General features: G+C 35.8%; 2 protein-coding genes and 1 long non-coding RNA gene across 5 annotated transcripts; 1 reads left to right on the forward strand and 2 right to left on the reverse strand.

Annotated features, from left to right (window-relative positions):
* Window positions 1-13,912: 13,912 nt before the first annotated feature.
* PKN2 (protein kinase N2) lies at window positions 13,913-195,301 on the forward strand. 3 transcript variants are annotated; one of them, XM_051999331.1, is made up of 23 exons: window positions 13,914-14,206; window positions 90,284-90,338; window positions 92,222-92,522; window positions 109,724-109,878; window positions 125,271-125,388; window positions 125,952-126,097; window positions 126,190-126,403; window positions 135,803-135,988; window positions 140,578-140,687; window positions 153,250-153,393; window positions 153,710-153,785; window positions 154,088-154,262; window positions 154,516-154,642; window positions 155,448-155,578; window positions 155,682-155,757; window positions 155,907-155,998; window positions 168,327-168,503; window positions 170,369-170,431; window positions 171,381-171,457; window positions 177,944-178,086; window positions 191,646-191,753; window positions 192,413-192,493; window positions 192,586-195,301. In XM_051999331.1, exons 3-23 carry the CDS (start codon window positions 92,291-92,293, stop codon window positions 192,787-192,789), a joined length of 2,835 nt encoding a protein of 944 aa, XP_051855291.1. In that variant the 5' UTR covers window positions 13,914-14,206; window positions 90,284-90,338; window positions 92,222-92,290; the 3' UTR covers window positions 192,790-195,301. The 3 variants fall into 3 exon arrangements, with proteins under 3 accessions (XP_051855290.1, XP_051855291.1, XP_051855292.1); XM_051999330.1 differs by lacking the exon at window positions 90,284-90,338 and having other exon boundaries at window positions 13,913-14,206; XM_051999332.1 differs by lacking the exons at window positions 90,284-90,338; window positions 153,250-153,393.
* Window positions 195,302-201,979: 6,678 nt separating this feature from the next.
* On the reverse strand, window positions 201,980-206,148 carry LOC127563107 (uncharacterized). Its single transcript, XR_007953893.1, has 2 exons — window positions 203,307-206,148; window positions 201,980-202,592 (listed from the first exon to the last, which is right to left on the reverse strand). It is a non-coding gene; the product is annotated as an uncharacterized LOC127563107 (long non-coding RNA).
* Window positions 206,149-215,880: 9,732 nt separating this feature from the next.
* GTF2B (general transcription factor IIB) lies at window positions 215,881-253,334 on the reverse strand. The gene is made up of 7 exons (XM_051999350.1): window positions 253,218-253,334; window positions 248,718-248,824; window positions 223,677-223,810; window positions 220,100-220,246; window positions 219,834-219,963; window positions 218,619-218,900; window positions 215,881-216,400 (listed from the first exon to the last, which is right to left on the reverse strand). The coding sequence occupies exons 1-7, from the start codon at window positions 253,232-253,234 to the stop codon at window positions 216,267-216,269; spliced, it is 951 nt and encodes a 316-aa protein (XP_051855310.1). The 5' UTR covers window positions 253,235-253,334; the 3' UTR covers window positions 215,881-216,266.
* Window positions 253,335-271,769: the final 18,435 nt, after the last annotated feature.

The raw sequence follows: 271,769 nt of genomic DNA on the forward strand, positions 1-271,769 counted from the left end.
TACATATATGTTATATAATCTTACCCCTAATTCTCCCTCTTATACCTACATATAATCTTGCCCTACATCTATACCTTGCCTCACACCTACATCTACAAAAACCTTCCTCTTCTTAGAATATATACCTCCATTGATTGAAAACCTTTTCTTCCTTCAAGACCCTGTTCAGATGTGACCTTGTCCACGAGGCCTTCCATAATTCTAACTAGCTAAAAATCATCTCACCCCCTTCAAATTTTCCTATAACACTTTACCTTGATCTCTATTGCTTTTAGCACATTCTGCCTTTACTTATGTATAGTCTGTTCCCTTCATCACTCTCTAAGAATCTTAAGGTCAGGGACTGTTATTTTTCAACTTTACTAGAGACTTGCACAGTCCCTTGAAAATGTTTGGCATTGTTAAGTTATTTCAGTCATGGCTGACTCTGACTCCATTTGGGGTTTTCCTAGCAAAGATACTGGAGTGGTTAGGCCATTTCTTTTTCCAGCTTATAATACTAATGAGGAAACTGAGGCAAATACAGCTAAGTGAATTGCCTGGAATCACATAGCTAATAAATATCTGAGGCTGGATTTCAACTCAAGTCTTCTTGACTTGCTATTCTACCCACTGTATCACTTAGCTGCCCACCTTGAAAACAGAAGATTCTTTCTTTTTTTTCCTTTTTGGCTGAAGGTTCATTGCGGCATATCTCACAGGAAGTATCACTTGCCTCACATAAAGAATATAATTATAGCATTCTGGCCACATCTTCTTCTTGTCAAAATAGAAATACATGGACCTTGTCCTCTTGTAGATTACAAACCAATTTGGAAAACAAATTATATACACAAAATATCAGCAAATAATGCAAGATCGTAGATATTTAAGAGCTAAATTGTATAGTATGAATTTGAAGATACATAATGAATCGGTTAGCACAGTGGATAGTATGCCAGGCCTGGAGTCAGAAAGACCTGAATGCAAATGTGGCCTCAGATGCCTACTAGCTGTGTGATCCTGGACAAGTCACTTAATTTTTATCTGCCTCAGCCTCCTCATCTATAAATGGAGGGAACTGTACTAAGTGACACTGAAATCCTCTCAATATCTGTGATCCCTTATCTGTTGAAGAATGGCTAGTAGTCAGATGACAGCTTTCTGGGCTTTAGTTCCATTATTTGTAAAATTATAGAATTAGACCAGATGATCACTAAAATTCCTTCCTGTTCTAATCTATGATCTAAAGGTAAATGTTAAAAACCTGGGAAGGAATATAGAAGTCTAGGAACTGTTTTCCTTATTCATAAATCATAAATGATTAATAAATTACTAATTACTAATAAATCACATAATTATTAATTCATAATAATCATTACAATATGAATTCATGAAAAGTCTGAATTATAGAAAATGTGTCTTCCCCGAAGATTTGTTATTCTAAATTAATATGAAAGGCAACAAATGTCTTGCCAAGCAGAGTTTGCTACTGGACTTAACTTTCCTAAATGATTCAACAGATCTGTGATTTCATAATGGGACTATGCCTTCCCCCAAGGCAAATCACACTTTTTGTGGTTACATTCATGAGTTGTAAGTGGCCAAAAAAATTTCACCACTGGGTGGCCACCATCGCTGCTCTCTCAGCATACAGTAGCAGCATGATGCAGACTTTTAAAAAAGTATTGACCTTTGTTAGAAGATCTGAATGGCTCCTTTTTTTCTGGTATCTGAGACAGCTCATCAGCCTCTTTTGGATTCCTCCCTGGCAAAATAGGAACAATATTGTACTTGTGTCACTCACCTCCAAGGATTGTTGTCTGAGGACTCTGCTTAGGAAACCTTCAAAAATCTGCATGAATAACCAGATCGCAAATTCCAAACTTTTCTAGTTTATTATATGCCTGCCAGTTCTATTTTTCAGTTAGTATAGCCTTCAAATATTTAAGGTTGGGGTCTAAAGATGCAAATATCAGTATAAATTATAAGTACTACATGAATGAATAAAAAGGCATTTGGTAAGCACTTACTACTATTACTATCACTAAAACTATTTCTACTATGACTACTACAACTACTACTGCTACAACAATGACTACTTTTACTACTACCATCACCAGCACCACTACTACCACCATCATCACACAGCTAGGAGGAGAAGAAAAGTGCTGGACCTGGAGTCAAGAAGGCTCATCTTGTTCAGATCTGACCTCAGATATTAGCTGTATGATCCTGATCTAGTCACTTTATTCTGTTTGCCTTAGTTTCCTCATTTCTAAAATGAGCTAGAAGAGGAAATGGTAAATCACTCCAATATCTTTGCCAAGAAAACCCAAAATGGGGTCCTGAAGAGTGGAACATAATTGAAATGACCAAACAACTATCACCGCTACCATCACCATGTATACTGGGTGTCCCAAAAGTTGCAATGTAGTTTTAAGCTTTAAGATTGCTGTTGTTTTTAATAGATTTGATTCCTTAAAACTGCACTACGGGGCAGCCAGGTAGCGCAGTGGATAGAGCGCCCGCCCTGAAGTCAGGAGGGCCTGAGTTCTGAGTTCAAAACTGATCTCAGACACTAAACACCTCCTGGCTGTGTGACTCTGGGCAAGTCACTTAACCCCAATTGCCTGAGCAGCAAAACAAACAACAACAACAACAACAAAAAAAAACAAAACAAAATAAAAAAAACTGCACTACAACTTTCAGGATACCTTTTATAGTGTTTTAAAGTTTGCAAAGTGCTTTGCACCACGTTATTTTATTTTATTCTTACAACAATACTAGGAGGTAGTTATTATAATTATCCCCATTTTACAGATAAGGAACTGACTTGTCTGAGACAGGATTGAATTCAGGACTTCATGAGTCATTTCAGCACTCTACTGTTGTAGAGGTAGCACTCAGAAGTTGTGTGTTGAGGTCTTCAGATACAAAAGCATCACAGGATGCTCGAAAAGAACTTATATTTGCAATGGAGGAGACAAAACACATACAAAACAAAGATAGGTCATATGGAAGGACTCTGGAGTTCTTAGGAGACAGTGGCAAAACAAATGGTAATGTGTCTTTTAAAATGTAGTTTCTATGAATAAAACCACGTCATCCCTAATAATAGAAGTGCTTTTTGCAGTGCTAAGAAATTTGTAATAAAGAACAGTTTTCTGGGTCTTTTGTATCTGTGGCTCCCGAAGAGATGGGAGGGATAGAGAGCTGCAGCGTCCACAGAGGCAATGTCCAGTTCTCATCTCTATAGAGAGATGTGTCCCTGGACTACAGCTATGGGAGTCAGGCTGGGAATGGAGGTGGTAGTCCAGGGATCTTGGATGGTAGGGGTGATGGCCTACAGTTTATAAATAGCATATTTGTTAGTCAGGACTCTAAGTAGAAACATGAGCTAAGCACAGAGATAAAGATTTTTAGACTTGTAAGAGATTTCTAGAGGCCATCTAGTTCAATTTGTATCTATGTTCCATGGACAATATCCTTGACAAATCGTTATCCAACTTCTGTGACTCAAACACAGACTATCTGAGTGAGCGTGTTGTGAGACACTTCTGTTTGCCTCAGTTTCCTCAATTATAAGTTGGAAATAATTATAGCCCTTACCTCCCAAGGTTCTTTTGAGGATCAATTTTGTACTTAGTGCTTAGCACACTATCTAACACCCAAATGCAAACTATTATTTTTTCTTTAATTCATGATCTTCAATAGAGAGGAATCCACTGACTCCTGGGATAGCCCATTCTAATGGCTAACATTTATATTGCCTTTATAATCCAGGCCATATATACCTATTTCCTTCAATTGATTCCATTATATGGCATAGTCCACAATTACCTTTCCATGTCTTAGTTCTCCGTATGCTCCAGTTTGTCAATGTCCTCCATAAAACATGATACCCAGAACTTAACACAGATCTGACCAAGACAGACCATAATATACCTCAGCTTCTGAACACAATCTCTTTCTGCCAGTCCAAGATCAGATTGCCTTTCAGTACATCGCGTCCCCCTGGTGCCTCATGCTGAGTTTGTAACAGACTCGGTTTCCTAGATCTTTTCTACAAAAACTATTATCTAACCAAGGCTTCTACAGTCCTATTCAGTGGAAGGGAAAATAATCATAATCACCAAATGGAGTTTAGTGTCTTAGGCATTTTCCCACTTACTGGTGATGAGACTTTCTAGTTCTCTGTGAGCTTAAGCAAATGTTTCTGGTTTCACTTCTTGTAGTGTTCTTCTTCTTTTGTATAATATATGATGATTCTCTGTGGGAGCAGGTTTCTTGGGGAGGTTTCTGGAGGGAGCCTTAGTTTCGGTTCAGAGTAATAATCACTCCAAATGCAGTCAGGTGTTAAAAGTTCAAATCTTTTATTATCTCTTTCAATATAGCCCGATTAGTTTTCTTAGAGGCCTATCTCATTCCTTGGTTCCAAGAGCTCTTGCAGGTTCTCTTTTAGCTTTTCCAGCTTCTGCCTCTAGCTCAACTCTGACTCATGGCTTCTCTATCTCCAACTCATACTCCCCTCTCAATCTTTTCAACTGAACTCTCCTGACTGAGCTCAGCTGTTTTTATGCTCTTTTAGAGGTGTAAACTCAAAAGTTGACTCCTCCTCTGAGAGTGGGATTATGGGAGGTGTGAATTTGGATATCTCATACTGAACCCTGAAATCTCCCAAATGTGTGAACTAATGTGTGAGTTAATGTGTAAACTCTCAAAGGTGTTAACTTAAGCATTGTTTCTATCCATTCCATTGAGTTATTACCTTGTTTCAAGTTCTGGCTCATAACAACTTCCAACTTGGAATTCTTGTGTTTTTACTATTAAATTTAATATCTTGAATCTAATCTATCATATTTCCAATTTTGGCATCACAATGTAATTCTCAGAACCATTTTGGAAGTAGAGGGAGTACAAAATCTTTTCTAAAGCCAGCAGTATTCCTCCTACATACAGTAGCTGTTTAATAAATGTTCATGTATTTTTTTTATTAGAGGTACTTTTTTTTGGTAGAGTTAAAAGGTGGCAAGAAATTGTGCCTATGGGAGGGAAGGAGTTTTATTTTAGCAAGAGAAACATGACATTGGTTTCTTTTTTATTGACTCTCAAGAGTTAAAGATTCTGGGTACAGAATAGTAGGTGCAATTTGCTAAATCCTAGAGATGGCCTGGCTGATTTTTATCTCTTGTTTTCTTTTACTGACCTCCTTTTCAAATGCCTCATCATGGCATAGAAGTGAATGGAGGTAGTGGTTATCAAAGGCTTGTCAGTAGAATGTGAACTAGTCCTATGAAGCTAGAATGACTTTGTGTATGAGTCTGACGGTTGGCTGGGGTTGAGCTAAATTAAGTTCATAGAGGCTAATTATTACATGGGCCATAGTAGCTTTTAGACTTACTAGCAAGTGATGAGAGCTTGCATTGATGAATGAGTTCCCTCCAACACCAGTGATATCATGAACACTTAAAATATTGAAGTGTTTCTGTGTTTGAGCTTAGTAACTTGATTCTATGTTCTTGTGTTGTTGGCCCAATAATGCAGCCTAGTAAATGAAGCCCAGTTCTTGTGCTGTTGGCTTTTCTTTCTTATTCTTGCTGCCTTACCCTGATCTCATTGTTCCTATCTCAAGACTGATGACTAGGCCTGGATTATGGATTATTTCCTTTGCTTTATGATTTTGTTTAACATTCTGAACCCTTAACTGCCCTCAGGTTCTGACTAATTGTGTCATAGCAGCCTAGCAGGAAAAACTTACATCCCTTCTCCTGACAATTGACATGCAAATGATTCTGCTATTCATGTAAGGTATTATTACTGTCAATAATAATTTTTGATTGTAATATTATGATGACCATACTTGGATCTTTTATTAATAAAACATTTGAAAAAATGACCTTTCATTAAACTAAATCTTTCCTTTTGCAATCTTATTTATGCTATCAATTTATTTGGAATTTTTTTCCAGTTAAAAAATATTGCCAAAACACACTCACAAATTTATTAGCACTCATTCAGCTAGTGGGGAGGGAAACATTACAAACATATATAAGTATATAGAAGACATATGCAAAGTAAAAATAGAGTAATTTCCAGGAAGAAGACGTCTTTCAATAATCAAGTAAAAAAAATTCTAAAGTAAAAATGTCCCAGGTGTTCCATAGTTATGATATATATGATTTCATCAAAACTTCCTCACACTTGAGAAAAATGCCCTGAGCACTATTTTTCAGTTATCTGAATGTGGATTAGCATAGATTACCTACATGTTAGTCAAAAGTGGTTTTCACCCTGACCCCTTGATAGCTCCTGGCTCATTTTCCAATGGGATTGGGGGGAATCAGTACTAGATATGATAGCAGATTATGATAATCTGCTAATTGTTATACATATATTAGATAGATTACTTTGCTTTCTAGGGGAAGGAGTGGAGGAAGAAGGGAAAAAATTTGGAACACAAGGTTTTGCAAGGATAAATGTTGAAAATTATCCATGCATATATTTTGAATATAAAAAGCTTTAATTAAAAAAAATTGTTATACATGCCAAAGACAAAAAGGGGTGTCTATATTATTTGCCTGTCTGGTCCTCTTCATTTTTCAAATAATTAAGACTGTAACTACAAGTAAAGCCCTATTAATACCTTTTTTCCCTGAAACTTTTAGTCTTAGCAAGAGAGAAAAATAAAAACTTTCATTCATTGCTGATTATAATCTAAATAATTGCTTGGTTATTCATCTTTCCTCCTCCTAAAAGTTTTCCTGCTAATTAGGAAAAGAAGATGATGCAGCCTAAACTTTTCAGGTCTTTAATCAATAAATCAGTTAATAAAAATTTATTAATCATCTAATATATGTCAAGCAACTTCTGAGCACTAAGGAGAACCCCCCCCCCCAAAAAAAAAGGCAATCCCTGCCCTCAAAGAATTTACATTCTTTAACTTCTTAATGACTCCTAGGAAACCTAGAAAACTTATAATTTTATTCTTACTCATAAATATAAAAATTTGAAACAAACTTTATTGTAGATTCATCAAAGAAGGTGCTTAAATGCAACTAATCTAGATGAACATGACATGGGTTTTCTTAGAAAGCTCTACAAGGGTGCCTTGGACTGATAAGCATGACTCATGTCCTTCCTCTGTTAATCATGTTTTTCCTCCTAAACAGAGATGACTAGCAGGGTGGTGGCTTTCACCTAAGCCAACTGGATTGTCTGTTCAAAATATTCCATATTTGCAGTTATTGTGTAAGCCTCAATTTTATTTGGTTTGTTAATATGGCTTTTTGACAGTGCTTTCTTACTCAGCATAATTAGAGTTATTTATCCATGATTACATTTACTATAGAAAACCTGAAAAGTATTTTTATATTTTATGTATGATTTATATTCATATGTGAAGACAAATAAAATAAAAACTATTACAAAGTTTGGTAGGATTTAGTGCTAGAAAGTACCCTAGAGATAACATAGCCTAGTAAATTAATTTTAAAGAAGAAATAACAGGCCCAGAAAGGCTAAATTAAACTTTCCAAGACGTCTTAGGAATTATGGCAAAGATCAGTTTTAAATTCAGGGCCTGTGAGCTCAAATTTAATAGCTTTTCCACTATGCTGTACCAATATCTGCTATGTAGTCATGTTCTATGGTAGGCAAAGTTACATGGGGAGCCAAGTATTTTTGAAAAGCAAATTAAATATGAATTGTTTAATAAATTGAGATGAGGTGGCAAGATGTAATGAGGAAATAAACAGGGATCACTAATTAGCTATGTCATTGGCCTATGCTTAACCCCTCTGGCATTATTTTCCTCCTCTAAAATCAGAGGATTGAACCAAATGATTTTAAAGTTTCCTTCTAATGGTGAAATTTCTGGCTGTCCCCTGAGCCTAGAATTCTCTCCTCATCTACATCTTCTAGCTTCCCTGGCTTCTTTCATGTTTCAAAAATCTTAGCTTCTGCAAGAAGCCTTTTTCAGTCGTCCTTAATAGTAGTGCCTTCCCTTTGCTGATAACTTCTCATTTCTCATAGATAGATAAATAGGGAGACAGAAAGACAGATAGCTAGATAACTAGACAGACAGACAGATAGACAGGTTGCTAGATAGCCAGCCAGACAGACAGATATAGATGTACAATGTCTTTCTTTCTCCTTCCTCCCTCTCTCTTTTTCCCTGCCTCCCTCTCGCTATCTCTTTTCCTCTTTCTCTTTCTTTCTCCCTCCCTCTTTCTTTTTCCTTTCCTCTCTCTTCATCCTCATCTCTCTTCCTCTCTCCTCTCTCACTCCCTCCTTCATCCTCTCTCTCTCTCTCTCCCTCCCTCGACCCTCCCTCTGTCTGTCTGTCTCTGTCTCTCATTTGTACATACTTGTTTGCTCATTAGTCTCCTCACCCCAACTCTATTTAGATCATGAATTCCTTGAGGGCAGGGACTCTTTTTGAATTCCCAAAGCACAGTACCTGCTACATAATAGGTACGTAATAAAGACTTACTAGACTAATACATAGTATGGCACTGGTATATAGAAGGCACTTAACAAATACTGACTACAATTCTAGAATCTATATATTTTCCATTTTTAAATATGTTTTTAAAAGATATCACCAAATATTTTGTTTAGTGGGGAACTGGGCCCAATGAGGGCCCACTGTTTGGAGAATCCTTGGATTTGCTCTTTTTGGCAGGTATAGAGTTTGTCCAGATATTTCCTGATTCCAATACATGTGGAACTTTGAGAGTCAGTTTCCAGCCATTAGTATCTGAGGGATTGGAATGATGTAATGATGAAATGTCTTTGGAAAATTCCATCTTTGGAAATTCTTCTCTTTCATGGCCATAAGATAAGAATTTCTGTGCAATAATAGGATGGGCTAAGAGCAACTGACCTTATTAACTTTGAAAAGTCCCAAGAGTAGCAGAAGTCTCATGGTGAACCTGATTGTACAGCAGAATACAATAATGGCTGAAATAGAAAAACTGAAATAAGAAGCATCTGTAGGTTTCCAATTGTGATTTCTGATTCCATCAGAGAAATCTAGACTTACAAGTTTGCTGCCTCATCTCAGGGTGACTATTCTCCTAATATCAGGAGAGAGTAAAAATGAACACATAGTCAATGGATAAGAGATAGAGTGGTCACCCTTTCCCTCCTCTTGCAGTGCATACCAGTTCTTGTAGTATTCCAGGATAGAAAGAAGAGACTTAGAAATCTGCATGTTATTCTTTTTGTATAAGAACTCAATTCTAGCTAAGCATCTCATGCTTCAGTTAGAAGACTTCTTTATCACACCCTAGAAACTCCTTCATTACTCATTGCTGGAAACCAGTTCTCAAAGTTCCAATTGTCAGATTGGATCCAGGCAAGGAATATCACACAAGTTCTGTATAACTTACCAAGAAGGGCAAATCTCTATATACTCTACAGGATCCTCATTGGTCAGTTCCCCTTTGAACAAGAATGCATTAACATTTGTACACTACTGAAATTTTTTTTTTGTCCCATTTCACTGTTTCACTGCTGAGAAAAGTGAGACCATTAAATAATTTGCCTGGGTTCACAATAATATCAAAAATATTTATAACTGACATTTATAAAGTATTTTAAGGTTTGCAAAGTACTTTACATTAGCAATTTCATTTAATAAGTAGCAAAGCCAGGACCCAAGTTTTCCATCTTTCAGTGCAAAACTCTTAAATTTCTTAGTTATCATAGCAAGTAAACCAAGTGATATATTTTTCTCAGTGAATGTCTACTCAATTAGCATTTGCCACTACTGTTACAAATACTCTTTTACAAATCAGACTCTATGCAAACTAAGAAAATGCCCATCAATTGGGGAATGGCTGAATAAATTATGGTATATGAATGTATGGAATATTTTTGTTTTGTAAGAAATGATAAACAGGGTGATTTCAGAGAAGCCTGGAGAGACTTACATGACCTGATGGTAAGTGAAATGAGCAGAACCAGGAGATCATTGTACATGACAATAACAAGATTATACAATAATCAATTCGATTCAGACCAGTTCTAAAGCTCTTAGGATGAAGAGAGACATTTACACCCAAAGAGAGGACTGTGGGAACTGGGTGTGGTTTATAACATAGCATTTTCACTCTTTTTGTTGTTTGCTTGCGTTTATAGAGTAGGACATACCTGAACAACTGAACAGTTACTACTGTCCCTCACCAGCCTTTTAAGGGTCCTTTCCTGTAAGAAATATAGTGTAGTAAAGACTTATATTCAAATGCTATCTCTAACATAAACCTGGTCAAGACTAATTTCTCAGTGCCTTAGGCATATCTCTAAAACTATATATATTACAGACAAGTTGGTCATTGTAAAGGATGTTTTTATTTTTATTTTTGCTTTTTTCCCCTATATCTCTTCTCTCATCTTTTTCCCATTCTCTTTCCCTTACCTTTTCTTCTGCCACCCAGAGAGTCATCCCTTATAATAATAATTTTAAAAGGGGGTGGAAAGGAAGAGTCTTACCAAAAAAAAAAAAAGTGTTCCACATTCATAGTACCATTCTTATATTGCTTTTGGGGGACCAGACTTCCTCATTCCAATTATACATTGGTTTTATTGATTTTTCCCTTACATGTTTCTGTTTTCATAGTATTTCTGGTTCTGTTTATTTCATTTTACATTAGTTCATGTCTTCTTATGTTTCTCTGTATTTTTGTTTTAAATCTCCTAAATACATGAAAAGTACTTATATTGTAGTTTCACATCTCTAAATTGTTGTGTATATTTGTTTCCAGTTCTTTACTACAAAAATATTTCTGCTTGTAAATGTGTATATCTATATAGCTCTAGTTTTGATCTTCCTGGAATATGTGCCTAACATTAGAATTTCTAGGTCAAAAGTTATGTACATTTGTCACTTTTCCTGCATAATTCCAAATTGCTTCCTAGGGTAGTTAAGACTACTTTATAGATTCATCAAGGGTTTCCTTCCCAGTGAAATAGTGGATTCTGACTAAGGAGGGGAAAGAATGCAAATTCTGGGAATAGTGACCGTTTCTCTTTAGTTTTTTTTATTCTTGGTGCCAAGCAAAATTGTTGGCCCATAGAAGAGACCTAATAATTAATTTACATGTTTATTGAACACATAATATATAACTGAAACAAAAGAACTAAAGATTCATCAACATCATATAATGAATTTAGCATCAGAGGACCTGGGTTGAAATCCCCATTTTGCCTGTTATTTCTTTTGTGTTGAGGGAAATCACTTAATCTCTATGAGACTCAGTTTCCTCATAATGTGTTTTACACAGGGGTGAGCAAACAGGAAAAGAATGGTTTTTACATTTTTAAATAAATGTAAACTGAGCCCTAAATTAGATGACTCTAAAATCCCAAACTGAACATGGAACATGGAACCAAAGGAGCTGAGTTTGGATCCTAGAGGATTTGGGATTTACTCCCTATGCATCTTTGGATGATAGTTTATTCCTCTAATGTCTCAGTGTCCTCATTTGTAAAATAAGGGGAGGATTGATAAGATGGCTTGTAAAAGTCTTAGTTTGAAATGCTGGATTCCATGAAAGCAAACTATTACTTTTAAATGTAAAAACTCATCACTTTTTTTTTTTTAAAGCTCTTAAATAGAATTCTGTTTATATGCAAAGTCATTTCTCTTCTATTTGCCATTTCTGACATCTTATTTTTGCCTCATAATTCAAAAAACCAAAGGCAATCAGTCAACAAGCATAACTAAATGACAAAAATAAAACTATCCCTGCCCTCAAGGAGCTTACATTCTATGATGAGGAACTATTATTGCAAGCACCTAATAAAAATAGCCATCAACTCCAGAGTGCTTTTTAAGGTTTGCAATGCAATGCTCTTTTTGCATTTATCTCATTTGAACCTTTCAACAACCCACATAGGCAGGTGATATTATTCTTCCTACTTTACAGATGAGACTGAGGGTGGTTATAGAACCTGCCCAGAATTTGAACCCAAGCCTTCCTGACTCCAACTTAACTCATTGTGCCTCTAGCTACCAAATACATAAACATATCATAGAAGTGTCTTAAAAGTTTTAATAATTTTAAATTACATTAAAACTTTTAGAATATTGTGTATGTCTATGTGCCATATCTGTATGTATTTACACATATACAAAATGAATACAAATATCACATTTATGCATGCTTATATTTGTATGCCTATTAAATATATCTATAAAGCGATTATAAATAACATATACATGTGTATGCCACATATATAAAATAAGCACAAATATGCTATATATGTACACCAAATATGCATATATAAAAAGGATACAAACACCCAAACATATAGTGAATACCCTATATAAACCATACAGATAAAATGAGTTCAAATACTGTTGTAGGTGCCATATTTTTTTAATACATATAAAATATTACATATGCATATACATACATAAAACACAAAATAGATACAAAGTAATACTACCTCTACACATTGTGAACAAATGCCCTTTATTTATCATTTGTATACACCAATTATATAATGCATACAATGTTTCATATAAACACAATATCACTTATGCATATATGTACATGTATATATAGCTTTGTATAAAATGCAAAATACAAAACAATACTATATATGCCCCTACAGAGTGAATATCTTATATATTATGTATACCCCATATATATATAATAAATATAAACACAACCAGATGTCATATAATACATCTATAATGAATATAAATTTCATCATAAATGTCATCTTATGTTATATATATACACAGATATGTATATATATATATATATAAATACATAGGCAGACAAAAATACACATGGATATATAAATATAGGAGAACAAAAAACATCAATCCCACATATAAGCTATAGAGTAAACAGATACCATCTATGTACATATCATAATATACATACATACATAATACATACAAAATCCTATTACATGTGACATGTTTCATATTCATTGTTCAATTATGTCCCATTCTTCATGACTCCATTTGGAGTTTTCTTGGCAAAGATACTGGAGTGATTTGTCATTTCCTTCTTCAGCTCATTGTACAGATGAGGAAACTGAGATATACAGGGTTAAGGGACTTGCCCAGGGTGATCCAGCTAGGAAGTCGATGAGGTCACCTTTAAATTCGGGTCTTTCAGACTTCAGCCCTACACTCTATCCTAGATGCAAGATTAAATCCGCATCTATGTCATGAACGTGCTCATACACACGTAATTAGGTATACAAACATGTAGTGGCTACAAAGTATCTCGAGGGAGGCTCGAGCAGAGGCTGAAGAGGGGGCTAGACCAGGGCCTCTAGCGGGCGGTGGTCCTACCCCACTTTATAAGGCTGGCACCCAGAGGTGGACGGGACTCCAGGTTTTGTGCACGGTACCAGGATCTCATCTGTGAAATGGGCACAGGGCAGGAGGCCCCGGAGAGAGTAAAGTGGGATAAGTGCTTCGGAGTCTTAAGGCGCCACATAAACGCCAGCTGCCGCCGTTGCAGGAACTCCTAGGAGAGCCTGAGCGGGCCCCGCCCTCGACCCGCCAACTCTAGGCTCGCCACGCTAAAGGCCGTTAAACGCTGAGACGAGGGGGGCGTGACCTCCTCGGCCGTCTCTTCCTCCTCCCGCCTCCTCCGGAAGCCCCGCCTTCTCTGTCCCGCCCCACTTTGGGTTCCGCCCGGGGCGGCCGGGAGGCGTCGGCCCAGCGGCCCCGTCACGTGCCCCGGCGGCCGCCAAGCGAGGGCGCTTTTGCGACGCGCTGACAGCCAAATGGTGCGACAGGAGGAGCGGCAGCCGCGGCCGCAGCGCCCCGTACCGAGAGACTTGAGGCGCCTCCTGCCTTCGCTGTGAGGAGGAGGAGAAAGAGGAGGTGGAGGAGGAGGAGGGGGAGTGCGGCGGCAGCAGCTGCAGAAGCGGCGGCGGTGGGGCCGAGCCGAGCCCAGCTTCGGCGGTGGCCATCACCCGACTGACCCCCCCACCTCTAGCAGCCGCAGCCGCAGCCGCGGCCGGGCCCGCCGCGGCCGGCCGGGGCTGCCCCTCCGATGAAGCGGGCGGAATAAGCGCGTCCAGCCGGGGCCGCTCCTCCATGAAGCCTTCCTCGCCCTAGCCCGCCGGCCGCCTCTCCTCGCCCTCCTCCCTCCGCGAGCAGCGGCGGCGGCGGCAGCGTCCGGGCCCCGAGCCGAGCGCCATGGCGTCCAACACGGAGCGGGGGGAGATCCTGCTCACCGAGCTGCAGGTAAGCGAGGCCGCGCCCGCCCGTCTTGGCCTTGGGCGGCCTCCGCTCCCCGCCCCCCGCCGGGCACAAAGGGCACCCCCCGCCCTCGCAGCCCCGCGGGGGGTCCGGGGGCCCGGTTATTTCTGGCGCCAACCCCTCCCTCCTCTCCCCCACTCCCCGGCTCTCGGAGCCGCTGCTCGTGCGGGCGGGCGGGAGACGTCTCCGGACCCGGAGGACGCGGAGGAGGAGGAGGAGGAGGAGGATTGTTTTTCCCGGAGCAGGGACGTCCCCCCACCCTTCCACCCCCACTCCCGCCCGGGTCCGATCGGGAAGCTTGGATGCAGATGCTGCTTGGACTTTCCTTCTCCCTCGCGTTTGTCTGAGCCCCCTGGGAGAGAGGGGGGCTCGCAGGGGTTGTTTACTAACGGTAAGGGGGAGCCGTCACTCTCTACAAGGGTGCGAGCAAAAGCTTCAGTCTGGCTCAGGAACTATTCTCTAATCTCCAAATTTATCCTTCCCATCGCTCCTGTATTTGTTGTCCGCCTTGAAGATTGGGAGCTCCCGGAGGGCTGGAACTGTCCGTAATCTTTCTTTGTATGGCGGGAGTTTGGCACCTAGTAGGCACTTCATAAATGCTTATTGATTGAAAAAAGACGTCTGTCGGCTTTTCTAGAACGCCTACCGAGTTGATAGGTCTTCTAGCAAGGATTAAGCCCGCCTTGTCAATCAGCTGGCATATTTATTAAATGCTTATTTTGTGCCCGACACTGTGTTAAGTGTGCTGGAAAAGCATACCAGTGCTGTTCTTTCTTACCCCCAACTAACTAGTTGGAGATGGAGTTGTGACTTTTTGTTTTTTAGACCTTAGTAACAGGGGTTCTTTTTCTTTTTGATATTCGGGACCCTTTTGGCAGTCCGGTGAAGCCAGTGGGACACCTTCTCAGGATAATTAAGTTCATTCTTAAATTCATTAACTTACTTGTTTAAACATTCAGGTCTCATCTTTTTTTTTTTTTTTTTTGAGTTCCAAATTCTCTTACTCCTTGCTGCTCCTCCCCCACACGCTGAGAAGATAAGCAGTATGATAGGATAATATTTTTAAATGCATGAAATAAAATATGGAGGATTGTAAAGTAGACTTTTTGGCAGTGTGGTGAAGCCAATGGGATCCCTTCTTGGGATAACTTCTTAAAAATCCATTATTTACTTATTAAAAAAAAAAATTTGAGTTCCAAATTCTTTCCAGTCCCTTCTCTACCCATTGAGAAAGCAAGTAATATGATAGGATATTGTAAATTCCATAAAATAAAATACAGAGGATTATAAAGGAAACTAAATATTAGTGAAAGATCCAAATTTTTTTTTCCATATCCAAGTTCACGGTATCTCTCTCCAGTGGAATTCAAACCAAATTTTAAAATTCATTTCTATTCCTTCCAGTGTCCTAAACTTTTTTGCATCTAGATTGAAAGTATGTTGCTTATTTGTTGCAAGGTGACAATTCATTTGAACCTCTCTTAGGTTACTCAGAGGATTGAGGGTAGTAAGGTGGAGTTATGTATAACCTTTGGGTAAGTTTAAAATTTTATGCTAAATCAAGAGCTAACTTAGGAAGCGAATAGAAAATGTTAACTATTTTGACACTGTAGGGATCCTGTGTTTTTTAAAATTAAGAACTTCAAAAGTAGATATAGATTCTTTGAAGCTTAAACAAATGTGTTTTTTTTGCCACATTTCCCATATAGTATACATCAGGATGAAAACTTAAAAGGTATTGATTTTTCTACTTGGATTCTCTTTTTTTTTTCCTCTAAAAGAGGAAATGAGCAAAATGCTTTTAGGCAATATTGCTGTAATTTAGATTTTGTAACATTGATAATGTTTCTGCATGGTAAATACAGTTTTTTTTTTTTTTTAAACTATCTGCAATATAGTTTCAGTGCATTTTGGCTACACTGAAGTGATAAGACATTCTTCCATAGAAAATGTCAAGAAATGGCAATGTGCTGTGAAATTCTGAAGATAGAAATGGGATGAGGAATAAGCAGTGAGGAAGATATGGAATAAATGAGCTAATGTAGCATGAGTACTTAATGAGCTAATGTAGCATGAGTACTTATGATTCTGAAACCTTAAGAAAATTATACTTTTCAGTCCTGAATAAAAAGACATGAAAACATCACAGGAATATATATTTTTTAAAATAAGAAAACTGTGAAGTGTTTTTATTTTATCATTACAAAAAGTGTGATGAATTTACATTCATATGCTACTGCTAATTAGCTTATAAATATAAAAACTTGAAAAATGAAACCAAAGGGACAATTCAGTACTTTGTTTTAAAGTTCTCTGTATATTTTAATTAACATTGCACTTAATATAATGCTCTTCTTTCAAATTAAATGTCTCCAAAAGAGACAAGACTAATGAATAGCACTGTTGTTTTTCTTGGTTATGTTCATGTGTATCAGGTATGCTTTTTATTGAATATTACTGATTCAGTGTTCTCTCTAAATTTAATAGTAATAGGATATCTTAATTTTTACCATGTTCCTCTTCACATTTATCTTTTTGTTAGTTTGTGATTTGTATTATAACCAGAAATTTGCTGGATTTTGTTCTGCATCATATTGTTTTAATATGTTGGGTTAATTTTAATTGGAACTGGAAAATCTTTTATTTCTGAGGGCCCTAGATATAAAATACTGAAGAAGAGTTATGTGCTGGGTACGAGTGTAGTAATGTGAAGTTATACTGAAAAGGGAATGGAACTGGACTTGTCTTTCTTTGGCATAGAGAACTCCCAGATTAAGATACTCCCTTTTTTAGTAAGACAAGTTAGAATCTTTTCTATATTTTATGAGTCTAGAGAGCTGCTTGGAGTACTGAGAAGTTCATTGATTTGCCAGTCACACAGCCTGGAGAAGTCAGAGGCAGGACTTGAACCCAGCATTTCCAGGCTCCAAAGTCAGTTCCTCTGTCAATTGAGCCATGACAGCTTCAAGTTTGAGAAATGCTTTATGTATATTCTTGGATTTGATACACAAAGCAATCCTGATTTAAGATCCTACCTTATTAGTATTAGTCTCATTTTACTAGTATGAAAACTGCTGTATTAGTCCCATTTCACTAATGTGAAAACTGATGCACATAGCTGTTGCAACTTCTCCAGTCAGATAGCTTTGTAAATGTTAAATTAGGATTAAACTCAGATACATAATTTTTTCTAATATAAGATGTTGCTAATGTATTATTTCTTTTTTATTTGGGAGATAAATGTTTAAGCACTATGGAGAGTTCAAAAGCACTTTTTTTAAAAGGACAGTTTTTTTTTTTTTGTTTATTTGTTTGTTTATATTAGGAAGAGTGATTTACTGTTTGCTATATCCCATTGTTCGTTTGTATGAAATATCACATTACTAAATGTTTCTTCATTTCAGAACATGGTTTGTATTTAGAAATATTGCAGGTTTTTATGGTTAATTGTCTTCAAAATCAAAATAAAAGTTTTTAGCTATAAGAAGGTAGTCTTTCTTTAGTGTCTGAGTATGAATAGATTTTGTTAAAAAACATAAGAACATCTTGGCATTGGTTATGGAAAGAAAGACTAGAGAATATGTGATGGTAGTATTTCCTGCACTACCAGTTGCAGTCATAGACAGTAATAAATGAACACATCTACCTTAGCATGTAATACTGGAAATTTACTCAGCTGACCAGGAAGTGGGAATAAAGAAACTAATTCATTGGTTAATGATTCAAACTTTTAGGCAGAACTTTTGCTACAGTATAAAGGGTCACAATCAACTATGTTAGTCTATGAAATTAATTTCTTATATTATTCATTCATTATACAATTCTACATTGTCCTTGTTTATTTAAAGAATAGTCATGATACTTGTTTGTGAGATCAGTGACACAAAGGGTCATTTCTAGGTATAATGGATTAGTAAAAGTTGATGGATCATTAAGTGAAATTGTGTGCTGTTTTTAGTTTTGTAGGCAGAGAGATCTAAATATCGTGCAGCTTGTTAAAATGACTGTAGGTTTTGGTCATTGTAACTTCTTGTGGTTCAATCATTCACTTGTGTCTGCTCTGTGCAATACCAATTCCATAGGGTTTTCTTGACAAAGATTAAGGAATGGTTTGTCATTTCCTTCTTCGTTCACATATTATAGATGAGGAACTGAAGTAAATGGAGGTTAAATGGCTTGCCCAGGATCACACCGCTAGACACACAATCTAAGCTTGGAGTTGAACTCAGAAATTGTTGACTCCAGCCTGGGTACTCTCTTCACTGTACTTCCTAGCTGTTCCAAACCTTTGCCCCCTAAGTCCAGATTTCAATTTCCAGTCCAGTTTACTTTAGTTAAGACTTTATGGAAAATCAAAAACTAAGGTAAATTACTTGGCAATTCTTTCTTGAATTGCAGAGATAATTATTTAAGTTTCCCAAAATATGTTGGCTGATAAATGGTTTTTCACTGTAACTTTCATGTTTTGTAGGATTTGTAAATAATTGTGTTAAAAAAAATTAACCTTGAATCAAATATTAATCTCTATTAAAACATGTAATTCCTTGATAGAAATAAGTTTACAACTGAGTATTTTCATAAAAAATGTTTTTAAGTCTAGATTGGTGATTCTGTTAACAATGATTTGTTGTTCTGGTTATAGTGAACTTTTCTTAAAGGATAATCAAATATATCTAATATAAGCTAATTTTTCTTCAGTCCTTGTCCATATTGGAGTTATTTCCCAAAATGAAAGCCAAAGAATGCTGTTTCTGAAAGCATTGACTAATCATTTAGAACACAGTGCTTCTTTAAGACAATTTTGTAGACTAGCCTCCATTTAAAACTTGTTAACTAACATTCTTAGAAACATCTTGATCTTTACTCAGTATTAAAGAATTGCAGTATTTTATGCTGTGTTTTTTTTTTTTTTTAAGAAAATAGACTTCTTATATCCTTCACATTGCAGGTTTGCTTGATTTCTGGCTCATAATTTTACTTTTAATTTAAGTTTATTTTAGGATTGCAATTAAAATAAGAAAAATACATTATTTTCCTCAAATCTATACTTATCACGCACGCTTGCATGCATGCACACACACACATACACACACACACACACACACACACACACACACACACTCCCAAATCCAAAGTGTCTTCTTTTTGTCATACTTTTTCAGAGTTTGCTAGCATTATAAAATAGCTACATTAGTGTTTTGATCATTTGACTGCAAGTTGTTGGGATAGTAAATAAAGTTGTGAAAAAGGGGTTTTGGAATGGATGATAGGAAAGGAGTTAGTTTTTTGGCAGTTTAGAATTATGTGAAGTTAGTGTTTATCTTTCCCTCTCCCTCTCCTTCTCTCTCTCCCTCTCCTTCTCTCTCCCTCCTTCCCTCCCTCCCTTTTTCCCTCCCTTCTTCCCTCTCTCCCTCTCTCCCTCTCTTTCCCTCTCTCTCCTTCCTTCCCTACTCCTTCCTTTCCTCCCTCTCTTTTTCCCCTCCTCCCTCCCTCTCTCTTTCTCTCTCTCTTCCCCCTTTTCTCTCCCTCGCTCCTCTCTGCTCTCTTCTTCTCCCTCCCTCTCTTCCTCTTTCTCACCTCCTCTTTTTCCCTTTCTCCCCCCCCTCCCTCTATCCTCACCTCACCTTTACTTCCTCTCTCTTTTTTCCCTCCTTCTATCCTCCTTTCCCAAAAATGAGACTGTCCACAGATGATAGTACTGACTTGGATCTTCAGATATTATTTAGTGAGTGGTCTTCTTTGGAACAGTGGTGTCAAACTCAAGAGAAAAAGAGGCCTCTGGCCTCTATTGACATCAAAAGCCACACAATTACATTATCTATTGTTTTATGTTATTATTTATTTAGTTCAACATTCCCCGATTACTGGCTGTATATGGTGGTGGTTAGATACTTTGACATCTTGGTTCAATAACATTTGACTTTGCTATATAGGATTTGGTTTGGATTAGGTTGGGTTTTTTACATATCTTTTGGTTTTGGAACAATGGATTAAGACGGTCAGAAACAAAATGAGATTATAGTATTACAATTATAAACTAAGAAAGCTGTTGCTTTCCACAGTGGGCCTTTCTCCTTACAAAACTCTTCCATCCTTCCTCATTTTACTCCTTTCTAATTTATATCACAGACTGGACAACTTGGTGCTCTCATAGTTCCATGGCCTTGTTTGTTGTAGTTGTTCAGTTGTGTCTGACTCTATGACCCCATGGACCATAATACAGCTTTCTTTCCTTAATTAGCCTGTTGTTTATACCTCAGTGACTTCCTTTTCCATTGATCTTTCAGCAAAATTCACTTTAGGCTTTTAAAAACGTTTTAAGTGCAAGGTGCTGTATTAGACATTGTGAATGCTAAAATAAAAAGCTTTCTGCTCTTTAGAAGCTCCCAGGAGATTTTTTCTGGTTCTGCCTGTTTGGCAAAACCTTCCTCCCTCCAATTTTGTATTAGAAATTTTTCTCATACACAATATTACCTGAAAAGTGTTTTGTAATTTTATATCTTCTCCAATACTTAAGAGTCCTCTGTGTGTAGTAGTTATTCCATATATTGTTTGTGGATTGATCAACAATTACAATGCCAGAAATGAGTCTGATATCCTTTTAAGTGCTTGATAATGTTTTTCTACAGTACTAAAGTTATTAAAATGACCTCTCCTTTTTTAAATTTTCATGTGACAATTTTTATGCATTGAATTGTAGAAATTACATAGACACTTAGATCATTGTAAAGATCAGTGTTACATTCAGTATATTATTGCTGTAAGCATAAATGTAATTTGTTTATAGAAAATTCATGTTTCATCACTTCCTAATAAATGTACTGTCTCAAACAGTTGTCATATGTCTGGTCTTTTGCAAAAACCGCTTTAATTCAATTGCTGTATAACAGAACCATATGACACTTAATATAATAAACTTTCATTATAAAACAGAATACAAACCTGGCAGCAAAATTAGGAGGCAGTAAATACTAGTCAAGTTGGTTCTTTAAAAAAAACAAAAAACTTTCAAATGAGAAAAGATTATTCTATTAAGAAAACCATGTTAATGCTTTGAAAGTAGAAATACATGTGCTATTTTTGAATTTTAAAAGACCTAGTTTATCTTCATCTAACTAAACTTGGAAGCTAATGAAACATTATTTGAAGTTAACACAATTATATTGTTTTTATAGTCCTTATAAAAATAAATTTGTACAAGATTATATATTAAGCATTTCATAGCTTAATATCTTTAAAGAGAGTAATAAACAAAGACTCCTGAGAATGTATTTGTTGAGTATATCTTTGAAATTAAACATTGCCTTTTTTCCATTATAACAGTTGAGTTATTGAAAAAGAAGTACTTAATAGAATCCAGTATTTTTAAGAGAACAGTCTAAAAAAGCTCAGAATTTGGTTTCTTCAGTCTTGTTTCTTTCTTAAAACAACTTACTGGATTGGAAAGTATCATCACATTTTGGCAACACAATCTTTTAGGAGATACCAAACTTGAACGGCATTTTCTCCAGGAGTCTTTTCCTGGTTCCTCTGGCTTTTTTCTCTTTAAGGTTCCCTTCCTTTAAATTTCTTGAGAGCAAAAACTATTTTTCCATTTTCTTTGTATTCCTAACCCAATGTCTGGTACAGAGTAGGCCCTTTTAAAGTTTTATTGATTGGTTAGTGAAAAAAAAAAATTCTTAGCACTTTATAATAGCTACTCTGCAATTTGAAAACAAATCACATTCTTAACACATTGCTTTTCAGTTACCTTTGGAAAGAGAAGACTTCCTTTAAAGATCACTTCTGCAATGATCTAATCATTAGTGATCAAATTTCTTCATTATTACTTTTTGAGTTTTATTATAATATATGTTACTACTGAGGTAGGATTATTGATTTAAAGCTATTCAGGACCTAAGGGCCATCTAGTTACAGCTAAGAAAATAGGCCTTTGAGCATTTATCAATTGGAGAATGGCTTTAAAAAAAAAAGAAGAAGAAAACAGGCCCAGGGAGATTTAAGATTTACTCAAGATCACAAAAATGACATGGAAAAACAGATTTAAACCCAGGTCCTTGAACTTTATAATCTTCTTTCTTTTTGCCTTTGACCTCTGTGGCTCTGTACTATGCCGAATTTCCTTCTTGTCTCCATTTGTTCTTTTTCAATTTATTACCTAAGAATAGGCCACTCACATTTTTTCCCCTGTAAACCTTCCTCTGCATGTTCATGGTATCACTTGATCTCATTTGTTTTCACAGCTTCTACTATTAATTCTTTACAGAATCCTTATTTTCTGCCCTAAATTTTAACCTGATGTTCAGTCCTGTATTTTCAGCTACTTGATTTCCAGGCTTACATGTCTTGCTGTATTTCTAACTTAAACTATTTCTAAAACCAAACTTGTTATGATTCCTTCCCAAAGGAAAAAAGATTGTATATTTCCCTCTGAAGGACCTATTTCAAGTAGTGATATCACATTCTCTTAGATACTCAGCCTCAAAATACCAGTGATCTTTGACTCTTCTCTCAATTCTGCTTCCAAACACAAATATAATCAATTACCAGGTCATGCTGATTCTATTACTGCTTCTATTTTTTTTTTTTAATAACTTTTTATTGACAGAACCCATGCCAGGGTAATTTTTTACAGCATTATCCCTTGCACTCACTTCTGTTCTGATTTTTCCCCTCCCTCACCCAGATGGCACTGCTTCTATTTCTTTGCCCCCTCTCTTTATATTTAATACTACGCTAGTTTAGGTCTTCATCTATTGTCTTTTCTTTTGTTTGTATGTTTTTGTTTTGTTAAAATGTTTTTTGGTGTCTTTATATCAAATTCTATATACCAGTCTAAACCTTTTATGATAAAGGAAAAGAATTAAACAAAAATATCCAGTGTAAAACTTAAATTGTACAATTGTACTAATCACATCCTGTTATATTTTGTCCTGGTAACCCTCTACCTCTTTGTTTTGTCAGAGTCTTATTTCATGAGAACTTTTATTCATTGATTTTTCCATTAGAGTTCAATTTCATTGATTATCTTTTCATTTACATTGTTTTAAGAATTGCTTATGCTCTCCTGGCTCACTCTGCATTCAGTTCATACAAACCTTCGTATGTTTCTTTGTATTCCTCATATTTTAATTTCTGATTCAGTGTTTTACTTTTTAATTCCAATTCAACAATGATATTCTGTTGCATTTATAAATCATAATTTTTTTCAGCCATTCATCAGTGGCCATATTCTTTGCCATCCCAAAGAATGCTGAAAATTGGTATATTGAACTTTAGTTTTTATATGTTAACTCCATGAAGTATATGCCTGTTAGCTGGATTTCAAAGTCAGTAGATGTTCCCCTTCTCTTCTCCCCCCTCCCCCCAGTTCTAAATTAAAACCAGTAATTAAGCTGCCTTGCATCACCTTCAACAGTATACTACTATTCTTATTTTCCCATAGCTCCTCTCATACTGATGGTTCTCATTTATTTTTCACCTTTGCTGTTTTGCATGAAATGAGGTAAAAACTGAAAGAGGTTGGAGCTGTTTTAACTTGCATTTTGCAAATATGATTTGGAGCAAATAGTCATTCATAGTTATTAATTATATTATTTTAAAAGTTACATATCCTTTGACCAATTAGCCATGAGAGTGGCTTGTTGTATTCTTTTGTCAGCTCTCTCTATAGTTTTGTGATGTTATACTACAGATATTTCTCCCCATTTGACCATTTTTACTCTCATTTCATTTTTGTTGATTTTATTTATGCAAAAGCTTTTTTACTTTTGTATTTAAAATGTTTATTTTATAAATCTTTTATGATTTCCTCTTTGTAAGAAGTCTTCCCATAGCTATAATTGTGAAGGGTTCCTAATCTTGTTATCTTATTTTTAATCATGATATTTGGCTCATCCATTTTGATTCTCTTGTAGTATTTGGTGTAAGAAATTGGTTTAACACTTATTTTGGCAAAAATTCTCAACATTTTTCCTAGTAATTCTTGTCAAAAGGGAGACTCTTTTCTCCCTCCCCACAAATTATATTCTTGGGTTTATTAGGCAGTGGATTATTGCTTCTTGTTTTTCTAACTTATTCTAGTGGCATAGGTTTTTATCACTATCACATCCTTTTTACAATAGACCTAACTGGTCTTCCCCTTTTTCTCTATCTTTTGCAGCCTCTGGTGAAATCATTCCAGTGTATAGTCTAAAATAGTGGTGTCAGAGTTAAATAGAAGGGCCACTAAAGCATATATTAGGATCCCTGTAGGTCTGTATATTTAGAAAACACATATTAGCATTATTGTATTGTTTTTGTTAAATATTTCCCAGTCACATTTTAATCTATTTGGACCTCAAATAGCCATATATTTTTCACCTCATCTAAACTATGTCATTCCTGTTCAAAACTTAAGTCATTCTACTATTGCCTGATTAGTGTCCTTCACAATCTGGCCTCAAACTGTTTTTCCAGTTTTTCCAGCTTTTCTGTCTAATTTTTCCTCTCCATCTTTTTTTTTTTTTTTTTTTGGACCTATTTCATAGATTTATGTGGGTAAATCTCTACTACTGATCTGCTTAGGTATTGAAAAACCAAGTTTGCTTATTGTCATACACATAGTATGTATTAGAATTTAAATACTTCCTGATTTCAAAGCTATCCTATCAACAATGATTTGCTGTTTCATTTATTTTAACAATGTATGAGTTACATAGGACACATGAATTAACCCATAAAACAGAATGTTTTTTGGCCTATACCTCCCACCCCTGCTCTTCTAGTTGTCTTATGCCTTACGCTTTTCTCCCATCCTTTCCCCTGTACTCTGACACTGGCCTCTTTGTTCCTTGAACATGACATTCTTATCTCCCAGTTAATGGGTATTTTCACTGGCTATCCCCCATATAAGAAATGCTCTCCTTCCTCATCTTTGCTTCTTAGCTTTCATGTATTTTTTGTTAAACATTTCAAGTCCCAATGATATCCCATCTTCTGCAGAAACCTTTCACAGCCCTTCTTTATTCTAGTACTTTTCTTCTATTATTATTTTCAGTTTATTCTTGTGTTCCAAATTTTTCTCCTTCTCTTTCTCTCACTCTCCTCCCCTAGATAGCAAGTAATCCAATATAGGTTAGACATGTGCAGTTCTTTCAAACATATTTCCACATTTATTATGCTATACAAGAAAATAAGATCAAAAGGGGGGAAAATGAGAAAGAAAAAAATTGCAAGCAAGCAAGATAAAAGGTGAAAACACTATGTTGTGATCTACATTCAGTTCCCATGGTTCACTTTATGGATGCAGGTGGTTCTCTCCATCACAAGTCTATTGGAATTGGCCTGAATCACCTGAATGTGAAACAATATATCAGTGTCCCAGTTTTCACACTTCCTCTCCAACATTCGTCATTATTTTTTCCTGTCATCTTAGCCAATCTGAAAGGTGTGTAGTGGTATCTCAGAGTTGTCTTAATTTGCATTTCTCTGATCAATAATGATTTGGAGCTCTTTTTTATATGACTAGAAATAGTTTCAATTTCTTCATCTGAAAAATTGTCTGTTCATATCTTTTGACCCTTTATCAATTGAAGAAGGGCCAGTTTCTTATAAATTTGAGTCAATTCTCTATATATTTTGGAAATGAGGCCTTTATCAGAACCTTTGAATATAAAAATGTTTTCCCAGTTTATTGCTTCGCTTCTAATCTTATCTGCATTAGTTTTGTTTGTACAAAACCTTTTTAACTTAATATAATCAAAATTATCTATTTTGTGATCAATAATCTCTAGTTCTTTGGTCACAGATTCCTTCTTCCACAGGTCTGAGAGGCAAACTATCTTATGTTCTATTAATTTATTTATAATCTCACTCTTTATATTTAAATCATGGACCCATTTTAACCTTATCTTGGTATATGGTATTAGGTGTGGGTCAATGCCTAGTTTCATCCACACTAGTTTCCAGTTTTCCCAAGCAGTTTTTGTCAAATAGTGAATTCTTATCCCAAAAGCTGGGGTCTTTGGGTTTCTCCAAACACTAGGTCTGCTGTTAGTTTCTTATAGAAAATAATATTCCAAAACATTCTCCAACTGATGGGCATCCACTCTTATTATGGCTGGCTTGTAACAGCTTTCTCTCTTGATTGAATTTTTAAGTTTGACTTTGTTTGAGAGCAGTGATTATTAGCTGTATTTTTTTTTCCCTAATAACTTCTACTCCCAATCCTTGTTGTAGTGTTTGTGTATATCTCTTCTTTCTTATTTCTGCTAAAATTATTCTGCTTTAATTCTGTTCTTTAATTTGCCTTTAATCTCCCCCCCCCCCCCACTCATGGATTCCCCCCTTGTCTTCTTCCTTTACCCTTTGCTTCCCTCTCCACTCATCCCTCCCCCCTTATTTCTTTATAGATTTTGGAGGGTGCTATACCCTTCATGGTATATATGTAATGTTGTCTATTTAACTTATTCCTGATGTGAATGGTTCTGAAAATTATGAGCTCTCCTCTTCCCTCTAATGCCTCTGTGCCTGTTCTTCCCCTGCATCTCATTTGCTTAACATAATTAGTATTTTAACCTTTTCCTAAGCAGTTTTGCTTTTTAGAGTCAGATCATACTCAACTCTGCCCCAGTCTTTCTTTTGAGCTACCCAATTGCTGATTTCAATCTTAAATGTATACATTTCTATATAAAAAATATAAAACAATTTGTCCATGTTAAGTTCCTTGAAATTAATCTTGTATATTGGCTCTTATATGTTGAATTTTCTGTTGAGTTCAAGTTTGGTTAAAAGAAAGTCTAGAAAATCCGCAACTTCATTGAATAGCCTTTTTTGTTTTTCATTTGGTATTATGAATATTTTTGCTAGATATGATATTTTTGGCCTTAGGCTTAATTCTTTTAATTGCTTATTTGTATGATTTCAGTATCTTGGTCTTTAATTGTGGCTGCTGCTAAGTCCTGTACAATTCTAATTATAGTTCCAGCAGATTTAAAATTTTTTTTTCTTGTTTCTTGCAAAAGTTTTCTTTGATCTGAAGGTTTTGAAATTTGGCCATAATATTCCTATGTATCTTCCATAAAAGATCTCTTTGAGGTAGTGATCCGTGGATTTTTTTCTTTTTCTATTTTCTCTTCATGTTGTATCACTCCGGGACATTTTTTCTTGTATTATTTCTTGCATTATTGTCTCAAAGTTGTATTTGGTCATAGCTTTCAAGTAGTCTAGTTACTCTTATATTTTCTTGATCTATTCTCCAGATCTGTTTTTTGTTTGTTTCACATTCTGTTCTATTTTTTCATTCTTTATATTGTTTTGTTATTTCTTGGTCTCTTATAACTTTACTGGCTTCCTTTTGCCCAATTCTAATTTTCAAAGAATTATTTTCATCTTTAAGACTATCTCCTTTTCTGGTTGGTTAACTTTTTCTCCAATAATCTTCTTGTTTTTCTTGAATTTATTTATTTAGTGTTCTCTTAATGTCTCTCATTGAATTGAAAGATTTAAATTCTTTTTTTAGTTCTTTTATAAATTCTTTCTGGGCAGGGAACCATTTAATGTTACTGTTTTGGTTCAGAAGAAGATTTTTTTGCTTCAGTGTCCTATGAGATAAACCCTGATCTTCCCTATTCCCAGTAAGTTTCTATGGTTGGATTTATTCTTTTGACATCTCAAGTTTTTTATTTTTAAATGAGAAGATGGTGCCTCCAGCTTCACTTGAGGTCTCCCCTCTGACCTGGAACCTTACACCAAAGCTCCCCGCTTCCTGCAAGTGTCTGCAACCAGCAGCATCCCTGCCCCACTCCTTCCACCAGGAATCTGGTGTCCTGATCATCCAAGGTTCACTTAGTCTTCCTGAACTCAGACTTCCAACTCTGCACACAGTTCAGGAAGTAAAAGTTTATGTAGTTCTTGCTGAGGATCCAGCCAAACTTAGCTAGCCCCAGGATTCTCCACTTCTTGTCTTGGGAGAGCTAGCTTGGAGGTGTTTGCACTTCACACTGTTGAAGACTGGAGTCTTTTTTCAGATCTTAATGGATTGTATCTAGAGGATCCTGTAAGTCCTCTTGATTTTTCATCAGTGTTTGCTCTGAGGAGAAAATTTGTTCTATTTATGGGAGAAATCTGGAAAGCTTGAATTTTACTTACTTATTCTATATTCCCAGAATCCTCCTCTGGGAATATGATTTTAAAAATTTTTTCTTTATCCCCAGTGGCTAGGACAGTCATTTAAAGTCTTTGAATTTCATTAACTCTTCTGTCAGTTATATATATAGTGGCATAACTATTTCTCTGAAGCTCAGACAAAACTTGAATTTTGTCACCTTTCTTATTTTTGGTTGTGTGTGTTTTTATTACTCCGGTTTTATAATTTGCATATCTGATAATTAGAAAGGATGGATAGTTTTCCAGTTTCATTACAATTTGTGCTAATTTTTTTGTCAGTATATTTGAGAATGGATTTTATTTTTATAAAATATTATATTCTAGATGTCACAGACTATTTTTACTAGTCTTTTTCCTTTTAAATTGTTTAATAATGTTTGCTTTAAATTATATACTTTTTCATTGAATTGATCTTTTTTTTTAAACTTCATTTGTGTGATAGTTATCATTCCATCTTTATTTCAGTATGTCCGTATAGATTTAATGTCATCTCATTTGATCATATTCTGTGGGTTTTCTGTAAAGAATATATCTAGCATGTTTAAATCTTTACCTCCTGTTAAGGATCTATCTAGCATGTTTAAGACCTTATCATGTTTCTTTTGAGATTAAGATAATTTTCCCTCTTTGTTGAGTTAGCGATATGTTTCTTATATTGTTTAACTTATTGAGTTCCAATTGGAACTAATTGTAAGGTGTGATGCATGTTGGATTTTTTTTTTTCCTTTATAATGCCATCCAGTTGCACATGACTTGAATTTGTTGTACATTATCATTTGGTCCAAGTGTAGGAGGGCACCTTTCCTTGTTGGGGAAGTATGATATAAAACTCTTTGCAGATCTCTTTCATTTTTCTTTTTGTTCTTCAATTTATATCCTTAAATGCCTGTACTGGGATGACTTTGCTTAGTTAGATCTCCTTCCAAACTTTTTTTTTTAATTGATTATACCTTCTCTGATTTGAGTCATTGTTGTTCCATTGTCTTCTATCATCATCTTGTTGTAGTAAAAAAAAGTTAATGGTGTCAGCCTTTGACACCATTTCTGCTTGACAAGGTAAGTAAAACTGTGGCTTAAGAGGCTATGCTGTGACTCCAACTCATGGAATACTACAGTGTGAAGAATTTTTTTTTAATAACTTTTTATTGACAAAACCCATGCCAGGGTAATTTTTTACAACATTATCCCTTGCACTCATATAGTATGAAGAATTAAAATCCATTACTTTGAGAACAGGAGAATAAAAGATGTATCAGAAAAAGTGATCAAAATGAGCATATTGGTCAATATATACATTATGAGAAATAGCAATAATCAATGCTTCTTATGCTTATGTATAAGGTATCCTCATAATATGCACGTGTGTTATATATGTTTTAAATCTTTTAGTAGAATATAAATTTCTTGAGGGTTAAAACTATTTGCTAGGTTCTTAGATTTAAAGCTGGAAGAAACTCCAAGGTCATTCATTATCTATCTAGTCTAATATCTATCATTTTATAGATGAGTTTATAATAATAAGTCATTTGTCCAGTATCACTTAAGTAGCAAGAAGCAACAGCAAAAGAAACCCAAGTCCATTCTAAATCAGCATTCCATGATGTCTCCATTTCATTTCTGTCTTTATAGACTCAGCACATAGCGGGTAGTAGGCTCTTAATATTTGTTGAATTAATTTATATTTGGAAGGGAATTTCAGGTAGAGCAGTCCCCTCAGTTAATTAGAAAATATTTGTTGAATCTGCTAAACTTGTGGTGTTAAATTCCAAGTGTTAAGGATGGGGGAAAAAAGTCAGGAAAAAATCCCTGTCCTCTAGAAGCATATACTCTGATTAAATGACACCCATAGACTTTGTTACTGCTAGTCCCATGTAATCCAAGAACAAATGAACTGAGCATTTTGAATTGCATATTGATTGAAATATGAAAAGCATATTGATTGAAATAAATCAATTAGCATTTAACCACAACAACCTCTAGAATTCTATGTTTATATACATAACAAATATTTAGAAGGGAAAAGGATTAAATGATAAAGATATCTGAAGGGAGCTAATATTTTCCTAAAGTATTTTTGTTTGGCTCTCTTCTTTATTTGTAATTGTATTACACCTTTCTTTGTACTATTATGGCAGATGGATAAAGAATGAAGCATTTATTTATGTGCCAGTCTCCTTTCCCTTGACAAATTTACAGTCTAATGGGTAAAGAAAACACTTGGGGAAGGAGAAGGGGAGGATTGGAATAAGTGCCGGGATAGGCAGATAGGAAGTAGTTTGGATGCCTGGATTCCAAGAAAGATAGGACAAAAGCTTAGCTATCTGATCCAGAGGACCCTAGGGGGTGAATTACAGAATCCCAGCCTACTGGGAGAGAAATGAGGGAGGATGGTGGCAGGAGATACTTTACCTAGAAGACAGAATTGCATGGACAGAAGTGGCATGGAGTTCATATAGATAATTAGTGGCACAGTTAGGATGAAAAAACACATAGATATCTGTAATCTCTCCAATGTATCAAGGCAATCTGTGGTATGAAGCATGTCATTGAATTTTAGTACTGGAAGGGACTTTAAATGTTTAACATGAAAATAAAAAACGAAGGATTTCTGCAAAGTCACTAAATTTCAGACAAATCTACTGTAATAGGTCTTTAGGATACTAGTTCTTGACTCTTTTCATTTTACCTCATGGTAAATACAGTTTTCATTTTCTGGTGGGGAAATATTTTCTAACCTATCTATATATTATGACTAATTGTAACTTTGGCATAACTATCAAGCCTTCTGAAAATACCACTATGAAACAACTATCAAAATTTGAAACCTTGGAAACATCCTTGACTTTCCTCCCTTTTCCTCAGTATCCACATACAGTCACTTGACAAGATTTGTTGATCCTTCTCCATGATATCTCAAATTCTTTGTCTTTTCTTCACTTATGTATACTCTTTGCTAGTTCAATCTCTCATTGTCTTGATTATGGCAGGGAGACTCCCTATATAGCAGTCTTTTACTTCTTCAATTCTTTTTCTAAATGCCTCTGAAATTGGTCACATCTAAAACAAAGGCTTGACCAAGTAAATAGTTCTTTTATTCAGATCTCTTTGGTGGTTCCTGATTGCTCCAGAACAAAAAACAGACTCCTCAATTTGATGTTAAAACCTTCCAGAATTTGACTCCCACCTGTTTTTATGGAATTATTTTGTATTATTGCCTGTTAGAATGTACATGTACATGAAATTCTCTGCCATCTCTCAGCTTGCAGAACTGACCCATTTAAAATTGACTGCTTCCTTATCTGCTCAATGTAGAATCCTAGGCTTCTTTCAGAGCTCATATCAACTGTAGTTTCCCAGGTGGAAGCCTTTTATCATTTTCTAACTCTTCCCCAGTTAATACTATTTTTTCCTTGAAATTTTTTTTGTATGTACACTTGGTATTTGTGTATATAGTATTTCTCTCCTAATTGCTTCAACCCTCATTAAAATTGAAAATTGTTGAGAGCAGGACATAGCAGGGCTTTATTGTGTTGAATTGAATTGTGGAAGTTGATGCTCAGGTAGCCTTATGGAATTATTTTTGGCATAACTGCTTTTCTTTGGAAGTAATTCATCCAGATTCCAGCCAGGAACCTACTACAGTTTTAAAATTAACCTATTATCAAGTCAAATGATTTGGTATTTAGAGGCTAAATTATGTTTTTTAAACTATTCACTTGATATCTCATGACTGCCTAAGTTTACAGCCTTTTTTGTTTTGAATTTCTGAAGATACATAAAATATGTGAACTGTTTTATTGGTAATTGTTGTTTGAAGGAAAAGGTTAAGATGAACTCTAAAAACTTATCCTTTTCAGAGTAATAGTCTGTCAAAAGCTGTGTTACGTAGGAAAATATATTTTGTATATTCTTTGCACACACATGTACCATATATAGATAAAGCATTTGACAGCAGCATGCCTTTATACTTGGAATAATTCCATAATTCTCAAAATATTTCAAACTTGACTTATAAAGCATATTTTTGTGGTTTTATAATAAGAAAATACAGGAAGAACAACTAATCTGGATCAAGTATATGTAAAAGAAATCCAGGATGATGGCAAAGAAATTTTGAAAGCATTGTAGAATTTTTTTTTTTTGATCTTAGTTTTTTATTCTAACCTTAATGAACAACAAATACAGTGAGTAATAAAATGCGTATTTAAATATTTATAAGGATTATAAGGAGAGGATTACACATGAAACCATGAATCTAATGTAGAGTTTGCTTTTCTTTTTAAATATAATTCAAACTTCTAATTTTTAAGACTATCTTGTTTATTTGTGATTCTGTAGGCTTTCTTTTCCCATTTTGAAGGGAGGGAGAACCTTGAGTCTAATCCTCTCCTTTACTTCCCTATCCTGTTTAAGAAAATGAAAGAAAGAAAAAAGAGAGAAAATGAAATTCTTGTAACATAATGCAGTTGAGTTAAAAAAATTTCTATATTGACCATGTCCAAGAAATTTATCTGTACCTTGATTTAATTGCATCTATCAGGTGGTTAAATAAATAGCATGCTTCATCATTGGTCTTCTGGAATCATGGTGTCACTCATTTCATTGATCAGAGTTGAAAGACTCATTGTTTAGAGGGTTAAGATAATACCTGACTGTAAAAACTAGAGTTTAATTCCTCCCCTCAAAAAAGAAAATCAAGACTATGTTAATAAATTGTAATCTATATGCCTCCTTTCTCATCTCAATAAAATCTGTATTAGAATGACTTGTGCATATATATCATGAGCTTAATGAAAATGTGAGAAGAAAAAGACAGGTACTTGTGAATTGTTTTCTGTAACAGTCCATGTCTCAGTCACAGTTATAATGAAAGGTATAAAAACATCCAACATCTGACAATTTTATTTTATGTGGACTTTTTCTATGTCTGTGGCAAATGCTTTTTTGAATGAACAAAAGTGATTTCTTTTAGTTTTTATCAAGGAAAACTTATACTATGATTTTAACAAATATGTCTTGCAGGAGAATCTTCATCTACTCAGTTTAAACTTTTGATATTCAGGATACCATTCCTAGGTCCCCATGGTTTTTTATGGGAAAATGTGGATAAATGGAGTTGGATGTGGATGGATTTTCAATGTACATTGGTAAAGGGAACACCTACTCATTGATGAAATCATGAAGTGACATTATTCTGGCTTTATTATAGTAAAAAATGAGTAAAGAAGCACATCTACTTTATTATGAGTATATTCTTTAAATTTGGGGACATAGGGAAGATTAAAAAAAAACTTGTCATTTGGATGATTTGCTCTTTAAATATATGATGATTTTAAACTTATAACTTTTAAGATTTTCTTGTATATCTTGATTCTTTGATCTCTGACTCATTAAATTCCATCCTATCTTCTGATTTTCTTCACCCTACTTTGCTGTAATTATGTGATTCCTATATGTATATATTTTTTGTATTGGAGAAATTTAATGATTACAATCAATGGGGTTACTTTGTCTAAAGTTTGATGCTTTGTGGGCCTTTGAGACATTCTTGCTTGTGAATTTGTGTTAATGAAAAACATTTAGTACTATAAAAACAAGTAATTTAATCTTCAACCTCTTCTATTTTTAATTCCCAAACCCTTCAATTCCATGGAATCTCTTTGTAATGGAAGATGCTTCAAAGGTCATCCACTTCAACCCTTCTTGAATAAGAGTATAACCCACTATGGTTTGTCTTTAAAATGATCAAATAGCCTCTGCTTAAAGAACTGCAGTGATGGTGAATCCATTATCTCTTGAAAAGCCTATTATAGTTTTGGAAAATTCAACAAATATTTAATGAGCTTTTACTTACATTAAGTCTAATATGCTCTTCTTCCCTCTTAAAATTTTGACAAATTATTCCTAGTTTTGTCCTCTGAAGCCAAGAAGAACAGATCTAATATTGCTTTTCTAGCTAATGTTGTAGCCATCATACGTTATTCTTTGAAATGGCTTCTTGGGCATGACTTCCTCTGTTTTTGCCACTAAGGAATGGCTGTTACAGTGTGAAGCAACTGGGTTGACAGTTTTTTTTTACATAAAAGGACCTGGGTTTCAATTCTGACTCTACTAGTTAACTTTGAAAAGGTTGAAAACTCACCTAACTTTTCAGTCTTTGTCCTACTCTCAAATAAGTAGTGATACTTGTATTTTCTCCTTCCCAGTATACTTTGAGGTTATATGAAAAAATATTTGGAGATTATTATTATTATTATTATTTTAGTGTTGTCTATAAAAATGTCAGTGCCATTCTGGATGAATGCTTTCATTTGTAGGATTTTCCAGTGTGTTTGGTTTAAAAGCTGGCATGTTAAAAATAGAATACTAATAAAGTTATTTCTGTAGGTACTATTTCCTAACTTCACATCAAGTTTATAATGACATAAAAAGAACATAATATTTGAAACTGGTGTGAATGTCAATAGCTGATATTTCTGATGTTGGAAATGTTATAATTCATTTGAGAATTATTCATGTCCAGTGTGTTATATGCTATGCAAAAGTTGATTCCTAGGGAAAGAAATTGTTTTGTTATAGAGTAGAAAACATTGCTTTTGTAATAGAGGTAATACTATTCTAAACCTAGCTTTTTTAATTCCAAAATTTTCTCATCAATAGAATGTTGGTTACTAAATAACAAGTTTTTCTGACCATAGCAATTTATGAAAATATTTAATTAAAATGTGGAAGTATTTTGATGTGTATCTGTACAAAGGAGTACCCACATCATTTAATTCATTAGATCTTAATGTCTTGACTTACCTTAATGATTAATTTTATCCTTCCAAAAGTGCATTAGCCAACAAAAGGAAATTTTATTCTGAATATAATTACTGAGTATATTAGAGCGTTGTGTGTCTTTTTCAAATTTGTGAAGAATAATCAGTGTCTTTGTGTTACATCTACAGATGATTTTTTTTTTTTTATGGCAAGCATTTCTTTTAATGTTTTTGTACTCTTTTTTTTCCTGCAAATTAGTAATCTGAGAGTAACACTTTAATTTGGTTCTCCCAGCAGATTGAAACAGTTACCCTTCTCTTTTTCTTGTAACTAAATGCATTTGCTGTTTCTTCTTTCAAATTTCTCAATATGTAATATACTCAGGGCCAACTGTGTTGCCATTTAATTATAGAAGGTAATTGCCACATTGACAACTACAGTGGTTTTCAGAAAATTTGCGATAATGTATATATTTTCTTAATATTTGCTGTGATAACTAGTAACAAAATATCCATCCACTACTGTAATGATGTAGTAGAATTTGCCTGCATTTACTTTTTGGGAAAATATTATTAAGAGCATTTATTTGCTCTTCATCATTTGCTATATAGTATGGATTTATTGATGATTTATATGTAATAATAACAATAATAACTAGCAGTTATACAGTCCTTAAAATTTTGTAAAATGCATTACATATTTATCTCATTTGATCCTCACAACAATCTGGTAAAATGAGGATTATTATCCACATTTTATGAATGAGGAAACTGAGGGCCAGAGAGCTTAAATGGATTTCCCAGGGGACAACAGGGAATAAGTATATGAGACTTGATTCAAACTCAGATCTTCCTGAATCATAGGCTAGCACTATAACCAATGGGCCGCCAAGTTGCCTCAGTTATCTTACATTCCAGTAACCAGTTATTTTTCTTTTTCTTTTTTTTTTTATTATAGCTTTTTATTTACATATGCATGGGTAATCAATTTTTCAACACTGACCCTTGCAAAATCTTCTGTTCCAACTTTTTTCCTCCTTCCCCCCACCTTCTCCCCTAGATGGCAGGTAGTCCAATACATGTTAAATATGTTAAAGTATATGTTAAATCCAATATATGTATACATATTTATATAGTTATCTTGCTGCACAAGAAAAATCAGATCTAGATAGAAAGAAAAAACCTGATAAGGAAAACATAAATGCGAGCAAACAATAACAGAAAGAATGAAAATGCTATCTTGTGGTCCACACTCAGTTCCCATAGTACTTTCTCTGGATGTAGATGGCTCTCTTCACTGAACAAGTGGAACTGGTTTGAATCATCTTATTGTTGAAGAGAATCACATCCTTCAGAATTGATTATCATATAGTCTTCTTGTTGCCGTGTATAATGATCTCTCATTCTGTTCATTTCACTTTGCATCACTTCATGTAAGTCTCCAGGCCTCTCTGAAATCATCTTATTGGTCATTTCTTACAGAACAATAATATTTCATAACATTCATATACCACAATTTATTCAGCCATTTTCCAGTTGATGGGCATCTATTCAATTTCCAGTTTCTAGCCACTACAAAAAGGGCTGCCACCAACATTTTTGCATATATGGGTCCCTTTCTCTTCTTTAAGATCTCTTTGGGATATAATCCCAGTAGAAACACTGCTGGTTCAAAGGGTAGGCACAGTTTGATAACTTTTTGAGCATAGTTCCAAATTGCACTCCAGAATGGTTGGGTCCGTTCACAACTCCAGTAACAATGCTTCAGTGTCCCAGTTTTCCCACATCCCCTTCAGCATTCGTCATTATCTTTTCAACTATCATGTTAGTCAATCTGAGAGTATGTAGTGGTATCCCAGAATTGTCTTAATTTGCATTTCTCTGATCAGTAATGATTTGGAGCCCCTTTTCATATTACTAGAAATAGTTTCAATTTCTTTATCTGAAAATTGTTCATATCCTTTGATCATTTATCAATTGGAGACTGGCCAGTTTTTTATAAATTTGAGTAGTTCTTTATATATTTTGCAACTAAGGCCTTTATCAGAACCTTTAATATAAAAATGTTTTCTCAGTTTATTGCTTCTCTTCTAATCTTGTCTGCATTAGTTTTGTTTGTACAAAAACTTTTTAACTTAATACAGTCAATGCAATTTAAAACAACTTTGAGATACCACTACACACCTGGGCTTGTATCCCAAAGAGATACTAAAGAAGGGAAAGGGCAGCCCTGTTTGTAGTGGCTAGAAACTGGAAAATGAATGGATGCCCATCAATTGGAGAATGGTTGGGTAAATTGTGGTATGTGAATGTTATGTAATATTATTGTTCTGTAAGAAATGACCAGCAGGATGAATACAGAGAGGCTTGGAGAGACTTACATGAACTGATGCTGAGTGAAATGAGTAGAACCAGGAGGTCATTATACACTTCAACAACAATACTGTATGAGGATGTATTCTGATGGAAGTGGATTTCTTCAACAAAAAGAAGATCTAACTCAGTTTCAATTGATCAATGATGGACAGAAGCAGCTACACCCAAAGAAAGAACACTGGGAAATGAAAGTAAATTGTTTACATTTTTGTTTTTCTTCCCGGGTCATTTTTACCTTCTGAATCCAATTCTTCCTGTGCAACAAGAGAACTGTTCTCTTCTGCACACATATATTGTACCTAGGATATACTGTGACATATTTAACATGTATAGGACTGCTTGCCATCTGGGGGAGGGGATGGAGGAAGGGAGAAGAAAAGTTGGAACAGAAGTGAGTGCAAGGGATAATGTTGTAAAAAATTACCCAAGCATGGGTTCTATCAATAAAAAGTTATAATTATTAAAAATATATATATAATCAAAATTTTCTATTTTGCGATCAATAATGACCTTTAATTCTTTCTTGGTCACAAATTTCTTTTTCCTCCACAGGTCTGAGAGGTAAACTATCCTATGTTCTACTAATTTATTTATAATCTCATTCTTTATGTCTCGATCATGAACCCATTTTGACCTTATCTTGTTATATGGTATTAAGTATGGGTCAATGCCTAGTTTCCAGTTTTTCCAAGTAGTTTTTGTCAAATAGTGAATTCTTATACCAAAAGCTGGGGTCTTTGGGTTTGTCAAACAATAGATTGCTATAGTTATTGACTATTTTGTCCTGTGAACCTAACCTATTCCACTGATCAACTAGTCTTATTTCTTAGCCAATACCAAATGTTTTTGATGACTGCTGCTTTAATAATAGTTTTAGATCTGGTACAGCTGGGCCACCTTCATTTGATTTTTTTTTTTTTCCAATTAGTTCCCTTGAAATTCTTGACCTTTTACTAATTATTTTTCTAGCTATATATTTTTTTCCTTTTGGAAGTAGCTGTTTAATTAGATAAGGATTTTCCTTCTCCTTGTAAATTACTTGGGCAGCTAATAGAGTTCCAGTTTGGCCTGAGACATTAGTTGTATAATCCTGGGCAAATCACTTAATTCTTTTTGCCTCAGTTTCCTCTTCTGTACAGTGAGCTGGAGATGAGGATGGCAAACCACTCCATTATCTATGCCAAGAAAACCTCCCAATCTGATAGACACTGCCGAAAAAATGATTAAACAATGTAAAAATTATTTGGTAGCTCCCTTTGGAATGTTATGGCCAATTAAAAATATTAAAAGAACTGTGTGGATCTACCTGAAATAGAACCTAGGTCTTTTTTATTTCACTTGACAGATAACTGGTTTTTCTTTTTCTTTTTCTTTCTTTCTTTTTTTTTTTTTTTTTGTTGTTGTTTTTACAAATTGAAGTTTTGTGGCAATTTGACATATCAGTACTATATTTCCAACAATGGGTACTCTCATTGTATTTGTGTCACATTTTGTCAATTCTCAACATTTCAAACTTTTTTATTATCCTTATATTTATTGTGATCTATGATAAGTGATAAATGATGTTCCTATTGTAATTGTTTTGGGGTGCCACCAACTGAAGAGGAACTTAATAAGTGAATGTATTCTGAACCTCCATTCCCCCATTCTTGCCCTCTTTTCAAGGTTCCCTTTTCCCTGAGACATAACAGTACTGAAATGAGACCAATCAATAATCTTACAATGACTTCTAAGTGTTGAAGTAAAAGGAAGAGTTACGTAATGGAGCAAACTTAATTGTTTTTATTTATTTTATTCTGGTGGTCTGGAATTGAAACCACAATATCACTAAAGTATGCTTATATATACACCCTACCTTAACTAGTTCTTATATCTCATTCTTTTCTTCATTCTATGTGGTGACATTAGCTTTCTAGGTGTTTTTCAGATGGGGTTACTCCATGACTTTTCATTGGCTTTTCTCAATTTATGGGATTCTTTCCTTCCTCATTTTTACCTCTTGTTTCCTCTGTCTTTATTCAAGACTCAGCTCAAATTCTTTCTTCTCCAACAGGCCTTTCTCAGTTCATTGCTAGTACCGTTTTTTTTCTGAGATGTACACAATTTTGTGTATGTTATTTCATCTCTCTCATGAGGGCAGAGATAAGGTTTTTGTCTTTCTTTGTATCATCATAGTTACTTGGTGAAAATCATGATCAACTTAATCAAAAATTAAGTTCCTTATCTAGGCTTACACACAATTGTTAAGTGTCGGTGAGATTTGAATCTCTCTTCTTGGCAGTACTCCCAATATTCTTTCCATGATCAGTCTTCCTCTTATTTATATAGTTTGTGTCACCGAAATAATCAGATATGCAATCATGCCTAACTTAATTTACTGGGAAATGAAGACAAATGATTTTACTAGTTTCCTCTGATCCTTCTTGCTTACCTAAATCCATTAGATACTTAAGAATATTAAATTTTAATAGTGTCATCAAAAATGTTATCTTTATTTTTAAAGTGTTTTGATGGTGCCTTTTGATTTTAAAGCTATCATCTATAGATAATTTTTTTTTAGTTAGCAAAAATCCACCTTCTTTCTTGTTCATTTTCCCTTTCAAATAGAGAAAGGGAAAAAAAAAAAAAAAAACTCCTGTTAAAAGTACATTGTAGTTAAGCAAATCTAATTTCCTGTCCAAAAAAAAGAGTTTATTTTACTCTTGAGTCCTTTATCATTCTGTGAGGAGGTGGGCGGCATATTTCATCATTATTCTTCTATTATCATGGTAATTATATTGACCAGAGTTCTTAAGTCTTTTAAAGTTGCTGATTGGACAATATTTCCTTAATAGAAATAGTTCTCTTGGTTCTGCTCACTTCACTTTGCTTTAGTTCATACAAGTGTTCAAGGTTTTGTTGAAACCACCACCATTCTCATTTCCTACAGTACAATAGTATTCTATCATATTTCACCATAACTAGTCCAGCCATTACACAGCTGATGGGCACTCCTTCAGGTTCAAATTCCTTGCCACCACAAAAAGAGCTATAAATATTTTGTACATTAGTTTTTGTTTAGTATTGATTTTTCCCTTAAAATGTCTTCCCTCCCAGTCAATCAGTAAATATTTATTAAATGCCTCCTATGTGCCATGGATAGTGCTAGCACTGTGGATACAGAAATTATTTATCCCTGTTCCCAAGGAGCTTATAGACTAATGGAGAATTCATTATGCAAATAATTGTGTACAAACAAGCTATATGCAATATAAACTGGAAGTAATCAAGAAAGGGAAGGTATTAGAATGAAGAGGAATTGTGAAAGGATTCCATTTTAAGGCAGAATTTTAGGTGGGACTTGAAAGAATTTTATCAGAGAAACTGGGAGGTAGAGATGAGAAAAGGAGAGTGAAAATGAAACCAGTGAAAATGGAAATTAATGTTCCTTAATTGAAGAGCATATGAGCGGGTGATAAGGTTGGAGAGGGAGGTTGGGTTACAAAGGGATTTGTATGCCAAAGAGGATTTTCTTTCTGGAGGTGATAGAAAGCCACTGGAGTTCAGGTGGGAGATGGAGGTGAAATGTTTAGACATGCACTTGAGGAAGATCACTTTGACAGCTGAGGATGTACTGGAGTGGAGACAGACTTGGCAGGGAGAGCAATCAACAGGCTGTTGGAATAAACTTGGTGTAGGATATGAGACCTTGTCAGGATCAGAGGAGAGAAGGAACATAAATGACTATTACATGCCAGGCACTGTTTTAAGCACTGGAGATACAAATAAAAAGAAAGATTGTCTCATTGCCCTCATGGAGTTACTACAAAGACAAAATCGACAGAAGGTGTTTGTACTTCTTCCTGGTACTCCTTTATGACTAGTTCTAGATAATCTTCTACCATTCTCATTGAGCCCTCCCTTCCAGAAAAACAATATAATAGATTTGTCTTAAGATATCTTATTATATTGTTTTACAGTTTTTGCAATTTATTAAATATTTATCCTTATGTCTAAGAATTGTGGGTGCATTTTATTTTTTATTTATGAAGTTATATGAGTTCTTCAAGAATGTTTTGTGTGTGTGTGTGAAAAAGTTTTGTATTATTTTTAGTATATATTTCATTGCCTAATACCAGGTTGAGATTCATTAGAGCAGGGACTAAAATTTGTTTCCTCTGCAAAATAGACAAATGCTTTCATACATTTTGTCATAAATGTTGAAACAATTGTGGTATTTTATGTATATTTTTTTCTAGGGGAAAAGGACAATTTTGTTCCTTATCATGTATGCTTCTATTTGAATGGCCCAGTGACCTCATCACCTCCACTTCACTTTGCAGTCTTTTCCCACCATACATTTCATATTCATGAGAAGTTAGAACTCCTCTAGTCCATGCCTTCATTTGGGAGATGAGATAACTGAGGCCCAGATAAGTCATGTGACTCCTGAATCAATACAGCAGTTTTTCCCACTAGTATGCTGCTTCTCCAACTTACTTTTACTATTAGGGAACCTGAGATCCCATTGAAGGGAGAAGCAAATTAATTAGAGAGTGAGGGCTAAGTCTAGGTCTCTGAACTCCAGGCCAATGTTTTTTCTATTATACTACCTAGTGTCTCTGTTATAAAACCTGCTATGAGATATAGGAGGAGAGGGTACAAAAGAGAAAAGATTGTATTTACTAAGGGAACCTTAGAAGTCTACCCAAAACACTGGCGTTCTTTCTCTGGACTTTAATATTTTAGTAATGCTACTTTACCATTCCAGGCTTAAATCTCATTGTTCTCATTTCCTAATTGTGTGGATTTAAAAAAAAAAAGTGTTAAATAAGCACCCACCACACACAAACATAATGTGTAACAAGAAATTTAAGGAAACTCAGGAGGGATGGGATCTAAGGGAATTGAGAATGTTAAACATAAGAAATTAAGGTTTGAGGAAAACTGTAAGGAAGAGGCAAAACCTAATTTAGTCTCTCACTTAAATTATATTTATCTACTTTCCTTTTTTTTTTTTTTTTTTTTTTTTTTTTTTTTGAGAATAGATTTAGACCTGGAAAGTGACCTTATAAATCATGTAGTCCAGCCAGCTTATTTATTTATAAGGAAGCTGAGACTCAGAGAACTCTTGATTTGTCTTTGGTCATACACAGTTAGCCACCATCACTCTTTCCATTGTGGCATTCGGCCTCTCAAGAATAACCTTTCATCCATTCTTCATTTGAAAAGCTGTAAATCCCAGCTCTCTGTGGGATGCACCACACCCATATCCCTTAACCACAGACTTTTTATGTGCAATGATATTAACTTTTAGGAGCCTTTATGGATAACTTGGAAGCATAACAGAATGGAAAGCTTGAAAAGAAGTACAAAGTCTTCCTCACTTGACCATAGGCATTCACTCACAGTGATATTCTCTAGCTTTGGGATGAGCAGCAGAGAGGCTTTCATTCTGAATGGAGAGCCAGCAAAAAAGCTGCTATTGGGAAGATATACAACACTTTAAGCTAAGGACAAAATGTATGTAAAATTTAATGAGAAAAATATGATTTGTATTCAGATCAGTACATTTCAGAAGAGGACTAAAGTGGAAGATGAAATTCTTTCAAGTGTCTGTTGATCCTAAAAACTTCCATAATGTTGAACAATAATTGATAAAAATGAATAAAAAGGAAATTGTTCTGATTATTATTTGATTAGTGTACTAATTATCAGAACAGTTTCCTTCTTATTCAGTAAATAACACATTTAGTTTAAGAAAAGATTATCATATTAAAATTTTAGAGTTCATTGTTGATATCATCTATAACAATGAAATTTTTCTTTTCTGTGTAGCAATTCAAACCAGACCTTATACATAGAAAACCTGCCTAAAAATCAGTGAGCAAGTATTTATTAAGTACCTAGTAGGTGCCAGACACTGTACTAAGTCAGGAGATAATATGACATTCACTCCTCAAAAATGAATCAAAAATGCTCATACCTAATTAAAGTATCCTAGCTAAAATGGGGTGGTTTTTATCCTACCCATAAATGTACAAATATATTCATAATAGAAAACTGGAAATTAATGGAGCATTCCAGTTGAGAAATAGCTGATTGTTATTGAAGAAATAAAGTAATGGTTTCAGAGTTTCAAAAGGTTTCAAATAGGAAGCTTAAATGTATTAATACAGAAAAAAGTGACTAGAATCAGAATAATTTATAGAATATATATATGTACAGAATAATATAGAAAAATGTAAAGTACAGAAAAAAATACAAAAAAATACAGAAAACTCTGATGAATGAAATGACCAGCCATTATTCTAGACTACCAGTGATAGAGCATACTACCCTTTTCCCCCATATCAAAGAAATGATGGATTCATGATACAGATTAAGACAGTCAATTTTGGCTATTACCAGCATAGAATTGTTGATTTTTGTTTGTTTTTTCTCCGTGACAGTGTTTTATTTGTTACAAGATTTTTTTCTAAAATCATAGTTGACTGGGAAGGAAGGGAAAGATGGAGTAAAAACAAATGAGAGAATAGAAGGTAGGCCAGAAGGATTCATAGGCAGGATAACTTTTAAAATTATATGTTAAATTTATTATATACTTAAAAATACAAACAAGGTCAACATAAGAAAATTTTGGTTTAATGTATAATTTCTTATTCTCTATTGCATGTATAATACTAATTTTATGTGGTTTTAAATTCAAAATAAATAATAAAATTAAAAAGTAAAGTGTAGGTAAGGGGAACCATGTCCACATGGCTTGAATTGGGTGTTTGGGAAGTGATATGTGGAGATTTAGTTCCAGTAAATAATCACCTATCAGAGTTCAGGGTCCAAAATTCTGGTGGAATTAGGATGATAGCCAGAGTAAAAGCAACATCATTTTAATTGGTGGCTTGAAAGCCCATACTAACATATCAAAGGTATCAGAGATGCATTTAATAAGAGATGTTCTTAATACAGTGTGTTATGTGTGAATAAATGTTACAAGATTTTTTGTTATAGATATTGTTGTTTTTATCCTTGTACTGAATCCTGAAAATGGAAACTCTTTATTGGTACAGATTAGCCATTCATCTTTAATTTAGTTTAACAATTGTCTGAGATCCTGAGAGATTCATGCTATAGTTTTATAAAAGACGATATTTATTACCTTATCTATTACTTATCTTTTCCTACTAAGTTAATGATTTCTGTGCATTGCTGCATTTTCACAATTTTAACTCCTTGAAATCCAGGTTTGTGGTGTTAGTGGAGAAATAATTTAAATAATAATGATTTCAAAGAAATTTGAAGCATAGGTAATATAAGGAAATAATTGACTGTTTTTAACTTAAATTGATATGATTCTGTTTTTCCTTTGAACTAGACTAGTGAGTTCATCTCCAGGGAGCTCCAGGTGGGTAACTCTGTCATTACAGATCAATGCTTTCTCTTCAGATGAAGAATCTCAGAAAATAATCTGGGGCTCCCAGGTTGTGGCTGAAGCAGGACTGGGAAAAAAACAAAACAAAACAGGGCTTTCTGATGCGGCGGCCTCTCTGAGTGTCTTTTTGGATATATTGCTCTCTTCCTCCAAGTGCTTTTATATGTATTGAAATAAAGAAAACTTAACTTTAAATTCCACCTCTGGCTCTTCCTAGCTCTGTCACCAATCTCCTGCAATTCTCTAGCATTTAAATCTTTAAAATATTGAAATGAAATATAGACCCTCAGCAGGAGTTTTTCCTCTCACTAGTGATACAACCTTTTGCTATTCTGTGAATTTCTCTGATTAGCATCCCTAATAAAAATGTATCAGAAAAAGTGTACATTTAAAATGTACAGAATCCAGATGAGATTACGGTGATCATATAATTACTTAATATTTGTTCAATGAAAGAAAAAACCTTTAATAACACTAAGATTTTTGTACACTTAATTCACTTGAATTAGGTTATCTTTTACTTTCTCTGAAATGGAGTTTTGCCAAATTAAGGAAGTATACTTAGTCTGGTTTAGATTTAAAGAGACTTTAATTTGTCTGATGTAAGATTTTTAAAGTGCCATCTATACTGATAATTCCACTATAGTTTTCTAATGAAATATTTCATAATACAGAGTGTTTCAAAACTTAGAGCAGTTTTAAGCTAAGATTTAAGATTTTGTTTGTTAATTGTGCAGTTATTTTAAAAGGTATTTTGGCATATTTTCTTGCTCTGCCTACTGCCCTGAATCTAGTTACATGTTCATGCTGAGTGATTAAATCTTTCTGGTATTATGTAAAGAAATGTGGCTATTCGTTGTTGTTTGTTTTGATTATTAAAACTTTCTTTTTGAAATATTTTATAGGAATTTTTTTCATGGAGGGACTTAAGCTTCTGATAAAATCTTAGGGCACAACATATTCTGTAGAGCAGTAATACCAAACTCAAGTAGGAACAGGGCCATTAAGGATCTCTGAGACCAGATAGAGAACAGATAGAACCACATTCTAACATTATTTGCCTATGTTCTATTGTATTTTTATTTATTTTGTTAAATATTTTCCAATTAAATTTTACTCTGGTTAATTGTGGCCTGCATGTTTGATGCTTTTGCAGTTGATAATGTCATATCAGTCATCGAATGTAACTCGGAGGATGTTTTATCCAACACATTATTGAACTAGTGTCTACAACCTCCCCTCAACAATTTTGGATTAAGAGTTGAACAGTGACTGTTCAGTACCTGGGGACTAAGGAAAAAAAGAAAAAAACCTTTTTAACCAAAATAGCCCAGCCTACATTTGTGTACTATTTTTCCCCCTGAGGCATTTGAGGTTAAGTTACTTGCCCAGGGTTACACATCTAGGACGCATTAAAGTGTCTGAAACTATATTTGAACTCAGGTCCTCCTGACTTCAGGGTTGGTGCTTTATCCACTGCACCACCTAACTGTCCCCATTTATGTAACTATTGTTAGGAAGTTTTTCTTCATGTTGACCCTATATCTGCCTTACTGTAATTTCAACTTAATGTTTATAATTCTGAATTTTTAGCATCAAAGTAAATCTAACCCTTCCTCCAAGCTTTATTTTCAGGGTGCTCTCTTTTTTCTTTATATTCAAGTACTTGATGATCTTATCAGCGCTAATGGATTTACTTTTTTTTTTTTAACTTTTCTCTAAGCCAGATTATTTTTAAACTTTTCTCTATCATCCTCTGTCTGCTCTTATAACTTCATATATGTAGGCACATCATATCATATCATAACACATAGACATTTCAAAATCAGGAAGTCTAGAAACAGAAATCAGTATCTACCATGAAACTCATCCTTATTGCTAACTTATCCATTTCTGTCAAAGGCACAAATAACTTTCTGGGAACCTTGGTTTACAATCAGAAAGTCATCTTCTATTTTAAATTCTTCTTTAACTGTTCCTCATTCCCTTCTACCCTATTGAATGAAGTGAACTATGAAAGCTACCTCATAAGATCAAGATGGTGTTCTAAAAATTGAGTGAAAGTTGGCCATGTTCCAAGGGCCAGGTTTCTTTCTCCAGAGATCATGGGGTTTACAAGGAGTGGGACAATATACCCTTTTTTTTTGTGAGACTAAGTTGAAGTCATCTTTGCATTGAAACTCTCCTATAAGCTAACTTAGTAATCCTAAAGATGTGGATGAGAAAGAAGTTTTTCCACATTTATGACTTAGAATGTGAGGTCATTTGTCCTGACTAATCAGGGCAAAGATCTAACCTATAGGGAATGTTACCCAGGCCCATAATTTTTGTCTGTTAACTGGGCCTTGCCTCTCCTTGCCTAACTGCTTGTTGAAAGGGAGATGCCATTTCTTGCAAAATCATAATAAAATTTCTTTCTGCTTTTACCTTGATTTATTTGAGCTGGTGGTCTTGCCCCACATACTATCCAAGTAGTTGTGAAGGTTTTGTCCATTTTGATCTCCACAGCACCTCTCATTTTCCTACCTTTCTTTCCACATACTCTCTCTCCTAATTCAGCTCTTTATTACCTATCTCCAGGATTATTGCTATGGCAACCTAATTTGTTTTATCCCAAAGTTTCTTCTCTCTTCAGTTTATTTTCCACATGTACCCTTGATCGAGAAGCTTCACTAATTTTGTATTGCCTCTGGGATAAGTTATAAACTTCTTTATTTGGCACTTAAAGCCCTTGACAATCTTATTCTGACCTATCTTTATAAACTGATTTCATATTGACTTCTTAAATTATCAAGACCATATTAACTTAATATCCCCTTGCCACTTTTGTGCCTGTCTGTATACAGGCTCTTCTCTATACGTAAGATTCTATCCCTCTTCACCTCTGCTTCTTAAAATCAATGCCTCCCTTAAAAATTCAGCTCAGATGTCATCATCTACTGACTGATAGCCCTTTTAGGGTTCCCCTTCACTGAAATTTGAATTTGCTTTAATCTATTTTTTTTGTGTGTGTGTATATATATACATACACACACACACACACACATATATATATATATATATATATATAATGTTTTTCTCTCTCAAAAAAATGTGAGCTCCTTGTAGAGTAGGGCCTGTTTAATTTATATTTACATCACCGTGCATTGGCATGGTTCTATGCTCATGGACAATTAATAAATATTTGTTGTTATTCCATATAACAGCCTTTTATATACTTTAATCCTTTTTCCCTTCCCTTTTCCATATCTTCCCTTCTTGAGATGAAACATCTCCATGTTCTTTAAGCAATCTTTATATCATGTATTATAAGGAACACTTATCTTTCTGGTTACACTCATGTCAATATCTTCTGGCTTGTCCATATCTTTTTTTCTGTTCAAAATTGAATACGGATGTAAAAATTGCATGGTTTGCCTTGCCTTTGGTGGCATGACTCCACTGATAGAATTAAAATTGCAAGTTGTGCGTATTGAAGGATAAGAAGGTAATTTAATCACTTAATATTTCCTGATAGCGTTGCTTATTCTGATGAAAAGCAGTTCCTTTCCTAGTTTTGAATATAAACTGAGGAGACAAGAAAAGATGAAGATGTTTCTTAGATTATCCCTTTTAAAAAGTCTCTTTAAGTACCAGAAACAACATTGTTATGAATGATTATTCATTTATTATTTAGTACATGGAATATTAGAGCTGGTAGTAAGTAATCTTTAAGATCATTGTAGCTCATTGGTCAGTGAAATGACTTTGAATACTTCTGTTTATAATGAAGATTTTCAGCAATTTAAACTGATACTATTTCAGACTTTGCTAGACATTTTCGTATTATATTTGTGTGTGTTAAAGGGATCTGGACTATCCAAATGTGGATAGTTGTATACAATAAATTGGTTTCCTTTCTTCAGTTTTTTCCTCGTAATCTAAACTTATCTCTGAAATGTAGCATTCCTCCCACCCCCAATTCTGCTTCTTATGTATGATCCAAGAAAACAAATATTCCCTTTTCTCAAAGAGAACCTTCAAATACTTAATTATTATACCCAAACATAATTATTTTGTCATTATGTCTACAGGTTAAATGATCCCAGTTACTTTAGACACATCTTCATTTGAACATTAAGACTTTTGCCCTCCTTAGTTGCCCAAGACAATTTACAATATATCAGAATCCTTCTTAAAATTTGGCTTTTAGAACTGCACGTGATGCACTCAGAAGTTAACCTTGAGTCTTTCTTCACCTAATAATCTATAATCAGTTGCCAAGTGCTGTTCAACTCCCTTTCTGTAATCCATTCCTTTTCTCTATTATATAGTACAATCTAATTATTGGTCCCTCATCACCTCCCAAATAGATTACATTATTAATTTGTTTGAGTCTTCCCTGCCTGTTCTTTGTCATAATCCAGCATCCATAGCTGCCAGAGTAATCTTTAAAACAAGTCAACCCTCATTTAAAAACTTTCTGTAGCTCACTACTAGATCATAGGACAATAGATTTACTGTTGGAAGGGACATCTCAGAGCATCTAGTTGGAGTTCCTTATTTTACTTATAGGAAAACTGATTTCCAGAGAGGCTAAAAAACTTGTATAAGATTGCTCAAGTAGCCATTGGAAAAGTCAGGATTCAAACACAGATCTGAACAAAAATCAACTTATTTCCATTTGCTACATTGCCTCTAAACAGTGGAGGACAGAGGGAAACAATTTTTTAGCTTGACATTGAAGATCTTCTATAATCTGGCATTTATCTACATTTGTAAACTTATTTCCTATTATTTGTCTTTGTACGCTTCCAGTTGTTGTTTGTGCTTCAGAGGATCATGACATCAGGAAAGTGATGCTGTGACATGCAAGTGAATTTGATTTAAATGAGGGAGGGCTGTGCAAAGGCACTAACTTCATTTTCTCCTCAAGAACCATCCAGGTCCAATAGCAAAAAAATATAGATCAGAACTACTGGAGATGGGCCTGGTTGCAGTGTGAGTTGGATTACTCTTTCCTGAATTTTTCATTCTATCTTGTCTCAGTGCATTCATACATACTTATAATAACACTTTGCCTGTATTACACTCCTTCATCTTTACTTCTTATAATCTTTTATTTTACTCAAGTGTACAGCTCTTGTATATTCTCCCCAATTGCTAATGTTCTCTGCCTCCTCAAGTTATCTATTCTTTTTGATTTTATATGGATTGTATTGTCCCATAGAATGTAAATTATTTGAGGGCAGAGACTATTTCTTTTTTTTTTTTTTTTAACTTTTTAGTCCTGTCTTTTATTATCAAATGAAATGATATTTGTAAAACATGTAGTACGGTACCTAGTGCCTTATATGTACTGAAAGTGCTTATTCATTTGTTTTTATTAAAATTGGATAGTTTGGAAGAGTGGGAAAACTTAGTCTTATTTATTTGGGTTTCTTCCCGTATTACTAAAAACTGTTTTGTGAATTACTTAACCACCAAGGTTCTACTGTAATTGCTGTCCTTGTCCTCTTTATTTTTTATTTAAGGAGACAAAAACCAAGCTTGTTTAATAGTCATTAATTTCTTTTGTGTATGAGAAAAAATTCCTGTTAATTGGTTGTACAGATTTTTTTTTTACAATAACTCTGAATTTTTTAGGTTTTATTTATAATAAATAGATTTGTGGATTAGATTTACTAATAAGATTGCCATCTTAGGCAAAATAGGTGATGATTGTTTTCAGTGCCTTTTAAGGGTTACTCCCTCCAATGCATTACTATATTTTTCTTATAAAAGGTTGATTAGATTTCATTGATATTTTTCCCAGCCATTTCCTAGCATAACCCCCTTTTCCCATATGGAAAGAAGTCTTACTTGGAACCCACTATTTGACTGCCTGTGTGACTTTCCATATACTATTATCAAGTTAGACTTAATAACATGACTTAACATTTTTCCACTAGTATGGCAGAGAACATTAAAGTTAAATTGTTTTTTATGAATTGCCCCTCTCATAAAAGGTGTCTGAGTGATAGTTTATTGTACAGCAACTGCAAAGTACTTTATCCTCTAACTAGTATAGTTGAACCAGAAGAACCAGTAGTTCCTGTTATGTGAATAGAATGAAGGTACCTAGTTATGGGTATTAAGTGATTCTTTGTGGGATTTTCTTCTAACCCCACCCTTCTTATGGATATTTCATTTTATAAACTTCTTTTGCTTAGATGGTGTTACCTTAGGTTTTTAAATTCATTATTAATATTACTTTGGGATTTTTTAAAAAACACTGTCTGAAGTTATTTTATATGAACTGATATGTTTAAGCAAAAATGACTTTTTCTAAAATCCATATGCAAAGCTTTTGGAGATTTTTTTAGTTATATATTTCTAACACTGAAGATTCAATGGCATTATAATTAATTCCTAGTCACTGGAGTGAGATGTCCTCTTCTGAATTATCCAAATGGCTAGTCTACCTTTTTAATTGCTAACTTCTTAAAAAAAACTTGAAAAGTTGAAATCCTTATATATTGCTGCTTTAGTGCATAACTAATTTAGCTTTTTTCCTTGATATATCAACATTATATTTAGATGTTTGAGTTTCTTTGTTTCAATACCAAATAACCGAAAGTAATAAAAATTATAATAATAACATTTACATAGTGCTTTATGGTTTATAAAGTACTTTGCATATAATGATTTGATCTCTTGCCCACTGTGGATATTATTATATAATATGTTTAACATTTTTATGCATCTGACATAATTTCTGACATGGTTCCTTTGTTATGCAAAAATAATGCAATCTGTTTATTTAGAAATATAAAAATTGGAATTTGTTGTACCAATTTCTGAATGATTGAATTTGACATTTCTGTATCCCAGCCTACTTTTGAAAAGAACAACTCTGTAATACTGATCAGGTGGAATGTAATCTGTCTTGCAATATGGCATTTCACGAACTAACCTGAGTACTTGTTATTTGAGATGCTTACAGCTTTAGACAGACTTGTTTATGGAAGAGATGTAGAAAGCACCAGTATATCATGATATATAATAATGATATATAATGGCAGCTCTTTGAATTGTGAATTTTCAGATTATAGTTTGGAAGCTCCAAATTGCTATTGATAGGTGCCACAAAATTATTATTTTTTTAAAGCAACTTCTTCCCCGGTGATTTTTCCCCATCTTTCCACATTCTCACCCTCCATTTTTTTTTATTAGTTTAGTAGATGTTGGGGAAAATGTTTCTAAGTATAATCCTATAAAGGGTACTGATGGAATGATGTGAAAGAACAGAGAATTTTAATTGATCTCTAACATCTAGTAACTTTGAGTCTAGCTTCAGGAAGTCAAAATTTTTACACAGGTGACAAATGAACTTTTTCAGAGTACATATCAATAAGAGGAGTGCAAACAGGTACAGTCTTAGGCAGAATAGTTAGGTGATACTTGTTTTCAGTGACTTTAAAAGCGTACATATACAGTTTATTTTTAGCACCTCAATTATTAAATCATGATTTTCTTCTCTCTATCTGGTGTTTTTTAGGGACCGTTAAGTGGCCCAGTGGATAGAGTGCTGGGCCTAAAATTAGAAAGATTCATTTTCCTGAGTCCAAATCTGGCCTCAGACACTAGCAATGTAACCCTGGGCAAGCCACTTAACCTTGTTTGCCTCAGTTTCCTCATCTGTAAAATGAGTTGGAGAAGTTAATGATAAACCATTCTAGTATCTCTGCCAAGAAAACCCCAAAGGGGGTCAAGAAGAATTGGACATAGCTAAAAACAATTGAACCACAAAAAGGACTCCTCTTTCATTACAAATTCTTTTAGAGAATTCTTGCAAGATTCCTCCACTGTTAAAAGTTGGCATTCAGAGGGTTTTTACCTCTTCATTTCCTACTCAGATATTTTCCTAGACTTCATTATCTCCAGAAATTCATCATTTTAATAGATTAAATCAACTCAGACTCATACCTCTCAGCCTGTAATGATCACGTATTTAGAATCAGCCAGAGTCAGGAATTCAGGTTAGGGGAAAAATCTTCAATCTTTATTGAAGTGAAGAGGTAAAAAAAGATTGTGATAGCAATATGGGCAAGAAAGATTGCAATAGCAATATGGGCAGCTGTGACAGGAAGCCAGCTAGCAGAGAGAGACCTGAGCTGAAGGCCGTCGCAATGGCAATACGAGCAGCTGTGTCAAAACGCCAGCCAGTAGTCTCTCTTTCCCCTGCCTTTTCCACTCCCCTGCCTCCACCCATCAAAATCGTCATTTCCTATACAACACATCAGGACTTGCACAAAGAGTGGGTGGGGGCCATTCTTTCTCCAAGCTTATATATTAATAGCGTATGGTCCAATTACTATTTAGCCTCATGTGCTTGGGACCTCAGTGTATCAGCTTGTATCAGCTCGAGCCTCAGCCCAGTACATCTCCCGCTTTCTTTTGTTTTAGAACAGAGGTGGTCATGCCATCCCTGACTCCTCAGGGAGGTTAGAGCCCCCAAGGGGGGAGGTGATCACACCCTCCCTGACTTCTCAGGAAAGGAGGTGAAAGCACGAAAAAGGAGATAATCACGCCCTTCCTGACATCTCAGGAAGGGAGATGAAAAACACTAAAGGGAAGTGGGGGTTGCTAGTGGGTTTCTGGGCTGAAGGGTCTTATTATGCACAAACCCATCAGCATGGGATGAATTACACAAGCACATAGCAATAACGCAGAGACTATTAGTGATGACTCTCCCCACAGTCAGTGCAGGCTTGATGTGGTGTAACAAACATGAATTGTACACCCAAGTAACGGTATAACAAACAATATAAATCAACATGGTATTGTATTTTTTTTTTTAAATTTGCTGAGGCAATTGGGGTTAAGTGACCTGCCCAGGGTCACACAGCTAGGAAGTGTTAAGTGTCTGAGACTAGATTTGAACTCAGGTCCTCCTGACTTCAAGGCTGATGCTCTATCCACTGTACTATCTAGCTGCCCCATCAACATGGTATTGTAAAAGATTGCCAGAAGTCCTAGAAGGAGAGTATGTAAACAGCAGTCACACATACGTCTTCTTCAGCAGCCAAGAGATAGTCCAAAACCAATCTATTGTCCATTGCTTCACATATTAGGGAATCCAGTCATCCCCCCCCAAGTTTTTGAAGTCCTGCAAAAGTCTTTTTATGTATTAGGGAATCCAATGATTCCAGCAGATTTTGAAGTCCTGTAAGAGTCTTATCATTTCTCAGAAAATCCAATGATTCCTGAGAGCTTTCAAATCTTATATCTTAAAGGATCCAATGATTCCTGAGGGTTTTCAAGTTCTACAACAATCTTATCATGTCTCAGAGAATCCAATAATTCCTGAGGGTTTTGAAGTCCAATAATTTTCTATGTCCATGAGTCAAACGCCGTAACTGCCATGCTCTTTCAATGGTGAGCACAATCAGCAACAGAACCACCCGATGTTTCTTGGGTCTTCTCTTTTGTTTCAAGGGCCTGCTCCGTCTCTCTGCGATGGACAAGGCGAATACGGCTTGTTGGCACCCATCTGATTCCTTCTCCACCTGTAGAGATACAAGCAAACCCTCTCCCCCAAGCAGTTAGCCTATCTGGTCCCTTCCATTCAGTACTTTCTAGGTCTCTCCACATCACCTGGCGATTATCTAAAGATAGTGGAGCTGCTCGCACTGGACACTGCCCTTCCAGTGGGTTATAAAACCTGTCTGCCGGAGCCAGTGCATCTTTTTCAAAAATCAAGAAGTTAATAGTATAAAGTGCTAGATTTAGTAGTTCTCTAGGGTTACCTGTGGCTCTCCCTTTCTTTTGTTTTTGGAGCAGCATCTTAATGTCTCTGTTTCTCCTCTCTACTATTGCCTGTTCTTGAGGATAAAGGGTATGCCAGTAGTGTGTAAAATCTTATACTGTGCACAAAAGTGTGCAAAATGTTTGGAGGTGTATGCAGGACCATTGTCTGTTTTTATTGCTTGTGGCACACCCATAATGGCAAATGCTTGCGTGAGGAATTCAGTGACCACTCGGGCTATCTCTTTTGCTGCTGGTATGGCAAAAGTGAATCCTGAAAAGGTGTCTACCACAACATGGATAAAAGACAGATGACCGAAAGATTTATAATGGGTCACATCCATTTGCCAGATTTCATTGGGTCTCAAACCACGAGGGTTCTTCCCTGGAGGCAGTGTAGGAGTGTGGAAAGGAAGGCAAGCTGTGCAGCTTTTTACTATGCTCCTAGCTTCCTCTTTTGTAATCCCAAATTGTAAACACAAAGCTCGAGCAGCCTGATGGTATTCAGAATGGGTTTCCTGGGCCTCCTGAAATAAAGGCATACTGGCTAACATAGTTAAAAGGCTATCTGCCTTTGAATTCCCATCAAAAATAGGACCTGGAAGTCTACTATGTGAGTGGACATGCAAGATATAAATTTTACCTGGATGTTTTCTCACTTGCTCCTGAAATTCCTTAAAGAGCTGATATATATTAGAAGCTGCAAATTTTATTTGGGCTGTGGCAATTCTTTGTACCACACCTACTGAATAGGCTGAATCGGATATTATATTTATGTCTCCTGGGTAATAAGTGAGAGCTAACATGATTCGCATATAATTCGTTCTGCTGAGTGGACTGAAAAGGAGTTCTGACTACTCTCTTTATAGTTAAATTATGAGAGTATACAGCACAAATATTGTGTTTGGACGCATCTGTAAAGATACTTGGTCCTTTAAGAGGAACTTTAGAAACTTTTTCTTCAAGAATCCATTGCCAGTTATTTAATAGTCTGGTCATCTTTAATGGAGACCCATGTGTAAAATTTGGAGCCATGGCTAATAAAATTTGCCACTCTGAGATGGTCTCACAGCACGCATTAATTTGTGTATTGGTGTAAAAGGTGTATATCTTATCAGGTCTTGCCCCAGATAATTGTACTGCTCACTTAATGGCCTTTAATAAAATTCTAGCCACAAGCACTGGGTAAGGAGTAAGGCTTTGTTCTGGTTGTGCCGGGAGGTTCACCCACTCTATCACACTGTCTCCTTGATGAAGGACTGCTGTGGGTGCCTCTTGTGTGGCAAAAACTGCTATTTCCAAGGGTTTTTGAGTGACTCTTTCAACCACATTGGATAAAGCCAGTTCAACTTTTCTCAAAGCCTCTTGAGCTTCTTTTGTAAGCTGGCGTGGTGAATTTAAAGCATTGTCTATCCTTAAAATGTCATATAATGGTTGTAACTGATAGGTAGTCAAACCTAACACTGGTCACATCCATTGGATATCTCCTATCAATTTCTGAAAATCATTTAAAGTGTTTAGCTTCTCTGTTCTTAAGGACAGTTTTTGTACTGTAAGCACCTTAGGGTATACTTCATATCCTAAATATTGAAAAGGAGGATGTCTTTGAATTTTCTCTTTAGCTATGTATAATTTGTAGTATCTTAGTGTTTCTGTGGTCTTTTGTAGACATGCTTCTAGCATTTGTTCCTCAGGTGCACATCCCAATATATCATCCATATAATGTAATAGCATAACTTTTGGAAATGCTTTTTTTATTGGAGCAAGAGCAGCAGCAACATACATTCGACACATAGTGGGGCTGTTCTTCATTCCCTGTGGCAAAACTGTCCATTCATATCTTTTATAAGGCTCAGCTAAGTTAATGCTGGGCACTGAAAAGGCAAATCTTAGAATAGAAACAGTCTTTAATATTGATGACCCAAAGAGGCCATTCTCTAGGCAATTGAGTAGGAGATGGAAGTCCAGGCTGAAGAGTTCCCATAGTTTCCATCTGTTCATTCAATTTTCTTAAATCAGTGAGCATCCTCCCATTTTCCTGATTTCTTTTTTACAACGAACACTGGGGAATTCCAAGGACTTAGAGAAGGTTGTAAATGCCCTTGTTCAAGCTGCTCCTGTACTATAATAAGGCCTGAATTTTATCGCTACTTAAGGGCCACTGTTCTATCCACACTGGTGTATCAGTTTTCCATTGGATAGGAACAGGTGAAAGTGTTGGTAGGCCTTCAACAGCAGCCCTGCTTAAAAAAACCGAAATACTCATTCTTAACCCTAATTGTTGTAAAACATCTCTTCCCCACAGATTGATGGGGATTTTTTCAACTATAAAAGGAGTAAAAACTCCTGTTTTGTCTTCAAAAGTCCATTTCATAGGGGCAGCACTAACTTCAGCTGCTATTGATCCTCCTACTCCAGACATATAGATGTCTGCTTTAATCTTTGGCCAGTGACTGGGCCAACTGGCACCTCTAATAACTGTACGATCTGCACCTGTGTCTACCAATCCTTCCAATGGTAGGCCATTTATATAGATCGTGAGCATAGGTCGGTCAGCTGTTACAGCTGCTGTCCATTATATTTCTGGATATTGTGGTCTGGAGCCAGAATCTGGGTGACTATCACCAGGTTGCTTATTAGGATTCTGTATGAGTAAACCTGATGCTACTACTTCTCCTGGGTGATAAGTCACACATTGTCTACCTGTATTAGTGACTGGGATATTATCTACACATTCCCCAGTTTCCCACATCAGTGTGTGGATGGACACTGTTTTGTATGTACAAAAAGGAGGTGAAATGGTCAAGCCTACTGTGCCTGGAGGTAAGGGATCCATAGGCTGGAGAGGAACAGATTTCACCTCTCCAGGGGGTATCTCAGTTGTCCCAGCTGCATACAGCTCTATTCTCCCCAATTGTAATTCCTTTCTGCCATCAGGTTGCTTCCTGGCTGGTTGACTGTGTAATCCCCTTCTCCATCATATGGCTTTCTGGCTGATTGGTCATGTCTGGGTACTGGACTTCTAGGCACTCTCTGGGTGCACCATTGACTGCCATCATGCCCCAAGTGTTTTTTGCCTTGGGCCCCTCATCCCGTTTCCCTGAATCTGTCTACATTCCGAGGCCCAATGGAATCCTCTGTTGCATTTTGGACATGGAGTATTGGGTCTTGTTCTCCCACCCTGTTTTCCCATTCTATCTCTATACCAACATTGAGCTTTTAGATGCCCTACTTTTCCACACTGAAAGCATCTACGAATCTCTCTGGAAGTCCCTTGCCAGGAGGGACTCTGTCTTCCCATGTTTGGATTTTGGGAAGTCTGCATCATAGCCTGGCTATAAAAGGCATCTGTGCCCACTGTGGCACAGCGTCTTATGATCTCCTCTAAAGGAGCATCCTTGTGCAGTCCTAGTATAATTCTTCTGCAAACCTCATTAGCATTTTCCTTAGCAAGTTGCCTTATCAAAATAGGTTATTGCATTTTCTCCATTTGTTCTTGTGATAGCTGTCTGCAAACGTCCCACAAAGTCATCAAAGGGTTCATTTGGCCCTTGTGTTATTTTTGTGAAGGCGTCATCCTTGTCATCTTTATTGTGAAGAGAAGCCCACACTTTGATAGCATTAGCAGCAATTTGCTCATATGCTGCTAAAGAATAATTAATCTGTACTGCGACATCTGCATAAGACCCTACACCTGTTAGTAGGTCACAGTGCTGCATGAACTCCACTTTGACTATTTTGTTGGGCTTGTATCCTACAGAGCTCACTATATTCAGAAAGCCACAAGTAGTTTTGTCCAGGTTCTAGGCTTATCCTTGCTATAGATTTCCAATCATTAGGGGTCAAGATTTCAAAAGCCAAATTCTGTAATAAAATTTTAACATAAGCTGATGTAGCCCCATCAAGAGTGCAAGCTTTTTTCAGGTCTTTGAGGATTTCTATATCAAAAGGAGTGTATCTTCTACTTTCTTGACCTGAAGAATTAAACTGTTTAATAACGGGAAAAATGTGGTGTTGAAATTCTGATACATTTTTCCCTTCATCTTTGTCCTTAATTAGTCCCTTTTGCAATCTACTCATAGGAGCAGCTGGATGCTGGGGGAGGAGGTGCTGGATGCTGGGGGGGAGGTGTTGGTGCTCCCTCCTTCCCCCCTCACTCCATCCAGGAAGGTGGAGTTGACAGAGGAGAGTCAATTACCTGCTCCTTAGGTGGGGCTGAAGCTGCCTCAGATTCACCCCATCCTTGATCCTCACTTATGTCTCCATGCCCTGTGGGGATATGGTCGTTAATCTGTTCTTTGTCTTCCTCCTTTATCTCAGGCTTCCCCATTTGGCTATTCCTAGAGTTTTTTCATTTTCTTCTAGAACTTATACGGTTTCTTTAGGCCAACTGTATTATATTGTATAAATAGAATGCCTCCATGGAAATTGAATGAGGACCGTTTTCATTGTAATATGCGGAGAGCTGTTGACCAACCAATGCCCAGTTATCTAGAGAGATTTGCTCTTCCTCTAAGAACCAAGAGGAGGTGCATTTTAATGTACCCAGAAGTCTAGCTGCCTGTTCCCAAGTTATAAGTAGCCCTTGATCTTCTATCAGCTTAAGCAGGCTTTCTATAGCACCACTCCTGGGTGGGGCTGGGGGGTGGGGTGGGGGATGGAGAATCTTTAGCTAGGCTCTATCCCATTTCAGCCTAAAAAGGTTACTAATTTAGTCTTTAAGAAAATAAGTTCCCTGTTTGTCTTATACTCACCTAAGTTCCTGGTCATTGGAGACTTCTTCAGTCAAAGTAGGGTCCTTGGTTCCCACGCTTGGGTGCCAAATGTAATGATCATGTATTTAAAATCAGCCAGAGTCAGGAATTCAGGTTAGGGAAAAATCTTCAATCTTTATTGAAGTGAAGAGGTGAAAAGATTGTGATAGCAATATGGGCAAGAAAGATTGCGATAGCAATATGGGCAGCTGCAACAGGAAGCCAGCTAGCAGAGAGATCTGAGTTGAAGGCCGTCGCAATGGCAATACGAGCAGCTGTGTCAAAAAGCCAGCCAGCAGTCTCTCCTTCCCCTGCCTTTTCCACTCCCCTGCCTCCACCCACCAAAATCGTCATTTCCTATACAACACATCAGGACTTGCACAAAGAGTGGGTGGGGGCCATTCTTTCTCCAAGCTTATATATTAATAGAGTATGGTCCAATTACTATTTAGCCTCACATGCTTGGGACCTTAGTGCATCAGCTTGAGCCTCAGCCCATTACATCAGCCCCTAAAGGATGCTTGATTCTGATCAGAGAGGATAGAAGATGAACATTGAATTCTCTCAGGTCATTCACTATTTAAGTGAAATTTCACTAGAAAATTCACCTCAATCATTTCTCACCTGGCTGTATTTATCATCTCCAAAAACTGATTATTCATCAAGATGAAATAAACTCAGAAAACTACACATCCTTAGCTCATTTCCCATGTCTTTATCATTCTCTCTTTCCTAAGTTGAGTGAATTTCTTCAACTCCTCCCTCCTCCTGCCCCCCCCCCCCCCCCTTGCTTTTTTAGCTTCTTCTTATATGTTACTTCCCTATTAGGTATGAGCTCCTTGAGGGCAGGAAATATCTTATGACCTATTTTACATGCAGTACTTGGAATATAGTCACTTGATAAATATTATTAATTCTGATTGTGACCCTCTTTAAAATTTTCTCATTGCTAGGCTTACAATTTTGTCATTCAGCCCATGTAAACAGCCAATCCATTGCAAAATTTTCTCATTTCTACCTTTATAGATTTCTTACATGCTAAGATGATTTGAAGCGAACAAAGGTTTGAGACAGAATGACCACCAAGTAGGGCTGTTGCAGTAAAGTGATGAGGTATCCTAACTAGGAGTAATGTTCATTAAATGGAGAAGAAGGAAATATTTATGAAAAATGCTGTAGAGTTGGAATCAAGAAGAGAGCAGCAGCTCTGTTAGCAAAACTTCATCGTGGGTGTAGTGTGTGTGTGTGTGTGTGTGTGTGTGTGTGTGTGTGTATGTGTAGTAGGCATTTAATCAGTCTATTGAATTTGATTATATCGTTGAATTTATTCCAAGCTATTTCTAAAGATAATAGCAGATAGCACTAATAATTTATTTTAGGGTGAAATTTTTATTATGATGATTTCTGTTTCTTTTTGTTCGTGGAATATTTTTTAGTAAAATAGTTTTATGAGATTTAGAACAAAAAAAATAGGCAGAATATTATGCTAGTTGATAATAAAAAAGATAAAATTTGAAAGTTCTGAAGACATAGGAAACCAGATTTTAGGGGAAAATTTTTTCATTTCTTTGCAAATTTGTATGCTCTTCATAAGTTCACTCATAATTTTTGGTTTAGTAAAATACAGAATTAAAAAAAACAAAACAGTTTTTGCCTTTTCCTACCATCTTTTTTTCTTGGAAAACCAAAAAGTTCTTTGAAAAATAAGCCACTCTCTTTCACAAATGGTCTCTTTAAAAGCAACACTATTACTCTGTTCCTTAGGCCTTCTAACATCTAATGATTTGATTTTGTTTTGCAGAAGCTTTTCAGTTTCAAGTAATCAAAATCACTTCTTTTCCCTTTTGCAATTGCCACTTTCTCAGGTTTGGTTAAGAATACATCTCCTACTGAGAATCGAGAGACTTGTGATCTGCTTTTCTTCTATTTTCTTTTTTAAATAGCATGATCTTTAATATTAAGGTTGTATATCCATTTAAATATATTGTAGAATTTGGTGTAAAGTTTAGTGTAAGCTTCATTTTTGCCATATTGCTTTTCAATTTTCCCAACATTTTTTATGAAATAAATGGTTTTTCTTACTCTGTCAGACATTGAATTTTATTGAGTTCAGTTGTTTACTTTCTCTTCTCTAGTTTGTGCCATTGACCTATTTCTTAATCAGTTTTTATCAGCATATTTCAGCCTGTCCCAAAGTTAGATACATATGTTTTCACTGCCCTTCAGCCTAAAAGTAGAGAGTATTCTTGACAGAGGGAATCTGTTTGCCCTTTCATACTTTTCTTTCATCTATCATACATTTTGAGCACAGAATTTTCAAGTTGTAGAAGAGTAATTTGTATATGTGAGCCCTGTTTGTTGTTGAAGTGACTTTGAAGAGATCCTCAACTTGCTTCAGCTACTTAATCAAAAATGCCTCCTTGGTTTTTAGGGAAATACTTTCTCTAAATTACTTGTTACATTTGTAGTGAATGGAGAATAGCTGGTTGTCATGGCAACCATGGCAAACTCACATAGTATTAACTATTATTTCTTTAGTGTTTTATGATTTATAAAGCACTTTCCTCTATGTCTTTGTTGGGTAAGTACTATAAAAATTGCCAGTCCCACTTCAGAGATGAAAAATGACCACACACAGCTACCAAAATATCAGAACTGGTTTACCCAATTTCTTTTATTTCTAGTCCAGGCTTCTTTCTTCTATTAGAAAGCTTTTCATATAGAATGTTAGACCAAAACACTTAGAATGTTGGAGCAGAAAAGATTCTTTTTTTTTTTTTAATTTTTATTTAATAATTACTTTATATTGACAGAATCCATGCCAGGGTAATTTTTTTTTTTTAATAACATTATCCCTTGTACTCGTTTCTGTTCCAATTTTTTCCCCCTCCCTCCCTCCACCCTCTCCCCTAGATGGCAAGCAGTCCTTTATATGTTGGATATGTTGCAGTATATCCTAGATACAATATATGTTTGCAGAACCGAACAGTTCTCTTGTTGCATAGGGAGAATTGGATTCAGAAGGTAGAAATAACCTGGGAAGAAAAACAAAAATGCAGATAGTTCACATTCGTTTCCCAGTGTTCTTTCTTTGGGTGTAGCTGCTTTTGTCTGTCATTTATCAATTGAAACTCAGTTAGGTCTCTTTGTCAAAGAAATCCACTTCCATCAAAATATGTTCTCATACAATATCGTTGTCGAAGTGTATAATGATCTCCTGATTCTGCTCATTTCACTTAGCATCAGTTCATGTAAATCTCACCAGTCCTCTCTGTATTCATCCTGCTGGTCATTTCTTACAGAACAATAATATTCCATAACATTCATATACCACAATTTACCCAGCCATTCTCCAATTGATGGGCATCCATTCATTTTCCAGTTTCTAGCCACTACAAATAGGGCGAGCAGAAAAGATTCTAAGAACCATTTTAGTTCTGCCTCTTCTTCTTGTCCCCCTCACTTGACAAAAGAAAGCTAAATTCAGTTGAGTATTGCATCGCAGTATTCACTAAAATCTTAAAGTTTTTTTGGGAAATATTCTCTATCCATGTGGTGCCTGTCCATTTCACTTGATATTCTGACAATTAAAAAAAAAAAAGCCTCTTGCTAATCAACTTTTTATAAAGGTTTGCTGTCCAAATGAGAAATCCAAGGCAGAGATGAAGGCAAAAATGCTACATAGCTCATATGTGTCAGAGGTAGAATTTAACTTACAGAATCACAGAAATTTGAGTGTTGTAAAGGGACTTCCATCAACCCTAGAATCCAATTTTACTTTGGATACTCAACAAATGGTCACACAACATTCTTTGGAAGACTTCCAAGGAGAGAGAATCCATTACTTTTTGAAGCAACTCATTCAATTTTGGGCAGCCCCAGTTGTTAGAAGTTTTTTTCTGACATCAAAGCTATCTTGGATTCTTTTGCAAATTCTACTCCCTTGCTTCTTGTTGGGCTTTCTGGGGCCAGACAGAACAAATCTTATCTCTCTTTTGCATGAAATGCCTTCAGATAACTTGATACTTGGGTGTCAGTCAGATCTCTTCTTAGTCTTTTCTTCTCCAGGCTGAACATATTCTATTCCTTCAGCTAATCTTATAGTTCATAAACTCAAGTCCCTTCACCATCTTGGTGAATTTCTTTGGACACCCTTATTTATTAGTATACTTCTTAAACCATGGTACTGAGAACCAAAAACAATATTTGTAAGTGAGATTATCACCTGTGATCTTGGAAGCTATGCCTCTCCTAAGACTGCCAAGATTGCATGAGTTCTTTTGGCTGCCGCAACAGAATCATTGGTGACCTGAGCACTGAGCAGCATGCAGTCTGCTCAAACCTGAAGATACTTTTCATAACAACTGATATCCATTCATGAGTTTTCCCTTTTATATTTTGGAATTGATTTTTTTTGTACTGAAGTGTAAGACTTTATATATATCCTTACTTAATTTCCTCCTATTAGATTCAAATTAATGTTCTAGTCAAGAAATTTTTGTATCCTGACCATTTTCCACTGTGTTAACTTTCCCTCCTCACTTTATATTACCAGAAAATTTGATTAGGAATCATTTATACCTTTTATCCGAGTGGTTAATAAAAAATGTTAAAGTTAGCACAGGGTCACAGGGATTCCTGGAAACCTATCAAAAATTTTTTTTAAGTATTTGTTTCTGCAAAAATTGAGGTAAACTAAACACAGTATTCTCTTTTTAATTTAGTGATCCTGTAAGTGACAGAGTTCAAATCCAGTTTTAGCCATTTACTAGCTGTGACCTTGAGCAAATCACTTAATCTATATTTGCTGTAGTTTCCTCATCTGTAAAATGAGGATGATGACAATAGTACCTCTTTCTCAGTGCTTATAATAATAATAATGGTAAAGTAGTTATTATCAGAGTGCCTGACGCAAATGTTAGCTGCTATTATTATTGTTATTTCTGTTAATCTTTTCAAACTCAAAAGACAAAATTATTTTTTATTCATTGTACTTTTTTTCCCCATTTCACCAGTTCTATTTTTCAAGTTGTTTTCTTTTTTTATTTCACCGATTTTTAAAAAAGTAACTTTTCTTCATTATATATATTTTTTCCATTTCACCAAATTATTTTTTAAGGAGTTGTGTTTTTTTTTTTCTAGTTAATTTGTTCCTTTTCCAAACTCTCTTGCAAAGCTCTCATTTCCTTTCCACATTTTTCTTCTTTTAAAATCCTTTTTGAATTCTTCCAAGAGAGTATTTTGAGCTGGAGACCAGTTCTTATCCCCCTTTGAAACTTCATCTGGAGATCTTTTGCCTTTAGGGCCCTCAGAGTTGGAGTTCTGTTCTTTCCTGTTTCTTTAAGAACTTTTTATGATCACGGTTCTTTTTGCTTTTTCCCCTCATTTTTAAGATTGAGGTAGGGCAGTGGGGAGATTGTCCTGAGCTTCCTCTACAGGGCTACAGAGTTCAGGCAAAGTCCTGTCTACTCTTTTTTAACAAATTTTGCCATTTCAGTGATGGAAGTTTCTCTCTGATGGAGTAGTCATTGTTTAAAGCAACAACAACACCACCACCAACAACAAAAAACAACTCTTGACCATGTCATAGGCCCAGTTAATAGGGCCATCTGGAAATCAAAATTAAGGAGATATTTCTAGGATAGAGGATAGCTTATGCACCAAGAATTCTCCCCTCTTATGTCCTACTCTAATATTCCCTGACATTTGTTAAAATAAACAGAAATCAGCTTGTCTTGTGATTTTAGAATGTAAATGGGGGGGGGGGGAGGCGGGCGGACCGGACCTATTAATTTTTCTTCATTGTTCTGGGGATATGGCCAGTTGGGAAATAAACATCTTTTAAAGTAAAGAATATAGGTTCTTTAATAATAAATGGCTGTCTATACTGTTTTTTTAAACCTAATATTTTTTCTTAACTTTACCGAGCTTGTTAGAAGTATGCTACTAATAGTATGGTTATACTTTCTTAGAAAATGTTAAACAGTGATTGTACTAGAAATTAGCTTTTATTTGGAATTTAGATAATTACTTCATAAAATATTAATGATAGTTTTATCACATACATATTAACACATTGATGTATTCAGGATATTTGTCTGCCAAACATAGTGGTTTAATTAGAGTGGAATGTGTATTTTCATATCTTGCAGTAGAGTTTTGCTTGGCTAAAAATAGATTAGTTAAATAACAGAAACATTCTAGCCCACAGATGATGTCATTTTGAAACTTTTACATTTGTCAGAATCAAATGGAATTCTAATGTGCTTTTAATCATACATATTAATTTATATCTTTAAACTACAGAATTTAACAAATACCCACAGTATGCAAAGCACTAGGAATTCAAGGATAAAAAGAAGAGTTGCTGCTTTTAAAGAGCCTAGAAAATTATTATGATCTTAAATTAAGAGTCTTCTCAACTGCTATCTGTTTTACTGTTTTTATCAGATTTTTAACCAGTCATGCACAGGTATACTTGACATTGATGTAGTTTCCGTCTTTGGCTATATTGTGACATGTACATTGAAGAAGTTCATTCATTTGAAAGAATAATGAGATTTGGTATAAAGAAGATAGATAATTAATTTCTCTAATTTTTTTCCTTTGCAGTGGATGATTTTAGAATGTTAAATGATGTATTACTCTTCAGAGCAAGGGTTGTTATTCTTGACCTTTTTTTGTGTGTGTGTGACATAAAACCATTTGGGAGTTTGACAAATGAATCCTCTCAACCCTTTTTCTGTATAATGTTTTTAGATGCACAGAATAAAAAATACATAAATTACAAAGAAAACCTAAGAACTAGTAAAAACAAAAATACATTTTTTTTTTTTTCCCTATGATAGTTCATAAACTCCTGGGACAGAGCTTAGGAATTTTTGCTTTAAAGAAAATGGAGATCTACATCCAATTTGTAAACATGAAAAAAGGAAATTTTAAGGGCTTGAACTAAAACTTCCTATCTGAACTTTTTGTTGTGATTTTCTTTACTTTTTTTCTCTTAACTCTCTGAATCCTTTTCCCCTTCCATTCCAAAGAAGCCCTCTTTTAACAAATATAACAAATATTTTAACAAATAATAAATATAATTTTAACAAATATAACAGATATAAATTACACTTTGGTGTAATGAATACCTTATTCCGCATTCTACCATTTCTCTGCAGAATGGTGTGAGACAAGCCCTAGTCTTCAACTTCTGAAGTTAGGATTCCCCACCTAAACCCCAGGTGGCTCAGTTATTCTGCCAGTGATACCACTTTACCATCTTATCTTCTACGTTTTGTAATCTTAGACTTTTTACTTGACTTTTTTCCCTCTCTAACTGTTCATATACAATCAATTCCTGTCTATTTCACCTCTTTGACATTCTTCTCTTTATTTCCAAAGTCTCTTAATTTAGGTCCTATTGAAATCTAATAATGATACATGACATGATACATAACTCTTTAAAGTATGTAATGCCCTTTATATTTTCTCATTTGATCTTCTAATAGGTCTCTTCACTTACATTCTTTATTTCTTCCAATTTGTTCTTTATACTACTGCCAAAATAAGCTTCTTTTGTCTGAATCTGGTAATGGTCACTCCTCAAAATCTTCCGTAGCTTCCTGTTGACTACATTAAATAAAGTTCAAGCTCTTTTGCCTGACATCCAAAACTCTGCACAATCTGTTACTACTCTACCCCTTCTTATATTACTTACATGTCTTTTGTGCTCCAGCCATACTATACTGGTAGTGTGCACCGAAAGTACAGCCAAGCCTTTGTTCACATTTTTTAGGTTTGAAGTTTTTCTAGAAACTGCAAGATCACATCAGCTCTGAAACACATACCTTCTTAGGATCCCTTGCTCATTGGATCACTCTCTCTCCCCTCGATCAGAGATGATTGATGGTGGGTATTGGAAACTACTCTTACAATTTCTGTTTAAGGCAGGAGTATAGGGTAGTCACCTCTTCATTTCCCATTTGGCTGCAGGACTCTAGCATGCCTTCAAATTGAATATCTTCCTTCTTACTCCTCCTACTTTCCATATATAAATTCACATCAAGAGGAATTAGGTAAGCTTCTTTTCTTTTTGTTCAATGGGATATATGCATAAGAGGGAAGCTACTTTCCACTAAGGACACAGTAGGCCATGGAAAACAGAGACAGATGGGAACCAGAGCAAAATGAGATACCAAATTAATTTTGGACATGGAGGGAGACCTCCATTGCTAGATTTCTGAAGCCCCTAGAGGAAAGAAGTCTGTGCCATATGGGGACACTGAAACAGCAGGAAGATGGAGAGCTGATACTGGAAGAAACACATCAGGGAACTGAGGAACAAGTGGCACAAAGCCATGACATGAAAGAGCAAACCCAGATGTTGACATTCTCTAATACTCCAAGCCATGAGCACTGTAGTAGGTCTAGGACAGAGTTGAAATATGGAGTCTGTGGGTATCAATGTGAGAAAAGACAGCACTCTTGGAAACTTCAAACTTCACAAGTGACAAATACAATCAGAAGAACTGTAAAGATCCTATAGTAAATAGGAGAGAATTTTTTTTTCTCCTTGACTGTCTGTGGACTTGACTCTGAATCCTTTCTGTGTTTTATTGGGTGACTTAAATCTTTTCTATATTTAGTGCTCATGTTAGTATGAATGTTTGCAGGGCAACTAAAGGCATTTGAAAGGAAGCAAAATGAGCTACTAATGGAAGTTTGTAGAGTTTCGTCAGTTGGGGACATGATAAGTATCCCAAAAAACAATTCTCATGTCAAGAGTAACAGTCTGATAGTAGAGAATTCTTTCTCCTTCTGATTTTGAATTCCTTTCTAAACCAATGTCATCTCTTTCATGAAACCTTCCTTGATTGGTAATGATTTAAATCCTTAGTTTTTACAGTACTGTTTTGCATCTCTTTAATGACTTTCTAGTGTATAGTTACCTGCATTTTTCTCATTTCTTTGCTAGAACATAGTTCCCAAGAAAAGACACTGTATATTAATGAAAAAATTTTTACTTCCTTCTGCATGCAGCTTAGTGACACTGGCTTTCCTACTATTCCTCCCACATCATGTTGTATCTCTCAACCCTGAGAATTGAATTGGAAAATGTCTACAACTTTTTTCTTCACCTCCACCTTCAAGCTTTCCTGGCTTCCAGCTGATGTCCCACCTTCAGCAAAAAGCCTTTCCCAGTACTTACTCTTAATGTCTTTCCTTTAAGACTACCTTCAGCTTATTCTTTATAATATCTTGCTTGCATATACTTGTTTGCATTTCGTGTCCCGCACTTGATAGTGAATTCCTTGAGGACAAGTATCCCCATTGCTTAATACAATGTCTGGTATATAGTAATGTTTAGTAAATATTAATAAATGCTAACTTAATAAATGTTTGAGTGAATGAATGTTGCCTAGGCTTTGGAAGATCAGTTTTTCAAATTCATTCCCAAATCCAAGATAAAATTATGCCAGTCAAGATCTTTTTGGGCCAACACTGTCATCCAGAGTATAAAAATAGCACTTCCATCTTTGTCATCTGCAAATTTTGATAAATATGCCATCTATTATTCAGGTCACTGATCAAAAAGAGAGAGAGAGACAAACAGACACTTTCTTTTAATAAGATGATCTTGAAACCAGTATAACCTATTTTTCTCCAATCTTTTCAAAAAAAGATAAGAAAAGAAACTTAAAAAAATTTTTTTTGTTAAAATTTGCTAAAATCTAAACAATACCTACAACATTTTTCTTACCTACTAGTTTTGGTAAATAGGAAGGAAAGGATTAAAATAAGAATTATCTGGCAAAGCTATACTAGTTCTTCACAATAATTTTCCTTTTTAGAGATACACTAGTGATGTCTTTTTTTCCAAAAAAATTAATTTGATTTTAATATTCTTTTGACAGTTTAAGTTCCAAATTCTCTCTCCCTCCCACTAATCCCCCATTCATGAGAAGGCGAGCAATATGACATCAATTATATATGTGAAATCATAAAGAACTTTTTTATATTAGCCATATCATCACCACTATAAAAAAAAAAAAGAAAATTATATTTGAATAAATTTGTACTTGGAGTCTATCAGTTCTTTCTTTGGTGGTCGATGACATTTTTCCATAGCAAATACTTTGGGATTATCTTGAATCATTTTATTGATCAGAGTGCCCAAATCTTTCACAGCTGATCATCATTGCAAGCTGTGTGCCCCAGCTTCTTAAACTGTGGGGATTGCAAAATTATGACTTATTATCAGTAAGTATTTGATTTGTATACCTATTTTATATACCTATATACTTAGGGTGATGTACAAATTTCTTGGATGAAAAGGGGTTACAAATGGAAAAAGATTTAAGAAGCTCTCTAAGATCATCTCCTGGTTCTTCTCACTTTACTTAGCATCAGTTCATATATGTCTTGCCATATTTTTCACAAACTACCCCATTTGTCATTTCTTGTTGCTCAATGGTAGTATAGTACAATAATTTACCACAACTTGTTCAACCATTCCCCAGTTGATGAGCATCTACTTAGTTTTCAATTCAATTCTTTGCTACCACAAAAGAGCTGCTTTTTTATACATAAGCCCTTTTTTCCTTTTTCTTTGATTTCTTTGGGTATATAGACTTAGTAGTGTCATTGCTGAGTCAAAATGTATGCACAACTTTATGGCTCTTTGGGCATAGTTCAAAATTGCTCTTCAGAATGGTTGGGGCAGTTTTATCAGTGTACCTATTTCCCTCATCCCCTCCACCATAGGTGTGAGGTGGTACTTTAGGGTTGATTAAATTTTCATTTCTTTAATCAATAGTAATTTAGAGCGTTTTTTTTTTTTTTTCATTTGACTTTAGAATGCTTTGATTGTTTTTTCTAAAAATTGTCTGTTCGTATCCTTTGACTATTAATCAATTGGGGCACAGGTCTTTATTTTTATAGATTTTACCTAGTTCCTTATATATTTTAAGAAATTAAGCCTTTGGTAGAAAATTTTACTATAAATTTTTTTGATACTATGTTGTCTGTAGTACCTTTTTAGCAAAAAATAGTTTTCTCTGCTTATCTCTCTTAATTAGATTTATTTTTGCTTCTGTTTTGTCTACTGCAGATTTTGTTCCAGCCCTTTATTTTAACTGTGTATGGCTCTTGTAAACAACATATTATTGGATTTTGGTTTCTAATTCATTCTGTTGTCTGCTTCTGGTTTATGGCTGAACTTATCTCTTAGTTATATTTACTAATGGTGTATTATTCTCCCTCCCTCCCTCTCTGTCTTTCAATCACTTTCCCTTTTAGACTCACCCCTCATGTGTCTATATCCAAATGAGGATGTATGTATATTCTTTCCTTTTTGGATCATTTCCAATAACATTGAAGAGTTTAAGAATCGACTGTCATCCCTACTCTTCCTCTCTCTCCCAGTTTTCTCCTTTACCATAAAATCTCCTTCATGTATGTCTTTCTTGGGTGAGGAATTTTCTTCATTCTATCTTTCTCCATTCTACCTCTCCTTTCCCCTACTTCCAGGGAATAAGTATTCTCTTTCTCCCTCCTTTATTTTATTTTAGTTTTTGGGAGATCAGCATAATCAATTCACATTCAAACCCATTCTCATTCTCTCTGTATAGATTTAACTATATGAGTTTTTTATATATATGCATATATATACATACATATATAGACACACACACATATAAATATATATGAGTTCCTTTCATGTTTGCCTTTTTATACTTCTCTTGATCATCTGTTTGAATATCATTTTTTCTGTTCACCATGTATAAGGTCAAGTTGAATATCTGTGAATTACTGTGATATGATACCATTGTGGTATTTCACTTACCCCGATAGTAGCACAATAATCTAAGGCTAGTATGGGGCAAATTTAATAAAATTTAATAGTGATAAATGTAAATGTCAATCTTTGTATTTTATAGCTGTTTTTTAATTCATGTACTGTATGAGTGAATTATGGCTAGAAACATTTCTTCTACATACAATGAGAGTCAGTAATGTGACATGGAAGGCCAAAAAGTTAATGCTGTCCTATAAAGCTTTAAGGGAGGAATGGTGTTTAGAATATAGGAAGAGTTTAGGTCTGTTCACTTCTGGGTGCCATATTTTAGAACATACATAGGATGAGTTGGAGCTTGTTCAGAAGGAATAGGTCTAGTGAGAAGACTATAGATGATGCCATGAAAAGATTGTTTGAAGGAGTTGAAAATACATATTAATTTGTTCAGGAGAAGAGTCCTAGACTTAAAGGAGTAGGATAAGTACTTTCAGATATTTGACTTAATGTCAGTAGAAGAGAAATCAGATGAATTCTTACTTCCAAAAGTCAGACTTATGAACAATGAGGGAGGGAAGAGGAAATTTCAGAGAAGCAGAATAGACTTTTTCTTAGAAAAAATTACTAAGAATTAAAGAGATTTCCAAAAGCTGAATGGCCTGTTTTAGATAGTGATAGGTTTCCCATTATTGGAGTCTTCAGACTGAGACTAGATAATGTCATGTAATTGATACTGCATAACTTGGTTAGCTTCTGCTTGGACTTGATCTCTAAGGATCCTTTCTTCCTCTCAGATTCTTTTTAAGTTTTCTGAAACCTTTTAATTAAAGATTACAATGTAGTAATTAGGCCTTAAATAGGATTTTCTGACTTGAAACATTTGATATAATTTCTAATATTATATGTGCCTAGAATTCTTCTTATATTAAAATGTTAATAAAGATTTTAAAGAATACTCTAGTTTCCTATTATACTAACATGAATTTCTTGTAATGTCTTTTTTTTTTTTTTAAATTATAGGGCTTATCTTAGAGGGTTAGAAGGAGCTATTAAAACAGTATTTCTTTATTTCTTGAGTTTCATGGACCTTTTGGCAGTCTGATGAACTTTTCAGGGCTGCTCAACCACTTTTGGGGTCTACCTGTCAAGCAGTTCTCCCCTGCAGCTTCAAGATGTTGTAACAACATTCATAGCCCAGTAAAACCGTCAGGCTAACCTCTAACCTCAAATTATAGGTGAATTGGGGGGATAGGAGGTGCCTACCAAAAACATGCAAAGACTTTTCCCAGTGGAAGAAGAGGATGAGAAGAATTTGTTCCATAGGCCATGAAGGTCGTGAAGACAGGTTTTATGGAGCTTTTAGAGCTTGGTCAAGCATAGAAGATGCCAAGATCATCTGCTGCATTCCAAGCCATCACCAGTCATCTTGACTTTTGTACTGCTATTGGACTTCAGTGACTCTGGAAAAAAGAAGCTGACAACTCTGCTTCACTTGAATCCATTTTATGTATAAATCAAGATATTACCCACTATCCACTGTTTTACCCCAACATTGGTCATCTTTGAAAATGGACAAGGGGACAGAGCCAAGATGGCAGAGAGTAGACAGGTCTTTATTTGAGCTCTTCCTGGCATCCCTCAGATCAACACTAGATCAAGTCTCTGAACTGGTTTTGGAGTGACAGAACCCACAAATATTTAGAGTGTAACAAATTTCCAGCAGAAGATATTTTAAAAGAACTTCAGAAAAGGTTTCTTTCAAATGGACTGGGGTGGGGCTGGGGGGGGGGAGGGGTGGAGATGAAGTCGGATGTGGCCATCTATTTGCGAATTTGCCAGGAGACTCTTAGCCAAAATACAGCAGCATTGGTTATTCTGTCCTGCTTCAGAAGCCATGGATCAGCAGATTAACTGTGAGACATTCACACCCTCCCAGCATAGGAAGGAATTCAACAGGACTACCCCAGGGCAGTGAAAAACCATTGTCTCCTGTAGAGGAAGCTTGGGATAATCTCCCCTTTCCTCAACTTTTAAAAAATGAGCAAAATGAACTCTGATCATAGATAGCTTTTATAGAGAAAGGGAAAATAGACCTCAAACTCTGAGGACATTAAAGATAAATCGTCTCCAGAGGAAGCCCCAAAGGGTGATTTGAGTTGGTCCTTGTTTCACAAGGCTTTGTTGGAAGAATTCAGAATGGATCTTAAAAGAGAGAAAAATGGGGAAAGGAAATAACATTGCAGAAGAGTTTGGAAAAGGAAACACAGAAATTGTCTGAAAATTCCTTACAAAATAGATTTGAAGAAATGGAAAAACATATAAGTCCTTACAAAATAATTTGAAAAAGAAACCAAATAATTGGGGGAATAAAAGAATTTGTGAAATGGAAAAAAAAATTCAATGAATAAAACAACTCATTTAAAAATTAATAAAATATCTCATTGGAAAAACAACTGACCTGGAAAATAGACCTAGGAGATACAGTCTAAGAATTACTGGACTCTCTGAAAACTATGATGAAAAAAGAGCCTAGATATCATCTTTCAGCAAATCATCAAGGAAAACTGCCCTGGATGTTCTAAAACCAGAGCATAAAATAGCCACTGAAAAATTCACCAATTGCCCCCCAAAAAGAGGCCCCAAAATGAAAACTCCAAGTAATATAATAATTAAATTTCAGAATTTTCAGATCAAGGATAAAATATTGCAAGCAGCCAGAAAGAAACAATTCAGATATTGAGGAGTCACAATCAGGATTATCCAGGATGTAGCAGCTTCCATTTTAAAGAATCGAAGAGCTTGGAATCTGATACTCAAAAAAGGCAAAAAAGCTTGGATTGCAAACAAGAATCAATTATTTGGCAAAATTGGTCATTATCTTTCAGAGGAAAAGATGGACAATCAGTGAAACAGGTGAATTTCATTTATTTCTAATGAAAAGACCAGAGCAGAACAGAAAATTTGATCTTCAAATACAGAACTTCAGAGAAGCAATAATAACAAGGTAAAAAGGAAAGAAAAGAAAAATTGTTTCTTTTAAAAGTTAAAAAGGTTACATCCTTATATGGGAAGGTGATATGTTTAATTCTTGAGAATTGTATCTGTTGTGGTTATACTTGGAGGATGCAAGTATAATTTGATTTTATTTTGATAATATAAAAAAAGAAACTAGAGGTAGAAAGGGGATTGTACTAGAAGAGGAAGAAAATGGAGGTAAAATAGGGGAAATTACATCTCATGAAGAGGCAAAAAAAGACCTATTACAATTGAGGGGAAAAAAGGAAGGGGGGATGAGCATTGTGTGAATCTCACTCTCATCAGATTTGTCTCAGAGAGAATATTAGACATATTTAGCTTCACAGAGAAATTTGTCTTGCCCTATAGGGAAATAAGGAGGGGAAAGGGGAAAGGAAAGGGGGAGGCTAATCGAAGGGAGAACAGAAGTAGAAAGGGAAAGGTATATGAAAGGGGAGGTCTCTTTGAAGGAGATGATGTTCAGAAGCAAAATACTAGGGAGAGAAGGGGAAAGTAGGGAGAAATGTACAATTTAGGGAAAATAAGAAGATGGGAAATAAAGTTAGTAATTTTAACTGTGAATGAGAATGGGATGAACTTTCCTGTAAAATGGAAGTAGATAGCAGATTGGATTAAAAGTCAGAATCCTACAATAAAGCAGAATGATTAATACAGAGTACCTTAAGGTAAAAGGCTGGAGCAGAATCTATTATGCTTCAGCTGAAGTAAAAAAAAGAAAATGAAGGACAATCCTGCAAGGAAAAAATATAGAAACATTATTGCTAAATGGAAAAAAAAAAAAAACATAAGAATGTTATTGCTAAATTTTGAAACCCTCAGATTCAAAGAGAAAATTTTACAAGAAACAAACAAATATGCTGGAGCTGCAATTGTGCAGGATTTTTCAGCAGTTACAATAAAAGATCATGGATCCTAGAATATTATATATCAACAGTCAAAGCCAAAAATATATCCACCAAAATTAATAAGCATAATATTGAATGGGAAAAAATGGACATTCAGTTAACTTGCAGATCTTTCAGGATTTCTGTCTTAAATATGAACTCAGAAAATTTAACACATGACAGTTAACATAAAAGACTAATCTCAAGAGACTTTAATAAGAACAAACTGTTTATTTTTTTATGTGGAAATGTAAAAGATATGTCTAAGATTGATATGAATAATTGGTTAGTCTAAAAGAAAAATTGTGGCAGAGTTGAATATGATCTGACTCTAAAAAGCAAAATCATCTAGGAAAAGGTAAAAATAGTAATTTTGCTAAGTGAATGCTCTGCTTTGCAAGAACTGACACAGATGGGGAAGGGAAGTTGGTAGTTCTCTCATATCAGGAATGGATTAAATAGGGAGCCATATGCACAAGATAAGCGCTCGCGTGAGCATGCACAGCCCCTCCTTCCCCCCTCCCCCCACCCTGTGAATGATATAAACCCTCCATAATTTATAATGAAATAAGGGAGGAGGGAATAGAATAAGGTGGGGATATAGAAGAGTGTGTAGAGCTATGGCAGTGGGACAAGGTGTGTAGATTAATGGGAAAGGGATAAAGAGAGAAGCAGGATGAGGGGAGAAGATAAAGGAGAGATTCATGGGTGAGAAGAGATTATGTAATAGCAATAGTATTTTATTTTTCCATATATATATGGTTTTCAGCATTCATTTTTGTACAACTTTGTGTCCAAATTTTTCTCCCTTATCTGGCTTTCCCTTATCTCCCCTCCCCAAGAAAGCAAACAATCTGATCTAGATTAAATATGTTTAATCTTTTAAAAACTTATTTCCATATTTCTCATGTTCTGCAAGAAAAGTCAGACCAAAAGGGACAAAAACCACAAGAAAGAAAAGAAACAAAAGATGGTGAAAAATACTATACTTTCATCCACATTCAGCCTCTCTAGTTATATATGGTTGATCCACATATAACCTCTCTGGTTATAGATAGCATTTCCCATCTCAAGTCTATTGGAATTGTCTTGAATTACCTCATTGTTGAGAAGAGTTAAGTCTATCACAACTTATCGTCACATAATCTTACTGTTGTATACAATGTTCTCCTGGTTCTTCTTATTTCACTCAGCATCATTTCATGAAAGTCTCTCCAGGCTTTTCTGAAATTAGCCTGCTCATCCTTTCTTATAGAGCAGTAGTAACAGTATTTAATTATATACCATATTCTTATACTAAAACTTATTTGGTCATTCCCCAACTGATGTGTATGCACTCAATTTTCAGTTCCTTGCCACTACAAAAAGAGCTGCTACAATATTTTTGCACATGTGGTTACTTTTCCCTCTTTTATGATCTCTTTGGGATATAGACCCAGTAGTGACAATGCTGAATGAAAGGGTATGCATAGTTTTATACTCCTTTGAACATAGTTCCAAATTGTTCTCCCTAATGGTTGGATCAATTCACAACTCCAACAGTACATTAGTGTCCCCATTTTTCAACACCTCCTCCAAAATTTATCTTCTTTTCCTGTCATCTTAGCCAATCTGGGAAGTGTGAATTGCTATGTCAGAGAGGTCTTAATTTGCATTTCTCTAATAGTGATTTAGAGTATATTTTAATATGACTATAAATGACTTTAATTTTTTTATCTAAAATTTCCATATCCTTTGAATTTATCAATTGGGGAATGACTTGTATTCTTATAAATTTGAATCAGTTTTCTATATATTTTATAAATGAGGCCTTTATCAGAAACACTGGCTGTAAAAATTATTTCTCAACTTTATGTTTCCCTTCCAATCTTGGCTATACTCTGTGCATATGCTTTATAAATATAGCTAAATTTATGTAGTATCTGTTATGTGTTGGGTACTGTGCTAAGTGCTTTACAATTATTAATTATCTCATAAAATAGGTGTAGTTATTATCCCCATTCTATGGTTGAGGAAACAGAGGCAAATAGAAGTGACTTGGCAAGGGACACATGGCTAATAAGTATTTGAGACCATATTTGGACTGAGTTCTTATGAACTCCATATCCAGTATTCTGCCCATTGTGCCACCTCACTGTAGAATTGAAAAACAAATAGATACTAACTAATGGGTAGGACACTTCACCTAAGAAATGTGTCCAAGAGAACCTTGCTTTCAAGGAGAAGATAGTTTTGTTGCCAGTAGAAGATACATACATGCTAAAAATAGTTAATTAAAAGCTGGAGTTAGACATTTGAACTTGTTCTTTGTTGGGATTTTGTTATTTAGCAACTGAAAAGTAGTTACGTGTTTTGAAACAAATAGAATATTACCAACAGGTTTATTTTATACTGTTCCTTGGATTTACTGCATGCAGGGCCTGGGAAATCAGAGATAGAATTACACTCTAGGGTTAGGTCAATAAATACAAATTCTAGGGAATCTGTAATAAGTACTCCAATAGTACTTTTTGTTGTTAATTAGCAGGTACTTACTAGGCATTATTATGTTCTAGAACACTAAGAATAAAAGGAGAAAAAAACTCTGCTTTCAAGGGATTCTCCTTACCTGTTGTTTCCTGAGGCTTAACAATATTGAAATTAGGCCAATTAATAATCTATGATGGTCCCTAAATGGTCAAGAGGAAGAGTCAGTTGATGGGGTGTTATTGTTTTATTTTAAGAAATGGTCACAGCCATCCTAATCAGTCAACACCCCAAACACATGGAGGCAAGACTCTCCACTAACAAACAGAAAAATCACAACTCAATTCACTGAAGGCTTGGGTGACAGCATTTTTTTTTTTTTTTTGTCTTTTGTCTTTTTTTTTAAGCAATAAAGTAATTCTTAATTAAAATATGTAGTGGGGTGTTTTTTTTAAAGATTTATTTATTATGCATCATAACTTTTATATGCACTAGAAGGCCAAAAGTATTGCTTTATTGAAATAATAGTTTTATTGTTATAGTATGGAACTAAACTCAATTATCTCAGAGGTTATATGCATGCATGCGTGCGTATATGTGTCAGAGATAGATCGGCCATGATTTGGGGTAACAGGGAATTAATAGCAATAGAACGGTCTGTGATAGTATGTTGCATTTGAGCTGAACCTTGAAAGAAAACTAAAGATTTCAAGTGGCAAGAGCTGAGAAGGGAATACATTTCTGGTGTGAGGATATTTTACTCAAAGGCATAGATGACAGTGATGAGGGAGTTTTGTGAGTATCAGCTAGAAAGCCATTTTGGTTTAATTGCAGAGTGATTGAGGGAAATAAGGTCTCAAACTGGAAAGGTGAGGGGAATCTTGTTGTGAAGAAATTTAAGTTCCCAAAAGAGGAATTTTACATTTTGCCTTAAAGGCAAGAAGGATGCTCCTTGAGTTAGGGGAGTAATATATTTGATCAGACCCATGCTAAGCAAAATCAGTTTGGCAAGTATTGAGGTAGTTGACTAAAGTTTTAAATCTGGGTGACTAGAAGAATACTGGTGCCTTTGGTAAAAGTAGAAAAGGTAGATAGGAGAGGTTGAGGAAAGATAACATGAATTCTTTTCTGAACATGAGTTTTTGATACTTGGTGAATGCCCCTTCTAAAATATCCAGTAGGTAGTTCGGGAAATGGATTGATTTCTATTAAATATATATTAAAAAAAATTTGTTGAAACAGAGCAGCTTGGGTTGGGGTTTGTTTTTAAGTCCAATTCTTTAACACTTCTATACATAAATTAAAACTACCGAATTCTTTGAAGAATGTGACAATTTCCCTCAACTTTTGGATTGTTAATATCACTGCATGAATTGAATAAACTAGTACTTGTCAAAGTATTTGTTAACTTTTTGGAGGATTGGTAGCTCAGTCTAAATGAGAGATATCCATAGACCCAAAGGTGTCAAACTTGAGGCCCACTGACCATCCTAGTACTGAGGATATCAGATTAAATGGAATTGGGAAAGGTTTAATAAAATGAATAAAAAATACAGTATAACACCTATGTACATCTAAATTTATACATATATTTGTGCGTGTGTATCTATGGTTTTCAAGTCAATATATGTTTCTATTTGACTTTGATATCATTGCTGTAGGTGATGAGACCCTCTAAATGTTGCTGTTTATGGGTGACATTACTGACTGTTTTCATTGAAGATCTTCCTAAGAAGATCCTTAATCAGCCTAACCAATTATATAGAAAAAAATAAATGCATAGTTCCACATTGCTCTCCAGAATGATTGGATCACAACTCCACCAACAATAAATTACTATCCCAGTTTTCCCACATCCCCTTCTACATTTATCATTATCTTTTCCTGTCATCTTAGCCAATCTGAGAAGTGTGAAGTAAAAAAACAAAATAAAACATGGATAAACAATATCTGCTCTATTTTATGTATTTAGATAGGCATAAGTTGATTTATCAGTATATTTATCTTGGAGAAACAGTGGGAATGGATCCTAAATTGGATTGAAGGAAAGAAGTAAGCTGTATTGCCTTAACAAAATAGCTCATTTTTTCTGATAAGCTCTATCTTTTCCAATTAAAAGGCCCAACTTTGTAACTGAAAATCATGGAATAGCACAATTCCTGACTGATATATAGATGGAAGATATATGTTATGTGTGTTTATGCTGATAAACATGTGGAGAAATAGATATAGGTCTAAGTATAGCAATATATATTATATATTGAAGGAACTGGAGTTACAAATTCATTGGAATAGCAAAGCTCCAAAGTCAGGTGTCCCTGTCTCCAGTTTGACTTTTCAAAACAAAATTGAGTGAAGCAATCACTGTTGAAAATGGGCCAACTTTTCTCATCCCCACTATCACCACCACCATTAGTCACAAACAAGAACATAAGTATAGAAGACCTAAAAGGAACTGTACTTCCAAACCACTGGACTTGATTTCCTACTAGCACTGGCAGTTATCATTATGGATGTAACTTACATGAAGAAAAGGACCAGCCATCTCAACCATTTGCAATCCGTTGTCATAAGGCAGCAAGTCAACTGTGGCAAAGCAGGAAAGTACCCTGAAGTAGAAAAAGCATTCTTGAAGCCTTCATTGAGGGAGGAACTTCCTAATCAAAGGTGGAGAAGGGTTTTACTTTCCTCCCTATCACCAAGACCCACACTACCATCCACAGGCAAGATATCACCTCCTGCTTCATCTCAACCATCATCCAAGGAAATAACCCTGTTGTGGAGAAGTGGCCTGGCTACTGTTTGTAGCCATAATTGCTGAAGATCTATGAAAAGAAGTTTTAGCCACCAAAGTTCTTGGCACTGTCAAAGGGTTCAGCATCAGAAACAAATAATTGTTTTCTCAAAGGAAATGACATTAAAGAAGAGCTTTTACTATGTACTTAGCCACTGTATCCTAAAGACCATTTAACCTTTTCATCTTAAACTCTTGTCTTCCTTATGAGAATGTGAACAGGGATATCTTTTCTATTTGTTATCTCTGATGCTTAGAACTGTGCTAAATACTGTGCTAAGTATTTTAACAAATGCTTTTTTCATTCATTCATAATATATGCCTGCCAAAAGGCAATTGCAACTTCACAAAACTTGGAAAAGGTAGGTTTAAAGTTGTGGTATGTAATTGTAATGGAATACTATTGCATTATAAAAATGACAAGCAGGGATGATTTCAGGAAAACCTGGAAAGAATTCAGGGTACTGATGACAGTGAAGTGAACCGAACTAGGAGAACATTATACACAGTGACAGCAATATTGTTTGATGAAGAATTGTGATTGACTTAGCTATTTTTTAAGAATACATTGATCTAAGACAACTCCAAACGACTAATGATGAAGCATTCTAGCCGCCTCCAGAGAAAGAGCTGATATTTTTTGAATACAAACCAAAGCATGCTGTTTTTCACTTTCTTTCATTTTTTTTCTATTTGTCTTATATAAAATGATTAATATGGAAATGTTCTACATAATTGCAAAAAATTATTTTTACATGCAATTGGGAAATAATTAACTTAATAAGCAAAAATATGTTAAAGGAAAAAACTTAGGTTTATTACTACAGAAATTTATATGGAACTCTAAGCAAGTTTAAAGAGTTCACAATCTAAACAGAAGCTTTTGCATATTTAGTAGAGGGAGCAAGGAAAGGAGTAGAGCCCTTCCCTTCTTCTTTTATGCATTAATGTTGTCTATGAAGCTTTTTATTTTAAAGTAATCAGTTGTCTATTTTAGCTTTGCTAATTGCCTCTATTGAGTATTTGGTTAAGAATACATCTATCTATAACTCTGAGAGGTATATGTTCCATTTACTTTCAGAATTTTTTATAAATACATGTTTAGAATAAATTATGGAAAATGGTATAAAGTGTTAATCCAAGCCTACCTTCATCCAGATGGCTTTCTTGTTTTCCCAGCAGTTTTTGTCAAATGGGAGTTTTTCCTAGGTAATTTTCAGCTTTTATCAAACATCGAGTTTTGTTATTTCTCAATCTCCTTTGTATAGTCTGTCTCTGTTTTTGAAACTAATACCAGATGGTTTTGATGTCTTCTGCTTTATGTGTGTGTATGTGCATGTGTGTGTGAGTGATTTGATGTCTGGAAGTAATACTTTCTTTTCATCCTTTTCATTATTTTCATTGACATTTTGAATCTTTTGTTTTTTTTTAAATAAATGTTATAATTGTTTTATCCTTTATTTTATCCCCTTGGTATTTTGATTGCTGTAAATTAAAAACATGAATTAATTTTGGTGGGAGTTATTTTTTATTATATTGGTATGTCCTAAGTCCATAAGCACTGTATATTCCTCCAACCAATTACATTTTTTATTCCTTTAAGGAACACTATATTTGAATCTATACAAGTATTTTGAGTAATTTGGGAGGTTGATCCCCAGATATTTTATATACTTTATAGTTAATTGGAATGGGATTTCTCTTCCTATGATTTTTTTTTGTTTTGTTTGCATTTTACTATTATTACATGTAAATACTATTGATTTCTGAAAATTTATCTTGTAATCTGCATCTTTGCCAAGGCTATCATCTTAATTCGTATCTTTGCTAATTCCTAACATTTTCCAAGTAACCCATATATCAGCAGAGATGATTTTATCTCTTCTTTACCTCTCTTTATTTCTTTTATCTTTTTGTATAGTGATAATGCTATTATTTTTTCTTTTATTTTAGTGATGATGCTATTCCCAGAAGTATATTAAATAATAGTGGAGAGAATGGACATCTCATGTTACTCTCATTTATTGGAAAAGTTCTAGTGTATTCCTTTTGCTTATCATGCTTGATTTGTTTTTCTTTAGATGTGTTTTCTGTTATAGTCACTCTTATTTGTAGTTTTAGCATAAGAGAGTTTATCAAGTGCTTTTTCTGTAGCTATCATAATGATCATGTAGTTTTGCATGTTTTGGTTTTTAAGATGATTATGTGGACTGATTTCCTAATGTTGGACCACTCTTGCATCCCTGAATTACATTTGATCATAATGAATGATTGTAATGGGCTGAAGCTCAAGTTGATTCATTGAGGACCCAAGCATGTGAGGCTAAATAGCAATTGGACAATACTCTATTAATATATACTTGGAGAAAGAATGGCCCCGCCCACTCTGTGCAAGTTTTGATGGGTTGTATAGGAAATGACGTAGAGGCAATTTCGTGGGTAGAGTGAGAGAAGCAGAGGCACTGCTGGGGAGAGTTGTCTTGTGACTGTTCTCACTTCATATAGCCATTTCCCCTTCACCTCCGCAAAGAATAAAGATCAAGGATTTTCCCTTAACCTGAATTCCTGACTCCGGCTGATTTTAAAATATGCGGTCATCACAAATGATTTCTTGAGTGAATTGTGACAATCTGTGTGATAGGATTTTGTTTAAAATTTGAATCAATGTTCATTATAGTTGTTGGTCTATAGTTTTCTTTATATGATTTACCTCCCCCAGAGCTAAGTAGTAAGACTATTATTTGTCTCCTAAAAGGATTCTGGTAGGGTGCTATCTTTCTCAATTTCTGAGAATAATTTATGAATTATAGGCTAATTGCTGTTTAAAAGTTTGCTAAGGTTCTCCTGGGAATCCATCAGGACCAAGAGTTTTTTTCTTTGGTAACTCCTTACAGCTAGATTTAGTTCCTTTTTTGAAATTGAGTTATTCGAACTCCTTGTCTTAAAGTGGTTTGGATATTTTATGTTTTTAAAGGTATTCCTCTTTTTTTTATTCTCTCAGTTTAGTTAGTATATTCTTATGCATAACATGTTCCAACCATTCTTTTTATTTCTTCCTGTTTTGCTGTATTTTTTTATCTTCTTTGCTGTGTTTTTTTTTTTTTTTTTTAAGTTTGGTTTTCTCTTCTCTTTTTATTCCCATTAAGGGTTTTTCAAAGAACTAGCTTTTAACTTTACTTAGCCCTTCTATGGGTTTTTAATCCCTCCTTCATCTGTTTCTCCTAATTTTTGACATTTCTTCTTTTGTGCTTATTTTAGGTTTGCTTATTTATTTTTCTAAGTTTTTCAAATGTTTATTCAGTTCATTAATTCTCTCTTTTTCTATTTTGTTAATGTATGTTTGTAAGGATATGATTTTCCCCCTGAGGACTGCTTTAGCTGCATCCCAGAAATTTTGGTATGTTGTTTCATCATTTTCATTTTCTTTTACATTCATTGTTTGTTTGATTTGTTCTTTGACCCACTCATTATTTAAGGGTTTTTTTTTTAGTAAGTTTCTATATGGCATATCTTTTCATGAACTTTTTAAAAAAAATTATCTGTAAAGGATATTAACTATTTTTTATATCTGTTTGCAGTATCCCTGTGCAATAGCATATGGTCATTTATTGTTTTGGAAAAAGTTTCATGTGTTGCAGAGAAATGTTTGTATTCTTTTGCTATCTCAGAGGATACCATGAGACTTTTGACTTTAGTTTCTCCAGAAATTTGTTCAGTTCATTGTGTTTTCATTTTGTTTGTCTTTCTATTAGATTTAGCCAAAACCAATAGTGATATTAAAGTCTTCTGTCTATTGTTTCCTGTTTTCCTGTTTGATTTTGAAATTTAGATGTTTCCTTTATGAATTTGGATGTTAAGGAATTTGGACCATATGAGTTTATTACTGATAAATTGGTTTGTTGTTTTTGGTTCATTCAACATAATGTAGTTTCCTTGTCTGTCCTCTTTTATTTTTTGAGTGTTTGTTTTTGCTTTGTCAGCATACTGGCACTCCTGCTTTTTTTTCTTTCTTTTTTTTTTTTACTTCTCTTGATGCATTATGCATTTTTCCATCCCTCTTCAGTTTTATTCTGCGTATGTCTTTGTTTTTGAAAATGTGTTTCTTGTAAGCCACAGATAGTAGGGTTTTGTTTTCTTATCCAGTTTATCACATTTTCATTTTATTGGGTTGTTTAATCAATTCACGTTTAGAATAACGAATAGATTTTATTTCCTCCATGTATCTCTAAAATTGAGAGTTATTTCCCCCAAATGAAGATTCTTCCCACCCCCATACATACATTATTATGTTTCTTCATTTATTTTAATCTTAACGTAGCCTTTTTCTACTGACTCTCTTCTCTTCACCTTTGTTATTCCTTTCCCTTTCATATTTCATTTATTAGTTCCTTTTTGTCTCCTCCTTTTTATCTGGTTATAGATTTCTTCCTTTTCCTTTTTTCTTTCACTTAACCAAATAGATTTTCCCTTCTTCATTCTTTCAGCAAATCTTGTTTATCATTTTTTTAAAATCCAATTTTATTGTATCTCTTTTCCCAAAAGAATTTCTCTCATTCTATTCCTTATCTATCCTCTCTATTCTAGACTCTCACTTTCTGAATCATGGCTCTTTTTTCTATATATTCTTCATGCAATCAAAGATTTCAGGATCTATTCTAAATGGCTTTTTTCTCTCTCAGAATGGTCTGCCACTGCCTTGTAGTGCTTGCCTCAGGGATTCTTTTCCATTTTGCGGTCACTCTCAAAACAATGCCAATTATTGCAGGTATCTAAAGAAGACCCTGCCCCTTGGCTGAGTCCCTTCACTACAGGGTCCTTGATCATTTCATCTACCACTAATCTATTCCCTCTCCATATATAACCTTTTATTTTCCACATTTGCCTCAAAATGTCCCTGTGTCCATGCTCCCCCACTTCTCCATATGCCAGTTGGCCCCAAGAGATTCCAACCAACTCCCTGTATATTCCCATGTCAGCTAAGTAGACTTCAGATACCTAAACTGCCATACCCCATCTAGTGTAAGGTCTTTATCTCTCTTCATCCATAAGAGCATTCATCAGGGGAACCCTTCCTCTCTTCAAAGTAAAGCTTTCCTTCCCCTTCTTTTTCATTCCCATCTCTTACCCATCCCCTTGTGAGCTCTTTTCTTTCTGAGACAAGAGGTCCACATCTCCTCATTGTTAGCTCTTGATTTGACTCGCGTGTATCCCACATTCCTCTTTTTCCCTACTTCCTCCCCTCCTTTTTTGTGTACCCTCCCGTATTATAGTCTCAAAAAAAAAAAAAAAAAAAAGCATTGATTCACTTGTAGACAGTGTGTTAATAGTTTTTGTCCATAATGCTTCATCTGCCCCTTCACTTTTCCCTCTCCCAGATCTCTCCTTTTATCTATCTCCTTGTGTATATTTAAAAAGAAAGACTCTTACTGATCACTCTTGTCACTCTACTGCTGTTTGTTTGTTACATTTATTAATTCTTTCAGCATTTCTGTTATTTAGAACGCTTGAGGAGCAAATATGTTTTCAGTTCTGTTGCTCTTTCTAAAAATGTTTCAAATTCATCTTTATTAGTGTCTTTTTTCTTCTCCCCTCTTACCCCCCAAATTAAGCTCAGATTTTTAGGGTAGATCACCCTGGGCTGTATCTTGAACTCTATTGCTCTTCCAAACACATATTATTCCTTTTTATGTTTTCTAGAGAGTACAGAATAGTCTTGCATAATTCAAAAGTTCTTTCCTTTATATTTGAAGTTCTTTAGCTTGCAGAGCTTATTATGTCCTGCGTGTCTGAATTGAATTGTCAAATTCCACAGGACAATGTGTATTCTGGAGTTTGCAGTGTTAGGGGTGTTATGTTATGTTATGTTATGTTATGTTATGTTATGTTATGTTATGTTATGTTATGTTATGTTATGTTATGTTATGTTATGTTATGTTATCCATCCATCCATCCTGGAAGTTATCTGTTAATTTTTTCTATTGGACTTGCATTTTCTACTTTTAGAAGTTTGTGGATGTTTTCTTCTGTCCCCCCACCCCTGTCATTATGGTGTTAAAGGTTTTTATTTTAGTTGTGTTCTTCTGGGAGACTTATAAGTGATCCTTAGGTTCCAGATGAGTATGTTTTATTTGCTTAATGAGCTTATTTTCTTGGAATGCTATTTTTTTTGCTTTTCTTTCAGATGGTCCTTCACCTCTCTGTCTTTATTTGCTACTCTCCCTCTCCCTCTCCTGTCCTGTGAGGCTTGCCATTGCAGATTATGTTTTCCTATTTTGCTCATCATTTTTGCTACGGAAGACAAATTATTCTCTCACAATTCTCATTTCTTTTTTTAAACCTCTTTGGAATAGTGTGTTCTATTTCCATCTTCTCCTAAAATTACAAAGGTCTTCTGCTTTAGTGTTGGAACATTTTCCTTTGGTTTGCAGTATTCCTTGAACTCACTTATTAAATCTGGAAGTCATATTTCCTTCTAGTGATGTCATTTTTCCTGTTAATCTGTTTATATTCAAGGTCTTTGAAGAAAATTCAGCACACATATCACTTTCCCCATTTTCCCTATTATTCTCTTTCTAATTCTTTCCCTTCTAATTATGATTTCCTTGTGGGCTATATCTCAAAGTGTTTCAGCCTCCTCTTATGATGGATAATTCACCAACGGAGGTCCTTCCCCAACTTCATTAACATGTAGACACCTCTGACCTCAGCTAGATGCTGTGCTTTTCCCAGGTTTGGTGGGTTGCTACATTCTCTTTTCCCTCTCTCATGCCATATGGCGTGTGGTCAACACACTGTCCCAAACTGAAAAGAGGATTTCCTCAGCCCTGAAAAGAGGGATGCAAAATGGAGTGTGTTATATTGTAAATCAATAGTGAGTTTTCTTTTGGGTTTTCTTTTTGGTCTCCATAGACTGGTGAAGACAGCTGAATTTGCATTACCTTTGGCAAATGATTTCTATTGTGGAGAATTTTGATAGTTCATGGGGATTAAAGAAAATGTCCAGTCCTCTAGTTCATGTGACCTATAGGTCGACAGTAATGATATTAAAAGCTCTTGATATGTTAAACTAATGGGATGAATCTAAGAAGATGAAATTTAATTGAAAATACAAACAAGACTTTGTATTTTGAGTTTAAACAATTAATTTTGTAATATGTGATGGTAAATGTGATGGTAAGCAGTTTGAAAAAAGTAGGGTGTGTGTGTGTGTGTGTGTGTGTGTACACATACAGAGAGTCATAGGTTAACAGAAGGAATCTGAGAGATGTTTTAGTGTAACCCCATTATTTTACAGATAAAGAATCTGGAATCAGGAGAGTGATGTAATTTACCTTAAATTGAACACTGAAAAGAGAGTGGTTGAGCTAGGATTAGAATCTGTGTGTTTTACCTCCAAATCCAATGCTTTTTCTTTGAATCATACTGCCTTGTAGGTCACAAAATTGAGCTGATTAGACATATTACAATATGTTATAATCTCAGTTGGTCTCATTGCAGCCACATGGTTCTTTTACTTCTCCCTAATTGATTTCCTATTTAATTTTCCACAAAAGCTAAACTAAAAATTTACTCTTTAAGTCTCTCATAACTTCCTTCCCTACCCTTTTCTCAATTGAGGGCCTTGCTTCTTGATATACTGGTGAAAATTAAAGCCACTAGCTAAGCTTCATCTTAAAACCCTTTGACATAGAAAATTCCCTCCTCTACTTCTTTCTTCCAATGTCAGGTGAAGAGATGGCTCTTTTCATTCAGGCCAGCTCTTCCCACTGTGCTTTTAATTTCATCTCTTTCTTTTTCAGTAATTTATCCATTCAGTTATGTAAAGATCAATTGGAAGAACTCTATTTTTATCATGGAGAAGAGAAAACTTAGGAGTGGGCATGATTTTTTTTTTTAATATTTGTAGTGCTCTTTTCTGGAAATTTTAATAGATTTATTCTTCTGAATCTCCTGAGAGCAAAAATAGAAGTAGTTGGTGAATTTTTAGAGAGACAGTTTAGATTTGAGGTAAGGAAAACCTTCATAAAATTGAGTTGACCAGAAGTCAATTGGGTTTCCTTGAGTGATCATTGATTGCTTCCCCTTCTCTGGAGTCTTTTTACCCAATAAGATATTAATAGATTTCTAGTTTTGAATACAGGCTGGATTGTATAGGCTCAGACAGCTCTATTTTCTCTGAACTCCTTTAATTCATGTCTCTAACACTTCCTAGATATGTTGAACAAGTAATTTATCATAGTATTTTGAACTTTTTTCCTCATCAGTAAAATAAGAATAATGCTACCTGCCTCATGGTGTTGTTGGATTATAAACTTGAAAGTATTACATAAATGAGAATCATTGTTAACAATAATAATCAAAATCACCTTTGAGTACACTTCCCTATAACTAATTAAAGTGATTAACTGATTAACAATAATTAAAAGTATACTCTGGAAGTGATTTTTGATTCTTGTGTCCAGGGAGGTGTGGGATGTAGATATGACAGAAATTGCAAGACACAAGGAAAAATTTTATAAGCAGAAAGGAGACAGTGTGGCATTATAAATAATAGAATGCTGAATTTGGGATCACAAAGACCTGAGTTCGAATTTTAGCTCTGTCATTTACTGAGAACAGCAGTTATAAAAATTTATGAGTTGTGAAGCAGCAGGCAATAGATTAGCTTGACTAGAATAGAAGGAATAAATTCAAGATTAAGAAGACTTGAGACTTGTGAGCTGCTAGGTGTAGGGTTACATATTTGATGAGGTCCTTGAATATTATGAGTCAGAAGGAACATAAGAGATCATCTAGGTGTAGCTAGGTAGCTTTATAGTGGATAGAGCACCATCTTTGGAGTCAAAAGGACCTGAGTTGGAATGTGGCCCCAGGTACTTGATGCCAAGTGTGTGACTCTGGGCAAGTCCCTTAACCCCAATTGCCTTTGCCAAAACAAAATTTTCTTTTTTTAAAGTAGGTATCATCAAGTCCAACCTTTATATTTTACAGGCCTTTAACTGAGTCTTGAAGAGATTAGCTAAATGACTTGTCCAACACCACACAGCTAATTGTTCTCAGGAACTCAAATGAGACCATCTTGATTCCAAATACATCCAAATACATTTCTTTAATGTGGGGGTGATTCACTCTGGTGGTGGGAATGCTGTTTGGGTGATATTTGCAGGGGATAGAGGTGAGTAAGGGGAATATGTTTAGCTACTCTCGTTTCAGACTGATGGGTGTAATTTTAAAAGGTAAAGAATTAAAGAATCATAGTCTGTTTTGTAGTTAACTAACTCTGTTTAAAGTTAACTACAGGCTACACTCTTCCCTGCTTAAGAGCTATTATAAATGAGTAGATTAAAATTTTAAACTTGTAACTAATTATATTACCAATATGAATTTTAGACACTACTCAAGTTTAGGAAGTCTATATAGTTTATTATTGTCCATAATAAAATATACTGAAATAGAGAAGTGTTTATTTAAAGGATTATTATTATTATTATTATTTTAATCTATAGTTTTTCTTAGGAGAAAAACATTATCCCCAATCATTTGACTCAGATATTTAAAATGGTGTCAATAACTGTCAGGTTTTTTTCATTAATCTTTAATTTTTGCATGTCAGTTTTGATCTTCCCAATTCCCAGTGAGCATCTTCCTTAAAGAAAAACCAGTAAGCTGAAGCATCCAACACAGCAGCCACATCTAATAATGTTTGTAACATTTCTGACCTACCATCTGTACCTATTTATTAACTAGAGGGAGATGGGTTTCATAATAATATTAGCTAGCATTTATAAGGTTTGCATGGCATTTTACATAGACATTATCTCTCTTGATTCTTACAACCTTCCTAGAAGGTAGATGCTATTATTTTCCTGCTTTTTACAGATGAAAAAACTGTGGCTGAGAAGGAAAGTTGACTTAACCAGGATCACATAGCTAAGTAAGTGTCTGAGGCATAATTTGAACATATCTCTATCTTGGCACCAGGTACAGCACTAGCTATCTGGTATGCTGTTTTCTGGGGCCAAGATTGATATATTATAGTCTCTCAAAGTTTGGTTTTGTTTTAGTATTATTTTCCTATGTGCTATTGTAGTTATTGTGGCAATTGTTGTTCTAACTTTACCTTGCATCAGATCATATGACTTTGCATTTCTCTGAATTTCTAATTGGTAATTTATTTTTACAATGCAACGATATTCATAAGCCAGTTTGATTTTAACCATTGCACATGATAAGCATCCACATTTTCTGTTTGCTTTTTGTTTTTTTTTTGCTACCACAATTCCACTATTTGAATGTATCTGGGGCCTTTTTGTCCTTATATTCATAAGTGTATAGCAAGTAGTATGCTATTGAATAGAAAATTCCCCTCTCCCCCTTTCAGCTTAATGACTTTTCTTGCATATTTGTAAAGAACTTTTCCAAAGTAGTTAGCTATCAATCCATCTTCCAACAGTACTTTCAGTATTTACTATTTCAGTTTTGTGTCATATTTGACATTAGGGAATGGGGGAAGAGTGAAGTAAAAACTCACTAGCGCCTCTCTAATAATCTTTAATGTGGTTGTTGAAAATTTGCCATTTTTCTTTTGAAAACTTGTTCGTTACCTCTAACCACTTATCTTTTAAAGAAAAACTACATGCTTAAATAAGTCAGTTTCTTATATATCTTGAATACTAGATTTTTATTAGGAACAATTTCTCCAAGTATTTTCCCCCATTCCACTATCCTTTAGTCTAGTAATATCAATTTTGTTTTTGCAAAAAATTTTAATATTTTATATCAAAATTCTGTGTTCTCTATTATTACCCCTGTCCCTTAGTTTGAGTAAAAATCCTCTTCAGTTATATGCTTCTTTTCTTTTTAATTATCTTTTTATGTATTTATTTGGAACTTAAAATTATGTGGTGTAGGTGTTAAGACACTGGCTTAGATTTCTTGTTGAATAGAGTTCTGCTTTCAATTTGTTTTTAGGTATATCAAACATTAGCCTATTGTTTTTGATTGTTTCTGGTTTTTGCTTATTCTGAATTATTATGTACTTTAAAAAATGTTAATGAATGAATCAAAAAGCATGTAGTATGGTTTTTTGGGCCAATAACTGTGCTAATATTGAGGATATGGCTATAAATAAAAGCAAGTTAACCCCTGTCCTCAGGGCTTATATTCAACTGATAAAGGGGAGTTAATAGTAGGGAGAAGGATGGGTAGCACTTAAAAAGTGTCATGGCTTAGAAATGACCTGGAACTGGTATTGAAACATGGTTCTAGGTCAGATCTATCAAAAGTTCCCTTTTCAGAAACCAGGACACTAGATACAAATTCTGAGTGCCAGGGGAAAGAGGATAAGGAGAATGGCTAGAGTCCTTGTTGTCCTCATTTGGAAATTTCTAGGAAGTGACCATTTAAACCATTGATAGATTTTATAGCTTTATTATTCATTAAAACCTTTCTGTAGATGTATTTACCTTAAGTATTTTGTACTTTAAATCCTTGGAAATCACACCTCAATTACAAATTAAGAATTTGTAATTGAAAGCCTAAAATCCCCTCCCTCTTCCACATAATACACTTAATTCACTTATCTAATGGTATTAAAAGAAAGTCACTGATTTAAAAAATTTTGTCAAGTGCAATTTTTTTCTTTGGTAAATAGTTATATGAATCTTGATTTTACTTTAGGTATAATATAGGCAAATAAATATAAATATCTTATGTTATATTTAATTTAGGACCAATCTGGGTGGAAGACCTGATATTATATATGCTGTGTATTATGCTGGATAATTAATTAATGCTAATGCTTTGTTTTTCCTATAGGGGGATGCTCGAAGCCTTCTCCTTCCTGAAAATGTGAGCACTGGCCAAAAATTAGACTTTTCAGACACAATGGTGCAACAGAAATTGGATGATATCAAGGATCGTATCAAAAGAGAAATAAGGAAAGAACTGAAAATAAAAGAAGGAGCTGAAAATCTCAGGAAGGTCACAACAGATAAAAAAAATTTGGCATATGTGGACAATATTTTGAAAAAATCAAATAAAAAATTAGAAGAATTACATCATAAACTGCAGGAATTAAATGCCCATATTGTTGTAACAGATCCAGAAGATCTTACAGGTATTGTACAAAAACTTGAAATATTTTCTAAACGTGTACCAGATGAATTTTACGTTAGAAAGTTAATAATTGTTAATTTTTAATTCATAGCTGTTTAATAATGAAATTGTGTTTAATAATGAAATAATGAAATTCTCTACTGTGGTAGAGAAATTTTGCTTTCAGATACTTAACAGACATTTAAGGTTATTGTGACTGTCTATTAGGTTGCTATAAATTATGCTGAAGATAAAAAAATTAAATAAGATACATGCTTGCTGTCAAATAGTTAAAACTATCTCTTTTTAAAAGTACAGTAAGCTAAGATGGGAGATATTTTCTTTCTGATATGTAACTGAGGTTAGAACTTTTAAGTAAATATCTTTTCCCTTAAAAGTGCCTCCTACATCATTTGCACATTTGGAGGGGCCTGGATTTTGTCAGAGGCAGTAAGCTAACAAGAAATCTTATTAGTCTCTGTAAAATAAAGTTTGAGTTTTTGAACCAATGTAATACTGCAAAGCTCAGCATTTTGTGTTTTTTTATTTCTTATTTAGCTATTTCAAAGTTACTAAAAAGGCTTTTAGGTTTCCTTTTAAAAGTTTTTTTCAGCATGTTTTTGTGTGTTTAAACTTTGAAAGTTATTTAGGATTGCACCTTTTAAGAATAATGGAACTTTATACCTCTCTAGGACTTATGAGATTGTCTCATCCATTTTCATTTTATAGCTAAGGATTCTGAGATTCATAGAGGTTATGAATTGCCTGACATCACACTGCTCATCAGTGGCAGACCTGGGACCAGAAACAGTCTTTGTTTCCTACCCCAGTGTTATCAGTACATTTTCAGTAGAAATTTATATGTAAAAATGCTATTTTTAACAATTACAAACATAGAAAGTCGTCTAAATAGCCGACCTTTTTTTTCTTTTCTTTTTTTTTCTTTTTAAATAAGGGGGGAATTGGGATGTAGCAGTTACATTACTCAGGAAAGACATAATAGTTACAGTAGATGGATCTGGAGCTCTAGATTTGGAGCCAGGGTGACCTGGGTTCAAGTCCCATTTTAGATAGGTCTTTAAACTTCTCAATATCTCAAATCATGCTGGAACTTTTGGGGAATGGTTGCCAAAACTGAATAGATTGAATTCCCCTATGATTTGAAAGTCTGGGAGAAAGATGGTAGATGACAAAATAGCTACTTGGGGAAAAGAGAATGTTTATGGCATAGAATGAAAGATCTCATAAACTATGATAACACAAAGTATGAAGCTCTGAAGGTACTGGCTTCTCTTTAGAGAGTTATTGTGTTGATAGAAAACCATAAAATTTTAGGACCTTAGAAAGTTAAGACCCAATACTCCCTTTTAGAGAAGAAAACTCTCAAGCACACTCTAGGGAAATGAATTTGCCCTTATTACATGGTAAAACTGGAACCCGAATCCTTGTATACTTAGAACATTTGAGTAATCCCACATGGAAGCTGCAAAGATAATTGACTGACCATACTTCCTGTTTCTATCTTTCTTAACCACAGATGATATCTGATATTTTTAAAAGAAATACTTTCGGAAATACTAATATTGTGAACCTCGTTCCTAAAGTATATCACCTCAGAAAATGAGACTGAGAATGCAGTTATCATGTTTTGTCAGTGTTTTTCTCATACTAGATATCATTATTAGTTCAGATTGAATTCATTTCTTGTTCCCTCTACTTTCCCAAACCTCACAACAATCTGAATCAATGTCATACCCTTTAGATTAGTCCCTGACAATAAGATCAAAGATAACTCTGTGTTGTAGGAAGTTAATGACCCAGTATAATCTCTCAATCTCTCTCTCTCTCAATCTCTCTCTCTCTCTCTCTCTCTCTCTCTCTCTCTCTCTCTCTCTCTCACTCTCTCTCTCACACACACACACACACACACACATCAGTTCACGTAAGTCTCTCCAGGACTTTCTGAAATCCTGAAATCATTCTACTGATCATTTCTTAAAGAACAATAATATTCCATAACATTCATATATCACAATTTATTCAGCCATTCTCCAATTAATAGGCATCCACTCAGTTTCCAATTTCTGGCCACTACAAAGAGGGCTGCCACAAACATTTTTACATATGCAACTCCTTTTTCCTTCTTTAAGATTTCTTTGGGATATAAGCCCAGTAGAAACACTGCTGGATCAAAAGGTATGCACAGTTTGATCACTTTTTGAGCATAGTTCCAAATTGCTCTCCAGAATGGCTGTATGTATTCACAATTCCACCAATAATGTGTCAGTGTCCCAGTTTTCCCACATTCCCTCCAACATTCAGCATTATCTTTTCCTGTCATCTCAGCCAATCTGAGAGGGGTGTAGTGGTATCTCGGTTGTCTTAATTTGCATTACCCTGATTAATAATAACTTGGAGCATCTTTTCATATGGCTAAAAATAGTTTCAATTTCATCCTCTGAAAATTGTTCATATCCTTTGACCATTTATCAATTGGAAAGTGGCCTGATTTCTTATAAATTAGAGTCAATTCTCTATATATTTTGGAAATGAGGCCTTTATCAGAACCTTTGACTGTAAAAATGTTTTCCCTGTTTATTGCTTAGCAGGGTTTCTTAATACTGGCATCTCAAACTTTTTATTTTGATAACTATTTCACTATAATTCATTTCCTTTGTAAATTCCTTTAAAAAGTAATTTTAAGAAAAGGTCAGTAGATCAAAGATGGTAACTAGTTCAAGCATAAAAAAGATTAAGAAAACTTGTGCTGGTATTATGCTGGTTCAAACATAAAGAGAAGAAAATGGAATTAGAAAGGCTAATTACAATACCAATTTAATAATTCAGATATATTATAAATAGATATCACAGAATTGAATACAAGATCATACTGCAAAGGTAAAATCAGTATGACTTTGTATTGATAGGATGTCAGGAATAAAGGGGAAGTAAATTTGTTCTTTAAAATTTAGAATTGCCATGCTTAGAAATGATGGAGCCATTGACAGGAAGGAAAATCAATAAAATTATTTTTTGTGGGTAGAGAAAAATATTTTGATTTAGACATTTTGAATTTGAAGTATAGGTGGCATATTCAGGAGGAAATATATATTAAGAAGTTGGAAATAGACATTGGAAGTCACATAAAAGGCTAGACAGTTAATTTTCTGCATTGAGGTGATGCTTGAATAATAGAAGAATCTGAGCTCTTCAGTGAAAAGTAAATGTAGAGGGGGAAAAAAAAAAAGAGGAGGATGAGAGGAATATTTCCTGTCACCAGCTTCATACAAAACAAATATATTTTATAGGGACTATGGAAGATTAAAAAAAAATAGCCTGAAAAAAGTTGAAGAATTAGTTTAAAAATTGTTGAAAATTAAAGTCAAATCTATTGAGTATTTTATTAATACCTGGAAATGATGACTTCCAAGTTTCATTCCCCTTCCTCACCTTATCCCTTAACTAATGCAGTCATTTATGCTATAATGATTATTTGAAAAATATGAATTTCTTCCAACATGATTGTTATGTTAGAAAACATTTTGAGCATTATTCCAATTTTGGTTTGCATGTGTGTAGTTTCCACAATGAGAATGCAGAAAAATATGCCACTTAACTAATTGACAGTTTGCTGCCTACCATAAACAAACTTTCGCCTTTTTAAAAATAAATTGTCACATTTATCGCGTATCTTCTAGTATGCCAGGCAAAGGAAGGTTAGTCCAAATTTATTCTCACCACTGTTTATCTCCATGGACTTTCAAGGGCCATTTGCCAACCCAGGGCATAGGCCAAGTTTCAGGGGAAAGCTACTACTTGTATCATTTTTTTAAAACCACTTTACATGTATAAAATTGTACTGTTTTTGTTAGGCTCCTTTCTTTTTTATGTCACTGATGAAGTTTTGAAGCATTGTGCTCCAGTCCCACTTTTCCCATAAGCTTTGTGACTTTAATTGTATTATGTTTGAATAGTAAGGTGCCTTTTAAGAATGAACATGTCAAATTACATTGCTTTTTAAAACTTTTTTAAAATTTATTTTTATTTATTTTTTATTATAGCTTTTTATTTACAAGATATATGCATAGGTAATTTTTCAGCATTGACCGTTGCAGATACTTTTGTTCCAACTTTTTCCCTCCTAATCCCACCCCTTCCCCCAGATGGCAGGTTGACCAATGCATGTTAAATATGTTAAAGTGTAAGTTAAATACAATATATGTATACATATCCAAACAGTTATTTTGCTGTACAAAAAGAGTCAGACTTTGAAATAGTGTACAATTAGCCTGTGAAGGAAATAAAAAATGCACGTGGACAAAAATAGAGGGATTGGGAATTCTATGTAGTGGTTCATAGTCATTTCTCAGAGTTCTTTTACTGGGTGTAGCTAGTTCAGTTCATTACTGCTGTATTGGAACTGATTTGGTTCATTTCATTGTTGAAGAGGGTCACGTCCATCAGAACTGATCATCATATAGTATTGTTGTTGAAGTATATAATAATCTTCTGGTCCTGCTCATTTCACTCAGCATCAGTTCATGTAAGTCTCTTCAGGCCTTTCTGACGAATTACATTGCTTTTTAATACCAGCTGGCTGATGTCTCTGGGACTGACTAGGCCTTAGCACCTAGAAGCTTATAATAACATCCCAGAGTGAATACTTAGCTAAATATTCCTGCTGTAAATAACATTCCATTTCCCAGTTCTGCACCTTTGTACAAGTGACTCTTTTTCTGAAATTTACTACTTTTTCATTTTTTATCTTATAAAATACTTAACTTCCAAGTACAGGTTAGGTGTGCTACCTTATTCAGTTAGTCCATAAGCATTTATTATACTAACTCTTACCAGGCACTATGCTGAGCACTGGGAATATATATTTTTTTTAATTTTTAAAGCAAAAATATAGTTCCTATCTTCAAGGAGTTTACATTTTAATAATATGTTCATACAAGCTACACAAAGAATTACTGAAAGGTCATCTCTAAGAAGAGGAATTAAGGAGCAGGGCTCAGGAAAGGACCTATACAGAAGGTAGTATTTGAGCTGAATATTGAATTAGGCAAAGGGAGTGCTGGAATACACAGGAGCTATTGGAATACACAGGAGCCACCTGACAGTGGCTGCTGGAGATCCAATCCAGACCTGTAGAATGGATGATACAAGGAGATTGAGAGGCAGTTGCTGTTCTTTGACTTCACTGACTGAGAGGCCATTTCATTTTCTGATCTCCCTCCTCTTCCCTCTGCCTCCAATTTATCTCATTTCCAGTCTGCAACACCTGTGTCAGCAAAGGCTGCCCTGCAACTCCTTTAGATGCTATGATCCACAGCTGTGGAGGTTCACGGAGAATTGACCTGTCCCTTAACAGGGGAGGAAGGAAAAGATTCCAGGTATCAGAGAGCCATTTGAAAGGCATAGAATAGGAAGATGTGTAAGGACAAGAATAATGTCACTAGTTCAGAGAGTGTTTGGAGGGGGAAGTAAAAATTAAGAAGACTCAAAAAGGTAGGAAGAGGGCAGTTTCAAAGGAAATATAATTTTGTGATATCCTTAGAACAGAATATATTTTTCTCTTAGAAATAGTTATAAATGGGAACTGTTTAATGATAGCATTTTAAAAGTTATTTGGTTTTAGACTTATTTAGAAACAAAGACCTATAACATTTATTCTATCTTCTATCCTTCTATAGAAATAGAATTATAGAAAAGTGAGTTTTTAGTAATAACCCTAGTAGCTTCCCAATGAAGACTTCCATTGAATAGACATGGCCCTCTTCAACAATGAGATGAACCAAATCAGTTCCAATAGAGCAATAATGAATTGAACCCGCTACACCCAGCGAAAGAACTCTGGGAAATGAGTATGAACCACTACATAGAATTTCCAATCCCTCTATTTTTGTCCGCCTGCATTTTTGATTTGTATACAATTTCAAAGTTAGATTCTTTTTGTATGGCAAAATAACTATATGGACATGTATGTATATATTGTATTTAACATAACTTTAACATATTTAGCATGTATTGGTCAACATGCTAATGTTGACCCCCCTCTGGGGGAGGGGGTTTGGGGAAGCAGGGGAAAAATTGGAACAAAAGGTTTCGCAATTGTCGATGTTGAAAAATTACCCATGCATATATCTTGTAAATAAAAAGCTATTTAAAAAAAAAAAAGACTTCCAATGATAGGAACTTTACATTTTTCTCCCCCAGTGTAATCCTCTAAATTATCAGGATAGCAAAGGTCCATTAAATAATTCTTTTGTTGAACTGAAATCTGCTTCACTAAGTCTTCTGCACTTTTGTCTATATTTTGCCTGTTATTGCAACATAAATTGAATTAACAGCCCTTTAAGTATTAATACTGAAGTCTAGTTAATAGTGTTGCTTAATATATGTGTTTTCAAAGATTATACCTTATGAGTTTTGCAGACTGGCTTTGGAACCTTGGTTAGCGTTACAACATTTTGGGAAAGTGCATTCAGAATCCAAAATGACTTAAGGATTTACTTTTGGAAAACTACTCACTTTCAGAAGTTGAAGATTGCCTCTATACATTCCTGATCTTCAAAGCTTCCTGGTTTGGAATTCCTCTTGTGCAACATTGACTAATAAACACCTGTAGGTCTCATTACTCTTTGTTGCTAATGTCTAAAATTCTGCCAATCATGCAAAACATGTTGGAAAAGGTACAGCCAACAATCCATATCCAGTTTTCTGCTTCAGTACCTTACCGTACAATAGTCTCTTCTCAGTTACACTTTGTAGGAATTCATTGGCTACAGGCCACCTATCTTTTAAAAGATAGAGAACAATACAGTATGAAAATACAAGAAAATGTATACTTGAAAGTGCAGTAAGTGAAACTTTTAGTTGAGAGAAATTTTTTTTTTAGGTTTGGGGTAATTAGGAATAAAACTTTTCAAGATTATACCATATTTTCTTTTATTGTACTTAAATTCCTTTACAAACTCTTGATATATTTCTAACTGTGGCAGTGTTCTCCATCAGCCTCATTGAAAGATTAGACCATAGTCTTGCTTGGAACCATTGAGGATGTTCACATGCCTTTAACTTTATTTTCCATGACTCAGAATTTAAAATAGAAATGTCCATTGCTGTTGAAATAACAGATAAAATACTAGAAATAGAATATACATAATAGAATGTAGTTTTATGAAAATGGTACTGGATTGGGTATTAGAGGAGTTGGGTTCAAATCTTGGTCTTGACCTAGTTGCTTCACTGCCCTGGCTTTTTGTTTTCTTATCTTTAAAATATTTGGGGTTTGGACTAAATTACCTGATGTTTTTTCTGCCTTTAAACTGTGATCCTTTATAAATAGATGCTTCATGTGTTTTCATTGAAAACTATAATCTTCTTTTCCTAGGGAAAAAGAGAACTCTGCTTAGTGTTTCTATATTTCATGCTGTTTTATGTAAAAAAGTGTCTTCTTGCTATGTGGTTGGGAAGAAAGTACTTGTGTCCTCTTTGAAGGCTTGATGAACTGTTGCTAGGAACAGAGGAGTAAAGAAAGCATGTTATGGACCTTGTATTTCTTATTAGGAATAGTAGGGAATGAGATAAAGAAAAATAAATAATTTAAAATAAAATCAAAATAAACTTATCAAAATCCTCTATTTTATTAAATATTCATTTTTTTGCCTTGATATATTTCCATAGAAATTAGGCCTGTAGTAATTGGAATGGTCTCAGTGTCTCCTGCCACAAATATCCTATCCACTAGACAAAATTGAGTTAATCAAAGGGTACTTGCTGGTAATTGAATAACAAGGAGTGAAACCACAACACACAGTCAGATCTGAATTCGCCTACATTTTACTAAGCCTGTTGAAAAGATGAATACATAGTCTTTAATACCTAAAGATGCTCTTCCATATATTTTTGCCACAGTTTCAAAAGAAACCAATTATTTTCTATGCTGATTTCTTTTGGGGGGTGGGGTAGGGAGGGAGAAGACTTGTGGCTTTATTAATATAGGCGCTCCTGGCAAATTACTCCCACAATCAATGCAGATCCATAAGTGTTCAGCAATCTATAATTCTAAGTGTTTCTTGGAAATATTGAGAAGTGAAGTGACTTATTCAGGGTCACATGGCCAGCTACGAGAACCCAGCTATTCTTAACTGATACTATTTCTCTTCATCATTCTATACTGCTTCTTAATTTCGTGGCTTCATTGGACATGAATACATTTCTAAACATTACTTGTATAACTACTTTAGTATTTAAGCTATGTATCCCCACCAAAAAAAGAAACATATTTTTGATCCTAGCATATGATAGAAATTATACTTAGGAAGTCCTAACATTCATTTTGATTATATTTCTTTTTCTTTTTTTTAAAGTGGTTGGGGGTGGAGCTAAGATGGCAAAGTAAAGCAGGGGCTCATCTGAGTCCTCTGAAATTTCCTTCCAAGCAACTTTACAACAATACTTTAAAATGAATTCTGGCAGAACAAAAGATCAGGGTGAAACAATTTTCCAGCCCAAGACAACTTAGCAATCAAGCTCTCTCTCACTCAGGTGAGAGTGGAGCCCTATGCAGGCCATGGGAAATGATTGAAACACTGAAAGAATCTTCCATAGCTTTAGCCCAGAAAAGTTGGGGGGAGGGAGAAAAAAAAGGTACAAGGGTAAGAGTCAGACAGTTGGTTGGAAGGAAATTACAAGAGACTCTTTGCTTTGGTGTGAGACCCTTATATTGCCCATAATCAGTTCCAAGTCTAAATCCCAGGATACATAAGAACATAAACTCATTAAGTCTCATGGCCACAAAAGTATAGGAACCCTGGTTGTAGTTCCAGGGCAGAGAGAAGAGTATTTGTGGTCACTCACAGACCAGAATACAGGCCAGAATAGCTGTGACCCACCCCTCCCTTTAGATCAACCATCTTTGAAGAATTAAAACTTAAAGAGACCCCCAGAACTAACTAGCTTTAAAAACAGTAGCATGAAAAACGTTAAATTTGGGGCACCTCTAATCACCCCCAGAGCAGAACCCATCTTTAACATACATTTCAAAATGAAGACATAGGCTTTTGTTGCCCCAAATGAAGTAAAATTGTTAAGTAGAGAGGGCAGCTAGGTGGCGCAGTGGATAGAGCCTGGAAGTCAGGAGTTCCTGAGTTCAAATCTGGCCTCAGATACTTAACACTTCACACTTCCTATCTGTGTGACCCTGGGCAAGTCACTTAATCCCAATCATCTCAGCAAACAAACAAACAAACAAACAAACAAACAAACAAATAAATAAATAAGTTAAGTAGAATTGTAGTAAGCCTACATGCTTACATTGAAAACAAAAATTAACTTCTTTAGAAAATACTTCTAAAATAATTTCAGTAGATTAAGAATTCGTTTATTAAAAATATAAAAATATTTTCTGAATAGTTTGCAAGAGTAATAACTAATTTTCAGCAGAAACCTTTACATAAGATAGATGAAATTGAAAAACGAATATCCTTATTTATTAAGCTCAGCCAACAGCACACTTTTTCATTTTGGATCTATATATCTTCATGAGGTATCTTTTTTAAAAGAAGTATCAGAATAAACTATACTTAGATCTAGACCTCTGGATGTTGTTTACTCATTTCCATCATGTTCAACTTTTTTGTCACCTCATTTGGGATTTTCTTGGCAAAACTATTGGAATGGTTTATTTTTTTCCTTTTCCATTTCATTTTTGAGATGAAAAAACTGAAACAGAGTGAAATGATTGCCCAGGGTCAGTGTCTGAAGTTAAATTTGAATTTAAACCTTCCTGAATCCTGGCCTGGTGCTCTATCATTGTGCCACCTAGCTACATATGAGATCTTTGAATGGCTGTATTGTAAAATTTCAAACTAAAATTTTAAAAAATAATGAAACCTATTTGTCACATTGTCTTTTAAAAATTCTAGTATTTTAATGAGCAAATCTTGCTATTACTATATATATATTTTTTTTAATTCATAATTTTTAAAAATCTTATTTCTACTTGTATCCTCTTTCCTTCTGTAGGGGGTTCCTGGAATAGTTGTATATAAATTAAATTTGGAGATATAATCCTACTTTAAATGCATTATGGAAACATTTTTACTTGTTTTATATTAACAATCATTTACAAATATATAACTGACACATTTTTTTTCCAGTATAATTTATCTCTTTGCAGTGGTATTGTTCTGAATTAGAATTCAAGTATTGAACTACCCTGCTGAAAAGGAATGGTGAAAATAAATTATATTATCCTGATAGTAAAAAAAAAAAAATGAATTTAATTGCTGTGCCTTAATGGAATGGAATATCTATTGATATTACTGTTAATGGAACTGCTTGGCCAGTATTTATTAAAAGTATTATAAATGCACAGGAATTAAATTGGGTATCATTTGTATTTTTAAATCACTGCATTGCTAACACATTTTATATGATTAAATTTAAAATTAAATGTTTAAAAAATGTAAATAATTCTTTCCTTTACATATTCAGGCTTCCATTATAACACAGATAAAAATTTTTTTAAAAATCAGTCAAACCAGCACAACTGTCATGCTTCCACCTTCACAAATTCCCCCTGCTTTGGTCATGACAAGAGAGGTCTGCTTTCCCAAGTCTCTGGGACCAAGTGTACCTGTATGGTACAAACTTTGTGTTATTGTTCTTGATAGATAATTTTTTTTTCTATACCTTGTGCTTGAACAAGTCACTTTTCCAAGTTCAAAAGCATATGAAGGGGGGAGAATTCTGGGAAGATGGGATTGTAGATTGTTAAGTTACAAGCTCTCCAGGTTTCCCCTACAAATAAAACAAATTTGCCATGAAGATCTGAAGAAAGTCCCCATATGAAGTGTAAATACCTCCAGGTTGGCTCCTCAGACATTTCCAGTGTCTTGAGTCCTGGGGTTAACTGGTTTTGGCTGAAGCCTCCTGCAAAAACCACAGAAACTCTTACTCCTCTCTTCCCCTCTCCTCAACTGCTTGAAGAGTTGGGGGTCTGAGGTGCTTGTACTAATACCTCTTATTTAAAAAAAAAGATGAACTGGTAAAGAAGAAAGACTCACCATAGAAACTTACTATGAGAATAGGGAAGGCTGAGGTTCATCTTCAGAGAGGAAGACACTAAATTTAAAAAAAGCTTCCACCCCAAAGAGTAACATGAAATGGTTCTCTGCCCAGAGAGAATTTATAGGAGAACTCAAAAAAGAATTTAAAAATCAAATGAGACATTGAGAAAAACTAAATAATAATAATAATAATAATAATAAACCTACCAGAAAAACAAGATTATGAAAAAAAAAAAAAGTTAACTTGCTAGAAAAGGAGATACAATCTCAAAGATGAAACTAATTCTTTGAAAATTAGAATTGGATAAGATGAAACCAGTGAAGCTATGAGAGACCAAGAAATAAAACAATATAAAGAATGAAAAAGTAGAACAGAATGTGAAAGATCTTATAAAAAAAAATGACAGATCTAGAGAACAGATCAAGAAGACAAAAGAAAAGAGTAATTGGACTACCTGAAAGTTGTGATTAAAAAAGAATCTTGACAAAATAATACAAGAAATAATCCAAGAAAATTGTCCTGGGGTGATAGAACATTGAGGGGAAAATAGAAATAGAAGAAATCCATCGATCATCACCTCAGAGAGATTCTTTGTGTATGAAAACACACAATATTATTGTCAAATTTCAAAAATTTCCAGATCAAAGAGAAAATTTTGAAAGAAACAAAATAAAAACTAATTCAAATATGCTAGAGCTAAGCTACCATTATAATTGTATAGGATTTATCAGCAGCCACAATTAAAAACTGCAGCTTCTGGAAGCATATCTACCAACAATCAGAACAACTAGGCCTATGGCCAAAAATATCATCTCCAGCAAAATTATTTGTAATACTGAATTAGAAAAAATGGACATTCAGTCATCTTTGAGATTTTCAGAATGTTCTATCAACCAAACTTGAACTTAATAGAAAATTGAACTTACAGTAGCCAATTTCAAAGATCATTTTCAAAGAACTCAACATGGACAAAATTACAGTTTTTTTTTTTCCCCCACCTGAGGCAATTTATACCTAAGTGACTTGCCGGGTCACATAGCTAGGAAGTCTTAAATGTCCAGATTTGAACTCAGTTCCTCCTAATTTCAGGGTTATAGGTTTTTTTTTTTTTTTTTTAATATGGGAAGTATATGTTTAAGATTGACATCAACAATAGGGTAGCTTAAAAGGAAGATTGGGGAAGTTAAGGTAAAAATAATAATTATGTTATATAAATGAGGTGCAAAGGAAAAATACAGGCATTAGAGAGGTTTGAGAAAGGCTTATAATTCTGAAAACCTACTCACATCGGGAATAGGTTAAATAGATCACACTGCATCTACATCATGAAGGGTATAGCACCCTCCAAAATCTAGAAAAGAGACGAGGAGAGGGATGGGCAGATCAGGAAGCAAAGATTGTGGGGGAAAAATCAAAGGAAGGATCTGTGGATAAGGAGGGGGTAGAGGTTAAGTAATAGCAAGTTAAGGGGCAGAATTAAAGCAAAGAATTAGCAGGGATAAGAAAGATATGTATGTATGTGTGTTTTTTTGGGGAAGGGCAGTATATGTATGTGTATTTCTTACTGTCTTACCTTGATGTATTGATGAACGTTTTTAGGTTTTAAAAATTCTTGCAACTATGAGTGGTTTGAACTATTTTCTTTTGTCACAGATCTAGGTTTACTGGGCTGATGGGGTATTTCACATTCAATATTGGAACAAATAAAACATGTTGAGAAGATTTTGATAATTTGTAACAGAAGTATTTTTAGTGAGTACAGAGCATTGATTCAGCTGAATGCTCCTCTACCTCCTTGTTGTCCATAGTATACTGGATCATCAATCCACCTAGCTGATTGTTCTTTGTACTCGAGGTAAATCCTAGATACTAGGAAGCTTTTTAAACATCCCTGATCCTTAGAATTCGTAGCCAATTAAATTTTGAGGATAATTCTAATAGTTTTACAGGCAAAATTGGCTTTTTGTTTGTTTTATGGTGAAGCTTTATAAGTATAAGACTCAGTTTTTGTATTGTCTTTTTATATATATTTTTATTTGTTTAGTTTTTCTTTTTCTATTATATATTATTTATTAAATTTATTTTATTTGAAAAGTAGAGTAAGAAAAAAAGGAAAAGAAATGCAAAACAAAAGAGAGCATTGTTATATGCCCAGCAAAATGTCAGGAAGGATTCAAAATATATAACAACAAATTATCAGGTTAAGAGTGTGTGTGTGTGTGTGTGTGTGTGTGTGTGTGTGTGTGTGTGTGTCTGTGTGTGTGTGTGTGTGTAGAAGAAATTATATCCCTGAATGTCCCACTATTTCTTTACTTCCTTGCAAATTGTTCTTTGGTTTTGTGCTGTGCACCTTATTTATGTTATTCTTTTTTACCTCTTTCATCCCCACCCTCACTCTCACTCCCAAGCAAGCTACAATGAAGAAAACATATTTATGTATATGCACATGTAAATATATGCATACATACACCCCTATATACGCATGTTTCCTATCCCTGCTGATTTTGCTCCCTAACATGTCTTACTATTACTTAACCTCCCCTCACCCAAGAAAAATCCTCCTCCCCCTTGTCTTCTTCCTTCACTACCTTTGCTTCTCCCTCTGCCCATCCCTCCCTTCTTATTTCTTTATAGATTTTGGAGGGTTCTGTACTCTTTATAGAATATATGTAGTGTTGTCTATTGAACCCATTTCTAAAATGATTATTAGGTTTTCACAACTAGGAGCCCTTCTTCTCCCTCTAATGCCTCTGTGTCTGTTCTTTCTCTGCACCTCATTTGTATAACTTGATTACTATTTTTACCTTAACTGTGCCAAACTTTCTTTTGAGCTATTCCAATGTTGATGTGACTGTTAAACTTATAATATACATAATGCATATATAAAACCCATAAATTTGTCCATGTTTAAAATTTGTCCCAGTTAAATTCCTTAAAATTGATCTTTCATATTGGCTCTTATATATTAAATTTTCTGTTAAATTCAGGTTTGGTTGTTAGAAAATCCTAAACATTATTGATCTAGGGGTTTCAAAATTTGGTAATAATATTACTGGGTGTTTTCCTCAAAGGATCTCTTTGAGGTGGTGATAGGTAGATTTTTTCTATTTCTACTTTCCCCTCATATTCTATCACTCTAGGACAGTTTTCTGGATTATTTCCTGTATTATTGTGTCAAGGTTCTCTTTTTGGTCAGAAATTTCTGGCAGTTCAATTATTCTTATATTTTCTCTTCTTGATCTGTTCTCTAGATCTGTCATTTTTCTTATAAGATGTTTTACATTGTGTTCTATTTTCTTTATAATCTGCTTTGTTATTTCTTGATCTCTCATAGCTTCACTGGTTTCCCCCTTGCCCAATTCTAGTTTTCAAAGAATTATTTTTATCTTTGAGACTCTGTACTTCCTTTTCTAATTGCTTAGCTTTTTTTCATAATACTTCAGATTAATCCCTACCCCCAGGTCTTTATTCTTGGGTTGTCTCTGGAGGGTCCCTGTTCTGTTCCAAGTCTTCTTGATTTTTTCAGAGGTCCATGTTCGCCTTGAGGAACAAATTTGTTCTATTTGTGGGGAAATCTGGAGAACTTGAAATTTAACAACCTACTCTGACATTTTCCCAGAATCCTCAGCTTTTGTATTGTTAAAATATATATGTAGTAAAACCATAATTTTATTTTTAAATTAGTATTTATTTTTTCCCAATTACATGTAAAGATAGTTTTCCACATTCATTTTTGGTTTTTGCAGTTTGAAGCATACTTCATTTTATATTTTTACTGATATCAGCATTTATTACTGAGAAGGAAAAAATGGATCAATTTTATTATGAAGTTATCAAGATAAATCAGCATTGATACTCTTTTTACTTGAATATCAACCTGACCAAAAGGATGAATGATGAAAAAACTTTCAGAGAATAATATTGTGGGGAGAAGGAGGTGGTTTATTTGTTTTTTTTTTTTCTCTCATTAGTATTTTATTTTTCCAAATATATGTAAAGATAGTTTTCAACATTCATTTTTGTAAGACTTTGTGCTCTAAATTTTTCTCCCTCTCTCCCTTACCTCCCTCCTTCCCAAGACAGCAAGCAATCATATGCAGTTCTTTTAAACACATTTCCATATTTCTCATGTTGTAAAAGAAATCAGATCAAAAAGGAAAAAACCTTGAGAAAGAAAAAAAAAAGATGAAATATTACATGTTGATACACCTTTGGCTTCATAGTTTTCTCTCTGTATGCAGAGTATGCAGAGAGTATGTATCTTCTTCATTGCTGAAGAAGAGCCTCGTCTGTCATATCAACATTCATTTTTATAAGATATTGAGTTCCAATCTCTTCCCCTCCTCCCCCCCCCCTCAAGAAAGCAAGCAATTTGATATAGGTTATATATTTATAATCATTTTAAATATATTTCCTTATTAGGAATTTTGTGAAATTTATTTCACAAGATAATGCTCATATTTTATCAGCTATAAAAATTTTACAAAGAAATATTTTAATCCGAGGTAAATGTTGAAACATAGTCTTTTATTAGCCTACATATTAAATGTATGTATGTAAATATAGTGACTAAATTTCATTATGATTTTCTATAAACTTATCTTCAGAGTATGTTTTTTGTTTCAGAAATAGCTATAATATGCTAATCTTAAATAGCAATAATAGATATTAATTATGCCATCCTATTTTTAAAAATATCTTCTGTTTTATACATTTTTTTCATATTGACAATACTGGCTTATCACTGACATTTCTGTATTTCTCGTAAATGCAAGGTTTTATTTTCTTTATTTAGTCCTGGGATACTCTTGAACAGGTATTGAGATTTCAGAAAAATTCAAAGCTGAAAAAGATCTTAGAAATCGTTGAGACTTAGTTACTTCGTATTGGGAAGTAAAAAGAGGTTATAGAGTATTTTTAAGGGTCACAAAGCCAGGATTTGAACTCAGTTCTTTTGATTCTCAAGTTTAGGCAAAATAATAACAACAATAGTTTTACCTAGCACTTTCATGTTTGCAAAATATCTGTGTGGAATCTCTTGTTCATCCTGATTCTCAAAAAAGACCAGTGACCTTATGAGGTGAATGTCTTGATTTGCTTGTAAATGAGATTGTACTGACAGAGGTTAAGTTAGTTGTTCAGGGTCACACAGCCAATTAGAATCTGAAGTTGAAGTAAACTCGGGCCTTTCTGCTTACAAGTACAGATCTGTTGTCTACCCACATGCTTACAGGTATCTTGCTGTAGAATAAAAAAAATTAAAATTTGGCAATTATTAAGGATTTTGTTAGCCATGAGGCTGAAACTGTCAAAAGTTTTTCAACATTATGACAAGCTATCAAGGAAGATCTGACACACTTTAGTGTGTGGCTAAAATGGATCCATCAATCCTCTCCCCTGGCCCATAGTTGTTTTTAATATTGGCACTGATCTACACAGCAGTAGCACCTGAAAGAAATTTTCTTAGAAAGACCTTTCTACAATAGAAATTAAATGAGAAAGGCTTTGAATGCCTAAAACATAAGCTTTTCCCAAGTACTATCTTTACATTTAGATGACTTCTAGTCACAAAGTGACATTCACATTGGTTTATCTAGCATTTTGTTGTGCTCCCTATGAAATTAGGTAAAGAGCATGATGTTAGGTCAGCGGTTGACAAAAGATTCAGCAAATCATTTTAATTGAAAACTGGTAGTGAAGTTCATAAGAGGTTGAAAGTGAGTATTTAGAACATTAGAAAAATTTACTGAATCTTTTTTTCCTTTTTCCCATCTCTCCCCCACCTTTGATGTCCCACTTTTTAAATACTTATTGGGTGATGTAGTAAACTTATTTCATAGTCTTAACATCAAAGCTACTCTAATGGCTTTCTAGCTTTTTACATTTTTCTTGTACTGCAAAGCCTTGCAAACAGTAGGTACTTAATAAATGCTTGTTGAATGGAATCTGAAGTTTCAGTCAACACAAGAATCCTTTTTGTAACATCCCTGAGAAAAAATCATCTAGGAATTCATTTGCTTCTGATTGTTTATAGTTATAGAACTATTACAAGGCACACAGATGTATCCTTTGAAAGGTATTATCTTACAGCATTAGAAGATTATTAGTTTTTGAGTAAATATTTACATTTCATTTAATTCACAGATTGTCCAAGGACCCCAGATACTCCAAATAGTGATCCTCGTAGTTCTACTAGCAATAATAAATTGATGGCCTTAAAAAAACAATTGGACATAGAACTGAAGGTAAAACAGGGAGCAGAGAATATGATACAGATGTATTCAAATGGCTCTTCAAAGGTAAGTTTATTATCTACCCTAATGTAGAACTGTTACTTTAAGATATAGATCTAATAGATCTAGTATCTTATTTGAAGATTGTATAAACAGTTGAATAAATTGGTAAATAATATGTTTATGTAGTGCAATTTTCTCTACAATTGTTTGAAATAAACCAAAAGTATTCACAAAATACATTTTAGCTTTTCAGTTCCATACTTAAGTGATACAACTGATACTTTAAGATCAATGTATTTAAGTCTAAAACATAAAGTATGTGTCATGCCATATTCACTTTATGAATTGAATTTTGACATTCTTTGGTAGTAACAATCAGTTCTTCTGATGCCTTTGAGTAAGTGCCAATAGATGGATGAGAATTTGTGTTAGGTTCTATGGTGGGAAGTTGTGATAGAATAATAAAACAGGAAATCATCTGAACAAATAAGGCTTACTCCACATAGAAATATCTAATACTTGTGGTGAAAATGGGGGGTGCGGGAAAGAAGAAAGAATTCTTATGTTCCCAAGAATGTTAGGGAACCTGCATAAGGTTTAGAGAATATTCCCATATCATACATGATATATTTGAAAATTGTTTTTATTAGTCATACATAAGCATTTAACAAATGACTGTTCACTTTTGAAGAGAGGAAAATTCAGTTTAAATTATCTCAAACAACTGCATCCAGAAAACCTTAATTAGAATGGTAAAGTTTGTAGAAAATTGCTTTGTTGGTTTCATGATCTTACAGAAATAACATGCTCCATTGTATAGAGAAATAAGTTTGAAATTGGGGAAGTGAATTCTTAACTTGCCTATTAATTCATTTTGGGATTATTGACAAATTTTAACTTAAACCTCATTTCATAAATAAAATAGTCTTCCACTTACAAATATAGATGAAATAATCTTATGTTTCTGATTTCTGAAGTTGGGATTCAAGAACTTGATAACTACACAATAGGAATTTTGCCAGAGTAGAATGTCAAAAGGCAATCTTTATCCCTATAGTTCTGTTTTAAAACATGAAATATGTTTAGGCCAATGTAGATTCATAGCTAAGTATGGAAAGGCTCAGTAAGTTGGCCTCTTGGTGATGAATTTATTGGACATGGGAAGTCATGAAACTAAAAAATATAAAATAGCCATTTCTGTAGACAGAAAAATATCTTCTATTTACAGTTTTTAAACTGCTGATAAATGAACTGTTGGCACTCAAAACTGTAATCCTTGTCTAGTGGCTAAAGAGTGAGCATACTACTTAAGATGCAGAATTCTATCTAAATGATTTTTCCTGACATTTAAGCCAGAAGAAAAAAAGAAGTTACAGCTAAATGGAAGAATTGCTCCCAGACAGTCCCTGTACTCATCAAGAAAAGGATTTGGTGGTGTGGATTTGATTACTAATCAAGAAGAAACATCATTTAAATATGACATTTGGTCACCTCATTGGAGTACTCGTAAAAATATTTGTAAAAATCTTACCATGAGCCACTACTGGATCTGTATCCTAAAGCAATTGTAAAAGAGGTAAAAAGGACATACATGTACAATGTGTGTAGCAGCTCTTATTTGTGATGTCATAGAATTGGAAAGTGAGTGGATGCCCATCAGTTGGAGAATGACTGAATAAGTTATGGTATGTGAAAGAAGTGGAATGTTATTGTTCTTTAAGAAATGATGAACAGACTGATTTCAGAAAAGCCCAGAAAACTTCCATGAACTAGTGCTGAATGAAATTAGGAGAACTGAGGAGACATGGTACATAACAATAGCAAGATTGAGTGATGATTAGTATGATAGACCTACCTCTTTTCAGCAATTTAGTGATCCAAAGCATTTCCAATAAACTTTGGATGGAAAATGCCATCTGCATCCTGAGAGAGAGAAAAAAAAAATCACCATAGGAGTAATTGTGGCTTTTGCACCAACATTAATTGCAGAGAACAAAAAGAGAAATTTTACAAAGAAATCAATTTTACCAAAACAACAACAACAACTTGATAAGACCTTCCAAATTAAATCAGTATGTACCTCCTTAAAAAGGCAGATAGATTCCAGCAAACATAAGCTATTATGACTAGCATTATGCTAGACTAGGTATTTTGCTTACAAAAGGTGTAAGCCACTGTTAATAGAATCTGTTCTGGATTTCTTCTAAATTAAAAAGGAATTGCTTTTCTTACTAATGCTTCTCTTCATATGATTTCATATTTGAGGCATCAAGTCCCAGAAGATTCCCAGAAGAACCTCCAAAAGAGAGGTATAACTTGACCACCCACATAGAGAAGATTGTGAAGAAAATCATTTGGAGGAACAACTTATTATCAGTCAATTTGTTTTCTGGATAAATAACAATACAAATGAATAGTGAATTGGGTCCAGAATTAAATACCAGAGAATATGCTGGATTGCTTTCAGGAAATTAAAAAGCTCCTTGTGAAGGACCCTTAATTTCCTTCAGACTTTAAAGGCCCATATTTTATACTGACAGTGTTGTACAATTGTGAAAGATCAAGCTTTCCAAAGAATTTTAAAATAATACTTGCATAAGGGGGATAGCCACATTGGTGAAATCAGAGGTTCTTTGAATAATAATATTTATACTGAAGGCAATTTTGAAAATATTTTGCTAACCAAATTACTCCCAAAATATCTAATTACCTGTTCCAACTCTTCTATTCATTCTTCCAAATTCATTGGTTTTTATTTAATTATCTTCAAATAAGCTTAGATTTCAGATATTTCACCAAACCAAATGCTAGTCTTCAATGAAATGTCTCTTACCCTGCTTATTATTGCATGTATTATTTGTCCCTCAAGATCTACTGGACCATTTCCCTTTTAAGTTCCCTTTAAATCAAATGAAGATCTTTACTCCCATCTCTTACTTCCTTATCCTCTTTCTAAAAATGCCTAAACATTTTATCTCATAAGCAAAGTTTTCCTACTTGATTTCGTTATGTCTGGAGGCAGCATAATCCTGAGGAAAGAGCTCAGATTTAGAAAGAAGGGATCTGCTACTTACTGTAACCTCTGTGGCCTTGGTTACATTGGTTAACCTCTCTGGATCTTGGTTTCATCTCTACAAAGAACTCTACAGTCTACAAGGTTGGGCAAGAGGACTTCTAAATTCTGATTCCATTTTCCCTTCCCCCATTTCTTTCTTTTAAGGGAAAACTTTGTTCTAAATTTATGAATGGTCTGCAGGAATGCTTCACTTTAGCCTCTTATGAAAAGTAGTGAAACCCAGGCTTTCACATATCAGCAGTTAAATTGGGCAAAATGTTAAAAGGCAGAGAGACTAATTAGATGACACTTGGGAGATTTCTTTTGTTTATTTTTGTTTCTGTGTTGCTTCTTTAACTTTCTAATTTCACTTACCGACTTTCCTAATTTCACTAAATAGCAAAAATGATCATAGAATCACTCTAAGAATTGAAAACAACCTTACTGGTTTCCAATAATAATTTATTTGGGCCTTGAAGGAAAAGTGGGGATTTTGAGGAGAGGTGAAACAGAATTCATTCCAAATATGGAGGAAAGCCTCCTGATTGAATTATCATGTCCATGCTTGATGATCTTCTAATTTTATCTAGCCTCTTTCCATATATATTAATAGTCTGCCATCTTTAACTGCCTATTAGACATCTTGAATTGAATATCTTATAGACATCTTAAAATCAGTATTTCAAAAACTAAATTCATTATCATTTTCCACCTAAATTAACATATTTCTAAACATTTCCTGTTATCATCAATTGTATTACTATCCTTCCAGAGCCCTAGTATCACAATCTAGATGTCATCTTTGACTCCTGACTATCTTCCGTCTCCTGCCATCTCCCTTCATTCCTTTCCTGAGAAGCATTCTATTGCCTGTCAATTTCACCATTGCTGTGTTTCTGTCATATGCCTTCTTTCCTATGGTACTGACCCTCATTACCTCAATACTGGGGTGTAAGTTGTGTTCAGGGAAGACTAGTGGGGCTGCTGAGCCCTTTCAGGGTTGCTTTCCGTCTTTGATGTCTATCTGATTCTGGTCTCTCTCACCTGTAGTTTCAAGAAGCTGTAGCATGCCCAGGAGCCATATCTTGGTAAACCATTTTGACCGACAGGCTAAATCAGATGGGCATATGAGAATAGTTAGTTCCAATGGCCGTGAAAGAGCTGAAGAAGCACTGTTGAACACTTGAAGTTTTGTTAGAATCTGAAGATATTACGGTCAACCACTTCATCTTGAACCACGACTTGTCATCTTGACTCTGCTACATCTTGACATCTGCTGGGCTGTGGCAGCTCTGGAAGAAAGAGCAAAACCAACAACTTTGTGCAGCTCTGTCTCACTTAAATATAGTTTATGTACAAATCAAAAGATGTCATCCATACCATTTTACCATTTCTATCTAAAAGTTCTAAGGTAACAGGCAAGCGATGAAGCATCAGGTATACACTGGGAGCCATAGCCACAACTCTGTACGCCGGGAGCCAAGGCCATAGGGTCATCTTCTTACTGGTAGCAGCAGTGGGTTTCAGCAGCCTCCTATGTGTCTGAGCAATCTTATAAAAACCATACTGCTCACCTCCTGGTGTGAAGAAGGGGCTAGAAAAGGTAGCCTAATCATTGTCTGCTTGCCCAGCCCTGGCCTGATTATTACAGAAGGCAGAGATTCTACCCTGCAGTGGAAAGGAAAAAAATTGTTTTGCAAAGATGATTCCACTCAATACCAGTATATAGAATGTGTGCGTACTTACAGACAATATTAAATCCAGTAGACCTGAAAGACAATCAGGTCTTATTGTGAGAGAACTCAACAGTTTTATTTCTAAATAACAGCTCTAAATGAAACAAAAATGGCAAATAAAAGTCAACTAAATAATAAAGCAGTATACATGTTTTTCTGCAGTGATTGCAGTGAAAGGGAGTATTGAGGCTGGAGTAGATTTTGCAAAATTAGTCAACAAGTCTACCAAAATGCCCACCAAAAGGAGTGAATAATAGGGTCATAACAGTGCCATTTCCAGTTTCAGGAAAATACCCTGCCACCATTATCAATACCTGTGCTTCCACAATGATAAACCCTGATATGGTCATAGAAAAATTTTAAGAAGACCTGAAGACCCTTATCAACTTGCCAAAAGAGCATAAACTTATAATTCTGTGATTGTAATACTAGAATAGTTTCTAGATATAGAAGGGAGTCCTTGGGAGGAATGGAATTGGAAACAGCAATAGCAGTGGTCACTTACTAATGAAACTTGTGCATCCCAAGACCTTCTTACCACTACCATTGTCTTCTGTTTATTTAAACACAGGAAAACTGCATAGATTCACCTCCCTAGAAAATATTGACAAAAATGGGCAATAAGGAGAAGAGACAGGATGGGAGAGTGATGAAGGCAATTTGTGATATAGAATGCTAGATAGATCATAAACTTATCCTGTCCAAATATTCATATTCGACAAGAATTGGCCCCAAGGCAAAGTGACTACCAGAAGAGTTAATGTCAACAGACTAGAGAGCCTCTCTGAGCAGGAATATTTTATTACTAACTGGGAAGGAAAGTTGAGCTAACACATGATTGGTATTAGTGGAGCAATAAAAGGAGTGGGCAGCTTTCAAAGATTTCTTATATAGCACTTTATTTACTTTTCTGGACCAGAAAACTCACAAACATCAAGATGGTTTGATGAAAGTGATAGTGAAATTCAGTAGCTGCTAAATGAAAGATGAGAACTCTACAGGGTTTACCAGCAGGATAGTTCATTTATATCTTAAAAGGTAGCATTTAAGTTCTTCACAAGTAAAGTATGGGGACAAGTAGATAGTACAGTGAATAGAGCACCAGCCCTGAAGTTAGGAGAACCTGAGTTCAAATCTGGTCTCAGACACGTAACACTTCCTAGCTGCGTGAACCTGGGAAAGTCACTGAACCCCAATTGCCTCGGCAAAAAAAACAAACAAACAAACAAAAAGTAAAGTACAAGTGAAACTTAGATGCAGGTTTAGTAAGAAGGCAGATGAAATTCAGTTTTATGCTAATAATAACAATCCAAGGCACTTTTTTTATTGCTCTGAAGACTATTTATGGGCCAAAGATAGATAGTGCATTTTAGCTTCTCATTTCTGGTGGAGCCACATTAATTAGTGATAAGAACATGATACTGGAAAGATGGGCTGAATACTTCCCAGCAGACCATTATCCATCAATACTGAAGCCATTGACTGTATATCTCCAGCTGAAGTCAGTCCCTCCCTAGACAAATTTCCAACTGAATAAGAGATTTTGAAATTTTTTTTAAAGCTCCTTTCATGTGGCAAAGCACCTTGTATTGATTCTATTCCAGCTAAAATTTACAGGGTGGGGGTAGAGGTAAGGGAGGAGGTCTGTTGCTTATACAAAAGCTGGCTGAAATTTTCAGGATTGTATGGCAAGAGGACATTGTTCCTCAGGTGTTCATGGACACTTTCCATTGTCTATATTTATAAAGATAAGAGATAGGGATTGTCCTATGACAATCACAGAGGGTTCTTGCCAGAGATGTTCTTAATAGCTGATCCTTTACCTGGGATAGTCATCTACCTGAGAGCTAGTGTGGCTTCATAAAGGACCAAAGAACAATCTGTGGTGTTTGCTGCCTGACAACTCCAGGAGAAATGCCAAGAGTAGAACAGAAGTCTGTAAACAGTTTTCATAAGTCTGTCTGAGGCCTTTGATACTGTCAGTAATGCAGGCTTATGGAAAATTATGTCAAAATTTGGTTGCTTGGAGAAGTTCATTGATATTGTATGTGAGTTTCATAATGGCCTGGTTGCCTGGGTTCTGAATAATTGATGGTGCTCTTAATGTTTGCTCAGTCACCAATGGAATGAAACAAGGCTGTGTGCTTGTTCCTGTTCTTTTTAGCATGATGTTTTCAGCCATGTTGTCAAACACCTTCAGGGAGGATAAACATGCCATCAAGGTCAGCTACCATACTGATGGTAAATTCTTCAACTTAAAAAGGCTACAAGTGAAGACAAAAATGGAGGGAAAGTTGGTGGGTGATTTTTTTTTTTTTTTTTTTTGGTTGTTGTTTGCAGATAATTGTGCACTCAATGCAAAATATAACAAAGTATGGATCAGTTCTCTATTGCTTGCGCTAATTTTGGCCTAACAATTAATGACCAAAAAACACAAGTGCTCCATCAACCAGAACCACTCATCCATTCATGGAATCCATTCAGTTACAACAAATGGATACGTTTTGAGTATAATGGATAAGTTCACTTGCCATGGCAGTATACTTTCTAGGGATGTATACATTGATAATGAGGTTGATGCATTTAATTTCCAGAGTTAGATCATTATTTGAGTTGCTCCAAAGGAAAGTGTGGGAGAGAAGGGATATTATTAAAAGATGCCTACCAAACTAAAGGTCTGCAAAGCTTTTGTACTGATCTCATTGTTGTATGCCTATGAAACCTGGATATGTAACACTATCAGTATACCAGTGCCAAGCCAGGAAACTGAATTGCTTCCTTTTGAATTGTCTTAGGAAAATTCTAAAAGTTATCTAGCAGGTTAAAATATCTAACACAGAGGTCCTTTCTTGAATTAAATTGCTAGGCATTCAGACTCTACTGTAAAGAGCACAACTTCAATAGTCTGGCCACATTTTTTGAATGCTAAAAGTATGTTTACTTTTTTTGGAAAACTCAGAGCAAGTGTTCGCATGGTGGTCAGAAATAGCAGTACCAGGACACTCTCAAGGTCTTTATGAATTTTGGAATTGATTGTATGACACTGACACAGGACGATCCGGCATGGTGTACCCTCATCAGAGAAGGTGCTGTACTCTATGCGTAAAGCAGAATTTTGAATTTGCTCAAGAAACGTGAGGTGTGCACACATTTAGTGAATCCGCCCCAAATGTTCACACATACATTTTATAGTAGTGCCGTCTGAGCTCATAGTGGCCTAATCAGCCACAGTTGGACACACTATAACTTGACTCTAACATAGTGATGTTATTTTTATCTTCAAGAACAAAACCAACCTCAACACCTAGATTGTTGCAACAACCTGCTGGTGGGTCTGCCTGCCATATGTCTCTCCTTACTCCAGTCAATCCTCTACTCAGCTATTAGAATGTTCTTCAGAAGGCACAGATCTGATCATCTGCTTTTTCCTACAATATCAAATTTAAATTCCTACAAGATCAAATTTAAATTCTTCTATTTTGCATTAAAAAATCCTTTATAACCTATTCCTTCTCTCCAACTTTTCATCTTCCAGATGATTTGCAGCCCATTGACACTAGTTTTCTTTTCTTTTTTTTTTATTTTTAAATAACTTTTTATTGACAGAACCCATGCCAGGGTTTTTTTTTTTTTTTTTTTTTTTTTTTTTTTTTTTTTTTTTTTTACAACATTATCCCTTGCACTCACTTCTATTCCAATTTTTCCCCCCCCTCCCTCCCTCCACTAGATGGCAAGCCGTCCTATACATGTTAAATAGATTACAGTATATCCTAGATACAATATATGTGACACTAGCTTTCTTTCTATCCTTGGAATAAGATATTCCATCTCTTAGATCTGCACATTTTCAGTGACTGTCCTTTGTGCCTGGAGTGCTTTATCTCTTCATTGACGCCTCCTGGCTTCCTTCAATTGTTAGCTAAAATCCTGTCTTTAATAAGAAGCCTTTTCCAAATCTCCCTTAATTCTAGTGCTTTTCTTTTGTTACTTCGAGTTTATTCTGTATTTAGCTGCTTTGTAGGGAGAGGAAAGGAAGGGAACAAGCTTTTATTGAACATCTACTACATTCCAACGCTGTGCCAAGTTTTTACAATTATTACTTCATTTATACAAAGCTATTTGCTACACTATTCCTCCCCAATTAGAATGTGAGCTTCCTGTGGCTAGAGACTATTTTTTTTATCTCTACATCTTTAGCACTTAGCACATTGTTTGTCATATAAAAGGCACTCAAATACTTATTGATTGATTGGGAATCAAGGCAAGAGGTGAGGGTAGCAGTAGAAATACAAAGGAAGGAAACAGAAAGTGAAAAATATTAGAAGCAAAATTGGTAGTTGAGATGTGAGAGATGAGATAAAAGAATTAAATATGACTTGATGACTTGGGGAGGAATAGGAGGCATAGTTCTGTTATTCATAGAATGTTAAGTGGAGTGTCAGGTTTGTGGGGAGGAAGATGATTATTTCAGTTTTAAACAAAATGAGTTTAAGTGTTCTTGGGAAACTAGGCCAATATTCAGAACATAGCTAATATATCAAATATATTAAATATTCTATAAATTGAAGCAAATGTCTAGTTAGGAGGCATAGTCAGCAAATTTGAGAATTGTCTATATTCTTCTTGATGCAAAATATTAATTAAATGTTTTTCTAGTTTTCAGCATTTGGAAATATTTAAGCCTGGCTACTTGGCCTGAAATACAAGGGCTTTCATTTATTAAAAATAATAATCAAGACTGAAGCACTTAACCAACTTTGGGTATAGGAACACAATTAAATTCAATAAAATTTATCGCCACACCTACTCTGTGCTTGCTAGAGTGTGTACTAGAGATATAAGGATAAACACAGACTCACCCCTGCCTATAAGGAACATATATTCTGCTGGGAGAAAACTGCTGACTGTCTAGTGTTCCTCAGATACAGTATTCCATTTCCTGTATCTCAGGCTTTTGTTTAGGCTATCTTCCATTACTTGAGTCCATCCCCTTGTGACTATCACCATGTTAGAGTTTCTAGTTTTCTTGAAAGCAGGGGTTCTTCAGGACACAGAAAAACCTTGAAAGTCCTCCATGAACTCAAGCAAAGTAAAATGTACTGTGTACAAAGTAATAGCAATGTTCTGGGATGATCACCTATATGTAACTTTGCTATTCTCAGCAATACAGTTCTCACAACTACTCTGAAGGACTTATGATGAAAAATCCACAGAAAAATTGAAGCAAACTCTCTCTTTTTTAAAAAAAAAATTCTTTTAAACGGATTTTTGTTTGTTTGTTTTTAGGGGGGAGATCTTTCACAACATCACTTTTATGGAAATGTTTTGCATAACTTCACATGTAGTTTCTTAGTGGGGGTTGGGGATAGGGGAGAGAAGAAATTCAATTTTAAAAAACATTTTAAAAGTTGTTCTAAATGTTAACAGGGGAAAATATTAAATAATCAGGAAAACAACAAATAAATGAATTAATGAAAAAAATTTTTAATAAAGCTTGGCTCTAGTTTTTCTTCCTATGATAAATATCTGCTGATTCTCTGAATTTAGTTTGCATATATTGATATATACATGTGTTGGCTCCTTCAAACTTCTTATAGCCAAGAAAATTTCATTTTTTCTTTGTGTCCTCAGCATTTTGTACATAGGAGATATATGTAGACTTAGTAAAAAGCAGGGAAATGGGGGGCTGCACAATAAGGATGAGGAAAATGAGGAAGGACTACTGCCTTATAAGAAGTGGCAATCACCATCTTGAAGGAGATAGATTCCCTGAAAGTATTAGTGAGAATAAGAGTATTCCAAGAATGAGGAATAGTTTGTGGAAAAGCTAATTCAATGATTCAAGAATGACAGGTAATAGAATGCCATGTTTGAGGAAAAACAAATAAATCTATCAAACTAAAATACACTGTATGAAAAGAAATGTGAGATCAGTATGGATAAGCAGGTTGGAGCCAGATTGTGAAAAGCTTTAAATAACAAACAAAAGAGCAAGTATTTTATTCTAGAACTAATAGGAAGCCACTTCTTGTGGAGGAAAGTGCCAGATGTATACTTTAGGAATATAAATTATACAGCTGTATGAAGTCAATTGGAAGAGGAAACTGGAGTTATAGGGTATGTCAGTTAAGGGATTGTTTAGTAATCATAAATGGTGGTAAGGGACTAAATATGAATGCTTTCTTTCTTAATTAAGGGTGTGGGCAACTGATATAAAAATCTATATTTGCTTTTGATTTGAAGTGAAAGAGAAAAGATAATCCCTAGATTGTGAACTTAATGACAGAAAGGATGGTGGTGCTTTTTACAGAAATGAGAAAAGGGTTAGTTTCTGAGGGAAGAAAAAAGAATAAATTCTGTTGTAGAAATATTGAGTCAGATATCTTTGGGATATCTGGTAGAGATGTCTTTTAGATTGATGTTCAGTTATTTCAGTTGTGTCCCACTCTTCATGATCCTATATGGGGTTTTCTTGGAAGAGACACTGGGGTAGTTTGTCATTTCCTTCTCCAGCTCAGTTTAAAGATGAAGCAAACAAGATAAGTGAAATGCCTAGGGTCACATAGCTCAAAAGTACTGAGACCGATTTAACTCCAGTCTTCCTGACTCCAAAGCTGGTGTTCTATCCAAAATTGCTATTTGCAAGAAAAATGGCTAGATATGTAGAATTTGGATTCTTCTCTGTAGAAGTATCATTTTCTTAAATTAAATTGTTTTTTCCTTTGAAAACTCACTTTCTTTTTCTATGTACTTTCCCTTCTTGTTGATTTGAAAAAGCAAGAAAAACAAAATCCTTATTATAAACGTTATAATCAAGTAAGATAAAATTTCCCCCATTGACCATGTCCAAATTACTCTTGAGTCCTTTACCTCTCTATCAGGAAGTGTCTGATTTGTTTCATTATGAGTTCTCTGGAATTGTGATGTTCATTAGAGTTCTTAAGTTCTTCAACATTGTTTCTCTTTAGAGTATTGTTATTCTGTAACATGTATTGTTACAATAATTATTATATTATTATTATATAAATTGCTCTCCTACTCTGCATTCATACAAGTTTTCTAGGTTTTTTCAATAGCATTCCATTCATTATTTCTTACAGCACAGTAGTATTCTATCCTGTTTACCCTAAAATTTGCTCAGCCATTCCTCAGTTTCCAGATCTTTGATACTTTAAAACGAGATACTAGAAATATTTTTGGATGTATCAGTCTTTTTCCTGTTTCTTTGATTTCTTAGACCTTGAGGCTGAGTAGCAATATCACTGTGTTCTGACACAGAGTTTGTACAGTTGACTAGCTTTGGGGATGCAATCCCAAATTGCTTTCTAGAATTGCTGAACCAGTTCACAACTCCACCAATAGTGCTTTAATCTGTCTGATTTTCCCAGCCACTCTAGCATTCATCATTTTTGGTTTTTGTCAACTGCCAATATAATAGGTATAGTACGGAACCCTAGTTATACAGCCCCAGTTAGAGATACTTCTAAAAATTGATGTAGGCTGAATTTGTTGAAAATAACATAGTGAAATGACAATTCTGTTTAAATTAATCTACTTATTCAGTGCTATACCATCAAATTGCCAAATAAATTACTTCATAGAGCTAGAATAAATAATAATATTAATCTGAAAGGACAAAAGATCAAGAATTTCAAGGGAATTAATGAAAAAAAAAAAGAAATGAAGGTAGCTTAGCTGTACCAGATCTAAAATTATACTATAAAGAAGCATTCTATCCAAACCATTTGATACTGGCTAAGAAATACAGAAGTGGTTCAATGGAATAGGTTAGGTTCACAAGACATAATAATCAGTTACTATAATAATCTATTGTTTGATAAACCCAAGAACTCCTATTTGACAGAAATTTTAGTAAAATTGAAAACTAGTATGGCAGAAACTAGGTATTGACCAACATCTAATGCCCTATACCAAGATAAGGTTGAAATGGGTTCATGATTTAGACATATAAAGGGTGAATTCTAAGTAAATTAGGAGAACGAGGGCTAGTCTAACCCAGATCTTGGGAGAAGGGAGGAATTTATAGGCAAGGAATAACCAGCAAACTTTATAAAATGATTGTTAAATTAAAAAGTTTTTGTACAAACAAAACTAATGCAGGCAAGATTAGAAGGGAAACAGACAATTGGGGGGGAAAAATTTACAGCCAGTTTCTGATAAAGCTCTTTCTAAGAATATAAGCCATTTCTCAATTCAGAAATGGTCAAAGAGTATGATCAGATAATTTTCAGAAGAAGAATTTAAAACCATTTCTTATCATATGGAAAATATGCTCTCAATCATTATTGATTAGAAAAATGCAAATTAAGACAACTCTGAGGTACTATTTCATGCTTCTGAGATTGACTAAGATGACAGGAAAAGATAATGATAAATATTGGAAGGGATGTGGGAGAACTGAGGCACTAATACATTGCCAGTGGAGTTGTGAGTTGATCCAAACATTCTGGAGAGCAATTTGAAACTATGTTCAAAGGGCTATAAAATGAGGCAATGTTGATTCAGCAGTGTCTACTGAGTCTGATAATAAAAAAGGGAAAGGGACCCATAGATGCAAAAATATTCATAACACCCCTTTTTGTAATGGCAGGGAATTGGAAATTGAGTGAATACCCATCAAGCTGGGGAATGGCTAAATAAGTTATGGTAGATGAATATAATGGAGCATTATTGTTTTATAAGAAACAGCAGGCTGATTTCAAAAAAGCCTGGAAAAACTTACTTGAACTAATGCTAAGTGAAGTGAGTAGAACCAAGGGAACATTGTATACAGCAAGAAGATTGTATGATGATCAGTTGTAATAGACTTAGCTTTTTTCAACAATGGGATGATTCAAGATAATTCTAATAGACTGGTGATGGAAAGTGCCAGCCACATCCAGAGAGAGAATTGTGGAGACTGAATGTGGATCAAAGCATAGTATTATTATCATTTTTTGTAGTATTTTTTGTTAATTTGTTTTCCTTTTTTTCCCTTTTGATCTGATTTTTCTTGCATAGCATAACGAGTATGGAAATGTATTTCAAAGAATTGCACATGTTTAACCTGTAGTGGATTGTTTGCTGTCTAAGGGAGAAAGAAAGGGAGGAAGAGGAGAGGGAGAAAAAAAATTGGAATACAAAGTTTGGTGAATGTTGAAAACTTTGCATGTATTTGGAAAAATAAAAATATACTATTTTAAAAAGAAAATTATATTGTGATATCTAATATTTCTGATTCAGTAGGCATTCATTGAATTGTTAAAAAAAAATCTTACTTTGAAAAGTGAGTTTATTAGAGGCTATTATTTTCAAAATGGCATCAGCTACTTTGGAAAATACTAGAGCTACCTAGAGAATGAAAAGTTTCTTGTGGCGTTCATTCTAATTTGCTACGTGGTTTTCTTAAGTCTGTAATTACCAGGGTTTCTTATCCTTCTGGACCTGAATACATCATTCTTTATCAAGTACATAATAACAATGTCTTTTCATTTTGCTCTGAGTTTGAAAAACTTGTTTCAAGTGTTTCTTTTACCTGTTGACATCTCCATTCAACAAAGAAATTCCACTGCTAGGCATAAACCTCAAGGATAATGACAAAAAAGAAGGGCTCTGTATATATCAAAATATTCACAATAGCACTTTCAGAAATAGCCAAAAAAACTGTCCATCAATTAAATGTAAATGAAAACAACACAAAAACAATTAACATTGGATACTATGAACTTAAAATGACCAAACTTGGCATCAAAGAAGGGACATGAGATAGGCAACCAAGGTTGCCAATGGAATACATCATATAATAACAGATTCTATTTAGTTTTATGAAACTTTTTTCTTTCTCTTTTATTCTTTGTTATAAGAGTAATCCAGTGGAAAATGTAGATGATATTCATAAAAATAATTTCTTGAAGTAGACCTAAAAGTGATAGGAGAGGGGGTAGAGGGGGGACTTACAGTCAGAGCACTTTGGCATACATTGCTTTATGTGATTAAATTTATGATCCATCTTTATCATGGACAAGAAAAAATGCAATAGATTTTGTACACATTAAGGACAGGAGAAGTAGCAATAACTTTATATATTCAAAGATTTCTCTTTGGTTTTTGAGGAAAAATGTGTGGTATTGAAAAGAATGCACTTGAGATTGGGTTTATAAATTAGTCTTTATTACCTGTATAACTCTCAAGAAGTAACCCAGCTTATCTGAATCTAAAGTTCTTCATTTGTAAAATAGAAACTAAATAATAGTTATACTTTCTGTGTCACATAACTTATGAATAAAATAGTTTGTAAAACAATAGGTACTTATAGAGGTGATAATTACTATGTTTGGGCTTTTTAACATTAAGAATCACTTGATTCTTCTTAAATATTCACCATTGTTAACTTTTGATAAGATAGAAATGTTTTTTCTCCCCAATTTTATTATTTTTGCAACTAGGTCTGTTGTATTATATAATAGATTTCTTTTTAAATTCTGTTTTTGCTATTGCCTGTTTAAATTTGCGTGGAATTAAATATTTTTGGCCCCCCCCCCCCTTTTTTTTTTTTTTTTTTGTATTCCCAGATATTAGCATAGTACCTAGCTCATAGTAAATGTTTATTGATGATATGATGATGCTCCTTTGTTGGCTCACATTTTGAAACTCCTTTTTAATAGGATCGAAAACTCCTTGCCACAGCTCAACAGCTGCTTCAGGACAGCAAGACAAAAATAGAAGTCATAAGGATGCAGATTCTTCAGGCAGTCCAGACCAATGAACTGGCTTTTGATAATGGTGATGAAGTAGAGATGAACTATTAATCTTCTTACTAATGTCAAGCCTTAGCTATGGATATGCCAATATTGCCAGGGGTTGATATTTTTTTATTAAGTGCTATTTGTTTTAAACTTTTCATTTAAAACTGATTTGGAAAGTACATGTTTATAATACATGTAGTTCATGTATTTTTCTAAAATAAAGTCTATCAGAGCCTGAGAGTGAATTCATTGTTTTCTATTTTTCATGCCAGAGGACAATTCTCAACTAAATGCTAAAAGCATAAGTAGAGACTATTGTGATCTAGGAATGTTACACAGATATGGACATACTGGCTTATCCTTAGTTCTAAAAAAAATTTTCAGACTTGTAATTTAAATTAAATGTACAATGCAGCTTCATTATAAAGACCTACATTTTACCTTAATATCCATTAAAGTATATCTATTTCCTACATTAAATAATTACCTTCTGTTTTAATCTCATCAGAATTCATTTGCTTTTAAAATTCTTCTAAGGTGTCTTATATAATCCAAATAGTTGGTTCCATTGAGTTTACTTAAATTTTTTTCTTCTTCTAGCAAAACCTGTGATAAGTCCTCTTGAACTTCGGATGGAAGAATTACGGCATCATTTTAGGATAGAATTTGCAGTAGCAGAAGGTGCAAAGAATGTGATGAAATTACTTGGATCTGGAAAAGTAACAGACAGAAAAGCACTTTCAGAAGTAATTTTTCAAATTAAATGTTTTAACTTAATGCAATATTTAAGGAATATAATTATTAGAATGAAAGCACCCCTTTTTTTTTTCTGTTCAAGGCTCAAGCGAGATTTAATGAATCAAGTCAAAAGTTGGATCTTTTAAAGTATTCATTAGAACAAAGATTGAACGAACTTCCGAAAAATCATCCCAAAAGCAGTATTATTATTGAAGAGCTATCTCTTGTTGCATCACCAACACTAAGTCCACGGCAGAGTGTAATATCTACACAAAACCAGTATAGTACACTATGCAAACCAGCAGCACTAACAGGTATGTGGTGGGTTAGCTATGCTTTAAGAATATTGTGCTTTTTAAAAATTCATTTTTATACTATTTTAGTGGTTGATATGTTATGTATTTATTTAGATCACCAAAATTGTCAATGACAAGCCATATCCAAATATGTGAATTTTGAGTCTTGGGCAGTAACTGTTGCTCCTGCCTTCATCTGAAAATGATACTGTTTTTTGGAGTAATTACTTATTTAAAATATTATTTAGATTATTAAATTTCCCAAAATACTCTATAGTCTATATATGTTCTTACTATCAGGATTACTTGAACTCTCACTGTTCCATTTTTTTCATATGCCAGGTTTTCTGATTAAAAACTTGAAGCATCCAACATTCCGATTTATCAGAGTAAGGGTAACTAAGTTGCATAGTGGATTTAGCACTGATCATGGAGTTAGGAGGACTTGAATCCACATCTGTTTTCAGGCACCCATTACCTGTATGATTCTGGGCAGTTCACTTAATTTTGCCTCAGTTTCTTCATATGTAAAATGAGCTAGAGAAGAAAATGATCAACTGCTACAGTGTCTTTGCCAAGAAAACTACAAATGAGGTCACAAAGAATTAGACATGATTGAAAATTACTGAAGTCAGAGTAAACATTGGAAGACAAATTTTTACTGTAGCAAGAATTGAAATTTTATTCTGTCTCAGGAAAGCATATTATGTATAGCATGTGCTGTTTTTTTGTCCTTTCTACCTCTTTTCTTGCTCTGGAAAACATGTCACATTTTATGCTTCTCCCACATTTATTAAGGGGGTGAGGTTGTACTCACTGGATAGATTCCCTTGGAATTGGAGTTAGAGAACCTGAACTCTGCCTTTTATTGTTTATGTCACCTTAGATAAACCAATTAATCTCTTTGGACTTTTTTTTTTACTTCTCTCTAAAGTGAGTTGTAGTTATGTTGTTTGAAAATGTTATCTTTATTCTGTCTGTAAGTTAATTTGTTAAATTAAAAATGTTGAGAAAATCAGGACCAAGGACAGATTCCTTGGGCTGTCCTTGAGGCTAATTTTCAGAATGACTCTGGTCCTTTAACCAGATCTGAATCTGTCTATCTGCTTTCATTTTTCATATTGTCTTTCCATCTTGTTCACAAGAATATGTTTTTGGACACTTCCCATCCTGAAACCCAGATACAGTTTCTTGATTAAGCTGAGAAGATTTTTTTCTTTTCTAAATACTCACAGAACTCATCACTTTATTGTATTCTAAGTTTTGCCAGGAATTAAAGTCAGGGCTGATTATTCTCTGACTTAAAAGAACTTCCCTCTTTATTTGTGAATCAGGCATAGTTTGCCCATCTTTATTCTTTTTGTACATCTAATCTCCATATTTGTAGTTATTGTAGTTATTGTACAATGGTTTGGTAATCACCCACTGTAATGGGCTGAGGTTTGAGTTGATGCACTGAGGTCCCAAGCACGTGAGGCTAAATAGTAATTGGACCATATTCTATTAATATATATCCTTGGAGAAAGAATGGCCCCCGCCCACTCTTTGTGCAAGTCCTGATGTATTGTATAGGAAATGACGATTTTGGTGGGTGGAGGCAGGGGAAGAGCAGGAAGTGTCTTCTTTGGGAGGCATGAGGTGCAGGTTGTGGGGGGCCGTGGCCTGCCTGGCCTTGGCCAGGGGTGGAGGCGCGGTGAAGGCGTACCACCCCTTGGTCTGGCTGGAATTGGGAGCCGAGGGTCCCTCCAAGCTGTACTCGCTCTTCACTGGCGAAGGGAAGGGAAAGAAGGTCTGGGATGGTGGCTGGGGCTGGGACGGTCTCGGGGTGCTTCCCCCAATGTAGCCATCTTTGCTGTAGTGCGAGGACCCGTCGGGCATCGGGCCCTCGACCCAGGCCGAAGTTGCCCACAGTGAGCCAGCCCCTTGTGGTTAAACATGCCCAGCTTGACTCGGTGGGCCGCAGCTGTGGATGGGACCCAGACCTCCCCCTCGACCTCCGCTTCTTGGTCCTGGAGACGGATGTGGAGTCGCAGCTACCAGGAGTCCGGACTGACTGTGTAGGCACTTGGACCTCAGAGTACATAGCGGGGGTGAGGCCCCCTCAGACTTTGAAGAATAGACTGTCTTGGACTAGTGCTGGGGGACAAGTCTCACCCCTCCCCTCCTACCCAGGGCCCAGAGCTTTCAATCATTATGCTAATAGTGGGCAGGGGCCATTCTTTCTCCAAGTATATATAAATAGAATTTGGTCCAATTACTATTTAGCCTCATGTGCTTGGGACCTCAGTGCATCAACTCAAGCCTCAGCGCATTACAATCCACATGTCTTTTATTTTTTTTTTGAGGGGGAGGGAGAGGGCTGGCAACTTGAAGTTATCGAGTTTTACCATCTCCTAATTTACCCCAATTTCAGTTCCCTATTATGCATGTTTCTTCATCTCAGTCCAGTAATTGTGCCCTTTAAAAGGTAAAACCAAAATAAGAGTTTAGCAGTTGAGCTCTCTCTTAATTTCATCTTCTTGTTCACCCTGTATATAAGTCTTAATCTCTTTTTAATCTTCCTTTCCATTGCAGATGTAAAATTCACTTACTGGCTCTAGCATTTATTTTCAACATCAATTTCCTCTGAGCATTAATGCTCCTGACACTTTTTATTATAAGACTTTAGAGCTCTTACTCATTCTCAGCTATCTACTCTTTCATCCCTCTTTAGCACATGACTTTTGTTGCTGTTTTTCTTATATTTATTTTATTTTTAAAATTTGTTTTTCATCAATAAAAATCCATGCATTCTTTCTCTCTAATCTTCCTTATCCCTCAGCCCCCATCATTTGAGAAAGGAAAAACAAAATCCTTGCTACAAACATATGTGGTCAAAAACAGAGTTTTCCATTGGCTCCTTCCAAAAACAAATATGGTGGATAGCAAGTTTCATCATTAGTTTTCTGAAATCATGGTTGGTTACTGCATTGATCAGAGTTCTTAAGTCTTTCAAAACAGTCTGTCTTTATAATATTGTTAGTTTTGTATAAATTGTTTTCTTAGTTCTGCTTACTTTACTCTGCACAGTTAAAATATTCCCAGATTTTTCTGATACTATCATCATGAGTTATATCCATATGTATGATTTGTTTAATCAATACATCCTCAGGTTCTAGTTCTTTGCTACTACAGTTAAAATCTGCTAAAAATATTTTTTGTATATTTGGCTCCTTTTCCTTCTTCTTTGGGTGTGACAGTCCTTTTGATAGCTATAAGAGGGATGGATTTGGGATGAAGTATTTTATAATGAGTTCTGTTTTAGGCATATTGTTCATTTGCACCACCAAGAAAAACAGACCAAACAGTAATAACTGCTAACTTTATTTTGTGTTAATTCATATAAGTCTTTGAAAGTTTCTTTCCCCCCACCTTTTTCATTTATTATTGCACAGTAGTATTCCATCATATTCATACATCATAAGTTGTTCAGCCATTCCCTGATTAATGGATTCCTTCTTAGTTTCCATTCCATAAAAAGAGATGCTATGAATATTTTTAAGCTTATCTGGCTTTTTCTTTTTTCTTTCATTTCTTAAGAGAACAGACCTAGTAAAAATTTCATTGTGTCAAAGAGCATACACAGCTTACAAAATTTGGGGGCATTGGTTCAAATTACTTTCTAGTGTAATTGAACCCAGTTCACATATACATCAATGGTAAATGGATATACCTATGTTCCCCCAGCTCTCTGGCATTCCTTTTCTGTTTGTTTGGTTTTTTTTTGGTCAGCCTTGCCATTCTAATAGGCCTGAGATGTTGTAGAGTCCGTAGAGTTGTTTTAATTTAAATTCTTCTCATTACCAGTGAGTAAGAGCATCTTTTTGTATGACTTGCTAGCATGAGGGTCTTGTGAAAACTGTTTCTTTGTGGCCTTTGACCTTTAACAATTGGAAAATGATTCTTACACCCACAAACTTTAATTATCTCTATGTATCTTAGAAATGAGATCTTAATCAGCAAGATTTTTCCCCCATTTACCTGCTTTTCTATTTTTAGCTGAATAGGTGGGTTTTGTGCAGTCAAAATTGTTTTACCACCACCTCCTGTGTTCTTCACAATATCTTGTGTAGTCATCAACACTTTACCTTTCAGTAGATCTAATATGTAAGTTCTTTATTGCTCCTTTAATTTGTTTATGATGTTACTCTTTATGGTAAGTCATGTATTCATTTGGAACTTATTTTAATAGATGGTATAACAATTGATCAGTGAGTCTTACTCAGATCAACATCTTTATTTTTTTGCCCCTTTTCTTGCATACCTAATTTTTAGTTTGGATCTTCAGGATTTTTTTCTGAAGAGAATCCAACTTAACGTATTTTTTCTCAGGAGTGTTGCATTGCAGTACAATCAGTCTGTGCCCAGCTTTCTAAATAATTCATTCTTTGTTTAAGTTACATATATGGAAACTATAATAATGTATTCTTTTTCTGTTGTATCATTCCTTCACCACCATCCTTCTATTCTTTTTCTAATCTCTTCCCTGTGGTTGTTTCTCTTATCTACCAATCCTCAGCTCATTCTCTTTGCTTTTTCAGTAACTTGAGTAGCTAGTTCATGGTCTTCCTCTTTACTTCTACCCTCCTCTTATTCTTAGATGTTCTAAAATCATTTCATAGTCCATCTGACAGCTGAGTTCTTCAACATCTTCAACCCTAAGATACTTCCTTCTCCACCAAACTTCAAGCATTGTTGGCATGCTTAAGTTTTACTACCTCTTGAATTTGCATCTCTTCTAAAATAGTGAAATTTATCATTCTGCCGTGTCTTTTGTCATATGTCGTTTTTCTTCTTTTATATTAGATTTACCTTTTTTCTTCTCATTGTGACCTTCTCCCCTTTGGTTTATTCCTTTTATTCCATTCTTTATTGTCTTTACTTTTTCATACCTAGTTTGGACTTTGTGATTTGATGCTTTAATGCTTCTTTTGTTAGCTATATCACCATGAAATCCCTTGTTTCCTGTCACTTTCTGCTGTTTTCATCCTGGATATCTTAAGTCACATTACCATTTAATTCATTCCCAAGACTACTGATTGTTGGAAGAGAAAAGTCATAAACATGTAAGCATATTTTATACTCTGAAATTCATGTTAAAAGATAGCTGGCCCCTTATTGCCACTCAACAATTCTACCTTAATTGAGTTTTCATTTTTCACAATGATTATTATAAGCTCACTCTTTTTATATTCAAAATGCATGCAAATATAGTTTTCAGCATTCATCCATATGAACCTTGAATTCTAAATTTTTTCTCCCTCTTTCCCCATCTTTCTCCCCTCCTCCCCCAGACAGCAAGTAATCCAATATATGTTAAATATGTACAATTCCTTTATACACATTTCCACATTTATCATGCTGTACAAGAAAAATCAGATCAAAAAGGGGGAAAAAATAAAGGGGGAAAAAAAAGGTGAAAATACTATGTTATGATCCACATTTAGTACCCATAGTCCTTTTTCTGAATGCAGATGGCTGTCTTCATCACAAGTTTATTGGAATTGGCCTGAATCACCTCATTGTTGAAAAGAAGTTCACTCTTCTTACCTCTTACTACCAAGTGTACCCCCACAGTCTTAGCAGATGAATTACTTATATTATTTGATTCAGGACACTTTAAGTTATACCAAGAGAATTCCCTTAATTACCCTCCTTCATCCCTTAGAACCTATCAGCAATGTTGTTCTTTCCTCTTTCCTTCACTCTGGAAGAATTAGTAATTTTTTTCTCTGTATTGTTATTTCCCTTTTCTTCCACCTACAGAATCTTTCTGGTATAGTTAGTCCTTCTCTTACATATTTTTAATTTCTCTCTTCTAGTTCCTAGTTTAAAAAAAACAACAACAATAACAAAAAACTTTTCTTTGACATAGACTATCGAATTATCATTCTGTCCCTCTATTTCTTACTAATAAACTTGAACTTTGCTATTTACTTTGCCATTACTTTGAACTACTTTTTCCGTATTCTTTCTCTCTCTTCTCATCCTTTTATTATTATTATTTTTTTACACTACTCTAGTAAAATTGGTTTTTCTGGAGCAATCGAATCCTTCTCCTCCTTTCTTCTCCCCATCCTCAACTTTTTTGATGTCCCTGAAGTTTTAATTCTGTTGGCCACCATCTTCAGAATACTATAATCTCCCAGTTCTCTTGTTTTTCTCACCTTTTCATCTGATTCCTTGTCTGGTTTCTCATCTTCTTCTTCTAAATCCTTTAATATGGTTCTTTCTCACAGTCTGCCCTTAACTTTCTTTTTTCTTGTGTTCTCCATCTCTAATTCTATGTACTCCTTTGCATATCACTTCTGTACAATTGTTTAGATCTTTATTTCCAATCTTGATCTCTCTTCTGAGCTTCAGACTTGTGTTTCCAACTGCTCATTGAACATTGCCTAGTCTCACCGTCACTTCAAACTCAACATATTTGAAACTATTTCATTATCTGCCCTCCTAAACTTACTTGTCCCTCCTCCTGACTTCATTATTTATGTCTGTGACACCATCATTCACCTGATCTCTCCTGTGTTCATTTTTATTTTCTCTTATTTCTTCAGGTTTTGTGAATTCTCTCTCTACATAATGTTTCCTATCATTTGCCTTGTCTCTATTTACATTGTTACCATTCTAATATAGATTCTCATTGCTTAACTAATTTGTTTCAGTAGCTCCCACCTTTGTATATGCTCCTCTCTTGCAATCTGTCTTTCATAATGCTGTCAGATAATTTTTTCTGCTTTAGGCATATTCACATGTCATTCTTGACAAAAACATATTCATCTATAGCTTCTCATGTAAGGTTCAGGCTCTTTTACCAGGCATGGAAAAACTTCTACAAGACGGCATGATCTTATTTGTCTAACTTTATTATTCTTCACAAATTCCACATTCAGTACTAAGTGGACATTATGCATTGTCTTCTGACACTGCCTTGTCTTTATTTCTACTATTTTCAATTCCTTCCCCATCAATAGCTGTTAAATTACAAATATTTGTCCTCTGAGTTAATCTTTTCCTGATTGTTCCCCCTGTTCTTCTAAATCAATAAATTTTCCTTAATTAGACAAAACTTTTTGCATAGAACTCTCTAATAAATGTAATATTATAGTGTTTTAGTTATCTTTGTATCTTATCCCCCTGGCCATTGGTTCCTGGAGGTCAATGGTTAACTGTCTTGGCCAATTTTTTTCTCTTTTTTGTCTCCACATAGTAAATGCTTGATAATTGTATCCATGAGTTATATAGGTCCACAGTACTCAGGCTATACTTTAAGTACTATTGATTTAAATTTAATCTTTTGGAACCACTTCTATAGACTATTATGTACTAAGGATAGAAAAATGAAATGAGGCACAGATCCTGTTGTCAGAGAATTTATGCTAACAAAAGAAAGGGATAAGACATGTATGTGATATATTATTGAACAAAGACAGAATGTGATAAATGTGAGGGAGAGGTTCAGAGTGCTATGAAAAATTTGAGTAGATAGCTATCATACAGTATTGAAAGAAAAGGGAAGTGAAGAAAGTAAAGTAGGCACAGGCTCTAAGCAAAGGCTCACATAGTATTTGATAACTGGATGGAGAGGCATCTTAGGACTGTGACTTTTTGTTATGTAGTCAAATCAACTCATAGATTTTAGCCTGGAAAAAGGGCAGACTCAGGGAGAGGAGGGGGATTAAGGTGAGAGCAGTTTTGTGAAATAAATCAGATGGATTCTGGGTGACTTTAGAGGTTAGGTCTCAGAGCAGCTCAAAGAAAGTGTAGACTTGATTTTACCACTACTTAACCTTGGACAAGTTATTTACTCTGAATTTCAGTTTACTCTTCTGTAAAACAGTATTATCAAAATAAATCTAAGGTTATTTCCAGAACTAAAATTCTTTGAATCTATTATAGAAAATAAAGCTTTGTCTTTCTGTAAAGGGAGCAAGGGAGGTAATAAACATCTATATAATGTTTCCTAAATGGTGTTAAATACTGTTTAAAGTCTTCCACTAAGTTCAACCTACTTTTCCACTCATCTTATACATTATACCTATTCCAATGCTCTTTAGTTCTTCCTCCTACCCATTCCTCTACACAGGCTGCCCTTCATACCTGGAATGATGCACTTCTTTTCTCATTTCTGCTTTTTAGAATCCTAAGCTTCTATATTAGGCTCTTCATCATTTCCCCTCAACTTCTTAAGAATATCCCTTCATATTTATTTTGTCTCTACTTACATGGTCTCTCCTCCACCTAATGTAAGCTTCTTGAGAGAAGGAAGCTGTTCATTTTTTGTTTTTCTATCCTGGTAGATCATTCTGTCCCAAGCAGACTCTTCGTAAATGTTTTTGATAGATTTGTATTAAGCTATTCAGGCAAATTCTGACATATGTCTTTTAATATTTCCCATTTTTTAAAACTCACTTTACAGAAGTATCAAATATTTCTGTGTTCCAATTTCTCCTCTTTGCACCAGGAATACAAAGAAAAATTCTCTGTCTTATAGGAGCTTACGGGTTAATACAGAAACTAATTCAAATAAACATGTACTAAGTAGAAAACAGATTCAAGCAAAATGATAGAAGAGGTTCTGAAGAAGGATAGAGAAAGAGTATGGAAAGATACCTCCTTCATGGAAGGAAGTAATGAAGGTGAATATATAGATAAAGGAGAAAGAATAAGATATGTGAAGGGGAGGCTTAGATTAAAGTGGAAAATATAATTTTAAGACAATTTATAGAGAGGCTTTGAATGTCAGAATGAAATTTTAAAATTTATTTAGTAGGAAATAAGGAACTACTGAAAAATTTTTAATGGAGTCACATGAAATAGGAAAATTATACAGATGCTGTTATGATGGAGGATGCTGAGAATAAAGAAAAAAGCTTAGTTAAGAGTTTATTAACCATAGTCTCAGCCAGAAGATAAAAGCCTAAATAAAATAATAACAAGTTACAGACCTGAACAGAGAATTAATGCATCTTGGCAGCTGATTGAATAGTAGGGAGAAAGGAAATTAAGCAAAGAGTAGAGTTTGAAGTTTCAAACCTTGATGATTAGTAATTTTCATGACAATAAAAACAAAGTTAGTAGCTGCGAAAGGTTTGGGCAGGGGTGAAGATAATTTATATGTAGGAGGAATTTAATAGAAAATAGCTTGTTCGAATGGTGTCACTGAGATATGGTGGGGATATCCAGGTAAAGACAAAAATCCCACACTTCTGTTTCCTTCATTGAATTATCGTTGCCTCCATTGTCATCAATTATTATCAAGAAGGAAAGACAACAATTAGTTCATAGAAATTACTTTGCTTATATTTTTATTACAACTTTTTTGCATTTCCACAACAAATTGAGGTTCTTATGTAATATATGTGTTCATGTTAACAGGTACTTTGGAAGTTCGACTCATGGGCTGCCAAGATATATTAGAGAATGTCCCTGGACGTTCAAAAGCAACATCAGTTACACTGCCTGGCTGGAGCCCAAGTGAAACAAGATCATCCTTCATGAGCAGAACAAGCAAAAGTAAAAGTGGGAGTAGTCGAAACCTTCTAAAAACAGATGACTTGTCCAGTTCAGTAACTAATTTTCTTAATTTTCTAAACATTAAAAAGGCATAAACAAGAGACTTCATTATGGGAATAGAAAGAAGTAGACATTTAAAAACTCTGCAGGAAAAAAAATTAAAAATAGAAAAGTGATTTTTATGGTGATTTTAGAAATATATAAACCATATTAAAATGTACTTGTTCAAAATCCAGTAGCTAGGTCTCACATTTCCTGCTCTGTTATCTTCTTACTGATATTAGATAACAGAGCTTTAGGATTTCCTGGTAGAAGCAGTTGACAGAAATGATTTACTGTTGAATAGGAGGGATCTCAGAAGGAGTAGGAAAGAAGGTATCAATGAAGTTGTCTTGATTATTCAATGTATGAAACAACATAGATTTTAATTTTAAAAGTTGGCTTTATGTATATAATATAAGCTAGTAAAACTTTTCAAAAGTACTTCAGAGGCAACTACCAAAAAGTATATTATTTTCATAAAACAATGTGTTCAGCACAAAAGACTCCTCCTGGAGAGATCCTGAACATTATGATCCTAAATAGGATTGTTCAGTCTTTTAGGGCACTATTTAACAGTCCTTTTGTCTCTTTATGATCGACCAACCATCATCCTATTTAGTTAATTTACATAAGTAAATGACTTAAATAAGTGCTTAGATTGGGGTGGGGTGGGGTTGTGTGAGTGCACACATGCATTGATTTATAGTAAACCAATCTCCCTTGAAAACTGGAATGAATGACAGAAAAAGTGTTAAGATGGTGGTTGTAGTCTCATAAGTGTTAAAACTAAAAATATAACATTGCTTTCTCCAGTTGTTTTGTATTTCAGTAAAGTGTGTTTAGTGGATAGAGAACATTTGAAGACAATTGTTAAATTTCACTTTCATTTGAAAAATAATAGCAAGCAAGTAGCCATTGAAGCAAGAAATAAGATAGTAAAATCAAAGTGACAAGACTGAAGACAACATGAGTTTGAAAATATTCAATGTTTTAAAATGAAGGCTAGGCCGAAATTTGGGAGACAAAAAGATTTCCAAACATAATGTTCTCAAAACTTGGATTGAGGCTTTGGTAATGGGAATTCAGTTAGAATGAGCAGATTCAATTGATGTTTTCAGTAGAGAAGCAAAGACTGACTATGAAAAAGAAAGGGATTAAATAACTAAATCAGAAGTGTTAGATTTTCTTTTGGAAGATAAAAGTAAGACTTCAGAGCTTAGATGCTTAATTTTTTGTTGTGTCAAGGATACCTGTGGCAATCTGGTGAAATCTATAAAGCCCTTTTCAGAATCGTTCTTTTAAATAGAAAATAAAATACATAGATTACTAAGGAAATCAATTGTATTGAAATGCATTTATCAATCATATATGAAATGCATTGAAAATGGGGTTCACAGACCCTAATTTAAAAATACCTGCTTTTACATATCAAGTTTTGTGCCAGATTGAAGTTGTATAATCATGTAAACTACTGTGTTTTTATGTGTATGTGAGTCTTGAAAGTTTTATGTTACCTCTAAGCTGTTCACAATTTAGAATCAAAAGATAGGATCACTCATAAGGTCATTATAAAGCCTTGCTAGCAGCAGGGGATACTGCTAGATTATTTGTTTGAAGACTAGGCAGAGCAAGCACTGTGCACTCCTAAAGGCAATGATTGTCATAAGATGGGCCAAAGAAACTCTTTAAGAACATAGGAAAACACAAGTTTAACTGCACTAAAGGAAAGCAAGAGATTTCCCCCCATAGTCAGAGCATCTAGTGAAAGGTGGTTTATAGTAGGATTCTCTTTGGGCAAATGTGATAGTTTATCATATTAATTGCTACAGATATAAACCAGAGGGTCATTTTTACTTGGCTCATTTTAAGAAAAAAACTCATGCTACATATCATTTACATGAAAACATTTGTGGTGAGTGGATTAAAAGAATGTGTTTTCATGCATCTCAGTGCACTCTCCATGCCTTTTATTGAACTAAGATATCTTTTTCTTTAGTGCTGCTACTTTCCTTACCACTTTCTTTCTTTTCGCTGATGTTCATAGAATGTTTCAATGTTAGTGAGACACTTTACATTCGTATTTGTTCCTGGTGACAGCCCCATGACATAGATGCAATGATCAGCCTCATTCTACTGAGCACAGTGATTCAGGAAGGTTCAGCAGCTTACCCAGAGTCACAGAGCTAGTGAATGACAAGAGGTGACATGCAAATCCTGGTGTTCCTCCTGTCTTTTGTTTCCAGCACATGGCGTGATAGCTGACGGATAGTGTGTGCTTGATAATTACAGAGGAAATTTGTCTCTGTGTCTGTGACTTTCCCTGCATTTTCTTGTTTCCTAATTGTTGTCTATCATTTGATACTTACAGAAACCTAAATTATGCATTTTGCAACTTTCACTCATTATTTCTGGTTTTGTCCTTCATTTAAGTACTTGAATAAAATCATATTGCCACGTAGTCTTTTCTTCTTCAAACTAAATAAATACCCACAATTCTGTCAGCTAGGCCTCCTGTAATTTGTTCTCAAGGCTTTTCACCGTCCTTTGTGTTCATTGGCTTATCAGGATCTTTCTTCAAGCTCTTCTTTTTTGAGAGGAAGAGCTTTCCTGATGATGTGGAACTGGGACAGAGTGCAGTGGTGCCATCAGATGACACGCCAACTCAACCCCACCCTCAGTCTCCTGAAACCCGTGAAGAGGGGCAACAAAGCCCAATAAGAAGAGTACTAGCCAGGCCCTGGGCCTAGGCCAAGTCTAGCCTCTGACACAGAGGCTCTCTGAATTTGACCAAGTCTCTTCATCTCCCTATCTATAAAATGAGATCAGATTGCAGATCTATCAGCTCTCCATCTGGGATCTCAGGGTCTTTTTCTAAAATTGTTATTGTTTGATCTTCCCTCCCTCACAGTATACTTATGAAGTGGATTTTTTTTTTTTTTAAGCCCACATATAGGCTAAGTGTAGGCATTCGTCCCTTTTGAGTTTCATCTTAGTAAATTCAACCTAGTGTTGCACTCTGTTGAGATCCTTTTAGATGCTGACTCTTAACACTCAATATGCTTACTAAACCTCCAAGCTCTGCATTGTCTTCAGATTTCATGAGCTTATTATCTATGCCTTTTATTCAGCTTATTGACAAAACATTTAATGACCAAGCACAGACTTCTAGAACATTCCCCCGGAGGATTCCTGCCACATTGATATTGAAGCCTTAATAACCACACTTTGAAGCCATCCATCCAATGAGTTTGGAGTCATTATGGTTGTATTCCTTTTTTTACAAAAGTTTTATGAAAAACATTGCGAAAATCTTTACTGAAATCTACAACATTTTCCTTACCTATTGAGCAATGCTGTGAAAAATGGTTGTGAATTTAGTGTAGCATGTTCTTTCTTTTGCTGTGTTGGCTCTTTATAACCATTACTTTCTTTTCTACATATTCACCAATCATTGCTTTAATGATCTACTGTAGAATTTTCCCAGAATTAAATTCAGAATTTGCAGGTTTGGTTCTTATCCCTTTTTTCAAATTTGGGGTGGTATTTGCCTTTTCCTAATCGATGGGATTTGTCCTGTTTTTCATTATTTTTCAAATAACACTGAAATTATAATGATACAATCACCCAAGACCTGGGCTTGACTCCTGATTCTGTACATCTTCCCTCTTTGAGTTCAGGAAAGGTCATTTTTATTTCCTCTCTCTGAAACTTGGTATTATGATCTGAAAAATGAAATAGAGGGACTAGTCCCTTCCAGTTCTAAATTTTGTGATCCTAAGATACAATTCACCAAATATTGAAGTACTTGCTAAATGGAAAACAGTACTAGATCCCGAAGAGAAAGAGAAAAAAACAGGATAGCCTACATCAGTGGTCCTCAAAGTGTAGTCCAAAGAATTGTTGGAGTCTCTGAAACCCTTTCAGAGGGTCTACAAATTCAAAATCATTTTTTATTTCTAATATAGTAAATAGCTATAAATATAACCCATGTGAACAAAAACTCTTTGAACATAGATCCTTGATAGTTTTTTAACAACATGAAGATACTGAGAACAAAAGTTTGAGAACCACTGGCCTACATTATTAAAGTAAACAGGTTTGGTGAACTATATATGTAAATAATTATTATAAACTTTTAAAATTTAGTATCTAAAAGTTTAATATGATGATAAAAAACTTGAGGAAGGAAAGAAAGATTAATTCTAAATTGGGCATCCAAGATAGCATCCCAGAGGATGTGGTGATATCTAAATTAAACTTGAAGGAACAAGTCCTAAAGGTGGACATATTTTTATATTTATTATTTGGAATGAGTGAATGTTTCAAATACCTCAACCTTGCTTATAAACATAGCATTTTCATAGAGCTGTAATAGTTTGTATCTGCATAATTATAGAGGTCTGCAGATAGTGGGGGGACTCTGGGTGAGGTATAAGATCCTTCAGCCCAGAGAAAACCTGCTCTGGGCTGAAGGGTCTTACACTTCACCTAGAGTTCCTCCACTATCTGCAGCCCTCTACACATAATAGTGCCGCTTTTTTGTTGGACTCAGTTATTTTATCTTGTTAAATGCAGTTTTTAAAATTTTCTTACAGATGACATCTGTGCAGTTTTGAAGCTGGACAATACCGTGGTTGGTCAAACTAGCTGGAAACCCATTTCTAATCAGTGTTGGGACCAGAAGTTTACACTGGAACTTGATAGGGTAAGATGATAGGATTTTTAATGCCACATCTATTAACTATAATATCTTTAGTTTCTTTTTATATTTAGGTCACATTCCTAAATCTTATACTTTAAAAACTTTGAGAAATAGCTAAGATCTGTAGCCATGAAATAACAACTGACTTACCCATGAATCTCATTCATGGATTTGATCCCAAAAGAATTATTTCTATTAAATTACTCTTAACAAAATCTTTCTTTTTCTGTCTCTTTGATACTCAAGCTAACAGTTTTATGTAAAACTGCTTAGATGAGGTTGCATATTACCTTATCATTTAGTCATTTTAGTGATACTATTAGGTCATATTTCATTCAGGTTTAAAGATCACAGTATCTTGCAAACATAAGAGTCGGCCCTCCCAATCAAAGGATATTGTTAGTAATTTTTTCCCTGTATTATAAATTGTAAGCTACCTGTTAAAATTTCACATTTACATACATGTTTTCTTCTCTCTTAATTTGCCACCTTCCTCACCTTCGCATTCCCTTTTTTCCCCTCCTTCCCCATATATATAAATATTCATAGGTGTTGGGGGATTTTTAAATTTTGAAATCTTTGTTATTACTGTCAGCAGAGATTTGTCCAAGGAGAACCATTTTTCCCTTAGCAGGAGAGATGAAATTAAATTTATAAGTAACTAGCTTTCTGTCATTGGCTGAGGAGAACTAGTAATCAGCATTAGGTAAGTTAAGATTTACCCATCTCTGACACATTTACATGTACCTAAACTGAGAATGTAGATACATTTGGACCTTATAGTGTACATCCATACTTGATGTTAGAGATTCAATAACTAACTTTTCTGTTGTCTGAACTATGATGTTTAAGCCCCAAATCTAAAATTTGAAAACTAAAGTATTTTTTCTGAGGGATTTCTGGCAGACAGAAGAGATGTTGGGAGAGAAATTGATTCCAATTTAACTTTGCCACTTAGCTTTGATTGCTCTGTAATTCTGGATGAGTCACCAATATTTAGTAAATAACAACAAGGATCCCAAAGATTAATGAAGCTCTTGAAAATGAATTTAAGACCCAATTGCTCAACTAATTCTGTCCTATAATTACACTCTCTATACCTCTCACCCTCTACAACTCGTGAAAAAGTCTATGCCAGCAGATCACAAGCTTTGGCAGGTTCTCCCAAGTCTGGAAATCTTTTGAGGAAGTACAGTCTCAGCAACACACTAACAACTTTCCAAGTATCAGTCTTACTCAGCACATAAACAGCAGCCTGGCCACTTGGTAATGACTTCTTTGGCTGTGGCAATCCATTAGAGAAAGAAAAAATATAAAATGACATTCAGTCTTATGCATCCCTCTTCTGCTTTTTCATTAGATGCAGGGAAAAGATGGCAGAACGTGCTAAAAATCACATCATTTTAAAAGTTTCATTAGGTTGATTGTTGGCACTTTTAATGCGAGTTCCTTGTGCCGTGGACATAGTACTGGAGCAATTGACGAGCATTAATGTTGACATTCTTGCTGTATACTTAACACTAAAAAACCAAAAGGAAATAATTGCAACTAAATTAAAGAAGAGCATACAGGCTATCCTTACAGAGGAGAGAAGATTATTTTTATTGTGCTTTCAAGAGCAACAAGAAAAATCATTTCATAAAGCATTAGATCATCTCATAGTGTTCATGGTGATTGTTTGTAAAAAGACCATCATATAAATAATGCACCTTCTGTACCAACATTTGCTGTAAAGGGTGAAAAAGTAGAGAAATTCAACAAAGAACTTGATGAGATTCTTCAAAGCAAATCACACATTATTGGAAAATTTGACCTCAGAAGTAAACAATGAAAGGGGTCAAAGACATATAGGCAAAACACACATATTTCACACCTGTACATCATGAATATTTTCTTTGAGAAAAAGATTCAAAAAGAACTGGATATGGTGAGTACCAAGTAACAGCACCAAAAATTGAATTTGAATACTATTTCAGGATAAGAAATGGTGTTACTAATGGTGAGAATCATTATTAAATCAGCTCTTTATGTATGGGTAGACCACTAACTTGTTAGTTATTGTTATTAAAAGATCAAAATTAATATAAAGCTAGAAATAAAATTATTGGAAAAAATAACACATCCAACTATAGCCTAATAAATTTGAACAAGTTATTATTAACCCCAAAGGGGAAAATTATGGATAGAAATAGAATTGACACAGTATATGTTTTCATTCAGAGGTTCAACTAAATTGATAAAGGCCCCAAAACTACTCTAACAAATATTTGTTCAATTTTGCATCTAGCTCATAATAGCGCATGTGGCAGAAAGACTTAAAGACTTAAAGTTCAAAAAAAAAGACTTAAGTTCAAATCCAGCTTCCCATACACAAGCTGTGTGAGGAGTAGCACCTACCTCACAGAATTGCTATAAGGATCAAGTGAGATAATATTTGCAAGGCACTAGCATGGTCCTTGACACATATTAAGTGCTATATTACTATTGTTGTAGTTATTCCCAGAGAAGGGAAATGGTAACTCTCGTCTGAACTATAAACTCTTGTAAAATTTTATAGAGAAAGATAATGGAAGAATGAACAAATTTTCCTCATAAAACCAGTGGCAGTATTTTGGGAAATTTAAACCAAACTTGGTGAGAAATTCTGCTAAATATACTCACCATAAGGGCAGAACATCAAGGAAATGAAAGATGGAAAAGATCTGCAAAATTTTTTATGAGAAGTTTTTCACCATCAAGAACAGTGGAGCATCCACATTTCATCACAATTCCAGATGTCCTTTAAAGGAAATAGAAATAGCACTAAAGAGAACTATGGGGAAAAGAAAATGTACTAACCAGAGAGGTGACAGTTTTTAGGATTTTAAGGAATATCTGTTCTCATAAAGTTTTAAGTATGGGCAGATTTCAAAGGCATGGGGAAAAAATCTTAAAATATTATTTCCTTCTATCCCCAGCAAAGGTAATCAAGAGAATTATAATAATTGCTGATGCACGAAATTTTTTTCCATATATAAGAACAATCCATGTTAGACGAAAACAGGTTGTTGTTAGCAAAGTAATATTCCAGCCCATATTTTTTGCCATTATACTATTTGCCTGAAAGATGTAGAAAATACAAGGTCACATGCTTTTTATTGTTTATTGATTATAAAGAAGTATTTAATTTGGTGAAATGAAACATGACCTTAAAAGTTCCTTTACCCAACCAAGTGTTTTCCTCATATATGTTAAACATATGTGTAAAATTCCCTGAAACAAAAATATCACCCTTGTTCAATCTTCTATTTCTTAATATCAAACGTGGCACAAAACATGTCTGTGGTACAGAAATCAAATTAGATGGGTATTTCCTAGAGATAATTGCACATTGTCAAACTCTAAAATGTTTTAGAGTCTCTTAAATGAGATCTGTAATTATTCAGGAATTTAGACCAGTAATCCAAATAGGAAAAACCAAATGGATGAAGAATTCTCTTTGTTTAGACTGTTAAACAGATATTTATCTATCAAGATTGTCAGTGGATATATTTTTGTTGGACAGATACTACAAGAAGACATTAAATTGGGTCTATTATTGAACAGGAGGAGAAAAGTGATTGGGAAATCCTTTGGCAAATTACAAAGTTCTTTAATAAACACCTACCTTCTCACTGAGCTAGAAGCCCATTAAACATATTTGTTGTAGTGTTTTATTGACGTTTTCTTTTTTTGGTCTATATCTGTGATCTCATCACTTTAGAGAGCTCCCCACAAAGAAATTCCCAGCGTACTTGCAGATCCATACTTTCTTTCTAGTCCTGGAGAGCTGCTCTCTCAACAAGAAGTTAATAACCTCACAAAGTAGCATGAGCCTAAGTAAGTAAGAACTTGAAACCCAGCTCTTTTGGGATTCTAGGACTAGCTCTCTGGCTACCAACCTATCCCTTTCTAGTAGAACATTTACTTGTTTTCAGTTGTTTCTGACACTTCCTGATGTCAGTTGGGGATTTTGTAGCAAAAATACTAGAGTGGTTGGCCATTTCCTTCTCCAGCTCATCTTACAGATGAAAAAACTGAGGCAAATAGGGTTGAGTGACTTGCCCAGGGTCACACAACTAATAAGTGACTAAGGCCAGATTTTAACTCATCTCTCTCTAACAGCAGGCCCAGCATTCTATACCCTGCATCATCTAGACATCCCAGTTATGAAAGAGAAGTGATGTCAAATTCAAATAGAAGTGAATTCTTATGGACTTGCATATTTAAAATAAATTAACATTATTTGTGTTATTTCATTTTTATTTTGTTAAACATTCCCTAATTACATTTTAATCTGGACTGTAGCAAGTGTGATGTCTCTGAAAAGGAAAGAAATGCATGATCAGAAACGTACGAGCTTCTCACATAGCAATAAACAAAGAATAAGTATTGGACAACCCAAATCTTTTTTTTTTTTTTTAAATAATAACTTTTTATTGACAGAACCCATGCCAGAGTAATTGTTTTACAACACTATCCCTTGTACTCACTTCTGTTTGGATTTTTCCCTTCCCTCCCTCCCCCCCCTCCTCTAGATGGCAAGCAGTCCTATATATGTTAAATATGTTGCAGTATATCCTAGATACAATATATGTATGCAGAACCAAACAGTTCTCTTGTTGCACAGGGAGAATTGGATTCAGAAGGTAAAAATAACCCGGGAAGAAAAACAAAAATGCAAATAGTTTACATTCATTTCCCAGTGTTCTTTCTTTGGGTGTAGCTGCTTCTGTCCATAATTGATCAATTGAAACTGAGTTAGGTCTCTTTGTCAAAGAAATCTACTTCCATCAGAATACATCTTCATACAGTATTGTTGTTGAAGTATATAATGATCTCCTGGTTCTGCTCATTTCACTTAGCATCAGTTCATGTAAGTCTCTCCAAGCCTCTCTGTATTCATCCTGCTGGTCATTTCTTACAGAACAATAATATTCCATAACATTCATATACCACAATTTACCCAGCCATTCTCCAATTGATGGGCATCCATTCAGTTCCCAGTTTCTAGTCACTACAAACAGGGCTGCCACAAATATTTTGGCACATACAGGTCCCTTTCCCTTCTTTTGTATTTCTTTGGGATATAAGTCCAGAAGTAACACTGCTGGATCAAAGGGTAGGACAACCCAAATCTTCACAATGGCAGGGGAACCTGTAGAAAAGCTCCTAGCATATTGTGTGGACTCTATGTTGCAACCTTTTTGTAAAGGTTTGTAAACAATGATGGGGGTCCCAAAGAATAGATGGGGGTGCTGGATTGTAGTCTGTGTCTTTTAAGGGATTACTCACATCAGTGAAATCATAGATCCATTGGAATATATGGAGTTTTAAGTAAATATCTCAAATTTTGCTTTTCCCTGCTTATTGTAGTTAAGAGACTGTTATATATAAGACATTATGTTAGATACTGGAAATACAATGCCTACTACCATATTTTAATTAGATTAAAAAAGATACAATAGGAACACAAATAAGCATAATACCAAGTAGTGAGTGATTGGGGGGCAGGGTAGCCCTGAGATAAGGAAAAAGGTGTTCTAGGAAGATTAGATTTGGGTGAGAATATCTTTTAACTTGAGTGACATGGGTGGAGGGTGGCAGAAGGGGAATGGAAGAGGATCTAGAAAAACCCTTCATTCTTCTAAGCATGAAACCTGAAAATCATCTTTCATTCATTTTCATTTTTTCCAGATTCTCTATGTCTTCCACCTAGGATCCTTTCTACTCTCATTACTACCTTCCTTATCCAGGCCATTTTCTCATTCTGTATTACTAAAACCTTCTATAATGCTTCCTTATGTGCATTCTCTCTTTCAGCAACTATTTTCTCTATCAGGCTAATCTTCACAAAATGTTCCTTTCATCATGCCATACCTGATCCAGAAGTATACAGCAATCAATCAGATTTAAGTCTAGTGGGTTTTCCCCCATGTTTCAGATCCCTATAATACCTATCCAGTCTTATTCCCCCTTATCCTCAGCCACTTGTTATCTTTGTGACCCTGGATAACTTCGGCTTCAGTTTTACAATTACATTTATTTTCTAGAGTATATCATTATCTTTCAACTAGGCCTGATATTCTCATTGATACAGCATATACATATAGAAATATATCAAAATAAATAGCAAGGTGATTTGCAGAATTAGAGAGAGGAGAACTAGATAGTGGATAATATCTGTTTATTAAATGCCTATAGGTGCCAAGTCATGGGGATACAGAGAAAATAATAAAACAGACAAATCTCCCCTCATGGAGCTCACAGTCTGATGGAAAAGACCATTCATGAAAAAGCAGGGGTGGAGTTAGAGTTAAAGGGGCCATGATAAAGTCAGTAGCCAAGGAAATGATTAGGAAGTGTTGGTTTCATCTCACAAAAAAATTATGAGTTGTTAGAGATGATGAAGTCCAAGAAAGCAGGTGAGAAATCATCAGATGAAGTTTCTGAATGTTCTCCTTAAATGCTGGAAGGTCAGGAAAGAAATTAAAGAAATTATTGGGACTACTCTAGCAATTCAGATGAGACAGTGGGGGCCTTAACCTATGTGAAAGTGGTGGATTTGTGAATGGAGGGAAAGGGAGGAGGAAGGAATGTGAAAATTCTCATGGAGGAAGAATTAATAAGATTTGACAGCTGATTGGAATAGAGAATTGAGGATGAAACCAAGCTTGCAAACCTGAACTAACTGGAAGAATGGTTTTGTCCTTTAGACAGAAACAGGGAAGTTATAATGGAAAAATGACATATTGTGCTTTGGACATGTTGAAGTTGAGGTGCTTTTGGAACATCAGATTCAGAATGTTCAGCAAGTGCTTTGTATTGTAAAACTGGAGATTAGGAGAGAGTCCAAAGTTAGACTTATAAATTTTGGGGAGTTATCAACATAGAAATGATGACTGAACTTGTGAGTAAAAACAGAAAAAAACCCAGGAGAGAATTTTCTCTCTACTCTTTATTAGTCCTCCAATTGAGATGACATGGATGACAACTCAGCAAAAGAGACTTAAGAAATGGTGACACTTAAGAGAAAAGGGAATCCCAAAAACCTAGAAAGAGGAAAAGGTCCAAGAGGAAAGGGTGACCAACTGTTTCTAATGCTTCAGAGAGATCAAAAAGGATGAGTTTTGAAAAAAGGCCAATTGACTGAACATTTAGAGATTGTTGGTTACTTTGAAGAGACTAGCTTCAGTACAGTGATAAAGTAGGAAATGAGACTGAAGAGAATTAAGAGGAGAGAGGAAGAAGCAGTGGTTTCTAGGAGTTTAACTATATAAGAGAAAAGAGTTAAAAGAGTTATCAGACAGTTTCTTGAATCTGTGATAGTGTTAATAGATCTGTTTGTTTTAGTTTAGGGGAAGCCTGGGCACATTTGGAGAAGACATTGAAGCAACAAGTTGATAGGAAGGAGTTAAGACATTGGGAAAAGGAGGTCAGGATGATTAAGATCAATTTTTCAGTTACCAGAGTTCATTCAATAATAATCACAACTGACATTTAGTTAACACTTTTGAATTTATATATTATCTGACTGGACCTTAACAACCCTGTGAGTCCATGATCAAATAGCCAATGAGTTAAAGAAAGTAGATTCTAATTCATGATTCTCCTAACTCAAAGCCATAGCTCTTTTTCTACCATGCTTCCAATCACAATATTGATACACAACATGTATTGAGGTCTATGACTTGGCCATTTCAGGATAGAATGTTCATATATGGTAAAAGTGAGTGAGAGGTCAGAGATAAAATAGATGAATTCATAAATCTGACAACAGATTTCCTATTGGTTTCTCCAACTACCTTAGATGTAAGTTTTGTGTAATTGCCTTTCATCTTGCTCTCTAATTTTTTTGTCCTGTGTTACAAAACTCATAAGCTGTAGAACTTGACTGTATTTAATTGATATATAACTGACACATGATGATCTGCCTTCTTAGCCTGTGTTCTTTATCCATGCAAAAAATGTTTTCATATATTTCAGCCAAAAGAAGTAGCCTCCTAACAGGGAAAATATCCCCCTTCCTATCTTTTTATATACTCTGGGAAATAGTCCTAGTTGCCATGGTAGATTAAGAGAAGGATTGAAACAGTGAGAGTATTGGGATTTAATGCTATGATTATTCTCTTACTTATCAATAGTTAATCAGCTTTCACTTAGCCCTCTTTGTGGGCAGTACAAGTGGACTAGATCCTGTGGGAAATAATATGAGAGGTGAAATATTCTAAGTACTTTGAAAAAAATAAAGCACTATATGATTGTACAGTACTATAGTTTTATATGATCCTCTCTCAATGAGAAACTTGCACTATAGTTGCTAGAGAGAAACAGCTCATGTGCATTATGTTAAATGTGGTTAAAGTTTTTATCTTTCTTGAAGTCTTTCTCCAATGCCTTATTGTGGTGTGGAGGTGGCTCTAGATTGACTAGCCAATTGCAATTAAAGTACCAATTCATTCAGATCCTATTACATTGAAAAAGTGTCAGCTATAGGCCTGGTGACAGAATGTGTGTGGTGTCTGATGACTAACTTAGCTAAATTTGGGTAAACCTTTATTATCAGCTTGGTGAATTTTTTGGACTAAAGAATTCCTAAAGATTGTCTGCCAAGTTGTAAAGAGGATATTATCAGTGGGGAAAATACATCATTGAAATCATGGCTCCTTGAAATAGTTAAATTTATTTCACATGAGAATATGTGTCTTTCCAACAATGAGATGATTGATGCCAGTTCCAGTGATCTTGTGATGAAGAGAGCCATCACACCCAGAGAGAGATCTATCGGAACTGAGTGTGGACCACAACATAGCATTCTCACTCTTTTTGTTGTTGTTCACTTGCATTTTGTTTTCTTACTCATTTACTTTTTTTTAAAATCTGATTTCTCATATGCAGCAAGAGAATTGTATAAATATGTTTATACATATTGGATTTAACATAAATTTTTAACATGTTTAACATATATTGAATTGCTTGCCATCTAGGGGAGGAGGGGGGGGGAAGGAGGAGAAAATCTGAAATACAAGGCTATGCAAGGGTCAGTGTAACCAAATTATCCATGCTTGTTTCAAAAATAAAAAGCTTTAGAAAAAAAAAATAAAAGCACTTTAAGACTTGTAAAAAAAAAAAAAGAGAGAAAGAGAGAGAATATATATATATTTTATGTATGTTTGTGGTTACATATCCATACTTAATGCACAATTATCCCATGGTCAAATATTGCTTGTAATTGCTCTAGCATTCTTAGAAGTGGCAAGAAGATTTTAGCAGCTGGTGCTCGAGTCTAGGCCCTCAACAAAAAGAGATAGCTCAGTGACTCTTAAAAAAAATTTGTGGTAGTGCTTAGCTGTTATTCTTTTAAATAAGAATATCATAATCATCCAAACTTGATTCCAAATGTAGGATACTGTGAAAAACAATGGAATTGCAAAAGAAGTAGATTATATTGTCTTCACCTTCCAGAGGCTTAAACTTTAGACAAAGAGTATATTTATCTCAAAAAAAAAAAAAAAAGGAATAGTTATAATAGCTCATGTCATATTTTAGGATAAAGGGAGTCTTTAGAGACCACCTAGTCCATTTCCCATCATTTTGTATTAGAGGAATGGCAGGGGCCAGTAGGTAGGTGACTTATCTGAGGTCAAGCTTTTAATAGGTTGCAAAACCTTTGCTCCAGAGCTATGCTCGAACATGATGCAGACGTCACGTGCTCTGGGAATGTAAGTATAGTAGTGATCATGGAAGGCTGGTATGGATACCAGTAGGGATGTACAGAGGGTTTGGGGAGAACAAAGTATAGAACATTTTGGGTAAATTAGAAGTTTCTGGAAAAAAGTGGGATATAAATAACACTTTGACTGGAGAGGACCTTGAATGCTAATCAGAGGGATTTGGAACTGTCCAGTCTTATGTCAACATCTAGCGCAGTGCTTTGTCCCCCAGTATAGGTAGCAGTATATTGTTAGTGTTTGTTACAAGAAGAAATAGACATTTGGGGAGTCACTAAACATTGTTAGTTTTTATTGGTGAGGTGTGGAAAAGTGGAAGAATGTGACATAGCTTTGCTTTGGGAATATTGATCTACCAGTGTTGAAGAAAATAGATTGGAAGAAGATTAACAGAAGCCAGTCAGAAGACTTTGGCAAATAATCTATATCCTAGCAGAGAATAAAATGAAAGGAATATTTCTAAAAGATCTGACAATAGAAGAAGCAATAGAACAGCAAGAAAGGGGCATAATTCGTCATCTGTTAATGGTTCCTATATGTAAAAAAGTGTTTTAGATGCAGAGGGCAAGATCAAAAGCCTTTGGTTGTCCACACCTTGCCTTCGTGAAGCTTATAGTCTAGCAGGGGAATATGATATACCCCACTAACTAATATAAAAATAGATACAGAAACATTGTTAATATAAGGTCCAAGTGAGTGATCATTACTCCCTAGGAAGATTCAAAGAATTTCAGGAATAAAGAACAGCATGACAACAAAAATAAGGCCCCCATCTTTGTAAATATAGGATACAGGAATATTGTAAAGTAATAACTTCAGCCAAAATACAGAGTACATAAAGGGAAGTAATATAAAGATATCTTAAAATGGGGAGTGGAGGTAGGCAGAGAGAAAGTTGCCAAACTATGAAAGGTGGCCTTAAGATGGCAGTCTGAGGCCCTGAACTTGATACATTGAATGACTGAGCAGAGAAGGGACTGAGATCATTGAATAAGGAAGATAATAATTAATGGGTTTTTTTGGATTATAAAATTTGCAGAGTGCTTTACAAACATTATCTCTTTTAATCCTTACAATAACCCTGGGAGGTAGGTGCTATTGTTACTCCCATTTCACAAATAAGAAAATTAAGACAGAAATTAAATTACTTGCTCAGGGTCACCTGTGACATCTTAGGAAAGATTTAAACTCAGTTCTTTCTTACTCCAAATCCAGGACACTACTAATACCCCAAACTGCCTGATAACTTCAGTTGTAGTGTGCAACATGGAACTTTGTAGGAAAACTTGTGGGGTTGTGGGAAGGAACTTGAGCATAAAGGGTTTGGTGACTAGATAGCATTTTTGTGGGACAAGGGACAAAGAGAAGGAGGGGTTCAAGATAATATCCAAGATTTCAAGCCTGTTTGACTAAAAGATGTATTATTGCTACTTTTAGGGAGCTGGTTTAGGGAGAAAAATGAGTTTGTTTTTTAGATCTATTAAGTTGTTGGGATGGATTTGTGTTTTAGTGAGAAAATCCTGAACTGGAAATTGAAATGCTTGATGAGGGTTTCAGGTGGATTCTTTAAATCTTTGTGGGTACATAAAGTGAAAGGTCAAACATCATGATCTTTTGGGTTCTTTACGTCTAAAAGGTATAATTCCATGATTGTGGTTTATAAGTATACATTTATTTTAATGAAGTTACAGTTTTCCATTAATAGTGGAAAGATTTTTCATCTTTAGTTTGGACTTTTCTTTTCAAAATGCTTTTATAACTAAATAGAGTAGTTAAAATATTCCTCCATCTCTTCTACTGAATAGTAACTAAAAAATTAATACTTCTTATAATGTCTAAATTATTGTTTGATATTACCTTTTTCTTACAATGTAGTTCTCAAAATTTGTTTCTAGGATATTTCATTAACTTGTTGCAGTATTATAGCTGGCCATGGTTAAATTATTCCAATCTGCCCTCTTCAGCATTATCTTGAAAACTCCTTCATCCCTTGCTTTTTCATGTTTGTAATAGTAGTTAATTATGTTTATTAGTGAGGGCTGGTGACCATGGACCTACCATCTATTCAACTCAAATTCCATTTTGGAATAACCATTAACTTCATGTTGACACATGGTGATATAAAAGTACCTACCTCACATTGTAAATACGAAATTAAATAACATGGAAAGAGCTTTGTAAAACCTTAAAGATTGTTATAAATACTAGTTATGATGGAGAGCTAGGTGTTCTTTTTTTTTTTTTTTTTTTCTGTTTTAGGTAAGTGTTCTTTTCTTTTTCTGTTTTGAGGTCTTTGCATATTTGTGTGTACATGTGTATGTCCCTGATCCAGTTGTATTATATATTTCCCATATTTTTCCGTGTCAAAATAGATTTTATGTTGTGTAAGATAATGGATTTTCAAATTAGGGATTGAGGATTGTAGATATAAGATATGTGGTTTCATAAAATAAATTACCATCAAGTAATTTATTATTTACAGAGCCTAAAAGAAAAAAAAATATTTATCTGTTTTTGTAGATAATTTGCAAAATTCTAAAAAGAAATATTTACAAGAGCCTGGTACTTAAAATTGATTTGTACCTATGATACATTTTATTATTGTTGGATTTAGTATAAACTAAATTTTCCTTTTAACATAAGTAGAGGTATACATAGCTTTGTTCGTTTGTACATCTTCAAACGCTCTTTTGTTATAAACTTTGGTCTTTTGAATAGAAGTATTTTAATTTTATAGTGTTTAATTCAAGCATGTTCCAATGATGTATGTATGTATTTTTGTTTTTTGTTTTTTGTTTTGTTTTTTATTGTCTTAGTCACGTGAACTGGAAATTTCAGTTTATTGGCGTGATTGGCGATCTCTCTGTGCAGTAAAATTTCTAAGGTTAGAAGATTTTTTAGACAACCAGCGACATGGCATGTGTCTCTATCTGGAACCCCAGGGTACTTTATTTGCAGAGGTAATAAACTTGATTATTTCTTTTTTAAAACGTAAGCATAGATTTAAATCATATAAGTAAAACACGTAAGAATTGTTATAATAGTAGAAAAAATAGTATAAAAGAAAGTATATAGTACCTGATACTGGCTCAAGTGTTAAGAGATTTGTGGTTCTATCTGACTTTCCCACTGATTTTGACCTTACCTTTCCTATGCTGAGCACACCCAATTAAGGATCTCTAGGACCCCATCCAGTTCTCATAACAGAGGATTCCAATTGATTTTGTAGAATGGAAATCATATGGATTTAAACTTACTATATTTCCTTTATTACAGGTTACCTTTTTTAATCCAGTTATTGAAAGAAGACCAAAGCTTCAAAGACAAAAGAAAATCTTTTCAAAACAACAAGGTAATTATACTAAGGAAAAGAAAGTTTTTATGTGATGAGATACTGAAGTATTTCATAATAAAAATCTAAATGGGGTTCAAAAAAGTGAGAGCAAGACCTTTTCTGTTCATCTTGAAACTATTTACAATTGACATGATACAGCTGCATCTAATAATGAATAGTTTAGAACTGCTAAAAAGGTGGCAAATTCTGTTGGTTCTTCATAAATTATGAACACATGAATATGATTTTTTTTAATTATGGCTTTTGGTAATATGTAAAGAAATTATTGCACTCTGTCTTTTTATTCACAATATCCATAGGCAAAACATTTCTCAGAGCTCCTCAAATGAATATTAATATTGCCACTTGGGGAAGGCTGGTGAGAAGAGCAATTCCAACAGTAAATCATTCTGGCACCTTTAGCCCTCAGGCTCCTGGGCCTACAACAGTACCTGTGGTTGATGTGCGTATTCCAGAACTAACACCACCAGCAAGGTATACATCTTAGATTTTTAAGCAGGGTTTACATAAAAACAGTAATTAGAGAATTTTTATATATGTTGATTACACTGAATTAGTTAAATTTCCTTTATTTAAACTTCCTTAAACTTCAAATACGAATGTGAAGCTAATATTTCTGTATTCATTAAAAGAATCTCAAGCTGACAGTTTTTTTAAAATCTAAAGACATTTTAAAATAAGTACCTTCAATTTACTACTTTTGATAAATGATTTTGTCTTTTACAAGTGACCCTACAGTAACCAAATTGGATTTTGAACTTGAACCAGAAACACCTCCAGCCCCACCACGTGCATCTTCCTTTGGAGAAATACATGAACCTTCAGAGTTAAGAGTTTTGGATGTACCAGGACAGGCAAGACAGTTTTAAAACATTTATTTTGGCCAAACAAATTAAAATTATGAATGTTCAAAGAGGATTTATTTTAGTATTTTACTTTCCCAGTTACATGTAAAACAACTTTTTAGCATTTGTTTTTAAAGCTTTTGAGTTCTAGATCCTCTCCTTTCCTCTCTATCTTCCAACCCGCAGCGTGAAGTTATGTAAAACATAGTGATATTGTTCTAAACTGGCTTAAATAATTATCTGCAAACAGATTACGTATCTTTATTGTGTATGAAATTATCCCAATCATATTAGATATAATAAATAAGAGCCAGTATCTTAATCTTTTAACGGTTATTGAAATTAACAATTTGGTGTTCAGATGACCAATTTCAGATGAAAATTGAGCCAAAAAGATATCCATTTCTTTTAGGCATCTGAAGCATATCATGAGTATCCATTCTTTTTCATTTTAGGCTGCATTCGTTGTTTCTTATTTTACCACCACTCTCTTCCCATTAGACTGTTATCCCATAAGTTTGTTTATGCTATCTTTTATATGTCTTGGAGAATTTTATATTACTCAACACACAATTGGTACCTAATAAATGTTTATAGAATTAACTAGGTAACCATTCCTGTATGTGAACAAAGTGTTAAAACCTGGTTAGAGAACATGTCATTGATTGTTATTTCAACCTCATTAGACTACATTCAAGTTTTGTTTAGAAGACTATATTGCCTCTATAATTATTTAACTTCATTTTTAACCATCTCTGATTGTAGTGTTCTACTTTTTGAAGGCTAATTGATTTTTTTCTCAATATTTCATTAGGATTCAGAAACAACTTTTAATTTTGAAAATGACAGAAATAATATTGCTTCAAAAAAACAAGCTGAATATGAGCCTCCTATCCCTCAATCAGGCCTAGAGTATAGAAGTGTTCAAGAATCTGAGGATAGAAGGTAATCTAAATTTATGAAATTTTTATGAAACTTCCTGAATAGATTTTTCAGTTTAAGTTTATAATTTAGTCTAATAATTATGTTGATAATTACTTTTTTTCAGATCTCCACAGAGATTTCAGTTTAGTCTTCAAGACTTTAGGTGTTGTGCCGTATTGGGTAGAGGGCATTTTGGAAAGGTATGCCTTTAAAGTTTTTCTTAATTAATCCTAAAAGTAAATTATACTGTTTTAATTTAGAAGCAGTCTCATCCTTTTTGGAAAGAAATAAGGTGAAAATACAAAGTGTAAGTAAATAATTTACTTTATATTTTTCTATGTCATTGCAGGTGCTTTTGGCTGAATACAAAAATACAAATGAGATGTTTGCCATAAAAGCCTTAAAGAAAGGAGATATCGTTGCTCGGGATGAAGTAGACAGGTTAGTTTAAAGAAAGCAAACTAAAATTATTATTATTATTATTATTATTATTATTATTATTATTAATTTTTTTTCTTTTGCTGAGACAATTAGGGCTAAGTGACTTGCCCAGGGTCACACAACTAATAAGTGACTAAGGCCAGATTTTAACTCAGGTTCTCCTGACTTCAGGGCTGTATCCACTGTACCATCTAGCTGCCCCAAACTAAAATTATTTAATGTTCATTTTTTTTTTCTGATAGAAGATATTTTAAGGAATGAGTTATTTTATGTGCTCAAATGTAAGCCTTTTTCCAAACCTTCTGTAATATTTTCTTTCTGCGTATCTCTCTATCTTTTTGGGAAAATTTAACTGGTTAATGAATTTAAACATATCATAATGAAATTCAGAAATAAACACTAGCTACAACTTATTTGTTCTTGATATTCAATAATGTTAGAGTAAGGCAGTTCTCTAATTATTGTGAAAAAGATATAACTGATTCTGTAACAGCCTTCTCATCACATTTTTCTCAATGTCAATTAATTGATAGTCACACAATGTTAGGCAGATAGGCAGAGAGGAGCCAACATCTTTTAAAACAACAACAACAACAACAAAAATCCTCACCCATTTCCAGTAATCCCCAGCTAGCAGTCATCTTTTCTCTCTCTTTCCCTTCAAGGCTACAATTCTTGAGAAAGTCTCATAAATTCAGTGCCTTTATTCCTTTTCTCTTGCTCATTGTTAAATTGTCTGTTATCTGATTTTCAGCCACATCATTTAACTGAAATGATTCTCTCCAGAATAAAAGTGACGTATTAATTGCCAAACCAAATTTTCATTTCTCAGTCTTTATCCCTCATGACCACTTTGTGACTTTTGATGCTGTTTGTCCTTTTCTTTTGGATATTTTCTATGACACTACTCTCTGGTAGTTGTTTTTCTTACTATCCTTTTCTTTCTCCTTTGCTGAATTGTCACTGAGGTCAGACCCATAAATCATACTTTTTCCCTCAAGGCCTAACACTTGTCCTAACACTTCCTCCCCTCTCTCAAATTATTTTGCATAGTGATCTCATCAGTTCTTATAGGTTCAATTTACCTCTGTACAAATGATTTCTAGAGTTCTATATCTATTCATAGTCTCTTTCTCGAGCTCAAATCTTACATTACTAACTGCCCCATGAATATCTTAAATTAGATGTCCCCATAGATGTCTCCAAATTGACATTGTCTTTCTCCCTAGAATTCCTTTCTTCCAAACATCCTGTTTGGAAGAAACTCGTTAATCAATAAGTAATTAACTTCTTTTTGATCAATTCTAAATTTCAGGGAATTTCTTTTTTCTTGGATATTGTTTTATATCTCTTATTCCAATTTTTTTGTTTGTTCATTCTTCCAATTTACTTCTATGGCTTTAGGCTATATCAATCTTTGCTCACGTCACTGGGGACTGTCTGAGTTGAGCTTTTGTCCTCTTGGCACTGTTTGTTGCTTTTTTGGTGTATTGAGTGTTGTGTTACTAGAATCCCACTAGCCTGTAAGTTTTCAGCGTTCCCCAAAAGCTCTGTATGTTTCTGGTTTAGATTTAGGTCTACACAACCCTCGCTGCAAGTCCAGTAGTCTGTTGCTGGACTCAGTCCCTTTGAATTGGCCAGGAAGCTCCATGATTCAGAGGGACAGAACTTCTGGTTCCCTTTGGAATAGGATTCCTGACCTGACTATTCTGCTGCAGAATTCACATTGAGCTGAAACCTGGGATCCACTAGAACCCCCCTCAGCTCCTGGGCTCAGCCATACAGCTGTTCCTTCTTTATGGACTTAATCCTAAATCATTTCACAATCTTAGGCCCACAACCATCCCTCACCCTGGACCACCACCCTAGCCTTCCTTGGATTCATGACCAAAACTGGGTAGGGAATGACAACATCGCCAACTCGAATCTATTGTGTAGGATCACAAGATCAGGTGGTTCTTTTGGGGACTTCTCCTTATCCTGGTTTAGTTTTCATTCAGTTTCAAGGTGATAACCCCCCTGACCAGACCCAGTCCAAGGTCCACAGACCACTTCTCTTGTCTTCCTTTGCCAGTCTGGGCTAGATAAGTGACTTATTGTGATTTTTCCTGGATTTTCCAATCAGGACTTCATATGGCATGTCTTTGTGGAGAAGCTGGGTTGTATCACTTCCTGGTACTCTGCCATCTTGGCTCTGTACCAAAAGTCATAGAGATCTATGATTTTTGAGGGGAGGGTATGATCATCCTCTCAATCAATAAACATTAATTAAGCTCTGGGGATACAAAAAGAGGCAAAAGACAGTCCTCGACTTCAAGGAGCTCCCAGTCTAATGGATCATCTAATGGATTGTACTCTCATAACCTGTTTTGCCTACGTTCTCTTCCTTGTACATACATGCCTCCTTCACTCATATGCCTGGGCTGTTTCAGATGGCCTTCTGGTCCATTGCCTTGTCTCAAGTCTACCCATTCCATTACCCATGTATGCAGCTCCTAGAATGACCTTCCCAGAGGGAAAGGCAGATTCCCCCTCCCCTTCAGTAAAGTCCCAGTTCTCCCTGTTCTCTTAAGGAGAACTCCTTAATGCTCTGCTCTGCCATAGAAAGCTCTTCCCAACTTTGTAGTCAGTGTGCTTTGCTTCCTCTGCACATGGTCCAGTAGCCTTGGCTTCCAGGATGTTCTTCAAACAGAGCACTTCCAGCTTGTCACTCATTTTTGGCAGTGGCTGTTCTGGCCTCCTGCAAGATTCAGCTCAAACCTCACATTCTTCCCTTCATCCCTATAGGAAGGAAATTATTTTCTATATACACCATCTATGTCTGGTTACATTTTGCCTCTCACATGAGAATGTTGAGTTCATTGAGGCAAGAGCCCTGTTTTTGCCTTTCTTTTTATCCTCAGGACTTGGCCTCTTGCCTGACTACAAAGGAGATACTTAATCTTTGAAGTGTTTGGCATTAGGGTGTAAGAAAAGGTGCTTAGATGGGAGTCTGAATTCTTAAGTTCACATCCTCATTCTAACTTTCATTAGCTGTATGCCTTTGACAAAGCCATTTAAAACATCTCAAACTTAGCCTTCTCATGTATAAAATGGAATTAGCATTATTTATCTATAGTTGTGAGAACATTTTCTAAATTGTAAAGTAATAGGTAAATGTAAGCAGCTGCCATTCTTCATTCTATGTAAGAATTCATATAACGTGAAATACAAAATTATTATGGATCCCTTAAAAGTATGATTGAAGGACATAAATAACTTTTGTTACTTATGTGTATGTTTATTGTTGATATCAATTAATATGAATTATCCACTTTTGTAGAAGCAGCAAATTGGTTAAACCCCAACAGTGTAGTAGAAAATATGTCTGGTTTAACTCTTTATACTTTCCACCCTTGAGAATGATCTATTTCTTATATGTTCATATCCATATTTCTACAATATTCTTTTCCTGAATTTTTATTTTCTTGAAATATTCTAATTGTGTTTTATTTTTAAGAGCTCATTAAATGTAAGTCAGTATAACATGTATTTATATTGTACATATATATAAATTGCAGTGGCTGTATGGAAAAAGATTTTGATAGGCAGTTTGGGTTAGTGGACAGAGGACTGACCTCAGACTATGTAAAAATCTGGGTTCAAACCCATCTCTGACATAGATTGATTCTGACACAAGTTTCTTAATCTCTCAGTGCCCGAAACAACTAAGAACAGTTAATGATCTATTGCAGCAGAAGGAATTTCCTCATTGGGGGTTCCCTATCCCAGTTAATTACTCAATAAACATATATAAAGCTCCTATATGTACCAGGCACTGAGCTTATAGTCACTACCTTAAAGTTTACAGTGTAATAAAGGGGACAGCAAGCAAATACATATGTACAAAGCAATCTATATAGAGAACAGAGCAGAAAGTAAATTAACAAGAGGGCAGGCTTTTAATAAATTAAAAAGAAAGGCTTTCTGTGGAAGATAGAATGTTAGTTGAGACTTGAAGGAAGCCAGAGAGGTCAGTAGTTAGAAACGTGAAGGAGGGCATAGGGCATAGCCAGAGAAAAGTCTGGAGCCAAGAAATGAAGTGGCAGATTTTTGGAACTTCCCAGCAGCTAGTGACATTGGATCAAAGAATATCTGGTAAGGAATAAAATGAAAGAAGGCAGGAAAGCTAAAAGGGGGCTAGGCATAGTTTTCTGAATGCCAAACAGAGACGATAGGAAGCCACTGGAACTTTTTGAGTAGGAACTTTTTACCCTTTAGAAAAATCACTTTGATGGCTGAGTAGAGTGTGTTTTGGAGTGAGAACCTTGGCACAGGCCGATCTATTAGCAGATATTGCAGCAATAAAGGTATGAAGTGAAGAGGATGTGCACCAGCATGGGGCAGAGTCAGGAGAGAAGAGGGCGTATTCAAGAGATGTTGCAAAAGTGAAATTTGCAGACCATATGAATATGGTAGATGGCGTGGCAAAAAGAGAGAACTCCAGGATGCGAGTTTGAGACACTGGAAGGATTGGTGTGGCCCTCTGCTGTAATACCAATGAAATTACAGATCCAGACTCCCTGATTAAGCAGATGTGCTAAACGTAAACAGCAGGACAGAGCGACTTAGTTCATTCATTGTAAAACAAGTAGCAATATCACTTATTATAAAAAATGTTGGGTCATGAGATCACTTTCAAATATTTGGAAGAAATATGTATTTCATTAAAGCAATATCTGTTAATGTTCATGGGTAGCTGTATGGTACATAGAAACTGGTCTTCTAGCTTCACATTCTGTTTTCCCCTGTTTTTTCTGTAGATGGAGAGAGTACAGGGAAGACTGTGTGTGTCTGTGTCTGTGTAACAAACAAGTGAGAGGTCATTTGACTTTTCTGATACTCTTTTACAATATTTAAAAATACTAAATGATACCTTGCCAGCCTCTACCTCATACAGAGTTGCTAAATTAAGAGAATGTTGTATGTTAAAAAAATTTTTTTTAATTGCAAAATACCATACCATTTTCAGTATGCTGAGGGTAGTAATAAGAACTTAAAAGGTATTTAAGAAATGGATTTATCTGTGGTCCAACTTGAATTAGATTAGATCCACTTAGATTTTCTTTATTCCCTTTCACTTCTTTTCTTTTTCCTGCTACCTGAAATCACACAGAAGTTTTTATGTGTATTTCCAGGATTCACTGGAGAACCAAATTCCTTGTGTGGCACCGTGCATTTGATAAGTCATCCACTTAAATTCTCCCATCATATTATTTGCCTCTTTATTTGTAATGTGGAGGCATTATAGATTTGGCTGATCTCCAGAGCAGGAACTATTGGGGTCCTGGGGACACCAGATAGTGTCTTGTCTATCTGATTCCCTCTTTCCCTTCCCCTCATCTAATTGCAGATCTGCAGTGGCAAAGGACATTTTCTCATCTAGAGTTTCTAGTAGCCAAGAAAATCATCAGTTCAATCCAAAAAAGAAATTAGATCAAGTGGGGATAAATCATATTGTCAATTAATTCCATTCTAGTTTTGATTGATGTTTAAAAGTTGCTGATTAAAAAATATTAATGATTATAAAAAATAAAAAATTATAAAATAAAATGATTATAAAATAAAAAATAAATAAAAAAATTGTTCCTGTGAGGATCAATGTATATATGAATCTACTATCTATGTTCCAAATATCTATGTTTCCCTAATATCTATGTTCCAAAATTTCCTAGGTGAATAGTCACTAAGCATTTCTGAAGCACTTTTTCTGTTCTAGGCACTGGGCAAATTGCTGAAGATATAAAGAAAGACAGAGTTAGGTTATTTGCCTTCAAGAAGTTCTTTCTTTTTTTTTAAATAGCCTTTTATTTAGAGGTTATATGTAACTTTATAGCATTGACAATTGCCAAGCTTCTTGTTCCAATTTTTCCCCTCCTCCCCCCCTCTTCCCCCCGATGGCAGGATGACCAGTAAATATTAAATACATTAAAGTATAAGTTAGATACACGATAAGTATACATGATCAAACCATTATTTTGCTGTACAAAAAGAATCAGATTCTGAAATATTGTACAATTAGCCTGTGAAGGAAATCAAAAATGCAAGTGGGCAAAAATATAGGGATTGGGAATTCAATGTAATGATTCTTAGTCATCCCCCAGAGTTCTTTCGCTGGGCATAGGCTAGTTCAGTTCATTACTGCTCCATTGGAACTGGTTTGGTTCATCTCATTGCTGAGAATGGCCAGGTCCATCAGAATTGGTCATCATATAGTATTGTAGTTGAAGTACATAATGATTTCCTGGCCCTGCTCATTTCACTCATCAGTTCATGTAAGTCTCTCCAGGACTTTCTGAAATCATCCTGTTGGTCATTTCTTACCGAACAATAATATTACATATTATTCATATACCACAATTTATTCAACCATTCTCCAGTTGATGGGCACCCACTCAGTTTCCAGTTTCTGGCCACTACAAAGAGGGCTGCCACAAACATTTGTGCATATACAGATCCCTTTCCCTTCTTTATGATCTCTTTGGGACAAGAAATTCTTTCTAATAGGAGATATATATAGACCCTGTAACTTGAAGATAATCTCAGAAAGGGGGAGTGGTGTGGCCACGTGGGCTTCATCTTCTGCCTAAGGTGGGATTTGAATTAACTATTAAAAGATTCCGGGTGAAGTGAGAGGGGAACACATTTGGAGCATGGGGGACAACCGCAGCAAGAGGCAAAGTTGGGAGCATCACTTGATCAGAGTGCCTGGAGGAGAGGAAAATGCAGAAAAAGTGGAAAGTAGGAAAAAATGAAATTCCAAAGAACTTGAAATTCCAGAACATTTCTCACATTGGATTTTAGAAATAATAGGAAGCCACTGGAGCCAATGATCTTCTATTGTGCAGCAATAGAACAGAGAAGCAAATGTTGAACCACTCCAGTATCTCTACCAAGAAAACCCCAAATGGGATTATGAAGACTCAGACATGACTGAAAACAATAACATTATATTTTTAATGATTTTACTAAATGTTTTAGTATTTTAGTAGAAATTTCTTAGATCCTAGATCTGAAACTAGAAAAACTTTAGGGGTCAATTATCCTTTGATCTTGATTGGGTTATAAATCTCATTTTAACGTTTTCTTTATAATTTCCTAATATTAGGTTTCTGTTGAAATATTTTTTTAGAATGAAGGCACACAAAAAGCCTAAAGCTTTAAAAAACAAACTAACTTCAGATTTTGTGTTCATAATTAAAAACAGATTGTAATATGTACAGGGTAGGAATTCATCTGTAATATGAAGCTATTAAATGGAGTCTAGACAATAGTTCATAATAGCTACATTTACTGTCACTGTTTAAAATTGAACAGGTGTCTTATATTATCTAGATGATGACTATAATAATATAGCATTTAAAAGACCATGCTGCTTTTAACACAGCAGGTAGACTTTTTAAACATTGTTATAATTATATTTAATTTTTAAAAACCTATTAGCCATGAGATCCAGATCTTTGTGTAAATACATCTTTACAATTATTTTCATTTTTCAAAAAGAGTTCATGTTAAGATTCAAAACACCATAGAGTGAAATTAAGGATGATGGGCCTACATCTTGCCACACTGTAATTTGTAGTTTTAAATTCCAGAGTACTTTGAAAAATCTAAAGTAAACTCATTTTAGTATCAACTCTTGCTTTTTTATGTTTTTTTTTTTTTAAAGGAAAGTATACTCGCACCTATTTTCTAGTAAGAAATAGGTATTTTATATTCTGGTTAGACAGTTACTGTAGAATTCTAAAGGCCATATTTTGATCAGGAAGTCAAATACGTGTCATATTTTGATCTGATTTTGTTATGGTTTAATAGAAAAATATAGATTTGTTTCTACATTTAAATACGTTATCAGTTATATGTTTTATATTAAAATAAAATTTTGTTGAGTTAAAATAACTTTGGGAAATAGAATTTGGGATTAGGAAATGGAAAAAAAAACAGACTTCTAGATTCAGATATTTCACACCTATGTAGTCTGATATTCTCTTCACAAAGTAGATGCTAATTGTGGCAGGTTATGAACAACATCACAAAAAATGAAACTGACATTTAACAGACAGGAAATTATTTCTCTGGGAGTCATTTCCTGTCTGCTAGTGATATGGAAGTCACTAACTGTGGGATTATGTTTAGTCTAACTAGGTAGAACAAAGGTCAGAATGAACTAGAAGAAAGGATAAAAAGTAGAATATATAACTTGCAGTTACAGCAATTTAATGCATTGTCTAAACTAGGTCTTGAGTGAAAAATGGCTAAAAATAAGGGCACTGACTCTTATCATTATTTCATAAAGAAATCTCACTAATAGAATCACCAAAAAAGCCCAGAAACTGCTTCAGCCAGGAAAAATAATCACCTCTTTGCCAAATGAAGATTCCACAGCAGCCAAAGGCAATACTGTCTATCCAGAACATTGAGGGTGGAGGACAACAAAAGAGACCAAACATTATATACTCAGAACTGCATGGGACTTACTCTGATCATTCTCAAGAACATTTATAGACAAAATAGCAAATAGCTACCACATTTATATTCATAGTATCTCATTTTTTATATAAGGCCATGGAAAGGGCACTAAAAACTAAGGGATTTGTAGCTAGATGTAGACATAGAAGAAATTTGTGCTGGATTTGATGTGAACAAATGAATGAATGAATGAAGCATTAAAAGGACTTGTTTTCTGCAAAGCACTATTCTAAGTATTGGGGATATAAATAGAAAATTAAGATAGTCCTAGCTCACACTCTAATAGGAGAAACAACACATAGGGAAAGTCATTGATTTTTAATTCTCTTGGGTATTAATTAACTAAAATAGCTGGAAGAAGGGAGACATAAAAAGAATGGAAAAAATCAAGGACACTATTTTAAGAAAAGAAAAATCTGAAGATATTAATAGCAGCCTGCTTGACCTAGCACATATTTTATCACATTCATATGCCATAATCTGTTTAGCCTTTTCCTAATTGATGGCATCTTTCAGTTTTCAATTCTTTGCCTTCACAAAAAAAGCTGCTGAGAATATTTGTACCTACTGGTCCCTGCAACAACTCCATTAAGTAGGTACTTAAGAGTATTTATCTCAATTTACAGGTAAGGGAATTGGAGTTTACAAAAGCTAAATGATTTAACCTTAATCACATAGGTAGTAAGTCAGAGGCTTCATCTGATCCCAAGTCCAGTATTGTTTGTTCTAGTTTTTCTCAGTAGTCTGATCTCTTCCCATGAGTTCAGTTATCTTTGTGCAGATGACTCCCAAATCCATATGTCCAGCTCTAATATCTGTTCCTAATTCCAGTCTTATACTATCAACTGTTGGTGGATAGAGGAGATATCATGTCCTACAGCATCTCAAAATCAAAATGCCCCCAACAGAACTCATTATACTTAATCCCAGACACATCCCTCTTCCAAACTTATTTTGAAAATAATGATATCCTCAGAGAAGGAGGAATAGGATTTAAAGATGCAATAGCAACTTTGTTGTGATGGTAAAGTGGAGGCAAAGAACTGGAAACTGAAGGAACCCCATAATTGGAAATAGCTGAACAGATTATGGCATATGAATGTGAGAGAACATGAAAGGGCCATATGAAATAATGAAGGCAAAGAGAAATTTGTCAGAAAAATCTGGGAATATTTTTATGAACTAATACAGAGTGAAGTGTTCAGAATCAAGAGGATAATTTATATTATTGTATATAGTATCATACAATAATATTGTAAAGAATCTAACAATCTGATCAATATGATATTCATCCATGATTTCACAGGACTCAGTGGTGACATGTAATATCCACCTCTTGATAAGTAATAAACTCAAGGAGCAAAAACTACACACACACACACACGTACACACACACACACGTACACACACACACACATACACACACACACACACACACACACACACACACACACATACACGGTTATTCATATTGTTAAAAGGGGAAAAAAGCTGTCATCCTTCCACTTGTTGAATTTGTCACCTCAAGCTTCTATCCTCTGAGCAGCCCTCTGAAATTTAATCAGTTGCCCAGTTACATAAAATCTATTTCAATATATTTTGCATTCAATTTATAATCTGTACTCAAATAGCTACTACCCTTGTTCAGACCCTTATCACCTCTTATTACAACTATTACAGTAGCCTCATTATTGGTTCCCTACAAATTTTCCCCTTTCCCCATTGTCTTCCTTTGCCGAATTAGTATTCTTAAGTCACAGATCTGACCATATTACTAATCTACTCAAAAATTTTAAATGCTTCATTATAATTTCTAGGATAAATTATAAATTGGAATTATTTACTATTAGAATTTTAAGACCCACCACAATCTGACTTCACTTAACCATCCTAAGCTTATTTTGTATTATTCTGACATGCTATGAAAGCTTTATAGGAAGGATTTTTTAAAAAACCACACAAAATAATTAGATATGAATTAGTAGTAAATTGCATTGATAGAAATGTCCACATAGTAATTTCTGTCAGAGGCTTTTAGCATTGCATGAAGGAAAGAAGCATTGTTCTGCCTGCATATCTTGTCAGCTCCTTATGGAAACTATTCAGAGGAAAACCTATTCTCTCTTTTTAAAAAAATATTTTATTCCCCAATTACATGTAAAACCCATTCAAAACATTTTTTTTAAGTTTTGAGTTCAAAGTTATATCCCTCTTTCCTTTCCTTTCCCTCCTCTCTGAAATGGAAAATAACCTGATATAGGTTATACATGGGCAATCACTTAAAATGTATTTCCATATTAGTTATTTTGTGCAAGAAAACTCAAAAAAAAAAGGGGAGGGGGAATAGTATGTTTCATTTTGTATTGAGCCACCATCAGTTCTTTGTCTGGAGGCAGATAGCATTTTTCATGATGAGTTCTTTGGGATTGTCTTAGATCATTATGTTCCTCAAATAGTTAAGTCGTTCATCATAAAATATTGCTGTTATTGTTAAGTACCATACCCCCTGGTTCTGCTCACTTAACTCTGCATCAGTTCACGTAAATCTTTCTTAAAGATTTTTCTTAAAGGTTTTTCTTAAATCATCCTGCTCATCAGTAGTCCATTATATTCATATTCCACAACTTGTTTAGCCATTCCCCAGTTAATAAGTAATGCCAAACCTACTGTAATGGATGTGGGTATTTCAGTTGCTGGCCCATACCAGGATGCTTCCTGTGAAACTACTTTTTGCACTATAGCATCTTTGACTTCACATAAAAGTATGATTAGGAGCACAAATTCTATTGGCCTATTGTCAGGCTTTTCCTTCTCAACTCAAAACCTTTTGTCATCATTCCATACTCTCACTTTCTTTCCTCTAGTTTTTGAAAAAAGGTAGCCCTTATCAAGGTCAATTTTTATTATTTTCTCCAGCAGACTCCCCACCCAATAATCTCTTTAATCTTTAGCTTTTCCATACTTACTGTTTCCTTCCCTACCACTGTCACCAGACCCACCCAAAGGCTCTTCCTTCCTTAATCTTCATTTATACCTTGCCATCTCCCCAATATGTTGTTCTTTTCTTCAGCCAAATTCATTATATCCTTATAATTCCCATGGATTTAATTTTCATCTTTATATAGAGACTCATAGCTACATATTGAACCTCAATTTCTTCCCTGAACTTTAGTTCCATATCAGCAGTGATTTATGCCTATTAGATGTTTCAAGCTGAATATTTCCGAGGCATCTCAAACTCATCTTGTCTTAAATAAAACTTAACATCTTTGTTGTCAAACCCACCCATCTTCTAAACTTAGCTATGTCAAAAAAGCTACACCATTTTTCTGATATCCCAAATTCAGAACTTTGATATTATTCTCTCCTCACCCCATGTCCAATTGTTGCCACATTATGTTGCTTACACCACTAAAATCTGTTTCATTTTATCATTTTCTGCTCACAAAATCTTCTTTAAGGCTTTTATCACCCAGATTAAACAGCAGCTTCTTTCTCTCAATCTTCTCCCAACTCTGAAATTCACTTGGCCTCCTATTTCTTTCAAATAAGTTTTAAACACCTGACCTTTAAAGCTCTTCACAATTTGTTCCAGCCTATCTTTTTATTCTACACATAGCTAGGTTTTTACAGAGTTGTTTGCATGATTTCCTCTTTAGATTGAGAGCATGTAGGTAAGGACTTTTACCTTTTCATTCTATTATCAACACTATGCACTGGTCAGACTCATAATAAGTGCTAGTTTACTGGCAGGTTGCTATTTATCAGTTGTAATTTAAATGTCTGATGACTGAATTGCCATTTCAATGTTCTTTTGCAGCCTCATGTGTGAAAAACGAATTTTTGAAACTGTGAATAGTGTAAGGCATCCCTTTTTGGTGAACCTTTTTGCTTGTTTCCAAACCAAAGAGCATGTTTGCTTCGTAATGGAATATGCTGCCGGTGGGGACCTAATGATGCACATTCATACTGATGTCTTTTCTGAACCAAGAGCTGTGTAAGTATACTTTTATACTTTCTGTGCTTTTTATAAGTATTTTCCTTCCCAAACCATGAACATTAAGCCATGATTTCTTTTTGAAGGATAGGTCTGTTTAATTATTAATAAGGTTCTCCAGATTTTCTCTTTCTATTTTATCTAAGCTTATATCACACTGTCCAGGTATTCCTTACTCTATTATTCATGGTAATAAGAAAGTTCTAGCATGAATTACTCCAAATAACAAATGACATTTCTGAGTGACTTTGCTTAGTGATTTAAGTATCTCAAACAAATCAACCTTACTGCGTTTCATTTCCACCTACCTAATGGAAAACATGCTGATTTATAGTCATGAGATCTGAGTTTGAAGTCTGAATCTGAAATCTGTTGTGACCCTGCACAAATCACTTATTTGCTGTCTACCACCCATCTCTGATCACTTGATTTTTTTCTTCCCATTTTTTGTCACTATTAAAGGTCCCAATGTTCTCTAAATTTTTACCATGATTAGTCATCTTTCATTCTGTTTTCCAGTAGAAGTGCTGATGGCAATGAGAAAGTGTCAGTCCTTAATTTGAATTTAACTATGGACTGTAGAAAAGAAATAGCACAGGCCCTATACTTTGAGGGAATTAATAATAACTTTGTTAGAAAGACAAATGTGTACTTTTGAAATTGAGAAAAACATAAATAAATGATAAAAGTATTAAATTGATTAGTCCTAAACTGTTGAAGTTGCATGTTATAGTTTATAGAGTAGTTGACTTGAAAATCAAAAGGAAATGGTTCAAATCTCACTTCAGACACAATAATCATTATAATGCTTTAAGGTTTACAAAGTGTCTCACAAATATTAATTTCCTTTGATCTTTACAACTCCCCTGGGACGTAGGTACTTCTCTTATCTGCATTTTCTAAATGGAGTGGAGGTGAAGGGACTTGGTCAGGATCCCAGCTAGTAAGTGTCTGAGGTCACATTTGAATTTAAAACTGCTGAAATCTAGGTCTGCTACCAAGAGCAAGTCAATTAGCCTCTCTCAGTTTCAAGCAGCTCTACAGGTACTTTAGGAGATTAGTTTCCATAATGACAAAATCATTGGTCCTTGACCCTGATGTTGTTGTTAGTCATTTTTCAATCATGCCTGACTTTCTGACTCCTGTTTGGGATTTTCTTAGAGATACTGTAGTAGTTTACCATGTCCTTCTCAAATTTATTTTTACAGATAAAAAAACTGAGGCAAATAGGGTAAAGTGACTTGGCCAGGGTCACACAGCTATCTAAGTGTCTAAGGTTGAATTTGAACTCCATTTTTCCTGACTTCAAGCCCAGCACTTTATTTACTGTACCACCTAGCTGCCATTCTGTATAATCTTGATCATGCTACACCATAAGTTTTATGAAGCTAATATCTCCTTTTACATTTCTCCAAACTTCTGGCACAGTGCTGTGCACACAGATATTTAATATTTAGTCATTGAATATAAAATAATTTGATTACATAGAACTAGAAAAAAATCAAGACATTTTTAAAATCACATTAGGCAAAGTCTTTCTAAACTCTCAAAATGGTAAGTTAATAAAGAGATAATGGCAGGTTAAAATTTCTTCAGACCCTTTAGTTTCAACTGTCTTCTGGAGTTTGCTCTGTTTTCTTAAACTTCTGTCAATTCATTTAAAGCTTTGCCAAGTAGCTATACAAAATCTAGTCTGAATATAAAGTATATGTAAATACATTTTGAAAATTCTCCAGTCTTTCTACCAATTAACTGCTTTTGACTGAAAGCTAAAAGATTTGGTGTCTTCAAAGCAGAAGGTTATAAATCAAAAGCAAAAATCAATAAAATGTATTAAATCTGTTTTGCTTTAATTCTTTAAACAGATTTTATGCTGCATGTGTAGTTCTTGGATTACAATATTTACATGAACACAAAATTGTTTATAGGTAAGTAAATCTTATACACTGACGATGGGTTTGGATAAGAAATTAAAGCTAATTAGACTTCTCATATTTTTTATGTGATTTATAAAAACACCTCAAAATAAGGACAGCAAGTTTTCCTTGGAAATAAATTTTTTTCCTCTTTTCTTCTCATTGATTTAAAGATCTCAGGATACTTCATATTATTCTGGCACAAATGTAGATTGTGCTTGATTTTTCCTGTTTTCAAATGAGGAATGAAAGTAAACTAAACTATACCAATAGGTAGAGAAAAACCAATAAAAATTATGGCATAAGTCCCACAAACTAAAAATCTCATTACTTTCAAATAAATTTATAATTCAAACAAAGTGCCAAGAAGGTATTCCTAAGTAGAGAATTTAGACATAAGTAAAAATTAGTATATGATTAGCATCGATAAAATACTTGTGATAATATCCTTATAAAGCTTATATTCTCTCAGGAAGGTTAAAGATACTCTCTACAACTTACTTTAGATTACTTATTAACTTGGCAAATCCTTCTTTCCTGCACAGTGGCAAAATTAAACTTTGCTCAGGTCAAAGTCACAAATTCTAAATGAATGAAGGCAGAGTTTGTTGAGGTTTTATGGCATTGAGGTTTCTTCTTTTAACTATATTTTCTTAAGTGATAAAAACACTCCTTTCGGTATGCTTTTTTTTTCCTACCATAACAGAAAGAACTGAATGCTAATTTATCAAATTTGCAAGTAAAGCAGTAAGTATTGCCCAAAGGAGATGGAAAAAAAAAATCAAAATTAGCAATAGAGGATTTAAATCCCAAATCAGAACTTGGAAAATCCATACTTGGTAAAGAGGATATTTGGTCATTTATTGCTGAAGGAATTTATTTTTTTTTTAAACCAGGTTATATATTCATTTCGTTACATTAATTTTAATTTCTTTTCCATTTCTTTTTTTTCCCCACATAGAGATTTGAAGTTAGATAACTTGTTGCTAGATACAGAGGGCTTTGTGAAAATTGCTGATTTTGGTCTTTGCAAAGAAGGTAATTTACTTTTATTGAAGTTATTTTTCAAAGCCTCGTTGTTCCTTTTGTATTTTGGTAGTTTCCTAATGTTGCTTGTGAAAGGGAAGGTACGTTTCAAGTATTTTTTTTTCCCTCTATTAAGATTGTTCTTATCTTTTAATTATCATGTTATTATGAATTTCACAGAAGTTCAGAGGTGAAAGGGACTTGAAGGATCATCAGATCTACTCCACATTTGAGTAGTGGAAGATTTGGAAAGAGATTGAATGACTTGCTCAGTGTCATAGGGCCACTTCTCTGGAATACAAGTTTCTCCCATTTCAGTATTCCCTCAGCTCCATTATGATTCAATAATGTCACACATTGACATTATTAAACATTGAAATTTTCCTGGATATCATCATGGAAGAATATACATATATCATAATTGTCTTTGTAGAAAAATACCAGTAAGCTACTAATTGATTCTGTCCCTATTAAGCATTGTACAAAAACAATTGTGAAGGCTTGTATCTTACTTTAAGATTACTTAAAAGCCAGCTTTCTTTTTTCACTAATTTAGTGAATCTGATCTTGTCAACGTGGTACCATTAGTGTAATTTGCAAACTCTCCATGCTTTATCACTCCTTCTGTGTGATTTTTGTTAGTGTTTTTCACAGATCTTTCTTCAGGATCAATTAAACGTACCAAACCCTTCCTTTAAATCTCTGTATGTTTTATGGACAGAAGTAGAAAACTGTAGCTGTTCATCTGTTCCCTCTTGTTTTTGTCACATCACTAACCTACCTCCTTTTCCTATCACTCATTTCCTTAATGTTACCTCTTCCTTATGAACTAGTCATCTTTGGAAATTCACCAAAGCCCATTTGACCCCAATATGCATCTGTCCATAGTACTTTGCTTTACATAGAATTTGATTTTTCCGTGATTGAATGTTCCTAAATTCACAAACATTTGATGTTGTCAGGAAAGTATTTCTGTTGCGGAGAAAAAGAGGGGAAGGGGCCCTTTGTGGTAGGAAATAATCTGGAATTGTTGAAACTAGGAGGTTGATAGATACTTAGATAGGGAAATCATTTGCTAAATGCTTTCTCTATTCTAAGCACTGACAATAAACTCTAAGTATACAAATATAAGCAAACACAAGTCTTTGCTTTTAATAAATTTCTTATTGAGGAAAACATTATATAAACAGGAGTTTAAAAGTGGGGATTTAGGGATGGAGGAATGTTGTGGAGACAGCCAGGAAAGTAGTGTGTGGAGGCCTGGTTCCAAGGGCTAGAATCAGTTCTAAACTCAGGGTGAAAGTTCACTTTGCAGAGTCTAGGATCAAAGAAGACAATATGTATACATACTTCATAAACTTTAAAGTTCTACATAAATGTTAGTTGTTTACTATTATGCAGTTTTCCTAAATGTTATCCAGTTATTTATTAACTTCCTTCTCTTAAATTCTGAGCACTGCTTATTAGTCACCTGAAGTGTCTGACACTTCATATATCTGAAGTCTCAGATATATGTATTAGTATGTTTACTCAGTGGAATGGTTTTTCAACTATGCATAATAGTCTGGACAATAGTTATTTTTCATCCATTTAGTTTTCCACGTGTGGATTGTTAAAGCAGTCTCTTGAATGTAGCTATATTAATATTCTGGGTTTTTCATGCAGTCAACTCAGAGTCAATTTAGTATCATCTACCAAAGAAACTGCAGAGCAATTTCAACAATCTTTTGTCCATTTGGACATTGCTACTTTTCATCATAGTGGCAAATATTTTGTCTTATTTGATTGTCAGTAATCAGTTATTAACATGTTCATATTAATAAACAGATATGTCTGTTACTTGCATTTATTAAGGCTCTTATGTGATCTTAGTATAAACACAAATGATGCCTTGAGTTTTGTTTTTACCTTAAGGTTTACTTTGTAAAGATGTGACCTATTTGAGAATCGTTGATGGCAGTCTTTATATTCCCATTTCTTATTTTCACCAATGATATCATTGATGTTGAATTTATTTTCCACAAAGGTGCGAAAGTATCTTTCTGTAGAAGAGTGGGTAGTAAAAATTTTTTCATTTGTCTTTTTCTTTTTTAATAACAACATGTCCTGTGACCTTTTGAAGGTAGTGAGTAATGTGAATCTTGAGTGTTTTCAGTGCTGGGTCCCTGCTCAGTGTGGGTCCCTTCACTGTGAGGTAGTTCTTGTCTACTCTGAGCTGTGCTTGGTAGGATTCTGACAGTCACAAGGGCTACAAAGAAGTCCTTATTGAAGACCACAACAGAGGTTCACCAGTTTGGTCTGATAGCGCTCACTTGGCTCCCGCCTCAAACTATCTTTGTTTTTTTGATCTTCCTCCTTTGTAATACTTTCACGCGAATTTATGTTCTAAGCCATTTTTACTGCCTTTTTCTGTCATATCCCTCTTCTTGGCATAGAATCATACATTGAGAGCTAGAAGATACTTTGAGGCCAGTGAGCCCAAACACTTCATTTTAACCAATGAAAAAACAGGTCAAACAAGCAAAGTAATAAGAACTGGGACTCACACCCAGTTCTTCTCAAGCTAAATCCACCATGCTCTTTGCTAGCTAAAGCACTTCTTGGATTGTATCTTCTTCTTCTTCATTTTTTATTTGTTGTTCATTTTATAGGTCAAGTTAAAGCTGTTGTATTGTTTTATGTCTTCTTATCATTCACCTTCTGTATTGATATTTTTATATTTCCTCTAATAAGTGGTCCAGGTACACAGAGCTGAATACAGTAACAAATTTCTTTGTTTCTGTTGTTATATTGTCAATTTCATTTTTTGTGCTTCTCAATGATTATCATATTCACCATTAATTGACCCTCTTCTACCTATGTAAGAGACAAATTAATTAGCTTATCGAGTACCCCAACCAGTTCTCTGTGAATTTAAAGTGCTGGATATTTTATGAGCAGTCTGCAGTCCTTTAACCCAGGGCTTCTTCAACTTTTTCCTTTTATGACCCTTTTTCACCTAAGAAATTTTTATGTAATCCCTGGTTTATAGGGAATCAAATTAAACACTTATTGCTAATAAGTTAAAATTTTGCAAACCTCCTCCTCTATATTCAGTCATAAGACCTCATATGGAATTGTGAAAACCTGGCCTTTAGCCTCGTCAATTTGTCAGACCTGAACCTTAATTTCCATTATATTTTCATCATCTTCCCCTATGCCCATCTTCATAGTTAAGGTGCTAAGTATCAAAATTATTCTCTTTTTTTGGAAGTACTTGTCAGATTCTTCATGTAGAATTTTTCTCCTTTTTTATCCTCTTTAACAGATGCTGGAATGTAGGCCACAATTATCATGATGATCTTACTGCAAAAGACATTGTTCAAAAAATCTGTACAATGATGTCTTTTCTTGCCTTTGACTGTTGAGGAAAACAGCTCTGCTTACTCTTTGATTTGCCTTTTTTTTTTTTAATTTTATTTTATTTAATAATAACTTTGTATTGACAGAATCCATGCCAGGGTAATTTTTTACAACATTATCCCTTGCACTCGCTTATGTTTCGTTTTTTTCCCCTCCCTCCCTCCCCCCCCCCCCCAATGGCAAGCAGTCCTATATATGTTAAATATGTTGCAGTATATCCTAGATATAATACATATTTGCAGAACCAAACAGTTCTCCTGTTGCACAGGGAGAATTGGATTCAGAAGGTAAAAATAACTCGGGAAGAAAATCAAAAATGCAAATAGTTCACATTCGTTTCCCAGTGTTCCTTCTTTGGGTGTAGCTGTTTCTGTCCATCATTTATCCATTGAAACTCAGTTAGGTCTCTTTGTCATAGAAATCCACTTCCATCAGAATACATCCTCATACAATATCGTTGTCGAAGTGTATAATGATCTCCTGGTTCTGCTCATTTCACTTAGCATCAGTTCATGTAAGTCTCTCCAAGCCTCTCTGTATTCATCCTGCTGGTCATTCCTTACAGAATAATAATATTCCATAACGTTTATATACCACAATTTACCCAGCCATTCTCCAATTGATGGGCATCCATTCATTTTCCAGTTTCTAACCACTACAAACAGGGCTGCCACAAACATTTTGGCACATACAGGTTCCTTTCCTTTCTTTAGTATCTCTTTGGGGTATAAGCCCAATAGAAACACTGCTGGATCAAAAGGTATGCACAGTTTGATAACTTTTTGGGCATAATTCCAGATTGCTCTCCAGAATGGTTGGATTCGTTCACAACTCCACCAACAATGCATCAGTGTCCCCGTTTTCCCGCATCCCCTCCAACATTCATCATTATTTTTTCCTGTCATCTTAGCCAATCTGACAGGTGTGTAGTGATATCTCAGAGTTGTCTTAATTTGCATTTCTCTGATCAATAGTGATTTGGAACACTCTTTCATGTGAGTGGTAATAGTTTCAATTTCAATGAAAATTGTCTGTTCATATCCTTTGACCATTTATTTGATTTGCCTTTTACTTACAAACATACCTCCTTTTTGATTCAGATTCCTTTTTTTCTTCTGTTTTTTGTTTTTGATTGCAAGAAGGTATTTGTTGATTTGATCTAGTTGTTCCAATAATATGTCACTTCATTGATCATCTTGCCAGAACTCCCATTTAGGTAAAGTACTCAGATTGAAATTAATATTGATGACTATCCCAGAGCTATTTGTTAATTAATTCAGTCTTCCTTCCTTTTTTGTCACACTACCACAGTCTCTATTAAAACGAAAGGGGCTGTCTAGCACTGAGGTCCATTTTTTTTTCTTTTGTTTCTTTGATATTTTTAAAAATTTCTTTGAATTGGATCTAGGATTTTACTAGTGTATATATTGGGGAACTCCCTGTACAAGTGAAGGTCAGGAACTTCATGTCAACTTAAACAACCTTAGAGATCTGCTTTTGAATCAGGGTCTCACTGCCAGGACATCTCAGGCATGCTTAGAACTCAGATCTTCTGGATTCATCTGTGCAGCTCTTCCTCTTGGTGGTTTTTGTTTAATGGGGAGACTTTTGCATAACATTTTAAGGCTTGTAGATCATGAGGCAGAGAACATCTTGTTTTAAACGAAGTTATCAAAGATGAGCTTTTTTATTTAATATGATTGGGGTCAGAGATCCAGTTTGAATGTAATTGATGGAAATAATGCCCACGGGCTGTGGATACATCAAATATGCTTTCTTGCCTTGGTGCCTTCACAAGCTACATGTCAGAGAAGAGTTAAACTACTTCCAAGTTAAATGAGCTGTCTTAAAGATTCCTTTGGATGAATTAACTACAATAACTGACAAATATAAATGGACAACTTATACAAGGAAAATTAGCCATCAGATAATGGATTTAGAGCCATCCTGAAAGGAAGATGTAGGTACATGGCCTACCTCTGATAAACAATGTGTCTATGACCCTCAAGAAGTCCTTAAGTAGTTTTTCTAAGAATTATAAGTTTCTGAGTCAGGTGCTGGTCTGCACTGATAGAGGATATTTCCTAACTGAGAGCACATTAACTTGATGAAATTATAGGTTCATATTCTCTCTACTCTCTTTCTTCCCTCCCTCCCTACCCCCCGAAAGAATATCTAAAAATGTAGATACAGATTTTGCTGTTTATGAAAATGAGACAAAAGAATGCTTTATTATGCCTTGAAAGTGATATGCATATGAACAGGACATTTCTTTTCCCTATTCTATTAAATGCCTCCCTTTCTGATTTTTGGAGGTTACTTGAACCTTCAAATGTGTGGAGAATTTATTTGTGAATAAACATATTCTCCTATGCCCTATTCAACCATTTAAAGAACTCATGAAGTTTTATTTGTTTTTAAAAGTAATATAAAAGGTTTTCAGCTTTTTGGAAGTGTCTATTCTGTGATAAATATTTGTTGTTGACTTAATATCACCAATTTGTATAATGTAGATTTGATAATTACATGTGTAAGTTATAGGAATAGGCACATTGAAAATAAATTGGACTAAATAAATTGGATTACATTGGATGACAAATTTGCAGATACAACCTTGTTCAACACTTGATTATCCAGAAAAATCACTACCTAGATTTTGGGTTTTTATTTTTATTAACTTCAGATTTTTTCCATCTTGTTTTCTAGACACATTATACATTATATCATCTTCCCAAAAGAAGGAAGAAAAAAGCAATAGTCTATTATGAAATCAATATACTGAAAATACTAAAATTATTTTGGATAGAATTTATTTTATTTATTTTGGGTTGAGTTGAGAGTTACATATTTACTTAATCACCATTTTAGGTACTTTTATCTACTCATCAGAAAATGATGAGATGGAGCCAAGGGTGAGGGGGCAGAATTATTCTGGGAAAAGTGTTAGCATGATATATGATATTTGCTTCTCCCTGTGTATTTTTTATTTAGTTAAATATCAACTAGTTTTTATGTTAGCTCTAGGCGGAGGGGATTGGGGGAGAGGGGAGAACATATGAGGTATCTAAGGAGTGATTTGGTATTTCTATTTTTTAGGAATGGGCTTCGGAGACAGAACGAGCACATTTTGTGGCACTCCAGAATTTCTAGCTCCAGAAGTCTTGACTGAAACGTCTTATACGAGAGCCGTGGACTGGTGGGGGCTTGGTGTACTTATATATGAAATGCTGGTTGGAGAGGTGAGCAGTGGTTAATAAGCTGTCCTGGGTAGAAAAGAAAAAAAGAGTGCAACCAGAAAACTTAGTGCTTTAAGAAAAATTAGAACTTTGCTTCCATGCCTACTTGTAGCCACTACAACTACCTCTAAGCTTCTGGTGCCTACCATAATGTTTACAGAGGATGCTGAGAATAGAGCAGAGTACAGACAACATTAGTCATTGATAAACTTTCATTAAAATCAAGATTAGCTATCCTGTTAAAATAGAAAATCAACTCATAAAGTAGTTCTTTTCTGTCTTTCATACATTATAGTTCTTAAAATTTGAAGTAAACTTTTTGGAGAAAATAGATCAACACATAGGAATTCTTATTATTTCTAAGAGTGAGATGTCCGCAATATGCAAAACTATATATAATCCCAGTACTCTTATCATGTCATAAATTTTTAAGTTAGGTCAATTTTTCTGTAATGATTCCTTTAGTTTCTATCAGTGAGGTTCTGGAACCCTACTCTGCAGAGGTTCTCCCCCCTGGTTTTAGTCATAGTACACTGCCTTGTCTCCCCCTGCTTGTTAGCAAGAGCTGAGGTTTTTCTGCATTCACAAGGGCATTGGTCACTTGGCCTTAGTCACCACTATCAGAAAGAAAATGTTCAACTGTGTGGAAACATGCTTAAAAAATCCTTTAAAAATAACAGCCGAACCTGTTTTTATTTTAATTCCTAGATATTGGAGAATTTATAATCAATGTTATTAGCATAATCCATATTGTATTTAGATTTACTCATATTGCTTTCTAGGACCTGTCCAAAGTGGTATATGTCCAAGGACCTACTAATAACTTAACTCATGGCTAGACTCCCTTGGACTTTTAAACATTTTTAGGTAGTATTGGGTTCAAGACTAGGTATTTTAATGGATTTGTAATCTTATCCCACTTGACCATGCTTTCTCAGTCTATACAGTTTCACGTTCATGATCTCCTTTAACTTTTCCATTGACTGTCCATTGACATTCTCCTCACATTTGTGTGTATTCCAGTAAAGGATGCTGGCACTTTTGCAATTATCACATGCTATCACTATGTGACTCATCTACCTCCTATTCTGTTCATAAATCTCTTTTAAAATATTCTTTATTGTAATGGGCTGAGGCTTGAGTTGATGCACTGAGGTCCCAAGCACATGAGGCTAAATAGTAATTGGACCATACTCTATTATATATATATATATATAAAAGCTTGGAGAAAGAATGGCCCCCGCCCACTCTTTGTGCACTTTATACCAACCCAAAACTCTTGGGCTTCATTGTGACCTGTAACATTTCCTGAGTTTAGCCAGAACCAGATTAAAATGTAATCGAGAAATATTTAACTAAATAAATAAAAATATAGTAAAACATAGAAAATGTTAATCTGTGGCTTCCTAAGTCAGCCTCCTATTTGCTGTTTGCAGTGTACAAATTATGAATGCTATTTCTATTTGAGTTTGATACCATTGTTTTGAACCTCTTCTCCTGTGTAGTTGATTGAGACCTGTATATCACAGCTTATATTCATTCTATACCTTTTCAATTTCCTTTTGAGTAATCCACAGGTTTAATTCTTTGGAGATGATGTCATTCCATGACCCATAGCTACACAGCATCACCAGAAAACATACTGATATTTAAAAGGATTGGGTATTTGTTTCATTGCAGAGGTTGGAATTATCTTTAAAAATTTATTTGTTCTTGAAATGCAGCCCAGCCCCTTTTCCTTCTGATCAATTCTGTCTTTATTTCATTCATCTGTTCTTATGCACCTGTCCACCTGCTCTGTGGCTGTATAGCCCACTAGTTTATAGTCAGGCAATAGTCATTCTTCATTCACTTGATACTAAGTTGTATGATCAGTCAATCAGTAAGCATTTATTAAGTGTTTGTTATGTGGCAGACTCAGTGCTTAGCACTGGGGACACAGAAAAAGGCAAAAGGCAGTCCTGCCTTCAAGGAATTCATAACTTAGTAGAGGAGACAACAAATCTGTGCAGACAAGCGATATGCAAGATGAATGGATACTGGAATTGAGGGAAGTTGGGCAAAGCTTCCTGAAGAAAATGGGGTTGGAGGTGAAATTTAAAGGAAGCAATAGGAACAGGGGAGGGAGAATACACCAGGCCTGGGGGACAGGGGCAATAGGTGTAGGATATTGTTCAAAGGACATCCTGAAGGTCAGTATCACTGGCTAGAAGAGATAAGAACTGAACAGGTAGGAGGGGCCCAGGTGTGAAGGACTTTGAATTCCAAACAGGGGATTTCATATGTGATCCTGGGGACTCCATGGACTTTATTTGGGGTGGGGTGACTATGGTTAGACCTGCATTTTTTAGTAAAAATCACTGTAGTTGGCTGAATGGTCATACTGGGAAGAGACTGGAGACAGGCTGAGCCATCAGCAAGCTATTGCAACAGTCCAAGTGTGAGGGCCTGCACCAGCAGAGTGGCAGTGTCAGAGAAGAGGAGGTGTATTTGAGAGAGAATCGTAGAGATGAAATCAACAGATCTTGGCACAAGCTTGGACATAGGAGTGAGAGAGAGGAAGAGGTTGGGAATGACTTCTAGCTTGCAAAACTGAGGGACTGGGAGACTGTTGGTGCTACATTAATAGAGAATGTTGGGGGTTGAGAACAATTTTAGGGGGTTGTCTATAGAACATCTAGATCCCAGTGTCTGAAAAGCAATTACAGATGCAAGATTGGAGGTCAGTTGATGTTAGGGCACTATGGGTAGATTTGAGAATTGTCAGTGTAGAAAGAACTCTTTAGTGTCTTTATATCTCATGGGAGATTCTATTCATATTCCAGGGCTTACTTAAAATTAATAAACATTTATTTCTACTGTGTATGAGAGTAGAACATGTAAACTTCCTGCATTCTACTTAGGAGATAGATTTCTATAAATAAATACAGTACAATTACTTTCAAAAGCAAATACAATACAAATTATATAAAAGATAATTTTAAAGGAGAGAGGCTGCTAATCACTCTGCAGGAAAGAGGCAGGAAGGAATAAAGGAAGGTCTTTTATAAGAGGTGGCACTTGCTTTATAGGATTTGCTTTGAAAGAAACAAGGACTTCTGCAAGGGGGAATTGCAGAGTGAGTTCATTTGAGACTCAGCAATGTGTCTTATTCAGGCATACAGAGAGGGGAGGGGGAAATGTCCTTTTTGGAGAATAGCTAGAGTGGTGAGCCAGTTTGAATAGAAAAGAAATAAGAAGAAATAATGGTGGAAATGGTACCCAGATTCAAGTAGAGAGCTTTAAATTTACCAGACTGAGAATTTTGTATTTCATCCTAAAAGTCATTGGGGGTGGGTGATGTGGTCAGAATTGTATGTTGGCATTATCAACTTGGAATTTCGAGTATACGATGGATTCAAGATGGAGGAGACAAATTAGAAAACTATGGCAGTAATCCAAAAAAGTGCAAGATTTGTCATGGATATTCAGCATACCTAGCAACTGATTAGCTGTGAGGGTTAAGGGAGAGGGAAGGATCACAGGGTAATTCCAAGATTGCAACTTTGAGTAACTAGAAGAATACTGGCTGGTACCATCTATAACATTTGGAGGAGTGACCCTATATCTAGTTTTTTTTTGGCTTAAAGGACCTTGGAAGAAAATCATTTAATGTTTTAGACATTTATACAAGCTATCATCAGTATATATCAGTATATAGTTACTGATCAACTACATAGGAGAAGAGGTTCAAAGCAGTAATATTAAATTCAAATAGAAATGGTGTCCTTAATTTGTATACAAAAACTGCAAATAGACAGCAGACTGACTTAGAAAACCACTTCCTGTGTGACATTCATGTAGAGGTAACCAACAGGCAATGATACAGTACTAGAATACTGGAGAAAGTTGAGGTTTAGAGAGAGCAATTTGGGAATGGTGCGAGTAGGGAAGCTGACTGAACCCATAAGAGCTATTGAGCTCACCAAGATAAAGGCTCCATGTAGTGAACAGAAGGATGAGCCAATGAGACCAAGTGTAGAGCTACATAGAAGCAGAGAGAAAGGGAGAGGAGGAAAGAGAGGATGTGCTGGAGAGAGAGAGGGCATGCAGCTTCTGCATTTTCACGGTAGCCAAGGAGTTTTGCCTGAGGAATGAATAATCAGCAGTGTCAGCAACTTTGGCAAAATCAAGTAAAATGAGGCCAGACAAAAAGCTATTGAGCTCAGCATTGAGATTGTTGATAACCTTAGAGAGAAATTTGATTCAAGGGGTCAGTCTAGAAGCCAGATTTAAAGGAACTGAGAAGTGAGTAGAAAGTGAGCAAAGGACAAGTGAGCAAGCTTAGTCACTGGGCACAATGGCAAGGACAAGTGAGAATCTCACCTCCCAGCTCATCTCGTCTAAGTCAGTTCCCAAGCGCAAACTGAGTTCCTACAATATTTTAGGCACTGTGGTAAATGAAGAGAAGTCAAGAAAGATCCAGTTTGAGAAGAGACCATTAGATTGGGCAATTCAGATTGTTATTAACTGGAGAGAACAATTTCCTAGATTTAAGTATAAATGACATCTAGAAGTTTGGATAAAAAAGGAAGGGGAAGGACAAGGGGGATAATGAGAATCCTAAGAGCTAATGAACTTTTAAGGATAGAAGAGAATCAGGCATGTTTCTAGGTAAGAAGGAAAGAACTAATAGATGAGGAGAGGCTGAAAGTTAAGAGGCTAGATGATACTGGGGAAAACAGGATGGAATGAAGGGTATGTGTATTAGAAAGCAAGAAAACATGCCAAAGAACTTTTTCTAATCAAGAATCTCAGCTGAGGAGAGAGAAAGGTTACTGTGGAGGCTCAAGAACAGGAAAGGTAGTTTGATATAGACATGATGGGGATAGCTAGATGGTGCAGTGGATAGAGCACTAACCCTGAAGTTAGGAGGAAAGTTGGATAGACTTGATGGTAAGTGGGAGAAAGGGGTTGAAAGGATTGCCTTGTTGCAGTCAGAACCCACGAGAGATTAGAAAACAGAAAACATGAATATGTAATGGATGTCAGATGCACAATTGCATGACTTATGTTTCTCTTCAGCAGCATGTGAGTTGAAGCAGAAAACATGATTGCTGAGATTTTGGGGTAACAAGACATGACCAGCAGCAATAGCACAAAGAGACCAAAAAAAAAAAAAAAACTTGAAAAGATAAGAGAGATAATTGGGAGATAAAGTGTCTCATGCTGAGTGGTTAATATTGGGAAGGAAAAAATATGTAGCCACAGCAGGGACATTAGCCTTGCAAATGACTGGAATAAAGGGGATGGAAATCACGTTGAAGACAAAAAAGTTTTAGGAAGAATGAGGTAGAGATATAGAAAGATATAATAGAGATCATAATTGTAGAAAGAAATTTCATGGAAGTAGAGTACTTGTGGGTGGAAACAAGATCATTGGTTACCATCCCCCTGGCTATCCTGAAGTGGTGTGACAGGAGATCATAGTTGCAGAATTGAAGAACTGAGAGGTGAGAATATTTGAAGAAACACAACATAGAGGTCAGGAATTGGAGTAGCAAGGGAGACTGTGAGCCAAGAACTGGAGTTCATTGAAAAAGTAGGAATAGATGGTGTCTGAATACAGATCAAAGCATACTATTTTTACAAGATTGCATAGGTATAACTTAGATCAAATTGTTTACTATCTCAGGGAGGGAGGAGGAAAGGGAGAAGAGGGATAGTTTTGGAATTCAAAATTTAAAAATATATATTTACATGTAATTGGGGGGGGATAAAATGTCAAAGAAAAGGGGGGGAGGGGGATACTGTCCTATTGGGTTTCTATATACGAACCACCATAATCTGGAATAAGTGAAGACTAGATAAAATGACCTCAAAGGTAGAAAGGTTACTGGGTGATTAGAGAGTCGAGAGAGTCTGAAGATTAACAATGAAGAACAAGTAATGTTCCAAGTCTTCATTTTACAGAGGAGCAAACTACATAGGCAGGGCTGGGAAGAATGAAAAAAGATGAAAAATAGGGGGAAAATGATAATATTGGAGGCAGGTAAGTTTTCATAGAAGACAGGAAGGCATGAGAACAAAAGTATATTTGGAAGAGGGACAAAAGGTCAACTATATCAAAAAAATTAACAGGAAAAAAAGTAGGAGGGAAAAAGGCCCAGCTTGACCAGATTACAAAGTCATTTGGTACTATGTAAGAAATAGAGAAGTTGATCAGTAGAACAGATAAGGTACATAGTATACAGAAGCACATGAGCACAGGAGGCTAGTGTTTGAAAGACTTAAAGATTCCAACTATTAAAGCAATAACTTACCATTCAGTAAAAACTATTATGAAAACTGGAAAGCAGAAAGTAGATAAAGACTTAGCACTTACATGATATACAGAGACTTTTCCACGTGAAAACATGATTTAGATGTGAAAGGGTGAGGACAAAAACAAATTTAAGGAGCATGAAGAAATTGCCCCTCACATCTGTGGAGGGAGAAGAGTAGTTCACGTCCAAATGATATAGAAAGGTTGGCAAGAGGCAAAATGGACAATTTTGCTTATGTCAGATTAGTAGAAAATTTGCAGAGACAAAATCAATGCAGTTAAAGTTAGAAGTAGAAGGCTGAGGAGGAAAATCTTTGCAACAGATTTCTCTGATAAAGATTTCATGTATAGGGAACTGATTGAAATTTTTAAGAATAAGATCTCTCCTTTGGTCAAAAGATATAAATAGTCAGTTTTTAGAGGGAGAAATCCAAGCTATCAGTAGCCATAAGAAATATTCTAAATTCTAATAATTAGACAAATAATTAGATTGGACTTTTACACCAAAAGGGAAAGTAACAAATACTGGAGAATTTTTGAGAAAATAGATATTTTAATGTACTCTCTTGATGGAGCTAGGAATTGGAATAATTCCTCCTAATTGGACTAATTGTTCAACCAGTCTAGAAAACAATTTAGAACTGGTACTCAAAGTGCAATGCTATGTGTGATCAGCAATACTACTAAATGTATACCTCAAAGACATTAAAGGAAAAAGAAAAGGACTCACACATATAGAATTCATTATAGAGTTCTTTTATTGGTGATTGGAAATTGAGAGTCTGCCCATTATTTGAGGAATGGCTGAATAACTTTGTATGTATTGGGATACTATTGTTTTCTAAGAAATGATAAAGGGGATGACTTTTAGAAAAAACTTGGAAAGATTTGTATTAGTTAATACAGAGAACAATGAGCAGGATCAGGAAAAGTTTAATAATAATTTATATAATTTAATAATTAAAGTAAATATTACTATAAGACAACTGTGAAAATAACTGAAGAGATAAAAACTGAAAATCTTTTCTATGTCTGTGATCAATACAAACCCCTAACTCCAGGGATCTCATGATGAATGTGCTATCCATCTTCAAATAAAGAGCTGATGGATATAGTCCATGAGTATTAGGGAAATTTTGTTTTGTTCAACTACATTTTTGTAATAGGCTTGTTTAATAAGACTTAACAGGTGCCTACTATATACCAACCACTTTGTAATTATTATCTCATTTGAGCCTCACAACATGCTTGGAAGGCCGGTCCTAATGTTGTTCCTATTGTACAGCTAAGGAACCTGAGGTGAATAGAGGATATGTGACTTGCCCAGAGTCTCTTTAAGTCTTCCTCATTCCAGGCTCAAAACTTTCACTACTATCTAGCTTTCCTAGATGGGAAGGAAAGAATTTGAAACCAAAAATCAAATCATTCATATATATATATATATTTTTTTTTTTAAAGTACCTTAGGAAAGTTTACCTTAGAAAAGATAAAGCTTTTTCATTGAGACAGAAACAAAAACAGAGAATGGAGAATGTTTTCTTAATTAAGGAATCAATCAAGAAGCATTTGTTAAGTAGTCACTATATATGAGGCATTAATGGTCCCTGCTCCCAGAAGTCTCACATGTTGATGAGAGACGTGTGAATAACTAGATGAAGACTGAGTAGCCATCTGAAAAGCAGCAAGAGAATGTGGAAAGAGCCCCTGCAGATGGTGTTTGAGCTAAGCACTGAAGGAAGCCCAGGAACCAGAGAGATAAAGAGAAGGAGAAAAGCAAGGACTAAGGCAGAGAATCTGGAGATAGAGCATTGGGTATGAGGAGGAGGAGGAGGCAGGTATAGTTAGACTGGGGAGCTCATGGAAGAAAGGATAAGGCTGGAGAAGGAGGTAGTGGCCAGATCTCTGAAGGGAAGGCTTCGAGGTCAGAAAGACTCTCTGTATTTGATTTGGAGTAAATGGGGAGTGGAGGTCACATGATCACTGCTGCCCTTTAGGAAACTCCATTGGTAGCTTGGATCCTCAGCTCCAGAAAGGACAGAGTCCAGGAAAAGTCTTGAGTTTAGAATAGCTTCTGCTGAGGATGTCATCTTTGAAAATTGAGCAGGGGAAAAAAAATAAGAGATTTCTCTCCAGCAGTGAGGACCCAGTAAAATTGGATGGGAGTTGTGGATTGAACCCAGTTGACAGTATTGTGTAACTCTCTGGAGGTCAGGAAGACAGGAAGACCTGAGTCCAAAATCAGACTTTATGGAAGTATTTTACTCTCCCAACTACATGGATTTTTTTTTTTTTAAATAAGTACTATGAGTTCTTGTATTCTCTTAACACTTTTCAGTCAATTTTATAACTGTAAAGATATCATCTACTTTAAAAGATGGTTTGTAAAAAAGCCTCTGTTCTTAAACCTTCATCAAAAATGCCCTGGATGTATCAGTAGATTGTTTTATAGAAGTAAGAAAGTAGATATGTAAAAAAGTTTATTAATTTTTTCTATGTAACTTTTTTTGATGAGATAGCATGATTTTTAAAATAATTTTTGTCAGTCAACAAGAACCTACTTTATTTCTCACCCACCCTCCTTGAAAAGGAAAGAAAACCTTTTACCAGTAGGTATGTGTGTGTGTGTGTGTCTGTCTTAGTCTGAGTTCATCACCCGTTTATCAGGACCTGGTAGGTAAGATTCTTTTACAAACATGAGCTCTGGAATCACATTGCACTGATCATAATTCCTTAATCTTTTAAGGTTGTTTGTCTTTATCGTCACTGTGTAAGTTCTTATTCTGGTCTGTCAGATAAAATAAATATTCTTAGGTTTCTCTGTAACTGTCCCTTTCAGTTCTTAAAAACCTTTCATTCCATCACCTTTATATGCCATAAAACTTGTTTAACTTTAATGGACAATCTCTTTCCAATTCTTTGAAACCACAAGAATAAGTAATGTAAATCCTTAGTTTATTTTGCATGGGACTCTTCCCTCTTTTGACCAGTTCTGATGAGAATGAGGTTCAGGTGTCACCCACTCCCCACCCCTAGATTTTTTTTTTTTAATGTGTACAATTTATTTGAGCAGCCTAATTTAGGTGAGATAATTTTCCTCATCTTTCCTCTCCTTTTTTACTCCCTAGGGTATCCAGTTTTCCACTTTTTCAGTTCTTTTTAGATCATCAGAACCTAATAGAACCACTTCCATGACCTGTGTTTAATTAAATTCTATGATTCTGATGCTGATAGGATACAGGGGGAAAACAATATATCTTATCTTCTTGTATTAAAATGTAAAAGTTTCTTTATTTAGTATGTTATCATTAAGCATTTATGCTTGCTTTTTCATGTTTCTGTTTATAACTGTAAAATTTCTGTGCAAGCTGATCTTGTTCTCAGGAATGCTTAAGAGTCTTTTTCATTAAAGGTCAGTTCTTTTGCCCCTAAGATTTATATTCTGTTTTGTTGGTTAACAAAAGTTATTGTTGGTTGAAAGCCTATGTTCTTTGCATGGACTAGTATATTCTAAGCTTTTCATTATAGTGATGGATGCTAAAGTTTGTCTAATCTTGATTGCAGCTCCTTATTACATGAATTCTTTCTTTCTGGCTGGTTGCATTATTGTTTCTCAGACTTAGAAGTTCTGGATTTGCCCTACAATGTTCCTAGAAGTTTTCATTTTGGGGTTTCTTTCAGGAAGTTAGCTGATGAATTCTTTCTATTTCTATTTTGTCCTCTAGTTCTAAGAGATCTAGATAGTTCTCTTTTAAGATTTCTTGAAATAGGATATTTGATTTCTTTTTTCTTTTTTTTTTTTGGTCACAGTGTCCAGGTAATCTAGTAGATCTTAATTTTTTTCTCCTTGACCTATATTGCAGGTCAATGTTTTTCCTACGCCTTATTTTTTTCTTCTGTCTTTTGATTTTGTTTTAATATTTTTTATCATTTCATAAAGTCAGTAGTTTTTATTTAATCCATTCTAGTTTTCAAGAAGTTATTTCCTGGGTTAGATGTACTTCTTATGCCAAGCTAATGATTCCTTTTTTAATTCTTATGTAGTTCTAAGTTCTTTTTTTAGTTTTTTCCCCTTTAACATTCTTATTTATAAAAACATTTTAAATCCTTTTTTTCTTTTAAACTCTTTATCTCTTTGAGTAATTCCATTTCAACTTGTGCCCATGCCATGTTTTCCTTTGAGGCTTTCCTTATGCATTATTTGTAATCCTTATGGGTTTTTTTATCTTGAAGTGTCTCTGTCACCTTAACTTTTTTTTATGGTGGTATTCTTTTTTGTTGTCCATTTTTCTAGCCCACTTCCTAATATTAGATTTTTGTTAAGGCCACACTTCTTGAGTGAATGTCTGTGCTAGATATTGCTTTCTTGTGGTACTGAGAATTATGTTATTCCAAGTTCTCAGGGACAGCTCAGGTTGGTGTTCTGCAAGCTTTTTGTGCTCCCCAAATGATCTGATCCATGGCAAACTCAGATTTCTTTTCCTTTGGTCTCAGTTTTACAAGTTCTTGACCTGGCTTTGGATCTGAGCAACACACCTCTGAGTTTGCTGTGGTTAGCATTCCAGTGCTAGCTGGATTCAGTCCCTATCAATCAGAGAAATGGGAACCATCTCTACTAGTACAGAGGCACAGAAGAGCAGATCCCTTTTGATCCTGGAATCCTATCCTTGTTATTCTACTGCAGGCTTCAGTAAGAATGAAGCTAGAATGGAGACCCTGAGGTCTCATGAGGTCTCAGAGACACAAAACTGCAGCTTACTTTGAAACGTACATAGTACAGGTTAGGCCGGCAACTATCCCTCTCCTGAATCACCACTCTCCCACCCCCCATGCAAGATTCCCCTTTAGTTTATTGTATTTCTATGACCCACTTCCAGCGGCATGTCTCTCTGCACCTTGTATGACATCAGAACCTTCTATAGGGTCTATGGTCTCTTGTTGCGTTTGTGTACATCCTCTTCCTGTGCTAGAATGCTTTACATTGCTGTTCCTAACTAAATCCCATCTCCAGTATTCACAGACCTTAACAATAACTGATTTTTTCCTCCCTTGGATTTCCAGATAAGATTCATTCTGGTGTTTTTCTAGATCTGTTTGGGAGAAAAATAGAGAAAGCTCAGCTATACTTCCTCCTATTTTATCACCTGGCCTGTTTTTTTGTTTGTTTTGTTTTTTGGTAGTTGTGTTTTGTTTGCTTTGTTTTCCTACATGGGGTACTCATTATTCTTTTAGATATTCTTGAGAATCTGTCTGTCAGAGTTTTCAAAATTGTCACCTCCCACACAAAAATTCTTTATGCATATTTCATCCAGTCCCATATATTTTCTCCATATTTATTTTATTCAAATGGCATATTAGAAATTATTATGTAAAAGTGCATATTAAATTGTTGTAGTGGTGAAAAGATCTTTTCCTTTTTTCTGTTGTCCCCTTCTGCAAAATGAGAATACTAGTACCTATCTCATAAAGTTGCTGTAAGAATCAAACCAGGTAACATTAATATAAACAAAATGTCCTGCCTGGCCCAGCTAATAGGCACTTAAGAAATGCTTGTTCTCTTTCTGAGCTCCTCTCAGGATGATTTCATTTATATGGGTCTCACTCAGCAAGCTTTTTATAAACTTGAATGCTGTTTTTTCTATTGCTCCTACCTGTATTATGAGTCATATTTCTCATTATACTTCCACTTTCACTTACTCTCTGCAAAATTTTAGAAAGAAGTTTATATTTTAAGCCAGTTAGAGTCACTACCAATAATTTTTTTTTATTACATGTTTGCTCAGTTTTCATTCACTTACCCAGAAGTCATCCACAAAAATGATGTCTTCTGAGCCCTTATTGCAGGAGAAGCTGTGGCCATTTGACTCTGTTGTTCCCTTACTGTCCTAGAAAGGGTGTATGATGTATTCAAGGAGGACCAGTCCCTCTGTGGGAGGGCTGCTCATTCAGCTTTGGGGTCTACTTGGCACTCAGCTCTTACATGGGGCTCCAAGAAGCAGAAGCATGCACAGCAGCCATATGCTAGTAAAGTCCTTTCTGGTGGCCAGCTAAACCAGGCTGAGGGTAACGACAAACCTGCTACTGAATTAGGGGGGTGTTTGCCCCAAGCATGTGAAGACTTCTCCAGGTGGAATGGACAGGCAGCTTTGGAGTTTGGTCAGACATCATAGATGCCGAGGTCATCTACTGCATCCTAAGCCATCGCTACTCATACTGACCTTAGTCTTGCCCCTGGACTCTGATGACTGGAGGAGTGAAGCTGATGATTTTCATACAGCTCTGCTTCACTTAAATTCACTTCACGCATAAGTCAAGACAACATCCCGTGATATCATTGATCCTCTTTGAAAATGAAGGGCAAATGACAACTTTTCCAGAATGACTCCAAGGTCTAAACAGGATCTGGTAGTAGTAGCCAAACCAGAAAGTTACTATCAAAAGCAAATGCCTCTTAAGTAATTGAGTTTTACACCTAGCTCTTAATTGCTTATGAAATGATTTTTTTTTCCATTTTGTTTGTCATTAACACTTCTAGCAGGAAAAATATCTAAAGAAAAAATTAAATTATCCTATTTTATTATTTCATAGCAGTTATTGAAAAATCATTGGCAAAGGGAATGCCTTATGAGGAAACTCCCTCCACCAATAGAGATTGCATCTCTTCTTCCAACTTAGAGCCTTAGAATTTCCAGAAGGCTGAGAAATTAAACCCAATGACTAGTAAGTGTCCGAGGCAGGATTTGAACCCAGGTGGACCTGATTTCAGTACTGTTTCTCCACCCACCATGAGGCACCACTGTGCCTCTTCTTGCAATCTCAAAAAGATTATACTGAATAAAGCTAACCTTTTTGAAATTGTATCTGTTCTTGTGCTTCTCCCTGATTTAGTAAATCTTCAGCAACTACTGTTTCTTAGGTTTTCAGGCTTGCTTTTCCTAGTTTCGTCTGTCATCTCTAACCTGTTGTGTGAATAGCTTAGTTTCCCTCTAATTTGCTATTTTGAATCTGCATAAACTTAAAAACAAGATTACCAAGCTTATTAAATGTGAATTTTTGAATGTGAAAATATTAGTGGATCTTGGTTATTTCTTTTGGCTGCATGGAAGCCTTTATTCTTACTTCCTGGTTGTGTTCTTCTTAGGTGTGGCTGCAAGAAAGTTATGCTCCAGGTAATGGCAGAACTTGTAGTACTTGAAGTCAAGTCATTTTAGCTTAACAAAAGTTGTTTCGTTTATTTTGTTTTTGTTTTTTTTTTTTTCAGTCTCCCTTTCCTGGTGATGATGAAGAAGAGGTTTTCGACAGTATTGTAAATGATGAAGTAAGGTATCCACGATTCTTGTCTACAGAAGCCATTTCCATAATGAGAAGGGTAAGAGCCAAACAGTATTCAGCAAGTCTCTTAAAACTATTTTTTTCCGAAGAAAACTATTGCAGCATTGCAGCATTTAATTTATTTATATTATCCTTACCCCCTATACAGATAGACAAATCATTAGCATATACATATTACACTACTTCTTGGGATTAGCAGAACTCTAATAGTGGATAAAAAGTGACCAGTCTGGGACTTTTGTATAGATTAAACTAAGCAACTTGTCCTAAATCACATAATTTGAGAGGTGGAAGAGATCTTTACAGCCACTAGTTCAAGCAGTCACAAATGTACCTTAACAGATATGAAGTGGTTTTCTTAGTTAAATGAAGTGAAAATACATTTACATGTCTCTGATTCAATAGAGATTCAGCAATAATGCTATCAACCCCTATATATGTGATAGAAAAATAGTCTGGTGTTCCCCTTTCCGGGTTATCTACACGTATACTTAGCCATGTATGTGGCTTGAATTTAGCATTGTCTAAAGAAAGGTTATTTAGTAACGATTATTGGCTGTCAAACTAAGCCTTTGAGAATGAAGGATGGGATCCTCAAAAGGTTTTAGAAGGAAGGTGAACGAAAGACAGCCTCTGAGAATCTTAGCAATGAAGGTGACTAGTTTTAATTTTACAATCTTGTGTTTGTGATATTAGCTACTGAGAAGAAATCCAGAACGGCGCCTGGGAGCTGGTGAGAAAGATGCAGAGGATGTAAAAAAGCATCCATTTTTCCGGGTAAGTAGGAAATTAAGGGAACTGTTAAAACTATTTAACAAATCATAATAGGAAAACTCAATCTGTCTGTTGTTCTTTGTTCTATGAAACAGCTAATTGATTGGAATGCTTTGCTAGCCAAGAAAGTAAAGCCACCGTTTGTTCCTACCATCAGAGGACGAGAGGATGTAAGTAATTTTGATGATGAATTTACCTCAGAAGCACCTATTCTGACCCCACCTCGGGAACCAAGGATACTTTCAGAAGAGGAGCAAGAAATGTTTCGAGATTTCGACTACATTGCAGATTGGTGTTGAGTTCCAAGACACTGTGAAACTAGCAGAGTGACTCACGAGAAGACAGACCTCTTTAGCCTAATAGCAACCCCTCCGCTTGCTCTCTGTGCCACCAGTAGCTTCTGATTTTGGAAATCACATGAAGATTTGTTTTTAAAGTACTAGTTTAATATCTTTCTTGAAGAGTGGCCTTTTGCAATGTATTTCCATTTTTAATCTGTGCACTGGAAACAGTTTTATGGGGTTTAAGCTGAATACAGGCCATATAAACATCCTTCACAGGTGGACACACTTGGATCAATGTTGTCTTTTTTTCCTTCCTCTTCTACAGTGGATACTTTTGTCCTATGCTTGCCTTAAGTGGAAGGAAGATCAGCTTGGGATCTAGAAAAGATAAAAGATAACCAGTTTACTTCATTCCACTGTGTTTTAAGAATAAAAGCTTGGGATGCAAATGATACTCAACCTTACCAAGATTCTATCAGAATAAGGCAAATGCTGTTATTTTTTTTAAAGGAATTACTGTAATATTATCCAAAAGTGTCATTTGCAACTTGTACACATTTTGGTGTTGAGTTTGAAAATAACGGAATGAATTGATGCCTTCTTTTGTAAATTTTCTATATTTATTAGGAGGAAATGTTTTTAATGCCTTATCTTTACCAACCATGTAAGTGCTTCCATAATAATATGGACAAGTTCTCAAAGCTACTTGCCAAACAGTTTTTTGTTTGTTAAGCATTGCTGAAACAAACAGAACATCAGCATTTTATTAAGAAAGTAAAGAAAGGAGTGCTTCTGGTCAGTATGAATTGAGATACTATATTTTCTGTACGCATTCCCAAAGCCTAGATGCTCCTGGATTTTCAGTCGTGACTTTCCAAATCAATGAACAAGATGGCCTTTTAAAAAAACGACCCACCCTTCATTTAGCATCCTAGTTCTTTTTGTATCTGCTGTATTAAGGTAAACGTATCATTTTTACACCATGGGGATTGTCAGTATATACATGCCATGAACATGTATATGTGTGAGTTGTAATCTATTTGATGTTCTAGGCTTGTTATTTAATTGTACCACTTTGTTACTTTGGCACAGTGGCCACGCAGACGCCTCCGACTCCAGCATTTACGTGAAGTACATTTGTATACATTTTAGGCCACTGAATCCAGATTTTATATTGGCAGTTACTGAGGGTAAAAAAGCAATATGTTGTAACAGAATGTATAAATATTTTTGATAAAACAGTGTATGTATATTTTATAAACCTATTATAACACTAAAAAACTGTACCTCAAAAGTCTCAAAAAGTAATTTGACCAAATATTTTCATAACACTTGAGAAGGGCCTGTTTTGGGTTATCTTTGTGTTGCTACAGGAAAGTCATTTTGCCAACTAGTGTTTCTCTTTGCCTAGAGCCTTTTTCCTTGTTGGTGACTCTAATGTTTTTCCCCTCAGTTAGGATATAGAATCTAGATAGCTCTAGCTCTATAGACATATAGATAACTCATAATCTTGGCTCAGCCACATAGGATCATCATACCTCACCAAGAGCAAGCCGTCAGCTTACCTGGACTGAATTCACCACGTAATTGCAATAAACAAACTTCCCTCTGAAACAATTCATATCTTGTAGGGAAAAATGAAAGCACACTGAGTTACAGAGAACTGAGCTCAAGATATCTTAAGGTGTTTCAAAAACCTTACAGCTCTCCACTGTCATTCGTGATTTGTCCTCTTCAGAACAGTGTAAGCCCCAAGAATACTGACAGTCCCGTTGATTGCCCTTTAACTCCACCAAAGTGATGATGATGATGATACAGAGCTCCTGATGCCATACAAGGAGGAGGGCCAACAAAGTCCTGGGAGAAAAGAGGCCTGGCATGTTGGGTTTATTCCTCAGAATTCCATATGCTTCCTCACTAGAGAGAGCAGCCCACTTTGTGGAGTTATCTTACCATGTCTGTGGTGCTGCCTGTCTTTAGCAGGGGTCAGAGGAAGAGCTTAGCTCAGGGCTCGGGATTTCATTGGAACTGTTCTATGACATGAGACATGAAATACTTTTGAGGTACAGTCTGCTTACTCTTTTTGGTTCTCAGATACACCCGGAGAGCCATGTCTGAAAAGGCTTTTAGCATTAAACACTGAAGTAGCCTTTTGTAACTACACATTGTACAGAAATTTTTTTTTAAATTGAAGTAAATCACTAAAAAAAATTAGAGGGCAGGGTATGTTCACACAATTAAGCTGAAGAAAGCACTAATTTTCTCTGTAGTTTTTTAAAGTTTATTTTTAGTCAGATTTAAAATTTTAAACTCTAGATTGTAAATATATTTTGCTATTCTGTATCTGTAAGTGGCTGCTCAGAGCACTTTGTAAGGAAATTAGGATATTTTAGAATGGTACACTATGCATTCATTAAAATGAGACGTGCCTTTTTAACAATGTCATTCTAAAAAAAACTTGAGTGTTTTGCAGTCATTAATTATCACAAATGCACAAATTAAAGTTTAAATAGATTGTACTTTGTAACTTTGGTTTTAAGTATGATTTTCTTTGAAAGATTTCCTGTGGCTTAGAACACGGCACTGAGGCCACGTTGCAGATTTAGTTGATTTTCGGAGCACTTGATGTCTCTAGTGAACTACAAAGCCCTGTCCCCAAACCGCATCCAGCTACGTCGCAGATGCGCACCCTGGGTCAGCAGGGGAGTGGGGGAAGAGCAGCTTAGATGTAAACCCCTTCCAGTACTGGAGGAAAAAGTGATGTTAGCACCTTTCTCCCCCTCCTCCCTCCCCCTCCCCACCCCCCAAGCAGGTTCACCCCATGATAAATCAGTAGCCCGTGACCTACGAGGAGCAGGACACATGGTCCACGGTTAACCTTGTGATCCTTACCCTTGGACGGAAATGATGCTTCCTTGTAGAACTCTATGTGAAGCACAAGTCGGGGAGGAGGAAAGGCCCTTGGAGGTTTCCGGAATCCCTCCCCCAAATTAAGCCAAATTCTTAGATACGGGCCGTTAGAACGCGGGGTGAGACAGCGCCCACCCAGAGGGGTTCCCAGGCTAGCCCCCAGACCGCCCGACTACCCCCGTCGCCAACTGAACCTTCTTGGGGAGGGGCTGCTGAGTGGGCGGGGAAGCCTCGCGGGGTGTTCAAGCCGCCCTCGGAGGCGTTAGACCCCAGCCCCGTCCCCCGCCGGCCGAGCCGTGTCCCCCGAGTCGTGAGCTGTAATCTGCGAGACTGGAGAAGCCGGGGCGTGTTTGGGCTGGGTGGGCTCGGAGGCGGGGGAAGGGAGCCCGCGAATGACTGACGGGTCAGGGTCCTTCGGGCCCCGCGGCGGCCGCTCTGCTCTAGGGCGCCGCCTCGTGGAAACACAAGTCAAAGTGAGTGTTGCTTAGACGAGGGCTTCAGCTTCTTAGATTGGATGAGTCTAATTGCGATTTGAGAGTTTTTGCGGCCCCTTGCCTCTCCACTTGCTGACTGCCCTTCACTCATTCAAACATTTCCGCCAGAGATGATTAGGACGCTAGAAAACCACGTTTGATGATGAGGAATGTTGACCAAAATGGGATTTGGGGATTCTCTGCATTTTCATTCTCCACGCCCTTGATGGCGACTCTTTCCCATCTACCGCTGAGGCCGTTCACTATAAATGCATTTTGGAGTAAACTACATAATCCCCTGGATTGAGATTCAGGAGTCCCGAGTTCTAGTATTACATACGTCCTTAAGGCCTGTGGTCTTGACTGAGCTCTCATTGTTAGCTCATCTTTAAAAAAAAAAAAAAAAAAAAAACTACAAAAATTAAGAGCTCCTCTATAAAATTAATCAGACATCTAAAAAATAAATAATCATCGGACTAGAAGCTGTCTTCTGCCCCAGCCACGAAACCGTGAGGATCCTTGACAGACCCCGAGATTCTCAGGGGTCCTTAGTCAGGCATGTGAGAGATTTGTTGACTTTCGTATGGATCCTCTCAGATTTAAAATTCTCCAAACTTGAAAGTGTGGGACCCCATTTAGAGCTTTCTGCTAATGGGGGGAAATGCCTGTTTAAAGCAACAGAGCAGAATGATTTGAGAATTATAATTAAAAGGTTTCTCATCAAAGAAAAAATTTTAGATTTATTAGATTCAAACAGACTTGCTCTAAGCGACAATAAGGCTCTCAGACTCAAAAGGAAGAGATGTGGTCTGAGGTTGGAATTTTAAAATGACTCGGCTTTATTGACCTAGAAAAGGTTTTGTAATCTAGGAATCTTTAGTAGTAACTGGAAGCTACTTTCAAGAGTGATTTTATTTTCACTATGTCCTCGCAAGCTGTATTGAGAAAGTGTCAGAAAAATTTCTAGGAGCCTCCTAGTTACCTCATCACTGTGCTTTGGCTCCATAAAGACCTGGCCTGGCAAGGAAAATTATTCTAATTGTTGAAATCCTTCCCTCAGTAGCTAACATTGCTGAAATAAAAATAAGGACACATCAACAGGATAAATCCTCTAATGCCTCAAAGATTGATTTAGGAGTATTCCAGTGGATTGACTCATAAGGTCATTTAAAAAGTGATTTTATAATACCTTTATACTGTAGTTCACCATACACCAAAAAAAAAAAAAAAAAAAAAAGTGTTTTGTAGCCAAGAAATAAGTAACCCCTTCATTGTTTATCCGTCAAGATTCATCTGGGTGGGATGGGGAAGAATAGAATTTGGTTAATAATTAGGGGTCATGGTGAAGAAAGTTGCCAGAAGAATTGAATGCCTTTTTACCAAGAGCTCCCTCTTCTCTGTCTCACTATATCCACCACCCATTTCACAGGAAGAGATAGCTTTTTGCCAAGCAAATGATCCCTTTCCATTCCATCTTCTGCAGCAAGTTGCTCTGTCTTCCTTACTGTCTCATTTCTGTCTCTGGCTATTTTTCTGCTTCTTACAAACTATACCCATGTCTCTCTCGCCTTCACAAATCCTCCAATTCAGCCATTAATCAACATGCATCCTTGAGAAGTCCATCTATAGTTGGTGCCTCCGATTCCAGCCCTGTTTCTTGACTCACTGGTCTGGCTTCCAACCTCGTGATTCAGTTGAAACCTTTACAGAATTACCAATCGTCTCTTAATCACCAAATCCAACGGCCTTTTTCTTCATTTTCATCTAGAACACTGCCTGCTTCCTATGTTTTTGCCGTACTGCTTGCACTTTCCTGGCTCTCCTACCTATATGATGGCACCTTTGTTGGATTTCCGTTCAGGTCATGCCCCGACAACTCTGGCTGTCCTCCAAGGCTGTGTCCTAAGGCCTCCTCTTCTCCCTTTAAGTAGGAGTCACTGATCTTTGTACACAACTTCCTGATGTGCTTATCCAGTCCTAACCTCATTCTTACGATTCCAGGTTCCTATTGAACATTCTAAACTGAATGACCCACAAGTAGCTTAAATTCATCCTGTCCAAAACAGAACTCGTCTTTCCTTCATAATGGAAAAAAATACATTGTTTTTCTCTTTTGTTAGCCATTTCCCAACGTTGTTAAATAGGTTGTCCTTGGCTTGCCAGTTGTACTCCTCTGTTCTATCTCGTTGCATCAACTCCCTCACTGCCTCTATTGATCACTTGTGATTCAATTTCTCCTATTCTACTGAAGGTCTCCTGGCACTGGACTTAGGTGAACACTGAACACTATGTCTTCCCTTCACCTTCCTTAGTAGGTGGACTTAGTAGCATCCATTTCCTTTTCCCCAATTTTCCTATTATTGTAAAGGATACCAACTTCTAATCCAGCCTCCCAACCACTGATTAATGACAAGTTCGTTGATTCCGACTTTGTGACACATCTCATATATGCTCCCTTCTCTCTGATTCTGCCACTGGAATGGGTGCAAGTCCTTATCACTCACAGCTGGAACATTACAATAACTTATTGATTAGCCTCCCTCCTTAAACTCTCTAGTGGCTCCAGACTATCCAGTTAACTGTCAAAAGTGATCTTCCTACAGCCCAGGTCTGACCATGTGGCTCCCCATTGCCTCCAGGATAAGATTTATGATTTTCTGTGTCTCTTCTTGCTTTTAAGACCCTGTTTTTAATCTATTCACTATATCACAGCTGCCTCTCTCATATAATACAAATAACATATCTTTAACATTGTCAGCAGACACTGTTTTCTCCTTTTGTTTTTTTCGGTGCTTAGCCCGGTGCCCAGCACATAGTAATATTATGATAAATACTTGTTGACCAACAAGTTGGTTCCCAAACTTAAAAGTTGGGGACAAGAAAATAAGTCAATGAAGGAGCCCAAGAAGAATCAGTCAGGTAAGAAAATCAAGTAAAAGTTGTCATTACAACCAAAAGAGATGATAGAGAAGATCAGGGTCAACACTGAAGTATTACAGAGAATCACTGAAGGTGAAACCACTAGATTTGACAACTGGCTATTGACAATCAATCAACTAGCATTTAGTAAATACCTACTATGTACCAAGAGACCTTGGAGAGCGCCCACAGCTTTGGGAGAGTAGTGGGATCAGAAACCAAATTGCAAATGGTTGCCAGGAGAGGCAATGGACCCAGGGAGCCAGAGGAGAGGAATCCAAATGGCGAGGCAAGGACAAAAATGTAACTGGGAAATGTTTAACAGAATGAAAATGGAATATAACATGTTAATATTGATTATGGTAATAATAATAATGGACATTTATAAAGTGCTTATTATGTGTCAGGCACTGTGCTAAATGTTTCATAAATACCTCATTTGAGCCTCACAACAACCTTGAGAGATTGATGGTAATAATAGTAATGGACATTTGTATAGTACGTGCCAGGCACTGTGCTAAGTGCTTTACAATTAATATCTCATTTGATCTTCATAACAATCCTGAGAAGTAGGTGCTATTTTTATCTCCCTTTTACAGATGAGGAAACTGAGGTAAATAGAGATTAAGTGATTTGCCTAGAGTCTCACGGTTAGGAAATCTGAAGTTGGATTTGAACTCAGGACTTTGTAACTTAACTTTGTGCTGTATCCACTATTCCATCTAGCTGAAGAAAATGATAGGGTATGGGATAAAGGAAGAAATTAAGCAAATGTATTTTGTTAGCCTTGGGAAGGAGGAGTACGGCCTTACCTTCTGAAACTGAAATCAAGGAGGAAGAGAATGGAGGTATGGAAGAGGAGATATAAGAGAACTTTAAAAAGGGGGTCTCAATCTTTTGGAGTCAGGATACTTGGATTTTCTTCCCAGCTCTGACATTTATTATTTATTATGTGACTTTGAGCTAAATCAATTAAGCCTCAGTTTCCTCCCCTTGAGAAAGAGTAATGTTGATACTGCTTCATAGGGTTGTTGTATCAGGTTAGATAAACTGTGTCTATAAAATGCTTTGTCAACTTTAAAGTGCTAAGCAACGTTAGCCATTATTATTGACCAGCATCTGGTGTTACCAAAAGCCAAGGTCCTCAGACCATTTGTCTAATACGTTAAGATTTACAAAATGAATTCACTCAAAGTATATTGTTTGATTCTCATAATAGCCTGGTCAGATAGGTTGGGAAGGCATTATTCTCCCCATTTTTTTAAGAGGAGGAAACTGAGGCTCAATGAGTTTCAGTCACACAACTATTAAAGAGTTAGCAATCTAATGGTCTTTTGACGTCATATACCCTATTCAATGCTTCTTCAAAACAAACCAGGGAAAGAAGCAGGACCCATTTAAAGACATTAAGGCTGAAATTTTGGTGTATTGCCCAAGGTCATTCAGCTAGTTCAGTGTTGGAGCTGGGATTTGGACCTGCTATCTGCCAATTCCCAATCCAGTTTTCTTTGTAGCACAGTGTATACGTACTGTCTTGGACTTGGTGTCAGCTGGGTTTGGATCCCATTCCTTTTCTTACTGAGATTTTTTTTTCCATATTTACAGAAGATCCTCATATCTATAAACTGGAGGTGACAGGAATAATACCTGTAGTACCTCCTTCACAAGATACCCCAATGAGAAAGTCCGCCAGGTAGTTTGCACACTGAAAGCGTTAAAAGGGGAAAGACTGAGAGAATGGTCTGAAAGTTAATACCACAGGTAGAGTTCCATGGCCACTTCCAGCACCATCCTAGCCCCCAGCAAAACTGATGGACACCCCCCCAAATTAGCTTGGAGGACTTGATGTCGGCCAATTGATTGCCAGTAGACCTGGAGTAATAAGTTTGACAACATCTAATGTTTCATATTGGCTCTTTAAATGTCTGGAGCCCAACAAGTTATGATGCTGACAAGAGAGGGATGGGTGTGTGTGTGTGTGTGTGTGTGTGTGTGTGTGTGTGTGTGTGTGTGTGTGTGTGTGTCCATCTGGCTGGCTGCAGGGGCTGAGGAATCTGAGGGTACGGCATTTCAATGCTCCCACATTTGGCAGATGAGATGAAAACTCCAGCAGAAGGAAAAGCCAGGATGACAATTCGGAACACTGGCACAGGACACAGCGGCCTCTTCTCTGGATTAGGACCAGATGGGTAGTAGGCCGGCTCCCCTCAGCTGTAGCTTGGGATAATTAAAGTAAATCTTGCACCTGTGATACAAGACGAACTCAGAAACTGAAAAGACTGGGCAAAGAGAGCCGGCCGAGGAGAACACAAAGGTTTGCTGTCAAGAGGCATCCAGTTGGAGAAGCAATTAGTTTGATGGAACAGCAAGATGACTTCTGGCTTTTAACTCATTGTTACCTTGGCAGATTGAAACTGACTTAAGGAAAACCATGGAAAGGACTTAGTAAGTCTCATTGGTACAGTAAACAGATGGGTTATTTTAATGATCACAGACAAGTTTTGATCGTGACCCCGAATCTGGCCAAACAGCAAGAAGCCCATACTCATGGGGCTGCCAAAAGCACAGCAGTCTCAAAAGCAAGGACTTGAGAAGAGCTGTGAGACACACTTCCCCCTGGCCCTGTGCAGAGGTGGGAGGTTCCTGAGTATGGGACGCTTCATATATTTTCAGATAAGTTCATTATATTGATTTTTAAAATTTTTTTTCATCCATCTTTTCCTTTTTTTCTTTTTTTGTTTTCTTTAAGTAATATTTTTTCTTATATAAAATGCCTCTCTGGAAAGGCAGGGAGAATTTTAAGTAAAACAAAACACATTGATAACAATTATTTTTAAAGGAAGGACTAGGATTCCATATCTTATTCTGCCATGAATTGGTTTTGTGATTTTGAATGAGACATCTTTTGTTTTTATCATAGCTTTTTATTTACAAGATATATGCATGGGTAATTTTTCAGCACTGACAATTGCCAAACCTTTTGTTCCAATTTTTCCCTTCCTTCTCCCCACCCTCTCCCCAAGATGGCAGGTTGACCAATACATGTTAAACATGTTAAAGCATAAGTTAAATACAATATATGTATACATGTCCATACAGTTATTTTGCTGTACAAAAAGAAATCGGACTTTGAAATAGTGTACAATTAACTTGTGAAGGAAATCAAAAATGCAGGTGGACAAAAATATAGGGATTGGGAATTCTATGTAATGGTTCATAGTCATCTTCCAGAGTTCTTTCGCTGGGTGTAGCTGGTTCAGTTCATTACTGCTCTATTGGAACTGATTTAGTTCATCTCATCGCCGAAAAGGGCCACGTCCATCAGAATTGATCATCATATAGTATTGTTGTTGAAGTATATAATGATCTCCTGGTCCTGCTCATTTCACTCAGCATCAGTTTGTGTAAGTCTCTCCAGGCCTTTCTGAAATCATCCTGCTGGTCATTTCTTACAGAACAATAATATTCCATAATTTGAATGAGATCTTCACCAATCTGGGCTTTACATGTACTCATCTGTAAAATGCAGAGATGGAAAAAGATCAAGCTCAGCCACCAAAAGCAGAAAGCTAGTTTGTGAAATTGTTGGAATATTAATTATGGAAAAGTCATCATCCCCAGACAGTTTTTCTACAACTTTAAATTACAGATTACATGCTGATCTAAATTGGTAGAGGGAATCCATCATACTGGGAATTCTTTGGAGGAGGGAGAGAAAGAAGAAAACAAGCATTTTAAAAAAATACCTACTATGTGCTAGGCACTGTGCTAAGCACTTTTCAAATATCACTTCATTTACTTCTAAGTGCTATTATTAACCCCCATTTTACAACCAGGGAAACTGAGGCAGAAAGACGTTAAGTGATTTGCCAGGGATACCCAATTAGTAATTGTTTCAGGCTACATTTGAATTTAGGACATTTGGCTCCAAATACAGCATTCAATCCACCAGACCACCCAGCTGTAGAGATGAAAGCACAAGGCCAGATTGCCACTCATCCCCAAATATGTGGCTCCCATCATCTATATATACACATCGACACACACATACAGAGATCAATGCCATAAAAATGTTAGAGCCATCACAATACATCTTTACCTATGTTTATTATTTTATATAACTTAGAAGCAATATGAAATAATAAAGAACTCTGAACTTGAGAGCAGATTTGGGTCTTAATCATTCCACCCTGGCCACTCACCAGTGGGGTGATCTTGGATGAATCTTACCTTTCTTGGTTTCCCTTTTTTTGTGTCCAAATATGGATTGGGAAGCAGTTGGGTGGTAAGTGGAATGTGAATCCTACCTCCGACACATCTCCGAGCTGTGGGAGTCGAGGGAAGTCATTTAAAATCTTTTAGGTTTGGCTTCCTCATTTGTGATACAAGGCACCTACCTCAGGAGAAATCAAATGAGGTAATAATATTTAGTGCTTTGCAAGCCTTCACTTTATTATTACATTTGCTATTATTAACCAAAAATAATGAAGTGGACCACGGTGCATATCCTTGGAGCCAACAGTGTCACTACTGGGTCTGTATCCAACTTTATGATCCAATATGGTAGCCATCCTTTCTGGCTTTGTGACATCTGCAAAAATAATGTACATGACTGCATAATTATACGACTGGAAGAAATGTCAGAAACTAATAAGTCTGACTCATACCCAAACAAGAATTCCCCCTACAATATACCCAACTAGCCATTCAGCCTTTGTTTGAATACTTCCAATACAAGGTAAGCTACTGCCTCTCAAGGCAGAACATTCCACTTTATATATGTCAAATGTAATTTTGCTTCTTTCCAACTTTCACCCACAACTCCTTGATTCTGCCTTTTGGGGCTAAACAAAACAAATCTAATCCCTGCTCTAAGTTAAATCCTAAAAATAGAGATGACCATCACCCTTCCTTGCACTTTCTTTTTCTTGCCTTCATCATTCTGGTTGCTTCACTTTCAGCACTCTATATTAGCTGCCTTACACTGGACCTATTAGGATGTAAATTTCTTGAGGGCAAGGACCATCTTATTTTCTTATTTTACCTATTTTGTCCTTTTTTGGATAAATCACATACTTATTAATATATTTCCTAACTGGGGTTTCCCAGAATGGAACAAGTCTTCACAGAGGCTATTAGCTCACTATCTTAAGCACATTGCCCCTGCCAGTGAAGCTGAGGATCAATAACACTGGCTTCTATTGGCCGCCATATTACTCTGTTGACTCACATTAAGCTTATAGGGCTCTAAAACATCCAGATCTGATTCCAAATTCAATTCCTTAATAAAAGTTGATTATTTTAAAAACTGTGTGCGATACATAAATGGCCATATATCTATAAACCCACAAGAATTTCTTTCTTCTTAGACAGCTTAATGTTTACACATATCAAAATCTTTTGGATTATGTCATCCAATATAATAGACATTATAGACTAATACAAAGAGCATGAGTTCGAATTCAGCTCTGCTACCTCTTAGCCATGTGATCTTTAACAAGTGGCTGGATTCTCTGGGTTCTCAGTATCTTCATCAGAAAAAGTAAAGAGTTTGTACTAGAACTTGACCTTTAAGGTTCCTTCTAGCCCTGAAACTATGGCCTTATGACTCAAAATGATAGCCATCCCTTCTGGTTTGGTGCCCTCTGCAAACCTGATAAATGTTCTATTTTCCATGAGGACTCAAAGACAGCATGGCTGGAAACAAGAACAGTGTGGCAAAGGAGTAGGGTTGCCCCAATCAGGACTTGAGTCTTCAAATGAAATCCCCAAAAGACCAGTCAGATATTAGACTTTACTCAGAGCTGAGGATATACTCCAAATGTGGGTTAATCTTCTGAGCGTTTCCATCCACTTCAGTGGAAGGAGACCCCTCTGGACCGTGAGAAGCATAATCTTGAAACTGAGGTTAGAAGTTTGTTAGTGGTTCTTCATACCCTAATGCAGATGGTATTTTTACACCCTCAGATGTGCTGCCCTAAAAAAACCTAAGACCTTGACAATTTGATAATCATAAAGAAATACTATCTTATTGCCTGTCAGGAAATGGGACTCTTAGTGTGATAATCTTTGCCTCCTGTCCAGGATGAAATTCCTTTAGTGTGACAAATGTATTAGGGAACTTTTTTGTTTCTTTCTCTAAATGTGTCTCTGAAATCGCTTGATACTGATTCCTCTGTTCTGGTGGGGTTCAGTTGCTAGCTAGGAATAAACACTCTTAAATTTACATTATTTTGGCTGTCCTATATTTTCTCTCGTCTGGGCACTTCACCATGAATTATAATATTATAATAAGGAGTTGGAACCATGCAAATTCACATCTAGTTCCTGGGAACCCACACCTCAGCAAGAATCCTTTATCTCCTGTTTGTTGCCTAGACAGAGAAAACCTCATACATTAGACTGAATTTCTTATGCCCATATCTTATGAAATGATGCATATCCTCGGATCCAACAGTGTCACTACTGGATCTATAGCCAAAAGAGATCATAAAAGAGGGGGAAATGACCCTTATGTGCAAAAAAAATTTGTAGCACCTCTTTTTAAAGTGCAAGGAACTGGAAACCGAGTGGATGCCCATCAGCTGGGGGATGGTTGAATAAGTTATGGCACAGAAATGTAATGGAATATTTTTGTTCTCTAAGAAATGATGAGCAGGATGATTTCAGAAACGCCTAGAGAGACTTACATGAACTGAAGCTGAGTGAAGTGAGCCCAACCAGGAGAACATTGTACAAAGTAAAAACAAGACTGTATGATGATCAGATACGATAGAATTAGCTCTCCTCAGCAATATAATGATCCAAAACAATTCCAATAAACTTGGGATGGAAAATGCATCTGCATCCAGAGAGAGAAATATGAAAACTGAATATATATTAAAACATGTTTTTTTTTTTTTCTGGTTACTTTTCCTTTTCTAGTCATTTTCCCCTTTTGTCTGATTTTTCTTGAATAATATGACTAATGTAGAAATATGTTTAAAATGATCATACATATATAAACTATGTCAAATTGTATTCTTGGGAAGGAAGGAATGAAGGCAGTAAGGGAGAAAAAAAATTTGGAACTCAAAATCTTATAAAAATAAATATTGAAAACTACTTTTATATGTAATTAGAAAAATAAAATAATATCAAAAACTATTTTTATAGGTAATTGGAACAATCAAATACTACTGAAATTTTTTAAATGTTTAAGAGTAAAAGGAAAGAGTAGTAAAAAAAGTAAAAATGTTTAAGAGTAAAAGGAAAAAAAAACTGAGTTCCTTGAAATAATATACCCTCCTTTATTTTTCTTTGTATTCCCATCATTTAGTATGATAGTTGGCACATAGTAGGCACTTCATATATTCTAGTACACTATGACTATGTCTCCATCCACCATCAGATAAATAGAATCCCCAGAAAACCACTACTTCACCAGTCCTGTGGCTAGCAGATTCTGACCTTTTATTTCCCTAATTCCAGTGATTCAGCACTGTTCTCTCCTAAGGTGAAAATCTTTCTCCCTTTTCCATGTTTTCCCATCCTCTCATCCAGTTCATTCCTACCACACTTTCACTAGAGCCTATACAAACTTTAGAACCCTTTTTGCCATCCACCTCTTGCCTTGCACTCACAAGGTGCTAAAGGCCATGTGAAGAAGGCATATTACTGCACACTAAGTGGGCTACAATATTCATGTGATTGAATTTCATCTAAGACCTTTACGACTAAAGGGCAAAGGTTGTATTTTAAAAAAAAAAAAAAAAAAGAACCAAATTTCTAAGAATTCAAGTCATTCCCCAATTGATAAATGCTCAAAACAGATAGTTTTCAGGTGAGGTCATGATAGCTATTTGTATTAAATTTTTTTTTAATTTTATTTTATTTAATAATAACTTTGTATTGACAGAATCCATGCCAGAGTAATTTTTTACAACATTATCCCTTGCACTCGCTTATGTTTCGTTTTTTCCCCTTCCTCCCTCCACCCCTCCTCCAAGATGGCAAGTAGTCCTATATATGTTAAATATGTTGCAGTATATCCTAGATATATGTATTAAATTTTTTTAAATGATCTAAATTACTATTAGTTAGAGAAATGAAAATTAAAACAACTCTCAATTATCACCCCATACCTATCAGATTGGCTAATTTGACAAAAAAGGAAAATGACAAATATTGGAGGGGATGTAGAAAAATTGGGACACTGATGCTTTGTGGATAGAATTATGAACTGATCCTAACATTTTAGATAACAATTACGAACTATGCCCAAGGGACCACAAAACCTTGCATAGTCTTTGACTCAGTAATATCATTGCTACATTTGCACCCCAAAGAGATAAAAAACAAAAAGGAAAAGGGCCTATATGCACAAACATATTTGTAACATCTCTTTTTATGGCAGCAAAGAACTGGAAATTGAGGGAATCTCAATCAAGTTGTCCAATCAACTCAATCAATTAGGAACAATGGATAAAAATTACAAAAATCAAATGACCAAACAAGTTGTGATCTATGATTGTGGCAGAATACTATTGTGCTATTTAAAAAAGACAAGAAGGAAGCGTTCAGAAAAAGCTAATAAAACTTACATGAACTGATGTAAAATGAAATGAGGAGAACCAGGAGAGTTATACAAAGTAACATCAATATGTATTGATGTTATTATATACTATGAATAACTTGGCTATTCTCAGGAATAAAATGATCGAAGATAATTCAAAGAACTTATGATAAAAATGCCATTCACCCCCAAACAAACAGTTGATGGCATCTGAATGCTGACTGAAGTACATTTTTAAAGTTTTAAAAATTTTTATCATTTTTTTTTTGGTCTGTTTTCTTTAACTATGACTAATATGGAAATGTGTTGTATGACTACACATTCATAATCTATAATAAACTGCTTGCCAATTTAGAACTCAATATTTTTAAAGAATGAATGTTTAAAATATTCTTTGTGTAATTAGGAAAAAATAAAATATTAAATAAAGGGGATGAACATAAAATCTTACACATGGGTTCACAGAATCAGTGTCATAAATATAAGATAGAAAAGTGTGGCTAGACATCTGAAAAAAAATCTCTCCTTAGAGGAGAACAACCAGATTGATGAAAGACTTTTAGAGTTCATGCCATAAGGATTGGTTGAAAATACTAGGGATAGTTAGCCTAAAGAAAAACAGGGTAGGAGGATGTTGGGGGCCAAAAAGGAAGAGGAGAGAATTTAACTTTTTCAAGTACTTGAATTTCAGTCATGAGAAAAGAGAATTTTTCTAGATAAAGAAAAAGCAGAATTAAAGGCAAAATTAGGAACAATGGATAAAAATTACAAAAATGTAGATTTAGGTTTTGTGAAAGGAAGAACTTCCTAACAATCAGACCTATCTTGCAGTGGAAGGGGTTCCCATGAAATAGTTCTCCCTCATTGGAGGTCTTCAAGAAAAATAAAATTCTATCATTTGTCAGTGGTGTTGTAATAGGGAGTTCTACATATAATACTGTGTAAAGAATCTTTTTTCTTTTTTCCCTTCTTATCGATTTATTTTTAATGTTAATTAAAAAAATTATTTCCAAATTTTCTCTTCTGCCCCTCTCCTCTACTCATTGAAAAGACAAGAAATTAGAGATCAAGAGTTATATATGAGAAGTCATGCAAATACATTTCCATATTAGCTATAAAAAAAATCAAGAAAAAGCAAGAAATAAAGTTTTTAAAGAATGCTTCAGTCCTTATTCAGAATTCATCAATTTTCTAGAGGTAGAAAGCATTATTCATCATAAGTCCTTTGGAATTGTGGTACTGATCTCAGTAATTGACTCACAGCTGATAACTTGCTATTAGTGTGTAGTGTTCTCCTGGTTCTGCTCATTTCATTTTGAATCACTTCATGTAAGATTTTCCAGGTTTTTTTGAAATAATCCTGCATATTATTTCTTATAGCACAGTAGTGGATGGAGTCTTTTCTGCAGTATGGATTGGACTAAATGAATGCTGAGGAGCATTCTAAAAGTATATTGCATTTGCTGAGCTGAATAGCTTAAAACTAAAATAGCTAAAAATATTAAATAACCCAGGGCTAATCACCGATCTTGAGAGCACTTAACCAGGGACCCAATGCCAAGTTGATATGGCCAAGATCAACATCTTTCTTTTGAGTCTAAACATTCAAGCAGCCCTGAATTAATCTAATTGCACTTCTTTCTAGCCCACATTTTCCCAGCTTGTCTACAAAAAATACATGAGAAAGCCTATATTTCAATAAAGCAAATGAGAGTTTTCTTAATCTATTAGTCTAGTAATCCTGTCAAAAAGGAAATGAGGTTACTCTTGATATGTTCTTCCTGAAGCCAAGCTAACTCTTTGAAATGATATTTTCCTTTCTGGATTGTTCATTAACCACCTCTTTAACAATATTGTCTAGCATATTCCCAGGAGTCAAAACAGGCTTCCTGGTCTCATTTGCAACTCCCCTAACCATCCTTGCCCTTCTGGGCACGTTAGCCTTTTTTGGGGATATATAATTGCTCTATATCACTGATGACTCCTTTATCCAGCTCTTTAAAAACACCTGGGGGTGTTTCCCCAGGTTCTTTTTCTAGCCCAAGATAATTCCTTCCATGGGGTCCAAATACCACAGCTCTGAATATGGTTCCCCAATCTCTTTAGTCTTGACTCCTCTCTTCCTTTTGGGTGCTAGACCCAAAGTACATCTGTCCAATTTAACGATCTACACCAAACATGTCCAAAACAGAATTTACCTTTTCCTCCAAAACCTTCCCTTCCTTCTAAATATCATTACACTTCAGTGGAACCACCTCATCTCATGGTTGAAATTTTTATTATATTAATGACCAATTATTAAATTAGGATCCTAGTTTTTTCCTCCTGTTTCTTCATTGAGGCCCAGGTCCTGTATAAGGTCAGTCTCTAAAGGACATGGCTGACTCTGATTACCCCTAATCCTCAGGAAACATGCTCTTTGATCTTGGACCATACGCCATCCAACTAGAAGACCTTACTTCTGCTTAGAGTATAAACAGAACCTAGTCTGAATTAATTCTTATCTTGAGGAAAAGAGTTCCTGTCCCAACTCAAGGAGAAAACCAACCAGTGTAGTTTGGATGGCCTAGAGTATCAAGCCAGAATCTGGGCAGGAGGAGCTTAAGACTTCCAGCTCACTTCCTCGGTAAATGTCCACCAATCAAGGCTGATTTTCAGTCATGAAGCAAATCTCCTTTTAAGGACTATTTAAAGCTTTCAGGCTCTCCAAGTCTTTTATCTTTGGTTATTGAGAAAAACCACTTACAATCAATTTATTGGTTATTAGCTAGCCTAATTATTACTCAGAAACTGTCTCTTAGATTTTTCCTTTAATATATGTTCAAAATAATGGTTTACATTTATTTATATAGTGCATTTCACATTGCTTCACAAATGTATCATTTTATCACAACCACTCTGGGAGATGAGTACTATTATTATTATTTCCATTTTACAGAGAAGAAACAAAGAGGGGCAACTAGGTGGTGCAGTGGGTAGAGCACCAATCCTAAAGTCAGGAAGACCTGAGTCAAATTTGACCTCAGACACTTAACACTTTTTAGCTGTGTGACCCTAGGCAAGTCACTTAACCCCAATTGCCTCATGGGAAAAAAAAAAAAGAGGAAAAAACAGAGGCATTAGTAAAATGACTTGCCTCCAATAATCTAGCAGGTGTCTGAGGCCTTATTTGAACTTGGGCTTTCCTGATTCCAGAGGCCCTCTAGCCCCTCTAAAGCATTGCTGTTATTTTCTTAATTCTGTTTTTCTCTTTCCTTTCACTTATTTCCTACTTCTCACTTCTCTCTGGATTCCACAGTCCAGACACACTGAGGCCTTTGAACTTTTCCTTACACATAATATTCCATTTTCTATCTTCATGCCCTGGCTTTCCCCTTGTTTTATTATTTTTCCTTTGCCTTTTCCTTGTTTCCTTCCAACTCAACCTGAAGCACCATCTTCATGAAACTGTAACATGAAGCTTTTCCTGGCACTCCCAAGTTATTAGTGCTTTTCTCTATCTTTATATTACCTTGTAACTCCTTTATACCTGTTTATGTGAATATTGTTATCCATCCTCCATCCCAACTTCCAATATGACAAAAGCTCCTTGAGGGCAGGCCCAGGACCTGGCCTTATTGACTAGACATCATTAAATGCTTTTTGATCCAGTCTCCACATCACAAATCCCAACTTGCAACTACTTGGACTATGGAAAAATTTCCTTCCTTGTTTTCTCCCCATTTATCAGCTCTTTCAATTTTGGGAAGTATGTGTGAGGCAACTGGGGTTAAATGGTTTGCCCAGAGTTACACAGCTAATGAGTATTAAGCGTCTGAGGATGAATTTGAACTCAGTTCCTTTTGATTCCATTGTGCCATCTAGCTGCTCCACATTTCTGTTCTGCTTATGGTTTTGTGGCTTCCTTTGCCCAAAGGAAATTTGAACATCTTTGCCTGAAATTTAAGGCTCTCTTATCTGGCTCTATCCTCCATCCCCTTTATGCCAAATTGCACTACTTCTCCTCAAACTCTTATGAGGTAGACAGATACTTCTCTATCCTCTCTTTTGTGTGTGACTTGTATGCCCCATGATTTTATCCCCTCCAGGCCGTGGCTTTAATTTTTTGAATTTGTCATTTGGTACTTTTCTTCCATGTTCATACACTTGCTCAGGTCTCCCTAACTTAAAAGCTTATTGCTATTATCCCACCAGATTCTTGCACCATACATCTATTTCCTTCCTCTTCACTCCAAAAATCCTTGCAATCTCATTTCTGGCCCTTCATCCTATTAAAATCCCTCACCTGACAGTGAATAACTACATTTTCCTTCCCCAATAATCTCTCCTAACCCCAATGTTGCTGAGAAACCAAATTGCCAACCTCTTTAAAAAAACAAAAACCGATCTCCTTGGCTTGTGACAGTATACCACTTATTATACTTCGCATAAGTCCTTCTCCTTTTCATTTTCTCTCCTCCAAAGTGGCTGTATATTCTCAGTTCTTTTAGCGATCTTATGACATGAATTACCTCATAACTATATCTCTACATACCCCTATCTACCTCTATAACTTTTTATCTGCAGCTACACCTTTTCTAAACTGCTCACTAGTGACTTTTAATTTAACATGTCCCAGATAAAGATCTAGCTTTTCTTCTAAAAGCATTGGATTACTTAACCACAACACCCTTTGCTGCTCTAAAATTATGGTTCCACTGCCACACCCCACTTCCACCTAACTCTTCTAAAAAGCATCCTAATGATGACATGCAAATTGGGCTTATTCTCCAAATGTACCCTTTCCAACCAGGGTTTCTGAAAACATTCTGTTGCTCATATCTTAAAAAAAAAAAAAACAATAGAACTTCATCCCAATCATATGTAAATTGTTTGGTCATTCTCTTAATTCATAGACATCTCCTGGCTTTCCAATTCTTTACCACGAAAGAGCTGCTATTTTTTTGTACACATACATCATTTTACTTTTTGTTTTTTATCTCACTGGGATACAGACCTCGTAGTGGTTTTGGGCTCAGTTCTAAACTGCTGTCTAGACTGGTACTTCACCAAGTTTTAATTTTCCCACATCCTTTCCAACATTTGTCATTCCTCCTTTTCTGCCATATTAACCAATCTGACTGGTGTGAGGTAATAGTTCAGAGATGTTTTAATTTTCATTTCTTTCATCAATATTTATTTAGAGCATTTTTTCATAGGTTTATAGACAGCTTTGATTACTTTGAAAACTGCCCGTTTATTCCTTTGACCATTTAACAATTGAAGCATGACCCATATTTCTACAAATTTGATTTTTTTTTCAATATGGTTGAAATATGAAGTTTTCATTAGAGAAATTCACTGTCAAATTTTTTTCACAGTAATTAGCAACCAATATTTCCCTCATTCATTCCACTTTCTTTCCTTTAACTCTGTTCATTCTGCTTTGCTTCTTTTACCTCTCTCAACCGTGGTCCCTTCTATCAGCTCCCTGTTCCCTTTTCCCCACTCCTCCTTACTTTTCCCCTACAGTAAGATAATTCTACACCCAGCCAACTATGATCTTCCCCCTGAGACAATCCCAATGAGAATCAGGTTCATGTGCTCACTTCCCCTTTCATCCCCCTCTACTACAAAACCTCACAGGCTTCTTTTATGCCAAATAATTTCTCATTTTACTTTTATCTTTCCCCTTTCTCCCAGTGCATTCTTCTTTTTCATACTTAATTTTATTTAGATAATCATACCACAACATGCAACTCATACCTCTGCTATATATACTCCAACTGCCCTAATGAGAAAAATTTTAGGAGTTGTATCATTTTCCTATGTAGGAATAGAAACAGTTTAATCTTATTATTCTCTTTCCTGTTTATCTTACTATGCTTCTTTTGAATCTTGTATTTGAAAGTCAAAATTTCTATTCAGTTCTGCTCTTTTCAACAGGAAAGCTCCATGGTTCTCTATTTCATTGACTATTCATTTCCTGTCTCCCAGAGAATTATACTGTTTTGCTAGGTGGCTGATTCTTGGTTGTAATCCTAGCTCCAACAATATTTAATTTTTTTTCTGGCTGTTTGCAATATTTTCTCCTTGATCTGGGAATCCTGAAATTTGGCTATAATATTCCTGGGAGTTTTCATTTTAGGATTGCTTTCAGGAGGTGGTCAGTAGATTCTTTCAGTTCCTATTTTACCCTCTGGTTTTAGATCATGAGGGCAATTTTAATTTCTTGAAAGATGATTTCTAGGCTTTTTTTTTAAGTCATGATTTTCAGGTATACCTGTAATTCTTAAATTCTCTCTCCTGGTCAGTTATTTTTTCCAATGAGACAGTTCACATTTCCTTTTGTTTTTTCATTCTTTTGATTTTGTCTAGATGATTCATGAAGTCATTAGCTTCTATATGCTCAATTCTAACTTCTAAGAAATTGGGAATTATCCTTTTCCACTTAGGCAATTCTACTTTTTAAGGAGTTCTTGTCAGTGAATTTTTTTCTTTTCCCCCTGCTTTTCAAGTCATTCTGAATTTTTGTGTCTTTTTACTATGTGGCCTATCCTCTTTTTTGGTTGTTTTTGCAAAGCAACAGGGGTTAAATGACTTGCCCAGGGTCACACAGCTAGGCAACTGTTAAGTGTCTAAGGTCAAATTTGAACTCAGGTCCTCTTGACTCCTGGTCTGGTGCTCTATTCACTGAGCCATCTAGCTGCCTCCATTGTTTTTTAAGGTGTTTCTTCCTCCAGTTTTTCCTCTCTTTTACCAAGCTGTTGGCTCTTTTTTCATGATTTTCTTGCATCATTCATTTCTCTTCCCAGTTTTTCCTCTACCTCTCTTGATTTTAAAACTAATTTTTGAGTTTTCATGGCCTGAGACAGCTTCATTTTTTTTTTTTCTTGAGGGCTTCAGGTACAGGAATTTTGACTTTTGTCTTCTGTATTTTTGATCTTCCTTGTCACTATGGTAAACTGTCTGTAGTGAGAATTTTTCTGTTTGCTCATTTTCCTAGTCTATTACTTGACTTTTAACTTTGTGCTAAAGCAGTGTTCTGCAAGCTTCAGCTTAAAGAGGTAATTCTGGGACGTGTAAGTTTCAAGTATAAGCATTGCAAGAGTTCTGCCCCTGATGGCAACAAAAGGACCCCTAAAAATCTCCTTTTGACCTGTTGTTTGATCCTACCACTGTGGGCTAAGAGGTATGGAAATGGATACTGCCACCACTGAACTAGTTGACCAGAGGCCTTCTGGTTTGCTGAGACCAGATCTGCACTGGCATAATATTTGCACTCCTCTCACCCCAATGCAACAGACCTTTTCTGCTGATCCAAGTTATCTTGGATTGGAAAAATTATTTCACTCATCTTTTTGTGGACTCTGCTGCTCTAGAACTAGTCATTAAAGATATCTGGAGAGGTTTGGAAGAGAGCTCAAGCAAATCTTTTGCCTTTACTCTGCCTCCCTTAACCAATGCATTTCTAAAGACCTTGGCTGTATTACCTACTCCACGGAGCGTTTTTAGAACACTCCAGCTAAAACTAACAAAACTCTTTTACTCCCTTATTGGTATCCTCACCTATCCTATGAGGATGTAAGGACACATGTCACTGAATAGCTATTTTCCTTTTTCATGTAATACTTATTGTTGTAAAATTGTGGTAGTAATTAATACAACATTGAGAATCCAAAAACCTCAATAGATATTAAGTATATCTATATACTTTCCCTGACAGTTGATTATTTGGTGGCTATCTTGTATATCTCTTGAGCACTCTGTAGCTTTACCCATTGTTCTTTGCAAGTCTATGCATAATAAGAAAGGATGTGTCAAAAACCAGGGTTAGAGCTTCCTTCAGAATTCTAATTGACCAAGCTTGGCTCCGGAGGAGAGTTGGAAAAAAGCCCCATTTATACACAAGTGAGGGAGGTATGATGAGGTAGAACATTGGGAATGCTGTGCTGGCAGATTTGCTGAACTGCTTCTCTCTTTTATTCTTTGTCTGTGGAGGGGAAAAGGGAAAGTTATTTGAAAATGAAAGTCACATAAAAATAAGATAAGGAGAAAAAAAAACACCCCTTAACAACAGATCATTGTCACTTTCTCTTCTGAGTAATGTTCAGAACAATTTTGGCTTTGTTCATGTTCCAGGAACAGATTGTCTGGTGTATTTAGGATCTCCTCCTATTGTATATCTTTATTAACTGGCCATAAAGTCAGTCTCTGGCCTTGTCTGTGTGCCACACTAGATAGGAAACAATTGTCAAAATTATGAAATGATCCTGTTTCAGACTCGCTTTATTATTCACAATGAAATACATAATTTGTGGAACAAGAAGTTATTTTTGGAAAACAATTTATTCAGGAATTACATAATTTCAAATATCTTCCAAAATACAATTTACTAGAATGCTACAAAAGAAATGAAATACAATAAGAAATTAATCTTAACTGTCATTAAATATTTACTTTCACTAATATATACATACAAAATGCCACACAATTATTTTGTTTTGCCTTGGAATGTGCATTATATGTTTCATACTTCTGCATCTTCACGCTTGTTTCTCCATCCTCACATTAGGAAGGCTCAATCTCAGCACTTTATACAGTTCTTACAATAGGCAAGTTCACTGTTCATGAAAGCTTAACATACATGTAGCGATTTACAGTTGGGGTAGTTTGTCCACAGGGGTGTCGAATTTGAAGTCTGCAGGAAACAGATCTGGGGCTCGAGGATAGATGAGTCTGTAAGACTGCCGGATTGTAACATCAGCAACTCCAGCAATATCTCCAATTTCTAAGAGGCCCAAAACAAAACATGTTACAGACTCCATAGCTTTTCTTTCCCCCACATTTATGTTATAATGTATCATATTGTATCATCAGATAATCCGAGATTGTTATATCAGAAAGAAATAGAAAAATGATTTTTTTTTTTTTTGGAGAAGCTGGTAAGAGTTAAGCTCTGGTTTTAGGTAATGTTTACAGCATGACTGAATATCACTTAAAAACCCAGTTTAAGACACTAGTGCACAGATGTTGAGTCTCTAAGGAGCTGTTTCCTGGGGAAATCACACTTTTATAAATCCATATTTTGGACACTCCCTGAGGCCAGCCCTCAGACTGCTTTGCCAGGTTATCAGCTCTGTAGCCTAGCCCCATTTTCTTCTCTTAAAAACATGGATGCTCCAGTAAGTCAGTTCAGCTTTTCCAGGGTTCTCTCCACACACTGGAATCTTTTAATCCCTTCCCACAGACTAAGCCTCGCTGGCTCCCACCTTGGGCTCTGGGCAGGGCCTGGGCCCACAGTGGGCTGACTGTACCACAACACTGACTGGAGATCAAAGTTCTCCAATGGACTCTTCCTGCTCTCTGGTCTTACTCTTCTTCCTCAATAGATGAATCACCATCACACTGCTCACAGTGTCATTTCAGACTCAAGAGGTTTGAAATTTTTTCATTTTCTGCCAAGAGCACAGAGACCACTGAGCTCCCTCCTCTTCCTTCTCCTCCTCTCCTCTGCCCTGCTCAGGTATTCTACAATTGCCTTCAAGCCTCTTCCCCCCATGCTGCCCTCAAAGTTTGCCCCTTTCCTTTTCTAATCCTCAATGTCTCAGATCTTTTAGACACCTGTTCCTCCTTTTTGTTGCCTACAAACATTTTTTCTTGCTCTAATATTAAAACCCCTTCATCTGATTCTACCATCCTCTCTTTCATCATCAAAGTCCCATAGGAAAAATGCAATATCCTTTCTACATATTCTCACTTCGTATTCATTTTTTGATCTCCTGAGGATCAAATGAGATTGAAGTACTATGTGAACAACTAATTGTTATTATATAGCAAATAAGTCATCTACTGCGTAGAAATATGGGGCTTCATATGTTGAATTTTCTTTAAAGAGAGGCAGAACTGAATTCCAAACCATTAAGAAGGTGCTTTTTTATGCCAATAAAAAAAATCAAGTTCTTAGTAATGGGGAAACTGCAGAAAATTCTAATGACATTTAAAAATAGGAAATAGAACTTCTAACACTAAAAAAGTTTGTTATCAGCTTTACTAAATCTAAAGTTGTAGGGATGTGGTATGGAAGAAAAAGGGGACAAAGATCAACACTTGGATTTTTGGAAACTGTTCTGTTCTTTCCAACCATTCCTTTAAAATACTGTTGCTTTCATCAGCACTACTGGGTATAAAGCAGACATTTAAGCTGATAAAACTGAAGCTAAAAAATACGGAGGGACCTTGATCTCATGACAGCAAGTCTGAGCACTGCAGCAAGATACATGGTTTTAGCCAAATACAAACAAAAACCCCTCCTCTTTAATAACCTACCACTCTTCAAAGTATATATATCCACATTTCTGAGAGCATAAAACAAAATACTCTACTATTTATACCTAATTATGTTATAGTCCATAATAGCATATGAAAGCATTAGTGGAGGTAGCATGAAAAAAAAATCTTCTCCCCCCTCCACCCACCCCGGAAATAGTTAAAAGGCCTAACAGGAGACCTGTGATTTCTGGCACCTTTTCTTCAACTGCTTATGACAGTGCAGTGACTGAACCAAGTCTTCCTCACTCTCAGGCCAGCGCAGTCTGCACTCTAACTCTTTGCTGCTCCCATATAAGACACATACACAGATAAAACCAAGTAATGCCTTTTTTCTTTTACACAATATAAATGAAAATCATTGGAGCAGTCAGCCATAAATGTTTCATGTTATCTTAATCAAGTTTACTTATAGAATTAAAGTAGAAAATCTAATTCTGACCATTCATGGTCATGGTTCATGGAAGAATTCAGAAAACAAAAAAAGTTTAAAGAGGGAAACACACACACACACTTAGTGGTTTGAACAGTTCCTACCAGAAGAAAAGCAGCACCTGGTGTTAAGAGCCGGACTCTTATCTGATGACATATCGAGCACGTGGCAGAAGCCTGAGCCCTGTATAGTGCACAGAATCCACACTGACTCCTTTTGCTGCCACTGGGCTTAGTGAAATACTTACCTTTCTGAGTCCTTTTCTCTGCAGAGGCTTGGGAAGCCATGTAAATCGCTGCAGCAGCCACAGAAATGGGGCTTCTGCCGGGCACCAGGTCCAGCTCCACAGCTTTCCGAGCAATGTGTGTAGCTGCCATCTGTACTTGTTTAGGAAGACCAAGGTTTGAACAAAATCTTGACATGAAATCCCCTGTTGTGATCAAATCCACACTGGTTTCTAAAGCCTTCAAAATTAGCTTAAAACACCGGCCTATTTCTTTCTTGGAAATCCGTGATACGGCACATATTTCTGAAGATAGATAGAACAAGACACACAGAAAGCTTCAGCTATAGCATAATTTACATCACACTATTTAAATTTTCTTAGTAAGCAAAAACAGTACTTTTTCCTTTAAAGAGGAAAATATATGGCTGTAACAAGAATACATTCAATTTTTCTCTGACACACTTAACATTTTTTAAAATAATAGCTTTTTAATTTTTCAAAATACATGCAAAAATAATTTTCAACATTCACTCTTGCAAAATCTTATGTTCCATATTTTTCTCCCTTCCCTAGACAGCAAATAATTCCATACAGGTTAAACATGCTGATACATTTTAAGATTTATCATAATTTCAGCTTCCTTATTTATGAAACAGGAATAATCATATTCAAATTACCTAACTGAATGTTATTTTGAGGAAGAGCTTTTTGCAAACTTTAAATGTTATTAAAATAAATTATTGTTATGTCTCCATAGATTAATTTCTGTGATTCTTATTAAATGATAAAAACTTCAGTTATTTCAGAAATTCAACAACCAAACAATTAAAAACTAACAGGCCTTCTCTTGAAGAACTGAACATAAACAGGAATCCTCAATTCCTTCCATCTTAAGGGAGCAAAAGAGACAGAAACCCACTAGCATATCCAGAGGAAATGTAGAGGTTCTCTGGTTTAATTACAAAATAATATAATCAAATAATAGATAAAAACATTGTTCTGAATAAGCATTCTTAGTGTGAAAAAAAATTGTCTGTAATCAAAGTAACAAAGGAAAACTCAAAAGATGACATAAGTAGGTCAAACTACATTATGAAATCAGATCAAAAAATAAGATCTGTAGAAATACTATTTAAACTATTGCTGAAAACAGATAATTTGCTAAGAATCTGTTTTTTACCAGCATCTACAAAATTACTATTTTTTTGGATAATAAATTTAATGTAGGTAACATACCTTTAAATGTTCTAGGAACACCCTCTTGTCTACAGGCAATATAGAGACAAGCAGAAGCTATGGCATCATTAGCTCTCCCCTTCAGGCTCTTCTGTTCATATACTTGCTTGAATAAATTATTTGTTCGATCCTTCAAAGCAAAGAAACTAAGTTTAATTAACTCTAGGCCATTTAATTAGCCACAATATCAAAAATTCATAGACTCATTATATTATGCTAACTAAGTCAATGCCAGCACAGTTTAAGAGAGATAGACAAGAACTTACAACTATATTTCGAGGGAGGTTAATTCTGTCTGCCATAGTCGTAATTTCTTTGAAAGCATTCATCATTGCACGATCAGAACTGCTCATTGTTCTGCGATTTTGATACTTTGAATTTCCAAATTCATCAAAGCTTGCTGCTCCAGTACCCTAAAGAAGAAGAGTTTGCTTGCTTAGATCATAGTTGTAAATTTAATATTTGAAGTTTTTCCAATAAATTTTGGACACAACAAAAACAGACCACTTGAAGACCTAGTTCTAAATTGATCTAAGTATACTACTAACTTCTTTTACATTTGCATATGTAGATAATAAAGTTCTTCTTAATCATCTTTTTAAACTAGATGACATTAAGAAGTTCTCAATAAAAATTTTAAAACACTATTTACTTAATTTAGGTATTCAATGTATACTAAACTACCCAATGACTAAACGATTCCAGAAGACCAAAGAGGAAGCATGCTACCCTTTCCTCCCAGAGAATTTATAAATCACGAGTTAAAGAATGATGCCATGGAAAATGTAGATTTATTTTTTTTGACTAGGAATATCTGTTACAAGAGTTTTATTTCTCTTCTTCCCTTCTACTCCATGACACCTCTTTTACTTCTCTCTATAAGGAGAGAGGGTAGGATACATTAGCGAAAAAGAAAAGAAAAATAAGATTAAATACTTTTTAAATCCTCAGAAGAATAAAAGGAAGTCAGAAAGAATCAAAGACAAGCAGGACACTTTCAAAGTTATATGTACATAGAAATTCACAATTGGGGGCAGCTAGGTGCCGCAGTGGGTAGAGCACTAGCCCTGAAGTCAGGAAGACCTGAGTTCAAATCTGGCCTCAGACACTTAACACTTTTTAGCTGTATGACCTTGGGCAAGTTATTTAACCCCAATCCCCTCAGCAAAAAATTCTCTTCTTTTTTTTTTTAAAATCTCCTCTTTTTTTTTCTTTTAAAATTTTTAATAGCTTTTTATTTACAAGTTATATGTATGGGTAATTTTACAGCATTGACAACTGCCAAACCTTTTGTTCCAATTTTCCTCCTCCTTCCCCCGACTCCCTCCCCTAGATGGCAGGATGACCAATACATGTTAAATATGTTAAATTATAAATTAAATACAAAATAAATATACATGTCCAAATCGTTATTTTGCTGTACAAAAGAATCAGACTCTGAAATATTGTACAATTAGCCTGTGAAGGAAATAAATCTCCTTTAAAAAGTGAATTATTCTAGATACAACATATATGGCCTCTAGATAATATTTACTAGCCACTAACATTTTCAATTTAATTAGCTGAGTTATTTTGCAGATTACAATGCCTCTTAAATGTAAGAAGAGTGAATAGAAAATCAAAATCTAGAAATTAATACACCTCTATTCAATAATGCAAACAAAAACAATCTTTAAAACGACAATCACATCAACAAAATTAGAAGTATATGATAAAATCTAATATCAAATTTGTGATACAAACTTTAAAAACTGGTTAGAGATCGATAAAAGACAAAGTAATATTCAATAGAGAAATAAAAGATTTCCCACTAAAAACAGGCAGAAAGCCAGGCTGCTCCTTTTGGCACCCTTTCTGACATTATTGCAAATACTATTTTAATAAAGCGAGAAGATACCAGAACAATTAATATTGGAAATGAAAGCTCAGATGAGGGTATATCAAAAGTGAAGAAAATGAGCTGAAATTGCAGAATACAAGATTAATTCACAAAAACCACCTGCATACATATAAACTTGTAATGAAGATGAAGGCCTTTACTGAATCAGACAAAAATCATAGTGAAATTATACAGAAAAAAGATCAAGTGAGGAAGAAGTTAAGGGACACAAATATACAAATCTTTGCACACCAACACCTAGGCATTACTTAAGTCATATCCCTTAGACCAATCATTCCAATCCTGGTGACACACTCTGAAAGTGTGAGCAAAAACAAAATAAAAGGCTATTTACAGATTTTTACAGCAGCATTATATGTAACTGCAAATAAAAGACTAATAACAAAAACTTTCCTTCAAATCTAGAAGCAACCAAAATGTCCAATAGAAGTGGTCAAATTGTGGCATATTAATATAATGTAATACAATATAAAATTAAGATAGACAATTATAAGGAACACAAAGAAGTATATTACTTTAAATTCTAAAATTAATTTAAAGTTTTAAGCCAAGTTTAGCTATTTCAAATAGTTTCTAACAATTTTAAAAAAACATCACATGAGTTTCCCCAGATTCTATATCTATAGAGTGAAAGGAAAGAAACAAGAAACACAGGGCAAACACCCTTCTCCCCTTCCCCTGTAGTCCTGACTTAAAGGAAATACATTCCTAAGTCCCCATGTCATACCATGATAAGATATTAGAGACTATTTCTAGAACAATGATTCCCATATCTTGCTTCTGTGACAATGGAGGGTGCCTGGCTACATATATTTATTTAAAAATATAATGAAATTGTTAATTTTCACACATACAAATAATGTACATAACTTGGGGGGTGAGGGAGGGGAGGGAGAAGAACTGTTATAAAGTTAAACTAATGATAAGTGCTAAAAACTTCAAGAAGGTTGTGTACTATTGTGAGAATAGCACATATTATCAATCAATACTTGTTTCAATGTCACCTAGAATACTGGGAATTCAAATGTCAAACAGTTGTTATTTATATATTTGCATACTATTCAAAATCTGTAGTTTGCTTATTGCAAATATGACAATTGAGATTGAATCTTTATAGTATTTCTCCTTTTAAAAGCACAATTTATAAATTCTCAAGTGTGTAATGACCACGTATTTAAAATCAGCCGGAGTCAGGAACTCAGGTTAAGGGAAAAATTTTCAGTCTTTATTGAAGTGAAGAGGTGAAAAAAGATTGCGATAGCAATATGGGCAAGAAGGATTGCGATGCAATATAGCAGCTGCAACAGGAAGCCAGCTAGCAGAGAGGTCTGAGCTCTCCTCCCCTTCCTTTTCCACTCCCCTGCCTCCACCCACCAGAATCGTCATTTCCTATACAACACATCAGGACTTGCACAAAGAGTGGGCGGGGGCTATTCTTTCTCCAAGCTTATATATTAATAGAGTATGGTCCAATTACTATTTAGCCTCATGTGCTTGGGACCTCAGTGCATCAACTCAAGCCTCAGCCCATTACACAAATGTCCTTCAAAACAACAAAAATACTTTTTGCCTAATCCCAGCTTTGCCCAATCCCTGGCAGTAGCTATTTTAGGGGCCTTTCCCAACCTCTAAGGTCCTGATTAAGTCTTCCTTCCACCCTACAATGAGACAGCAAAGAAACAGAACTTGGTGCAGTGACAGAGACATTTTTGGTCCCAGGGCTGTACTCATTTAACGAAGGTGATGTAAACACATTATTGTGCAAAAATCACTAAGACTCTCCAAAGACTATATATTCCATTAAATTTCCATTTTTAAGAGAGAACTATCTGGTGTAGTTCACAGTTCTTCTGATGGCTGAAAATGAGAAGTTATAATTTAGTCCTTCCATCAATAGCTGGTGGAACACAAAAGAGAAAAGCTTTCCAAATGACAGAATATACCTTGCCAATCATTGTTGTCAAGTCTCCATCACTCAGGAGAGGATTCTGAGAATCTCCAACCCGAGATGGGTCTTTGGTAGCTTTGTCATTGCTGAAGGTTCTCCATTCAGATCCCACGTCTATAACACGATCACCTGGGGAAGAATAAGCATAATTTAAAAATTAATCATCAATTTTTTCTGAATATAATATATAAATTTAAAAGTCAGGTTAGAATTCTTCACTTTTTCTCTATAGGTGCAAGAATCAGCTTAAATGTCAACCTTCCTCTAAGAGCTTGTTTTGAAATAAGAGGATTATCTCATCTTAAAAAAGACTGCATGTGTACACACACACACACAGCAATTACAATTTTCTTTCTCTCTGATGACCTCATTTTTCTATACCTTTAGGCTGACTTTCACTCCATTTTATATGCTTATTATTATTATTCATCTTGCCTAATGACATCAATTGGTTTTGCAAAAATATGACACTAAATGCAGCATTACAGGGAGTTAATGTCACAGAACTAGTATTTAAATCTATTCCTTTATTAAGTGAATTATCTGTGCAAAAGAGTACAAGTACAAACAGTAATACAGAGAAAAAACAGTAAATAAACAGAGGGAAGGAAGGCACTAGAATTAAGACGAGATAGAGGCAGCTATGAGGAAAGACCACTTCAGACACAGGGGACAGTCAAGGAAACAGATAGTATTAGGAGATGGAGCTTCTTGTGTGTGAAAGTGTTACTGGATCACAGACAATGTGGTAAGGATGGAAATGTAGAAAGGAGTCTAGGGCTTTGAATGTAAGTGAAAGATTTTATGTTTGATCCTGGAGCATATTAGGGTGGGGAGGAGAATTAACATGGACAGACCTGCACTCTGACAATCCACCACAATCTGAGGAGTCCAGATGTGAGGTGATGAGGGCCTTGGGGGAGAGGGCAGGGAGTGGGAATATCAGAGAAGGGGATGTGCAGACCGGATATGGGCAGCTAGGTGGGACAGGGACTAGAGTTCTGGGCCTGGAGTCAAAAAGATCAGAGTTCATATCCTGCTTCAGATACTTACTACCTGTATGACCCCAGGCAAGTCACTTAAACCTGTTTGCTTCAGTTTCCCTTAATCTGTAAAATAGGAACAATAATGAAAGAATAACTGTAACAAGTTGAGCATAGCCTCTCTTTCCCTGAAGGTCAAAATCCACAGGCCTTGGCAGCAGACTGTATATAAGAGTGAGGTACCAGTCTCTGGGCTGCAATCCTGGGAAATTGGGAAGATGGCAGTGTCTTTGACACTAATACTGGTTCAGAAGTGAAGGGTTTTTTTTAGGGAAATGTAACAAATCTGGTTTTGGAAACACGGAACTTTACAAGTTTATGAGACACAGGCAATTGGAGAATGTGACACTGGAGGTCAGCAGAGAGTTTAATTAGGGCTGCATAAATTGATATGAGAAATTATCAGCACAGAGATTAGTGAGTCCATGGGAACTGATGGGATCTCCAAATGAAATGTTCTACAAGAAAAAGAAGGCCCAAGAGAGGTCCTTGTGGGACACCCACTGATATGACTTGGATATAGGGTCCACAAAGGAGATTGAGGTTAGGCAGAAAAACCAAAAGAGAATACCACAAAAATCTAGAGTATCAAGAATGTAGATTGACAGTGGCAAAGATTGCAGAGAGGTCAAGAAGGAAGAGATCTGAGAAAAGGCCATTTAGCTGAATAACAAGGCCAGAAGTCAGATTGTAGAGGAGAGTGAGAGGAAAGGAGGCACCAACTATTGATGGCAGCAATGGAGACATGAGATTAGTGGGCAAGGATGGAACAAGCGAGGGTTTTTTTGAGGTGAGGGAGACACAGGCATATTCACAGGCAGTAGAGAAGAAGCCAATAGACAGGAAGAGATTGAAAATTAGTGAGAGAATGAGATGACACAGAGGGAACAGTATGCTGGAGAAATGAAGAGGAGCTGACCTTGACCAGGAGACAGAAGGAAGGAGATGGAAGCAGAAGACACCTAAGTGATGGGAGACAGAGAAGAGAGTTCTCAAGTTAGGGTTCATTCCATAGCCGGCAGTGTTGATGGAAATAGATTTAATAAAGAAGTATTAAATACTACCAGAAAAAAAAAAGGGGGGGGGGGAGAAGAGATATTACAATAGGCCAGAAAAGGGATCTTGATAAAGACATTTACTATGGTAGTAAACCAAGATGGAAACCAAATTGCTAGAGCTTCAGGAATCATTTGTTAGGTGGAGAATAAATACAGTACAGAACTACTTTTCTTAAAAATTTAACAGTAAAGGAGAAAAGAACTAAAGGAAAATATCTGAGGGAAAGATTTTTAGAATATGGAAAACTTGAAAAAGGTTTATAGATGGAGGAGACTGGGTCATCTCAGCTTTTGAGCCTGTCTAAATAATAGATATTATACATGTTAGAATTTCTTTTTTTTTTTTATTAAATTTTTAAATATCTTCTTATTTACAAGTTATATGTATGGGTAATTTTACAGCATTGACAATTGCCAAACCTTTTGTTCCAATTTCCCCCTCCCCTAGATGGCAGGATGACCAGTAGATGTTAAATATATTAAAGTATAAATTAGATACAAAATAAGTATACATGACCAAACCATTATTTTGCTGTACAAAAAGAATCGGACTCTGAAATATCGTACTATTAGCCTGTGAAGGAAATTCAAAATGCAGGCAGGCAAAAATATAGGGATTGGGAATTCAATGTAATGATTCTCAGTCATCTCCCAGAGTTCTTTCGCTGGGCGTAGCTGGTTCAGTTCATTACTGCTCCATTGGAACTGATTTGGTTCATCTCATTGCTGAAGAGGGCCAGGCCCATCAGAATTGATCCTCATATAGTGTTGTTGTTGGAAGTATATAATGATCTCCTGGCCCTGTTTGTTTCACTCAGCATCAGTTCGTGTAAGTCTCTCCAGGCCTTTCTGAAATCATCCATTTCTTACCAAACAATAATATTCCATAATATTCATATTCAACCATTCTCCAATTGATGGGCATCTACTCAGTTTCCAGTTTCTGGCCACTACAAAGAGGGCTGTCACAAACATTCACGCAGATATAGATCCCTTTCCCTTCTTTAATACATGTTAGAATTTCATAAAGGAGCAATTATTTGATATAGAGGGGATTAATTTTAATGATTCTATTAATGACATCTAGGCAAAAACTGCATTGGTTGAGACAATGCAGGACATCTTTATCACTTCTTAAGAAATAAGTTTACATTCCACTCACTTAACACAGTGGCTTGTATTTGGACAGACTTGGTAGTTTTTGAATCTTAAGGAATGAACTGTCATGGTCTAAACCCATATGAACCAAATCCCAACAAATATCAAAGAATCAAATCCAGAAGACCTAAAGGGCAACAGAAAAATACTTGTTGGGTGTAAGGAGGCTGATAAAAAATGATAAAATTTTTCATCCTGAAAAAACATACAATTAGAAAGGATAACACCTTTGGTTTTAGGCTGGTCAGGTACTGAGAAAAGAACTCCAGGGCACTGCTTAAACTCTCTACTCAAGTTTTACAGGAGGAGATGGACAAGAATCACAGATAGAAGTGTGAAACACTTGTCACTTGTGCTGAAGGCAGATGAAAATACACCTATTCCTAAGTATTGTTTGAATACTTTCAAAAAAATGAGTTTAAAAAAAAAAAAAAAAAAAAAGCAACCTGCCACTGTCCACCTCTCAATTCTCTCCTCACTCCAGTTACTGCATATACTACGACCTTTAATGCAGATCTGACCAGGTCACACCCTTAAACTACAGGGCCTTCAAGACAAACTAAAAGCCCTTTTGTTTAGCTTTTCAAGCCCTTTGGATGTAACTCCAAGCTCTCTTTGAAGCTGTCTCTTCCCTCCCTCCTTCTCTCAGTGACCCCCCCCCCCCACTCTTTGTTTTGTCCCCTTTCCAGGCCTTTTCTGTTGGCAGTCTCACAGGTATGCAGGCTCTCCATCCTTACCTTTGTCTCACAGTCCTTACCCTTCCTTTAAAATGAAGCTTAGAAACTAAAATCAAACAGTCCTGCTCTCAGAATGTGGTTTATACTTTATTGTTGAGAAAACATAGAAATATCCATAATACACATGTGTACAATAGTACAAGTTAATTGTGGGTGTATAAGGAAAAGCCTCCTTTAGACAGCAATGCTTTAGCTGAGATTTCAAAGAAACTAATGATTCTGAGAGGCAAAGATGAGATGCCAAAATGTCACATAATGTGTCAGAGATAGAAAACTTGGCTGCATAGTGGAATCCGTAAAGGGAATAATATATAAAGACTGGGAAAGTAAGAATAATAACTACTCACTGGAATGGCATCTATTGATTATCAAAGTAAATACTCTTACAGCACAGTTCCAACCAGGATTGTAGGAGTTACAAACATTTGCAAAAGGCCCAAGTGATTGTAGAGAGAACTAGAGAGTACATCTAAGGAAAATAAAATTGTGTAGTATTAAGGAAAATAGAAGATATGAACAAAGATAGGTAGATATGTTCACATTTCTGTATGTGAACATACACGTACAGTTACACTCTTCGAACATGTAATTTCTTTACACACTTCCTCACTCTGTATGCAAATGTCTGAATATAAAATGTTCCTTTTCTGGCCTAAGAATAACTTCTGACAAATGACAAGTCCTTTTCTGCTGGTTGTACCTTAAAGAAAGCGAAATCTGGCATAGCATAAACAGAACATTCAGTCCTGGATGGTGATGTAATTTTTCCATACACGGGAATGACCTAAATGACTCATACAAGTATCTGTGGTTTGAGTTACAAACCAGTCCCTTGTTAATGGTTTTTAAACATACATATAATCATTCAGGATATTGCATCAACCAGAATTTAACTAAATTTCCAACACCTAAATCATAAAGTGCATTTTAAAGAACCACCAAACCAAGAAGGTAAATTCATGAGGAAGGGAAATGGGGGCAATGGGGGACATCAACAATATACAAATGATTTAAAGAATATTTGAGGAACAAGATTATACAAGGATCAATTCTGATGGATGTGGCTGTCTTCAACAATGAGATGATTCAAGCCAGTTCCAATTGTTCAGTGATGAAGAGAGCCATCTGCACCCAGAGAGAGGACCAAGGGAGCCGAGTGTGGATTACAACATAGTATTCTCACTCTCTGTTGTTTGCTTGCATTTTGTTTTCTTTACCAGTTTTTTTTTTTCCCTTATTGATCTGATTTTTCTTGTGCAACAAGATAACTGTATAAATATGTATACATATATTGGATTTAACATACATTTTAACACATTTAACATGTATTGCACTACCTGCCATTTGGGGTGAGGGTGGAGGGAAGGAGGGAATAATTTGGAACAGAAGGCTTTACAAGAGTCAATGTTGAAAAATTACCCATGCATATGTTTTGTAAATAAAAAGCTTTAATTAAAAAAAAAAAGTTCTGAGCTCAAATCTAGACTCAGAAATTTACTTGTTGGATGACCCTGAGAAAACCATTTAATTTATGTTTGCTTCAGTTTTATCATATTGACTATGTAAAATGGGGATAATAGTAGCACTGATATACTATCGTTATGGTGAGGTTTAAAATAAAGCACTTTATAAGCCTTAAAAAAAAAAATTGAGGAAATCAAACTTTTCCTTCAGAAAAATACTACATATAGACCAGAGGATGTCAAAATTTATCTTACTATAACAAAATACCCATGGTAAAATGGGTTCAATAAAATTTCCGATAAATGACATTCATTATCATCTTCCTGGGAGTTCTCAGAAGGTCCACTGATCTGGCTGAAATCTCTCAAATGCGTGGTCATTATCAGCAAGAAGCTAGAGACTATTTTTCTTATCTACTTGTAACCCTAGAGTTTTGCACAAATTTAAGAGCTTAATTAATGTTTTTTCATCCATTTAGAAGAAGTCTGTCACAAAATCCGAAGGCTAAATGGGCCTTTACATGGTGATCAGCATAAAAGGAAGCCTCTTGCACCATGACGTCCTCAACTAGATGGGATCATCTCTGCCCATCAAGGATCCACAGCATCTCTAGGCAGCCCTTTTCTGGACAGTTCTCATGGCATCAGTCTAACTCAGTCCCTTTGCCCTTTCCACCTGCTACTCTGCATGGTAACGCTTCAAATTGCTGAAAGCAGCTGTCAGGGCTCCCCTGAAGTGAAGCATCTGAGTGAGGCGTGCCCCGGGCCTCCCAACAGAGCCTCCTGTGCTCTACTCCCGAGGCCCTTCACCTTGGGCCCTCTTCTGAACAAGCTCATCAGCATCCTTTTCAAGCAGCAGTTCCCAGCAGGACTATTGCATCAATTTTATCAAGCCTATGACCCCCTAAAGCCAGCCCAAGATCAAAATGGCTTCTTAAGTTGCCACAGATCACTCTAGTACATACTGAGCTCGCAGTCCACTAAAACTTCTACCTTATTTCAGAATGACTGCTGCCTCTCCACGCCTCCCACAAGGTCTTTGTGAAGATATTTTTTTGGCCTCAAGAGTAACACTTTAAATTTATCCCTAATCAATTTGATTTTTAAATCTAATCTAGTGTATTATTTTGGATATAAATTCTATCATCCAATGAGTTAAATACCCCTCACAGCACAAACCCAGATTTGATGAGCATATTATCTAAGCCCTTATCCAAGTCACTGACAGCAATGTTTAACAACATAGAGCCCTGGGATACTCCATGTTGAAATGGAACCATTCACAACCATCGAAGCACTTCTGACTATAGTTAGAGCTAATCTTTATGGCTCTATTATAGTATCAAACACTTCCTCACAAGTTTTATCAGAATCTAGGTAAACTCTTATCTATAGCATGCTTCCTTTCATTTACTAAGTTGGCAACCCTGTCCAAAAAAGAAAAGAAATGACTTTATTATCCAAAGTTTGTTTCATGAATCCAGTAATTCCATAGATCGTGACGACAACTGACTCCTAGTCTAGTCTACAAACACCATCATCAAGCCAGTAACTAATTGCAATACAGACCATCATTTGGTGCCTGCCAAATAAAGAATGTAGTGACACAAATCTGTGACCCTGACAAAGCCATCCAATTGGCCTGTATGAGGTACACAGACCACATATATACAATCTTGGCAGCTTCTGAAAGAAAAGAACTACATAAAATGAAATCTTGTTATTGGGAAGCAAAGAAAATAAACTGAATGAAAAGTGAGAAAGTATAATTAACATAAAATAACTATACCTCAATTTTAATTTAACTAAACAGAAAATTATATGAAAGCATAAAGTTCTCAGTTTCAACTGAGTTTTATTTTACCATGCTGAAAGAAGACTCTTTTTAAATTCCTTTTAGGCACATTAAACTTTTGTTTAAAAGCGTTTATAAGACAATATACAATAGGACTTCATCTCTCTAGAATCCTACCATACAGTGATCTTACTTAGGAAATCAGTTTTCTAAGTGACTTTTTCATGGGGATAAGGAAGCTTCCAGAGCTCCCTTGGGTAGCATAAATTTCAGATAAAATTCAAACTATTATAAAGAAAGACAAGAGGCTAATCATAACCAAATTAACTTTGGATTTTTTCTTTTTTTAAAAAAGCAAGTGCAATAGATACTAACAAATAACACATTTACATTATCACAACCTGAAATAAACTATTTTATTTAGCATTTTATATGCAAAGAACTCTTCTCACAATGGCTCAGTGAGAAAGTTAGCCTAAATACAAAGACAAGAAACACATGGGAAACAGACCTGCCTGGAGTCACAAGTATTGAATATTACCTCCTTAATTTGTTTCAGGACCCTCAGTAAGCAGTCAATGCAAGCTAAGGTCTGTGAATGGACTTTCAGATCAGCAATCTGGCCTTCTCTGGGGACAGGCAGCATAAAGAGTGTAAAAGAAAAAGCAGTGACTCTAAAGTAAAGAAACCTGGTTTCAAGCCTGCTCGGCTATTTCTCAGCAGTGACCTAGGGCAAATCAGAATTTCCAGATTTATAAAATAGAGATAACAGGAATGTTGTGAGGAAAAGCATTCTGCAAATCTCTAAGTGTGAACTCTCATTACCTTAAAGTCCAGTGATGTACAAGTTATCAAATAAAAAGTTAGCCAATGCAAAGAAATGCTGCTGTTTTCACTTCCAACATTTACAGAATCTCTAAATCCACAAATGATTGCCTATATCCCTATGTGTAATAGGATACTAAATGTTCATCTGCTTTAGGTAATAAAATATAAGACTATGCCTGCCCTCAAAGAGCTTATAACAATTCCTTTGGGGAGGCAAGGCAAAAGCAGGAAAAGAATAAAGAATGAAAGAGAAGCCATGAGCCTGCATATGAATAATGAAAGCAAAAAAATGCTACAATTTCCAAAGTCATTTGATCACAAGTTTATAAAATCTATGAACACAAACTACAAAATTGCCAGTAAAACTATGAATGTGCTGCCATCTAGTGATCAATTTTAATGTGTTCAACATTTAAAACAAAAATCAAATACCAGTTCTAGCAAGATTATATGTAGTCACTTAATCATAAATGCAAAGTCTTGCTTTATGCAAGCTCTTTAAAAATAAACACCCCCCAAACTAAGTCAATTTCAGTTTTAAATCACCAAATCAAGCAATTAAAAAACCTCATTATGTCCAATTCTTTAAAAAAAAACAAACAAAAAAACAGCCAGATATTGTACAATAGATTGTGACTAGTTTTTAAAACAAGAAGTAATGACAAATTAAGGACAAATAAAAGATGAACAAGGAAAGCTACAAAATGAATCAATGTCAGAGTACCTGACCCAAAAGAAAACTATAAAGGAACAGATTATTTTCTTTAGGAATATTCAGAGAAAACAAGGGAAAACGTAATAATGCTCCTCAAAGAGAATGAGAAAATCTCTCTACTGAGGTCAGAGTTCGAGAAAGGGCTTAATCTAGAACATAACAAATTTAGGTCAGAAATGAAAAAGTTCCCTGACATATAGGAGGTTATAAAATGTTGAAAGTTGTAAAAGAAAATTATGCAGAATCTGTTGCTGCATCTACTTTGGTAAATCTGAGTGGAATTTTAACTAAATAAACTTAAGAAATGACATTCTAAATTTTCATTGAATTCTGAAATCTCATGTTCCTAACAGTGCTCTGAACTTAAGCATTTAGTATTGAAAGGAAAAAAGCATTTGTAAAGTATTCATACTATATATCAAGCCTTATATGCTAAGCCTTACTTAGTAGGTTAACTTCCCATTTATTAAGTATTTAAAACAGTAGTAAAGGAGTTACATCATTTTTCTTCCCTCTGTGAGGTATGAAGGAATAAAATGTTGGAATCCTTAACTCTCAAATGTTTATTAATGTTCTTTTCATGGCTCTCAATTTCAACAAGAATTAATTAGGGCTAGGAAACATTTAAGTACCTACCACATAACAAGCAGTGTGTTAAGTATTTAAAAAATATTATTTCTTTTAATCCTCAACAAGATTGGGGGTGGTGCTATTATATTATCTCCTTATAGGTAAGTAATCTGAAATAGATGAAGTGAAGTAGGAATTGAACTCATTCCAAGCACAGGACCCTGCCCCAAAATGCTGCCTAATTACATAACCTAAAAAAAACAAAACAAAACAAAACAAAAAACCACCCAAAATTATAGTCCTTTACTTCACAGAACTTGCACAGAAGCACAAAAGGAAAATGGGGTGGGATAGAATATAATCAAGCTCTAACAAAGAGAAATATTCACAAAATAAAAACAAGAGAAGTCAAACCCCAGTCCAGGTGCTGGTTCTGCCTAGTCCTGCTCTTGCCTGAGGGGGAATGAAGGATTTATAATTAGGAGTAGGGGGAAGGAGTAAAGAAAGTAAAATGGAGTTAGACTACAAGGCCCTAAAAGGCAAAATTTTATTTTATCCCAAAGGCTAAGAAGTCCAAGAAGTCCGGGCACTGCCAGGTCAGACTCTAGTTACTGAGTGGAAGACTGGTGAGGGGAGAAGCTGGATCTTTGCAGCCCAACAACGAAGGGAGCATAAGTCGGTTGTGGCACAAGGTGATAATGGATGGTTGTGGGGGGCAGGAAGGGGTGAGAGAATGACTGCTTGCTTACATCTTCATCCATCCCCTTGGCTTCCACGAGGCACCTTTCTATTAATGACTCAAAAATTATACCTTGCACCTAACTTGGACTCATTTAGAGGAACCCACCTCAAATTTAAGAACAAACAATCCACAAAAGAGAAAGAACAAGAGAACAAGAGTGTTTTTTGTACCAGCAAAAGCTGTATTACTTTCTGAAAATATTCAAGAATTAGTACCAAAGATAGGACACAATTTCCATTCAATAAAAAGAGCTTCCAAACAGTGAGAAGTGCGGGGCAATGGTCTCAGGTGCCTAAGTAGGTCTTAAATAACTCATCAATGGAGGTTACTAGAGCAAACACTTGTAAGAGGCTAGCAAGGCTTAATTTTCCACAGAACAGTTAAGTTTCAATTCCTCAGAAACCTTGAGCAGACAATGAGAAACATAGCAAAGTTAGGTTTCCACAGAATGTGACCAGTTTCAAGGTAATGTAAGATAATAAGTATCACTGACCAATGGAGCTTTCAGAAGGAGAAACTAATAACTTAGCTACAATTTTCTGATAAAGAGCACCAGGCTGGGAACTGGCTTAAACTGACCAGGGTCAACAACTGGGAGAAAGCTTTTCTTTAATGTGTTTGTTTAATAAACCTCATGCATATAAGTTAACATATCGCATTAAATTAGAAACTCATTAATAGAACATGGGATGTATGACTAGGGAGGGGAAACATGCTTAGGAGCAACCTGGAAGGGATGATGGAATCCAAAAGGGAACGAACTAATCCATTTTCTAGGGGAAGGGAAACGCTCTGAATTAACAGTAGAATTTCTCTCATTTCTGTATCCAGTGCTCCCTCTTCCTAGAGAGGAGTGCTTCTACCCAGAAACATCCAATTCCTCTAGACTGCAATAAATATTCCTTGATATCTGAATTTCAGTGTTAAGTGTGTTTCTAACAGGCATAATGATCACCTGACAGAGATGCAACAAGATTCTACACAGAGTAGGAGGCTGCGCTGGCCGTCCACTCAGGTGCCTCTGCCTTGGCTTTCATTTTGGGCTTTAACAATCATCTTCCTTTACCTTCATTCTCTCAGTCAGTGGCTGAATTCTGACCTTTCCGCCCTCAAGTTCAGCATGACCTCTTTAGTTCTACAATTACTGCCTGTAGCCAACTTGCCACAACTTTGAGATCTGTACAGTATTTTACAAGTCATCAAATTTGTTTCATTTAAGCCATTCAATCCCATTAGATGTTTATTCATACTAAACTCCAATATACAATGCATGGTAAACAGAAAAAACACAACAAAAACCTGTAAGACATAATACCCTTCAGGAGCTTAAAATCTAATACAGACAAGACCTGTGTCCAAGTAGCTTTAATGTGCAAAAGAAATAGATACAAAGTGATTTAGTTTGATCCAATGATTAGTCTCCTGGTTAATTTATTTCTGGCCTCTTCACTGATAATCCATCAGGATCATAGACCTAAAGCAAGAAACAAACTCAGAAGTAACTTAATCCCAAAATGTCACTTCACAGATAAGGAAAGGAAATTCAGGAGTTAAGGGATCTCCCCAGGGTCACACAGCAGTAAGAGGTAGAGCTTTCAACGAAACTCCAGTTCAGGGAACAAATGTTTAGCTCAAAAGTCTATGATGACTTAATCACCTCTTTTGCCCAGTTTTTAAGAGCCTCTATACAATAAATGGACTTCTCCTTAAAATAGTCAGGAGAATATATTTAAAACCATCAGTAAGCATCATATGCAATGGGAAAAAACTGGAACCTTTCCCAGTAAGATCTGGAGTGAAGCAAGGTTGCCCACTATCATCATTATTATTCAACATTATATTAGAAACACTAGCCTCTACAATAAGAGTCGAGAAAGAGATTAAAGGAATTAGAGTAGGCAATGAGGAAACCAAACTATCACTCTTTGCAAATGATATGACAGTATACCTAGAGAACCCCAGAGATTCTACTAAAAAGCTATTAGAAATAATCCATAACTTTAGCAAAGTAGCAGGATACAAAATAAATCCCCATAAATGCTCAGCATTTTTATACCTCACCAACAAAATCCAACAGCAAGAGATACAAAGAGACATTCCATTCAAAATAACTGTTGACAGCATAAAATCTATCTACCAAAGGAAAGTCAGGAATTATATGTATGAGCAAAATTACAAAAAACTTTCCACACAAATAAAGTCAGACTTAAATAATTGGAAAAATATTAAGTGCTCTTGGATAGGCCAAGCGAATATAATAAAGATGACAATACTCCCTAAACTAATCTATTTATTTAGTGCTATACCAATCAGACTTTAAAAAAAATATTTTAATGATCTAGAAAAAAATAACAACAAAATTCATATGGAACAATAAAAGGTCGAGAATCTCAAGGGAATTAATAATAAAAAAAAATCAAATGAAGGTGGCCTAGCTGTACCTGATCTAAAATTATATTATAAAACAGCAGTCACCAAAACCATTTGGTATTGGCTAAGAAATAGATTAGTTGATCAGTGGAATAGGTTAGGTTCACAAGACAGAATAGTCAACTATAGCAATCTAGTGTTTGACAAACCCCAAGATCCTAACTTTTGGGATAAAAATTCATTAGTTGATAAAAACTGCTGGGATAACTGGAGATTAGTATGGCAGAAATTAGGCATGGACCCACACTTAACACCGTATATCAAGAGAAGATCAAAATGGGTCCATGATTTAGGCATAAAGAACGAGGTTATAAATAAATTAGAGGATCATAGGATAGTTTATCTCTCAGACTTGTGGAGGAGAAAGAAATTTGTGACCAAAGTTGAACTAGAGACCATTATTGAACACAAAATAGAAATTTTTGATTATATCAAATTAAAAAGCCTTTGTACAAACAAAACTAATGCAAACAAAATTAGAAGGGAAGCAACAAACTGGGAAAACATCTTCACAGTTAAAGGTTCTGATAAAGGCCTCATTTCCAAGATATATAGAGAACTGACCCTAATTTATAAGAAATCAAGCCATTCTCCAATTGATAAATGGTCAAAGGATATGAACAGACAATTTTCAGAGGATGAAATTATTTCCACTCATATGAAAGAGTGTTCCAAATCACTATTGATCAGAGAAATGCAAATTAAGACAACTCTGAGATACCACTACACACCTGTCAGATTGGCTAAGATGACAGGAAAAAATAATGATGAATGTTGGAGGGGATGTGGGAAAACTGGGACACTGATGTATTGTTGGTGGAGTTGTGAAAGAATCCAACCATTCTGGAGAGCAATCTAGAATTATGCCCAAAAAGTTATCAAACTGTGCATACCCTTTGATCCAGCAGTGCTACTACTGGGCTTATACCTCAAAGAAATACTAAAGAAGGGAAAGGGACCTGTATGTGCCAAAATGTTTGCGGCAGCCCTGTTTGTAGTGGCTAGAAACTGGAAATTGAATGGATGCCCATCAATTGGAGAATGGCTGGGTAAATTGTGGTATATGAATGTTATGGAATAGTATTGCTCTGTAAAGAATGACCAGCAGGATGAATACAGAGAGGACTGGAGAGACCTACATGGACTGATGCTAAATGAGATGAGCAGAACCAGGAGATCATTATACACTTCGACAATGATATTGTATGAGGATGTATTCTGATGGAAGTGTGTCTCTTTGACAAAGAGACCTAACTGAGTTTCAATTTATAAATGATGAACAGAAGCAGCTACACCCAAAAAAAGAACACTGGGAAACTAATGTGAACTATCTGCATTTTTGTTTTTCTTTCCGGGTTATTTTTACCTTCTGAATCCAATTTTCCCTGTGCAACAAGAGAACTGTTTGGTCCTGCAAACATATATTGTATCTAGGATATACTGCAACATACTTAACATATATAGGACTGCTTGCCATCTAGGGGAGGGGGTGGAAGGAGGGAGGGGAAAAATCGGAACAGAACTGAGTACAAGGGATAATGTTGTAAAAAAATTACCCTGGCATGGGTTCTGTCAATAAAAAGCTAATATAATAAATAAATAAATAAATGAATTTAAAAAGCGCCTCCTTATACCAGCTTCATGAGCCACCTACTTTCCACATGTGCCTTCCTCAGTGCCACTTTCCTCTGCTCCCCATCAGCACAATGCTCGAGAATCCCCTTTTTATTAATACCATTATCCTTAACATTCTCATCCAATTCCCAGGTACTGTTTCCTAATTGTTCTTTCAAGAAACACCAAATCCCAACTTTTTGTTTTGTTTTGTTTTCCTATTTATTCCAGCCTATTATGATTGCTAAATTTCTTTTTATTCAGAAGCATACAACTTAGCAATTACTTTGTGCAGTCATCCAAAAAATGCCTATTGGGCAATTATTATATTCAAGTTAACATGTAGCTGAGCATCTCCAGATATCCAAATAATAAATTTCTGCCTGTAAGATATTTTCTACTGTGAGGAGCAGCACATGAAGGAGGAAAAGGAGGAATCTGGTTCACCAAAGAGGGCAGGACCAGGTAGGACCAAAAGCCCACAAGAACTAAATATAAAGTTTTAAGGCAGTTCAGAAGAAAAAAACTCAGTTTCTCAAGGGAACAGCCAGGAGAGTAAAGATATGATGTTTGGGCTTGGCCTTTAAAGATAAAGACTCTGGGCAAGCATTTTGGGCTTGGGAAACAAAAAAAAGCAAGGCTTTTCCTTGGTAGGCAAGTGCCAAAAGTGAGGTGTGAGATACCTGGAGAGAGAAATAAGATGAAATTGTAAAGAAAAAGGAGTGCCAAGAAAGGGCAGGAAAGTGTTGTGATCCACAGTGAGAATTTTCAATGTTATTGAGGAATCACATACAATTTGAAAAGAATTTTAGCTGGTTACCCCAGCCCCCAAGTCCATCTGACCCCTCCCACATAAGCAGAATGCCTTCCCACACCTGTCAGGGGGCCATCCCAGAGCTGGAGCTTGAAGAGAACTTAAGAGATCACCTAGTGCAAGTCCTTCATGCTACAAATGAGGAAAAAAAGATAGGCAGGAAGGAAAAAAACCCTAGAGACACTTCCCCATTCCTTTGCCCCTGGCATAAGCAAACAAGGATACCTACCTACTCTGGAGGCAAGTTAACACCTCCAAGTTAAAGAATATTAAACATGTACACTTTATATATTTGGTGGAAAGTACATTGTGCACTCACTTGGGCAAGTGATTCTGACCCCTTGACATAATGTGACTTTTTTTCTTCCCTTTCAAGGAAGAGATTCCGGCTCCCAAGACTCTACTCCATCAGTGCTTTATCACAGACCAGGCTTCAGAAACTAAAGAGGGAGAGCCCCTATCTCAGGCACTTTATGATATTCAAACTATAAGTCTGAAGCTTTTCATTGCTAGAAGGGTCCAAATCCAATTTCTAGGTCTCAGAAGGACAGAAAGTTGCTGGGTCTTAGGGATCCCAAAAGGGGAACCCTAGTTTTCTTGGCACTACACCTTCTTCTTGGCCTGGTTTTTAACCCAGGGTCCAAGATAAATTTCATGACAGCCGTAAATTTGGATGGGGGTAAAAAAAGTCTTTATTGCAATGGTTTCCTCGTAATTCTGTGTTTTAGGTCTTTAAAAAGAGTCCACTGGTTCCACCAGAGTGCTGATGGGGGTCCAGTGTAATGACTGCGTATTTAAAATCAGCCAGAGTCAGGAATTCAGGTTAAGGGGAAAATCTTCAATCTTTATTGAAGTGAAGAGATGAATAAGGATTGCGATAGCAATATGGGCAAGAAAGATTGCGATAGCAGTATGGGCAGCTGCGACAGGAAGCCAGCTAACAGAGGGAGATCTGAGCTGAAAGGTCCTCGCAATGGCAAAAGCAAGCAGTCTCTCCTTCCCCTTCCTTTTCCACTCCCCTGCCTCCACCCACCAAAATCGTCATTTCCTATAGGACACATCAGGACTTGCACAAAGAGTGGGCGGGGCCATTCTTTCTCCAAGCTTATATATTAATAGAGTATGGTCCAATTACTATTTAGCCTCATGTGCTTGGGACCTCAGTGCATCAACTCAAGCCTCAGCCCATTACAGTCCAGGACCCCCACACACAAGATTAGGAACTGTTCTCAGCCAACTTGACTGAACTTACCAAGAAAACTCAATGTTCCCCTTGATTCTGCAGTTTGATCCCCCTCACTCCCTCCCACCCTCCCATTCAAACAGGTACTGAATTCTGTTGGTTCTGCCTGGCTCAGAGCCCTGGCCTCTGTCTTCACTTCCGTCCACATCTTTGATCATCCCTTCTTCTATTTTCTATATCTCCTCCCCAACTTCCACTCTTTTCTACTGTTTCAAGTCAGTCAGTCAAGTGCTAATTATACAAAGAAAGGCAAAAACATGGTCACCACACTTGGGGAGAATCCACAATTGGGGTGTTATCACCATACTAATGACCAAGTTGCTACCATATATTTACAAAGTGGATGCAAGGTGATGGGAAGGAAAAGATGGAAGAAGGCAGCCTTCTGGGAAAGGCGGGGACAAGCAGGAATCTGTGCTGAGAAGTGTGGGAGACGAGGTGAAGGACCAGAGGGGGCAGAGCATTCTAGGCATTAGGGTGAGCCCCGCAAAATGCACCTGGAGCCCTGTGTAGTTGGGTCACTGGGTAGGTGAAGGGCAAATAAAATAGAACAAGATGGACTTTAAGCTTACTCCTGAAGGTAACAAGGTATCACTGAAGCTCACTGAGTAAGGGGCTGATGGTCACTTCTCTGGTTTAGAATCATCATTCTGGCAATTGAGCAGAGGATGGATTGAAGTGGCAGTTGATCTAAAGCAACCAGATAAACCAGAGGCTACTGCAATAATCCAGGGAAGAGGCTATCATGGTCTCCACTAGATGCAGACTGTATGAGCAGAAAGAAGAGGAAAGGCACATAGATGCGGAAAGAAAGGCATTGGAAAGGTAAAAAGGGCCCTCTTTAGCAATAGACTGGACTTGTAGAATGACTGCAGAAAGTGGAGAAGGACACTGAAGTTGTAAGCCTGGGTTAACTGAGAGGGTAGAGGTTTAGGGAAGCTAAGAAGAAGCAGGGAAAGATGATGATTTTTTAAAAATGTGTTTAAGATCCCACAGAACACCAAGTTCAAGATCTCTAAAAAGCAGCTGGTATTTTAGAACTCTTAGTTCAGAAAAGAGACTAGGACCAGATAGTGAAATCTAGAACATATCTATATAGGGTTAACTGAACTCATGGGAGTTATGGGATTTTCCGCTCAAAATGAGGAACAAAAAGATCTAGGACAAATCTTGTAACAAAGACCTTTGTTACAAAAACTGAAAAGATACTGAATGTGGGAGAGGAGAAAATACACAGGAAATAGTGATGAAGATTACCAAATGCTATAGAAAGGTCAAGAAGAAAGTAATGAGAAAGGGACATTAGATTTGGCAATTAAACCACTGGTTGCTTGGAAAGCATCAGTAGAAGGATGAAGTTCTAAATTGCAGAGAGAGGAGAAGATAGGGAGATACTGAAAAGGCAGTTGGCACACCTCCTGCCTGAAGCCTTCCCAGGCACCCCACAGTGATCTCCAAATTTATCACAGCATTTTTTTCTGGATTAGTTTTCTTTTAAAATGTAACTTAAAATTCAATTTTATTGTATTTTAAGTTCTCTCCCTTCCCTCCACCCAATGAGAAGGCAATAAAAACAAAATCTGCAAAAATATGTAAATTCAAGTAAAATAAAATTCTGCATTAGTCATGTTCCACGCCCCGCCCCCCCCCCCCCAAAAAAAAAAGAGAGAGAAAAACAATTTTTCAATCTGAACGGAGTCAATCAGCTCTCTATCTAGGAGTGGTAGCATCCTTTGAAACGTCAGTTGGTCATTGAGTTGATCAAAGTTCTCAAGTCTTTCGAAGGTGATTTTCTTTAAAATCTTATTATTACTATATAAACTGTTTTACTAGTTCTGCTCATTTCACTGCATCAACTCCTATAGGCATTCCTGTGTTTTTCTGAAGCCATCCCCCTTAAGCATTTATCATTTATACTGCAACATATCCAACATATAAAGGACTGCTTACCATCTAGGGGAGGGGGTGGAGGGAAAAAAAAAATCGGAACAGAAACGAGTGTCAATATAAAGTAATTATTTAAAAAAAAAAAAAGCATTTATCATTTCTTACAGCACAAACCCTGTCAAATTCATAACATAATTTATTCATAGCCATTCCCCACCCATTTCCAATTTTTTGCCACCACTAATTAAGTTGTTTTTTTTTTAATTTTTTACCGAAGTGAGCCCCTCCTATCTCGGTTTAACAAACATTAAGCAAACACTACATTTAGGACATCTTATTCCGCTCTGAAGATACAAAAACTAAATAATCTCTGCTCTCAAGAGGTTACATTCAACCAAAAACATTCTTTATAATAGTAGTTATTTATGCCTATGCTTTTCTTCCCTATTATAATTTAGACCAAATGTCTCTAGGGCAGTTCTCTACCATATCTATCATATATACCATAGTGCCCAGAGTACACACAGACACAGAATGAATATATTGAAATGAATGGCTACATATTACAAAAAAATCCAGACACCAAGAATAATTGCTTAAATATGAAAAACATTTGTGCCCTATACTTATAGGAAAATTAGTCTATGTCATTCCAAACACCATTATCAGAAAAGAAAAAGAATAAACCAGGCAGATATTAGGAAGCTTTTGCAAGAGGACAAGAATTTAGAATAAAACAAAATCAAAGATGATGTCACAAATAAAATTGGAATTTAAGTCAGCTGAAGAAAAATTCAGAAAGATAAATCTGTCTTACGCTAAGAAATTATTCAATTGCAAAGAAGTATTGGGGAAAATATGCATCTCCCAAATCCAAAATAATGTGGTACAGAGAAATACTTAATTTTAGAAATCCCCAAAGAAGTCAAGTCATTGAATTTAAACAAAGAGAATCTGCTAAGCAGTTAGAAGTAATTCACATGCTAAAAAGGACTAATTCAAATTAGGTAAGAATGAGTAACTCAATATATGGAGAAATATGTCTGCATCCTCCATCCCACAATTTACCTGCAGTCAATAACTCAATATTGGTGGTACAAGTCCTTCTTGATGTTAAGCTTTTGTTAAGCACTTGTTAAACATTTACTGTATATCAGACACCAAGTCCAAGACTAGGCATAGAAAGAAAGGCAATGAAAATAGTCTGTGGCCTCATGGAGATGATGTTCTAATTGGGAGATGGCATGCAAAAAGCTGTTTGTACAAAATATAAAGATGGCAAATAGCAGGTGATCTTAGGAGAGGAAACACTCAGATTACTTCCTTAATTTATTTTTGAAATAAGTTATCTCATCTTAGTTCACATAAAAAAAAAAATACAACAAACTCAACACAAGCAATTTTACTATGTTTAGGACAACTGAAATGTAATAGTGCTGTAAAAGGAAGTAGGAGAATTTGCAGGGTGGACAGAAAATGGAGTAAAAAAAAAAAAAAAAAGCTACAGTTCTCAGCCCCCTAGTTTAAGCTAGTAACATTCTACTCTTGAATATTTCATACTAGTATACTTTCCACTTTGTGACATTCCCCATCTTGGTTTTGCTAGATCGAGGATTGTCATAAGAAATTAAATAAGAACTTTTGGGGAGTTGTGCAAAAGTCACAGATTCTATGTGAAGGTCAGCAGAAGATAATAAGTTCAGAAACTCAGAAATGAGAAATGTAAAAACTACATGTGTAGTACTGTATAATATCAAGGGGAAAAAAGGAAATATGCAAAGCTAGAAGACTACTTCTTTGAAAATTCTACATTTCTTTGAAATGGCTATTAAATTTTAGATGGATTTTCTAGATAAAAGGGGCACTGTGCCCCCAAACCCAATGATGTGGAAGGGATAACTGAGGTTCAAGTATCATTCTAACCAGTTCTGAAAATTAAGTTGACTGGGTAGTGTTGTTACTCTACAATATATTCAAGGTAACCAGAGAAAGGGGAGAAATGAGGTCTTAATTACATAACACATAAACTAGTTAGTAGGCCAGGCAATGAGTATTTTTTTTGCTGTGCTCACTGATAGGAACTTTAGTCTCTTTGGCCCAGCAACTTCCAACAAACCAACAAGCACTAAGATAAGGAATAGATTCTCTGTTGGAATGCAGAGGAAATAGTAATGACTAGTACCTATGGATTACTTTCAAGATTTACAAAGAGTTTCACATACATGATCTCATTTGAGCCTCACCACAACCTCATGAAAAGGTTCGATGACTTGTTCATAGCCATTCTCTTAGACTTTATAGGCAGAGAAGGTACAGGAATATCCAGCTAACACAGTTTGAGCCTTTTGCTGTTATTTATGGGAGAACAACACCATGGCACTTTCTACATATCCTGCTTTCATACTATTTTGCATTGACACAGACTTCAACTAGAAGCCTGTAAATCCCACATGAAGGGCTTGAAGTGAGCTGACTCTTGGTGATTCACAAGACTTATTTGCTGACAAATATATTCAAGGAACAAAGGCAAGTCTAGAAAGTCTGATTCATCCTCACACTTCAAGTACAACTCCAGAGGGTTGCCAGATTTCATGGCTCTAGAATTGAGATAGCACATAATTTCAGGACTAAAACCGAGTTGAAGGCAATTTTGAAATAGAACCTCACATTCTGGACTTACCCTCAAATTTTAGATAATGATTTCAACAAAAACTGAATATTAATAAGGAACAATCTGAATTGATGATTCAGGGCTTGATTACTCAGATAAACAAGAATACTATTAAATTACCATACCATTGATCTGCAGTAATTCAAAATGTTTCAACACCTCAAAATGACCAAACCATATTCTCTGAACTGACTTTCAGCACTCACATTACAATGTAAAATCAAAATAGCCTAAGTTCTCAAGCAGTTAAAAAACCAAACAAACCAGTAACAGGATCAGTCAATGGTCTGAGTGATTTTCTTTCAAGTTGTTCATCAGAGAAAATAGATGATGTGCAGAGATTTGAATCCAGACATCAGAACATCATTTTAAATGTAAAGAAGTGTAAATATTATCTCCTCAATGAATTACAGAATATTTGCCCAGCTTGAGTCCTTCTTCACCTCCTTAGTATAAAAAGTAGAACATGGATTGAGCTGGTCACAGACAACACAAGGCAGTTGCCAAGTAACAAAAAGCCAAATCTGACAAGTGGGTTTTAATAAGACCCTTTCTTATTGACCAAGGTCACTACCCAAATTTGTTTTGTGGTTTCTAAAGAGAAGTACTTAAAAAGGAATTTACCTAAGAACAAAACTTGTGTTGTTTAGACTCTAGGAACAGAGTCTAAATTGTAGATTCTGAGAGTTTCTCCAGACTCTTAGGATTTCCTTAGCAAGGTATGATTCAAACTTATCCCCAGCTTTTCTGCCTATCCTTGGATTTTGCTGTGAAGTGACATCTATCTAATTTGACATCTGTTGGATAATTCTATAACATATTTTAAAATTAAGGTTACATTTTGTACTTTCATCACAAAAACCATCAAATAAAGACAACTACAAATTGCAGATGGGGAAACAACCCTCAAGTGGAAACCAGAAAGAGCCTTTATTGTATTTTCTAAGCGTTAGGTCTTAAAAATTTGTATTCAAAAAAGCACAGGTGATTAGGTTATAAAAATCAGTCACCAAGCACAGATCAAGACACTACTACAGTGCTGGGGATCCAAAGGCAAACCTAGCTCCAGACCTCAAGGAGCCAACATCTTAATGAGGAAGATGATATGCAAGTAAAGATGTACTTGATAGGCATATATATCTTATAAGATATATGTATAAAGAGCTCTGCACATTTTATGTTACATGTAATTAAGTATCTTTATCCACAATTATTTGTATATCATCTCTCCCAAGACGCGTCAACTCCCTGAGGGCTAGAGTTAGGTGTGCCTTTGCTAATATCAACAATACTTAGCACACCATACATACACACGTGTGCATGTACTCACATATGTATACATGAATACACACATGTGTACACAGTGTAAACAGAAGGTCTAATACCTCTCCTCTCCCACAGTTTCTTTCAGGGCCTCCCAAACACTGAGCTAGCTCTGGAAATGCCCATGTAAGTCTCATTATCAATGTGGATATTCCTAGAAAATCTACTGTCAAGAGAAGAATTTTTCCACAGCATTCAAAATTGGTTCCACATATGGATATGTGGTGCTGGCTAATGAAAGACCTTTGTTTTCTTGGTGTTAATTCTTAGGTCAAAATTAGCACAAGCAGCAGAGAATCAATCCATACTTTGTTGCATTTCAGCTCCAGAGGCTGTGTTGAATATACAATCATCGGCAAACAAAAAATTAGGCATCAACACTCCCTCCACTAGTTTTGGCTTGTAGCCTTTTCAAGTTGAAGAACTTACTATCAGCGTGGTAGCTGACCTATTCCATGTTTGCCCTCACTGAAGACATTTGACAACATGACTGAAGACATACTAAAAAACATGAGAAAGAGCACACAGCCTTTTTTTTCCACTCCACTGGTGATGGGGAAAGGTCAGGAGCAGTGTCCATTGTCCAGAAGCATTGTCCATTGCTTGCAAGCAAGCTAGCATGAAACTGACATACTATATTAATGAATTCTGGGCAACCAAATTTTGATATGGTTTTTCATAAGTCCTCATGACTGACAGTATCAAAGGCCTTGGTCAGATCTACAATGTTGAACATATAGTACACCTGTGTTCTGCTCTTGGCATTTTTCCTGGAGTTGCTGGGCAGTTAACACGATATCGACTCTTCCTTAGCCCCTTTTGAAGCCACAATGGCTCTCAAGTAGATGATCTTTTTCCAAGTGTAGGGTCAGGGAATTGACTTGAACAGGAAGAGGAAGGTAGAAGAAGGAAAAGTCTTCTGCAGAAGGAAGGACTTGAAGCCAAGAAATTCAGGAAGTGAAGGTAAGCAAAGAGGGAAATTCCAGGCATGAGGAGTAGTCAATGCAGTGATGGAGTCTTCAGTCTTCAGAACAGTTTATGAAGGGTTTTAAAGGCCAAACAGAGGAGTTTCTATTTGATCTTGGAGATGAGGAGCCATTACAGTTACTGAATAAGAAAAAGACTATTAATTGCAATAGTTCAGGCAAGAGGTAATGGAGATGTACTATAAAAGTGGCTGTATGGATTTACATGAGAAGTTGTGAAGACAAAAAACAGTATATGAGGTGAAGATAAAGGAGCAGAGCTCACAACAGTGAGCCTGGGTGATTGAGTGCTAAAAACAGGGGCGAGCTTGGGCACAAGAGATAATGAGTTCTGGTTTAGATGTCCCAAATTCGAGATGTTTGGAGGAAATCTAAGCTGTCCAAGATGTAAGGTAAGAGACAAAGACTAGATTTATAGGTCTGGGAAAACCAAGCTCCCAGCAGCTCACCAAGTAAGACAACAGAAAAGGGAAAGGGAGAGGGTCTGAGACAGAGCCTCAGGGGACACATCCAGTGTTAGGAAAAATGACACAGATAATGATGATTCACTGATAAGGGGTATGGCCAACCAAGGGAACCAGAAAATACCAGTGTTAAAAAAAAAATCTAAAGAGAAGTGCGTGCCTAACAATCCTGAAGGATACCGAGACTTCAAGAAGAAAAAGGATGGAGACAAGAAGCCAGATTGCTGAGGGTTAGAATTGCATCAAAAAGGAGAAAGTGGAAAGAATGAGTGTAGATGGGTCTCAACAGCTGAAATGAGAAGGGGGAAAGAAATAGACATGGGACAATAGTGCAAATGGGTGAATCAAATGAGTTTAGTTTATTTTTAACCCTTTTGACATGAATAAAGATCAGAATTGAACATTAAATGAAAATAGCATATCCAACTTTCCTTTTGGGTTGACATGGAAGGGAAAATACAAGAAAAACTAGGGCTAGATGTAATGACCATGCTCGCACTCAGGACACCAGAATCAGCCAGAGTCAGGATAAGCAAGTCCTCAATCTTTATTCTTGGTCCCCAGACTCAGGATTGAACAGGACGAGAGTGTGTGTCCCTGGCCAGCTTTACTCCACCCCCAGTCCCTCCTATAATCCTCTATACACTAATCATTGAGACAGTATGGATAGTGGAAAGGACCATTTTCCAAGCATATGCCCTTAGAGTATTGTCCAATCAGAAGTTAGCCTCAAGCGCTCACAGTCCCGGCAGTCCCAATTTCAGTGCATAGTTCCAGCCCTCCCCAGCTAGAAATCCCAAGTTTGAGAGAAGTAAACCAAGTACCCAGCTCAGCTTGATATGTCTATACCAGACATACTATACCTATAGTATACCAGGGAATATGAGGTTGCCATCAAAAGCAGGTAATGTCAAAGCACAAGAAGCATAATAAAGTAAATTCAATAACATGTCAAGTTCCTCCACACATCTCTGATCTTATTCCAAAGTCCCCTCATGGATCAAGATGAGACAGAGCTAGAGTCACTCCAGTTCATGTCCCTAATAGTTTTTTTGTTCCCCTCCCATTACTTGAGTCTTAATTCTAGAAAACTAGAGAATGTGAAATTGGTTACAGAGTTTCTTCACTGTTAGTTTTTGCTATGAATTTCAGGACCAAATCAGTTACACTGTTCTCCATATGACTGATAAGAAACAGTACATTTGCATCATGTTGCTTCAAGTATCTTTGTTGGACAGAATATAATGCTGACAAGAAGAAAATGTTCATTTTTTTATCTTATTTGTCTCAGTGGGGCCAAGTTCAGATAGAAAGGAATCCTGCTGGCTGCAGGGACTTAGAAAGCTACCAATGCACAATACATTGCACCATATGTTTATTTGACAAATATTTCTCAATTTCATTTTAATCTAGTCTGGGCCCCCTTTGACACTTCTGATATACATCATGGGAATAAGCACTCTCAGGCTTGATGAAAACCCCAGGAAATACTCACCAACAACCAGTCCACATTCAGGACAGATCATGTCCCCAGCTCTATAGTCTTCCACCAAAATAGCATCTGGATGGTTTGGACATGTAACTCTTGGAAGTACATCCAATCTAAATTAAAAAGGGAAAAAAAATTTATATTTATCTTCAACTAATCTTACTTGTTTTGCAAGAAAAGGTAAAAGTATTTAAATGGGAGGCTTTTGAATACCCTTCTACTATCATAAGAACTTACTTTATAACTTAAATGCACCTTCTAACTTATAACAAAAACACTTATGCTACATTCCTTTATAGTCTTTTTATTTACAAGTAGAATTCAAAATATATTTTTTAGTAGAGCCATCTTGATCTGTTGACACTGAAGACTGAGAATAATAACCCCAAATTCTTAAAAATAATTTTTAAAAATCATATCAAAACAGAAGATTTTAAAAATGTAAACCACTGTGTACACCAAGATTTCTTAAAACTTTCCCCACTCCTGATCCCTTTTTGCTCAAGACATTTTTACAGGACACCAAGTCAAATATGAGCTGAGGTGTTTATAGCAGTGTTTACGCGTGCACAGGGCAAAGTGTGAGATCCTTGTGTGTTCAGAACCAAGGCTACAGTGAAATTGCATAATGTAACCTAAGCAAGTACTTCCGGAAACACATTGGATTCATTATGTATTTGATTTTGAATTAATTTTTGGTTGTTGCATTCAGAAAGCTGTTACCATTGTCCAATTTTTCATGACCTCCACATTCAGTTATGTGATCTCATATAGCATCACAACCCAGTTTTAAGAAGCTTTGCTCTAAACCAGGAATCTCAAAGACACAGTGTAACCAACAAGATTAAAATAAAAATACAACAAAACAGAGAGCATTACATCTATGCAGTCAGCAAAGATGCTTACATTTGTTTTAGTGGCCTGTTTAGATCTGATTCTGACACCCTGATCTGGACCAGCAGACTCCCAAGTACGTGCCACAGGAAGTGAAAACAGACCACAGAGTGCATATGGGATGCAAATTCACAAATGGGATGGTGATGCAGTATCATAGTTCCACTTTTCTTCACAGCCAGTCATGCACCTACTTCTACTACATCATCCCACCAATACTCCAATTCATTTCCTTCTCCCCCCAAGCATACTGAGTCCTTCCCACCCTAAATCACAATTGGGCAAAGGCTTACTAATTGGCCTCCCCACCTCAAGTCTGCCATCCCTACTCTAAATTCATCTTCCACATACCTGCCAAAGTGATTTTCCTTAAATGCAGACTTGACCATGTCAACACCACTAGCTCTCACCCACTCCCTAAATTCTAGTAGCAATGGATATGGAGCTGTCCTGGAGTTTCATCTGTAGAAAGGGTATAGATAATAAAAGTACCTACACCTCAGAGTGGTCCACAGAATCCAATGAGAATATTTAAGAAGCACTCAACATCATGGTAGGTGCTTAATAACCGCTTAATTCCTTCTTTTCTTCCTTCCTCTATCGACTCAGAGATTACAAGATTCAATACAAGTCTATCTCTTTAACATTTAAAAGTCCTTTACAAGACTGTACCATCTCAGCTGTGCAGCCTTATTATTCCCCTCTTTAAAATTCAGCCAGAGGCCTTCTTCCTGCACCTCACACTCATAAATATTACCAACTAAAATATATAAATGTGAACAAATACGGAAGTTATAATATTCCTCAATCAAAAAACGAATAAGGAACAACTGTAAATAACATTCTGTGGAGTTGAAATCAGACTTTTTATTACTTTTTGCTCTGTACCTAATAAACATCAATGGGAAAAAATTATTTCTGCTGAAATGTTGTTAAATTCACTGTTAGGACATACATAAAAATTTATGTTGCTTTCGTTAAAAAATACTGATTATTAATAGAAAAGATTTTGTATCATTAAAATACAAAATATCATTTAATTCATCATAATTTGTATTTTGTGTAATTTATAAAGTATACTAAAACTTAAAGGTTTTACAAAAGTAAAAATATTGAAGGTACATGCTCAAAAATTTTTTCATTAATAAGTGATCAAAAAAGTTTGGACATCATCGGTCTAGAGTACAAATACTGCTTTACTTAAACACTTGTTCCTAAAGGCTGTGATGCTTATTAACCACCACTACAAAAAGAAATTGCAAACTTTGTTAAGTTATAGTTAGGCAATTTAACTGAATTAATTCAGTGGCTAATTTTCCAGGTAATATGGTTTTAGTTTCTGCCAACTGATTGATTCTCTTTTCAACAAAATAATAATAAAAGAGAGAAATAAGAAAAGAAAAGCTAAACTGTTAATTTTGGTACTTGTCACTTATTCTAGTAATTTTGCTTAGGTGGAATCAAATATGTGGATACCTACTAGATGACATTTAAAGTTGAGCCTTTTAGCCATAAGATTTGCTAAAGACAGAACATTAATAATTTAAATCAGAAAAGTTTAAACATTCATATTTTAAAAGCTGCCTTCTCTAACCTCTTAAGATCCAAATATTATTGTCTCAATTATCACTTATATTCCATTTATAAATCCCTTTCAAAGAGAAATAAAAAACTCTTTTTGAATAGCAAGTATCCTCTTGAATAAAAAACAAAAGCCATAAAAGACTAATGCAAAGTATTTTGGTTCTTCAAAGCTGTTACTTAAGCTAACTAAAGACTTTCACAAGCTACAACATCAAATATCTTGATGACTATTACTATATATACAAATATACTTGATTACTAACCTGGACTGGTTTCAGAATTTATTCTCAAAGAATGCACATAACTCACAGGTTAATTTCCAAAATTTTATAGACTTTTCTGAAGAACTAGAAATCAATCTGATCAGACACCTTCACTTACAAATGAGGAAACTGAGGTCTGGTGACTCCCAGGTCACTGCACTATATTCCAACACAATTTTGTGTCAAAACGATAACATAAAAAGAGGATTCTGATTATTCCTGCAAAATTTAAATGTTCTTTGAATTATACTATTATCTTTTCTACTCCATTCTCTTTCTTCACCACAAATAAAAGGTAAAAATCTCCCTGACCTGTAATTAAAACTACCACAAAAGCATAAAAAAATTAACAATTACATACCATCAAAAGATAATGGGGAAGGGAGACGTAGGGAAAGAGAATCTGAGGTCCATGATAGAGATAGCAAATGGCCCCTCAATTTCCAACCTTGTTCTCGGTTCCAGGTTGTGGCCAGCTGCAAGAGGGCAGGATCCGGGTCTCATCTACACTCCCTCCCAGCGCCCAGCCCAGGTTTGTACACCCAGGAGGTGAAATCCGAGTCAATGCGGAATGCAAAAACACCTCACTCTTTTGGAGAACATAGATCTTTAAGAAAATAAATAGCTCAAAGGAGCAACGTAAACACATTCAGCTTTCCCAATCTCTCGCCTTTCTTAGACGAGGGTACTAATTCAGGAGAAATCGATTAGTGGAGAAAAAAAAGAAAGAGCCTTTGATCCACAAACTATACACAGTCCTCCTCAGTCAACGAACAGTGTAATACACTCTTTGATTGGATGGGCAATCCCCACTGTATTCTAATATTTTTCAACAAAATTCAGTCCCAAATATCACCTAAGATTAAGAAATATATTTAAACAGCTAAGGTGAAGTTTTTCGTTTTGTTTTGTTAAGTAATTGCTAAGTTAAGTGGCCGGGTTAACAAGTACAACTTCACGGGGGAAGGCACGAAACGCATTAAGCAGATTGGATTGTCGAGTGTTTCTCCCACGCCCTCACCTGAGGGCCACACCCACTTCCATGATGAAGGTAGTGGTCATCCCGAGCCCAACCCGGCCAGGTTCGCAGCAGAGGCCGTAAACAAGAAGATCCGGGCCCTGCAGCCAGGGGACAACCCTTCGGGCTGGTGCCGGCAGCTTTCCTGGGAGGAAGAGAAGATTGCAGGTGCCGGGACACGGATACCCTGCTGCTCGGGCCGGGCGACAAGCCTGTCATTAGAGTCTCCCCGTGGGAAAGTCAGCGTGACTCAGTTTCAACTTCTGCTCAGAGGGCCCACAGCGGCCTCCGGGGATGGAGACTTCTCTGGGTCTGCCCGAAGGCTTGGGCCCGGGTGCAAAGGCCGTGAGTCTGGGCGAATGTTTACGTGACGCCGGACCGCCAGAACTGCGCTCCCCCGCCCCCAAAGTGGGGCTTCCCCAAATGGCCCGCTCCGATTTTTGGCAGATTTCTCTCTGGGCCGTGGCTTTCGGGAGCAGCTCCCCGGGCGGAGTCCGCGCCATCGGCCCGGACTGAGCCCGAGACCTGGGGAGAAGCCGGGACCGAAGCCAGGCAGAAAGAGAAAACGTCCGAGGGAAGCCCCCGAGTGGGCGAACAGAGTCCCCCGCTTCCCTCCCCGAGGCGCCTTTGTCGGCCCCGCCTCCGCGGCCTCGCTTCCCCCGCAATGCCGCCACGGTGATCCCCTTACCCCCGGAAGCCGCCCCACAGAGAATTCGCTGCCCACTGCCTTCAGCAGCACTTACTAACCGGCTAGTGGACGCCATCTTGACGGCGGCCGCGACGGCGATTTCGGAGACTCCAGGCAGAGTTGAACAGGGAAACACCAGGCAGAGAGAAGGGAAAGACTACTACAGGCTGCCGCAGGCGCCGCCGCTTTTATAGACTGACAGCGCGCAGCCGTAGTAGGGCGCGCGGACTACGGAGCGGGAGACGAGCCAAGAAGCTCCCCAGTGCACATGTTTCGCCTTTTCTTCCGCCTGCGCGCATCCGGTGTAATTAACTCGGCCTCTCCGGGGGAGAGTCAGCTGACTCCACCCGAGTGAAGCTTGTAATGAATGAAAGGCGGAAAAAGATGTTCGAGAAAAGCGTTTGCTGTGGTTCCTAGAGCTGTATGTCGTGAATCGGGGCCGCTCCTCTCAGTCGCTGCTGAAATTAGACGCCCTAAGGGCAGTCCATAAAGGGCCCCTTTATTATCGAGGACCCCAAAGAACGTTGGTTTATGAGTCTTACAGCCATCGATAGTTTACTCTTCTAGAGATTTAAAATGATACTTCTTTAAAAATGTCGATAAATGACGAAATAACAACCTTATTACATAGTAGCATCCCTCCACACATTGTGTAATTATATACGAAAATATTAATTTATAAATAACCTGAATTCTCTGTGTGTGTGTAGTTAAGTCGTGCAATGCATATACCTCCGGGCCTGGAGGAAGCTAGGCCATAGCACGTGACCTCACACACTTCCCAGCTGTGTGATCCTGGCTGAGTCACTTAACTCCTATTTGCTTCAGTTCCTCCTTGAGAAAATGGGGACACACTGGAGAAGGAAATGGCAAACTGCCCAGTATCTTTGTGGAATAAACCTGGTGATACAAATGCATGGAGTTGGATACAGCTGAATAACAACAAATATTGGGATAAATAATATTATATAAAACATTTAATAAGCTAGGCACAGTACTAAACACTAAGGACATAAAAGAGACAAAAGATAGTCCCTCCTCTCAAAGAGCTTATCATCTAATGGGAAAATGAGAGTTATCTAAAAAGCAAACTATATCCAGGATAAACAAAAATAATTAGCAGAGGGAAGACACTAGACGTAAGATAAATTGGAAAAGGCTCCCTGTAAAAGCATAATAATGACTATTTTCCAAAACAAAACAAAATTAGGGAGACATGGCAGTTAGCATATTTTTGCAAATCTCTTTAATGTCTGATTTAAATAGAAGATAGCTGGATTTTCTACCTGCTTCCGCAATCTTTGAGTACCTTGGAAGTCATAAAAGTTTGTTCCTAGGTGCAAAGGACAGACCATTCATAAACATTTTTACATTGCAGAAGTCTACATATTTATAACAGCTCGAGAAAGGAAGGAGGAGAAAAAATTCACCTAAAGGGGAGTGGGGGGAACTAAGTCTCTCTCGAAGAAGAGAATGGAGGTGATGGCAAAAATCCCTCCTTTTCCTTTAGGAACTCTCGACTATTAAGTCAGACAGGATGGTAGGTTGATCTACAAGGTGTGAGCTGCACAGTTTCTCAGCCTAGTACAGACTGCCTTAGATCCCAAGAAAACACAGGAAGTCCAGCTTGGGATGCAAACCACAAATTAAATCAGCTGGGAAAGAGGGGCATCCTTGACACAATCAGGGCCTCCTGCATACTCTAGGTCCAGTGTTTTACTAAAAAAAAGACAAGTTCAGAATATTGGGATGCAGGGATCCCCCAAATATATCAGAGTTTCAGATCAGTATCACAAATGTCCCAAAAGAATTTGGAAGCTTAGATCATTTCTAAGTCAAGAGGAAAAATTTTATTATAATTATAATACCAATTAAAGCGGGCTAAATTCCAAAAAAGGATGATGTCAATAAGCAGAGAGCAAGCAGGTAAATTTATGGGGATTTAGGGAGTACAGAACAAAAAACAAAGCAGGGTAAATGACATCATGGAATTGGGGTTCACATGATTGGTGGGAAGTTTGATAATGACCTTTTTTCTGAAACTAAGAAGTGCTCATTATCTGAATCCAGACTCTTGCATGATAAAGCAGATGTCCTTGAAGCATAGTTTGGAGCAAAAAAGATAATAGGCCCAACTCCCTTTCTTTCACAACACTCTCCAAGGTCATGTCACTTTGTTTCCAAAAGCTACATTCCTAAGGTCACTGACTATATCATTCCCATGATGTGGGAAGCCATGGGGCTTTTTTCAAAAATGTTGGGATCTTTCCTACTGTTGGGGTTCCCACAATATCAAGAGGACCCTTTAACATCTCATTGATCTGTATCATTTAGAACTGAAAGGGGTCTCAGAAGCCAACTAATCTAAACGCTATATATTAAAGATGAAGAAATAGATTGTGGGAGGGAGTAGTGTTCACATAGATAGGAAATAGCTGAAGTGGGATTCAAACCTAGGACTTTTTACTCCAAATATAGCAGTCTTCACAATACCATGTTTCTGTGGCCCCAGTTGCAATGGAAGGCAACATGTGACAATCTTATTTCAATCCAACATTTATTACAGACCTGCTCTGTGCATACAGACTAATGAAAAATATTTTGGGGCTACATAGCGCTCCTTGCCCACCATATAATTTTGTTCATTGGTGTTAATAGTCATTAATAAATTTATTAAAATCTTGCTTGTTCTGAATATCAGTTGTCTTGGGTAGCAGAGGAAAGCATGAATGAGATAGTACAAATGACCTTGGATGAAAAATCAGAAAGCTTAGATTCCTGCCTTTTCCAAGAAAAAAAATAGTCTTTAAGATAGGAATTTGTTTCTTCAAATCAAATGTTTTTTTAAAATAGTCAGAAAATAACAAGCACTGAAGGTTTTTAGGATTTTCCACCTCTTCTAGTCAACTTAAAAAACTGTAAAACTCAGACTGCCAAGGGTATGATTTATACAGCAAAACAAAATGATAAAATACATTTGGAGGAAAAAAAGCCTTAGAGCTAGGAACTCAAGAGATATTGGGAGGAGGAGTGGGAATGCAGGGAAAATTACAGACCTTAAATTATGATCAATAATTATCAAAACTGTTTTGGCACTAGCTTTGGAGTCAGGAGGGCTTGAGTTCAAATTCAGCATCGAACATTTACTAGCTGGGCAATTCATTTAACCCTCGGTGTTTCCAAAACAAAACACCAAAACACATAAAAAAATAAACTATTTTGGTACTGTTTAAAAAATAGAAAAGTTCAGTGGAACAGCTTGCATAAGGAATCACTGGCAATAATGTTACTCGGTTTTAGTTGTTGGCTGTGGTTCAGTTATTTTAGTCATGAGTGACTTTTTGTGATGTTGGGGGATTTTCTTGGTAAAGATACTAGTTATATGTCATTTCCTTCTCCAGCCCATTTTACAGGTGAGGAAACTGAAACAAATAGAGTTAAATGATTGCCTAGGTTCACACCTAGTGGACTTGAACTCAGAACACACTAGGTATATGTATACACACACACTGAATAAATAGAAAAATATACAAAACAGTTAAATACAAGATAGTTTGAGAAAGGTACTAGGAGTTGGGGAAATCAGATGAAGATAGTGCATATACATAATTACACCTAAGCTTTATTTCAGAGAGAGAGAAGAGGGAAAGAGATAGAAAAGAGAAAGAAAAGAGAAAGAAAAGAGAAGAGAGAAAATGAGAGAGCACAAAGATCATGAGCAAGAAATGAGAAAACTCAAAGGGTGTTCAGAATATACAGAACTTATATATCATGGTTACAGTCTTCAAGAAGAATCAAGAAGGACAATCTAAATAATATCACTAACGATGAAAATTATTATATTTTAATAGAAAAAAATGACCGACTACCAATGTGGAAGCCATTTTTGAATCAGCTCTCCTTATATAACTAGAACATGAAGATCTTTTTTAAAATAATAGCTTTTTATTCTCAAAACACATGCAAAGGTAGTTTTCAGCACTCACCCTTGCAAAACCTTGTGTTCCAAAATTTTTTCCCTTCTTTTCCTCACTCCCTTACCTAAACAGCAGGTAATCAATAAATGTTAAATGTGTACAATTCTTCTATACGTATTTCCACATTTATCAGATTTTAAAAGATCCAAATTAATATGGTATAAAAGTAAAAATAAAATACAAACAATTGAGATAGTTCCAACCTGATTTGTTTCAACAAGCTATTGATAGCAAAAATAGGAGAAGGATTAAAGACAGGTAGGGACACACAATGTCCCCATTTCTAAGGACATTTAACCAACATAAATTGATCACCATAACAAAATGATCAAAGGACCTAGGAAGCACCTCAACCAGAAAATGTTTAATTTCCATGTCAAGTACAAATGTAGGACATAAAAACACAGCATTTAATAAATATTGAAATTCATGAATTCTTAGTTGCTGACTTGGAATACAAATATACAATGGAGGTGTCATGAGCCAGAACTTGAAACAAGGTGGTAACTCAATGGAATTTATAGAAACAGTGCTTAAGTTAACACCTTTGAGAGTTCACACATTAGCTCACACATTAGTTCACACGTTTGGGAAATTTCAGGGTTCAGTATGTGATATCCAAATTCACACCTCCCAGGACCCCACTCTCAGAGGAGGAGTTAACCTTTGAGTTTACACCTCTAAAAGAGCATACAACAGCTGAACTCAGTCAGGAGAGTTCAGTTGAAAAGATTCAGTTGGAGATTGAGAAGCCAAGAGTCAGAGTTGAGCTAGAGGCAGAAGCTGGAAGAGCTAAAAGACAAGCTACAAGAGCTCTTGGAACCAAGGAGGCAGAAAGGCCTCTAAGAAAGCTACTCTGGCCCAAGGAAAGAGACAAGACTTGGAAGGAGAAAAATAAACATTTGGATTTTGTCAGCTGGCTGCATTTAGGGTGATTATTACTCGAAACTGAAACTAAGGCTGCCTCCAGAAAACCTCCCCAAGAAACCTGCTCCCAGAGAGAACCATCATATATTATTAAAAAAAAAAAAAAAAAAAAAAAAAAAAGAGAGAACACCACAGGAGATTTGCTTTGTAGGTACTCAGTTTTAAGGATTCTGAGGAATCACGATTAAACTCTTGGGGAGAAAATCATGAATCTTATTACCAAAAAGAAAGAAAGAAAAAGAAGAAGAAGAAGGGAAAAACAATGGAGAAGGAGAAGGAAAAGGAGAGGGAGGAGAAGGAGAAGGAGAAGAAAAGAAATCAAGAAGACATCAATAGCTATTGGCCAATGTGGTTAATTTCTCCTTGCTACAAAATCTTTATGATGATAAGCTATACCCATATGAAGAATATAATCAATAAAAGCTTAAGAAGAAATCAAGTTAGGCTCTTATAAATTATGTTTTACAGCAGAGTATATCATCTCAGCTTATTCAGTTTTTATTTGTATCTTTTGTTTTTACATCAACTTCATTTCTGAACATGTCTTCCCATCCCCATTCCCATCTTGAAAGTCATCTCTTAGGGGTAGCTAGATAGCACAGTGGATAGAGTGCTAGCCCTGAAGCCAGGAGGATCTGAATTCAAATACCAAATCTTTTAAAAGAATGATAAAGGAAAAAAATTTCTGGAACTAACCTACATATCACCTGAGTCAGACAAAGTTGCTCCCTTTCCTCTCTCCCCAATGCATAGACACAGTTTGAAGAGCAACTGGGTGGTCCATAGTGCATAGAGCACCTGCTCTGGAGTCAGGAGACCTCAACTTTTTGAGTTAAAATCCAGCTTCAGATACTTAGTAGCTGTGTGATCCTGAGCAAGTCACTGAACTCTGTTTGCCTCAGTTTCCTCATCTGTAAAATGAGCTGGAGAAGGAAATGACAAACCATTCTAGTATCTTTGCTAAGTAAACCTCAATTGGGGTCATGAAAAGACATCATCATATTAATATGCCAGACACAGAATAGCTTTTCAGTTTCCTTTTATTGGGTTGTCTTCTCTATTAGATTGTAAGCTACTTGAGGGAAGGAAATATCTTTTTCTTTGTATTCCCAGCACAAGTAAGAAGTCCTTTGTTAGAATCCTTACAAAGTGATAAGTCAGTTGCCTAATTTAGCAGGGTACTTAGCAAATTCTCTAGTTCATTAATGTATTTTAAATACTCATTGGAGTTCACACTTTTGAGAGATTCACAAGCCGGTATTCAGTATGAGATTCACAAATCAGAAACCCACAATCCCACTCTCTCAGAGGAGAAGTCAACCTTTGAGTTCACACCTCTAAAAGAGCATAAAAAGGAGCTGAGTTAGTGAAGTGGGTCAGTTCAGAAGAAGCCACTAGTCGGAGTTGAGCTAGAGCAGAAGCAAAGGACAAGCTGCAAGAGCTCTTGGAATCAAGGAAGGAGAAAATAAACGTTTGGATTTTATCAGCTGGCACCTGGCTACTTTCCCTCTAAGATGACTGTCCATTTACACTCTATATGTATGCACAACCACACCCACCTTCAGAACCTTCGCAGTAAGAAGATGATTTCTTGAATCTGTTGAAAACTCAATATTTATCCCAACTTAACATCCTTTTATTATATTTTTCCTTATGAGGGAAGGAAACAAGCATTCCAAATTGAATTTGGAAGTGATTATTACTCTGAACTGAAACTAAGGCTGCCTCCAGAAAACCTCCCCAAGAAACCTGCTCCCAGAGAACCATCATATTATAGAAAAAGAAGAAGAATACCACAGTCCTTAATATACACTTTTTGACTGATAAAAATAGGGTCTCTGTCCTGCTATTCTAATGGAGGAGAGGACATGGAAAGAACTATGTGCATACATATAGAGTGTAAATGGAAAGTCATCTTAGAGGGAAGGTAGCAAGAATATGGTGGCCAGGCCTCCCGAAGAAGGCAAGATTTACACTGAGTCTTAAAGAAAGCCAGGAGCCAGACTGAGGGATTAATTACATTAATTTGTATAGATGGCTGAAAAATTGTGATTTTTAGCATTCTTGGCCCCCTTTTCAAACACCTTGACAACATCACTGCAGAGCGGAGCCATAATGAGGAAAGGGCCATAGAGACCCAAAATGGGAGGTTTAGGGTCCTCCTGGGGCACATTCCATCTCCCTTCTCACTCGGACATTTGCATCCTGGATCGTGGCCTCCTCCCAGTCTGGTTCATACCAAAACTCTTCTTCCCCGTCATTGTAGGAGAAACATTGTGGTCTTTGAGGGTGCACTTTTCCTTTGAATCTGCATCTGTGATTGAGGGAATTCTCTTAGAATCCCTTTTCCTGTCTCCCTACCTCATGATATCCAAGTGTGGGCAGTCAGGTGTACAAGGCGTACAGAATGGGGCTTTGAGTCAGAAAGGTCTGCGTTTAATCAAATCTAGTCTCAGTCACTTACTAGTTCTGTGATCCTGGGCAAGACTCATAACTTCTGTCTGCCTCTGTTTCCCCAACTATAAAACAGAGTTCATTATAGTTCTTACCTCTTATCCCATTCAATGAATATTTGTAAATTAGCAACTAGTGTCTAGCACACAGAAGTAGGTGCTTTAAAAACACTTGTTCCCATCCCCTTCTCCTTCTTCTGGACTACAAAGCAGTAGCCTGGTCTTTAGTCATACCAACCTTGTGATCTCAAGGGTGACCTTCCTCTTCCAAGCTAGCTCCAAGCTAGGAAAGCCTCTATTTTCTCAGAGCAGTGATCCAAGAAGGGCTTTCTGCCCTTCTAAAACATATCACCTGGTCCACAATATCGGCTATCTCAGCCACATCACCAAGTACAAGATAAGTGATACAAACTAGGACGGCAGTTCATCTGAAAACAATCTCAGGGTTTCAGTGGACTTCAGGCTTAATATAACTTAACAGCTAAGAAAGAAAGTGCTATCTCAAGTACTAGGAAGAGAGTCACAGCATTATAGAAGTACATAACTGAGAATTCTTTTTTTTTCTTTGCCTTGGTGGATCACATCTGCTATGTTGTATCCACTTCAGGGTACCATTAATCCCTTTAGTTTAGTGGTTCTTGAACATGGCATCCCAGAGCTTTTGTTTTTAATTTTAACAAACTTATTCTAATGTGATCTATGATAGGGGATTTGCCGCCAATTGATGGCAGGCACCAAAAGCTGGGGTTCGGTCATGTGAAGAATTCACAGCAGCCGTTCTCTTTGGCAAAAAATAGCTTTATTTAGAAGAGTGGGTTAGAGGCAAAATGAAGGGATGTTATAGACACCGGGAATGGTAAATATGAAAGAGTTGGAAGAGCATATGGAAGATGAGTTCTTCAGTGGAACTCACAATTATCCAGTAGAAAGGGAGCACCCCATGAGGTTGGGGGGTGTTCTCAGTATTTAAGCTAAATCCTGAAAGAGACTTAGCACCCCTGAAAGAGTTAGCTGTAAGGAGGAGAAGTGGGTTTGGGAAACACAGTGGAGTTAGGGGAGATACTGGGGCTCGGGGAGGTGGAAAGGGAAAGACACCATGAGACAGTGTCTTGGCAGACTGATCCAAAGGAAGGCAGTGAGTATGTTGTGGTCGTAAATAGATTTATAGGAAAAATTTCACCTCAGGGACATGACTGAGATTTCTGACATGACATGACAAGGCGAGGCTGCCTAAGACTCCCATGCAGGGTGAGCCTTGAGGGCTTGACATAACTTGGATTTCAGACTGGATGGCCTTTCCAAAGAGCGGGGTCATGGAACTAAACTGATCTCTATCCGAGCCTTCACCTTGCTTGTCTCAGGGAGCAACTCCATGAAAGCTCCAATTTCTCCATGACAACCACACCCACCATTCAGAACCTTCGCAGTAAGAAGGTGATTTCTTGAATCCGTTGAAAACTCAATATTTATTCCAACTTAATGTCCTTTTATTATATTTTTCCTTATGAGGGAAGGAAACAAACATTTATTAAACACCTACTACGTACCTGGCAAGTGACTTAACTTCTGTTTGTCTAGGAGGTCGCCAGGTGGTTCAATGGATCCTGAAATCAAGAAGTCCAAATCTGACCTCAGAGATTTATTAGCTCTGCGACCCTGGTAAGTTACATGGATTCTGTTTAATCTACTGAAGGAGGAAATGGCAAAACTCACCAGTACTGGAGCGGACAACATTGGCAAGCTATGGTCCGCCAGGTCACAGAGTCAGGGACAACTGAACAGCAACTACAAATGTATCCGACACTCTGCTAAGTTATTGATAATAACTCAATTGCTCTGGGAGGTAGACAAATTGAAGTTCTCATTGGAGGAAACTGAGGCTCAAAGATGAGGTAATTTTCTCAAGATTATAGAGCTGGTCAGTTTGATTCTAAGTTCAGGACTCTGCATTATGGTGCCACTTAGTAGCCTCAGTTGAGGCACATATTAATTGAGAATTGAGATTAATTAATTAAGATCCATATTAATTACTTTTCATCTAAAGACTTAGTGATTTCCCTCAGTTTTGTCATTTGCAGATCTACAAATATATTTTCTCTGCCCTTATACAAGTTTTCACAAAAAAGCAGTAAATACTGGAGCACTCCACTGGATGTATTCTTCCAACTTGACATCCAATCATTAATGATTACTCATTTAGTCAATTCTGAATTTAATTATAGTAGTGGCTATCTTATATCTCTTAAAATTGTCAACATGAATAACATGGGAAATTTTACCAAATGCTTTACTGAAGTGAAGGGAAAACTAATAGTTGTAGAGGGCTGAAACTCTTGAATTCATGCACTGAGGTCCGGACAACCAAGCACTTAAGGTTAATTACCAATTGGACAATACTCTATAAGCATATACTTGGAAAATGGCTCTTCCCACTATCCTGTGCTGGCTCAATAATTGGTGTATACAGAGAATTGTAGGAGGAACTAGGGGGTGGAGTAAGATGAGCCAGGGTCATTTTGGTGGTAGACAAGGGAGAAGAAAGGGCGTGGAGATTCTGCATCCATCCATTTCAATCCTACCTCTAAAGACCAAGAATAAAGACTAAGGACTTTTGCTTATCCTGACTGCGGCTGATTCTAAGGTATCCAGGGTGCTAACATGGTCACCAAAAATAGTCATGTCTCAGAATCCTGCTAAAAAACCACGGGAGGTAAGTCTGGCATGACTTGTTCTGGATGAAATCATGAGGGACTCTTGGCGATGGATCCTTCCTTTTTGAGAATTTACTTATCATCTTTCTAATGATCTGTTCTGGGACTTTGTCTGGATTTAGGCAATTTCTGCTCTGAAGGTCATTGCTCCCTAGTAGGTAGAAAAGGTATAAGCACAAATAACTGATAGAAAGCAGCAGGTATAAGTGCCCCAATAGTGATATAAAGCATACTAAAGTTCAGAGGAGAGACGTTATTACAAGGAGAAGTGGCAAAGTGGCATTTGACCATAGTTTGGAGATTCGGAAACCAACATTTCAGCTTTGTTACTCAATCATTTTTCAGTCCTACCTGACTCTTCATGACCCATTTGGGGTTTTCTTGGCAAAGAGAATAGAATGGTTAGTCATTTCCTTCTCCAGCTCATTTTATAGATGAGGAAACTGAGGTAAACAGGATAAAGTGACTTATCCATGGTCGCCTCGCTGGTGTCCGAGTAGTTCTTTATATTCAGGCATTCTGCCATAATTATTATCAATATCAGCTGATTGAGAATGTAAACTGCTTGAGGGAACTCCCTCTCTTCCTTCTTTCCTTCCTCCTTCTCCCCTTTTCTCCTGTCTTCCCTTTCTTTCCTCCTTTCTATTCTCTTTCCCTCCTTTGTTTTTCCCCCTTCCTTCTTCTCCTCTCTTCTCCTTTACCCTCTCCTCCCCTCCCTTGTCCTTCCCTTCCTTTCCTTTCTTTACCCTCCTCTCCCTTCCCTTCTCCTTCTTTCCCCTCTTTTTCCTTCTCTTCTTTCCTTTCATCTGACATGCTGTAGGCTTTTTAACAAATACTTGTTTAATTGAATTAAATTGAAGAAAGGCTTCTTTCCCTAAAGTTTAAAGGAATCTTCAGACAAACAGCTCCAAAACACTCAACCATTGAGATAATCATAATTAAATTATCGAAAGTTACTTTTGTTTTGTTGGTAGACTTTTGGGATAAGAAGGAGAGAAATGAAACAAATGTACTATTAAATTTCAGTTTAAAAAAAATTACATCTACAGGGGGCTCAGCATGTCAGAAACCCTCCACTGATTTTAATGTCATTCTTCTCTGGCATTCCATCTCAAAATTCAGAATAAAAGCAACATAGAATCACTGAAGCTTTTCTCAAGCATCTGTCTTGACCTGGATCTCTGATAGAAACACTGCAGCTAACTCAGTGGTACATTACCATTACATCCCCACTGTGAGAATATCTATGGGTCATCATTTTTATTCTTTTCAGTAGCACTGAAATCTGGCTGTGGGCGCACCTTATTATCTCTGGGCAAGAAGGGTTAGTTATTGCTTTCTGAAGCTTAGTTATTCAGACCTCTGAAAACTGGAGAGGTATTTTTTTTTGGACTGTTTTTTAAAAAAAATCTCCAAGGTCTAGGTGTTCCTTTCAGCATATACTGCAGGTCCTGGGAATCTCCCCCAAGCAACAAATGTTCTCCTAAGTCCAGTGAAATCAATCAGAAATCTCTACACTCAAAGTGGCTGGAAATTTTTTTTGTCCCTTTCAAGTCTCTATAAATGATTTCCTACCTGAGTAGGATATTGTGAGCTGCATTTCAGCCTAATGAGGATTTTGCTTTCTTTCAAACAGTTAGAAAGCTCTATGGGACACTGAATTTTGGACTACTTTGACTTGTGGGTATCAAAGGAATTGAGATCCATTACTGAACTTGCTTCTCTTGAAGCAAATCAGTACCTTATTCCCATAGAGTTGATTAGGAAGCTAAAGAAAGAGGTTAAATAGCTTGTATGAGGTCATGCTGGGCATCGGTCAAGAGCTCCTGACAACTATTTTTAGTACCTCTGTCACCAGCCTAGTTTGTGTCCTCATTACCTCCTGGCTAGGCTATTGTTAATGCCTCCTAACTGGTTTCTCTGGCTCTGAACTCTGTCTTTTCCAAACTACTCTTCATACCACTGCCAGAGTGTACATACTTCCTCTTTCCCTCTCTCCCTTTTTCCTTCCTTCCTCCTTCCCCCCTTTTCTCCTGCCTCCCCTTCTTTTCTCCCTTCTATTCCCTTTCCCTCCCTTCCCTTCTCCTCCCCTCTCCTCCCTTACCCCATTATCCTTTCCTCCTGTTCCTTTATTTACCCTCCACTCCACTCCCTTTTCCTTCCTTCCCTTCTTTTTCCTTCTCTTCTTTCCTTTCATCTGACACACAGTAGGCTTTTTAACAAATACTTATTTAATTGAATTAAATTGAAGCAAGAAAGGCTTCTTTCCTTCCTCATTCCAAAACCTTCTGCTTCACTGAGTACCAGATAAAATGAAAATAGAAGGCCTAGTAGTTGTATAGTTGGGTCAAAAGATATACACAATTTAGTAATGTTTGGAGTATGGCTCCAAATTGCTTTCTAGAATGACTATTTCAGCTTCTAGGGGTATCAAGGTTACCTGTTTTGACATAGTCCCTCTAATATTATTTATTTGTTTTGGAAGAGTTTCCCAGTTGCTTCCACTTATTTTTTTTCTAAATATTAGCAATTTGTGGTAGCATATCAGCATGTTAACATTCTGTGGCTGGATAGTACCTTAGGCTGGCTTCTTAAGTGGAAGACCTGGGGGAAAATCTCCAGTCAGAGGAGGGATGTATGCTGGGGGGAAAAGGCTACTGAGGAGGCCTGAGTTTCATTTTGCAGGAAGATGACTCTAGGGATAATAATGACATTCAAGAGAGCTGCCAGGTGGGAAAATAGTGATCTTGGTAGTTTCAAATATTTTACATATTCCCTAGGTATTGCAAATTATTTTCTCTTTCTCTCTTTCCATGCTGGTGTTTACTTGGTATTTTAAAAAGTATTGAAGATAATGTGGATTTATTTTCTAATCTGCAAATTCAGTGAATTTATTGTTCTGATTTTTTAATTTGACTCTTTGGTTCTCTAGGCACATTTCCCACCCTCTTGCACTCCTCTGGGCTTCATTATAAATTCCTTTTCCTGAAAGAACACATTAACTCTAAGCAGTACCCTCAGCCCCTGGAGTCCCTCCTTCCTCTGATTGCAGAGAGTCAAGGATGGAGCAAACTGAAATCTCTTCTTAGATTCTTCATTTAAGGGGAATATCCAGGATCAGTCAAGAATTTCCCACATTAGTGAGCTCCAGGGACTAATTTTTTTTCCTTTATATCCCTGGCACTTGGCACAGTGCCTAGCACACAGTAACCTCTTATTAACAGACTGATTACACCATCATATTATTTAGAAAAAGGGATAATTTTGTTCCCTCCTTGCCAAAGCTTATTCTCTCAACTTTTTTTTTTCATATCTTACTACTTTTAGCTTTACTAATAGTCACAATAGACATACTTGTTTCACTCCTGGGCTTACTGGAAAGGACTCTAATTTAGTCCTGCTTTAGTTGTAACATATAATCTTTGTGATATGCTGTTGTAGTCTCTTTGCTAATATATCATTTAAAAATTTCACATCATCAGTGATCATTAATTAAGCCAACAAGCATTTATTCAGCTTATTATGTACAAAGAACTTTGCTAAATATATAAATAGAAGCAAATGGGATACAAATAGAAACAGAAAGACACCACCTTCTAGAAGCTTGTATTCCAATGGGGGAAAATAAGACCTAAAAAGAAGTTAAAAATTGTTGTTGGGAGGAGTGAATTCAAGAAGTACCCCAGGGAAGAATTAAGAGTGGGGCTCAGAGAATGAAGGAGGCTTTCAGAAGGAAGTTTTCCTTCTCTGATTTGAGCCACTCTGTTTCTGTATCAAGACTGTATTTGCCATAGAAGGAATTATGTGGAACCCCTTCTTTTGCCAATTTTTCAAATAGTTTGTATAATATAGGAATAAATTATTCTTTGAATGTTAGAATTTACTTCTACATTTCTCTACTCGAGTTTTTTTTTCTTTCCTTTGTCAGTTCATTTAAAGTTTGTTTAATTTCTTCCTCTGAAATTGGGTTATTTCTTTATTTAGTAATGATATTTTGTTTCATAAATATCCATTTCTATGATTTCATCAGTGGGGAAGTTTATTGAGGCTCAGAGAAGCAGAAACATTAGCTAGAAATCTTGAGGTCTGGGACAGCTCTTCTGGAAAGAAATGTCCTAATACTGAGGACCAGTTGCTATTGGGAAGTGGCGTTAGATAAATAGCTGGTAGGAAACATGCTCAGGCTGCAACAAAGTCCCAGGAGGAGGAAGGGAAAAGGATAAGAATTTAGTAAGCACCTACTGTGCTTAATAGTAAATTGAGCAATTGATGCAACAAGATGATTCCCTCTTACAATATGAAGTTTAGAAGGGGGGAAATTATAAGGAGAACAATTTGATTTTATTAAACTCATTAAAATTGGATGATTCATCTGGAGAGTTAGGGTGGGGGGAGAGTTGGCAGGTCAAGTTCATAAATTTGGCTTTGTCTTTTTAAATAAGGAAATACAGGAAAGATGAGATGAATATGGAATTGTATGAGATTATGGATATGAACAAGTAGATGGTGTGTGTGTGTATGTTAAGTGTGGAATGAGGTGCCCAACTTTACTCTGGTTCTCTCTTCTGTAAAAGGGAATAAGTAGTAGCATCTACCTCAATGAGTGGTTATGCAGATTAATTAAATAAGATGATGTTTGTAAAGTACCTTGCAAATTTTCAAGGACATTTGAGGTATTATTATTGACCTCTGCAGAGCCATAACTAAGACTAACACACAGTCAGCTATGTAATGACCACATATTTAAAATCAGCTGGAATCAGGAATTCAGGTTAAAGGAAAAATCTTCAATCTTTAAAGAGGTGAATAAGGATTGCGATAGCAATATGGGCAAGAAAGATTGCGATAGCAATATGGGTATCTGTGACAGGAAGCCAGCTAACAGAGGGGGATCTGAGCTGACAAGTCATCGCAATGGCAAAAGCAAGCAGTCTCTCCTCCCCTTCCTTTTCCACTCCCCTGCCTCCACCCACCAGAATCGTCATTTCCTATACAACACATCAGGACTTGCACAAAGAGTGGGCGGGGGCCATTCTTTCTCCAAGCTTATATATTAATAGAGTATGGTCCAATTACTATTTAGCCTCATGTGCTTGGGACCTCAGTGCATCAACTCAAGCCTCAGCCCATTATATCTCCTGCTTTCTTTTGTTTTAGAACACAAGTGATCATGCCATCCCTGACTCCTCAGGGAGGTCAGAGCCCCCAAGGAGAGGTGATCACACCCTCCCTGACTTCTCAGGAAAGGAGGTGAAAGCACCGAAAAGGAGGTGATCATGATCCCCCTGACTTCTCAAGAAGGGAGGTGAAAGCACTAAAAAGGAGATAATCACACCCTCCCTGACATCTCAGGAAGGGAGATGAAAAGCACCAAAGGGAAGTGGGGGTTGCTAGCAGATTTCTGGGGTGAAGGGTCTTATTATGCACAAACCCATCAGCATGGGAAGTATTACACAAGCACATAGCAACAGCGCAGAGGCTATTAGTGATGACTCTCCCCACAGTCAGTGCAGGCTTGATGTGGTGTAACAAACATGAATTATTCACCCAATTAACGGTATAACAAACAATATAAATCAACATTGTGTTGTAAAAGATTGCCAGAAGTCCTAGAAGGAGAATATGTAAACAGCAGTCACACATACACCTTCTTCAGCAGCCAAGAGATCGTCCAAAACCAATTTATTGTCCATTGCTTCACATATCAGGGAATCCAATGATCCCCCCCAAGTTTTTGAAGTCCAGCAAAAGTCTTTTTATGTCTTAGGGCATCCAATGATTCCAGCAGATTTTGAAGTCCTGTAACAGTCTTATCATTTCTCAGAAAATCCAATGATTCCTGAGGGCTTTCAAGTCTTATGTCTCAAAGAATCCAATGATTCCTGAGGAATTTAAAGTCCTACAACAATCTAATGTCTCAGAGAATCCAATGATTTCTGAGGATTTTGAAGTCCAATGATTTTCTATGTCCATGAGTCAAACGCCATAACTGCCACACTCTTTCAATGGTGAGCACAATCAGCAACAGAACCACCCGATGTTTCTTGGGTCTTCTCCTTCATTTCAAGGGTCTGCTTTGTCTCTCTGTGATGGACAAGGCGAATACGGCTCGTTGGCACCCATCTGATTCCTTCTCCACCTGTAGAGACACAAGCAAACTCTCTCCCCCAAGCAGTTAGCCTATCTGGTCCCTTCCATTCACTACTTTCTGGGTCTCTCCACATCACCTGGCGATTATCTAAAGATAGTGGAGCTGCTCGCACTGGACATTGCCCTTCCGGTGGGTTATAAAACCTGTCTGCCAGAGCCAGTGCATCTTTTTCAAAAATCAAGAAGTTAATAGTATAAAGTGCTAGATTTAGTAGTTCTCTAGGGTTACCTCTGGCTCCCCCTTTCTCTTGTTTTTGGAGCAGCGTCTTAATGTCTCTGTTTCTCCTCTCTACTATTGCCTGTCCTTGAGGATTAAAGGGTATGCCAGTGGTGTGTAAAATCTTATACTGTGCACAAAAGTGTGCAAAATGTTTGGAGGTGTATGCAGGACCATTGTCTGTTTTTATTGCTTGTGGCATACCCATAATGGCAAATGCTTGCGTGAGGAATTCAGTGACCACTCAGGCTGTCTCTTTTGCTGCTGGTATGGCAAAAGTGAATCCTGAAAAGGTGTCTACCACAACGTGGATAAAAGACAGACGACCGAAAGATTTATAATGGGTCACATCAATTTGCCAGATTTCATTGGGTCTCAAACCACGAGGGTTCTTCCCTGGAGGCAGTGTAGGAGCGTGGAAAGGAAGGCAAGCTGTACAGCTTTTTACAATGCTCCTAGCTTCCTCTTTTGTTATCCCAAATTGTAAACGCAAAGCTCGAGCAGCCTTGATGGTATTTAGAATGGGATTCCTGAGCCTCCTGAAATAAAGGCATACTGGCTAACATAGTTAAAAGGCTATCTGCCTTTTCAAAAATAGGACCTGGGAGTCCACTATGTGAGTGGACATGCAAGATATAAATCTTACCTGGATGTTTTCTCACTTGCTCCTGAAGTTCCTTAAAGAGCTGATATATATTAGAAGCTGCAAATTTTATTTGGGCTGTGGCAATTCTTTGTACCACACCTAGGCTGAATCGGATATTATATTTATGTCTCCTGGGTAATAAGTGAGAGCTAACATGATCACATATAATTCGTTCTGCTGAATGGACTGAAAAGGAGTTCTGACTACTCTCTTTATAGTTAAGTCATGAGAGTATACAGCACAAGTATTGTGTTTGGACGCATCTTTAAAGATAGTTGGTCCTTTAAGAGGAACTTTAGAAACTTTTTCTTCAAGATCCATCGCCAATTATCTTTAATGGAGACCCATGTGTAAAATTTGTAGCCATGGCTAATAAAATTTGCCATTCTGGGATGGTCTCACAACACACATTAATTTGTATATTGGTGTAAAAGGTGTATATCTTATCAGGTCTTGCCCCAGATAATTATACTGCTCACTTAATGGCCTTTAACAAAATTCTAGCCACAAGCACTGGGTAAGGAGTAAGGCTTTGTTCTGGTTGTGCCGGGAGGTTCACCCACTCTATCACACTGTCTCCTTGATGAAGGACTGCTGTGGGTGCCTCTTGTGTGGCAAAAACTGATATTTCCAAGGGTTTTTGAGTGACTCTTTCAACCACATTGGATAAAGCCAGTTCAACTTCTCTCAAAGCCTCTTGAGCTTCTTTTGTAAGCTGGCGTGGTGAATTTAAAGCACTGTTTCCCCTTAAAATATCATATAATGGTTATAACTGATAGGTAGTCAAGCCTAACACTGGTTGCATCCATTGGATATCTCCTATCAATTTCTGAAAATCATTTAAGGTGTTTAGCTTCTCTGTTCTTAAGGACAGTTTTTGTACTGTAAGCACCTTAGGGTATACTTCATATCCTAAATATTGAAAAGGAGGATGTCTTTGAATTTTCTCTTCAGCTATGTATAATTTGTAGTATCTTAGTGTTTCTATGGTCTTTTGTAGACATGCTTCTAGCATTTGTTCCTCAGGTGCACATCCCAATATATCATCCATATAATATAATAGCATAACTTTTGGAAATGCTTTTTTTATTGGAGCAAGATCAGCAGCAACATACATTTGACACATAGTGGGGCTGTTTTTCATTCCCTGTGGCAAAACTGTCCATTCATATCTTTTATAAGGCTCAGCTAAGTTAACGCTGGGCACTGAAAAAGCAAATCTTTTCATATCTTCCTTATCCAGAGGGATAGAATAGAAACAATCCTTAATATCGATGACCCAGAGAGGCCACTCTCTAGGCAATTGAGTAGGAGATGGAAGTCCAGGCTGAAGAGTTCCCATAGTTTCCATCTGTTCATTCACTTTTCTTAAATCAGTGAGCATCCTCCATTTTCCCGATTTCTTTTTTACAACGAACACTGGGGAATTCCAAGGACTTAGAGAAGGTTGTAAATGCCCTTGTTCAAGCTGCTCCTGTACTATAATAAGGCCTGAATTTTATCGCTACTTAAGGGCCACTGTTCTATCCA

Source organism: Antechinus flavipes, chromosome 4, assembly GCF_016432865.1.
Source record: "Antechinus flavipes isolate AdamAnt ecotype Samford, QLD, Australia chromosome 4, AdamAnt_v2, whole genome shotgun sequence".
NCBI classification, from domain to species: Eukaryota; Metazoa; Chordata; class Mammalia; order Dasyuromorphia; family Dasyuridae; genus Antechinus; species Antechinus flavipes.

What these genes read in the sequence shown, in the direction of transcription:
- PKN2 (XM_051999330.1), top strand. Translation starts at nt 14,159, where the DNA reads ATGGCGTCCAACACGGAGCGGGGGGAGATCCTGCTCACCGAGCTGCAG. An exon ending in TTACACTGGAACTTGATAGG is followed by an intron (nt 140,688 to 153,249) that starts GTAAGATGATAG and finishes TTATTGTCTTAG; the next exon opens with TCACGTGAACTGGAAATTTC. An exon ending in AATCTTTTCAAAACAACAAG is followed by an intron (nt 153,786 to 154,087) that starts GTAATTATACTA and finishes CAATATCCATAG; the next exon opens with GCAAAACATTTCTCAGAGCT.
- GTF2B (XM_051999350.1), bottom strand. An exon ending in TGACAACAATGATTGGCAAG is followed by an intron (nt 220,247 to 223,676) that starts GTATATTCTGTC and finishes CTTCTTCTTTAG; the next exon opens with GGTACTGGAGCAGCAAGCTT. An exon ending in AGAGAAAAGGACTCAGAAAG is followed by an intron (nt 216,401 to 218,618) that starts GTAAGTATTTCA and finishes TGGGCCTCTTAG; the next exon opens with AAATTGGAGATATTGCTGGA.